The 287,167-nt window shown below is 43.6% G+C and overlaps 4 protein-coding genes across 8 annotated transcripts in view; 2 read left to right on the top strand and 2 right to left on the bottom strand.

Annotated features, from left to right (window-relative positions):
• Nucleotides 1–5,042, bottom strand: part of SYNM (synemin) — a 23,502-nt gene extending 18,460 nt beyond the window's left edge. The window contains exon 1 of the mRNA XM_084293629.1: nucleotides 4,159–5,042. Coding sequence (XP_084149755.1) covers nucleotides 4,159–4,944 — 786 coding nt within the window. The 5' untranslated portion in view covers nucleotides 4,945–5,042. The remainder of the gene's footprint in view (nucleotides 1–4,158) is intronic.
• A 39,485-nt stretch (nucleotides 5,043–44,527) lies between these two features.
• IGF1R (insulin like growth factor 1 receptor) lies at nucleotides 44,528–214,445 on the top strand. 2 transcript variants are annotated; one of them, XM_084293335.1, is made up of 21 exons: nucleotides 44,528–44,650; nucleotides 71,733–72,278; nucleotides 170,985–171,297; nucleotides 173,706–173,851; nucleotides 175,645–175,789; nucleotides 181,287–181,501; nucleotides 183,395–183,521; nucleotides 184,594–184,832; nucleotides 185,261–185,428; nucleotides 185,625–185,829; nucleotides 189,229–189,515; nucleotides 191,027–191,163; nucleotides 192,215–192,374; nucleotides 193,438–193,540; nucleotides 194,933–195,003; nucleotides 197,778–198,007; nucleotides 198,296–198,406; nucleotides 199,407–199,566; nucleotides 201,820–201,949; nucleotides 206,339–206,473; nucleotides 212,474–214,445. In XM_084293335.1, the coding sequence occupies exons 1-21, from the start codon at nucleotides 44,557–44,559 to the stop codon at nucleotides 212,838–212,840; spliced, it is 4,089 nt and encodes a 1,362-aa protein (XP_084149461.1). In that variant the 5' UTR covers nucleotides 44,528–44,556; the 3' UTR covers nucleotides 212,841–214,445. The 2 variants fall into 2 exon arrangements, with proteins under 2 accessions (XP_084149461.1, XP_084149460.1); XM_084293334.1 differs by having other exon boundaries at nucleotides 193,435–193,540.
• A 3,211-nt stretch (nucleotides 214,446–217,656) lies between these two features.
• Nucleotides 217,657–236,391, bottom strand: PGPEP1L (pyroglutamyl-peptidase I like). Of its 4 annotated transcripts, none has more exons than XM_084293338.1 (7): nucleotides 236,256–236,391; nucleotides 232,316–232,475; nucleotides 229,626–229,678; nucleotides 223,831–223,947; nucleotides 223,074–223,303; nucleotides 221,998–222,085; nucleotides 217,657–219,290 (listed from the first exon to the last, which is right to left on the bottom strand). In XM_084293338.1, exons 2-7 carry the CDS (start codon nucleotides 232,344–232,346, stop codon nucleotides 219,255–219,257), a joined length of 555 nt encoding a protein of 184 aa, XP_084149464.1. In that variant the 5' UTR covers nucleotides 232,347–232,475; nucleotides 236,256–236,391; the 3' UTR covers nucleotides 217,657–219,254. The 4 variants fall into 4 exon arrangements, 2 of the variants coding, with proteins under 2 accessions (XP_084149464.1, XP_084149463.1); XR_014618751.1 differs by having other exon boundaries at nucleotides 217,763–217,793; nucleotides 220,314–222,085; XR_014618752.1 differs by having other exon boundaries at nucleotides 219,281–219,290; nucleotides 220,314–222,085.
• Nucleotides 236,118–274,679, top strand: LOC311213379 (protein FAM169B-like; the record flags this gene model as incomplete). Its single annotated transcript, XM_084293336.1, is given in 11 exon segments — nucleotides 236,118–236,151; nucleotides 248,352–248,485; nucleotides 251,285–251,384; nucleotides 258,424–258,509; nucleotides 260,111–260,285; nucleotides 267,114–267,296; nucleotides 269,684–269,826; nucleotides 273,446–273,490; nucleotides 274,458–274,544; nucleotides 274,548–274,559; nucleotides 274,563–274,679. Coding segments are annotated over 11 exon segments (1,116 nt in total).
• Nucleotides 274,680–287,167: the final 12,488 nt, after the last annotated feature.

Raw genomic sequence — 287,167 nt, 5'->3', positions numbered from 1 at the left:
TTTTTTTTTTAATGTCAGAAGACAAATAATATCTGAAGCTAATAATAGCAAATAATATCTGAAACAACACCATCAACCATCCCCTGCCTCATCCAGCCTGCAGCGGAGGTAACACCCTGTGTGGTCGTGCATGATGGCAAGCAGAACCACTGACCTTCAGCAGCTCTGAGGCAGCAGGCCTATTCAAGAACTGACACAATGGAAAATCTCAAGATGAGAAGGGAAGAAAAGTGCCAGGCCCTGCTTTTAGAAGGAAAAGGCTATCAAAAAGGAATGGAGGAGATGCTGCCAGAACCAGAAGGGTCAGTGAAAGGAAGAAAAGACAAGAAAGACAGCATCTCTATGGGACCAACTACCAAAGGTGGTAAGAGCTCTGATACAAGACGAGAAGTGATTCAGGCATTTGTTGCCTCCCCATTAAACAGAGGCTAAAGTGTACATATGCATGCATATGTTAAAAAGAGCTTCACAATGCACAGGTGTTGCCAAAGCCCCAGGAGAACCTATACAGAGAGTCTGTATGCTGGACTAAGGGTGCAATTCCAAAAGACTGGGGGTAGGCACGCCTGTGCTGAAGACATAGGAACTTCGGTTCCTCACCCCAAAGGTCTGCAGCCTGACTTTGAAAAGCCACCGAGATTCTACCCACTGGATTCGGAGAGCACATGGGATCCAAAAGTTTGTGTTAAATACAGTGTCCTAATGATTACCATAAGGGGCTACATACCTCGGCCAACTGTGCAATAGCTCTGAAGGAATTCATTCCAGCAGGAGCAGACATTGTATAGACTTGGGTGGCAGACAGCCACCGCCTGGCCTGCCCTGATGTTTAAACACAATGCAGAGGACAACTGGCCTTACGTACTGCTTCCAAGCATGCTAAAAGGTGTATGAAGTTTGGGAGGTTGCAAGCTGACCAACTTCCATTTTGCCAAAGGTAATCTGCATTGTTGCAGCCACGTTTGCTTCACGATGGAGTTTCCTCAAAGGGATTAACTTGTAAAGATTTGTTTCTCATCTACATCAACTGTCCTCCAAGTTGTGGTGAGGTCCTACTAGAACCAAACAACTGAATGTAAGTGATAGACTCATCCTTCAGATGTCCCTTTCCAGTCAGCAGTGGGAAATTTTAGAAGGGCAGTGGCAGGAAAAGAATGTACTTGGGTTGTCCAAACTGTACCTACTGAGGGAATAAAACCAGGGTTTCAGACTCCAACCCTTTCCATCTGGTACAGTTCACCAAACCCACAGCTCACTCAGTGGCTCAGTAAGGGGAAGAACTGACACTCTCTGCTTAGCTGGCTAGAAACTGGTACACAAAAATGCACATAAAATATTGATATGTTAATTTGACAAAATGTTTTCTTCTCTGGGACACCCAACAACAATGACACGGGAACTAATCCTAAACCCACAGAATTAGTGGAGAATTTCTGCCTCTTTCCGAAGCATCAGGATGAGCTGTGGCCTCTTATACATCTGAAAAACACGGGGCTTCCTTCTGCTGTCACTCCATATGCGAACTGGCATTCAGATCACTGGGAGCTTTTGCGTGAGTATTGTCAGAGCACACAGCTAAAATTATGGAGGTAAGACATAAGAGATACACTGACTTCATCCCTCGGCATCCAGGACGAGTGAAAACGTTCCAAACAATGTGTGATTTACTGCCTACAGGGTTCAGCTGAATTATAACTCCAAGCACATATTTCTATTTAACATTGCTGAAAGCTTTAGCGAGGATAGGGATGGGGCAGGAGACAAAGATGGACATATAAGGCGACTGGATGATATATGGAAAGTATGAATAAATCTACTTGCTATTGCAGCTGCAATGGACAGTAACCACTTGACTAAAATCTGTACATACATATCATTTCTATGTGACACTTCCCAATAAATAACCATGGGATAGATGCTCTTTAAAGAGTAATTTGAAATCCATGCTAAATATACTTCCACCAATAAAAGAAGCAATGACAGGAAAAAAAAAAAAAAAGAAAAAAAAGAAAGAAAAAAAAGAAAGAAAAGCTTTGATCACACGAATAAAACCTGAAAAAGCTATTTCTACACAGTCTATCTTCACCAGATGTGAATGAAAGACTTCCTTTCTCATGTACAACAGACGGGCCATTGGAAGACCTTTTCCATTTGAAACCCGGCAGTTTAAATATGGAACTGTTCAGAAGATTTAAACCTTATGGTGTCATTTTCACCACAATTCAGATATTTTTTATCTATCTATATTTATATACAAAGATGAGACAGCTCACATGTTTTCAAGTTGGATATCAAAGCACTGTTGTTTTTTTCTTTTATTACTATTTATTACTAGCTATTGTTCCCGTAAAAACACAAAGCATGCCAGATGCTCTTGGGAGTAACACAGAAGTTTATCATCTCAGTAGCAAAATTACAATCCAGTTTTGGATATTGAAACAGAACAACTGCAGGGCATGCATTGATTTTGATTATCTGACTTCTAAAACGTGTTGGACTGTCTCCACTTGCTCTTCTGTATAAAATTCTTTAAAATAGCAAGCAGATACAGAAACAACACACTGGTATAAAAACACCTAGCTGAGTTGAAAGAAAGAGCTAGGCATCTGAGCACACCCAAGCCCACTGGTTCTAGAAGAAAAATTTGTAGTGTCGATAATGAGCGATGCTAAACACTCTTTTTAAAATAACATTGTATTTAAAGGTTTTCAGTTCAAGCAATGATGATTAGAGGTCAGTGATGTTTTCATTTTAAATCCCTAATAACAAAAATAGATAGTGAAAAGGACATATTTTAAAAATCAGAATAACTGAATATTAGTAGATATATGTAAATTTATATAAACTTATGCTCCTAAAAAAGGTAAAAAAATGTTTTGTTTTTTTTTTGTTTGTTTGTTTTTTCTCATTACATTTTCATCTGGCTTTGACCAATAGACATATTTAATTGCTGAGAGATTTACATACAACTTCCACAGCTTGGGAAGAGTTTATATACATAACTGGAAGAATAAACTATCCTGTCAAAAATGAAAAAAAAAAGTTAAAAGCCTTTCTGATTACTTCTTAGATGCCTGATTTGCCTCAGTTCACAGCAATCTGCAAGCTACACAAGTTGCAAACAAGCTAGTAGTGTACAAAAACCAGACCCACAGCAGCAGGTCCCTGTCTCTGCCCGCTGGCCAGCACCTCCATGACCTGCCATGGCTGTTCGACCCAACATGACCACGAAAACACGGGGTTCGGACAAACAAGGAGCTCCAGCAGAGTGTTAGTAAAAGGTCTAGCAATGAACAAAAGAAATGTTGCCCTCAGGAAATGGATCGATGGTCTGGATGAGCTAATATGCGCTCTGTGCCCTAAATCTGATGAACTGATATTTTGTTGTCCTGGCATCTGCTGATCAGTTCACACACACAGGGTGATTATACGTGCTGCCAAACATCATTCTGACTGCAAACAAATCCTCAGCTACAGATGCTACGGTAACTCTGTTTAAAACAACCTAATATCCACCTGAAACAGCTACAAGCCACTTACAATGTTGAAGTCTTATCTCCAAACAATTCCCACTCAGCTTTATGTTGTTGCACTGTAAGAAAACTCCCTGCCTTCAGAAGACTAACTTTTCTCAACTACAGCATGGACTGTGAGCATTTCTCTATGTCCAGAAGTGAAAAAAAATTTTTTTTTGGATCTTTTCTCTGATCCCAGGAGGTCAACCTCAAGTCCCCGGGGCAGAAGGGAAGCTCCATGTCCCACCACCCAGGGACATGGCTCATCCATCCCAGCGTCAGCCTGAGCAGGGCCCTGGCAAGGCTGCAGCTCTGGGGAACTTGGCGAGGGCACATTGAGAGGGGAGCACCTGTCACCAGCGGCTGTCACAGGGTCACTGTCACCCTGCGGCCCCCCACCCTTTGCAGCAGGATCTCCCTAAAGCAGGGCAGGGGGCTCCTTGCAGCCCCCAGGGATGGGCTGGGCAGCAGCCAGCTCCTGCTGGGCCACCTCCTTCTGCAGCCCGGGGGAATCCTGCTGCAGGGCTTAGGGGGCTCCAGGGCTCACATCCCACCGGGGGCCGGGACCTCGAGCAAAAAGCGAGCAGGAGAGCAGGAGGAGACCCCGGGGGAGCAGCGAAGCGTCCGGGTCCCACCACGGTACCTCGTACTCCTCCACCTCGGCGTTGTGGCGCTCCTGCCCGGCCAGCAGCTCCTCCTCCAGCCTCTCCTGCAGCCCGACCAGCTCCTGGCCCTGCCGCCGGAGCTCCTCCAGCTGCTGGCGGCACTGCCTGCCCTCCTCCCGCAGCAGCTCCAAGTTCTCCCGGCTCCTCTGCGCCTCCTGCTCCTGCAGCGCCCGGATCTGCTCCTGGTAGCGCAGCAGGGTCTCCCGGCAGCTCTGGCCGAGCACCATCTCGTAGGTCGCCTCCAGCTCCTCCAGGCTCAGCACGGACAAGGGGGGCGGCAGGGCGGCCAGGTCGAGCCGCAGCTCCCGCATCTCCACCACCTCCCGTCGCTGCCTCTCGGCCAGCTGCCCGTGCTCGACCTGCAGCTGCAGCAGCAGCTCCTCCAGGGCCACGCAGTCTCCCCGCAGCCTCTGCAGCAGCTCCCACTGCCCGGCCAGCTCCGGCTCCAGGCGACGCCTCGCCTCCAGCACCTCAGCGCCCAGCAGCCGCAGCTCGGCCAGCTCTCGCCGCAGCCCGTCCCGCTCCAGCTCCGCTTCCAACTTGGCCCGGCTCAGCTCCTCCAGCTGCACCCGCAGCCAGCCCAGCTCCTGCTCGGGCACCCGCAGCCCCACCAGCTCCTGCTGCCTCAGCTCCGCCAGCTCCCGAGCCAGGAAGCGGTTCTCCTCCTCCAGCTCCCGCACCCGGCCCACGAAGAGCCGCAGCCGGGAGTTGAGCTCCTGCAGCTCCCTCTTCTCATCCCAGCCCGCTTCCCAGCGCCGCCACATCTTGCCCGGCCTGCGGGCTCGGGGCCGCGGCGGGTCCCCGGGCTGTCCGGCGCCGTTCCCCTCCTGGCCGCCTCCCCGCGGGGCTCTGCCCGGCCCCGCCGCTCTGCCCGCTGCTCTGCCCTGCCCCGGCCCGGCTCGGCTCGGCCCTGCCCGGCCCCGCACCGCCCCCCAGGAGCCGCCCGCCCCCGCCCCCGGCCCCGCTCCGCCGCCCCGCGGCGTCCCCTGGCGGGCCCGGCCCGCTCCTGCTGGGCAGCTCGGGGTGACATCGGGGGGTGACATCGGGGGGTGACACCGGTGGTAGCGGGGTGGTTGCACCAGGTATCTTGGAGGTCTCCTCCAGCCCTAACGGTTCTGTGGTTCCAGGACTCCGCGAGCTGCTCAGCAGGGAGGCAGGGAGGCATCGCTCCCTGTATGATCTACCAAATTAGAGGAAAAGTTGAGGATGACTCATTTGAACCTTTTTCATCTCCCTAGGCACTCTTTCTCTCGCTCCCTCTCGCGCACACAGTTCAATTCTCGAGCAGAGCTTTGCTGCTTCACACAAGGCAGCCAGCACCTGCACCTCTGCCACCTCTGCATTTACTCCCCGGGACAGTTCCCAGCACAAGTCACACTGGGAAGCAGCTGGAATTTGGCACAAGCCCTGTGAAGCTGGGGGCTGGGGCACAGCCATACGGCATCCACCCTCTGGGGGCACAGCATCCCCTGTTCTGCTCTGTCCCCCCCTTCCTGAAGCCCCTTACCTCTGCAGCCCACCTCTCTTTCTCTCAGAAAGGCCAAATTTTGGCTGCTGCTTGGCTCTCCACAGAGTGAGTTCCCTTTTAATCTCAATAAAGCCTCCAGGATTTGAGCCCAACCACCACAGATAAATCATTGGCTTTGGCCTAAAAGTGAGCCAATTCAGCCTTGGCAGATTTGCTCTGTCAGAGGTCACCGGGAAGCTGAGATTTACTAAAGACACTTGCTTTTTCTTGGCCTTGTGGTCAAAATCAAGTCCCTCGGTGACGCTTTAACACCTGCTGTTCTTTTATGAGGGAAACCACTGTGCTTCTGGGAGGAGGTAGGTTCCTGTGGTTTACAGGCTTTTTCTACCTCTGATGTCACTGTTAGCCTAAAAACCCCAAATAAAGAGCAGGCTGGCAAGCAGCGTGCTGCCCACAGCAATGCTGCTGCACTGACAGGAGCAGGGCGGCTGGTTGAAATGAGCTTTCTGGGGCTTGCTGTAAATGTCCTGCAAATGTCAAGCTAGCGGTCGCTTGTTCTTTCTTGCTGACAGCTTGACTGATTTCTTGCTGCAGCTGCATTCATAAATTTTTATGATTACATTGTGGAAAACCCAGGAGGTACTGAACCTCTGCCTTTATCTCTCTTGAGAAAACACCACAACTTCTCTCTAGATGCTGAACAGCTTTCCAGGCTGGGGAATCAACTTGTTGTGAAACTTGTGCCTGTTGATGTCTGCTAAATGGCCTGTAGCTTGGTCCTGGGCCTTGATGTCAGCAGCTGGGCAAGAAATTTGTGGTCTAGGATAGGGAACAACTGTCATGAGCAAAGTTTAGGCCCTTGCTGGAGCAGAATTGACACTGTCTGACCTGGATTCCAGCCCTCCATAGCCCCCAGGTGTGCAGATACCTGAAATGCAAACACATCTTTGGCATCCTTTTTCCTGAAGACTTAGTTTGTGCCTGCAAAAGAAGGAAAGGGAAAAGCAACCTGACACAATCTACCAACGATGGGCAAATGGAAAACACCCAGAGGCTTCTGCTTCCTTTATTATTTGTCTTGCCCCTGGGGAAGAGGGGTGGAGGAGCTGCAGCTTTGCTATCACAGACCCTGAAGATGGCTGCAGAAGAGCCCAACAGAAGAGGTCACTTTCTCAGCAGCAGATCTTTGGCACAATTGAGACAAGCAATGGCCTGGAGCCTCCCTCCTCCCCAGGTAAATCCCTGGTGCTAAGGGCCCCATCCTGCCCCTAGGAAATGAACAAACACAGTTTGTAGTAGCAAAGATCTGGGGAGGGAAAGGGCAGACAAACTTCATTGCTGCTTCATTGACAGCAGATGCGAATTGGGTCTCTGTGGTCTCTTGAGCTCCAGCAAAGGTCTTGTGCTTTTCCGAGGTTCATTGTCAGCATCCTACAAATTACAAAGTGTCACCCTGGTAACTCCTAATCCTGCTTCAGCACAGATTGCTCCGCATGCTGTCTCATCTGCGAAGTTTAAAGGATGAAGCTGTCACTGGGGAAATGTTCTGGTTCTGACATTCCTGAGATAGATAGACACAAAGAAAACATATCGTTTATTAAAAAGGTTCAAGACGTTGTGATTCCAGTTTACAAGGGAGCTTCAAAACACCTGTTTGTTTACAGATAATTCCTTCTGTTAGATCCTCAGAGGAATATTCCTCTGTACTAGGTGGGAAGGAGGGTGACGTTCTCCATCTCCACCTTTTGGCTGCCATGGCCACCCTGCATTTGTAACAGTGATAATAATGCAAACACCAGTGTTTGCTACTGTAATAATACCAGGTAATTCCACAGTACAGGGGAAAGATGGACTTTGGCTCTCTGCATCCCGTTTGGTGGGCTCCACCAAGCTTGTAAATCCTCAAAAACTCACTAAAATACAGAAGATAATATTTTTCCACAGGATCCCCTCTCTCCTTCCAGACCAGGGGCATCCTTTTGCACTCCCATGCTCCCTGCAGTGTCTCCACCATCTCTGCTGGATTCACGGTTTATGGATTTCTTCTGTGAGAGATACCAAAGAAAAGCGATTTCAGATATGTCACCCTGCCATATTTGGACCCCTTTGGGTAAAACTTTGCAGAGCCTTAAACTGAAAACAAGAGTTATCTGCAGGGCAATTTTGCTCTCCATATGTGCTGCAGCTCCAGAGAGCAAGCACCTTTTTTCTGTGACCTCTGGATCTTACTATTATGAGCAGTGACCTGTTTTTCTCTTCAAAGGGTCTGTGAGAACTGAAGCCTTATTTGACTTGGTACAGAAGTGCCTCTTTCAGAAAATAAATAAATAAATAAATAAAAATTCTATAATTCTATCTATATATTTATTGCAAAGACTGAAAGCCTTAGGCTCTTTCTTTCTTTCTTTCTTTCTTTCTTTCTTTCTTTCTTTCTTTCTTTCTTTCTTTCTTTCTTTCTTTCTTTCTTTCTTTTTTTTTAATTATTATTATTATTATTTTTTTTTTGTCTCCACAGAGGGGAGTTTTCTTTCTGTGAGCAGTTCAATCACTTCAGCCCGTGCGTTTTTTCTGAGCACTTGCAGAAGTGGTGTCTGCCTCTAGATGGTGTGTTTTACCCAGAAGAACTTCACTCCTGGGTCTTTACATAACTTTTGCTCACTTGTCTGAGACAGGTTGCTCTCTCCAGCCAAACAAACCAGATTTTAGTATTTCCTTGTTTCCTTATGGTGAGAATATGACTTCAGTATAGTGCAAAAATGATAAAAATATAGGGCTTAGATGCTTAAAAAAAGTTTTTTATACAGCACATGTAGTTGGACATGTGATGTATCTACTGCAGAATTGATAGTATTGCATGTCTTCCTGGTTCCTGCCTGTGCTATCTAAAATAAAACAAAATCTACATATTTTTTTCTAGTACAATGCCTTTACTTTGGTACTTAAATGCAAGGAGAGAGGGAAGGGACAAAGACTGGTAATACCACAAGGCTAAGATTTTTTTTGTAATAATTAACTGCATATACAGTATTTATACCTTTTTTTTCTTTCCCCTTTAGACAACACAGGATGGAGCTATGATGTTTTTGGGGAAAACATGTATTTTAGGAAGTGTGTAGCATTCCCCAAACTTCTGAAGCTCATTGAGAGCTGTAAGCTGCTGGGCAGGAGATTTCTGATTGCTGTGGCATGGTTTCTGCGGGGCATGCTGCCCCAAATGCTAAAGAACTCTCTGGATAATAATTAATTGAGACCCAGAACCTTCCTGTGAGGCAAATTAAATGATCCCAACATGATCTTCATGACCCAGGTCTTTTTCAGGACATCACAGCTGCCCTAAATGTGTAGTACAACAGTTCAGAGTTCAGGGCAGAAAATGAGGAAGAAGAACATCAGAACTATGTCACGGAGGATGATCATAACTCCCTGCAGCCTGAATCTGGATCTCAGCAGGCACAGCTCTTATGGGGATGGTGAGAGGACGGCAGGCAGGGATGTGCCTTGCAGGACATGCAATAACCAGGCAGTTCATGTTACACTTACTCAGGGTTGAAATGGGCTGTACCACATATCTGGTAGAATTCCTCTATGGAAATCTCTTAGAAGAATAAAAATCCAGTCTATCATAGGACATGTGATTCTATTTTCGTACCTCAATTTGATAGTCTGGAGAAAAAATTGTATAGAAGCGTGTGTGAGATGAGCAAGCATCACAGCTTCTGTTATCCTTCTGTTTTAGTTCTCTAACGCCTTTCAGTACCCGGGAATGCAAATAGAAGATAGACCCCGGTTAACCAAATATCCAGTATATAGTTTGTGACTTGCTTAAAATACCGAGTGGTTTCCTTCTGAATGTCAGCATTTCACTGCACTGAAGGAACACCAGGAGATAATTTAACCCCCAAGTTTTGGTCACTCCAGGAAAGAAGCAGGGAGGAGTTAGAGAAGAAAGAGCAGTTTGGTGTTAGGAAAAAAGCTGCTCAGTTGTGTGTGGAGTTTGCTGGGTTTTTTGTTGTTTTTGTTTTTTTTTTTTTTTTTAGAAATAGTAAGAAAGTGTGGTTGTCTTGGACATAGGAATGGTATGGTTAAATTAACTGAGAGCAGAAAAGAAACCAATCTGCTTGCACTGTCCAACTGAAAAGCACAGAAAGTAATCAAATAGAAAGAATGATGAAAAATAAATTAGATCAAAATTCTGTGAGCTTTCATAAGCTAAATGTTCTTTATAACACAGGAAGGAAATAACTCGTGTTGACTTCAATGGGTCCAGGATTTTCCCCATGATTCTTAACCTGAAATTGTTGCTTTTAGAAGTTAACAAAAAAGGCTTTGCACGCACGCAACTTCTCTAGTGCATTATGAATAATATCCACTGCTTTTATTTTACACCTCAGCTTAGCTTGTAAATAACAGCTATTTCCACTAAAAGGCTATTATGAAGTTATCTTTGATGCTGAGGCTCCAGTCGCAGTTCCCAAGCGTGAAGGAACACTTGAGTGCATAAACACCCACTTAAATACCCTGCTTTCTTCCCTGGCAGCCTCGAGCGGGGCGAGGGCTGGCCCTGCACGGCTCCATGGCAGCACACGACGTTTTGTGACACAGTCGCAGGGCCCTGACAAAGGCCCCTGCACAGGAATTGGGCTTTCATGTGGTTATCATGGGGTGTTACTAGATTTTTTATTTTTATTTTTTCCTAAGAGGTTGCTCCTCCTGCTTATGGAGAGCAATGCTGAGAGGCCTAGAAAGGCCTTTGTGCCAAGCCTCCCTGTGTTTGCTTGCTGGGACCGGGGCTTGTTTATTGCTGGGTCCTGAATTCATGTGATCCCACATTCTCTCCTTCCCCAGACCCCTGTCTCAGCCTCCATCTCCCTCTCTGATATCGACTACCCTGTTATCTCCAGCTCACAGTTGGCCTTCTGCACTTTTTCGACCCCCAACTTCCTCTTTTGGCCTTCACCCTCGCCCCAGCCTCCCACTCTTTTTCCACCTGCAGCTTGCTCCTTGACGTCCCTCTGAGTATTTTCTCTTTTTAGGACTAGCTTATGTGTTTTTTTAACCTCCCGTATCTCCCCAATCACCCCTTCTTTTACAACTACCCACCAATATTCTTCCCTTCCCTCTCTGTTTTGGCCTCCCACACTTTTTTGGCCTCCCACCACTTCCTGGGTATTCAGTCCCCGAGACGTTTGGGACTACAGCAGTAAATGGGCCTTGAAACCTTGCCCCTGTTTGGACCCCTGAAGGGCAGCAATGCTGCTCTGATATTTAGATCCTAGGAAACATACCCAGGCAGACATTAATCGTGTTTTTTAACAGAAGCAGACCTGGTTGTTTGCAAGAGCTCCTGAAGGAAACTGCTGAGAGCATTTGCTTTTGGAGTTCGATCAGGCCTGAAATATTCAGAGAAACCTCAGCAACGGTACTCCTCTTCTTGTCTGTCAGCCAGGCATCTGTGCAGGCTGATGTGGGGAGAAAGCATAAATATGCTCACAGATATATCACCTCTGACAATACTTAAGCACAAGCTTTAAAAGCCTTCAAAGGGGTTGTTTCTGTAAATTCAGCATCCTTTATCAGAGCCATTTGTCCTGCTTGAAGCCTTGAGAGTTAACAACAGAAACATCTTTGTGACAGGCGTTGCAGCAATCAATTCCGAAACACAAATAACTCAATAATCTATAATAGAGCCCCGCAATTAAATTACGCTGTGCTATTTTTATTGATTTTGGTGCTTATTATATGTGTTACACTAATTTCTCGTAATCTATCTGGCCTTTTCACTTACTGGTGCTTGTCAGATTCAGCTCTGGTTTGGTACCAGAAAGCCAGGCTTGCCCCTGAGGCTTGGCCTACCATCTTCGATATTATTCCAGTTCAGTGCGTGAAACAAATCTGAATTAGGAACTAACATTTAGCCTCGCCAGTGTGATGTTTTCTCCCTGTTCAGAGGAATTAACACGCACAATTATTTTGGGTTTGAGGTGTCAGAGTCCCAGTCCAACTCTTGTTTTTTGCCCTGGAACCATTTTCTCCCATGTTGAGACCACCACAGTGAGAAAGTCCCCTGGTCCCTACCTCACCTTTGTCAGTGCCTCTGAAGCAATGCTGGGGCTCACCTACATCAAGAAAAGAAATCACAACCACCAGATTTCTGCTTTGGGATCTTTTATAGTATCACAGCTTCCAAAATACTCCTTCCCTGGAGGCCAGTCTGAGCACTGTAGATGAAGGTTGCAGCTCTGAGGATGAAGGGTGCAGAACTGGAAACCCAGACCCCAGCCCTGCCTACAGCTGAGGTGAGCGAACACAGAGCAGTTGGCTCTGGACAGAGCTCTGGCAAGGGAAGAGCCACAAGGACATCATGATTTCAGGGTGTAGATGCAGTTGCTCCTACAGCCTGAGGACATCTGCATCCTTAGTCATGCAGCAAAGGTGACCTGTGCAGGGAATTCAGCTCCTCTATTTCACTGTGCTGGGACTCCCGACAGGTTTTCCTTGCTAAACAGTGTCAAAACAAGGCAGGCGTGGGGTGAAAGTCCTCAAAGAAGCGTCTGAGGTAGTGCCAGAGGTTTCACATGTGACGGAGTTGTTGTTTCTGCGCGAGAGTGGAGGTGGTGTGGGGAAGGGCGTGATGCTGCGCTGGCTCAGATGAGCTGAGAAAACCAGGTCATTAGGGATCCCGGGCTGCCTTGTGCTCGAGCAGGGCTGTGCATCTGGTGGTACAAGGAAGGTTTTAAAGCTAAGCTGCGTGCACAGCTCCACAGCATTGTCTGCACTTGTTCTCATAAATCCAGAAGCTTCATGCGAACCATCATTTCTCAGAGGAGTCTGATCAGGTGCTTGCTCAGGAGGATCCAGTGATTTGATTTTGGGGCATCTCTGAGCAGAAAGACAGAGCTGTACAAACACGTTCCTCAGCATAAAGGCCTTTTCCCAGCCAGGCTTGCTCACTCCCTCCCCGGTTCCCATCTCCCCCCAAGCGCTGTGTTCCTGCAGCATTTTGGAGGGGTGGGCTGGTTCCCACAGCTGTTAGCAGAGAGGGCTGCGCTTCAGTCCCCATGGAAACAATTTGGAGAGTTTTAAAGCTTGTGTAGCATTGCTATGCTGTGTTTCGCCTCCCTTTTCACTTCCATTAGGAGGTCTGCAAAGCTTTAATTCATTAATGTTTGAAAAGCACTTTGAGGCCCTTGAAGAAGGTGCTATAGAGGAGCAAAGTGTTATTACTCAGATTAACTGTTTCTGTTTTGCCCTGGAGTCACTGCCATGCTTGTTCACTGTGCTTGGAGGAAGGTAGAATGAGGGCGCGAGGGCATCTTGTCAGCAGCGGCCTCCTGGAGAGCTTTTCTGTGCCCCAGAAAGTCACCTCAACACCAGGCAGGCTGATCGCAGCTTCTGCAAGGGCAGCCAGATGGGGTGCACATTTTGGAAAGCTCAGTGCCCTGATCCACGTGGGCAAAATGGAGGGAGCTTGCAAGAAAAGATGGCACCACAGCTGTGTGGTGCTCTGGTGCGTACCATCCCCAGTCATCGCAGCCTTTGGGACAGAGAGGGTGAGAGCCATTTCCATCTGAATCGGATCCTCGACAGCAAGGCTGCCCAAGCCAGGCAGAGCTGATGGTACACAAGCTGTCACAGAAGTCTTAGGTAAGCCTGAGCCACCCATAGGTGACCCCAAAGCATCCTCCACTGCCTGGCAATGCAAGGCCCTCACCAGCTGTGCCATGCCCTCTGCCACCTGCTGCAGGCTTCCCTTCCCTCTCCCCATGTCCTCCCCCTGCTGCGACTCATTAATGGTTTGGAGGTACCAGCCTGAATGGAAAAAACCCTCACTAACATCATGCTGTGCTGCTCTGTGCATTCTCTAGTGACTCACGAGGCTGAGCAGATAACTCAGCCGCCCTGCCAAACGGGCTTGCCCGACTCCCCACCTCACTGCTGGGTGAGCACCGCTCTTTTTTCCTTTCCCATTCCCTGCATGGCAGAGCTCAGGACCCTCACAGCCTGGTGCCGAGCTCTCCCTCGCTGACCCACCACACACAAGAGGAGCCGAGGAGCCCTGGCTGCAGCAGCCCTGCCTCTGGAGAAACCACCCAGCAGAACTGCAATTTCTTCCCTCCCCCCCCCCCCCCCCCCCCCCACTTCTCCGCTTCGGCTCCGCACAAATTACTTTGTCATTGTGGCGAAACAAATAAGGCTTCATTATCATTACCATCCTGATGGGAGTAAACAAGTTTATTTACACTTGAGCACTGCTGAAGAATAAAGTCATAGAGGAAAGTTCATGGTAGGTGGCCTGGCTTTGTCGTTAGGGACGGCTTTTACAAAATCACTGCCCGCTCGGCCGGACAGGCTGCTATTCAGGCAGGCCCGGGTTAATGAAAGTACGGTGTGTGCTTGTTAAAAGGAGGACTACAACACTTGTAATCATGGGTGGTCACATTTTTATTTAATGATATGTGTCTTCCCTTTCTCTGGCCTTCACTCTTAACCCTTTGCCTCCCACTCGCCAGTCCCTTATGCAATGACTAATTAAGGCCTGCACGGTAAAACCCAGTACCAGGCCCACCACCAGCTAAAGCCACTTAACAACAGATTTCAGTTTCTAAATAATTCTTCCGTTAGCAGCCCTGAGATACCGACAAAGCCAAAAGACCTCAAAGCAGAAAGGGCCCCACGTGTGTAATCACTGGAGCTAAAATAATAATAAAAGGACAACTGCAAACACACTTGTGGAGGAAAGGGCTGCAAAACAGAACGGCTTCCTTTCTTTCAAGGCCCTGCTTAGGCCCCAGTGATAAATCTGTTGGGACAAGGATACTTCAAAGCCAGAGGCCTAACCCTGCCCTCACTCGTGCGGGCCCTACAGCTCATGTCAACGGAGTTATCCCCGGGCGGGAGGCTCAGCCCCACTGCTCTTATCTCACAGACACAAAGAAAGCCAAAGCAAGCCATGGAGGGGAAGAAAGGAATCTATTTATCTTTGACACGACCTTGCTGAGGTTCTGGGTGCAATCATACCATGAGGAAAAACCTCCCACCACCTCCAAGCTCCCCTGCAAATTCTTATGACTAACCAGGCCGGAGTGCTCACACCGGGATCCTGAGGAAGTTCAAGCTTGGAGGCACTTTTTGTGTCTCTCGGGATATTAAAAAGCCTCACAGGAGGATGCACACACGTGTACACTGGCACACGAAGGCACACAAACCCCCCATTGCCCACCTGGTATGTTACCCTGCCTGCCGCAGGCTGTGACCCCGTTCTGTGGTCACACACAGAAGTCTGCCTGCTCACCCATCACCTCTCCTCCTTCCCCACATCACCTCTCCTCCTTCCCCACAGCACTTTTTGAACTTCACTGCTACGTCTGAGAGCAGCAGAGACGTGACGACACTGCATCTCTGCAAGTGTTAGAAAACCCACAGCTGGGCGAAAAGCTGTGGTGTGTGAATTACCGCCTGTCACTTGGGGCTCTTAGTCACAAGCATTTTCCAGCGGTATTTAAGAATGTAAAAACCCAAATTACAAGCAGTTTGGGGATGGGGAAGATCCCCTGCTCAGCTGGACCTAGCACCAGCTGCTCACCCCTGTCCACTTGGGACAGGGAGAACAAAATGCTCACGGCAAAGCTTTGTGCAACGATGCGATGTAGCTGCAATCCCTCTCTTTGGTTTTCTTATGGGTCAGAGGAGACTTTCTGTCCACGGCTCCTGCCCACACACTCTCCCTGCCCAGGAGGGGCCGAAAACACCCACTCCCACACCCCCACCTGAGACCTGGGGCAGCCGAGCAGGAAGAGCCCCGCTGGTACAGGGAGAGGAGCAGGAGCACCGCTAATGTCGACACGAGCACGTCCCTGCCTGCCCGGTGCTCCCAGCGCTCCCTGGCCTTTCTTTAACCTCTGTTTGAAAGCGTATTTATTATTCCAGAGGAAGCAGCCTGCTGGCTGCACGAGTTATGATAAGGGGTGTAAGATGGACTTTGGGGGCAGGCAGAGCCTCCGTGCATGGCAGGGTGGGCGAGCAGAACCCAGTTAGCTAAAGGTGTAACTCAGCCAAGCACCACTGTCACACCAGCTGTGGGAATCAGCAAAGTGACAGATGGAAATGGGTTTTATGCTTTTTCTTCAAAGCTAAATCCGTTCCAAAAAGCACAGAAGCATCGCGATTAGCAGCACCGAGAAGTTTGGTGGAGGGCGAGATGTTACTGTCGTGTTCCTGCTGCTCCCTGCACACCTTGTCCCCAATTTGCTTGTACAAACTGGGGCTGTGAAGGCACAGACATCAGGGGGAAAGGCGGCACGAATGGGAGCAGGTGAAGTGCCGCAGGGCACTCAGCCTCTGCTGAGGCTGTGGGCGGCAAACAGGGTAGTGTTGCCTCCGAAGCTGAGGGTACAGATGGAGTTATTAAATAACTGTGCTAAGATAATAGGCGATGCTGAGCCAATGAGCATAACTAATACTTGTTGCTTGAAAATTGTTAACCCTGCTGAGTGCTTTAAAACACCAGCAAGCAAACTGGGAGCCCCGCTGGCCTCCCCTGCAGGAGGCAAACAGACCAGAGAGAGCAGAGGCTCCCATTTCCAGCAGATGTCCCTCAGTTTGGGAGCCCAGACTGAGCACTTCTGAGCTAAAGGGACTACTTTGGGTAAAGGAGTTGAAAAAGAGTTTTTTTTTAAATGTTAAGTGATGGAAACTCTGTCTCTACATATACAGCAGGGAGGAACTCAGGAGGAGAAAATTCAGAGTGAGACCTGAACCTCTCACCTTGCTGCCTCCTGCTCAGAGGCAGAAACAAACCCAGGCAGGGACCCAGGAACAGGCAAGCTCTCCCCGAGTCCTGCTGTTCCTGAAGGCAGCTACTGAAGGGTTTCCCTTCCCCTTTGTCACTTTCCTTTCCATCGTTTTTCCCATCAGTTACAGAAGGCGACAGAAGGAGTCATCGGTGGGGTGAGGGTTAATGAGCGAAAGCTCGCAGCGAGGCAGCAACCTGTGAGTCTTCATGTTGTCACAAAGGTGTTGCTGAGCTTACGCTGCATGAAATATCCCAGAACTCCTGCAAACTGTGGGATTTACATTCGCAGGCTATAATTACGGAGTCTCCGGCACCCTCCCACACTGCGCAATGCCTCCACAGGCGAGAGCAGCAAAACACCTGTCCTGGGCTCCCGTGGGCTTGCAGGTCCCTGCCCGCGCCGGGCTCAGCACCTCCCTGGCAGGCATCCGGGCCTGATCCTGCAGCCCTGCTGCGTGGTGGGGTCATGGGAGGCAGCAGGACGGGGATTTCGGTACGGGAGACCGAGTCCTCCCAGCCTGGGGTCACTCGGGTGCACTTAGGAAACGGTGCCAGAGCAGGGTCAGAGCGGTCACGTTTACAAACAGGTGCTCGCAGCCGGGTAAATTCGATGCCATTTGACGTGGTGACTGGCTTGGACACGAGTCCCATGGGCTCTGGGCATGGGAGTTTTGGGGCTTTTGCCGGTCTCCCCCCAGCGCCTTGTTGTGAAGCCGGTTGCAGGCTGATGTCATGGGAGGCTCTGCCCGGGCTGGCGCGGGCAGGTTTCTCCACGGAGGTGGTTCTCTGCCTCCCAGGCACTTCTGGAGAGCCCTTCCACAGCATCCTACCCTCCCTGCCCCCACAGCCGGGGCGCTTCCTTCCTCCTCGTGTTCTTCAAGTCACGGCAATGCTAACGCCGAAGCCTGAAGAGCCGGCTGGCGGCACGGAGCCTCCCCAGCACCTCACTGGGCAGCACCCGGCTCGCCGCAGGGAAGGGAGAGCCCACGGCCCACACCCAGGGCCACCTTGGGAACGCGGCTTCAGCGCTTACCCAACAAAAGCCGTGTGCCAAGTGGGGCAAACGTAGAGGCTGTGGCTGTCAAGGATGTCCGCAGCCACCAGCCCCAGTGCTGCAGCACCAGGAGGTGGTGGTGCCTTAGGATGTGCAGGCAATAACACCTTGAGTATGTCACCAAGAAAGCCCTTCAGTCCCTTATGTCCTTATCCATGTGTGCTCCGTCTTTTGTATCCCCCAGGATTGATGCAAGCATCCTCCAGATGCTGGAGGAGCAGGGGTGACCTGGAGGCTCCTCAGCGTCCTCTGCCCTGGGCTCTCCCGATGGGTCACACGCTGGTTCCTGATGGCTGCCCTGCTCCGTCTGTCCCCTGTGACCTGAGCTTTCCAGCCCGTGTTTGTCGTGCTGTGCTCTGCCTGGGTTTGGGCTGACGTCAAGCAGCCCAGACACGACTCTCGGCTGCTGCTACTCGTTATCGTCGTAGCTGTCACTTTATTAGCCCTCAACAGTTGGTCCTCTGGTGTTACGCTGCGAGGTGACTAACGCTGGATCCCATAAAGAGCACCTGACGTTGCTGTGAACAGCCAGTGTGGGCTTAGCAGACAGCCCTGTGACGCATCCTGCGGGCAAATTAATAAACCCCCAACAAATCCAGCTCCTGTCCTGCCATGGCTCCAGGAGATGAGATGTGTATGCAGCTTGTATGGGGAGCTCTGAGCTCACCACTGCCCAAAGAGCTCCGACTGCTCCTTGCTCGCCTCTCGTGCTCTCTCTCTTGCTTTAACTCTCTTTCTTTATGGTGCCAAAATTGAAACTGAGTTTTGGGGTCCCCACCAGGCAGTTGTGGGTCCCCGGTGCATTACTGGCCCTATAGCACCTCAGGGTCCCTGCTTGGCCCCTGTACCCCTGCAAGATCCCCCTCTCCTGCTTGCTCTTGGGTTCCTCCTTCTGCAGTCACACAGCCCTCATGATCCTGCGGTGTGCACTCCATTGCTCCCCTGCATTGTTCCCCCAGCGGATATTTATTTGAAGGGTTTCATTAACTTATCGCACCGGCATCACTTGGTACACAACTACGAATTAATTCAGCCGGTTTGCATTTCGGCTGACCTAATATTCATTATATTCCAGTCAAGTGCGTGTGTTTTCTGTTTGACAGTTGGTTCCATGATAAGATATGTGGTCCAAAGTACTATACTTAGAAATAGGGGTAATATTTACAGGCACTCCATGCAAATACTGCAATTACCTGATTAATTACGCCCTTACATTTGGTGGAGATTGCGCTCTTATCCCTCCTTTCTCCCCCTGCTTTCTCCGTTGCTGTATCTGTATGTAGTAGACAGGACCAGCCTCCAGATTCACATAAATGAGGTGAAACTGTCTCTGTGTAAGACCTAAACCTGCGTGGTTGCCAACCACTTTTTTCCCATTTTTATTTTTTATTTATTTATTTTTTGTGTGTGTGTGTTCAAGTAGAATTTGTGAGAAGGGTTCAGACATTAACACTGGCTTTATTCTCGGTGCTGCCTTAGGCCCCTCAGCTGACAGCAGTGAGGTTATCCCTGATTTACACCCATGAAAGAGGCCTCTGGGTGCTCTCTGTTGCATCCCAAGGATGGCTGAGGTGGGACATAGCTCAGTACTATGCAGAGCATCCTCATCCTCCCCTTGTCATTCCGACCTCCCTGCCCAGGCTGTGCTGCCTGCAGCCTGCCGTGGGTGCAGCTTTTCCCTGCCACTCCTTCCCACAAGCTTCCTGCCAAGCCATGCTTCCTGCCCCCTGCCAGGAGCTTTCCTGGGGGCTTCCCTTTGTGCTTAAGCACCTTGCAGGCAGGAACCCTGCAGCAATGCAGTTTCATTGTCTGCATGCCAAATCCATCAATGAGCTGATCTCCAAGGTGAAATAAAAACATGCATTACAAATGAAATGCTCTATTGCTCTCCTTTGCCTCCTGCGATCACCGGAGATCTTTGTGGTTGGTGTGCAAGGCAGCTCTTCCCTATTAATTAACATCTCAAAGTGTTCCTCTCTCGCCTGCCACCATGATGCAGGGGCTGCTACGGCCCAGGCTGCTTCTTGAAATAATTTGTCACTTGCAAAACATCAGAGGCCTCCCTGTAATCCCCCAGGTTTGTCCTAAAACTAGCTCCGTCCTCCTGCAGCTGATGCATCGGGCTCTGCAAAGCCTTGTTCAGGACTTCAACTAGATTTAATTCCCAGAAAACACCTTCCCAAACAGTGTCTGATTTCACAGGCAGGATTTTGGTTTTCACATCAGTAAGTAGTCTGGCCAAAGAAAACACTGTGCTGTGTGCATCACCTGTGAAAAATCACTGAACATCCCTGTGTTTCCAGTCTCCTGTCAAAATCCCACCCTTTGCTTAGCTCCTAAGCAGCAGGAGACAGACATTGTCCTTCACTGTGGGTATTTGCAGTGCTTGGTACGAGAGCCTAATTCCTCATAGTTTTTTGGTGTGTGTCCTGCAAAAGCCATAAAGCACAGTCCACATCTCAGTTCCCTGCAGAGGCTCAGGGTGACCTGGGGCACAAGGTGACCTGCACAGCTCCCTGTTGCACTGGTTCGTGCTGCAGCCGCTGGCTCATGGCATGCGTCACACAAGTGGCCGTGTGTCCCCGCATGCATTGACACCCTGGGCACTTTCACGTGTCCCCATCCTGGTGCCAAGCCTGCAAAATCGGGGAAATCCCACTCCCTCCAAGCCACCTTCCTTACCCTTGGGGTTTCAAATAGGACGGATGGCTCAGGGGAGCCCTGACCCACCTGTGGCTGCGGGTTGGGACCTGGAGGTGAGCACAATCATCAGGATGGAGCTGCCCAGCCCTGGGATGCAGGACAGCACCATGCCTGGGGTGCAAAGCAGACCTCCTCCCACAGGGAAGTCCATGGGGTGCCGCAAAGCTCAGCTCTGCCTGGAAGCTGCTGTGTGCATGTTTGGAAAGGGAGGAGGGGGAAGAACAGTACCCTGCTTTCTGTAAAGTGAGAAAAGGCCTGGCTCTGGCTCCCTTATCCACAGTGAACACCGGTGGTTGTTTGCCTGGTTTTTTTCTTGGGTGCCCGTCACTTCCACATCTGTACAAGAGCAAAAATCTGGCATCTCCCATCAGGAGCTGCCTCGGTGCACTGGGAACGCGGGTTTAGCCCCTTCTAGCCACGTCTGTAAAGATCCTGCTCACGAACCAAGATGTGAGGAGCCAGGCCTTGATCATTACTTGTATCTCCGGGAGCGTGAGCCTTGGAGAAATAATCACAGTTTGGGGAGCGGATGATGACAGAGCGGTAAATTACATAATCTCCTGTAAATGGAGCCCGTTCGTAGCCCAATTACCCGTCCCAGCAGCCCCATGCAGTTGATTGCAGGATTATACAAAGGGCTTTTCATTAGTCAGCAAGCCACACAGGGAGCTCTTTCTAAGTCCTCCTTGGGGTTACTTAACCATCGCTCCGGACAGGACCAGCAGAGCATCACTCGGATGGGTCAGAACAATATCCACCGGCCATTCCTCGAGCACGTCTGCTCACCCCAGCCTCCGTTCGAGAAGGAGGCTGCAGCTCCTGCATGAGCCCCAACACTGAAACCTGGGATGGGACAGGTCCATCCGGCTCTGCTGGGGCCATAAACCACCATGCCAGAGCATGCCTGCTCCAGGAATAAAAAATAAAATGACCCACGAGCACTAGTGAGCTGGTGGAGAGCCTGCAGTGCGCACAGCGGAGCAGCTGCAGCACACAGCAGCTCTCCTTCTCTCCCTCCTGCACACCAGGGATGTTCAGGCTTCTCCACTCCCCCTGACACGCTGCATATAGTGCAGACACCGAGAACTTGTGGTGGCACCACCTCAACTAACACCACCCCTGTCACAGCTGGCGGTGCGACCTCAGCCACACTCCTGCTGGTGCACTCCCTTGCGCATCGCCACAGCACAGCTAATCACAGGTTATCAAACAGCCTTCAGAAAGAAGACCCTCAAAGAACAAGTTCCTATTCACTCGTCAGCTAGAAACAGCAACCTGTTTTAGGTGGCATAAGAAAAAAAAAAGCCCTGCGAGTGGCTGTTCCTTGGATTTCGCTGCCGCTCGTTTCCAACTCTCCCCCGGCCTCCTCCCCGCGGCCGCCTGGATGCAATGCTGGCCATTTCGCTGCGCACCAAATTGGTGTCTTCCCTCCCCTGGCAGGAATGACAATGCAAACAAAAATAGATAATGCATTTAAAAAATCTACAGCGGATCGTCATGGCGATAAATAATTGTAGCATGTTGCCATAGTAACTCTAGCTGTAATAAAGAGAGGCCTATCTGCAGCTCAGCTAAATTTAGTTGTTCCAAACTATTAAAAATATTTTCAAGCACTCTGGTAACTCTTTTAAAATTTTTCTAGGGTTGGAAAAAGAGAACTGAAGTCTAATCTTCATTCATGCTTTTGTGTGGTCTCCCTGTTGCAAACACGCTTCCTCACGACAGCCGTCGGTGCCACGCGGCTGAGAAGCCGTTCTGCTGGGGAAGCTGCCGAGGAGTTCCCCGTTTCCCACCTTGGATCCATGGCTGTGATGCTGCCATCACACTGGCTGCAGGGGCTGGAAATCCCAAATTTCCCCTCTCCAGCCTGTGTCCTGTGTGCACTTCTGACCGATCCCAGCATCAGGAGCCTGGTTGGAGCCTGTGGAGCCAAGGCTCAGCACCACGAACTGAAAACCTCCGAGCGCCTGTCTCTTCTTCAGATTTCTGAGCTTATCTCATGCTACAACAAGAACCAGAAGCAAAGCTGCTGTGGCCTGGCTCCATCCCACATGTGGGGTGGCAGCAGCGGACACCCCTTGTCATGGTGGGACCAGGGCATCCCCCCGACCATCCCAGGGACAGAGGGGTCAGCCCCCGTTGTCTCTGCTGCTTTTGGCAGGCTGAAGGATGAGCTTTTAATAAGTTGCCACATAGTTTCCTGAAGGTTTTCTCCTAGCTAGTAACTCCGCTATCAGCCGGTGGCATGGTGCTAGTGGCTCAACGAATTGCAGCTGCTGGAGGATGGGGTGGCGCGGCAACAGCCCTCGTCCCCAAGCCAAGCCGTGTTTCCAAATGGCTCTTCTCAGCTCGTGTAACATTCTGCATCTCTCAAGAAACAACAGCAAGTCGCTTTCTTGTTTTCTCATTGAAAAGAGGCTCACACACAGCATGGGACAGAACCAGAGCGCACGGCTCTGTCAGCAAATAGCTGCATGATCTAGGGAAAAGAGCACTCTGCCTTCTTGCTCCAATGCAAAACCAGAGCAAAGCGTTTCGAGTGCTCTTTAACACATCGGTGCCTGTAATTATGGACATTTTACTCTTTGTGCACCCTGAATATCTACTGAAGTCACCGAGAGGCCAGGAAACGCAGCCGCAAGCCCAAGGTAGGAAGGGCGGCCGTGTGGTTACAGCACCGAGCACAGCCCCGAGGTCTGCTCAGCCCCTGTCTGGGACTTTTAGCAGGGCCCTGGGGAAAGCCTTCTGCAGATGTTCTGCTGCTGCAGCTTCCAGACTGCCAGGCAAGGTGAGCAATCCACTTCTTGCCCTCTGATCTGGCCAGGTAGTCCTGAACAGCACAGCGCGGTCTATTGCTGCTGCATTGGAGCAGCACCTGGCTCACCGCAGTCCAGCCCTCATCTGAGACACAAACACCCTGACGAGGCACCATTAATGATACCTCCCTGATCCTTTCTGAGAAATTTGGCACTGGTAGCACTGGGTGTTGAGCCTTCTCTCCACAGCAGATGCCTCCTGTGTCCAGGTGCTCTCCCTGGCAGCAGGTGCTGTATCCTCAGCCACATCCTTTGCTGCATCCCTCCCAGCCTGGGCTCTCTGTTATCGCTTCCCGGCCATGCCTGTGTGATGCTGCCATCCCAGCCCACCACCAGCTCCATGGCACCCCCAGGAGCTCACCCCAAGGGGACTGCGGGGAGCACGGGGCAGTGGAGCCTTCTGCATGGGGCAATTTCCAATTTTAGGAAGCAGAACACAGGGCAAGGAAGGAAAGAAAGGAAATTTGTTACCCTGGGAGTCATTGGGCAATGCAAAGCCCAGCATTTCGCTCCTCCAGCCTCTGCCCAGTGGGATTCCCGGTACCCTCGTTCACATTTAAAATTCTGAAGGAGGGAGCAGGACCCTGTATCGCTCATGGTCTGTTGCAGGCTTTGGATGTAGTGACTAAATTAGGTTTTAAAAATAGACCACTGGTCTTTTTTTTTTTTTTTTTTTTTTTTTCTTGTTATAAACAGAAGTTATTATCTCATGGAAACATTTAACCTCAAATGGAGCCTCATCTAATTTTTGCTGTGTTTATTATAGCCTGTGAAATATGAATGAGTGCCACTGATATAACTCTATATGATTATTGAGCTGCAATGGGCCAGCTGGAAAAGATTTGGCTGTTTGGATAATGAACCAAAACTTCTGACGTTGTGCTGATCTCCACTGGCACGGTCCTAACCTCTGGGGCAGGCAGCATTGGCTCAGCAAGCTCATCCCTTCTCCGTGAGTTGGATTGGGTCTGCCCCAGTCACGGCTGCAACCAGCAAACAGGAGAGCCAATGGGAAAAATGTGTAGCAGGCTGAAATGTTACTAATTTTCTTGAAAAATAAAAAATAATAATAATAAAAAAAAAGTGAGCTAAAAAAATATTAATTTCACACTTTTATTTTTATTTTGTCATGTTCTTAAAAAGGTCTGCAACACCTAATGTTAGTATTCTTATTTCCTATTTTGATGCAAATCTAAATAATATATGTGATTATCTACATGAAACTGCGATGGGAAATTTTTGCCCGATTCCAAAGAAAAGTACAATTTAATTTTCATTGCCTTTGAGCTAGTAGTTTTGCTATCACAAATTGGAAATCAAAATAATAGTTTAGGCGAATCTTACCAATCCTCCAAACAGCTCCCGAAAAGAAGTGTGTGTGTGTTATTTAGGGTAGGCAATTCCATAGGATCAGCTCCTCTGGGGGCAGCGCCAGACCCCTGCTGCCATAAGAGCCACGACAGGGCTTTAGCAACTGGCATCTTCGTTAGTCCTTGTAGCACATCTTCATAATGAGTCAGGTTTTTTTCATAACCCTGATTACCAGTTATCCTTGTGATGGACAGTGAGGGCCAGAATTTGTGTCTTTTAAAACCCGTTCACTGTCACCGAGTTGGCTGGCAGCTTTAAAAGCAAGCAACCTGCCCATTTTTTCTTGCAAATTAAAAGTAGGGTGCAGAATATGAATTAGAAGTCCAACACCAGGAGAACATTTTACATGTACTGAAACGTGAACAAGTTCCCCAAAATGAGGTTTAGGCTGTGTTTAGCCCTCAGCCACCAGCCACCCACCTCCAGCAGGCAGCAGAATACCAGGAGAAGCACCAGCAGCAGCCCAAACACCGGTGTGGGGGCAAATGGTGCATCAGGGGGCTGATGGCTGGAAATTTGGAGGTTGTACATAGTGGGAAGCTCTGGGCTTTTGAAAAAAAAATAAATAAAATTAAAAAGTACAAGTTCAAGGCAATTAAAGATTATCAAAGAAAGTCAGTTGTACAAGTTGGATTTCAGTTAAGGAAATAGGTACCATTCCCACCGTCTACCTTTCCCCCCAGTGTATGTGCACAGACCTAACCCCATGGTGCCCAGCAGAGTTACTCCTGGTTTACTCTTGCAGCACTGAGACGGAACCAAACCCATCACAACGCAAAACCTAATGGTGCCCACTCTCAGATAAAGTCCTCTTATGCTCAATGGAAAACGCACTTTGTGAGAAGTCCAGGTGCAGGATTGTTTGCTATGAAGACTGCAGAAGTCCATTGGAAAATGTAATATGTTTAATTCTACTTGCTGGCTATTCCTTTAAAAATCCTAAATTGGAAAACCACGTTCTTTTTCAAGCGGAAACAAAGAAAACACCAAAATGTTCTTTCAGTCTGAAAAAAGAACGATCTGCACAGCTGTCTGGACAATTGACTGGTATATCATTTGTAAACTGGGGTAACTATAACAATTGATGTGTGGTCTAGATAATTTTTACATTACATCTGTGCTTAAAAACAATTTGAGCTTAAAAAGAAGAAATAGTTGCTAAGGAACCGGTTACAAACTCTGGAATGGTTCTTCGTGAAATGGACAGACAAATATTTCTATTGAACGTGGTAGAACTGTTCCAAAGAATAAATCAAACACTACAAATAGAAGAAGAGTTGTACTGGGCTCTCTGCGTTAGAGTTTTCATACTTTCACATGAGATACTTCTGGGGCAAAAATAAGCCTTGCTTAATTTCAGCAATGCAATAAAAAAGTTTAATTTAATATGTGGGCAAGGTTTTTAAACATGAAAATAACTAAATTCTGCCTTTTTTTTCAAACAATAAAATAAAATACATGGATAATCAGAAGTGCATCCAAGAGCCACACATGATGAAAACAGATAAATGTCTGCGAGACATCCTTGCTATTAGTTATTTAATGATTTTATTACTTTTTAGGACTCCCGCATTTAATTTTTGAGTGGTATATTCTCTGCTTAGCTAGACAGAGGTTAATTTATATTCTGCAATAAAATGTTATCTAATATCTTGGGGTTTTTTATTGTCAATTCAAAAACACCCAGAAATGAGAAATGGTTTGGTGCCTTGCACTCATTTATTTACCAAAGCATGTAATTTAAAAGATATGCAGGAGCTGCGTTCTCTTTGTGGGCTCCCAAATATCCAGTGCTCGCGATTACTTGAAAATAATAATAATAAAAAGTTGGCAAACAGGCCCCTTTGATGCCAGCATCTCCCTGTGAGTGAAGCGACCACAGATGCCTGTGGGATGGGGGCACCCTGGGTTCCTGGGACAGGCTCCCTGTCATTCTCCGAAGTCTGCAACTTAAGGGGCACATTTGTATGTGAAGCTTTGGTAAAATTCCATAAAAATGTACAACAAAAGTGTACAACAGCCCCTTCTGAAGTGTTTCTGCTGCCAGCTTCAGCCTCCTGTCTCCCCCCATGTCTCACAGGACATCCCCATGTCATCCCTTTACATTTCTGAGCATCCTGAGCTGCAGCGGTGAGTGAGGGAATGCAAGGCAGAGTTATAGCAGTATCAGTGCTCAAGAAAATCTCTTTCCACCCCAAATAAATTCCATTCACACCGAAAGACAGACAGAGCCACTCTCAGCATGCACTGCGCTTCCCAGCCTCCTGGGAAGTTGCCAGCATTTGTCTTGATGTCAAAAAGTGTGAGTGCTTCGTCATAAAAATAACGTGGGAAGTGATTCAGCTGAAGCGAAATACAAAAAGAGAGAATGATTCTGAAATTCCTGCTCTCTTTCCATCAGCCTAGCGCAGAGAACTGCAAGAAATGACCAAACTTTGCATCATCCTGAGAAATGGCTCCAGATGAAAGAAAAATCTGCTCTGTAGCAGTGTGCAGCCTCCAGCTGATGATATCTGCATGGAAGAGGTGAGAAGGAGTGAAGGGAGGCAGCTGCTGCTCTGCAGCAAGCAGAAAGTGGTTCACTGCTGATCCAGAAAAATTAATTTGGGAGGCTCCTTTGCAGGCTCAGCGTTGGTCTCAGAGGCAAAAGGAAGTGCTTGAGAGTCGTGGCTGTACTACAGTTCATAACACCCCGCTGGTCATCCACATCAATGGATGGTTTAAACTTTTAATCGATGCTCTTCTGAGCAACCAACGTGAGGAGGTTGGGGCTGCCCAGGCTCCAAGTCTCAGGCTCACCCCTCGATTTGCAAAGCACCGAAGCATTTGCTGACTCGGGGTTAAGGAAGGTGGAGGCACTGAGGGAGCCTTCTTGACTCATGATATTTTCTAGCCCGGCTTGTTTGTTTTCATTGTGAACATGAGTCCTGTTTACCCTGATCAAAGATGGCAAAATCAACACCACCACCACGCAGACAGGGACTTGCAAAATTCCTAGCGAAGGCACGACTGTGCCCAGACCTGCAGCTCCTGCTCTTCCCCCCGATCTTCTTTCTTTGTGCCATTGCACACAATCCCTCCCTGTCCCAGAGCTGTGCTGCGCCCTGGCTGCCAGGGAGCACCCCAGCCTCTGGTCACTTTTCACCAGAGCAGCAAAATGAAATCCAGATTTCCCCACGTTCACTCTTTAAGGGTCTGCCCAGCTTGTGAGGGTCAGGGAGAAGCAAAAAAAACACTGACAGTGGGCCCTGGGAGGGTTTCTGCCCGGCCCCAGAGCACAACCCCTTCTGGTCTGACGGGAACAGCACCGCCGAGATTAAGATCTTCGGTCTGCTCCAGGCTCTGGAAAGCTTCTGAGCACACACTCCTCGCAGGAGCCATTGCAGACACCCAGAGCATGCCGTAACAGCAGAATTAAAGCTGGAGAGTTATGCAAAAGCCATCTGCAGTTTACGGGCGTGATGCAATGCTCCAGCCTCGAGCAGCTCTTGCACAGGCTGCTGGAGCGGCTGCAACAGCGAGGGCCCGACCTCAGGAAGCGAGAGGGGGCCTCAAGCAGCCCTGCCAGCTCCCAGAAACAAGACAAGATGTGCTAGAAAGGCTGTTTTCTACTAGAATTTCTTAGATCTGTAGGTCCAATTTTAATTGCTTAAATGTAAAAGGCCCACTAGTCATCATGACCAGCTGATGCCCGTGGCAGGTCCTCCACCTGATCACAAGGGCAATTCTGTACATGGAAGGCACAGAGCAAAACGGTGCTCACGCCAAGAACAATTTGCCAAGGGGATGCTCACCTGCACTCTTACCCTGGTACTGCCAGCACAAAATGCCGGAGAAGCTGCCCATCCTGAGTGATCCCCATGGATATGGCCTCAGTACCAGTGCCCACCTTCCAGTTCCTCCTCCCTCTGCCCCCAGCAGCCAGGGGTGCCCAGGACCCACGGGGTTCTGCTGCTTGCAAGGGAGCAGCACTTCCCAGCCCACCCGCGCTCGCTGCTCTCGACCTGGAGGAAGAAATTGATTTCTTCCGAAGGAAACGTCCCTGAAATGACAAAAGGCTTTTTCATTTCGCCGCCCCCACAACTGCAAACCCGGCGGAACGAGCGAGGTGTCGCCGAGCACCCGGCTGCGCACACAGACGCAGATCCACATCTCTGAGTCAGATCTCTGCAGCTCCCTGCATATGGCCCGCACGCTCTGCAGCTCCTGCCTACTGACTCACTCAGCACCCAGCAAAAGGAAACGCTCCAGCCCCAGCAAGCAAACACCACGAATTTTGCCGTCGCCAGCTCCCGGGGACGAGGGAGACGTGCGCCAGGCTGACCCACTCCCACAGGGTGGATCTGCAGCGATACCACTCAAGTCCTCGTAACGCTTCTGGAAAGTGCCTTAAAATCACCTTTGGGGCTGGTTTTTTGCTGTGTTACAAAAATAATGTCTGAGATTATCAAAACTGAAAGAGATAAGGAGAACACTTCTCTCTCTTTCCAGGCTGTACACTGGGTTCATTCAATATCACTTTGCGGATGGGGTGTTCAGTTTCACTGTTTCCACTCTGCGGTCACTTCAGTAGTTTCCTTTTGTTCTTCATGTGGTGGTTTTTTTTTTTTTTTTTTTTTTTTTTTTTTTTTTTTTTTTCCCATAATGATACAAAGACAGCAAGAAAAAAAAAAAAAAAACACTTTTAAAATATGATGGGTAAAGCCACAAGAATTGGCAGGTGGACTCACCCATGTCAAGTCATAGAAACCAAATTTAGCCAGCTATGCAATAACAAAAGGAGAATTTCTTTTGGAATCGATTAAATTGTCAATGGACATTATGTTAGATGAGCTCTGTCAGGTCTGTGGTGTCAAGTTTGCATGACATTAAGTTTGTATTTTGATTTTTGAAATTTACGAATTACGAATTTGCTTAAAATGCATGCAGCAAAAATTCAGCTCTCCTTGTAGAGGAAAACAAAAAAAAAAAAAAACAAAAAACAAAAAAAAAAACAGCTCACTGGAGGGATTCAGTTCTCCTTGCAAAGAAAAAAAAAAAACAAACAACTACTCATGGTAAGGAAAGCCTCCACATTGCCCTAATTGCATCATCTAGAATTTTTCACAAAGATGGTTATCCGCAACCCCATAGATACACCACTCTGGGTTTTGTTGGCTGAGTTGGATTCCCAGCACTTTTCTTCCTGTCCATTCAGAATTCAAAGCCTGGAAATGCTTCTCCTCCGTAACTGAGCAAACAGACTCAAAAAAATAAGAAATCTCAGGAACGTCAGAATATATTCAAATAGCTCTCTTTAACCCCTGTTCTTTTTATTTAAAAAGTAATATGAAATTCAAAGCCATTTAATTAATTAGAAATTGTAACACTTAAGCATGCACAGCAGAATTATCAAAAGGGATGCTACAGCCATTAAATAATCAAATAGCAATACCATTAAGTAAGTAATTAGCATGTGCAATAAATGGCTAGACTGTGTTAATGAGATCTCTCATATATCCTAAGTAGGGTCTGATCCTCTACCGCTGACTGCACAGGAAAAATCATCTAGTGCTCTTGATTCTCTGCTGAGGAGAGAGAAAGCTTCCTTTCCTCTCTGCATGCGCTGGCTCCCAAACAGGCAGATACACCTCCAGAGCCCCAGGACCAGGAAAATAAAGTGTGAGGAATGTGAATGAGGGAAGAAATGCCTTGGCCAAGGCTGCAGTCACGAGCAAGATTCAACCCAGGTCTTGCAACTCCTTCTCTGGAGATGCTTCCTTTGACCACATGAACAACTCCACAGAGAGAGGATAAATGCCTTTTTATTTTTATTTTTTTTTAATTTTAATTGAAGAACCTGACCCCTCACTCACACAGGCACAGCTGCCCTAGCATCAGGCTGAAATACTTTTCTGCTCACCAGGATGAAACCTGCAGGAAGAGGCTCAGCAGCAGCCTGGCTCCTTTCACAAGTGATTTCCTGATCCCGACTGCACAGTCTACCACACTGGCTCTGGAGAAGTTAATCCAGGCTGTGCACATTCCTGGGAGTGGATCCCACCAGACAATGTAACACTCTAATTAGGTAGTACCAAGGCAACTGTTTACAAGTCTCTTCCAAATGCCTCCCTTGCGTTTGCACCCTCCTACTACAACGGCAATATTTAGTAGAAGTGTCTTAGGTATAATTCTCCTGGGACTTATTTAAATGTCAGTCAGCTCAACCGAAGTACACTGTGAAAAGCGATGAAAACAAAAGAGAATGAGTTTGTCTTCCTTGGGAAGCAGCACTTTTGTTGGGAGAAAGTTTTGGATGCATTGATGATTCTTCTCCAGTAGGGGCTGGCAGAAAAGGAACACGAGCCCCCCGCTCCTGAAGCCCATGGCTAGTAGGACACAGGGCTCCTCGTGCCCCTGAACATGGTGACAGAGCCACAAGCATCCTGCTATGGGATGCTTGGAGCATGATGGATGAGGTCCTGCTGGGGCTGGCTGTAATTGGGCCCTTTTTTTTTTTTTTTTTTTTTATCTGCCTCACACCACCTGCTCTTGGCAAAACAGCTTTCATATAAAGGCCTCGCCCCACTTCCACTGAAATGCAGCTGCGTGAGACTACTCAGCTGTAATCAATGAAAGGAAAATATTTGGTGCTTCTCAAGCTGGAAGGCGAGCTTTCACAGGTGTAATGAAGTTATTTAGTTTGAGTTCAGCTGGGCTACAAGCATGGAAAAAATCCTCCCCATCAAAGCAGAGAGCAGAACTTTGACCAGAAGTTTCTTTGGTTTTGGTTGTTGTTACCAGAAAACAAATGACATGAAAAAGGTTATTGGTATTTCTCGGCTGATACGGCTGGGTCTGAGTCAGGCCAGGGGAAACTACAGGATATTGTCTTGGAGTGCTCTTGAAAGTTAATAAAAAGTTTCCTGGAATGATTTACAAATCTGGATTACACAAAGGAATACAATGGTGGGAAATGGGAAAACTCAGGTTACAGAAAGCACTGTAGAGCATTTGTGAAAGTAATTTTCTAACAGTCCTGAGTAAAGGATCCAGGTCTGTGTTTCTGGGATTTTGTACCCTGCTAAGTGCTTATTTGCCCTAATATCCAGCATTTCAGTTACTGAAACAATTACTTCCTCCTTTTGATTTTTTTGAGGAAAAGCTTTGTTAATTATTCTTTCTACTGAACCAGTTTGTGCTTCGTAGTCTGTGGCTGTTTCTGCCTTTTAAAAGAGAAGAGGGCTGGCTGAAACCATGTTCCTGCCTCAAAAGTAAGTTGAGCCTTCAAACAATTATTTGGGTAAGTCAAGGAAGAGCTGAGGAGATCATAGAGGACTGCAAACAAAAAATATTTGGTGCAGTCCTCAAGGAACAACAGAATAATGATCCCAACATCTGGCCTGTAACACTAAAGCAAATAGCATAAGGATGAAAGGTGGGGTTATGTTTGTACAGTGGGATACCAGCAAGATCATCAGACAGGTAGCTTTGGTGGACAGTGATATTTATGCCAGCTGGCCATCTCCTCTTATTTGCACTACATGGGGTGGTTATGGAGATAAGATGGGGCTGTGGATGCCAAGGGATCCACAGGTGAGCTTTAGGGTGACAAATTTTTGGCTCACAGTAAAGGTGAGGGGCTGCAGGGGCCTGGAGGAGATGCTGGCTGATGTGGAGGGGCTGAGACAGGCAGCACATGATGCAGAGTGGTGATGTCCCACAACTTGTGTCTGCCATCGGTTTGTTCTTCTCCCATGGGGCCCAACACACAGCTTGGGACCTGGCCCTTAGGAATTTGCTGCTATGCTTCGGCTGATGCCAAGGAACTTCCACCAGGGCCGAACTGGGCTCTCTGAGTTCCCTGTGCCTGTGAAGTTCTCAGAAACCCCACTACAGATCCCTATCTTTGGGAAACAAGTACCAACCCCTTGCCACATCTTGACAGAAGACCTGTTTGTATTTTCTTCTCTTTTCCTAATCACTGAAATCCAAATAATATTCAGATAATAGCTGTAAGACGTTAACCTGTTGTACAACATGTCTATAAAAGTGAGTCCTGCTATGAAGGTAATTTCTCAATGTTACATACTTGTGAGAAACACCAGGCTAAAAAAGGAGAAAAAAACAGCGAAAGAATGGAGTGATATAGCTGGATATTCTCCTTTTTATTCAGAAGCAGGCAAACTATCATTGGACTGTTCAGGATTCTGGCACTACTATAGAAAAGCCCTAATCAATATGCATGGAAGTTTTTTTCATGGGTTTGTGGTGACAAATTTATATAAGTTTATCTGGAAGATTTCTAAAACTAATAGCATTTGTCGTATGAATATTATACAATTAATGTCTAGCTGAAATACCAGCAGTCTACTATTAATTTTTACATAAGAATGGGAACATTAACATTATCTGAATTCTAATTACTGTGGGAAAGAGCAAAATACCACTGTTGAGGAAAAAAACTGTTCTTTTCTATTCCGTTTTGCCCTGTGCCTGTCGCCCAGGTGCTGGAACATGTTTGCTGCAGGAGACTTGTTTCAGGGCATTGGAAATCCAAAATGAAGGAGATTTTTTTTTTTGAGCAAGACGTTCTCAATTTTAAAATGTGATGACATTTGGTGTATCACAGACTTAATTCGTGTTAGCCTTGCATATGTGACAGTTTATTACCAGGAAACCAAATTTTCTGAAGTGGCAATGCATTGTACAAACACTGCTACTGTTGTTTTCCTCTGCCATTCACACACCTCTTGCTGATGGCAAATAAGGAACGAATTGCAGTCACAAGGCTGCTTCTTGCTCAGTCATCCTTCAAAAAAAAGAAAAGAAAAAAGTCATATAAGACCCAATCTTCAGTTGTGCCTTATAAAAGTGTTTGAGTAATTCAAACTGAATTTGGTCCTGCCCTCTGTTACTGAGCTGTTTTTTGTTTGTTTGTTTGTTTAATTGATTTCAGTGAGTTCTTTTACAAGCACCTGCATGTGGTGTCTCAGAAGAGATTTCAGGATGCACAAAACTGTGGTGAGCTGCGAAGGCTTGTGTAGAGCAGCAGGCTGCACTTGGTGTGATGCTCCTGCAACTCCTGCAGAGAGGCAGAGGAAAGCAAAGCCCAAAGGCAAGGCAGCTTTTAATCTTCATTTCAAGCTGTTCTTAGGGAGCAGATGGGAAGATGGAGACTTGTTCTGCTCTCTGGACCCTCACTTCCATAACTCCAGAGGCTGTAGAAGTGCAAAATGACCTAGCAGACAGGAGCATCCCCCATGTCTACGTTCAGTGGGGAAAGGGCTGTTGGCTACACTGCAGCAAAGCTCCCACCATTTCTATGTGAGCCTGCACAAGCTGACTTCCAGGAGCTCTGTCCTTGGAACAGACAGAAAAGAAGTTGTCAGAACCACTGATTATTTCTAGAGGGCCAGGTACAAAGCCCTAAGCCTCACTTGGTATGTGGGGATGTGCCAGGTCACACTAATGCTAGAGATGCTCTGTGGCCTGACTTGGGGCGAAAGAGGGGAGGAGGTCTGGTTCTCAGAGGAAAATTCCTAGGGAGGTTCCGAGTACAAAGAACCTTTATTCTGCAGTTGAAATTTTCTCTTCTACTGCAATTGAGCTAATTCCTGGGCAGCAAAAAGCCAAGTTCCCATCTCTGGTTACACCAGCAGCAGTGTTGAAAACTCCCCCTCAATCACAGAGGCACCACTGCAGTCCTGAGCTGTGCTGCCCAGGATAAGCCAAGCACACATACAGTGGAGAGGATAACATTTTTACTGGGGACTAAAAGTGCTAGAAATTACCCTCTGGTGTGCCAGAATCCAAGAGTAGCAGCAGTGCTCATTATAGGATATTAATAGCATGATTTGGAGAGGCTACTGCTGCATTTGGGCTCTGAAGTTATATAGTGCCATAAGCTGCTAAACACATAAAAGCATATTACCCTTTAAGATCTTGATTGTCTTCAGTTTACTATGCCTACTCGAGAGCGTTAGGTTTTACAAGGGACAATATTACAGTACATGTGATAAAATGACTGTATGGTGGCTGCAGCCACAGAGGCTTGTGCTGTGCTCCGTGGGGACGCAGCAGGCAGGGGAGCCAGGGGCTTTAGTGTTTGGATGCTGGGATTAACGTGTGGGATCCAGGAAAAAAAGGTGACTGTGCAGCTTCTTCGAGAGCAAAGATGCTCTCCTGACAGCTGATGTTTTTCCAAGCCTCTTCTTGAGGTACTTTAGACCTGGTCAGATCAGAAGATGGCTCTCACAGTGATTTATAAGATGCTCTTCTCCTCATGCCAGGCTCTGCACAGGTATTTTGAGTGAGAAAAATTTTTGCCTTGAACTAATGCAGTATGGTGTGTTGGACAATCAGTGTAAAATGACTGAAGAGAAACAGGCTCCTTTGTGGACCACATCTCCTAGCAGTGACTGCTCCTTCTTTTGACTCAGAAAATGTAAGACTTTTTTTTTTTTTTTTTTTTTTTTTTCTGGGCATCATGTTCATGGTTCTTCTTGTCTTTGTGTGAGAAGTTGTGAGTTTCATGTTTTTTTTTTTTTTTTTTTTATGAGTCAGGTGGTATTTGGAAGGTGCACGATGAAGTGAGAGGCGCTGCTGAACGACACAGCCCTGCTGGCCGGCTCCTTGTAGGAAGGCACACTGCAGAAATCTTCACACCTGCTCTAACCAACCCATCCCATGCAGTGGTTCCTCTTGGCACACCGGGCAGGGATGCAGCACCGAGGCACTTCTGTGCACTTCTTGATCCTTGACACTGCAAAGCCACTGTTACGCCAGAAACCTGCTCTGAGGAGTCCACCTACAAAAGAGCTGTTTAAGAGATCCCACAATTATGGCATGATGATGTTTGATTTGTGAGTAATAGCTGCTGCTGTGAGTGGAGCAAGGGGAAGGCCACCACCTAGAAGGAAGGGAAGGGAGGAGATGGCTTGAACGTCCCTGTGCTCTGGCTGGACTGCTGTCCTTCCCACCAGCACGGCCTGTGCTGCCTCCTCAGGGGGAAGGCCTGCAATTTGGTGTGTTGGAAAGTGAAAACAGCACTCCAAAACCACACACAGGTGGGCTTACACCAACCAAAAGCCCAGAAGAGGATTTGCAAAGGCAGGTTTGATGATGAGTATGGTGTGACTGAATGGTCAGAGGGGCATTTTGACAGCTCGACTTGAGCAGCTGACAGCGTGGCCCCATCTTGGTTTGGGCCTAGAACATGGGGGAAGTCGCCAGGCATCCTCATGTCTCACTCAGCAGTTTTCTCAAATTTACGTGAACTAATCTACGCCAAAGTCTTGTGAGAGCAGCCTTCCCCGATAAGACCCTGGCCTACGATGACAGACATTGCTCTGAGCAATCTGGTCTCACCAGATTTCGGTGACAAGTTGGGATCCCATGCCTTAATGCACACATGACTTTGCCTGGAGATTATAATACTATTTAAATTCAGCTGCACTTTCTGTAGCAAATACTACAAAATGCAAATCCTCTGGTATGAAGATACAGTTATGTAAGACCTTGTTCAAAAGTGTCTGATTTAAGAACGCACTTAACATATGCTCAGCTTCAGTAACACACCCTAAAGAGTGAGGGTCGTAAAAACGTACCTAAGGGTTTTCCCTTCCTTCTGAGGGATTTCAGTATAATATTATCTAATGCAACTGTGCAAGATGACTTAGCAGAAAGAGCAGACAAAATCAGTTTCCTTTTCAGGAAGATTCTTTCTCACATTATTTGCATTAGAAGTTTTTTTCAGTGATGTTTAAAAATCATTGCATAACAAATAACCCTGCCATAAAAAAAAAAAAAAAAAAAAAAAAAAAAAAAAGGTGATCTCTGACAGACAATCTTGAAACAAGGGCAATTGCGAGTCCATGAGAACATTTCGGATGCTCACACTGGGGCTCAACTGCAAAGGCAGCTGTGCAAGACCAGCAGGTATTTTTTCTTTCCCTGCAATCTCTTGAAAAGACAGACGGATTCCTTTTGGAGGGACAGCGGAGAAGTGTATTAAGCTTTGGTTCATTCCCCGCATTCAGTGAAGAGAGTTTTTGGGAAAGATGCCCAGATACTATGGACCAAGTTCAGCTCCAGCGTAAGCAGACAGAATTCCCACTGAAATCAATGGGAGTTGCACCTGCTGACTTTGGAGTTGAATATGGCCCAATATGTGGATACTATAAAGGTTCTGTTTCCAAAGTTTCTTCTGGCTTGTTTTATGGGAATGCAGACCTGGCGCCAGGAACGTCAGAAGACCAATAAATTCACTATGGGAACTTCCAGGCAAATGACAACTCTCTCTCACAGAACAAATCCAGAAGCTCACACGATGCTGAAGGACAAATTCTCAGTGTTCCCCCAGTTCATTGGCACAAATACTGGTTTTGGGTTAGAAACGCTCTGAGAGAAAAAAATGAGGGGAGATATTAGGGGAAATGCTTTGATTGGTTTGTCCAAAATGTTTGAGTGAATATTTTAATTGCCCAGGATACTTGTTAACTGGTAGCAATAAATGCTCTGTAGTCACTAGGGAAGGTATACTGTTTGCATACCTGCTATTTGATGCCTGGTCCCAACAGCTGCTATGCTACATTTTCCCTGTTTGGACTGAATTTTGGCTGTGGCAGTCTCCAGGGGCGGAATGGAAGCACAGACAGGGCTGGAGGAGTCCATCCAGAAAAAAGCAGTAGCTTGAATGTATCCACGTGGCGTTGAATACAGAGAAGTTAACAAAAGCATTATGTGAAGGAGACAGTTTGTCTCTGTTGGGGTCATAATCTGCTGGAAACCGGGATTTAAACAACTGAGATTCAAAGTCCTTTCTTTGAGTAATTTCTCTGTTACAGAGCCATTCTGGTCACATAACACATGTATTATTAGCGAGTTGTTTGTAGGTAGTGGAAGTACAAAAAGAGAAAACTAAGACTGCAATAAAAGAAATAATCTTGGAGCTCCCACATTAAAAAACAAACAAACAAAAAACCCAAACATTTTAATTCTTTCTAAATTCTAAACAAAAAAAAAAACAGCATTAGATCTGTATCTGGTATTATGATTTGACCTAAAGTCTGAAAACATTTGAAGTTGGTATTTCTGGTTCAAGTCCACTTTGTCGGTACACAAGCCAAGGCCTTCTGTACCATTGACTCGAAGTACAGTAGTTTTCTAAACACAGTATTAAGTAGGACGTCCTCACTTTGCAATGTGGGCATCGCGCCCACTCTGACTGCTGATATGTGGTGCAAAGAATAAGGACGGAGGAATGGGACAAAGGAGGAGAGCAGCCAGGCGCCGGTGGAAAGCCGGCTCCTAAAGGAATAGTGGAGTTTCTTGTGTTTGGCATGGCCTGGAAAAGACGGGTTAGAAATTGCTTTCCCAAGCTGCTTGTGATTAACAACCTTCTTTCCTTGTCCTCCGCCTTCAGACCAATATTCCTGCTGCTGCCATTGAACCTGTACGATGCACACATTTTAAAATATGTGGTTGTCGCATGGGAACTAACGCAGGGTGAGTTAGGGGAGAACTGTCAAGACCTACTGAATTTAAAGGGCCTTTTAAAACCAGCCTTCAGAATGTGCTAATATTTACACATTCCCAATCCACCTGGAAATATGTTCTGATGGCTTTAAAGCATTTTGATATTATTAAATGTATGTTGGAATGTATGTAAAATGTATGTAAAAGCACAGTTGTGCTTTATTTTACCCCAAAAGCTAATGATAATTTAATCTCTTTAGAAACAAACAAACTAAAAGAAACAAAGCAGGCACATCCTGTGTTTTACAGAAGGGCAAAATTCCTGTTCCAACCAAAAGGGCATCAGGTTTTTCTTCAGCAACTTCTGGAGACTTTTTTTACTCTTTATGCTGGAGATCCAATTTATTACTTCTAAGGCTGTGTTTTTCCCTAATCTTCTTGAATAAAAGACACAACAGAACAAAACAATTTTTCTTTCTTCTTGGAAGAGCAGGATAGTTTGGATTTCATTATGCTTGAAGGAGTTTTGATGCTTGCATGTCATTAAATTACCGGAAACCTGATTAAAAATATGCATTGTTAAATGCAACATCTGCAGGTAATGTTTAGATCATTTTATTCTGCATAGGGCTCTATCAAAGATTTGGTATCAATGAATAGTGCCAGTCCACAATTTAAGCCACCATTGATTTTATTTTGGGTTCCATAACATGTTGTGTTAAACTAGAACAAATAATCTTAATTTTCCTATATCCATCTCCATCAATTGTAAACAGACAGAGAAACAAGAAGTTTATTTTGAAGCCTATTTTAAATAAATTATTGTATACCTGAGGTTAAAAACAACCTCAGGAGGATGCTCTGTTGGGGTCCTGTGCATCCAGCATGTGCAATGTGGAAACCCATTGTGCTCAGAGCTGCGAGTGTGGGATGGGACGGGGTGATCCTTTCTGCCCATTGCATTGGGGGGAGCTCTGATCCCACTCCCGATTCAGTTGGTGGCATTCTCGCCTGTAAGAAAATATTAAAATATATCTCTTAGAAAGAGTTAACCACACAAAATTAATGGCTGTTACAAGCACTTTGGGAGTTTGTGTTATGAAATGCAATAAGCACATCAACAGATGGTCGGTAGATGCTCACGAGCCGCGGTTACGGGCAGGCAATTGACCCGTTGGCTCTGCAGCTACCTTCAACTCAGAGCGGCCGCCTGCTCCAACACCCCGCAGCCTCTCATTACCTCTCTGTAAGCTTGTCATGCACACGCCATTAATGCCCACATTGCCACTGCCCACGACGGGAGCAGGAGAGCGCCCTAATTACTCCCAACAGTTTATGAAGTCAATGCATTAACGCTTGGAGCAGGCGGCACCTACCGCTCGCTGCCGCGCTCGCTGCCGTGGTGGCTCCTTGGGCTCGTTCGTCACGTTTGGAGATGCAAAAGGGGAGGCGAACGTGAGTCTGCGGACGTTTTGGTACGAAAGCGAGATTCCCATTGCGAAGGCTCGGCGTGGTTTTGTGGCTGCCTTTTGAATGCTGTCAGAAAGGCACAAACATCAGCATAATTTATCGGCAGCTATTTTAGGCAGGTGCACGGGAACTCTAAATATACGGCATCCAGCACTTGCTGCAGTTGCTATGGATATGATATCCCAGGCCTGTAACTAGGGTTATAAATGCTGTTGTGTGCTTATTGCTGTTGTTGTTATTAAAACATGAATTTTAGAGTTATTCCTGCTTGGCTGCTGCCCCTAAATCGTCCATGTAACTGCATACTTCTTTGTCTGAAGGAGGGAGGTGTATGGGAAATCAGTGATAACAGTGCCCTTCCTTCCCTTCTGCTTTTCATTTGTTCCGGGAGGGACCAATTTTGAGCTGCTGTTTACAGCTGTATCAGGGCCAGGAGAATTAAAAATCACACAGAGCCAGAGAAGTGTGCTTCATGTGGGTCTCTCAGATCAGTGCCCTTGTATTTAAGTCTTGCACACTTCACAGATACCCAGGTTTTTCCCCCATGTGTTGAAGACGTTGCTTCCTGCAGCTGCAGGGACTGCACAGCCCCCTTGCTGCTGCCATGGGATGGTGGCATCTTCCCAAATCCTGCCCCGTGTTGCAGATGTGGAAAAGAAAAGACGTCTGGTGATGATGGGGCTCTACAGACCCCCCGGGCACTCCAGCATCCATCTCTGTGTGCGCTATGCCCCATCCTCATGCTCAGCTGGGCATTTTCCTACAGATGGGAACTTGTAGAGGTCACTGGTGCTTGATGCAACTTCATAGTGGAAATTAAGGAAAAAACGGGAGCTGCACGCAACACACCTGCCCGTGACAGCATTGTTCAGCCTAAAATGGAGCCCAAAGATGGTCAGTTGGCAAAATGGGGAGCCCCTGGAAAAGAGGACGTGGTGCATGTACAGACATGGGTGCAGGGGCAGTGCTCGGTGGCTGCCAAAATTTGTCCTGTAGAAACAATGCAGATGGAGAGGGTGGGAGGAGAAACATCGACAGCTCCCTTGTGCCTGTAAAACAGGACGTTGGATGCTTACAGGTTACGACAAGCTAGCGTCTGGTAAAGAGGTCAGCCTGCCCCGAAAGTGGTGCAGAAGCCAAAATAAAGTCTAGCCAGGCCTATGAGGAGTATGAGCACTGAGGCAGGGAAAATAGTGAGGCCTCTTTCTCCCCAGTGGTGGCCCCAGAAAGCAGCGGTGAGGCTGCTGTTAAAATTAAAATATGGCTGAGTATTAGGATATTTGCCTTGGGCAGATATATGTTTTGAGAGACCGGGGTCAGCGGCTGTTTTAACCGCGCTGTTTCATCCCCACTGCCACACTTCCTGAAGTTTCCACTTAAGCGGCGTTTTAAACAGCATGCAGGTATGCTGGTGGCATTCTGCATCGCTCTCCAGAGGGTAAAACGTGTGTGCGTGTGCTCCGCTCTGTCCATCTGTCTGTCTCAAGCACCATAAACCAGCAGTGGAAAAAGGGGAGGCACGAAGCCCGGCGCAAACGGAGAGGAGGAACGAGCGCGGAGGCGATGGGACACAGGGGAAAGTCGTTTCCTACCGTCAGGGAAGGGCGCGTCAGGAGAAAATCGTTTCTTCTGCTGTTGAAAATTAGAGTTTAGACTTCACACGTGAAACAAAAGGAAGAGAAGACTTTGCATGAATGTAGACGCACAATGTATGTTGAACAACATGCACCGTATTTATTTATTTATTTATTTATTTATCATTAGTGGCCTCACGGAGGAGACACTACCAAGGATCAGGACCCCAGTGAATTGCCGAACATCTTCTTTTTCAGCCAGGTATGTTTATACCCAGGCAGATTTACTTTCTTGTGATGAAGTTCCAACAAAACATTTTTAATCACCTCTTGGTCCAAAGAAAGACTCAAGCTGTTCAAACGGCATTTATGACCTCTGTGTTGCTCAGTTCTGGATTCCCAGTAAATAAAAACTTCGCACCATTCCTATCAACCTCCTTTGAGCAGGTCTATAGATAAAAGCGGGGGCACACAGCGTTTACAAGGAAATTGATTTCATCATCAAGTACCTTTGCACATTACCATAGAAATTATCTTTATTTTGCCCAAGTTATAGCTCTTTAATTTTGCACTTTGCATGTGTAGTGCAGTTTGCTTGAGGTTTTCATCTCAAAGACATGCCCATGCTGCAGCTGGATGTGCTGAAAAATCCTGATTTTATTTCTGTTGAAAACAGCAGGACCACTTGTGGAGGAGGAGGATGGCATAGGGGAGCAGAACCTGATTCAAAGCGTGTGCCACAGCCAAGTGTGCATGCATGGCTGGTACCATGAGTGTGATGCTGTGGGCATCACAGATACAGGGTTTCCTCCTGTGCACCCCAAAGCACATCGGGCACAGGTGAGTTATGAATTATGAATTTTGGATGGGCAGCCTGGGAGGCTGGAGAGCACTGCGGTGCCTCCCACTCAACACTGGGCTGTTGCTGTTGCCTTTTTGTTTTAAAATAATCTGTCAAATTCCAGAACCAAACTGTGTCACACCTGTAGGGCTGTGTTTGTGAGACCGTAAGCTCTTTGGGGAACAGCACATCTTTTGTTCTGTGCTTGTACTCTGCTAGTACAACGTGCATGTCCACGACTTGCCCTATTCACCAAAACAACGAAAAAATGGCTATTTCACAGCCATAAAGGTTCTTTATGACAGCAGGATGATGGATGACAGACACCCGATTCCCACTTCAGCTCTGCCTTTATACATTTCCTTACAAACAACACAATTTACACCACGCTGATGCCCTCACAAGCACAGAAAGGGCGCTCAGCATCCAGCCCCACAGTGCTGGCGAAGATGCCTTGATGGGGAAAATACCCCAGGGATGGCAAAAATGCCCCCCAGGGGTGGCGAAGATGCCCCAGGGATGACAAAAAAGCCCCCAGGGTCGGTGACAACGCCTCGGTCAGGGTGAGGCTGCCGGGCACCCAGGCCTTGAAGCACCCGGGCGCTGCCCATGGAGGCGATGCCACATGGCCGCCTCCGAGCGGAGCCGAACGGAGCCGAATGGACCCGAACGGATCCGAACCGATCCGAGCGGACCCGAACCGCGCCGAGCGCCAGCTTCGGGACGCACCCGCCCCGCCCCGCCCCGCGCGCCGCCGCCGCCTGGGCGAGTGGCGCGGGCGCGCGCCCGGGGAAGGGCGGGAGCGCGCTCGCCGTCCCCGCGCGGCCGCAGAGGGGAGAAGCGGCGGCGGCGGCGGAGCGGCGCCGGGGCTGTTGTTTACCAGCGCTGACTGCGGCGGGCGGAGGCGGCCAGCGAGGAGGAGGAGGAGGAGGAGGAGGAGGAGGCAGAAGAGGAGGGGGGGGCAGCCAGACAGCCAGACGCGGCGGCACAGCGCTGCGAGCGCATTAATTGGGAGGAGCAGCGGAGCCTCACCCCGGCATCCCGTTCTCTCTCCCCCTTTCCCCTCTCCTCCGTATCCCCCTCCTCAGGGCATCGCAGCCCCTCCGCACCCAGCTCCTGCGCTCTGACCTTCAGCGCAGCGCGCCGCCTCGCCCCCGTGCGCGCCCCCGCGCCTGCCTCCCCCGGCCCCCTGCCCGCGGCTGGGCAGCGTTGGGGAGGGAGGGAGGGAAGGAGGGAGGGAAGGGGGAGGTTTGCGGCGTGCGCACACCCAGAGGAGGAGGGAAAAAGGGAGGGAGGAGTGGGGGGGAGGAAAAAAAAAAAAAAAAAAGGAAAAATAGAAAGGGAAAAAAAAAGGAAAAAGGGAAAAAAAGGAAAAAATAAAGGAAAAAATAAAGGAAAAAAAAACAAAGAAGGGAAAAAAAAAGGAAAGGGGGGAGAAAGGGGGGGGGAAGGAAATAAGGGAAAAAAAGGGGAAAAAAAAAAAAGGAAAAAAATCGCAGGGAGTACGCCCGGGCCGGGTGCTGTGTGTTGTTGTTGTTGTTGTCGTCGTCGCCGTCGCCGCCCGGCCCCCCCCGCCCGCCCCCCGCCCGCCCCCGGCGCGATGGCAGGGCGGCCCGCGGGGCGGCGAGCCGGAGAGCGGCGGGGGCAGGAGGCGGGGTGCTGAGCCGCTCCGCTCCGCTCGCCGCCGCTTTGTGTGCGAGGGCGGCCGGGGGCTGCCTTGCCTTAATTATTATTATATATATATATATAATTTTTTTTTACCTTGTGTTTTTTTTTATTTTTTTAATTTTTTTTTCCGGGGGGAGAGCGAAGGAGCCCTGCGGCAGCGGCGCCGAGGAGAGGAAGAGGAGGAGTAGGGGGAAGCCTTTTTAATTCATTTTCCTCCCCGATTCCGCATTTCTGCAGCCAGCCGGACTTGTGTGGCGGTGCTGTTGTGTGTGTGTGCGTGTGTGCGTGTGCGGGGGGGGGGGGGGAGGGTGGGGGGTGGCTGCGTGTTGCTTTTTTTTTTTTTTTTTTTTTTTAATTTTTTAATTTTTTTTCCCACCCCTCCGCCGGGCCGCGGGGATCCCACCACCAGGGCACCCCACCCCTCACCACCACCCTTTGCGTTTCGTCGCGGAGCCCCCGGGGCCGCCGCTGTTGTTTTGTAACCGGCTTGTCTGGGGCACCCCCCCCGCCTGTTTTCGGTGTGTGTGTGTGTGAGTGTGTGGCTGCTGCTGCTGCTGCTGCTGCTGCTGCCTCCGTGTGCGGTGTCGGAAAATGGAGGTTGAAGATGCAGAGCGCCGGCCCCGCCGCGCCTCCCGCCCGCCGCTCCCCTGCACGACGAGCGGCCGCGGCCAGCGCTGAGGGGAACCGGCCCCGGAGCCCCCCTCACCCCCGGCCCCGGAGCCTTCAGCCTCGGAGTCCCCCTCCCCGGAGCCCCCAGCCCGGCCAGCGGCGCCCCGGGGCTCCCCCCGTGCTGCTGCCCCCTCCTCGTCGCCCTCAGCGCCCCGCGGAGCCTCCGGAAGATCAACACCACCCCGGGACCTCGCCGCCCTCCGCTCCGAGAGGGGCTCCTCGCTTCTCATTTTTTTTATTATTATTATTTTTTTTTGCCTCGTTTGTTTTCCATTTCTCGAGGCAACGTGGATTTATTTATCCTGCCCCGCTGCTCGCCCCCCTTTTGGCTCCTTCGTTATTTTTAGAGAACGAGGAGGGGGGGGGCTGAGGGTGGCGGGGTGGGGGGGTGGGGGGAAGCGAACAATTTGGGACTTTTATTTTTTATTTCTTTAAAAAAAAAAAAAAAAGAATTTTCGGAAAGGGGGATTTTGTCCAATTAAAAAAAGAGGAATGAAGTCTGGCGCTGGAGGAGGGTCCCTCGCCGTCTTCTGGGGGTTTCTGCTCGCCTTCGCCGCGCTTGGTCTGGGGCCGACAAATGGGGAAAGTGAGTATGGGGCTGGGGGGGGGGGGGGGGGCGGTGTGTGAGGGGCTGGGGGGGAGCGTGTGGGGACCGGGGTGTGTGTGTGTGGGGGGGATATAGGGGGCTATAGGGGCCGTGTGAGGGGCTATGGGGGGCGTGTGAGGGGCTGTGGGGGGGTGAAGGCGTCGCAGAGGGGCCGGGGGCTGCGTGCGAGGGGCCGCGCTGTTGTGTGAGGGGCTCTGGCTGGGGGGGGGCTCGGCTGCGGGGGGCTCCCGCTGCCTTCCCTCAGCCTTTTCGCCCCTACCCCTCGGGCACCGCCACCCACCCGGGGCTCGGCTTCTCCCTTCGGTCCCTGCCGCAGCAGCCCCCGGCCCGGGGGAGCCCCGGTGCCATCTCCCCCCCCTCCCCATTCTCCCCCCAAACCCGGCCCCGGCGGCGCGGTGCTGGGCCCGGCGGGGCTGCGAGCTGCGTAGTAAACACAGGCGGGCGGGGAAGGGCTGCGCCTGCCTTCCCCACATGGAAGGAGCTTGAGCTTTGTCAAGAGCCAGAGTAACCTGCCGCGGCGGGTGAGGAATTCCTGGAAGAATTCCTGGCCGTGCCTCTGCTGAGGAGGGCTCTGGCCCCTCGCTGCGGGGTTACGGCGGTCTGGAAAGTCGCAGCCCGGCTGCTTTTTGGTTCCTCGCTATTATACAGCTCCGTGCATCGCGGCTCTGGTTCCCTGTAGCCCCCTCGCTTCGTTTCCCTGCTCCCCCAAGCCGCTAAGGTTGCGGGGCGTGAAGGGACAGGGGTGCTGTGGGCCTTGAGGCTGTGAGCACCGCCGTGTGGGGCTCGTGGTGGCTTTGGGGGCTCCCCACGCATGGACTTGGCCTCCCCAAGGTTTGCTGGCCCGGCTCTCTGCAGGCAGGGAGATGGGAAGCGCGCCCTGGAGCCCAACCATTTTAAGAGCTGCTCCATCTCCTTCAGCGCCTCTCTCCGTCTGCAGAGGCAGGGTTGGTTCTTTTCCTGCGTCTGGATGCTTTAATTTCTTCCGCTGGGTGTTTTTCGGCGTGTTCCTCGAGCTGTGCTCGTGTGCCCGGCTCGCACAAAAGATAGGCGTTGATGGAAGGGAGAGATCAATTTTCTCCATTTTAAGTGTAAGGGGAAGGAATGTGGGAGCTGCAGAGGCTTTGCTAAAAGTGGTAGTTTCAGGATGAAAAGAGAAGCAAGTTCTTTGGATGCACTGACAAGGAGGCTAAAAAAACCCCAGCGTTTGAGCAAGAAGCGCATAGATGGAGCCTGTAACGTGTGTTGAGTAATATTGTGTTTCATTAGGCAGCGAATGCCAATTAACTCGTTGCAAATTAAGGCCCGGCTTAGGCTTTTGCATTGTGGTGGCAGGGCCAGCTTGGGCTGGGGAGCTGCAGTCCTGCTTCCACGCGTTGAACTTGTTGGCCAGGGCTGTTTTCAAGAGGGAAGATTAATGTTTGGGTTTGAAAACAAAACCCTAGTGCAGTTCTTCAGGGAAGGGCTTGAAAAGGATCGGGTAGCACGGAGAAGACAGGAGAGGAGGAGGAGGAGGTCTGGTGTGCCCGTAAACTGCTGGGATGTGTGCTTAGAAGGGTTTTCTTACCTGGCCCAGAACACCTTCAAATAAACCACGTTTGCCCAACTCTTGCAATAAAGTCAGGCAGGAACGGTGGGTTGGGATATCAGCTTCCAGTCCTCTCAAGTGTTTGCAGTTACCGTTTAGCTAAAACGACCCAATTAAGAGCCTCCCAAATGAAATATCTCCTTCTTCTGATCTAGGCATTTAAATACGGGGAGATATGCTGAAAAACTTGTCTTAGCTGAATACTGCCTCTAATCGATCGTCTTTGTAGTTTACAGTTTAATAGCCTTTGTTTTCACAAGTTATTGCTGAAAGAATTTTGCTGTTAGGGGGAAAAATGATCTCCAGAGCAGATGTTTTGCATCTCTTCATATTCTTCTCTCTCCCCACAATAGTGGAAGGAAGATTAATCTTAATTTTTATTTGTTTTTCATATATACTGTGTCATAGCTAAAAGGCACTTCCATTTTCGGTCAAACAAGCAAGGCATTCCTAAATAGGAATACAAAGGAGTTACAACAGGAGGGGGGAAGCCCATCTCTTTAATGCGAAATCCTATAAAATCTGCTCATGGTTCAATGACAGAAAACTCTTGAAAAGGCAGGTAGCCTCGGTGGTAAGCTACTGGTTTAAAACCGGTTGTTAAAAAGCGCTAAGAATTTGCTGAGGTTTTTGTTAGAACAGCACAAAAATAAAAACAAAAAGGCCCTTCAGCGCGGTGCAGCGTGTGCCGGTGGAGCAGGGCATTTGGTGTGCTGCTGGAGACCGCCTCTTCAGCCCACCCCTGGGATGAAGCAGCTTGGAGTTTGCTGCCTTTTGTACCTGAAGCACGATGGGGTTTGTGTTTTTTTGTCCCATGTAGCATATGTGTGTAAAGGGAATGCCTGGAAGGGCGTGGGTTAAGCGTGTAAAGTGAGCTGTTTTGGGTAGTACCGTGCTTCAGACCAGTAGGTTCCCTGATGGATCTGCTCATCTTAGCCATGAGCTTTTGCTTGCATATCCAGGCCGTATTTCACACTCCTGATGTTAACAAGCAGTAGCTCGTGTTGTATGTTCAATCCCTCTCCCGGGTTGCTTAGCAAAAGCCCTCCTGACCTCCCGAGTGCCAGCATTGCACACACCTCGCTTTCCCATCAGCATTTTCACAGACGCCTAGTGGTTAGCGAATGCTGGTAAATGGGAGTTGGTTAAGCCCTTCTGCAATTGAGGTTGCAAATTGAAATGCCAGAGCACCAAAGGAACCGGTGTCACCGGCGGGAGGAGAGCCGTCGGTGCCGTGGACGGGATGGCGGTGCTTGGCTTGTGCTGCTCGAGGCGGTGCTCTGCAGGCGTTTCGGTACCAGAACTGGAGCAAAGGCTCGTGTGACTCAGAAACCGGCGGGTTAGGAAACGGCAGGGACTTAGCCCGTGTCGGGCAAAAGGGCTGGAGAACGTGAGGAAGCGGAGGGCTGGGTGTCCAACCCCCTCGGAGGGGGAATCCAACGCGCGTTGCATCGCCAAGCCAGCCCCAGGAGAGTGATGCTCCTCGCGATGCTCCTTGCGTGTTAGAAGTGAGGGATGGAAAGGGACATGGAGAGCAGGACAGCTCTGTTAGTTTTACTTCAGCACAACAGCAGGCATGATTTGTTGGCTTTCCTAAGGAAATTGCCCAGATTTGATAAATTGCTGTGTTAATTTCGGTTAGCATTTCCCCGGTCAGTTCTTCAAACTAAGTTCCTCATATATGAGAAGCACAACTCCAGTGACAACTCCTCTTGTCTTCATCTGGAGATGCGTGCACGAATCTAGTGGTGAGGAATTTCCGTGTAACGATTTCTGAATCTGTCTTAATTGGTAAATAATTAATCTGTGCCAGTATACGTTACCTTGGGAAAAGTTGTTTCAAATCATGTCGAGTTTTCTGCTAATCTGGCACTTGCTAGGGAAATGCTGGAGGAGATTTTCACGTGGGTGTGAATTGTGAGCTGCCACTGACTGTGTTGTGGAGAAGTTTGGTGACGGTCCTGAACCTCCAGAGAGGAATAATGTGCACAGCAAACCTGGTGTTGGCTTTGTGATTCTGCGTAGAAAACAACTTGCCTACCACATCATCATCTGTGATGCTCGTAAAGTTCATAACTTAGAAAATGTACTGGATTAAATTACTTAAAAAAAAAAAAAAAAAGACGGTTTCCCTGGAATGGTTATAGTGAAATTAATGAATTCTATCAGCATTGTTTTACTTTTTTTTTTTTTTTTTTTTTTCTGAAAAGGTGGTAACTGAAAAGCAATGGTAGCTCTTGAACAGTGTTCTTTGAACTTTGGTTTATGAAAATGAAAAAAAAACAAAAACAAACCTCTAAAATTCAAATAGGGGTTTATTTACAGCTTTCACGTTTGGAAATGTGTGATGTCCTGAAGCAGCAGCTGTTTTCAAGTCTTTATGCGTGCCTGTACATAGAAATGGGTAACTTGCAGTTCTCAGGTATCACGCATGTTGCTTAAGTTTACTCAAACTGCAGTGTTTTTTAATTATCTTGAGGTTCTCGTAATTAGAGTTGTTGCAGATAGGTAGCTTCGCTTCATTTCATGTCTTTCTGGCAAAATTGAGCTTTCAAGCTTTCTGGGCTTAGGAGGTGATGGAGCTCCTCAGAGCTCTGCCTCTGAAAAGGCTCCGAAAGGCTTTGGGAGCGCAGTGATGTGTTTGAAAGGTAGAACTACTGTTCTGGTATTTTGATATATTTGACGTATAATTTTTCTATCACTGTAAATTGTATAGACAGCTCCTTTGTGTAGGTTAGTTGGATTAGTGTTTATGATTTATGAAAACCACTTTAAAAATAATAGTTTGAAAATTGTTGTATTGTACAAAACCAGAGCTCACCAAGCAGTAGTTGATGAAGACACATTTGTGGTTGTTAGCCAGCCTGTCTTTTTTTTTTTTTCCCTCTTAGCCAAGTCATGACAGGTACAATCTGGACTGATTTCTGTAGTACTATATTTGTCTTTTTTGTGTCCAGAACTGTCTGAGGACAGGCAAGTGATTAGCAACATACAATGTTCATTCACATATTTCTGTGCTCTGCAAACTGAGCCGTACCGATCCCTCAAAGTAAAAAATAGCCTCTGCTGCCTTTGTGCAGGGCTTGCAGCTTTTGCTAACAGAGTTTGTGGCAGTTCGGCTTATCCATTAATTAAGGAGATGCATTCCTGCAAAACGGGCGTCAGCGTGGTGGTGGATTGTAAAGGTTTAACTTGCGTTTATCATTAAAAGTTTTCCATTTTAACCTTTGCAAATGCCAAGTATGCACAGCTCCTTCAGGATTTCTTTCAAGGCAACGATTAACTTATTAAATGAGGGTATGCTGAAGAAGTGGCTGTTGTGTTTTTGAAGACAAGATGATTTAAAATTTGCTGAAAAGCAAAATTGACATAAAACATTATTACTGTATCTAACAGTTTAATTTGCATCTGACCCGTGAATTTTCACATAATATCATTTAATTTGTTTTGAAGTGTTTTGCATGTTATCTACAACTTTTTTTCCTTTCTTTGTGAACTTGGTGTGAGCAGAAGTAGGCTTCTCTCTTTCAGTGACTCCACAGATGGTTTTTCAAGGTGACTGTGCTCCTTGACCTACCCAGCTAGATGAGATCTCACCCCCAGTGAGGGAGGAAGATTGTTCTTCCAAATCCACTTTGAAATATTTTGGTAGAACAGCAAGCGTGTGCTTTTGTAGCAACACCAGGTCATTTTAATAATAATTTGGAGGAAAAAAAAAAAAAAAAAGGATCACATTTAAAATTGACACTGAAGAGAAGCGCTAGCCAGGTGGAGCTTTAAGAACTTAATCTGTGCTGTGGGCTGGGGGAAAAAAATGCGTACATCATACAAACAATAATTCTTAAGCAGGAAATTGGTGCTCTGTATGCAGTGGTATACAAACTAGGTGTGCGTCGTGCTTTTGTGGCAGATCTTGGTGATAAGTAGTTAGTCAGCGAGGGTGGTTTTTTGGGCAAGTCCAGTGATGCAAGGAGTTCATTTCCTACGCGCTGCCAGCAAAGCGCGAGTTACTGAACTAGCTCCGTGACCAGTCAGGGAGAGCGTTATCTGCAGAGCTGTTATTGGTGCCATTACACGCTGTAAAGATAGCGCTGTTTGCTTGGGAGCGTGAGCATCAGCTCTGGTCAAAACACTTTCTCCTAGCAGGTGGGCTTTTTGGGGAGCTCCTGGCTGCGCATCCCTCCTCCCCGTGGAGGGGAGCGGTGTCAAAATGGGGCAGGGAAATGCAGCAAATGTCGGAGCCCCTAATGATAGAGGCAAACTCTACATGCTGTGTGGTTTGTGTGTTTTTTTTTTTTTTTCCTGCTGCCGCAGATGGGGCGGCGGATCGCTTTTGCTGATTGTTTCTGGGAGCTTTGTCGTTTTTCCTTCGATATGAACGATTCTCGGATTAGTGCTCTGCTCACTTATGCTGGCGACTTGCACAACAGTTTTCAGATAGCAGAGGCTTTGATTGGAGGAAGGAAGGATGAATTTTGTGACGTTTGTGAAACGAATACACGCCGAAGCAGTCGGAGATGCCTTGTACTCCATCAGAGTGCAGCCTGTCTGAATGAAAGGCACTGCACCTACTGCTAAGTTTATAAACTGGGTTTATACAGATTACTCTTTAAATTATTCATGATGCTACATTACAAGTATATCTGACAGGTTTAAAATAAACGACGTGATGCTAAGAGGGAGCATGCATAAATTAGAGCTGGGATAATATGCTTTTTGAAGCATCTCCTCCATTTGTTCCTGCTGGAACAGAGCAGGTAACTGCAGCTGAGTGTGGGTCCCAAGTAAAGTGATCATCATCCTCAGCTGGCGTTGCAGTGGCTGTTCTTAAAGACAGATGAGATGAAGTGGCAGGGAGTGCCCAGGTGCTCAGGGTGTGTTTAGTTGTGTACACTTTTCTCCTGAAACGTGGAGAGTATTTACGGGAGGAAGCTTCTGTAAGCACAGCTGCTCAAAGGGTCTGCTGGTGGCTGTGCAAGGTGGAGGTAGGGTAGGGTCACATCCCGTTATTTTACCTGCTCCTTCTTGGTAGAGCTGCTGTGGTTAGCACGAGGTGCTCTGGCAGGGTGCTAGGAGGCTTTCCCTGACACCTGGTGGGATGCTGCCTCTGGTTTGCTTTGGGTCGTGGCACGCGGCTTCAGGTCTCCCTAATGCTTAAGCACAGGGGAACTTTGCAAGACCTGAAGTGATGAATTTGGAGAGGGTTGTTGGTGAGTGAAGAGGATCCCAGATCTCTTCAGATGTGAGAACAGCTTCTCCAAATGCACCTTGAAATAATGCTGGTTCTGAGTTAGTGGGCAGGCAGCTTATTATTTTCAAGATGTGAGCTCCTGATGTTGTTTATGGCAGTAAAATGATGGGTGATAGAGCAGCCCTCCGAAAATCATCGGAGGTATTTATGGATGTGGAGGGTATTATGGGGACCGATAGTTCACATCTTCAGCCTTGAACAGGTACAGCATTTTGGAGCAAAGCCTGGTGACAGCTGCTCCTGGAAACAAACTTGTAGGAGAATTGGCTTGGACCTGGATAGGGCGTTATTCCTGGATCTCACCGGCGTGCTTTCCTCGTTACTTGCCTGGGCTCCAGCTTAGCATTTTCTCCACATTTTCAGTTGGTCCTTGTACAAATAGTACGTGTTGCTTCCCTGCCGCCCTTGTCACCTCCCCTTGGGTCCTTTTTACAAGAGGATGTGCGGGGAGAGGCGTACCAGGAGCTGCTGAGCCCGCGGTGGGGTAACGTGGGGTGGGCTGTGGTGTTGGGGCTGGCATCGTGCTGCCACCACCTTGGAGTCCGCAGAGCGGCTGGGCTGGAGGGGGAGCCCGCTGGAATCACGACGGTGCCTGGCTGCCACGACAGGGGATTTTTAGCTGCTTCTCTCCAGTTGTTCTGTGTCCCCAGCAGGTGGAAGCAGCTTGTGGCTGCGTTGGCTGTCGTTACCGGCGTCGTTCAGTTTGTTGTGGCTGCGGCGGTGATGGGTTCGTGTGTGTGTGTTTTGGAGATGGGTGTACGTTTTATTGGTCCCCTGCAAATGCCACGTCTCCAGGGAGCAAGGAGGGGATGAACGCCCGGCTGTGCTAGGAGATGCACGTGAGGTGCTGTAAAAGTGCTTGTGCTCCCTTTCCTCGCACCCGAGAGGTGCTGCGACTGGGGGAAATCAGCTTGCAAACCCAGAGACCACACGTGTGGGGGAAGATGCCAAAGGGTTTGTCAGTCCTGTTCACATGCCTTGGACCCAGAGATTGTTTTAGCAGGTTTTGTTGGTATTCCCTTCATGCTTTCAGTGGCTACACCCATGATGGAGCTCGCCTGTGCAGTTATCGCTGTACGAAGCAGCAAAACTGGGTTTTAAGGAGAGCACTTCCGTGAGGTTCGGCTTGAGCCTACCTGGGTCTGAAATCTGGGAGTGACTGAGGGATTTGCTTTTTGTTCTATTTCACGTGCTAATAAAATGTATGACTTTTTGTTAGGTTAGGGTAGGCTGCCTCTGCAGCTGAGTACTGCCATTGAAATTGTGCCTTACCAAATGGCGTGTTCTGTGTATTCAATCCTCGAAGCGGGCTGTGGGAGTCCCTTCCCAAACTTGAGCTTCTACACGCCCGGATGGGTTGTGGTTCCGAAATGTGGCCGGCATTACCAGCGACCGAACAAAAATCCTTTCAAGTTGGTTCAGTTGTTATCCTACAGAAATAAGGCACAGAGACAAATGCGCTCGAGTGCGTGTGTGCGCTCAGGCAGCGATTCTGGCCTTCAGCAGAAACACATGTGAAACGGACATCTGTTTTTACGTGGTTTGTGTTTTGTGCATCTCTTTTGGTAGTTCATTGTTTAAATAAACATGTTGCATTAGCCATAAGGCTTCGGTGCCAAATGCCCACTGATGAGATGTATTAGGGTTTTGTTGTTCCCAGGCCATACTGAGAAACAACAGCTTTACAATTCAACACATTTGAAGAAGATTACAAAAAGAATTTGGGGTGGATTGCAATCAGCACTTCAAAAGCAATTGCTTTGGAGTAACTCCCCTTTAACACAGCGCAGCGCCCATGGAAAAACACTGTCATCTTAACAGATGCAGTGTTATTTTGGAGATTCCACTGTATAAATACATGGACTGTGGTTAAATTGTGATGGCAACAGATGCAATCTCTGTTCTCAATTCTTTCATCTCCTTAATATTTAAAAATACCCCACAAAGCAAAAAAACATCAAGGCTGAAAATACACTTTGTGTAAAATTGTCGGGGCTGAGCCTTGCTTGGTTTCAGACAGGTCATTGCAAATCATGCAGTAATGCTCACCTCTGTGAAGAGTCCTGCAAGTGCTGCTGCCGAGGGCTCGCGTAGGCTTCGTGTGGTTGGAATTCCTCAGCAGTGCTTAAGAAACGTCAGCAAGATAGAAGTCGGAGTGGGTTGACCTGGCAAAAGCGTATTCCCGATCTTTTTCCTCAAAGAAAGTGATGGGATGAGGACAGCAATCACATATTCCGTTGGCTAAGCCAAGAGCGTCTGAGGATTTTTGCGGTATTCGTGCCGTCGATATCAGTGACTTTATTTTTAAGTTTGTCCGCAGTACATCGCGCTGTCGGAGGGCGAGAGGGTTGGAATGTGGGCATCAGATGTTGTATCGTAATGCTGCACAGTTGTGTTCGCATTTGTTTTTCTTTCCGGATTTGGTTTTGTTTAAATACTGATTTGACAAGGATAAATCGGGAGCGAGGGTGTTGGTTTCTCGTCCTCTGTGAGCAGCAAATAGCATAACAAGATGTTGTTGTTATTGGTGCAGTCGCCTCTGTCCATCCACTAGTTGGGTGGAAAAGCCTTGAGCTAAATACTGTAACTGCCTTTTAGGAAGGGATTGGATGGGTTTGCGAGCAACAACCTTGGTAGTCGTTCATGTGTGCTAAAATAGGGAGCGACCACATCTCATGCCTCAGAAGCTGACGGTGTGCAAGGGAGAGGAAGAAATTGTGTTCTTCCTCCTCTAGGTGCTTGTGTTTCCCTCCCCATTTGTAAAATGTGGAGCAGTGCCGGCCCTGAGGGTGGCCAAAGGGCCATGTTGAAGAGTTTTGATGTGCCTTGGGGTGCTTGGTGCACCTCAGTAAACCCCAGGTCTTCCCAGGAGGCTGTGCAGATGACCTTGAGTCAAGCCAAGTTGTGTCAAGGGCGTGAGGCGCGTGTCCATCACCTAGCCAGGTACCATGTGGGACTGGAGCGGCCGTGTTCCTTCCGAGGGGGCCCTTGGTACGTGGGTGGAAGTCTCTGCCTTGGTTTGGGGGTCTGGCACCGCAGGACATCCTCTTGCAGGAACAGACATGGCTGTGGGCAAAGGCAGGGGCTTCGTACCAAGGTGGGAGCGCGTCCAAACGCGGGGACAGCGGTGGTGCCATCCTGCTGCGCTCAACATAGCGGAGCTACTACAGCTTTATGGAGCTGAAAGCAACTCTAATGCTTCCACCGGGCACTGCAGCTCTGTAACTTCTGAACCTGGTGGGAATGTTGGCAATTTCGGTCCAATTTGTCGTTCGAAGTTTATTACTTCCTTAGTGCGAAGGCCTCTGAGCACTGCTAGTGTTATCGTGTTTGCTTTATTGAGGTGGTGTGGGTGATTTCCTAGCGACTTGAAACAGCAGGCAGGAAGAGCTTGCTTTAAATACACTGTTTTAATCTCATTTTGCGTATTTTCTAGTTGGAATTTTTCTTGACTGACAGCCGTTAGAACACCTCAATTTGCAAATATGACCTTTACGGAGAAAAAAAAAGAGATTTTTTGCCAGTAAATAACATTTGTTGTTTCTGTGTGTTCATGTAAACAAGCAATTTCGATACCTTTCCTCAGATCCTTAATTTTCGCACCTTTAAATGACAGAATGGTGGATGGTGCGCTTGCTGCTAGATTACTTCTCATTTGTGTTACTTCCCTATTTGGACGGAAAATGGAATTGTAATTAAAATGGGGAAGAATTTTGAGACTTAATTAAAACTCAGTGTGGTGGACGGGCATGATTTAAAAATAAAATCAATAGAATAGTTTCTCGCTGTCCTTTGGAAGTTAAGAGCTAATAGATTTTGCCCACTGACTGCTTGACAGGTTTCTACACAGGGGTCAGCTATTTTTAAAATTTGGAATGAATTCCTTCCTTCCTTATTGAACGGAACCGTTTGAGTGAATTGAAATGAGGCACTTGCACAAATAGTTGCTGAACTTGAAAGCTCTCGTACCATTCAACGAGGGGTGGCTCCGAGAGAGCCCTGAGCAGTGAATCCACCAGTCCAAACGTTTTTGTGTAAATTACATGCTTACTATTTTTGTTTTATTTAAATTACAGTAGGCATTTGCCCTAATATATGCTGTTATAATTTCATGTTAGATTTGTAATTAAGTTTATTTTTAGAAGAATGCATTTAAGTGGTTTATATGAAATGATTTTCTATTTTTGTAAATGAAATAATTGGGTTTTATTGACTTTTAATTTCATGCAAATGGCTTTTTTGGCTTGGCGGTTATGTAAGCAGAAAGAAATCTAATGATTTGAGAGGATTCTCGTAACGGGAAGAACAGAGGACGGGGACAGGCTGTCGCAGCTAGGGCACTGGTGGGCAGAGTTAACTCCTGTTCAGGCGGGTTTAACTCCAGGGCGCAGTACAGTGGGTTCGTGCAGTAAATCTTCTTGATTGATTATTTTTTTTTTTGTGGTTAGGCTCAGCAAACTGAATTGTCACTGCATTTGGGAACTGGCTGGGGGATAAGAGACACGGTCATAGCAGGGCGGTTTCTCGGGAAGCCTGGAAGCTGTGATGAGTCTGATGGACCAGGGAGTGTTAATTGTGTGCTCGCCAGCTCCGCTGTTTTAAATTTGGCCTTGCTATCACATCTCTGCACAGATGAATCTGGAGGCTAAGGGGAGTTGGATGATGAGTCACGATTGAGTTAGCAAAATCCCAATTGATCTCCGTTTCCTGTTGATTCCAAAATTACTGAAGTGTGAAAGCTGAGAGTGACTGATGACTTCTTGGAGGGGAGTTTGAGGGTGGAATGTGGAAGTGACTCTCGGCAAAGTAATTCAATGCTGCCCTGGGTGTTGGTACAAAAATGTCGGTAGCGAGAGCAGGTGTGCGTGAGATGGGAGGCTTTGAATGCAGCGGGGTGCTGCGGCCAGCCCCCTGACCTAGCAGTGGGTCAGCGAGGTGCGTGGCGGGATGGGGAGAGGTTTTGGAAGTGGCTGCTGGAAGGAGCTTACAGATGAACCTTGTCGTTAGCCTTCTCCATCCTGGAGGTGCTTCTAATTGCCCCGTGTTTGCCCTGAGCTCAGGAGATGTTGCTGTGAAATAGCTTTGCTCGCAGGTACAGGGGTTGGGCAAGTCTCCTGCTCCTTCGCAGCGTGACTGCAAAATGCACATGAGAGCACACAGCCTCAGCCAGCGGGCTCTACGGATGGCAATTTTGGGATGGAGAAGACTTCACGTTACCCTGTTATCTTTTTGTGATCATCTCTTGATGCATCCTTGACCTTGTCGTTCCGCAGCGTTGTTCTTTTCTTGCGGTGAAATGGGATTAATGCTATTTTGGGAGATACTAATTAGAAACGTTGTCGTAGCACGTGTAGGTAAGGATTTTTATTTGTTTTATTCTCAAACTTCGTGTTAGCAAAACATTTGTTTGTTGTTAACATAACTTAATAGTTCCTGGACTCTGCCTGCATTGCAAATGGGAAAGTAAATTCTGCTGAAGGGGGAAGAAATTAAAGGGAGGATTTATACAGCTCTGAGTTAGGTTTGGAAACGAGCTGCAAGGCAGCCTAGAAGTGATTCACGAGGAGGAAGCAGGTTAGTTACCTGGAGGAATAAGAGGAGACGTGAGGTAGGGCTGTCCCTTTTCTGTTTATTCCCTCACAAAATTGCAGTTTTGCAGACTTTTTCTAAAGTGGTAATTTGGAAGGCAAAGGAGCCGTCTGCGTTGTGTTTTGTGGCTATTCAGATGACTTCTGAGCCACTGAAGCTTGCCATTGACGTGCACTTTGATACGCTGCCTTAAAACAGGAGGAAAAACATACTTTTTCTTGGAAAGCCTGCACAAGCTTTTTCCTATGTTGTCATATCTAGGGTTGCAGAAAGCTGAGAAGGGGGGGAAGAGTGGTGGTTGCTCTGCTGTCTGAGAGCAGCTTGCTTTGCAAATGCATAAACAAAGCAGGAAAAAAAATCTCCCAGATTTTGGACCTGCGAGGTGTGTGCTTCCCACGTTCAGAGCAGCTGGTTCAGGTGGTCTGGCTCCTGCCAGGGAACAGCCAGAGAACCAAATCACTCCCAGAGGGTGTCAAGAGATTCCCTCTAGAAAAAGTTGAAACACCGAGTTGGGTGCTTGAAATGCGGTGAAGCACGGAAAGGGCACCAGTTTTCAGAGCACTCTGACTCTTTCTTCAGGGTGTAGTGAATTTACAAGTAACAGCCACGCTTAGAAGGCACGTCCCGGTCTTAATGAGAGGTTTTAATGAGAGTTGTGGAGCTGCGAGGGGACTTTTATTAGCAGTGAGCACTGCAGTTCCCCAAGCCGTTGCTTGCGGAGAATCTGCAAATACTTCCAGCTATACCACGTCACCTCATACCTTGTCACGTACCATCTGTGTTGCAATGTGCTGTAATAAAAGCACTTTGTTAAACCAATTAAATGCATGATATTGTCATAATACTTGTGTTTTGGGGAATTGATATGGCCATTTTTCCTTTGAAATGGCAAGAAGGCTGTTGTGCTGAGACAGCAGAGCGCTTTAGGAGGTGGTGCTTTGTATCCTCTCAAGTAATGTCTTTTTTTTTTTTTTTTTTTTTTTTTAAATCAGCAGGATGTTCCCCGGTAAGTCAGATGACTTAGTTGTTTTTGTGATCTGTACCCGAGAAGGGAGAGGATGTCAGAGGAGCAGATCAGTTTAAGTGCTTTGTAGTAGCAGAAAACCTGCAGCCCTGTCCTCCCCTGCTTTCGTGGAAGTGCTGGTAAGGGCCACCTTAGCACTGGCCACGCTGTGTTTGTTTGGTTTAGACAAACTAAATAACCAAAAGAACGCCTTGTCCCTTCGGGAGAAGGTAACTCATAGCCTGCTGAAATGCTCTAGAGAATAAGGGATGTAATTAACCCGTTTCTCGTTAGCTCGGCTAGGTTTCAGAAGGTAGCACAGGGTGTTTAAAACATCTGAAATTGCTTATTTACCAGTTCACTGAAGTAAGGATTTTTCAAGTGGGTTGTATGAAGATCAAACCTCTTCCTTTTTCCATTGCTTTTCTCTTCTTCCCCATTTCCTGGTCTGCATCTTCCAAACTGGTAATAGGCCTAATGCTGATTGACGTTATGATTATTATTATTTTTAAAGCTTGAAAGCAGCCATTGAGGAGAGCAGTGTCCATTTCCTGTCACACTTGCTCAAGGCTATAGAGAGCAGATCGTGGAAGTTCAGGCACTTGTTCAGGCCTTTCAGAGGAATTATGAAAGATGCTTTGCTTTTAATGCAGTGAAGGAAGGGCAGCGACTGGAAAGGACTGATAGCACAGGCAGGACTTGGCCCATCGCACAAACAAAACCTCTTGCTGCATTCCTGAAGCATTTTGCTTCATACATGATACTTTACATTGACTTTAGATTGCCTCTATTTCTTTTTTCATTTCTCCTTTTCCTGCACAAGTTGTTTCAGTTGGGATTTTTGGATTAATTTGGCCAGGAATGTCTAAACATGACTTGGGTTGGAAAGGAGATGGTTCAGGCTTTGGCAGCGTAACGGCAGCAGCTCCCCTCCAGCGCGTGGAAGTTCCGTTCTGATTCATCTCTGCTGCTTTTCATTTTCCTCTTTGGTTTGACTTAACTTTAGGTATCCGAACTGAGGTTAAAGCAGGACTCCTCAGTGGTGTTTACCCAATATTACCCTTTTGTGCTGTCTGTACCGAATGAAAAGTCCGTTTGCAGCTGTGCCTCGGCTGAGGTGCCTGATAGCTGTGGGCTTTTGCAAAGATGCTGGGCGGGACTGGAGCAGCTGGGACAAAACGTGCCTGGCTTCAGTGCCATCAGCCCTCAGGCAAGGGTGCACAAGAGTGTTGTGGCCGTTCGGAGGTGAGTCCCTGTTTTGGGGGAGAAGGGGGGGAAGAAAAGGAGGAGGAAAGGGGCAAGGATGGAGACGAGCCCTCTCTTGGTACCCACAGAGGCACCAGGTGCGATTCTTGCTGTGGTGCTGCCTGGCACGTCTGTCACTGCAGGACTCCCGTTTTTTGGGTGGTTGCCTTATCCAGAGCAGTCTAGAAAATTTGGCATTAGTGCCTGCATGTGACCTTTCCCAGATCTGGGGGTGGTGTGTAAATTCACGCCTGTCTGTTCCCTAAATTGCTGGTTAACTGCGGAGGAAAGAAGGGGACTAATTCCTGGTTTCTGAAGCTGAATGAAGCTGGCATATGGTAAAGCAAAGCACAGTCTGCTCAGATATGTTTTCTTAACATGGAACCAACTAGCCTTGCACAAATAGAGTGGTTTTCTTTCACAACACGAGAGGCCAGTAGAGCTGTCAGACAAGTGAGGCGAGGCCAAGGACCGTCCGTCAGCTGTGCTCTCCGAGTGATTTTGCCTTCAAGCGAGCTGTCAAGGGCAGTTGGAAAAGAGTTGTTCTCTTTTCTTCCTGTGCAGATCCTTTTTACCTACACTGTGTTTTTTTTTTTTCTTGTAACAATAGGCAGAAAACTTTTGGGGATTGCTGCAGTGACACATCCTTTGCAGTGGGGATGAGATTCTTCCTTTACCTTGTAGGACCAGCGGCTGGTTTTGCTGTGGCATTCCTCTGTAGAATTGGTTAAAGATGTTTAGTTCTAAGTAAATACATTACTCATCTTTTGGTTTAGCAAAAGTACAAAGTGAATGTAAAAATGTAGTGACAAATCAGCATTTAGTAGTTAGCCAATCCCAGTGAGCTTACAAGCAAGAAACCCACACTGACGTGTAAGTGCAAAATGAAATAGTGAACTTCTATTTCGTGTTTGTGTGTGTACTCAGTGGTAATCACGTAGGTAAGAGCTAGTGCTCTGTTCTGTTTTTCCAGTTGTTCTTTTGTCTCCTCGACTTCATGCATCTTTTCCTTCTGGCTCACGTTTCTTCTGCTTTCTTACGTCACCTTCTTCATGACCAGAACAAATAGAGGAACGAGCAGGGAGCGAGCACAAGTTGGTGTAAGGATACGTTCTCCAGCTGTATCTTTGGCCATGAGTGTGTTTTGTATGCAAGGTACAGGGTGAAAAAAATAACCATGAAGACAATCTTTGAGCCTCCAGATCTCCATCTCAAGTAAGTTTGGCCTTGATTTGTGTTCTGGAACGAGCGTGTGCAGCTGCAGATCCCGGTGGAGGGAGGCGCCTGAAGTTGGCGTGTCCAAGCCTCCAGCAGGCTTGCTGATGCTGTTCGGTTCAGCTCTAAGTCCCGTCTCCCGTGACCTCTTGCAGCCCTTTCTTCCAACACTTTCTCCTCTCACCAAGTTTTGGCTCAGAAAGGGAGCAGAATAGGGGATCGCTGGTGATGGTTTTCTGAGTGAAGCATGCCAGGGCTGTATTTCTCTAACTCACTTTGACCCTGTCTTTTCTCATGGGTGGGTTGGTCAGAAATGCATTAGGGCAAGCTTTTACTTCCTGGCTTCTGTAGCTGGGAAATCCCAGGCTCCTCCTGCCGGAGGAAGAACTATAATTCTTTTACTTCTGCCTCTATCCTCTTCTGACAATGTTTTAACATCTTTGTGACAATAAGTGCGGTTGCCAAGCAAAAGAACTGTACAATTAGACTGATTAAATGCCTAAATCATTCTGTTAGCCAGAATTATAATGTCGTGCATTATCCACTGTGCCCATGGGCAGTGTCTAAAGCTGTGTGTAGGGCTGGAAATCCACTGTCTTGGGCTGTATAAAAATGCAAAACTGAAATATCACCTGGAATTGAAATCTGTGTGCGAACAAGTGATGGAGTACACCTCAATTGGCACTTGTTTAACAATCCCCCCAGTGTTTTACAGAGAAGATCGGCTCATTGTAGAGCAGAAGATCTGTACAGATATTGTGACAATTCTGTACGTAGGGTGGGAAATGGTTCTTTATCTTCAGAGGAATGAAAACTCGAGCTTCTGGTAGCTGACTGTCTCAGAGGGCACTGCTTTTCTGTGCTAAACCGTGTTTACTGGGTTACTTCTCACCTATGTGCATTGAGAGAGCTTTGTTTGTGGCCAGAGGCACTTCGGTATCACAGTGTTCCTGCTCTTGGGATGCCTCTGGGACAATAAATACCCTGTGTGAATGCTGCTGTTCAGTGCCCGGAGCACTTCCTGGACAGGCTCTTTGTGACGCTGAAAGCGAGTCAAAAGCACCCAGCTGTCCAGAGGAGTGAGTTCACGTGGGGACTCCTACTGGTACAGCTCCTCTGGTTTGTATTTGTCTTAAATTTTGTTCTGCTGCAGTTCCCAGTCGATAAGCCCTGAACCCGTCACCTCGCCTCTGGTGCCAACTCGCGTGTTTCACCTTGTGTTTGGAGAGGAAGGTTCTTTTTCCAACCTAGTTAGCTCATGGCTGGAAAGCCCCACAGCACTTGCATATGTGTAATTTAATACTTTTAAAGCCCTTTTTTTGGGGGTGTGAGTTGGTCATATTTTAACTGCCTGGAGAAAACAGGTTGCAGCACGACCGATGTGATCTTCAGCTGCCATGTGCAGGGAGGGATGGGAGGGCTCCCTGTTCGGTAAATGATGTTTGGTAGCACTGTTTTTGTTTTGTTTTGTTTTGTTTTTTTTTCTATGCAATTAGGTGCTTCTTTAAATTGTCGTAAATCTCCATTCGAGTGGAAATTTGGGATTAGCGGAAGTCTTGGTTCAGTTTGTTAAAACAAACAACTACTGTGGAAGGTCAGAAAACGCAGGATTTCTTCGTTTCATCCAGGAAAGAGAGATTGTTAGCATAGGATAGTAGTCGCATCTTACATATTGTTAAGAGTAATTACATCAGCTTCCTATTTTTTTCTGTGGATTTCTGTGTAGCTATGTAAAACTGGCTGATGTTTCTTTATTAATCCTTTTGCTGACCGTTGGCAGATGAATGCAGTTACGTACCATGGTATAGTAGCATTTTGGCAATTTGCTTCTAACAAAGTCTGAATGATCCAGCCTTGCTGGCCACTCAGTTTTTAGAAAAGAAACATAAGTCCCGGTAAACTTGACGGAGAAGCCACTTTCCTAGATGAGCACGGGATGGCAGCTCGGCAGGCAGCGAACAGTGGAGCAGAGTCCCTGACTGTGAGTTACTGAGCCCAGCCACATGATGATTTTTCATTCTGGGAGAATTGGCTGCTTATCCCTGCATCCTAAGCGTACATCCCATAGGTTTCTGTCAGCCAGTTGCTGAGTCACTTGGATGCGTAGACAACTGTTCCAAAAATAAATAAATAAATTCATGCACACAATTATTTTTTAAAGGTGGAGAAGAACAGTCCCCAGGAGAGACAATTTTTGTTAAGCTCTATTGTCATCACAGATTGTGAAACATAAATTCAGTGTTATAAACAGCTTGTAATTCTAGTCTTCCATTTCTGTTTTAGCAGGCATTAGGCTGAAGCTACTGGCATAGAGTTTAAACATTATTACCCCAGTAAAAAAATAAAAAAGGAAGTTTTATGCTCATAGTTATTGATCATAACGTGCCACCTACTCAGTTCTGTGTTACATTTCTTCTGTGGAATGGCATGCTTTTATTTTGTGGCACTGTCAGAAAAGCAATTCTGCAGGGCAAGAGGAGTGCAGAGGTTTGATGCCAGTCTTTCTCATGAGGATCAGGCTTGTCTTTTGTAATCTAGGCTTCACCTGCTTTCTTTTGCAGAGTTTTTCTTTGTTTGACTTGGACAATTTTCTTTCAAGCTGGCCAGCGTGACCATATTGTGAGCCTGAAGTGCCGCAGTGTAGTTCTTGGAATTACTCCGCAATTGCATTTAGCTGGTGCTTCTAACCTCCTTCACTCACCTGTAGTACACAAACACCTCACCAGGGACTGGGGTGTTAGCGCTGACCACAGTGCTCCAGCAGTGACTGTTGGTGTCTGACACATACTGGATGCTCATGAGTGAGGGACTTGGCTGCAGATTTGATCTTTGTTAGCTTTTTTTTTTTTTTTCCTTTATTGAAAAGCAGAGTCTTGCACACTTTTGTAACCTGGGACGTACAGATTACCGAGTTCAAGATGTGGTGCTTCTTGGACTTGGTTTGATGGTTGGGGATTCAAGTGCTACCCTGCAAGCTCAAGCCACTTAAATGTTTTTAGCCCTGCAATACCTTCTTCCCTTTTTGCCCTGTGAACCCGCGAGGACAAACAAAAACCCATGCCAAGTGAGCCACTTGTGGTCTGCTATTGCAGGCGCAGGAGCTAACAGATGTGGCTTCAGAGGAGCCCCTGAGGGATGTGCTGGGTCAGTGCAGTCTTGGTGAGAGAGGATTAATTTGGGGATGACTTTGTCATGAAGATGCTTTCATGTGAGCTAGGCTAAATCTAGAGCTACTTGCTCTGGTGAGCCGTGTAGAGAAGACATCAATCAATATTATTATAGGGATTCAGTTCATTCTGTTGGCTCTGTTTTTGTGGCGCTGCTGTTCCTGTTGACATTCAAAGTAAAATGTTGGCAGGGAGAAAGTCAGTGAGATGAGGGACAGAAATGTGATTTATTCTGAATTTTTTTTGTATACACTTATGGGGAAGTTGGAGGAAGTTCATGGAAAGCAGCAATGCCAGAGATATCTTTAGCCAATGACAGCTGAAATTGCAAGAGCAAAAAGGCAGAGCCAGTCTCAGTTTGTGATGTGGGTTGTAGTCCTTCTGTGTGTTGTTTTTGTCAATGTTTTGTTCTGGTCAGCTCGGTAACACAATGGCCCTTGGGTTGGGAATATATAGTTAGAGCGGTAAAAGAGAAAATTAAAATAGAACGGGTGTTCTCCAAGAGGCTATGGGAGACGACCAGAACGTGTGTGGAGAAGGGGAATCCAGTCTGTCTTGGTTACGTGGACCAAATCTGATTTGCCCCTTAAAAGACCACTTTTTCCTTCCAAACCTAGGAGAGAGGACTCTTGTAAAATAGCGTTGGGAGTGTCGAGGGACACAGGGTAAGCTAATGATCACAGACCATATTTCCCAGAAATGACAGGTTACATTGCAGTATAATCGCCAGTCCCTTGAGATTTGAGAAGATTGTTGTGGTCTAGCTTTGTCCTCCAAAGCTTGACTTTTAATTAAATGAACAAAAAGCCGGGTCTTAGATGTGTAAACAAGAACACTCTCAAGACTTGCATTCAAATGGAAACAGTTGTTTTTTGTTTGGGTTTGAGCATTCCCTTTCATGTTTCGCAAGCCAAAGATGGCAGCGCTGCACGAGTGCTAGAAACACAGAATTTGAATTTCAGCTGTGGACTTGTTTAGCAGAAGCTAAACTGGTGGATGTTTTATGGCATGTGGAGTGCCTTTTATCTTTTTTTGTTCCACAATGCAGAGAGGAAATCAGAAAACGTTGGTAAACCTTGAGTGGTTGATGCAGTGTATTCAGCGAAGAAGTGCAGAAGTTCAGTGGCTTGGGAGACAGCTCAAATCACGGGGTAGAGGTTTAGTTCCTTCCTTGTTACCAGTTCTGACATCCCAAGAGGTAACACAGCAGCTGGCTTCCCTGGGAAGAGAGCAAGTGATTGATGTGACACATACAGGATAGGTGAGCTTAGAGAGTACAGAAATTTTGTGGGAGGTTGTGTAAGTACATTAAAGACACTAAAATATATATTTCATTCATAGTGTCACTACGAAGGCAAAAACCAAGAGCGTAGTGGGTGGTGGAAGCCTGTGTTAATATAAAGTGTCATAAGAAATCGCTCCAACCACTGATTTCTGTGAGCTCCACGTTTAATTTCTTCTTTGCGTAGTATGCAATTAAAGAGTTTGTATGTTTCTGGAGTAATTTTTTTTCCTGCGTCTGCATATAGTACAGCTGTGCCGAAGCCTTTCAGAGGCTTGAAGGCAAATTGTGGTCGCCAACGAGATCCTTCTCAGCCTTACCTGGCCTTACAAATCCTGGAGTGAAACTACAGGGCTGAACTCCACTTAGGACCAGACTGTGGGCTGCAGTGCTAGCCTGTTCAGAGATGGCCAAATCATATATAATTTTTTTTTGTTCTTCAGGGCTGTATGACAGTTCTGATGGCTTTCTTAAAGCAAGCATAATAGGTAGCAGTAAGAACAAAGAGAGGGGTTAAGATCAAGTTTTGTTTCGCCCTGTTTATAATCTGTATGGGCGTAATGTTTTCAGACTCTTTACTCTCCGTTTCCACTGATGTGTCCTTTTGCTTCCTTTCTGAACAATTACAGTTGTTTAGGAAAGAGGCTCCTTTTAAATCTGCTGAAGGGCCTTATTGTATGGTTAGTACCTTTTTTGTAACCTGATTCGAGTCAGTTTTTCAAGTAACCTGGAGGCCGGGATGCTGCCACCAGCTGAAGTTGTTCTTTAACCCTCAAGTGCCTGCAAGATCTTTTTTTGTCACTGCTGTTTGTTTTTTTTTTTCTTTTCTTTTTTTTTTTTTTTTTCCAGTGTGCCAGACAGCCCCTCTATTGAGTTAATCCAATATATAGTAAACATGTCAATATGCAGACCATTATGCATTATGCAGATCTGAATCCATCCGGTACAATAAGCGCCTTCTTTGTTGTTATGAAAGAGACTGTAACGGGGGAGATGCGTGCCTTGAAAAGGACACTGTATGCTGTGGATCTGGGATGAGCGCTGCTGGACCACAGCCACATTCACTAGCTGCTTTGGACACTTTTTTTTAATATATATTTTTTATAAAGATCTGATTAAAAAAAACACAGGGTGAAAAGGAAGCGGCTCTGTAGGGAGTAAACAACTCAGTTCGGAAGAGGTGCTGATCTCCCCGTGAGGCCCGCGGCTCTGTGCTGACATTACTGAAGGATGACGTGGTCGAGCCTGAGGAGAGGAGCTGTGGAGAGCGGCGTCGCTGCCTTCAGCCACCGCGACTCGAGCAGGAGCAGGCCGGGAAGGAGCAGGAGCAGGCCGGGAGAGCCGGCCTCGCTGCAGTGCTCCTGGGGAGCTACTGCCAGAGGAAGGCTTTCCTTTGGTGGCTGTGGTGGCAGCGAGCTGCTCTGCCCAACATCACCGACTGTTTGTTGTTTTTTTTTTTCTGTTGGGCCCTGTAGGTCTCGCTTTGTGTAAGAATGGTCCAGCGGTGATGGTCATGTACTGTACCTGCTAGCGCTGTGCCGTATTTCAGGGCTGTGAGGAGCTGAGCAACTAAGTGCCCTCCATTGATAATAAATAACAAAGTAAACAGACGAACAAAATAATCAAGATAAACAAAAACCACTTTTGAACCTTATGGATCACAGATAACCCTCAGGGTGGGTGTTAACACCCCTTGGGTGGGAGGAAGATAGGAAATGGGAACAATTTGTATGTCTTCAGTGCTTTCTTTCAGCGATCAGCATAATGGGATATGTGGTTGTTTTTCGTGTTTTCCTATTTAAGGGAAAAGCTGAAGGTATCCAGGCTCCTTACTTAAATAAAGCTTTGCACCCCCACACTGAAATGAAGGAGGGAGTTTTCACAGAGGCAAAACAACAGTTCACAGCTTGCTTTGGTAGCTCACCACAGGCACACAGAACAGGAGAAAGGTGAGCAGGGGCTCATCTCGGGGCCAGAAGGCAGATGTTAAGGGCAGGTGTCCCAATTCTCCTGTCAGAAGCGAGTGTGGCCATACAGGTGGGCACTGTCAGGGCCCGTCGGCTCGCTACGGGGTTGTGGTGCTGCCTCGGCCGGCCCTGGTCTGGTGATGAGCTGTGTGGGGATGGTCGTTTGTTGGGTAGTACAGGCTTCCAGCTTTGCCCTAAGAAACAGGCCCAAGGCAAGGCCTAAAATGTGAAGTAAAGTGGGTTTTGTTTTTTTTTTTTCTTTTTCACGAAGAAAAAGCTTTAAAAAACTTGCTTATTTAGAACTCTTAAATGGAGTAACCGGAGCAATATCAAATCTGGAAGCAAGAGCTTGTCTTTGATTCAAAGAACTACACCATGATGAAATGTTTGCAGGTTTTTTCTAGGAAACAGACCCTTACAGTGAATGCCTGTGAGCTGGGGATCCTGCCTCTGACACCTCTGTGTCAATAACAGATCAGTTGCTGTCGGTATATGTAGGGCTGTGACAGAAGATGCTGTAGGAGGCAGGAGTTGCAGCAGGCTTTGTGTTGATTTGTCTTTCGTAGCGTGCTGTTTTGGAAAAAAAGTGGTTCCTCCAAACTGCTGCGGGGCAGCAGGCGAGTGCTTCCCAGAGTGGTTGATGCACAATAAGGAGCGGAGGTGTAAGAAGAGCAAAGCCATGGATGGAGCACATGGTTCATTGGTGGTGGGTGAGGATTAAATACCACGTGTTCCTCAAGGTGATGAGGCTGTTGTCCAGGTCAAAATGTAGGTCTGATCAAAATGAATGTTAGCAAGCTGCAGCAGAGGTTGAAAAGAAACTGCTAGGTTGAGCTCTTTATAGTTTATTGGCCCTCTTTGGTTTCATCATCAGGTGTAGATTTGTCCTGTGACTAGGAATGGGCTGCAGCTCCTCAGAAGGACTGTGGCTCGAAGCAGGTTTTTGTGCTACCTTTGGAAATTTCCATGCAGTTTGTCCCTGGGATGCCCTGAGAAAAAAGGAACCCAAGTTGTATGGTAGGTGCAGGTGGGTACTTCTGGGCTAAAGCCTTATTCCAGAGAGGTATTTTTGTTCGTCTGGTAAAGGATGTATTGCTTCTCTTCATTGTTCTATTGTATTTTGGAGGTTATCTTTTAAACAAATACATAAATACTTCTTTAAAAAAGTAATCTCCCACTTAGAATTAGGTTTGGTTTAGAATAAATCTGAGACAAGGTAGGTAGTTCACAGAAAGGCTGGGAAGTCTGTAAGCAGCTGAATGAGAACAGCATAAATCTGACGCGGTCGTTGTCCCGGAGCTGATAACCTACCTGAGACTCACAGCAGGGTAAAAACAGATACTGCGTTTTTATTTTGCTGTTAGTGAGCAAAATAAATACATAATAGTGAATTTCCAGTTGGGAACAGAACACAAAGCAAAGACGAGTTACACTGGTCATATTTAAAAAAAACAATATAAGCAGGAATATTGAAAACTCTTAGATGGAAAATAAATACTCTAAAGAGCATTTTATGTGCTTTTCAGTCTGACAGGTCAGTTTATATTGTAAGTCTGCATACTCTTTCTCTAAAATGGGATCCAAAGAAAACACAGCACTGCCAAATGGAAATTGTAGTAGACTTTGAGCTCTGATTAATTTGTTTTTCATATAATCCCTTTCAGGGCAGGGAGAAAAACGTGAGAAAAAGATGATGCATTGTGGTATAATTAACTTTTGTGAACAGTGTAAACTTTGAAAGAATTTAAAAAAACAAAAAACTCAACGCTGCTTTAGTTGGAACTGTTTTTTCCAAATGTCAGTATGGGCCAAGGTGCTTGTCCTACTTCACGTTTAGGTCTCTGCAGTTCTCATTATATGCATCAAGTTCTGCAAAACACAATTTGCTAGATAGACTAATAAGTTCTTAAATCACAAATGTCAGCAGCATGCTCATCTGTAAGCCATTGCTAACATTCGAGCCCCCTGGACTTCATCCTTTCAGTATTAAGGGGATGATGTTTCATAATTGAGGCAAGTGAGTGCATACTTTTTCCATAAAGTTCTAGGAATCTCATTGATTTATAAAAGCATTAAATATCTAAAATTAAGTAACTTTCAAGCTGAAACAAACATAAAGCTAAAACCAATATGCCTTAGAAAACCCAGCCTCGGAATAGATGCATGGACAGATATATAATGCTTTAGTTAACGGTTGCTGCCATTTCTCTTACAAATTGTTCTTTAGGGTATTGTAACTCAGCTGTTTTTAAACCCATCACTCTGGAACCTTGCCTGCAAAATGTCAGCGCAAGTGCAAATTTCATTTCTTTAACAAAATAAAGGGCTTGGAGCAGCTAAGCTTTCTAAAATTTTATGGCAGTAAAATAAATTTTGCTACTTTTGCTTTGGCATAACAGGAACCATTCTGTTCACCTTGTCCTGCCAACAGGTAGAGTCAGAAACCAAAACAGTTTAATTGGAGAAACGCTCTATTTTAACTTTTTTTTCTTTTTTCTTTTTCCCTCCTAAAGGAAGGAGAAGCCTGATGTCCAAACTTAAACTTGCTGATATTATTGTTGAGCTGTGCTTCGGCCAGAGGGCACGGTCTCTTGGGGATGGGTGGGAGGATGGGTCTTTCTGAAGAAAGTTTCAGAAGCTGAAAGCAAGGCTTGGATCCCAGCTTACAAAAGCAATTTAATCCAGGTCATGGTTGTCTTCACTACAGATCTGGGAGATGGGAAGCCCACGTTGTTGCCTCATGTGACCATCTATTACCAGAGCTACTGTCTTGGGTATCTTTCACATTCCCCTCCCATCTGGCTTTTTAGAGCTGGGTATGGCCAACCCATTCACCTTGTCTTTTTTTTTTATTTGTTTGTTTCGGTGTTGTTTTCTTGAGATTAAAGCTTTGACACATCTACTCCAGGCAGTAGTATGCAATTCTGTACTCACTATATGCTAAAATGGGAACTTCTTATCTCGCTGCGCCTGAAGGCCAAGTGTTTTGCGTGGTACATTAGGATTTTCTTGTTTGTTTTTAAGGTTTAGGCAATGAATGTTCTTGGTTGTGGCTACTTCTAGTGCAGCAGTTCCCATTAAAATACATAATAGAAGGAAGACTAGGTAATAGTTGCCTAGAAAACATCTGTTTCTCAGCAAAGATCCTGTCCTATTGTGGTTAGTTTTTTTTTTTTTTTTTTTCATTGTCCCTCTAGCGCGGAAGTGTGGTTCTTATTTTGCCCCTAATGTGTATTATCTGCCAGTAATCATTTGGTGTCCTACCTGTTTTTTAAGTCCTTGTCGGATATTATTAAGTCCTTGTTGGATGTTAGAGTTGCTATGGTTTTAGCATGTTCACATCCTGGATCCTCTGTTAGCTTAAGTTATTAGCTTTAGATAAGAATTGTGGGACAGAAGGACTGCTTTTGATTGTCAGAGTGGTTTCTGAATCTCTAGAGAGTTTGTCAGGGTTAGAATTAATATTTTTGGCTCCAGAGTTTATGTTTGGACTTATTTCTTGTCTGAGGAAAAAAAAATGTTGTTAAAATAATTAAGCCTAGCATGTGTAAGAAGAGAACCTTTCCACAAAATTTAATTGCTTGGAGTTTATTTAAGTTTTGGGTTTCTCAAATAAATTGGTATTTTACTTTGTTTGCTTACAAGCAGCTTTATTATCTACTCTGGGGAGTCTTTATTCCTTGTTTTTCACGGAAGACCAAGTCTGAGGGAGTCCAAGAACAACAGCTCTCTCCACACCATAGTTCTTTGTTTTACATCAAAGTGTGTTTTGTGTCTAATTATTGTATTATTAGTACTTTTCTTCCAGCCCCTTTAAAATTATTATTGTGGTACTTGTCTAATATGGAAAGACCTAATAAACAGATTTATTAGGGACCAGTCCTCTTGGGCCATTGTTTTCTCGAGTGCATTGAGTTCAGCCTGTTGTTTCCAAGGGAAATTCCTCGCTGTGATGCTGTGTGTTCTTGTAAATAAATTGATCCCGTGTTTCTTAGAACTTGAGAAACTTTTTTTTTTGTGCCTTGGTGCCAAAATGAGTGCAGCTTGGTTCGCTGGAACATGCAAAGCGGAATTCCATGCATTAGTTACAGGTCCGAGCACTTTCTTTTCCTCCCAGTTGCTGTGCAGGAGGTGCTGAGGAGCTTTCTGTGGGCTTTGTGGGGTTGCTGATCAAGCCATCGCAAGGCAAGCCCTTGAAAACTAGGGCTGGCTTGCCTTGTGGCCCAGTGAAGGAAGAGTGATTCAAAAAGTCATAAGTTGGGATCTTTTGGATAGCGTTCACCTTTATGTCCATGTATCAAGGTGGTGTAGAGGGGATGTAGATCAGTAATGTAACGACCAGGGGATTATTGTCTGTGCTGATCAACTTCTTGGGAGTCATGTGGCTGAGCCCCTGGCCTGCTCGCACGTGTGTCATGATGTAATTTGAAGCAGGGTGTGCATATGAACAGAGTTTATGTCCCTCAAGCTAATGCAGCTCTGTTTTCAACAGCAGGAATCACACAACGTTCTTCTGTCGTCTGAAGGACGTGGCTTGTGGCCCTGTGCTGCTGCTGGTAGCGTTAATAGTGATGGGTTAAATGAAATAGATACTCAGTGTGTATGTAAAGCAGTTACTTGGTTCCTATTTTAACAGGGTAGCCTAATAAAGTTGGGAAAAAAATTATGGCTACTGGAAGAGTGAATGTGCATTACGGTTCTGCAAACCTTAAAAATGTTTTGTTTACTGACTTTCCTGTTTTCTTCTACACTTTCAGTTTGTGGGCCAAATGTTGACATTCGCAATGATATCCATGAGCTGAAACGTCTGGAGAACTGTACGGTAATTGAGGGTTTCCTTCAAATTCTGCTCATCTCTAAAGCAGAGGATTACCGCAACTTCCGCTTCCCAAAGCTCACTGTCATAACTGACTATTTGCTGCTGTTCCGTGTGGCAGGCTTGGAAAGCCTCAGCGATCTCTTCCCCAACCTCACAGTTATTCGTGGGAGGAACCTTTTCTACAACTATGCCTTGGTTATCTTTGAAATGACAAATCTTAAAGAGATTGGGCTTCACAATTTGAGGAACATAACCCGCGGGGCCATACGGATTGAGAAGAACTCTGACCTGTGTTACCTCTCCACGGTGGACTGGTCTCTCATCCTAGATGCGGTGTCCAATAACTACATTGTTGGGAATAAACCTCCAAAGGAATGTGGGGACTTGTGTCCAGGAACAATGGAAGAGAAGCCATTGTGCGAGAAGACCTCTATTAACAACGAGTACAACTACCGCTGCTGGACCACCAACCACTGCCAGAAAAGTAAGAATTGAATAGCTTGTGTTTCTGTTACCTCTTTGTGGAGCAGAGGTTTAATTTTGTGGTTTTATTTTAAGCTCATTAGTAACTTAAACTTTTCTTCTGGTATGTAGTCCACATGACGAGTTATCCAGTAACTAGACAGATAAATTCCTCCCCAGCTAGAAGAGGATCATCTCACTTGATCGAAAAAACAACAACCCAAAAGTATCAAAAACCCTCAAGCTTCCTGCATTACTTCCCCATGAAAAAGTTTCCAGGTGTTTAAGTGTAGAAGTAATGCACAGCTGGGTTGAGGACTTCAGCAGGAGGTGGCTTTTGAGCTCCATGTCCTCCTGCTCGCTGAAGTGATGTTACGTATGCCCCGGTCGCTGCCGCGCTGAAGCTGTTTACTGAACTCACTTTGACTTTGTTCTTTGCCTCCCTTGGCATGTACCTTCAGAAGTTTCTGTGATGACAAATTCTGTACCTAAGATTTTTTTTTTTTTTTTACTTAAAGCATTTTTGTTACGGTACAGTGTGCAGTGTTAAAGAGTCAGTGGCTATCTTGACTCTCGGCGAAGTTATCCTTGCCTGTTTTTGTTCTTACCTGGTATGACAGTTTGTGTTTTTCTGATAGCAATCATTAGCAAAAACAAAACCTGATCTCTTCTCACTTTTTAAAAATAGAGTAAACAAATACATAGTTTACTCAGATAACATGATTACATGGCAGGCTTTTTGAGTTCATCCTGTAACTTTATGAAAGCTGAGCCCTGCAGTATCAGTGGGGCTTAATTACAAGCAGTCGTCACTGGGAGGAACAGTTCCTAAATTCCATGGGCAGTCTTGACTACCATACTAGATGGTAGGAAACACCCCTGTGTGAGAGAAAACAGAAACAGGGCTGTTCAGGTTACTGTCCTCTGGGAGAGCTGATTGTGTGTTTATGTCTTAAGTAGGTCATCAGGTGCTTGTGAAGCCCTCACGTTCAATTAGAAGTGAAATTAAAGCACCTTGTAGGGCAGTTTCAGTGAACACATGCCAAAAATGTCTCTGTGAAAAGGCATTTGTGGGGCTATGATTTTATCAATAATTCTTCCAAGAAATAAAGTCAGTGTTTAAATAAAGAGAAGAAAGCCCCTTGGCCTCTTACTGGAAGACTGCGTGACTTGTCGGAGGTGAGGGAAGTGAGCTGCTCTGCTTTCTTACTTTGTGTTGCCGTGAGTCATTAGGCTTCAGCAAGCTGAATTTATGTCCTCATTAAGAGTGCAGCTTGGTTGTCTGCAGAGGGTGACCGAGGTGATTCCTGTGCCAACCTCGTTGCCTTTAGTGATTTGAATGGATATAAGTAGTGTTTTTAATGGGATACAACAACTCGCTTTCTGCTCTGTGCTCCGGCTGTTTGGAGTAGACAAAAGTAATGTGCAAGAAAAGCCTGTTGACTTCTAGGGGAATGTTAACATAATTTGGATCCCAAATGCACATGAGAAGAGATGTGTTTAGATAAGATGAGGTCATAGTTATACTGTGATGGCAGCGCTTTTAAAGCAGAGATGTAAGTAATGTTTTTCTTTTCCTATATGCTTTCATCTTCCTTTTGTGGGAGATCACGAAGAAGAAAGAAAGTATTGAAAAAGAGCCTTAAAAGGCTTGTTAAGAGTATTACACTGTGGAAAACAATGTGGGTTTAGAGTATCTTAGGTTGCATAGCATAACAAGAATCTCCAAGTTCTATTAAATAAAGAGCGAGAAGGTTGGGCCTATTTAATCTGCTAGTCCCGATAAGCCACTGACTTCATGAGGAAGGCTTTTAATTTGCCAGCCATTTGTTTTGAAGGAAAACAAACAACAAAAAAAGACACAACACCAAAGTGTTCCCTTTCTGAAGAAAAACAAGGGAGGTGTAAATGTCCAGTGGTTGAAAAGGAAGCTTTCTGTCTGTTGTGCTAGATTGCTTGAACGCATTGGCAATGAACTCCTGGCCTGGAGAGGATACGCTGTACAAAACTACACAAGGACATGAAAAAGAATAGAAGCAAGGACTTCAAGTGACTGGGTGTTTTTAATCTGCGTTTTCCTACCAGTAAAGACAGGAGACCCATGTTATTTTCCAGGGAATATTTTTCTAGTGTAGTATCTAATTTAACCCTGACATTCTCCTTGTGCGTCACAGTAATGTTGAACTGAAAATGCTGTCTGTCACTCAGGGTTCATTTATGCCTTTTTATTTTTCTTTGTTCTGGATCTGTGGAGGAGGGTATATTAAATCTCTTTTGTCCTTGGGTAGGTTTTACGCTGAAAGATCTCAAGTTGGTGGGTAAAACGCTGTGTGGGAACACTTAGTACTTTCAAGTAGCCTGGCTTCTGTTTAGTCTTGCCATTGAATGGAAGTTGTTTTTTTCCTTCTCTTTCTTGCTCACAAACAAAGGAAAAACCTTGTGCTTCCTTCAATATAACTCGTGCAGGAACAATGTTGAGGGTGGAGGGGAGGAGAGAGGGAAGGATATGCTGTGTTTGACTTAGAATAATCCATTGACGTTTCTATAGTTGAATAAGCTACAAAGAAGCTGTAACTTTAAAAAATTTTTTTGTAAAGGTTCAGCATAAAGTGTCGGCAGTGTCTCTGCCAGTTTTGTTGCCCTGGTTTCTGTGTAGTATACATTCCTTTACCTTTGAGTGCCCCAAGGCAGCAGCCTTACTAGTTCGCTCACTTTGGAGCCACGGCATGCTCTGTTGGGTTTGGCATGCTATCATCTCTCTGACTTGCACCTACTTCTCTTCTGGCATATCAAATGTCAGCCGTGCTTCATTCAGTTTGGTTGCAGGTCCACATAAAAACCTCTTTCAAGATAAAAGGAGATTTCTGAAGTTGTTTCCATGAATGGTTGGACTTTGGGGCACAGGTAGAGATGGAAAAGGTAAAAACTTAGTGTTCAGACACACAAATAAGATGATAGCCTCTCTTTTTTTTCTTTTTGCCTCCTTCTGGCAGTTGTGACTGCTGGAAACACTTCTGGAAGCTGCCTGCATCTTACTCAGCGATTGATGTGAGAACCAGAAAAACCCTTCCCGCTGTGCCCCTTGAAAGAGCAATCACTGGTGACACGCTTGCTTCGCCTGTCCATTGACCTACTGTAAAGCAGACTTCCATTGTTTTCCATATTCTTCCGTTGATGACTAAATTTGGAGGTTTGCTGCTTTGGTCGCTAGGTCTTTGCATAAACCAAATGTAAATTACAGTTGTGAAAGCCTGCCTGGAAGTTTAGGATCCCTTGTCTACTGTAATCTTTGTGTTCGGTTTTCTGAATGAGTCCAGCTAACACCTCCTAAGGAGCTTTTTGCACTTGCAGAGGCGATGAGAAATGAAGTTGGCAAACTGTCTGTAAGAGAGCAATGGCAAAACTAGCAGAGATCCACATACACGATCTGTGGAGTACATGTGTGTGTTTTTTCTTTTTGCGCTGCATCTTAATTATTCACCCACTTTACATCCACCCCCCAATTAACTTGGAGAAACTCTCCATCAAGTATTAGCTGAAAATCATCCTTTGCTACCCTGGTAAAAGAAGAACAAGGGCTCTGGCGAGGCAGGGGAGGACAGACTGCTACCCCCTGCCGCGAAGGCGTAACGGCTTCGGCTGAAGCTTCTGGGGACAGAATAAGCACGTTTTCCATAAAAACAATGAGAGTAAGTATCTGAAGCACATGAGTGATCTTTAGAATTAATTTGGCACTGGCATAAAGAAAAAAAAAACACGTTTAAATCGATGTTGTCAAGAGAATTAGGGCCATAAGCATAAGCGCATGTTTTAAGAGGTGAATTTGACATGAAAAACAATAGCTCACGTAGGCTGCGCTGCAAAACACAATGGCCAAAAACGCGAGGCTTCCAAATGTGTGAAACCAAAGACCACAGAAAAGGCATGTGAGGATTTGGAGGCTGATAAAGAAGCAGATGGCAACTGAGCACAAAATGTTTTCAATGAAAATGTATCCTTATTCCTTTCTGAATTGGTTTGACGGTGGCCTGAAAAGCTGCAGTGTATGTGGGGAATGGGGAACAGGAGGGAGAGAATGACAGTGAGTGGGAAGAGCGGTCCATATGTACCTTCCACTAAAATGTTTAAACATATGGAGACAGTAACATGATGTATTCTCACAAATATTCGGAATCTGCTCCTGTTTGTTTACACGGAGCTCACCAGATAATGCAGTCGAGTGGTATCGTTTGACATAGCTCCATTGACTTGTGCGGTACTTACCAGTGTACGCCATCTGGGAATCTGCTCCCTGGTGATTCAGCAGAGTAGTGGCGAAACCATGTGCTGGGATTTTTTTTCCCCCTTCTCTCCTCCCTGCTCTTCCCTCTCAGGGAATCTACCCTCAGTACTCCTTCGTCTTTGAGAAACACGGATCTTACAGGAACGATATGAAGATGCGAAGGGAGGGGGCAGAGAGAGGAGAGACGAGTAGGGAGCCAGTGGTGCTCCATCAGATTGCCCTTATTTTGTTTTAAATTACATCTGCATGCTTTTTTTTTGTTTGTTTGCTGCTTCATTTAAGGGTGTGTGGTTTTGCTTTGTTTGTTTGTTTCTTTAACCCTGAGAGGTAATAGAAATTGCCTGTACCAGCAGGAGACAATAAATACGCTTTTCAAGTTTTTGTAGTAAGCAGTTTTGATGTGCTATGATGGTAAGTGAAGCTAGCGTATATAATGCTCATCGTATTCTGGTTGGGTTTGAAAAACAACAACATACAAACCTGAACAGAGTTTGAAATGGACAGGTTGTTTGTCTGGTTGGTTGGTATGCAAACTCTCCAGCAAGCAAACATCTTCTGAAAAGAATAAATAGAAGGGTAGACAAAAAAAAAAAATCGTAAAAGGCACAGTTGGTGTCACTGAGTTAGAAAAATCTGGAGCACGTTAAAAATTTTTTTTTAGTGTTTTCGTTCTGAATGAAGTTTTTTCCTGACTTTCGCTCCCCTCCTGAGAAGCTTGCTCCTCAGCCAAAGGTTTCCCAGAATTTTTATTATGGCTGTGAGAGCATATTTAATTAGTAAGCTGGAATGGCCGCAGAGCAGTTGAGGCCAATCTGCAGTTAATTACTGTAGCAGTGGTTTATATTCTGAGAAAAGGGCTAAAATTAAACAAACGTATGCTTGCCATTTCTCTTTGTTCCGTAGCAAAGTTCTGTTGCAAGATGCCATAACCTGGGAGGGAACATCTCGAGTCCTGCAGCCTCTGTACCAGTCACCAGAAACTAAGTGCGAGTGTTTAATATTTGTCTTGGCTCCCTATCTGCTTTCTGGCGTAAATGTGCAGTGTTTTTGGGAGGGCTTCACATTTCAAAGTTCTGTTTTCCAGTATTAAAGGCTTGACAAAATTAATTGTGTGCATCAGTGACTCTTTGCCACAGTTTTTATTTTTAATAGTTCCAAAAATTTCAAACTTTTTTATTCTTTACTCCAAAAAGTGTGCAAACTTGAAATTGTAGGGGAAGAAGTTCAATATGTTGTCAGAGGGTTTGATTCTTGTGTACTTTTTATTCACGTTGTATGCAGTTTTTTTTTTTTTCTGCTGACCAAACATGCTGTTTTACATCTGCTTTGACATGCTTCATCTTTCAGTCCAAAGGTGGACGCTCACCAGGTGATGCGCAGTCATTTTCCAGTGAGCATCCTTCATTTCTTCTGGTGCTGTTCTTCCTAAAGGAATAGGGAAAGGAAATTCATATGTAGCGGAATGAGATCAGCGCATGCTTCCATGACTTCAGTGGAGGTACAGTACCTTACAGATAATAGTAGGATGCTTAAACTTATCTGCCTGTTCCCCAGTAACACAGACTGTTTGGCACAGGCCTTGGGCTGACCATACTGAGTGCCAAGAGATGGGGGTTACCAGTTTTGAAGTTGATACACCCCACAAAAACCTTGCTTGAGGTAGGAAGTGCAGCCAGTTTTCTGTGCATTCTGTCAAAGCCTGTTACACGTGCTGGGACTGATCACTGGCTGGGCAGAAGACCCTTTGAGGTCTGCCCCACGCCTCTCTTTAATGGCTTGGGATCTGTCTCACAAAATTTAGAAATTTTGATTGCTATTACGATATGGATTTACGTGAAGTATCGTAGCCAAACAACGGCTCCATTGTCAGGAAAAGAACTATATAAGTATAATTTGAGATGATTTGTGGCAAACAGTCATCCCCTGGTTTTATGGGTTGCATGTATGTAAACTCCTTGGTTGAGTTTCTCCTGATACTGTGTGGTAATGGGTGGGGAGATAAAACAATGCCAGTTCTTATGAGACGATATAAAAGCATCCTTGTGTTGTCATGGCACTAAATTTGAACCTTATCTTTAGTTAACCTGCTTAGAGGGGACTTCCTGGCACCATTGGTGCTCAGTAGGCAAATGTTTGGTAACAGAGCAGACAGTTGTATTGTTAATTACATGCAGTGTAAGCCTTAAATTTTATGATAAATTAGCAAAACAACTGGGAACTGGGAATAGCTAGCAAAATGTCAGGGAAATGTCAATTGTAAAACCAGAGGAAAGCTGCTTTTTTTTTGCAAATGTCGCAGGGACAAGGCAAACTGAAGCTGGCTTAGGGTTTGCTGCAGTTCTCGACGTCGGTGGCTCTTGCCATGAATGAGTCCAGCTAGCAGTGACCGAGCGGTGGCTGCCTGTCCTGGGATCTCTGTGCCGACAGGGATTGCTTGTGCAGACATCTAACGAAGTGTGAGCTTGAGCTGCAGTCTTCTGATCTTGGTGGGGGCCCTAAAAAGATCTGTGCACCGCCCAGCTGTCCGTGTGCGTGGAATGTGTAGAGCCGGATCTTTGGCAGTGACTGATCCGGAGTTGAATTTGGCTGCAGTGGGCTGGAGGAGGCTTGGAGGTGGGCACGTGAGCACATTCACTGAACTCGCCAGCTGACTTCTCATAAGAAATAAAGGTGAAACTCACCTAAATTCAATCCCAGAGAGGAATCGTGCCCCATAAGTTTTGAATAGTGGGTGCCATTTTTCTTTTTTCCTTTCCCAAACACACATGAACATAAAGAATTAATTGTCCTTAAGCATTTTCATAAGCTGTTTTCATGTGGCAACCAAGTTTTCAGTCTTCAGCAGTGATGAAACAGTTGTTGTTTAGCCTTCCTTCCCGCTAATAGCGTGATTTCCTTCTCAAGTCTGTTTACGGCTCTGAGAATTAACTCGTAATAAAAGATGCTTGGATAATAGTATGTTAATACAGATTGTACAATTACCTGCTTTTTTTTTTTCTCCCCTCTTTGAGGTGAACTGAGCCTGGTTCAGCTCTGGGCGCTCTCTTCCTCCCCCTCCCCGGCGACGTTTCCAGTGTTGGGAATGGAATGTGCATGTGCTATCAGCTCAGCGCTAAAAATGATTTAGCAAGTAGTTTGCCCACCATAACATCTCGGGGCTGAGGTGCCCATAATTTGAGTTTTTAAAGCTAAGAGCCTGTAAGTTCACAAACCCCATGCTGTTCCCTCTTTTTTTCTCATTTACTGTATCTTGTGGGGCAAAATGAACTTGTAGTTACCTGCCCACAGCATAGTTCTGTATGCCCCGACTAATTATTAAGTGCATTTGTATGGCCCTTGATGATGAGGGCGAGCGTGAATTCAGCACGTGACTTGAGGATCCCTCCTAGAATGTTTGGGGGGAGTTTGGTTGCTGATTTCTGCATCCAGAGGGATTTCAGTGGCTGGTGTTTTGGGGAATCTGGTTGCTGATTTGCACATTCAGAGGGATTTCGAGGCAACTCCAAGTTCTCTTTGTTGCTCAAGTTCAGCTGACGCTCTTAGGTGGCTCCGAATTGTAGCCTGTACATCAGTGTGACCTTCGTGATGGGTTTTTTCCTTGTTGCAACACATTTGGTTTATAGGCGCTTGGCTGTCCCCTCCTACCAAACCGTGCTCTCTGGCTCTGGAGGCTCCTTGTCCCCGTTAGCCGTCCCTCCGGCTTCATGCTACCGAAACCCATTTGGAGGGTCTGCTTCTCCTGTGGGGGCTGTTTCGGTGATGAGAGGGAGATGCAGGCTTGTGGATGGGGTAGAGCTTGCAGTTTTGTGAAATGATGCCATTTGGGAAGCACGTTGGAAGCGTCGAGCGTGCAGCGAAAGTCTTTTCTATCAGCGCAGGCCTCGGGAGGAGGAGATGTTTTTCTATGTATAGAAACTTCCCGTATAGGATGGCAAGGCAAGGTTGCAGGGGGGTTGCCTGTCTCTTTAAGTGGGTTTATAATTGGCTAGGAATTTTTGTCAGCTTAGTCACTGCAGCATTCAGCGGATGAGGGAAAAAAACCACAGGCCCCAACCGTTACAGCCGTGGATAGGCTCTGTCATCCCAAAGGAATGCATGTGAACAAAACACTTTGTGCGGTGCAACCGTTGGCCTAAACAGTATTGCATTCTTAAAGCAGGCTCTGAGTCACATGGAGCAGATGGATTGTTTCACTAAAATGGAAGTTATGTATCACGGAGCTGGGATGGAGCTTTTCAGCCTGGTTCAAATAGGTCACCCTACGGGTGTGGCGAAGGGGTGTAAAGGTAAAAGAGGAAAAAAAAAAAAAGAAAAGGAAAAAAAAATCTCCTTGTTCTTTGGTTGAAGTAGTTTCCGTGGTGTTAAAAAGGCAGGGAGATCTTTTGGATTAATTGTGGGGCTGGCGTGCTGCTCTCAAGGTTTGTCCCTAGGTATCAGACAAGCACGGTGCTAATTCCCAGGTGCTCTGTGCTGCTCCGATGTGTGACGCCCAGGGAGCTTCGCGCTGCACAAATGGATCCAAGCAACTGCTGTTCTGTAGGAGAGGGGAGAAAAAACACACAAACCCAACCAAACAACAAACCAGAAGTACAAAGGAGCCCCCCACCAAGCCAGAACCCAAAGCTGCTGCCCCATATCATGGTAACGCCGGCTGCTCTGCACCTCCGGCCGCCCAGCCCAGCGTCTGTCTCTTCGCCCTGCTCCTCGCTGGTGCTCACGATAATTGATCAGGGAGAGATAAAGCTCTGTCTCCAGGGCTGGTGTTACCCTTTAGTGGGTTTTATCTTTTCCTTTGGGGGATTTGAAGTAATCTAATCGGAGTGTTGCCTGCCTCCAGCCCTTAGAGCGTAGAGAGGAGGAGCTGTGACTGCTGGCTGAACAAGTCCAGAGCTGAAAAATGATGGATATATGGATATATATTTCTGTTTTGTGGGGGCTCCCCTTTAAAGAGCAGCCTAGCACGTGACAGAAGCCTGAGCCACCGCTCGGTGTGGGCAGCTGCTCTCCAGGGGCAGGCTGTGGGTGCCTGGAGCAGGGCACGTTTGTGGCTCTCAAGCCAGCTATCAGCAAGGCCTGTGTTTCAGAATCACTGCCTCCCCACCTAGCATGAGTTGAATCTGAAATCATTACAACGTCAAGGGCAAACATTGACTAAGTTCCCTTCCATCTCCGGAGCTTTCCTCCTGAAGGCAGCGCATGCATCGGAGATAGGAGCTGTCTCCCAGGGAAGATGCTTTGCTTTAAGGCTGCTTGGCAGAATCAGAATTGACTGGTCCACACGAAACGCTGCTCGCAGACCCGAGATTGCAGTGACTCACCGTCTGCTCCGTCTTCTGTGATCTGAGAGTCTGCGATTAAACGCTGCAGTGGGTGGTGGAGATAAAACCCAGGATGGAAATCCTCACTTCAGAGCTGGAGCCGTCTTCCTCTTCCCTCTGCAGTTGTTTGCGTGTGTTCGTTTCTCTTCTTTAGAAGAGAAATTAAAGTAATCAGTGTTGCTGTGCTCTAGAAAACTAAGAGTGGTGGCAGGGGAAACTGATACCTGTTCCAGGAAACCGAACAGAGGCTTTAAAAAAAAATAATAATCAAAGGCTGGCTTAGGGTAAAGTTGGTTTCAGGAGAATACAAGTAATTGGGGTATGTCTTAGAGGTGGAAAAATCCATATTCTTCCTCGGACAAACTTTTATTCTAGCCTTAGGAAGCTTCTTGGGGCTGATGGCCTTGTGAGCCCCCTGCAGACAGTCTTTGTTAGGAGATGGATGCAGTAGAGTTAGGAGAGGGCAGTGCTGGAGTGGGGGATGCAGTGGCAGTGTTGCAGCATGGCAGTGCTGCAGAAAGCAGCCAGCTGGTGAGAGTTTCTTGTGGTTTCAGAGCTGGGCTGCCTGCTCGAGCAGGAGCATCGTGAATGTGCCCCGTGAACTGACGTGGCTGGGGAATGGCTCGGTTTTACTCATAGCGGGTCACTGCCTTGTCCCTGTGCTGGCAGGGCTCTGCATGCAGCATCCACGAGCTTCCCGGCTGGAGAAATTCACCACGGTGTGTGTAGGACCTGAAAGCTTCAAGCTGGGAAGCTTTTGTGCTTCTCTACTTGGTAAATATTAAAATGGTAGCCGGCCTGGGATGAGGGAGGAGGAGGAAATGCGGAGCACTGGGCTCACCAGTCACCATAAATGGTGCAAAGCTCTGTGCACATCTTCAGGAGACGCGCTTTGTTTGCTTTAAGCATGTTTAATAAACAAAATCCGTTCTATGGCGTGTAGCAAGAAGTGAAAATGTTTGTTTTTCTGGGTCTGCTGAGCGGCCCGCATGGCCTGACCTGTACACAAGGCTGCTGTCTGGACAAACAGTGTCAGCAGCCAGCGGGCTGCTATTTCGCCCTGTTATCCTGCTCATTATTCTAGTATCCAGGAGAGATTGGCATTGCTGTGAATAACTCTGTGTCGTGCCTGGTTAAACACGATGCCTTAAAGCGGGAAATTTATTTAAAAAAACAAAACAAATACAACATCCCCACCCCCAAATCTTAGTAGTAGAGGTTGAAAGAAAGTAGTTTCCTCCTTGCTTGTGTTCCAGGCATCGCGGCAAGCGTGGCAGAAACCTGCCTGGGCTCTTGCAAGCGGTGCTTCCCCGATTTTTTGGAGGCCTCTGCCTTTCCTCTACGCCCAGGAGAATCCAGGAGCCTTCCCCGTGCCTGCTGGGGCCGCATCGCCATCCCCTGGAGCAGCACGGGGACGATCTGCCTGTCTGTTCCATGCTGCTGCTGCTTGGTAAACTAATGAGCAGAGGCACTGCAGCTGCCAGGAGGAATTCCTTTCCAGCAGTTCTGCGAGAAAAGTCAGCAGGATTAGGGCCTGGTTAAAACTTGATGTTTCAGCAGATCTGCGATGCAAACCATTTGGATGAGGGGAGAGAGCAACCAGAGTGGCAACCAACGTCGCTCGAGGCGTGAGGGAACTGTGGGAACAAGCAGGAGGCTGCCTCGTTCCCAATAAGCTGTAGGGCCGCTTAGATGCGAGCGTGTCGGTGTGCGTGAATATATCTCTCTACGTTGCGTACCTTTTCTTTTATGGATCAACACCCCGTGTTGCTTTCTGTCCTGGCTTAGAGGAAACAATTTTTCAGAGACATCTCCTGGTGGCTGCACCCTTCTGAGCCTCTGTGATGTGCTGCTGTTGGATGTGCCTGCTGCTGCCAGATCGTGCGCCAGATCTCGCGGCTCCGCAACACCTACTTGGTGAGCTGGCTAGGGAGGGAGCGTGGGGCACCTCCCAGGTATTTAAAAATAGAAATAAACATCTCATGCTCTTTCTTCCTTCCTTGATTAAATTTATCGGGTTTGTGTGGGTGAAGGGGTGTGGCTCGAGTATGAAGAAAGTACTTGCAGGAAAGCTAGAGTCAATGGATATGTTCATACGTTAGAAGCTGTGAGGTCTTCGGTCACCTTACTTTCTGGGTTGTTTTTCTGCAAGGCTCTGCTGCCCACATTTGTAAGGTTTCATTGAACTGAATGATACGTGAGTGATTCCCAGTGACTGGTGCGATGCAGCTGCTGCGGGAGGCTGTGGTCGCAGCAGGGAGAGCCCATCTCCCAGGAGCTTGGGCCACGGCCGGGGGACACCTGAAGCACCGGAGGGAGAGCAGGCACGGCGCTGCCCCCAGGAGCGAGTACAGCAGGGGGTCTGACCTTCCTGCTGCCCAAAAAGCAACCTGCGAGCCACAGCTTTCTGGGGTTAACCCAGTTAAGTGTCCTGCCTGCAGCAACCAGGAGGGAAAGAGCTCCAGATGCAGTTCCAGTCACATTCTTCAGCAAAACGCGATGTGGGGACCGAGCGTGTTTTTAATGCTCGTGTTGTCCTGAGCACTTGGTTGTACCCGTTCTTTTTTGCTTATTTTCAGGCGTGGGTTTGCCTTCTGAAGTGCTGCGGTAACGAATGCTTCAACTGCTTTATGTCGCATGTGGACAATGATTTAGAAGTAATAAAAGCATGGGGTTGGGTTGGTGCTGCTGCAATGTGAGAGCTGACAGGACACCAGGAGGTGACTGAGCAGGGAGCAGGGCACTGGTTGAGCGAGCTGTTCCAAGGCAAGCGAGGGCTGCAAGTTGGCGAGCGACTGCAGGCTGGTTTGGCCAACCCTCTCTGAGATTCCTGGGCCAGGCTACCTTAACTAGGTGAGGGCATTGCTTCCCAGAGTGACCTCCAGACAAATCATGATCTGGACTCGAACCTTTTATTGGCTTTCCTGGCTCCAGGTGAGCTGTGTCTTTAGGGTTTGGTCTTTGCGTCTCCTTTGTGAGACCTCTGACATGTCATAGTCTGTTTCTCACTACCTATTGTGTAGAAACAGGAAAGAAAATGGTAATCATATAGAAAAATATTCATGAGTCACTGGACCAGATGGTGTGTTTTATAACGTGCGTTATAGAAGGCTGTTCGGTTTGTCTTCAGCACTGGTTTTATGAATCAGAGCTGGAGAAATCCTCCAGAGTCAAGGAAGGGGCCAAAGCCTTGGAACCTCATAGTGCCAGGTAACTTCTGAATGGTACATCACTGGGAACTCGGGGCTTCGTGTCAACACAAAAGAAATCCTGCTGCCTCCTTAGCTGATGTGGAAACCCTTCGCAGGTACGGCTCAGAAATAAGGAGTGCAAGCCGTCTGCAGAAGGGCCGCCTCTGCAGATTGCTGCCTTGTGGATGTGACCAAGGCGTCAGCTTTTGTAGGCATGAAGCTTTTCTGGCAGCCTGCACTGCTGCTACTTCAGGCTGTGCCTTGGGCGACCAAGACTTTGGGTAGCTTGGGTCACCTGCGGGCTGATTCCCGAGTTAAGGTTTATGTGTCACAGACATTCCCCGGGGGAGAGGCTCAGCTCTTTCTGGATATGGAAATTAAAAACAAAATAGTGGTGAAACAGTTTTTTTTTTTTTTTTCTTTTTCAGTGTGACATCTGGATTTATTTGTTTTTATTATGGTTTTAATTTTAAGAACTCCTCTGATCCATGGCGCTCGGAGCTGACAGCTCACGTGCAAGGTGTCTGAACCCAGTAGTTCTGTTTGAAAATCTAGGCCAGAGGATTTTTCCGACTGTAAACATTGACTCCTGGCGTGAAAAACAACCAAATATTTTTGGTTGATTAATGCAGTTTACTTGAAGGCAGACAATGCACTTGACATGGCTGTTTATGCCCAGGCTTTTATGCAATTCATACATCTGATGGATTTTAAATTGGTTGGTTTAGAGCAGGCCAACCAAGAGGGACCTATTTAATCTATAATAGTAATTCCTGGCTTGTCCAGTTACACTGGATTTATTGGTGTCATCCCGAGTAAAAGCAGGCACCTTAAAGCTAATCTGTCTTCCATTTGACTCGCCTGGAGTTTGATTGGGCCTTCCCGTTGCCTTTTTGAAGTCCCAAAGGCACGGAGCCTTTCCTTATTATGGCTCTTTCTACCGGGAGAAAGCTTCACGGTGGGACTGGAGCCAACCGGTGGGTGCCTGCTGCCATTGACCCACGTTTCGGGATAGAAACCCCAAAATTGGCATCAGGATCTTAAGACAACCCTCAAGGAAGATGCTGGGCTCACGTTCGCAGGGCATCAGCACCCCTCTGGCTGTGTGGGTTTTGGGATCGACTTCACCCCGTGTGGGACATGGGGAAGTCGTGGGGTTTGTGGGATCTCCCCGCTCCGGCGCGTTCCCTTGGGTTTGTTGTTGTCAGACCTCATTTTACCCCCCACGCCCAGCATCCTCTTTTGTTAGTCCACGGGTTTGGGGAATGTCTGAACAGTGTTTATTGCTTTTATTGTTTGAGTGGGAAAATGGCCATGGAGTTGTGATTGTTTTATGGCAGGAGAAAGGCCGCGGAGAACCCCAGGCACTTTTTTAACCCCAACAAGGAGCGCAGAAAAGTAACCAGCAATTTAATTCCAAGTGAAAAAAATCTCTTGCTGGTTATAGCCTGGGGACACATTTTACTTGACTCCAAAAATCAACCAATAAATAACCGTAATTACTCTCTAACATGTCTTGTTAAAGCGGGGACCGGGCTGTGCTGGGAGGTAGGAGCGAGAGCGAAGGATTTCGGCTGGGCTGGGAGCTGGACCACGGGGCTCAGCGCACACTGGTGGCGCTGGGCACTTCGCCCCCGAAGCAAACCCGGGGCTCGTTTTGTCATCCCTCACAGGGAACGTTTTGATTTGGGAAGGGGGAAGCAGCTGCCGCCTGCTCGAGCATCTCAAAAGCGTGGAAAGGCTGCAGTGGCTCGATTCGAGGCTTCTGGAAGCAGCCGTTTATATCTTTGCTCAAAGAATAGCTTGGTTTTATCTTGTTGCATCTTTGAAAAGCTCAATTTTTAGATTGTTGGTATCATAAAAATATCAACGGATGTGAATGATGGATGGCTTGCCTTGCCGTGCCTTATTTTTTGTTCCTTTTTTTTGTTGTTGTAAAAGACATTTCCCTGCAAGACAAAGCCCTTTCTCCTGACACGTTGGACGTGTATGAAGTGTTTCAGGGCGATGCTAAGCAGCGTTTCTTATGCAGTGTATTCTTGCATCTGTCCTGTGGGTAAAATGCAAAAACATTTAATAATTTACTCTGTTCCCAGCAGCTTAAAAATAAATGTTTGTAGACACTTCGCATTCATTCCTATGTTAAGCACTGCTGATGGTGATTTGCAACATGTCGGCTTGTTTGATATTTCATGTTTTCTGTTTACAGAAATTTACATAGCTTTGGCTTTAAATTTGTAGTGAGTATCCCTGGTAAGAGAAGTAAGACAGTTGTTCCCTAGCTCAGATACCTCAAATACTCCCCAAACTGATTTCTTCTGTTTCCTTTTCAGTATTTTAATTTTATCACAGCTTTTAGATTAGTTTAATCACAACTTGATTCGCGTATCTGCATGTTGCAAGCCTTTCACCTGCCTTTGGGTGGATGCCCTGCATTTCTGTTTGCTCCCTGCTGCCTCTCCCTGCTTGGAAAGGGGAGCAGTGATGTGCAGGGCTGTATTTATTCCCGTAGCTTCCTGCTTCTGGAAAACAAATTTCTTTGGGTGTGCTCGAGTTTTTTGGAGGCACATGTGAAGCCCATTGAATGAAAGAGACCTGAACTCATCATTTGAGTACAAAGATCAAAAGACAGCTTAAATGTTTTTCTTCCAGTGTGCTTTTTAAAGAGTTTGGGGTGTTGTGGAGGAAGAAGGAAGCACACACAAGATGAATACCTGCTTCTCTCATTCCTGTTTGTGTTTTTGTTGTTTTAACTCTGTTTTCTTTTGCATGTCTGCTCATACACGCTAGGCAACAACAGAGCACGCGAGTGGAGCTGGGAGTAAGGGAAGGAAAGTACTCTTGGATACTATTCTGATTACCTTAATCCATATCATATTAATTCACTTTGCTTAGTTACTTTGTGCAGAAGGAACTGAAGTGAACTCAGGATGTGCTCTGGGAAGCCTCAGCAGGATTTTTTCCAAATGCGTCTCAGCAAGAGGTTGATGCTGTAGTTTAGCAGCTTGAATGAAACGCTGTGTAAATTTAGCTCTAGCTCTCCTAAAAAGTTGGAAATAAGTGAGCTAACTTATTTTATAATTAATTCAAGATCCAGTTGTGTTAGGAAATGATTTGTTTTACTTAATGCTGTCTGCATTAAAAAAACGAGACAAACTGTAGACCCTTTTCTGGTCCCCATCCCGGTTAGGCATAAAAAGCATGCAAGCAGTGTGAATCTAGACGTGAGCGGTCAAGGTGAATAGGAAGGTGAAGTCATTTATCTGCTAAATGCCAGTGCAGGTCTGTCTCTGGGACCACAAGCTGCTGTTCTGCTCTCTGCCAAGGAGCCAGGAATGTGAATGAATCCTGACGCTGCTTTGTCCTCCTTTCAGGTACAACAGACATTTAGAAATAGCAGCCACCAGTTCCACCACAAAAACAAACCCACAACCTCACTTTTCATGCATTTGTAGTTGAAACGTTTCTGTTTTTAAGTTACATTAACACAGCTGTAAAAGCTGTTTGCCCCCCTTTTGTGTCTTTATCCAACCCAAATCAGCTATGAGGGAGCAGGGTGTATTTCTGTACGTGTGGCCTAGGAAGCCAGGTCGGTTCTGGGGAAGCATTTCTTACGGGGTCGCGTGCGGGTTTTCCTGTAGGCAGGCAAAGGGGGCTTTGGTTTTTCATTTTGTATTTCCCGTGGGAATAACTTGTGTGCGGGCAAATACAGAAATGTTAACATTGTGGTGGGAGAGGGTTGGAAAGGGAGGTTAATTTATAACCTTCACTCCCAGAACCACACGGGTCGCTGGTGTAGGATCATTTCTTAAAAACACACGGTACAGCCTGGAAGGTAGAGGTCAAATCGACCTGAGGGAGTGAGATCTGCACATCAGGGAGAGCGCCCTGGCTCTGAGGAGCCTTTGCCGGTGGGATAATGCTGTCGGAGGGACAGGAGGACTTTTGTGCTCATGTATAGGGAAAATGAGATACAGGATACTTAGGTGACGTGATCAGACTCACACGCCTAAGACAGGAGCAGCGGAAGAGGAATCACATGCTGCTTGTCTTGGTAATCCAGCTGGAAGGTCGTGCTGTGCCAGCTTAGTAGTGGTGACAAGGACGTGGCCTTCTCTCAGATTCCCCACCATGAATTTGCTATACCCATGGATTTTTAAGCCAAAAAGCCTTTGCTGTTTGCGTAACTGCGGAGACGAACAGGAGAAGAAAGCGAGGGTTTGTTTTTCTTGCTCCTTTTCTTTTTTTTTTTTTTTTTTTTTGTTCGCTTATCGCACTGATTGAGGATTGGTGGTGTACCGAAGTGTGAGCGGATATTCAGCATTTCATTTGTTGAAACTAGAAAAGTAAGATGCAGTAAATCTGTAAAATTCCCAGTATTTCAAATACATTTCGGGGAGAGTCATCTGCTTACTGCATTGACGGAGAACGATCACCTTGCTCAGTCACATGTACAGAAACAAAAATGTTTTCCAAGACCGCAGTTCCAATTAATAATGCTTTATTTCCAAAGGCTCTTTCCTGCCTGAGCTGGAAGTGCTCTGTTTGTCCCGTGTGGGCTCCCCATAGCTGGCTTTGTGCGGTGGTGTTGTGGGGATGGCAATCCACCGAGCATCGCCTGCTAGCTCCCTCGCAGAGAAAGCCTACATCAGCCGGCAGCGTTCGTACTAATGCAACAGAAGTGAATCCAAACAAGTAGAAAAATAATGGTTTTTATTCTTTTTTTTTTCTCTTCTTGCAGCTCACAGGTGGCAAACAGTTCTCTGGTTCGCTGTGGCTTGCAAATGAGGCAGGAGGATGGCTGCTGTGTGGTGCAGCTGGGTCTTTTTCCTCATCTGCCATGCATGGACCAAGCTCTGTGGCCTTTCATGGGTGCCCTGCTGGGGTTGGGCATAGGGAACTGTGACCTGCAGAGGTTTACTGAGTCATCTTCCTCCTCCCTGTTGTACGTGGGAGGATCTGCTGGAACTGCCTAGGGGGAAAAAGGGGAAGGGGGCAGCTGGTTGTTGAAAGGAGTTAGGTTTAGTGAAACTGGGCCAACTGAAGAATTACTGGCACAGCCTTGTGACTTTATTCATTTCATTTGACTTGTTCTCGTTTTTCCACGTGGTTTGTATGAACGGGAAACCCTGCTGGATAGCGGTGAAGGAATGATTTTACTATTTCCATCACTCCTCCTCCAGGTCAGGTTGCGTGGTGGGAGCAACACGAAGCTCCAGACTTCTTCAGGCTATGCTTGCAGAGCTGTGTGCGAGGCCACCAAATTCCCCCCATCTTCCTGCCAAAAACAGAAACCAGTGGAAATCATCCCTGCTTCAGTCAGCACTTACCAAAGGTGTTGTGCCTCTAGAATTGTAGGAGCCAAGTGTCAGTAGTTCAGAGGATGCAACTATTTGATCATTTCCTTGCTTTTTCAATTTAATACTGTCGTGGCCTCATAGACTTATCAATGATGTACTATTAATTGCTTGCAGAACAGCTCCAGTGTTGCTTCCACAAAGTGAGTGAAAGCAGTGCTATCAACTGTGAAGCTATTGGGACGTTTTGAAAGGCAAAGCACAAACATGATTGAGGTCAGATAATCATTTCTTATGTGTTTGAGCCCTGTACGCATGCTAGAGCCCCATACTTCGGGTTGTTGCTCTGAGACAAGACCTTAAGATGAGAAGGATAGTTTTGCAAAAGTAAGTGTTCTCCACATCACCAAAAAATCACAATTTTATGTTGGAAAGGGCTTTTACCTGAAACTTGTATTAAAATTCTGAAAAAAAAAAAACAAAACAACACCTTTGCATTTCAGCTAATCTGCAACGCTTTAAGTTGTATTTATGTTTTTCAAAAAACAAAAGGCATTGTAAGCTGAAGAAATTAAGCAAAAAATAGCTCTGGTTATGTGTATTTAAATAGAAAATGTGTCAAATACTTGGATTTCAGATTTTCAAGACAACAATTAAATTCTTTTAAGCAATTAAACATTTTACAAATTATTCTTATTTAACCTGGTAATTTTTGGGAGTAACCATAAAAGCTCGCGTTGAGCTAAAAATGTTTTGCCTTGCTTCCACTGTAACCCACATTGTTTTTTCTCATTCATCTACCTGTCATTGCTTTTAAAAACTTGCCGATTTTTCAAATGCACAAATAAATTGAATTCTTATGGTTAGGGACAATTCAGGATTTACAATTTGTTTCTTCACCTTGGCTGCACCCACCCCAAGACAAAAGCCTTCATTCGGTTCTGGGTTGCCGCGCAGTCGCAGGGCCGCGTGCTCCAGCAGCTGCGTGCCTTCGGTGGCTGCTGATGTGGATTTTTGGGACTGCGTTGAAAGCAACAAGGCTTCACCTGTACATGCGTAGCTTTATTTATAACAAATATTGAAATAGTGAAAGCTGGAAATCCCTTATACCACATGTATATCTGCTTAAGCACCACAGAAGGAGATACCAGAACAGGAATAATAAAAGGTAAGGCTAAGCACCTTAAGACTGTAGAGGTAAAGATGTGTGTTCGAAGAAGAAGAGCCTAATCTTATGACTAAGTATCAAATGAAGTAGGGAAATGAGCATTTCTTGGGTGTACTTCATCAGTAACTGCAAAAAGATGACGTTTATTTCCATTATCACAAAACAAATCCTACCAAATCTACCAAAAGGGCTAATTTGTGGCAGGCAGTGGCGATGTGAGGTCGAACTGGTGTGCTTCTCTGCTGGTGTTTGCTGGAAACAGAAACAAAAATGTATTTGGCTCATACTGAATGGTATGGAAGTGCTTTTTGTAATGGCCTGATACGTGCAACTCCCAACTTACCGGACGAGCTGGGAGAGCTCTGAAGGGCACACCTGGTTTCTGGTGAGTACGCTTGTTCTCTCACATTTTATAGTAATAATAGGTCTAGCATTTTATATTTTCAGTTCTAACAACGTATGACCTTAAATGACCACGTTTAGAGTAGTCTGTATTGGTGTAAGACTTACGTGGGCGTTACGGCAGTGGCGATGGTCTCTACTTTTAGAAGCAGAGCTCCTTGAGAGTTTGCAAGTCGTGCGAAGAACCAAGTACTGAATTTAATTGGTATTTCATAGGTGTTAAAGGAAGATGCCCCAAAGATGGCAGCTACCAATCTGGAGCAGAGCTGTCTAGGAAATGGCTGTGCTTTTTTTACGTCCCCCCTCCTGATCGCATGGCTGCTTGCAGTGCTTCCTTGCCCTGTACCAACCGCTGTGCTGGGCCAATTGTTTATGGACTCGAGCAGTAAGTGGGAGCAGAGAACTCCATCGGGTTTAAAAATAACTTGGTCCCAAAAAGTAAACTGTATTTTTAACCCGGATCAAGTTTCCCGATCCAGAACACTGTGCAGCCCTGTGAGCGCGTGTAGCGACACCAGCGCGGAGGTGCTGCGGGGGTCCTTGGTGCTGCTGAGGCTGTTCAGGCCGGGCTTTGAGTTATCCACCAAGTGCAGAGGGCTTGGCAAGCAGACCTGGCACCACATATCTGCTGTATCCTAAGCCTGCCATAGAGGGACCTGCTTCGTGGATGTTCGGGGCCTTTTTCAGCGCTACCTGTTCTGTTGAGCAAGTAGCATGTTTTACCCAATCATGAAACCAATAAGGCAGATTTTTTGGTAATAATAATTTGAAAAACAGCCATCTCTTTCAATACCAAAGTAATTTATTGGGATGACTTGGGTAACATCCAGCGTGTATTGAGAGAGAGATGGTAAAACCCCAAAGCTCATGCAGCATAGCTCTATCCATTGTGTTCTCCTCCGGTACATGGTGGGTCTGGAAAAAAAAGGTGGCATGGGTCACGAGGCCAGGACAGTGAGGATGGAGCCCTGTGCCTCCTGGAGGTGTCCTCTGATGAATTTGGATCTTCAATCTGGGCTTCTCCGGGGCACAGCAGCCATCTGCTTTAGGGTGTGGGGAGAGGGTGGGAGGCTGTGCCATGGGCCTGTAGGATTTTGCTCTTGTGCTCTTACAAACACGTTTACCTGAGGTAGTTGGGGCTGCCTGGGGTCTGTCTTCTGCCTTTGTCAGCCCTCTCTGCTGCCTGCAGGTGGAAAATGAAGATGCTCTTACAACCTAGCCACCAGCTCTTTGGAGACAACAGAGATGTTTATGATGTAGGGTTGGTTCGTTTGGGGGTGGTGAAGGGAGGTTGTGTTTTTTGTCTTTTTTTTTCAAGTGCCAATTTAGAAGTCCTAGAATTAGAAAGTGGAATGAAACGTGGTACGTTTTGTTTTCCTTGCGCTTCACCAAATTGCTTTAGTGTGGTAAGTCTACTCTCAGTTTAATGAAGGGCCTGGAAATGGCACGCCTTGGTTCCTACTATGGCAGATGCTGCGTCTGCTTCCTGTACGTTATCGGGCACGTTTTTAGGTCTGGGCTGTAATCTGCAAAGCTCTCGTGGAACCAGCCCCGGTTATTTCAGAGGCTGTTGCAGTCTGAGCCCTGCAGTAATGCAGGCAGGGGCTCCGAGTGGCTGGGGTTAAAGCAAAATTATCTGGGGGGGATGAGGAGCTTTCTTGGCAGCACTTAGCCTGCGATGCTGTTTTGCATGATACGAGCCCGAGCCTGGATTTTGCTGCTTTTAGGGTGAAACACGAGAAAGTTTGGTGTTTAAAAAAAGGTTTATCTGTAGTGCTAACCAGAACAGAGTGCTCCAAGTGAAGGGTCTTGCAAAAGGCAGGTTCTTTGTGCCAATTACTGACTATAATCTGATTCTTTGTGTCTTTAGTGTTGTATTTTTTTTTTTTACATAATTACCTTGTTTTTCCGTGTCTAATTTGTTCATCTTATTAAGAAATGCTTCTATTCTCTTTTGTAACAGTCAAGAAGTCTTGGCTGCAGCATGGTGTTACGAGTGTATATTTAAGTAATCACTTGTAAGAAGCGCTGATTATCTTCTAGCTCGATGTCGGTGATTTTCAGAAGTATCCTGTTTTCACACTCCCTTTTGTTTCTTAGGTAAGCAGAAAGAAATTCCAGGTCCTCGGAGTTCTTCCTGTGTATAAAAATACAAAACATTTGTTTGTGCATGTCTGCTACTGGAAGAATGTGTGTTGAACATTAGTCACATGAAAATGTTTGACAGCAACCTCAGAGTGGCAGCAGGGAAGGGGAGGGCGAGAATGATGTTTGTTTGAAGATTGGTGCACCCTGGAGAATAAATTTATTATGTTAGTATCAGGATAAATAATGTCCTTCTTTAATGTAGTTTTGTTTGTCTTTAATCCCTATTTTCCTTGGGTGGCTGGTTTCTGCTCCAGTTTGACCCATATGGATTTATGACAAAGGGTGCACAAGAATTTATTTTTCCTCTGTGCAGTTTTTTTACAGCTGATCCATTTGGTTACCAATAACAAAAGAGAATTCCTTCTTAATCATCCTCATCCTAGCGTGGGGGAGTTGTCCTGGATTTAGCATTGCATTTGCAAACTGTTCAATTCTGTTCTTTCTCAGGTTTGTTTTGAGTACCTCTGCTGTAAGGCTTGCCCGTGTTTTCGTTTAGCTGGAGTGGCCTCTGCATGCCAGTGCTGGAAGCTGCTTTCTGTGCTGTGCTCTTCGGTTCTGTGGCTGGGCTGGCAAACCTGTCCCCAGAGTCGGGACTGGTGTTTTAAGGGGGGAGCTGGTAAGTTGCAGTACCAGGGCAATCGAGGGCATTTCAAAATGCTCATTTCCAAATTTTGTTAAAAAAATACACATACTAGGCTGCTTTGCCAAATTCAAGAGGGTCTTTCCCTGAACAATTCGAAAAAGAAAATAAGGTGAGGTCTCAGTTTGGGTATGAAATGGGTGGGAGGCAGCGGCAAGCAGCAGTGGGCTGGAGTGGGGGCTGTGGAGGGAGGCTGTTCAGATCACACCACGGGTCTGGGCAGCTCCTCGGGACTGAAGGAGGTTGTAGGATGGGTTGGTGGCTGTAGCCACCGTGTTGTGTCCAAGCACTTGCCTGCAGCTGCCCTTGCACAGCCTGCTCTCTGGCTCTGACTTGGCTGCTGCTGCCCCTCTAGGAATTGCTCTGCGCTGGCTCTGTCCTTTTACTGCGGGGTTTTGAGCAGTGACTGGTCTGTAATGGGGACGTCTTGACTTCCATAAGGCAAATATGGAGTAATTCCATATTCCTGCTGGAGTGAGTTTGTGGACTTCAGTTCATGTGAGCTTCTCTCATGCTAATTATCAGTTCTGAGAAATGATTACAGCAACTGGAAGAATAGACATTCTGGAGGCTGTTGTGCCCCATTTGTTTGGGGAACGTGGTCTGAGTTTGTCCTAGAAATAAGTTCCACATCGGTGTGTAATTGTAGGGCTGTTGGGGCAGTGAAACGGCTCCTGCCCAGGCGCAGTGTTTAGGTCTGTGGGCTGGATTTAGGGTAACGTGCTACCACTATAGGACTGCGTTTGACTTGATGGTCATAAAGACGCCGCATTTCTCAGCTTACTATTTTTATTAGTGTTAAAAGGATAACAGCAACAGATACAAACTATGGTTCTGAGTTGTTTCTTCAGCTTTGTCCTGTCTCTCTTGGGTCAGCACCAACTTGCCCTGGCCGTGGAATGGAGTTAGGCATAGACTTCTTCACCTGTGGCCCCTTCTGCCCCTCAGCTGCTGCTTCGCCTCCCCAGCCCAGGCCTGGAGGTTTGGTCAGAGTGCTGAACTTGTACGTCTGCAGATACAGGAGTTGGTTTTTCACACATTTCCATGAATTGCTGATTACTGGGGGCTTCTTTTTCATCTCAGACCCTGCTGCTTTCATCAAACACCGAGATAGACACATCCCTGCTGTGCGGCTTAGCGAAGGGTGGCGATGGGGAGACCCCGTTGGGTTCGGCGTTACGGCAAGCCCACAGCATAGCTAGCAGGAGCCCTGCAGGACACGATGATAGCTGAGCACTGATAATCGCCGTGTTTTGTAAATGCTCATGTGGTTAGCAGCAGATAAGCAGCAACTCCAGGTCACCGTGACATCCTTACCTTGAAGAAAGCAACGCAGCTGGAGAGCTGTGCAGCGTGTGTAGTCTCGTGGCCCCATCCCCACGGCGTCAGGCTAGAAGATACCCAGATTACAACAGGAGAAGTTTCCCAAAGTCTGTAGTGTTTCTCGTGTACTCTCCCTGATAATGAAGGGATGTTTTTGTACAAAACCCCACGCCTGCTGCAGAGCACGTGGCGTGCCCCCGTGGTGCTTCGTTTTAGGGACTGTGCGGATGGAGCAGTGCTTTGGGATGCTGCTGCTGGGGTGCTACAGAAATACCCGTAAGGTCGCTGCCGCTCCCATCCCGCCCTTGAAAGCAGGAATGTTTGTGGAGCCCTGCTCCGATTCTGTAGGTCTCGCATTCCTCAGTAAATAACAGTATTTGACTAAAATGCCATTTGGGGTTTGAGGAAGGAAACACGTGAGGGGCCCGAGTGCATCACTTGGGATGCTTTTCTTTTGTGGCCTGTGCGGGGAGGAGAGGCTGGGGCCGGCTGGGGCTGTGCGGTCGTGGGCGCCTTGCTGCAGCCTGTGTCACCCTCTCCCCTTGTCTCCTACTGGAAGAGAAACACCCTCCTTCATTCCTAATAAATCTGGGCTTTTATCAGCAGGGGGATGCTTGGAGTTCCTCTCTAGCCAACCCTTCCTCCTCTGACAGAGATGAGGGGGCTGGCTCAGGGCTGGAAGCATCTTCCTATCTTCCCATCCTTCTCTGATCATCTGCTCAGCTTGGAAAACCCCAATTGCTGTGGCCTGGTGAGGTGTGCTTACTTTACTGCCTGCCTGCAGGGAAGAGCCCCAGCACTTCTCGCCTCCAGCGGCGGGGTTCGGTGTCAGTCCCTGTCCTTTGGCAAGCAGCGAGAAGCACCCGGCTTCAGTGGTTGGAAAATCCAGCAGCAAAGAGTTAAGTTTACTCTCCGACACACACCGGAGGCTTCTGGGGAGGGAGAAGGAAAGGAGAGAACACCCCAGTGTTGTTTTTCTCAGAAATGCCACTGTTTGAGGGCTCCGGTTACGCAAAGCCGTAAGGGAGAAGGAAGCCTTGCCTGCAACTGTTGTTCCCTGTGAGCCTGAAGAGTTGTGAACAATCAGTGCCGCGTCACAGCCGAGCATGTTTGAAACCTCTCCAAGGCCCATGGCTGACGTAGGAGCCCACTTCTTCAGTAGTTTTCCACGTTAGAAGGGAGCCTTCCGACTCAAACTCGGTGCCTGCATGGGACGGTTCACTTTACAACAATAGGTGCCTGTGGCTGCCAGCCCCAGGGCCAGCCATGTAGCAGGGAGGGAGCTGCGCCTTTCCACCTCCAGCAGCCTTGTTTTTAAGCCATTTAAGCCAGGACGGCTGCCTCGTGTCCCTTCTGCAGCTCGGTTGCACGTGTCTTGAGCACGGAGCCATCCCTCACTTCTCAGATGGCCTGACAAGATACCCACTGAGGATTTTTGGTATTAAAATCCCCCTGGTTGGAGGTTGGAGCCTTTTATCTGAGCAGCACGCGTCCCAAGCTTACAACTAAACCGTGGTGTTTAGCAGAAGCTGGTATGCACAGATGCCTCATAAATGCCTTTGCGGGCCATGGGCTGCAGCTCAGGACCATCATTAGCACGTGTCGGGGTTGTCTGAGCAGAATAAAACCTGCTCGAGCCATCCAGGAGCTGCCCTGAGTAGGAAACCTACACATAACCGAGGAAAATGATGCTGGCTCTTGCAGGGACCTCAGTGATATCATTTTTCTCTATCTTAATGAAGCATTAAAGTTAGTTTACATAGTGATAAATATAATAATTATTGTAGCTATGGCTGTGTGCCCAAGATGCCTAGAAAGCTGAACATGAAATCTTTTTAATGGCATCGTAATGGTCTTTTGTAAGTATTACAGATTTCCTAGTGTTATGTATAATAAATAATGCACATTATTCTCCAGTGGACTCGTACAACTCAACAGCATGTACGCACAGAAAAAAACTTCCTTTCATGCCTAGAGAAGCTATTTATTTATTTATTTATTTATTTAGTGACAGCTTTCTCTGGTTTAGCCAGTGTTCAGCAGTGGAAATGCCCTGCGAGATAAGTTAAGCAAGCTTTTATTACACCAGGGTTGCTGGAGAGAGAAGTTGTGTTTGTGGAAAGGGAAGAGGAGATGAAAAACACATGCTAGGTTTTGGAGAGTAAGTTGAGCGCCTTTCTCTCTTCATTAATAGGTTTCTGTGCATTATTTTGTGTTTGGTAAATAATACATTTCCCAAGAATACACACAGACTCGCCACGGTATGGCTTCCTTCCCTTCTCCCTCTTCAATCTCTCAAAGGAAACAAACTGTAGCCAGTGTGAGATGCTTGTTTGTGGATTCTGTTCACTTGGCAAACGATGACTCTTTTCACTTTGGGTCCTATTCCTGGCAAGGGTCAAACATTTAACTACAGAAATCAGCAGGAAGCTCTTGGACCACGATGCATCAGGCCAAGAGAAAAGCTGTGTGGTTTTTTTCTTCCCCTTTTTGCTTGTTCCGGCAGATTTGAACTTAAAATACATGGAAAAGTATTATGCTCTTGGATTTTTAATACTAAAATTTACTCCTTTCTTCCACATATTGTAAATTCTATGCCAGGAGTATCTGCACCAGGATAATTCATTGGAGATGAAGCCTGTATTTGTCAGAATTAGTACTGAATCCTGCATGGTCTCTTACGCTTAAAAATGCCAATTTCCAACAGCTCCTCGTTGCATGATGCATGGGTCAAGTAAGAGTTAAGTTAAACTATTAGCATCTGACCAGAATAGAATACTGCATCCATAGTAACTACAAATGAGACAATACTAAATTCAGTGATTTTTTTTTTTTTAAACACCCTTTAAGCCACATTTGTAGAGTTCTGTGTAAAGTAAAAGAGGAACAACACATAAGATGAGCAAGTGCATAAATCTTAGGTGGCTTCCAGACCCATTTTTTCTTCATCACTTTGACCAATCTCAGTGATTTGGATTTTTTTTGCTTGCTAATAGCACAGAATCTCAAAAGCACCTGGGATGTTGTTGTGCAGATGATTGTTTGGTGAAACAATCTGTGTTAGGGACTCACTCTAGGGAACGAGGCGATGAGATGAGAGGAAGGGCACCTAGTACACAAAGTGCCTTTTTCTTTGGGAATCTGAGTACATGGTCTGTCCCTCCTAAGTTTAAGTTTTCATTTCTTTAGGTTCAAGCAGAAATAAGAAAAGCCTTCCAAAATTTTGCGTGGTGTGAGCTCTTTCCTCCTCCCTGCATTATTTTGCAGTTCTGCAGGCAGAGACTACAAATCAGTATCCTAGAAATAAATGCAGCCCCTGGATGCCCTGTGCTGAAATGCCAAAGTGAACACAGAGAAAGGGAAGAGGTAAGGGGATGACCAGGTGCTACCGCAGCTCCCCTAAAGCCACTACTCTCTGTTGGTTCAGGCTCAGGGCCGGTGGTGTTGAGCACATCCCAAGCTCAAATTCGGGATAGACAACACGCTTCCTGTGACCTCAAGTCAGTCGCTTAATCTGAGTAATCTTACTTCGTGGTTTGCTTTCCTGTTTAAGGCAGGAGTGCCAGCGTTAGCTGCTGCCGTCTCTCTCAGGTGTGTTAGGATTAGTGGGTTAAATTTAGTTAAGACATGTAAGGCACAAGTAGGAGATAAGCGTAATAAAAATGCAGCTGTTACCCAAATGCCATTGAGGAGTAATCTGCTTGATAACACCGGCCAGCACAAGCCTGCTGTAGGGAGGGAATTTCAAAGTTTGAGCCCCAGCTACTCTAACATGGCAAGTTTCTAAAGGGTGCTCAAGTAGGATGATTACTGCCACGTTGTCTCATAATCAGACAGCTCGTTAGCGAGCTGATCAGTCACTTATCAGGTGAAGCTGTCACATAAAAGCTTCCTGCAGCACCTGAAGCCAGTGATGGCACTGGGGGGGGTCTAACAGGTAGGTGGGTGAGAGGATGCAGTCCCCCAGCTGGGCTCAGGGCTGTTGGGGTGGCTCAGGTTCCCCACCAAGTTCCTGGGGAGGTTGTGCCTGGCCTGAGTTACCCCTTCACAGCCCGTGCTGGCTGCCACCAGCATTGTTTTTTCTCCAAACTCTGTGGCAGCGAGGGCTAACCATCAGTGGCAACTTCAGCTGTCTAAATCAGCTGTTTCTGACACTGCTGAGCGAGATAAGGACAGGCTTCTTGATGCGATAGCTTGTGGGTTTTGTTGGCTTTTTTAGGGCTTTTAAATAAGTCCTCCTTAGGAATTGCCAACTTTTTTTTTTTTTTTAAATCCTCCTTCCTCTTCTTTTCTTGGAGTAACCCTAAACTTGCCTTGATGCTGTCGGGGGATTTTTGGGGTGGGTGGGAGGAGGCGGCTGCTCGGGGTGGTGCTCCTCCTTCGCCTGCAACGCCCGGGGTTGAGTAACCAGGCGCTCATCTGGCGTATGCGAGGCCAGCGCTAAGCTTACAAAAGAGCTTAAGTCATTTCAGTAAATGAATTTAGCTGTTGTCCATCCACATCCTGTGCTTGTTGAGACGTCGCTGATTCCCAGCTGTTTTCTATTGCTCCTGTGCCAGCAGTTGCTCCACCTCCTCCCAAGCTGGTGGAAAGCCTCAGCACCAGCTCCCTCCGGGCCAGGGCAGCCAGGTCTGCCCCAGCCGGGCTGTTAAGTGGTGGGGAGTGCGGGGCTGGCCCTTCTTTTGCAGCGGGTCTGCAGTGCTCCTGTGGTTCCTCCCCACCTTTGCGCCTTCAGTAGGACAGCAGTGGTGGTGGCTTCTGTCATTGCTGTTATCTGAGTTCAGAGAAGTGATTTTGATGGCCTTGGGAGCCTTGATCTTCTTGTACGCACTTAATTGCAGCAGTTCTGGGGCTGTAGCAACTTGTAGTGGAGGAGGGACCCCGTAGGAATGCGTCTGCAAGGGGCTGGGATTGCCTGGAGGTGGTAAGGGACAAGAACATCACGGTGATGCTTAAATCTGTGTGCAGTAGGGCTGCTGCGTGCAGTCCGAGGAGCACTGGCCTTAGTAAAAGAGTAGAAGGTTGAACAGCTGGTTGTCCCAGAGGGTGTGAATTCCCACAGAAATGAAAAGATTAGCTAAAGTTTCTTTTCCTTGCAGTATAAGGGTTTGGCAGGCCAAGTTTAAGGCTCCCTGCACCTACTAGTGCCATATCCAAAGAGAAGAAGGATTTGTAGAGATCAGTCTCTAAGCTCGGTGGTGACTTGTGTTTTCAAGTCTGCACTGAGAGGATAGACTAAAGATCATAGTCAAACTTCTTTTTCAAAGAACAAGGAAAAAGGATGATCTACACTTCCTCCGAATTACTTGCTACAGAGTGAAAAGCCAATTTTTCATCTTTCTTCAGTTACTTTCCCCCTCAGAATATCTGATTTGGTAAAAGTCTTCTGATGGGCTCTTTTTGACGAGGAGATGCTTTCAGTAATTTGAAGGCAGTCAAAGTGCAGGGACATAGTGCTCTGTTGTTCTAAATAAAACAAATCTATCATGGCAAACTCAAAATACTTAGAGGATTACATTAGGATTCTCCTCAAAATACAGGGAGTTGAGAGGCAGGGCTGAAATTTCCCCTGTAGCTCTGGAATGCTAGGAGGTCTTAAGCTGTGTGTATGTGCTCTTTTTGCCTGGAGCAGAGGGAGCCCTAAATCTGTGCTGTTAGCAGTGGCTGTGTGATGTGAGTTGGCATCCCAACCTAGCCATACGGCAAAGAAGTAGTGAACTGGAAAGAAGGAAAAGCTTTCTGTTGTTGTAATTGCCCTGTAGTAACTTCCTTAGAAACACAGGTGAGGAATGCATTTTTTACTGGATATATAAAGAAGTAAACTTTGGGTAAATGATATTCTCAAACTTTTATGAGTACCCATGCTCTAGATCCTTTAGCTTAAATATCAACAGGTACGGAAAGTGGCTGACAGAGTCTGCTTCTCTTTCTGCTTTAGCTAAGCAAGACAAAACTCTTATAACTCTTGTTTTGGACTTGTTCTGATTGAAGCCTGAAAATGGTTTTAAATGGAGAAAGCGATCCAGCGTTGTGCTCTCGTTACCTAAACGCATCCCTCTTCTGACACAGCAGCTCTCTGTCTACCTGTCTGTATTACTCATGGACTACTGTAGGTTCTGTTGGGAAAAGAATAGTCACCAAGGTAGAAGCATTAATCTTAGTCATAATTCTCTCAAAATACTGTATTTTGGGGATTTAGTCTTGGAGGAACACTAGAGAAGAGCTGAAACTTATTAACCTCTCCTTCTCCCAGGGAAACTCCTGCCCTGTCCCCCTTATCAGCTATCAATCTATGAATGCAGGCTGGGGCCGGAGGCATTGATTTCAGCGTAGCTTCTGCCACTCTGTGGACAGAGGAGCTTGCTGTGTGCGCTCTGCCTCCGCTCCCTGCTCTCCCCTCCTTTCCCCCTCTCTCCCTGCGTGCGCTGCAGCACTGGGTTGTGCGGCGTTTCAGCTCTAGTAGCTGCTCAGTGGGAGTGTGAGAACTTGTGATGTAAAGCTCAATTCTCACTTTCATAACTCTTAGTAATTGATAGAAGAAAATAGACTGAACTGCACCAGAATGGCACTCGCTGGCTACTCGATGAGACGTGGTTGCAGAGCATCCTGCAAGAAGAGGGAAAATCTGTAAGCGGCATCGCTCGTCTCCTTCTGGCAGCCTTGTTCTTGGGGCACCCCTCAACTGTATAGGTGATTTTACTGAATAAAAAGTAATAAAAACCACCACAACAAAAGTACAACACAAAAAAAAATCACAACAATCTTAAGCTTTAGTGAAGTAGGGGAGAACTTGAACGTAACCAGAACTTACTGCAAAAAACATATTGAACCGAAAAGGCTGCAATCATTTCTATAGGTTGATAGGCTGGGTTCTTTTAATATGAACAGAATGCCTAAAACCAGAGGGTGATTTTTTGGGTTGGTTCATGTTATAACATAAACTTTGTTCTCTGTTGTGAAGGTTGCATTTTGTGAGCAGGGCTCGGGAACGTGGAACAAGTTGTGGATGCTTCGCTTGGCAATCCAGCCAGCTTGCTCTTGGGCGACTTGCAGGGAGCGAGGTGCTCTGAGGGCAGGAGGGGAAGACGTACAGCGCTGTGGGGAAGTCACAGACAGCATAAGATGATGCCACCAGAACAGCTTCTTGTGACTGAGCTGCTGTTGACAGCTATTGACTCGGTATCAGTGTCAATAGCGTATGGTACAGACATGGTCAAACCCGAAAGGTATTAACAGACTGATGAGGTGGGTAGAGTGTTTTGTTGCTTTCAGGTGAACAGAGTTATTTTTATGCATTACGGAGGCTCGATATTAAAATCTATGTCAGTGGCTGAGATCTGCGAAGCTGTTAGAGTTTTTGGGTGTGATTCCAGTTCTCCAGGTGCAGAGAAAAGGCGTCGCTTCCAAGGTGAGTCCTTTTTGACCACAGGGACCACGGGAAGGCCTGGGGGGGTCACATCCTCCTGCCAGGAACAGCCTGGTGGGTTTGATCCAAGGGCTCCGTTTCTCAGAGTTTCTCAGTCAGAGGTGGTTTTTCTGAAAGCTTTTGGTGTCAGTTTGGGGATATTGAAGAGGGAAGAGGATTTAGGATTAAAATTACTTGCTGCCTGGTATGTGCTATAGATAGCTGTGAAATAGCGCAGTTTGTTCGGGGACAGCTTTGTTACCTGGAAATAGAAAATAATCCTGGAGCGAAGCCGTGTCCTGCCGTGTGGATTCTCTAAGTAAAGGAACCTTGTCTGGAAAGATGGATGGAGCAGAGGCTTGTTGTACTCACGGCCCTGGGCTTCAGACTCCATCCAGGGGCTTCCACCCTTCTGTGGTTAAAAGCAAAAATCGTGGATAGACTGGGGGGGAGTGGTGTCAAAAAGAAACCACCCCAAACATTGCCTCATTGTCTCTCTGTCTGTGTGCTGAGAGATCAGAAGTGATGTTCTGTGTTTGACTGGGGTGCTGAATGATGTTTGTCCTTTATCAAAACAAAGCATTTGCTTTTGAACTTACAGATAATTACTTTTTTTTTTTCCTGGAAAAGTGCCGATCGCTTTTTCTTGTGTTTTTGATAAAGATGTGAGCTCAAACCAGAACACTTTATTTAAGTTTATTTTTATAGTGAAATATTAATTTAGCTCTCCAGTGGTCTGCTGGCCAGAATCTAAACTTTGAACTGGCACCGGCCTGCAGAGCTCACGAAGTGCTGTTGTTATAACAAGGTCACTGTCAATTTGGGTTTAGCCCTATATTTAAGTCCTGTTTACTTAAAAAGTAAGAAAAGAAACAAGGCAGTGGGATTGCACACCCTCATCTGCACAAGAAGGTTTTTCTATTTTAATCAAAGCTGCTTGGTTTACATCCTCATCCCTGGAGGGACCAGCCCCAGCCCAGCGCTCATCTGGAGCGATTGCAAGAAGTGAAAGCGATGTGTGGCTCCGTGGTGGGAATGGGGAACCCTCCAACTTCCCTGAAAAGCAGAGCTGGGGGCGAGCGATTAGAAACCAGGAACAGAACCAAAATGCCAAGCACAAAATGCATTTCAATGCATTCAATTCGGTTGTGGTGATTGATTAAAATAGGTGATAATTACAAACAACAGTTCTTACTGCAACACCAGCATTCAGGAATTGAATGTTTTATAGTAAGGAGCATTGCTTATCTTCCTTCCCTGAGGATAGTGTGTGAATTTGAGTTAAGAACAAAACCAAAGAAATCTGCAGTGTGATTATTCCAGCGCTCTTCAGAATGCCCCCCTGCTTTTGAAAGGAGAATATCAACCCTGAGGCCTCACGTCTTCCCTGCGTGTTAAACCTGTGAAAGGTAACATGCAGCAAGGCAAAGGGAGCAGGAGTGCAGGATGGCTGCCCAGAACACGGTCTGTGTTAAAGGGGTTGGGGGGAAGAAGTGCAGTTCTATCAGAGTCTGTCAGGTTGCTTACTGTAGTACAGCAGGTTAAAAAAAAAAAAAAAAAAGCTGAGAGCCAAGTGAATGTAGTGTGAACAGTTAATATTTTCAATTCTTCGAATCTTGAGCTATCGAGCGGGTGTTCCTCAAATGCTTTCTGCTCTTGATGGATTACTTGGAACGATCACGGACTTTATCGAGGGTTTATTTTGGTGGCTGGCTGGCTGCACCCTGCCGGCTGGTTTTTCACACTGAGGTGTTGCAAATCTTTTTTCCTCTTTGCTGGGCCAAAACTGAAATCCTCAACTACAGAAATCATTTGCAGAATTTGGACAGAAGAAACGAAGACGTACTGACTTCTGGCAATGCAGAGATATGTTTTCCACTGACTTTTCAAGTCCTCATAGTCCTTAAAGCATCAGAGGTGCTGCTTTCAGAACGTGACTGTGTTGCTAGGAGTTAAGGTTAAAGGGTATGTTTTAGTTGCTGTATGAACAGCCTGCTACAGGGCTTGTGAAAAGCTAATGCAGGAGATGAATATAAGCTTTTTGTGTTTATTTTCTCATCCTTGTATTTTTTTCTCCCCGAATGTGCAGGTTTGTGCCTTACTCTGGGAAAAGGTTGCAGTGAGATGAAAGGCTCGGAGGGATTTAGCTGTAATCGTAGAGGTCCCTAGAAATCCTTCTGATCTGGGGCAGTTTGGTAACGGAGCACAGGGATGTCGAGTGCCCTGCGTGGAGGGGCTGGGTTGGGGGCACAGCGCCGATTCCTGCGTGCCTCTGCAGCTGGGGTGAGCAGCACAGCACCAGGGCGGGCAAAGGTTTTGTCTTAGAGGTGGCAACAACTGGCTCGAATTGTCCTGGTTTTACGAAGGTTATTCCTTGATTATTTTTTTTAAAGGGATGAGAAACCCTGAACTCTGGCCTTCTAAATATCAAATGCCTTTAGATGTTGTTCCCTCTTGCCTGTAGTGAGCCCAGTAGCTTGTTTAACTCGGTAGCAGTGGATCTTTATGTTCAATTCATGTGGTGTTAGCAGTTTTAAGGTCTGTAGCAGTTCAGTGCTACAGGTGTCGGTTTGATTTTGGTGCTTTGCCTTTTGGGGAAAAAAAAAAAAGACTTTATTTCTTATTTCTGGAAGATGGGCTGCCTAAATGCCTGTAGTTAAACCCCAAGGACAGCAGCAAGGCTGCTAGCTGAAGTCAGTGTCAGCCGGTTACTCGGTATTACCAACAGCCAAGCATGTTAATGAGAGCTGGTGTTGCTGCGTTCACACAAAGCATTTAAGGCCGAGCTTTAATGTTGAATATTTTTGTGTGTAGCCCTAACTTCAAGTCAGCCTGCAACATGACGATGGATTAGAGAAGCACGTGCTGTGTCCCATGCAGTCGGACTTGGTGTGTTCCTCTATTAGGAGGCCATATAATTAATTGAGACGGGATACCCCCGAAATTATACAGTAGAGCAAATCATCATTGAATGATATTGAAAATACTTCACTTGTCGAGCTAAACACAGCTAAGTTCTAACGCTGCCCACAGAAACTCCTTTCTGGCAGATTTGCTTCTCCTTGTTGCAGCTGTAAGGTGACCACTGCACGTGTCGTACTTCGTTATTTCTCATTTTCTGATGCACACTACAGATTCTCTTACTTTTTTTTGGTAAGCTCAGCCTTTTGTTGACGATGGCTTTATACCAGAGCTGTAGGCAGCTTTGCTTAGCCTTTTTCCCCAAAAATTGTAGTTTCCTTTACGATTGTATTAGAAGCTGGGCCACATTTATTCAGCTATCTGGTAACCTCAGTGCTTGTCTTCTGGGTTTGTACATCAGCGGTCTGTTCTAATTTTGGCACGCTGTCCTTTAAATATCAAGCTGTTCAAATCCTGACACAAGAAACTGTAGCGTTATATATTATGATATTCCTTTATGGCCAGATAGGCCAAAAATGGGTGGTTTATGAAAAAGAGAGTGAGTCTTTTTATTATTGATTTAAGAAGCTGTTGCAAGGATCTTGCTTGTTGTGTGTGCCCACAAGGCAGCCTTGGAGGGGGGACAGCATCTTTTTGGCTATAACAAATCTGTTAGTGAAGGGCTGCTGTGCTCGTGTCTAGGATTTGGGCTTTGTACAAGTCCGTGAGGATGGCTGGCTTGTGTGTTGTGTGTTGGCTTGCGATATGTGTCCATCGTCAGTGGAGGCTTTTAGCACGTGGCTGCGTGGGGGGCTCAGGGCACTCCGTGTGCCAGGGCCCCCACGCTGCTCCCCGGAGGCACCAGCTCCCTGCTGCTGGCCAGGGGATGCTTCCTGCCTCGGCAGCTCTGCATTGCTTCCTGGAGTGCTTCCTGACGAGTCTGTTGGGGCTCAGGAGAGAAACCCGCTCGTTTCCTCGACCGTTTCCTGATGACCGCTCCGCAGCCAAACCTTTCCTGTTCCAACAGGGACATGCAGCGGTTTGCCTTCCCCAGCTGCCCAGTTGCTGCTGTGGGATGTGTGCTTGTCCATCCCTTTGCTGTTGCTCTTTTACCTTTTTGTAGGTGTCAGTGCGTTTTTCTCATCCACACAGCTTCAACCTGCCCAAAGCTCTGATGGCCATGGCACTGCCTGCATGTGCTTCGATCCAGTGCCGAGCACGTTTGCAGTAAGTCCCTACTCTGCCGGCTGAGCCGGGCTGGTGCTCCTCTGCTTTGTGATGCCATGAAAAAACATTGACATAGCAGGCAACAGTGCAGGTGGTAGTTGAAGCATGACCTGACTCCCCTGCTCTGTTGGAGATGGGATATAGCTAAATCTTCTCCTCCTTCAGTGTGTGCGTTAGGAGATGCAGACGTTTAACACAACTGGCTTAGCGTAACTGGCTGCAAGAAGTAATGTAAAAACTGTCTTTTCCCCTTGCATAAGAGTTAAGTCCCCAAGGAAGCTTTTCCATATTAGCAGTCACATTTTATGGAAAAGCCTCGACTGTTCCTGTGTTCAAAATAATTGTTTTATGGAGGGTTTTGTTTTCAGTGTGCAATTAGAAGTAACAAAATAAATTGCTAGTATTTCCATTTTTAAAACCGAAGTTTTTATCACTAGTTTGAGCACCTGAACTTCCTGATCTAAACTCTCTGGACTTGGTTTTGGTAGGAACAGGTAAGGGGGGCAGCGTGTTGCACTGGGCCCTTCCTAGAGAAGAGCCATGCAATGTGCTTTAGGTGTCTGCGTAACTGTGTCCAGCTGTGTGCGAGTGAGAGGCTGGGGTTGGAAAACTGATGCAATGGGCACTTGTGGGTTGGTTCTGTCTTGTTTTTTCCCTTCTGTAAAGGAAGAGCAGAATTAAGTGCTGAATTTGTATGTGTTTGTGGAGAACTACTGGCTTCGGTTTGGCCTCATCTGAGTATTTTAATTTGGGCAAGTAATTTGGGGAAATTGAGGGACCTGATGTGCCAAGTTGTGATTTGCAAGACTGGAAGCCCTTGATTGCGAAGTTTCTTTGGTTTCAGTTCTGAGTGGAGTTTCACTTCGTGTTGCACGCCCTCGCCTGAGCCAGAGTTCGGAATGTCATCCTTCCAGAGCCGCCAGTGGGCTCGTTTGTTCGTGTGTGTTATTGAGGGATCGGTGTTGGTACAGAACTAAAACCACACACGGGCGATGTGCGCATGATGAGATAGCAGCCCTCGTGTTCTGGGTAAGGGATCGATGTGCTTTTCCTACCTGTTGCACAAGTCCCTGCTGCCTGTCCCTGGCAGTGCACAGAGGCACCTTCGGAAGCCTGAGACATGAGCTCTGTAAATCTTCAGTGGCTTTTGAAAAGCCTGAGCTTGAACACGTGGCTGTGCATCTCGCAGCCACCAGCTGCTCAAAACTTGGAAGGCTCTGTATTGGTTCCCTTTTCCACGAACAGTTTCTTTCTGTAGCTGATATTAGCATGTTGCCTGCTCTTTTATCTTACCTGCTGATGACCCCGTTCTCTCTAGTTTCCAGTACCCCATCCAGGCCTTTGCTGGGAAGAACCTGGGGCAAGAGGGGAGGGAAGAGGAGGGCAGTAAATGGCAGCCTGTCAGTTAACAGAGTTTGTTTTTCCTGGTAGCGTTGTCTTCATTCAGGGGGGAGCTGGAACTGAACTTCATCATCCCAACATCACCGAGTAGCAGCAAGCATCTGCTCGGTGGAGACCTGCTGCTGCCAGAGCTGGAGCTGGTAATGATGAGCAGCTCAGCAGTGTAATTAAGGGCTTATTAACTCCAACAGCTCCTCCTACCTTAAACACACAAATCCAGGAAAACCATCGTGCGTGAAAGCAGTTCCAGGGCTGTCTCCTGTTAGGTAGAGACTTCTGAATCCTTTTGTTCATAAAAGGATGTTTGATGATAAACATCCTGAAGTTTCAGGACACCTTGCACATCCCGTTACTGGAGACGATTCTCCAGAAACCCTTTCACAGCTCACATAACTCTGGGCTGTACCAGAGGATTCCCAAGAGTAACTTGCTAGGTTTTGTTGCTTCTGGAAGTGGTGTACAAGCTGTAATCTACTCCATGCCATGGTGGAGACTGTGAGACTTGGAGATCCAGGAGATTCCTTCCAGCCTTGGTGTGCTTTCCTGAGTTTCTGGGGTGTGATTTAGGAAACACGTTGGGAAGAAAAACAGTGTTGGTAAATGCAGACAGCATTGACCGTGTCCTTCAAAGGGAAGCAATGCTCCATTCAAAATCAGGGAGATGTTTAAGGAAGGCAGAAGTAAGTGCTTAAACGACATACAGCTAATGGGCATATTATACTGATGCCCACTTACTCATTTTTAATTCAAAAGACTTGTTCTAGGCGGTGCAACATCTTTTGAAGAGCTGTTTTCTTTTAATCTACTTCTCCAAATGTCAGGTATGGTTACTTTTTTGCATTGAGTTTGCCTTTATAATCATAAATAAATAAAATCACAAGATCAGAATAGTTTTAAGCTGTTCCAAAAGCTTCTCTTGTACATGGCTTAACTTGCATGACAGATCCTTAAACCAAGGGTTTCTGGTTGAAAATACTTCTGGGCTAGGACTATAGAGCAACATACAGCCTGAAGAAGTCCATGAAACTAAATAAAAATCTTCTTAAAGCAGGGTTCATAATGCAAATTCAAACCATAACAGTGCCAGTGCTGGTTGTTAAGTTGAAATACAGTACTGGGAAACATCTCTGTTGATAACAGGTAAATGGACTTCTTTTAGGAATCAGCTGTTCTCCCTGTTACTGTGCTTGGGCTGAAAGAACTTAACCACGTGTAAGAATCAGGATGAAAATCCTTAAGATGCTGCATTGGTGATATCATGCAACCTTGTGCTGCCGAAGTAAGTTATTTATGGTGGCTTGGGAGCTAAGTATCTGCCCAAATGGACATCTCCCTGAGACCTCGCGCAGGGTCGCATTGTCTTGCAAGGGCACGATGACAAGTTCCTGGCTACGCAAGCCCTCCTTGTGTAACCCCTGAGAAGAGGGCTGTGCTGCCTGCCCTTCTCTGTATGAGCTGAGTGTAGATGTGAGTAGTTGCAGTACATTTTTCAGCAGTTACTAAAATCCCCAAATCCGTTAAAAGAGCAGTCAAGTGGGGTTGGGCAGGATCTGCACCCCATATGGGAGCAGTACGCTTCTGCTGGATTTGTCGTGTGGGTTTTAAAGCACTGCAAAGTCAGAAGTGCTAGAAAAAGGGGATTCTAGTGACTTTGCAGAGGTATAAAAGTACTGACTGCAGGAGCAGCTGTGTCAGAAGGTGAGTTTTCAATTGAAAAGCTTCTGCGTGCAGTACGCAGTGTTGCAGCAAATAAATGATCAGCTGCACCAAGGGGCAAGTCTGGTGTGAGGGGGCATCAAAGTTTTGTAAGCTAGTTTTCCTGAGTCTAATCAATAATCTGAGACACCTGGAGATGTTTTCCTGTACTTGGGTCTGGTTTAATGCAGGGGGTTAAGAGTGAGGGAGGGACGAGACGAAGTCTGCAGGAACTGTTCCTCGCTGCTCCTGCTGCTTGTTTTAACAGCTTGAGAGCACGCAGTACCACGGCATGGCAGCGTTTCCACTTTCCCCTGCCTTAAAAATGGTTATCTCAGGAGTATTTTGAAGTCTAGCACAAGGAAAACACTTCCATATCCTCAGAAAAAGCTATATTGATACCCTCTTCTTTGCGGTCTTAGTTCCTAGTAAGTCATACGCTGCTGACTGAAAGCCTTCTGCATAGGGGGAGAGGTTTCTGTGCTGTAGTTATTGCACGGTTTTTAGCTTTCTTGCACTTCAGAGTTCCTTTTGCATGAAAATCTGGGAGTGTTGCCTCTAAAAGGCTTGCGATGTCTGCCGAATGCCAGGGTGGGACTCCTGCTTGGTGCTCCTGATGTGCTGGCCGTGCAGGGCCCGCTGCAGGTGACCGGCTGTTTTTTCGCGCTGCAGCTCTCGGCGTGGAGGTGTTTTCCTTCCCCAGAGGTGGAGACCGCTCCTGTGCCAAGGATGTGTTTTTCAAAGAAACGCATGTATGTAGATCAGGCTGTGTTTATGCATTTCTTTCTTTTTTTTTTTTTTTTTTTTTTTTTTTTTAAATCCAGGGTGTGGTTATAGCAGACTGGCTCCTTCTGTACTCCAAGTCGCGAAAACAACCAGCAACAACAAAAGGGGCGAAGCAGAGCGAGCGCTGAGGAGCCGGGGAGTGCGAGCCTTTAAAAGCAGCGATCGGGGAGGGGAGCTGGGTGCCTCGCTCCCTGCCTTCGCGAGGCCCCGTGTCTGTTTTAAGCTGCTCTAGGCACTGCAACCTAGCCTCAGCGAGCATGTCAGCGTGAGGCACCTCGAAAGGGGGGAAGGAGAGGGTGGCCTGCTTCTGCCCTTTGTATGTGTGTGGGAAGAGGAATGACACGCAGTTTGGCTTTCCGTGCAGCTTTTTCAACCCGTAGCCTCCCCGTACTTGAACTGAGGATGCTTGTTTACCATTAGAGCCGAGGTTTTGTTGCTGCTTGTATCCCCGAAAGAGGTTTCTCCTGGCTCCGACTACCGAGCGAGCGCTGTTTGAGCTGGCTGTGATTGGGAGGAAGGAGGGAGGCAGCGAGCGTTGTGCCCTCTTGTTTTTCTCTTGTACAGGAAGAAAAAAGCTGAGGAGCCTGTCCTCCTCCTCTGAGTCAACTGTGGTTACGGTTTGCTGAGTAGGCGTGAGTGTTTTGAAGGGAAAAGCAGCTTCAAATTAAGTCAGCTAAATCCTGTGCCCAAATGAGTTTGGGGGAAGTTTCCCCTCCCTCCCCCACACCTCCTCTCGTTGGAGCTGACGGTTTGGGGTAAAACTGGTTTGTGATAATCGCAAAAACTATTGTACGTGTAGGGCGGTGCTCAAGCCAAATAGGAAAACAGGTGGTGAGCTTTTTTTTCCTGTTGTTAGCTGTGGTTACCACAGCACACTCAGGTACTGGGCCACAGTGGGAAAGAGGGACTGGGTGTTACCCCAGTAGGGTGACCTCCTCCCTGCAGGCACCCCCAGGTCTTGCAGTGGCTGGGTGTGAGCTGTCTGCACACACACCGTGTGTGTCAGGGTGAGCATCTCCTGGTCACCGTGCGAGAAGGGTCTGGATGAGAGCTTTGTCCATGTAGGAGTTAACCGAGGAGGCAGAAGCGAGCATCTCCCCTCTGATGGGAGAGAAGAGAAAAATAAAGGGGATGGCAAGGAGTTCTTGGAGGAATCTGCAAGCATGGAAAATTGATCAGGGTTGACAGGTGAATGTGATGACATTACGAAGTAGCTCTCTGACTGCATTAGAGAATGACATGCAGAGAGGGAACTAATTTGGCCTGTCATTGTCATACACAGGAAAATCATTTAGCTGAGAACTTCAGTCAAAAAACAAACACAGACAAAGAACCCGACACGTCAGTGTTTGTCTTGAGCAAATGCTGTAGGAACGTACGACACTTGGCGGTATGAATAGGCCCGTTGATAGCAGCTGGGTGCTCCAGGAGAGGGGGAACTGGCTTCGCTTGGCACCGGTTCTTTCCATATGAAACAGGCGTGTGCTGTCTGCAAGGTGGCCGGCTTCTCCTTCCGAATTTCAGCTGTGGAAAATACCGGGGCACGGTGATGAATTTTAAACGGAGCCACACGCAGGTGATTGCAGATCGAGTGGTGATGCCTGCAGTCTCACTGGTCAGTGCAAGGCTGACATCTCCTAGAGGTGATGAGTGGACCAACAGTGAGTGAAGAGATGGGAACAGCAGTGTCCACACAGCCGTCAGCTGGGTGCCCTGCTCCTGAGATGAAATGGAGTAACTCACGTTCCAGCTGTGACTCAAGAGCTCTGCTCAGGGGTTCGACATGTTAGGGCATAGCAAACACCAGACTCAAGCTTGATTTTTGCCTATGCTATGTCCAGTATTTTGCAGAGGAGCCTGGCTCCTCACCATACACCCCTTTGGCGCTACTGTTTGTTATCAGTCTGACAGGAAAAGTTAATTCTTTCCAGCAGTCTCTGCTTGCTCTATCTTTGTTAGTGGAAATAGTCTGCTCTTATTTTTGAGGGAGATGGAAACTGCCTTACTTTGCTTTTATTTTTGTATCTTTCTTCTTTTTTTTTTTTCCAGCCAAAATGAACATAATATGATTTGTAGTGGTTAACTTTTTGGACAAACTCATTTGCAGTGAAACAAACCGAAATGACTGTGTTTTGCCAGGGCAACTGGAGTTTGAAGTTCCTGCCTGTCACTTTGTTTTGCCATTTTGTGAGGGCTCTGATCATCGTGGAGTTGCAGGAAAGTAACACAATGATGTTTAAGTGGAAGAGGAATGTATAAAAGCTGTTTTATTTGTCATAAGCCAGTGCTCTGCCTGTACAGTAGACTTTGAGATAACACCCACAGGGAAAAAAAAAAAAAAAGCTTTCTGTCTGGGTGCAAAATTCATGTTTTTAATGAATACTAAATGGAAGCTGTCTCCTCTAGAGTTTCTGGTTCAAGCTGAACAAGTTATTAAATGTTGTCTTTGGTCTTGGTGAATTGTTGAGATTTGAGACCGAGTTTCCTCTTGCCAGATATGATCACTGGTACTTGCCGTTTGTGGCTTCTGGTTTTTGTACTAAGCCTGAAGTTAGCTACACGCTGCTGGGGAGTGGCTTGTGGCTTGTGATGTTGGGGTACGTATGTGTGGAGATTGTTTGTAGCCTTCAGGACAAAAAGTGGATCTCTGTGCTGCTAGACACTGGAGAATTGAGATTATGACAGAAAAGGACCATTTCACATTGTCTTATTTCCCGTATTCAAAATACCTGATTTGTGAACTAGAGCAACAGCACATTTGGTTGTTTTTATAGCTTATCTAAAAAGCTTGATCTGCTTTTGATACTAAAAAGCAGGGTATTGCAAAGCTTTAAAGAGCTACCACAATACAAATTTTTTTGTAACTTGAGCGGGCTATTTCATTTATCTCTGAGGTTGTCCAGACTTTCAGCATCTAATACCTCTGCCAGAATGCTAATTTTGAGGCGGGCACACAGAGTTGAAGGAAAATCAAGCAACTTCCTTCATATTAGGTTGTTTCCTAAAAGGACATACTGTGCAGCAATGATCAGAGGTTTATATGCCCTACAAAGAAGCTTCAAGCCAGTGCAGTGAGGGAGATCAGTCCTCTTGGTTGTGTTTTTTCTCATAAAAGCAGCCCTTTGTAAGTTGTGACCTTGCTTTGGTCATTGAAGCTGTGCCATGATGCTTACATATTCACGCCCATATGACGTGCATATGTACACGTATATATCGGTGTAAAAACACCCCTCAGGTACTGGCATCAGTTTATACTTCAACATGTGGTCAGCACCCAATTGCTTGGCTCAGGGCATGCAACTGTTTGGTGTCTTGGCCAAACACAAAGCCAGTTGAGATGAATTGGGCCAAACAAGCAGCTGAACAGGCACTGCCCCCAATTTTCTCTCATTCTGTTTGAAGTAATGATATAGTTAAGATAAAGAAGAAATGTGTTCAGCCTAGCAGATTGTGCATGTTTTCTTTCTTGTTGCTGAAATGCTCCATACTGCACGAGGCACAGATGATGTACACAAGAGTTCAGTATGATGGTTCTGGTCCAAGAATTTTCTGTCCTTGCTAGCGCTGATTTAATTAAAACTGTTCCAAAAATGTGAATGGAAACCGTGCCCACAGAAAACTGGTGCTGGAGTATTCATCAGGAGGCGTTTTCCTGCAAAGCTGACGGGTCCCACCATCTCTCCTGGGGTGCCAAATCTTACCCTTGTGATCACACCTGCGGGGAGCAGCAGTTGCAAATGGCATTTGTCAAATGCCAGTGGGACTTGCTCCCACCAAATGCTCTTCAGACTTCCGTAGGCAACTCTTGAAATATTTTACAAGTTGTTATTCTGGGGAGAGGTGCCAGCTGTGGTTCATGTTTTTAGGTCTGATAGCATTACGCCTGCTCTTCAGAGGGCATGACTACAGGGGGAAAGAATTGTCTTCAGGGTTTCATGGGTGTGTGATGAGGGGGAACGGAACCTGAGAAGTGGTTTGGGGTGGGAGTGGGCACACACCTTCTGCCTTTGAGTTCCTGTTCTGTGAAGCTGTGCTGATTAAGGTGCATGCTTGGATGAACCAGTAATCTCTTAGGACTTTTACTCCTTCGTTTGGTAAGTGAATACAGCTAGGTGGGTCAAATGTGGCAGGGATTGGTTGAGAGTTTGGAAACCGCATTGTCTTTTGAAATGCCTCTGCAATGATGATCTGTGCTAAGGATCTTGCACCATCTCACAGCATTCTGTGGACATTTGATGGACAAGCAGGGTTGTATGAAACGTCACCGAAATATCTGCACCTTTAATCCGTTTGGTTCAAGTTCAAACTTGTGTTTACTCAAGGCCTTTTTTTTTTTTTTTTTCTGGTCTAGAGAGAAAATAGTTTCAGTGATAAAACATTTCTGGGATTTTGGGTTAGATCTGCAATATGCATGGATTATTTTTCCTCTAGTGTAAATGTGATCCTTCCTTTTTTCATCCACAGAGTAATCCGAATAAACTAGAGCAAGGCAGGCTTTGTGTGCTGGTCAAATGACTGCTCTCACTTGTATGCTGTTTGGGCTGTGGGCCCCTTTGGCTGTTTAGGAAAATGGAAAATAAATGTTTTTTTGTCATTTTTACATTGGAATAATTTAACAATTTTGGAATAAGGATCTGCTTTCATAAGGGTGTTACTTACCTTGGAAAGTTGGCTGTAAAGTAAGTCCTTTATTAAATCACTTTGTAAGGAGTGGGTTTAAACTTCCTGAATTATTGTTTAGCAGGAGAATTTTTGGTTGTTTAGCAGGAATTCAGGGTTGTTTAACAGGAGGGTCAGAAATGAGTGACTCAAACTGATGATGACAGTTTCACTAAGCTAATTTCTTGTCTGATAATGAAACAAATCCTTGGTTAGGCCTTCGCCCATTTACTAGCTATGATTCATTACTCCATTTTTGGACAAATACACAAATTTTGGAAAAAGCTTATTCAAACAATATAAATGTTTTGGGGGGAGTTAGCATGCCTTATTCGTGCATTGCTACATCTGTGCAAGTACTGAACATAACAGGTGGGTTCTTTTCTTTCCTATCTTTCTTGCTACTAAGCACATTTTTTAATTTCTTCCCCCCCCTTTTTTTTTTCCCCTTAACATTTTGGAAATTCCCTTTGTAAGTACAAACAGTATACTGTATTGCCTGGGATTTATTCGTACTGATATTGTTATGGCATGTTTGAGTCTCGTTCTGCCTAATTAAAACATTCTGAAGGAAATCTGAGCTGCAAATAATGTGAAAACAAATGCTAGGACTGATCGATTTACCTATGCATGCGCATAAGCTCACACATAGGTAAATCCTATTTCCTACGCAGGGAGGCGTAGGAAAACTTCATTGCTTTTAAGTTAGCAAAATTTGAGGTGGTAACTTCTCCTTGATACCTTGTGCTGTTGGATTGTTTCTCTGCACACCTAACCCCCTGGATCCTGCCCTCAGCACCACGGGGGAGGATGAAGACGCCCTTGAGGGGAGGTCTGGCAGCGCGGCGGTGCGAACCGTGGCCTGTCGAAGCCTTGGGATGGCTGCTGCCTTCAAGGCGCTGCTGGTAAACAAGTCCCCAGAAGTCGTCCCACCGCCCCGAATTTCTGCTTGATCAATAGGTTTGAGGGAGAAGAGCGAGAATGGGTGGCTGCGAGAAGTCGGCAGTCCCCGTTAGGGCAGGTTTCGTCCCTCTGGCTGTGCGAGTGAGGTGCGGGCGCTGCCGCGGCTGGAGCTCCCCAGCAGCCATTTATGAGTGAGGCCCCAGAAGGGGGAGGAGGGGATGGCTGCTGCAGAAACCCTCTGCCGCGAGGCTCCTGTCACTCCTTGCCATCTCGGCGTAACTGATGCTGTGTTACAGTAATGTGGTGTCCTGTTTTTTTTGAAAACAAATTAATTTTTTTTTCTTCTTGAACCCGCTGTGTGATTTACTACTGCCCTTTCGCCTGCCCGCACCTCTCCACCTGGCTTCCCTGACACCCGCCTCACACGCGGTAAAGGGCCAGGCTTCTGGTTTTGTTCACACAAAAGGGCAGCAAACCACACAGCTACCCCATGTTTCTTGTGCCACAGCCGTGAAGCATGGGCAGAGCTGTGCACCGTGTCACCTGTCACCCAAATCCCTGTCTGTGGCCCTCGCCATGGCAGTGCGGGCTGGATCCTGCCTCCACAGCCCCTGGCGTGGCTCTGGTCACTGCCAGCACCCGGCCGCTCTGAGGTGAGGGCAGAGATGGATGGAGGGGGCCTGAGGCCACTGCCCGGCTCCCCCTGCTTCCTTCTTCCAGCTACTTTAGGTAGCCTATTATTTTCGACACTTCAAACCCCTTTGTTGTCACTGAATTGAAGCCGGGTGACAATGGCACCCTTGCTTCCTATTCACAGCAAAATGAAGAGACAGGCCATTGTCGCCAGCATAATTGAGCCTCTATCAAAACAAGAACACAAAGAGATGAGCAACTCAGTTAAAGCCGCTTGTTTGAGCTGTAACAGTGGAGGCTGTTTAGGACTAGAAACCTAATTACCAACAGTAAGCTTTTTAAAGCTGGTGCCACATCCCCTATTTATTCGACATGTAAGTTAAATGTTCCTGTTTGGACATCCTGGATGTTATTTACAGGTAGTGATATTGCTGATGGCAACTCGCAAACCACCTACCTCCCAAACCTGATTTAAAAGGGGGGACAAAAAAGTGAACTTTAACCCCAATCCAGGTCCACAAGAGATCACAAGTTCTAGCCTCAAGGATATCTCCTCAAGCCAGCTAAGCCAACAATCACACAAAATTCCCCAGCAGCATGTTACCTGCTCAAGTATATATTGCCTTGTCACAGTACTGCAGTCTCCCCTTGCCCAGTAAAGCTGCAGTGTTAGTTACTGTTCTTCCTGTCTTTGTCTTAAAACATAATTGGTTATTTTTCCACTTTTACTACATAAAGCACAATTGTTTGGTGTATTTTTTTTTTTTTTTTGTAAGCAGTCTCATAAAAACTGCCATAATGTGGAAACAGACCAAAAAAGCCCACATGTGAGTTTATTTGCCTAGCCTAGATGGCAATCTTTGGAAGCCACATCCACTGTGGTGCTCATTTGTTGGCTGTAGGAGAGTGAAAATGTTTGTGCCAGATAGCGGCAAGTTGATGATACTGATCAGCATCCTCCGAACAGCCTCGACTCCTTTCTGGTCATCCTCAAGGTAAAGGGTTGTGCACGCTGCTGTAAATGGAAAAAAAAACTCTATTTTATTTCCAAAAAAGTTGATATTTCAATCATCTGAGCAAACGCTAGGATTTCATCCCTTTAACCTTGTGCTGTGTAAATGGTAATTTCCTAGAAAACTATCAAAAAGTGTGCGTATTCTGGTGTGCCTAATACGTGTCGGGTGGCCAGATTTTTCCAGTAGAGAAAATCTCAGTAACAGTAGGGATCTCAAAGCTGGCTTGTGACTTCAGAAAAACTCTGAAAGGCTTATTTGGCCGGATATGGGAAACTGATGAAAAGGTTGGGAAGTATGGTGAGGAAAACTAATTTCCTGTTTTTTATGTGATCCTTTGAGAATTGTATCTTAACAGGAATGAATTGTCTGGGGCAAGGCAGGGGGAGCTGGTTCATCTTGCTTTTTTCCTGCTAAAAATTATTTTGGAATTGTCATATTAGATTTGGTAGGCATTTTACGACGTGGAGATAAATGCTGAACTGCTGGTTGAATGTGCTGAGTAGCTCCAAATGCTGACTGCTGTCGTCCTGGAGCAAGGCGAAGGAGGCAACGCACACGTTTGTTTGGGCAGGTAGGGTTTGAGCAGGGCTGCCCTCCTCAGAGCAAAATCTGGCCAGACCACTCCTGATTTCTTCCAAAAGTAAGCAGTGATAATATACTTCTAAAGATACAGAACAAAGTAATCTGGTTCCCTAAGATCCAAATCCTTTTTGGAGTTGCAGTGAAGGGCCTCTTTGTGACTCATATCCACTAATGTAGACACATGTCTCTGAAGAAAAGCCTTAAGGGATGAGTAAGCTGAGATGACTTGAGAGGCTTGTGGGCTATGAAAGGCTGGCTAATAGCGACTGGAATGAGACGTCAAGTTGCTACAAAAGATTTCTGCAGATTATGTTAGTTTTTTTATGATGAGCAATGTGCAAGTAATGGAATATAGAGCAGAAATCAGTTTTCATGTGAGGAATTAAGTACTCAGGGCATAGTGTGGGCACAGAGTAGATAAGCTTGCACCTTCAAGACCCAACAGACAGAAAGCTTTCGAGTGGTAGAACCAGACAAAGACTTGGCTGTTCCTCCACCCCAGCCTGTGTATGGTTGTATTTACATCTTCTTTTTCTGAGAGTCAGCCAGATCAACACTTTGCTTCCAGAAGTGTTGCATAAGTGTAGGCTGCAGACATGTTTAGTGTGACCCCCGAAGTGGCTCCCAGGCATCTCCTAAATCCTGCTGTAGATGTCTGAGGGAATTTTGGGCGTCCAATTTTCACTTAAGATTTCTAAAAGCATTGAAGAAATGGGAGTGTATGGGCTTCTCTTCTGGAAGGGCCTCCTCAGTCTCATTCTCTCTGTGCTTCTGTATCGCTTATGTTGGTAGGATGCTCAACCAAGCATATGCTGCTTAAGTATTTTAAGAGATTGCTGGCTTATCTGGCTTAGTTGAGGAGATATCCTTGATACTGGAACTTGTGATCTGTTGTGGACCTGGCTTGGAAAAAGAAAAGCAATTTGGGAGGTAGATGTTCTGTGAGTTTTCAGCAGCGATATCACTACTTGTAAATTCTTGCCTAGCTATTTTTAATATTTGGAAACGTGCAAAGCCTTGTCAGTATGCCAGTTTCATAAAACTGTTGAAGAAAGTGTAGGAAAGAGCTCATCTTGCACCACATAAGTGAGCTCTTCCTGTCGAGGTTAAATAAGCGGACTCTGAACCGTACCGATCAAAGGCAGGCACACTTAGCCAACGCGTAACTTTAGAGGTTTAGCTCCAGGCAGTGTTCAGCGGTTGCCCTCCAATTCTGAGCCCTCTACTAATAAAACTCCTTTCTCCTTCTCTGAGATTTACCTAGTTGCACATTAGGGACTAGGATTTGGGAAGGGAAGTGGGGAGGGATGTGTTTGTGGCTTTGCAGTTTCAGGCATGTTCTTTGGGGGTTTTGTAAGCCATTCAGTGAAACTGAGCTGAAACAAAGAAGGAAAATACCTCTTAGTTTCCTCACATTAATATATTATTAAACAAACCCATAACAGTTGTTATTTTTGTTATGTGGAAAATGCATTATTTTATTTTGTGGTTATCTTTTCTTGAAATTAAATTCATTTGTTGCCCATGGTAGTCTAAATGAGTACTGAAAGGATACGGGGGAAATCCCGGATTTTCTAATCTCCCTTTATATCTAGCATGAGCTAAGCCTCTGTTCTGTGCTTGCTAGGTGATTTCCATTTGAGCAACAAGCCCGTAGGGGAAGCTCATGGACTATTCTCCTTCTTCAGAGTAAGAAGACACCGAGAGGGCCAAGGCTGGTGGTGTGCCGAGTTCAGTGTAGATACGTGGAATTGTGACCTGGTTGCACATGGAAATTGTACATCAGCTACCAACCTGCACGCAGTTTTCAGTTCACCCATTTAGGAAAAAGATGTCCTAGTGCATCTTGACTGCATCTGCTTCTGAAGTACCTCCACGTGAAATTTTTTCCTCCTGTAATGTACACATTTACCTCAATGCTTCCAGACGATATCGGTGTTTTGACCATAAAGAACGTTTTATCTGCATCTCTGCTGGTCTGACCAATTCCTTGTCTTGCACATTTTTTTTGCATGACATGCATTTTGCCCTCATTTATGTCTGGGGCAGAAATTTTGTGTACGTGGTTCAGCAGCAGTGAGCTGATTTAGAAAAAAAAAATAATAAAAAAAATCCTCTATGATATTATTATTGATTTTTCTTTATTTTTGTTGTTTCTAAGCTACTGCAGGAATTTTTTAATTGCGACTGACTTGAACACTTTTTTGAAAATGAATTAAAAAACAAAACAAAAACACCAAAGCAAAACATGGCCCTTCTGTGTTTTTGTATGCTGGAATCTTTGCCTTGGAGGTAATTACAAATGTGTCTGTTCTCCTTAATGGGCTTTATACACAGCTGTATTTTTTTTTTCCACCCAGCACTGCATGTCTGGGTGCAGCTGGTCAAACAGAAACATAATAAACATGAGAACTAGCTAGCGTTGTACTCAGGGGTTCATGGTTATGCATCTATCTGTGTAGATACATAGTCCATCCGTCTATATATTTTGAAGAGCAGATCCTTCACAGCAGCTTGAATCATACCAGCTAGCCTAGAGGGCTTTTTGAGATGACCTTGGGAAGGAGAAGTGCAATTATGGAGGGGCTGGCCTGGCTTGGTGTGGAAATGCTCCCACGTTTTCATTACTGGTCGGAAGGATAGTGTAGACCACGTTGCAGTTGCTGGTGTGGTCTGTCTGTCCTGTTTTTGTTGTTTTTGCGTTTTATGCTACTCTACCTTGCCTCTGTTGCCCCCGTGTTCTCCACAGAAGAAAAGATGAGCTTCGACATGGGTCGGGAATGTAATTGCTCGCCATTGGGAGTGACCTGGGTTGGGTAAAAGCGGCGTAAAAGCGGCCCCACACATGATAACCTTGCAGTTTGTCCTTCTCAAATCTTTGGAACTGTGTACCAGGCACTTGACATCTCATGGCCAGGGATGAGTCTTTTATCATAATCTGAGGACCCTGACTTCGCTGGAAGACTAAACTCTGGGAAGTAGCCTCACGGGAAAGGCAGCGCGCAATGCTTTGGCGACCTTGGGTTGCTCTGTTTACATACTTGTTCAGTACTGTTTAGGTATTTGCCCCCGTAACGTGGTCTTGAAGGAGTCCTGTTTAGAAATAAATGAATTTTGTTTTCATCAGAAGTTTATGACCGTTTTGTCTCCCTTGTACGTCTCCTTCCTGCACAATCCAAACAGAGCTAACGACTAGCAGCTCTGCCTACGTGCATGTTTGTTGGTAGCCTTGTCATTTGGATGCAAAGTGCCTTTGCCTTTCAGCTCTCCAGATGCAGGCTGAGCTGTTCCCTTGTTCTCCTGCAGCCCTGTAACCCTGGATCAAGACAAGCTCTTGGGTTTTGCCTTTGCCTGCTGTCATTTTCCAGGGTAATTAATAGTTTTCCTCCAGCTCTGGAACAAACAACTGTGGGAGCACAGAAATAAAGGATCGTGGGTGCCTGCTGGGACTGTCAGATCTTTTCCTTGGAGTAGGCCAAGAAACATAGCTTGGTCAGAAATACCTGTGTAGGGCAATAGTGCTTCTGCCAGGGCACTGAGGCTGGTACCAGGCTGTACCTTAACAGCAGCACATTGCCTGGGAAAGTCTTCCCTGTGGCCTTTTACTATTTTTGCTTATGGAGTTTTGTATTGAAGAACCAAGCACACAAATGGTTAGACATGGAAGGTTTGCAAGCACTGGGTTGCTATTTCAGGTATTTAGCACTGAAGGCATCGCTTCTGCTTGCTCAGGTTCTGTGTGGGATGAGGAACCGGGATGGTGGCAGGGTGATGGGGAGGCTGAGCTGCTCCCTTTGTCCCTGCAGTGCCCGGTCTGCCAGGGAAGCCTCCTTCAGAAGCCAAGACTGCCGAGCTGTTCCTCACCTTACCTGCAAGTGGCTGGGCTTTTTGGGCAATGAAATAAAGGGCACTGGTAGATGTTGGCACCATTGACCGAATTGAATTAAAAAGTTTAATAGGCTTTGGCTTGGTGTGCATCATCTGGCAGCGGAGAGGGGGAAATGGGAGTGGGGCTTGGAATCAGGACACCCAGCCTGCGATATCTTCAAACAACCCGGTACCAAACATCTCCTTTATGCTGGTTATTTGTCTCCATCTCTGTTGCTTACAGTAGTACTGCTTCCAGGAGAGCTGGGGATGTTGTCTCTATAATAAATACTCAAGGTTTGGATGACAGGATCTGAATAACTCGCTTCTTGGTGCTAAAATAGAGGCCAGTAGATACAAAACTAAATATTATGTGATGAGCCCTTGATGATGCTACTGTTCATAAATTGGGAACCAAGCAACGCGCCTGTGGAAGTTGTCTCTGGCTTTCTCCTAATGTACCAGAGAACTGAATGTACTGCATCAAGTTATTATATGCTGTTTTCCTTCCATTGCCATCTGTTATCTCTCTTCTGGTCCTTATCTTTAACTCTGCAAATCGTCTTAGAATTTTCTTGAAAATACCGAAGGGGAGAAGCTGCCTCTTAGGTAATGCTTTTATTCGTGTAGCACTTGTTTGTGTTTGCACCACCCTCTGTATTTTATCATAGTATCTTTCTGTGTATTTTGGGTGCAAGAGCAGTGTGATCTAATTTGCTGGCTGCATTAACATTGCACACTTCAGAACAAAATACTGGAAATCGTACGTTCCGTAAGCTTGTCTCTTCCTCAAAATAAAAAATAGATGGTAATGGACGTGCCAGCCTTTTCCATCTGATTGACGCCTAATATATATGCAGACTGTTTCCATGCTCACAGAAACTCTTCCTTCCCAATCTTAAATTTTAGAAACAGGGAGAGTGAAGCACTGCTACTCATGATAGCTGCGAACACGCACGTGGTGGTCACCACATGATTCTGTTCAGTGTGCCTGTGGTTGAGATAATACCATGTGCTTACTGTTATGTCAGGATTTAATTTGAACTTGGAAGGGCAGTGTTTGTTTGCAGGTGTCTCCATGTATTATACTAATGCTCAATTCACGTCGTAATGTTTTTGCAGTGAAGTCTTGTGATCTAGTGAATAGGGAGGAATAAGAAGAATACAGGAAGATGCTAACAAAGTTCATGGCAGTTGGGATGAGAACAACCAGAGTTCATGTTAAGAGCATTCAGTTAGGTGCTTTGATTTGTTTTTAGGGTAAGAAGCCATCATAGAATCACAGAGTCATTAAGGTTGGAAAAGACCTTCAGGATCATCGTGAAATGCTGCAAGTTCTTTTGGCTGCAGAGCTGCTCTCGAATTCTGATAAATTTTGAAAGGGGGTATCAGAAGGATGGTTGTGTTTGTGAGGGTGTGAAGGGGCATTTCCCCTTTCTTTTGGTAATTCAAAATGCTCTGCACTTGCAGCTCTCAAAATGAAGGCAGTCAAATGATAGCTGAATATGATACTGTTTGTTCGGTTTATATAAATTTTGCTTTGAGCTGAGTTCTGGCAGCTTTGCTGAGTGGGAAGTTGATATGTTTGGCCTCTGTAATGGTTGTGTGGGCTGTCATTAGGAGGTGTTTTGCAGAAGTTGCTGTATCTTACCTTCTCACTTCGTTATAAAGCTTAAACATGCGATCTGCCCTCTCCCAGCTGGCACTGAATTTGTGGGTCTGAAATGGTTTAAAAAACCCTGAGTTGCCAGGCTGGCTCAGCACGTAGCTTGTGTTGCAGGTTGGTTAGGAGCTGCTGCGCTGTCTTTCTGGTTTTGTACCCCAGGTATTTTTATTAGGAAGATACCTGCCTCTGACGAAGAGCACCTCATTTTGTAATTATAAAATGCTGCCTTGCATTGCAAAACACTATTTCCACATTGAGATGAGCCAAAACACATGATCTTCAACTTTTTTTAGGCTAAATATTTAATCTTAGTATTGGAAACCTCTGACAGCTGGACTAGTTACTGTTAGGAAAGAAAAATGTAGTGAGTTAGGGGAGCGTCAGGAAAGATGAAGTTACCAAATAAAACAACGCTGTGTAAGGGGCTGCGCCTGATTGAGAAAGGTGGGAAGCTGTGACACGGCAATAAGTTGCTCATCTACAAGATCATGACAAAGTGTGTTCACAAATCAACTCTGAGGTGGTTTAACTAAAACACGAAGTTACAAAGGAAAATGATCTCTATTTCTGGCAATCAATTTGTGCATGCGAGTTATAGGCAAACCTCATGGTGACTGTACTGCTGGGCAGTGTTGTCAAAGGGATGCACCATGTGTACAGCAGGAAAATGTAGTTCCATGATCTTCAGAAAAAAAAAAACAGTGGAGACTTCCCTCTAAATTAACTGTACGTGCAGAGGAATTTTAACTTGCATAGCCATGAAATTCTCTTTAGGCAAACATTTGTTGTGGAGGCTACAAAACATCAAGGCAGAAATGAATAGAAAAGCAGCTCACAGATAAGCATTGCAAATGTTCAGATAGTTATCTGAGTCTTTTTGGTTGAGAAATTGGGTTTGGGAATCTTGAGAGAGCCTGTTCTCATGATAAGATGCCTAGTAGAGCCCAGACTCCCACTAGTCAAGAAGAGCACACGTTTAGCCATTTGTTTGAAGAACTGAAGCCATGTCCTGAAAAGAGGTGGTGTAAGATGTGCCTCATATCTAAAACTTACAGTTAGGGTCTCTGACTGGCAGTTTTTAGGGATTATGAAATTTGATATTTGAAACAAAATGTTTTGTTAAAACTTCTTACTGTGCTCGTGATTTTCATAAATGTATTTTAAAGTGTAAGACCTGCAGAAAAGCTGTAGGTTTAGTTATGAATGCAGAGATCTGCTTAGTTATTAGAGTTAATTTTTGGAGGTTTTCTTTGTCAACTATTTAAAGTGCAGTCAGTCTTATTCCAAAGCACTTTCATAAAATATATCAGGAATATATCAAAATATTTTTCTTCATGCACACCTATATCTTCTTTATTCAATTCATAGTTGGAGCCCCTAAGGTATAAAGCATTTATACTCGGTGCATTTTTCCCTGAGTGTTAACGTAATGCTGGCACTGAAACCTTCAGCTTTTAGTGACGTTTTGAGATGGAGTGGTTGGTAAATGAAGACATGACATCACTTGTAAAATAACCTTGTTTTAATCTGTGGTCATTCATGTTTTTTTTTTTTTTTTTTTTTTTTTTTTGTTTTGTTTTGTTTTGTTTTTTGTTTTAATAAAAGGAAATGAAAAAAGAAAGACCCTGACAGATGCTGAAAGCATATGTTGAGATCAGGTTTAGTTTTCTTTTTTTTTTTTTTTTTTTTTTTTTTCCTTTTAGAAAGTCATCTCTTACATTGGTACTGTATGGAAGTGGTAGCGTATAGGTTTTCTGAATAATGAGCAACCATTAGCAGAGGATAATTCTAACTCACAGTGTTTGTCTTTTACTCTACTGGTAACTCACATTCCTATGAACGCGAGTGTTTTTGTTGTCCAGTTTCACATCACAAGTGAGAATTTTGCCGTACATATCTTGGTTTCTTGCATGCTGTGTCATTTTTTCACTATAATGAAAAGCCTCTGAAGATCATTCTTCCTGCTAAATGTAACGTTAATCAGAAAAGCAAACGTTTCTCTATGGCTTTCTAGGAGCTTTATATCTGAACTCGTAGAAACCCAGCTCCAAGTCCAGGTGGTGGTGGTGCCAAGCGCTTCTGCCCATGCGCCTTTGGGAGATGCGACTGCACGAGCAGCACCCACGCTGCCTGCCGTGGACCCTCCCAAGAGGCCCAGGTGGGTTGCAAGGAAGATGGGCTGCTGTGACTCTTTCTAACCACACTCCTTGCTTTTATCTGAGATGTCCAAATAGCCTCCAGATCTTGGGCAATGCAAACAGCTTAGACAGTGCAAGTATGGAAAGTACCTTTTGAAGGTGCTCTTTGTTCTCGAGCTTCTGCGTTACAGCACTGTTATGTACTTTTTGATGAGTTAATGCATTGTAATCCAGGCCATTACATACTGTCAAGTTACTTTTAGTTATGATATTTAAAGGGAAGGTGATGTTGCTAAATACACATTTTTTTCTTTACATTTTAACAATTGGCTTTTTACTAAGCCTGGAGACGTGGACAGGGGAAGCTTTCTTGGCATTTTCAGGTTGCTTTTCTGCAGCTTGGCTCCACTGATCCACGCAAGACCGCGATCTCCTGAGCCCTCAGCAAAGCAGTCAGTGACTGTGACAGTGATCTCCCAAACCCTGCGTGCTCCTCTGGGGCTGAGTGATTTACAGAGCCCAGGCTGGAACTTGTTACAGCAGAAACTGTTTGAAGTAGTTCGTGGAATGAACTTCTAAAGTAGTTTGATGAAGTTGATTATCTGCAGAGTCCATTGAGAAACCCTGTTTTTATCTAACTTTTTCACACTGATTAATGTGTACACGATGTTTTAGTATCTGTCAAATGTACGTACCAAATATCTGTCTACATATGCACCACATTCAGCCAGAACCTTTTATCACCTGAAACAAGGAAAAAGCATGGAATCGTTGTAACCCCAAACTAAGCTCTTACATATATGTATTGTGGAAACATGTTAGTACTCAGCTGATGGGTGGTGTTTTAAATCTCTTTGCAGATTATCAGTAATGAGCCTGAAGTTAAAAATAGACATTTATGTGTAGAGAGCCAAGGGGGAAATATTTCTGACCAAGAAAAAAGAAAAAACAGGAAAAAAAAAAGAAAAAGAAAAAAGAAAAAAACTGCTGTCATGGAGAAATTCATTAATTTTTTTTTAATGGTATGATGACGTTTAGTTGGGTCTCTGTTTGATCCCTTAGTAGGGGCACCCAGCCTTCAGACACAGGGATCAGGGAGGCAGTGCAGCTGGGGGATCCGCGGTACCCGAGCTGTCCTGGCATGTGGAGGGTGCACAGGGTGCTGCTCTGTGGCTGTCAAGTCCTTAAGGAAGTTTTCCTTTTGTGGCAAAGGAGAGTGTTTTTTGAAATACACTATAATGTCTCAAAGCATGTTTTTACAAGGATGACCGGGTAAGGTCGGTGGTAAGTGGTTTTGCTCCATTAGCTTTTCCCCATTTTCTGGATGCCTCTTTCTTTATACTTTAGACTATTTAAAGAAAAAACAAAACAAAACACCACCACCACCAAAAAAAACACAAGGCAGTGTCACCATCTGTAATGTGTCTTGAAGTTCTTTGACCTTATGTTTCTGTTCTGCATTTTATTCTACTGTTTTCCCCCTGAGTTTTAAAGCAAGCGTTTTGCATAAATTTGTCATAAACTTGGGGTTAATTGCTGTGGCTAGCACCTGTCTGTTGTTTTCTTTGTGCTTAGCGTGGTGGGTGTTTTGAAGTGTAGCTCAGATCAATTTACCCGCACTGATGCGTTTCTTGCCGTGTTTTTGATGCACTTCAGAAAACAAACAAAATAACCCGACTGATCACAATCTACTGCGTAACTACCTGTGTGTGTCCTTACAAGTGGCCACGCTTACCTGTTGCTCCTTAAATCTTCTATCATAAAGAGTATTCTAACCAGTAAATCTCACATAGCTGATTTATGATATTATATTCTTTTTAAGCAGAATAATAAAATGTGCTTTATTAAATAGTATTCTGTGCTAAACTTTTGGCTCAGGGGAGACAGTGCCAGCACAGGCTACTGGTACCAAGCCGTGGTTGTGGGCAGAGATGGGTGTTCGCGTTACTCCAGCTCACTCTTTTCCCAGTGTGAGTACTTCCTGGTGGATCTGACTTTATATTTCTATGTATATATAACTTCTGTCTGTCCTGCTCTCTGAGGTGGGGTAACCAGCTGGGTAGTCTGTCTGGAAGACACGTTTTGCCCAGAGCCCCGAGATGGCTAGATGTGGAGCTGGGCTTGGAGTTAGTCACTCGCTGTACACCGGCGGAGCTGTCTGCAACATGAAAGGCAGGCAGGAATGCCTTTCATGGCTGTTTGGTTACTGGGGAACACGATTATTCCTTTGATGTTGGTGGGGCGGGTTGTTTTCTAATTCCTGACATGAAGGAGGAAGGTGAATCAGTAAGTGAATTACAGCTCTCGGGTTTCTCAACTCAAACGGGCGATTGTTTCAAAACACCTCATCGGCAGAGGAGATCTTCTCATTGTTTTCCCTTCATATCTGCAGCAGCACAACCCTTCCCAGCCCACGGTGGCTGCCCTTCGACAACTTTCATCGCTGGGCCGAGCGAGGGGCTTGCAGCGGGCCCCTCGGGCCCCGTCACACACAGCCTGCGGCCGGGCCTGTCCCGGGGCACCACAACGTGTTGCTCCGTGTGAGGTCTGCGGCGGAGCCGGAGGGGCTTCATAACAAGCTTTTGTTTGTTTGTTTTGTTGTTGTGTGGAGCAGGAGCCTCTCCAATGGATGGCCAACGCTTCAAAGTCGAGGCGGCGAGGGAGGCCGAGGCGGCGGGCAGGGAGCGATGCCCGCCGAGCCCAGCGAGAGGCCCCGGGCCCTGAAAGCGGCCTTTGTGTCCCCCGTCCCCCCCCCGGGCCTGCCTGGGGTGAAGCGTTACACAATCTCGCTATTGTTTGCTTGGAAAAGGCTACGGCATCCTATTGCAATTATTTATGAAAGAAAATATTTGGTGTTTTTGTGGAAAGTGGGTGGGGAGGCTGAATTTACCTCTCTTCTTGTTTTGGAAGTTGTATTTCTTCCTTTTGTTCTTCCTGGCCGGTAGTTGCAGGGTTTTTCTAAGCGGCACAGTGCACATGCCTTCAATCTGGGCTGCAGTGAAAGTCCTGCTATTAAAACAAACACGCAGACCTCCATTTGGTGCTGTAAATAAAGACACCCAGGAGCTGCTTCTAGGGATTTGTCTCAGGTCCTTTGTGCTTTTGTCTAGTGTGTTTTGCAGCAGTAGCATTTGGAAATGTTAGATCTTACTCAGTTTTCCCTGTGTAGGCGTAGTGAGAGAAGGAAGGAGCTAGGGAGGACCCAGGAGGGGACGATCCTGATGGAGAGGCCCAAAATAAATGCTGTGACTTGAACCAGTTTTCCTCAGCTTGAGGCCTAGGCTCTGCAGGTGACCTGGAAGGCATCAGGAGTGCACATTAAAAGCAGTAATAAAAATGAAAAATCTCTAAGCCCTTGCAAAAGTTAACTAAACTGGAAAATACTAAATACAGTGAATAAATACTGAACCTATAACAGCTTTTGCTCTGTGGCAGCACTGTGTAAAATGAATCTCGGAACCCTTTCTGCAAAGGCCAAGTGGTCCTTCTGGGCTTGTTGGTGTTGAACTTGAGGAACACCGCTGTGGGTGACACGAGGGCTGCTAGGACGTGGTTTCCAAAACAAGTCTGCCCGAGACTGTCTGATGCTCATCAGTATTACCTCGTTACCTGAATTGTGGGATTGTTTTGTGTGTACTTTGGGGAGATAACTTCAGATAATTCAATTTCAGCTGGTGGATTTGGGAACTTCCCTGCTGTTGTTTGTCCCGTGATTCCTTGTCTGGCATGTCCTTGCCCTCTAGCATATGGTGGTGGCGTTCTGCAGCAGTTACTCCTCTGCTCCTCCTCTTCGAATCATTTTTAGGTTGCTACTTCAGGGTGGTTGGGTGGGGAAGTATTTTTGAAGGCGTATCGTGAACTGTGGCGGTTAATAGGAGCAGTTTGGAAACCTTCTCAGTCTTGTGAAATGAAAATGAAGGCAAACATCATTGGGGCACCCAACTCTGTAATTCGTTGTCGATTTGTATCAGATCAGGGGATCAATCTTTTCCCTTTGCCCAAGGAGCTCAGAGGAGTGCTATCTTGCTGGAATCAGAGCGATGATTCCCCCAGACGGTTCCTGCTGCAAGGTACGCTCAGCTGCCCCGCTGGATGTTGCTGGGGTTGTTCTTGGTGAGACGTTACGGGAGAAGAATGCGTGCTCTCAAGGCTGATGAAAACACATTGTTTTGCACAAAAGGCTGCTTAGAGCATTCTGGGAAGTAAATGATAAATGAAGAGTTTGTTACGTTTCAGGTCCTGCTTAACGACTGCAGCCTGTTTTGCTGAAGTCAGGAAAAGCTTGCCGAGCCAGAAGGCTCACTATGGTGCTCTAAGCATGACCTATTCCCTTGTGATAATGGCAGAGAGCCTATCTGTCTTCCAGCAGCTGTCTCGTGTCTGCAGCAGAAGATCAGACAGACTAAACTGTACCTGTGTCGCCTTGATGCATTTGGGGTTTACCCTGTTAACCCCGATCGACGTGTGTTGATGAGAACAGATTCTGCTTTTTCAAGTCATTTCTCATGTGGCAGCGAGGCAGCTTTGATTGCTGAGATGATGGTTGGTGGAAAATAACCGCTGTGAAATACCAGATTCCAAACCACACGAGGTAAACAAAACAAAATCTCACTTCTGTATTTGCTTAATTTCACCAGGGTTTTTTCCCTTCCTTGTTATTGTCTAGAAGTTGAAGTGAGAGCAGTTCTACAGCATTTCTATTTCATTTGCACATAAAAGCTTTCAGTTTCCTTGTGTCTAAGGAGAGCACGGCCTGAATTGCTGTTTTGGTAAAATGCGCTGAAGTAGGAAGCAATATATATTAAAACTGAAACTATTAAGGTACGGTTTTAAATGTAGTGCTGTGGTTTTGAGGATACTTTCAAACATAAAACTAAATGTCAGCTCAGTGACTTGAAATATGCTTTTTTAAAATCTAGAAGTAGTCGTGGTATCGTAATGTGTAAGAGATGATCAGATTGGTGGTGCTGGGTGTGAATTCAGGTGGAGCTAAAGCTGCATTGGCTTGGATTTACAGCGGCTTAAGGTACTGCCTTTTATGCAGAAAAAGCTTCTCTTTGAAGCTGTTCTTCCCATCGTGTTCAGATAGCAGTGCAGCCTGGAAGTTGCCCAGTTGCATAGCATGATGCTGGCTGGTGTTGGTACGTGGCAGTGATGGAGAGATTTGGGGTCTGTGGGATGACCGTCCTTCTGCCTCCTGCTCTTCCCATGGGACATGGTACAGGGGAGAGGCACTGAGGGTGCCTGGTGCTGGAAGTGTGCAGAAAATCCATTATGTAAATACAGGAACTGGTTTCCCGAGCAGCATTGTATTTGCTTAATTGATTTTGTGTGTAAATCGTTCCTAAAAAGATTTTTAAATCACAGACACCGTGGGTACGTTTTGATCCATGACTAGGTGAAGTCCTGCGCGGGAGGAGTTACTCCCCGTGCCGTGTTTGTGATGTTAGCTCACGCTGAGCTCGGGTTCATGTTTTTGTACTTACTCGAAACTGATCCTCTGCCTGCCGGGTCTGTGTTTCTGTGCACACAAATAATTCATACGCCCGTGTGTGTAGGTGCATGCACACACCTCCTGGCGTGCTAAACTGAAAGCGTGCGGCTCGCTCGGCACACGGAGGCAGAGCACCCCTTTCTGTCTGCCCCTCCAAAGCCTTGTTGTAGACCAGACATGTTTTCCTACACTTGTATGCGCTCTAAGATAATATTTTTCAAGATGGGGAAAATATCAAGTTACTTTTCGTTCGGTGCTTTTAAAAAATCGCTGGAGAAATTAACATTCCTTGGGCTCAGGTTTCAGCTGGCCGAGCCGGGAAGGGGCGAGCGCGCTGGGGCGGCAGGATGTCGAGCTCCAACAAAGGCAGCCTCGCCGGCGCTCAGGGCTCTGCCCAGATGCCGCTTTGTGAGCTCTGCTGCGGACATGGACAAAAGCTTGGGCGCTTTGGACTGGTTTTTGAAGGGCTTTTGCCCCGCTGGTGCGCTCTTTGTATCTGTTGTGTGTCCGTGTATCATGATGCATGCGCGAATGGGTGACGCTGAGCGAGTCTGTTGGTACGTTGCATATGGTTTCCATTTTCCAGCCTTCAGGTCTTCCTGCAGCAAACCTCTTTTGGAGCTGTGCTTTAACTCCGGCCGTGTTGCTGTCAGCCTGCCTCCTGCTTAGCCTCTGAGCTCCCACCACCCCACGGCGCAGAGACAAGAGGCCTCTCCATTCCCCGCGTCCCCTCGCGTCCGGAGAGCCTGGAGGTGGGAAGGCGCAGCCTGTGCGGGGCGTGCCGCGCTCAGCCCTCTTGGCGGGTCTGTGTGAGGTCCGGAGGTCCCTGAAAGGGGGGAGCTGAAGGCAAACCCAGAGCCGAACACTAAAATGATGTCACTGCGGGCCTATCAGTAGGGTGGTGTCACGCACCGGGCAGCCCCGTGCCCGCCGAACAAGAGGAGCAGCCCCTGCTCGCCCCTGCCCCGCTGGGAACTGCTGGGCACCGAGCCCTTTGAAGTTTATTATCTGCGAGTTAAACACACATGAGACGCGATTCATCGCTCCTGCAGCTCGTGGGATTCCCAAGTTTCCCAGGGCTGTGGAACTGCGTGGGAGCTTTTACGGCTCTGTAATGAAACGCACGAAGAGCAGGCAGGCTGCTTTGCTTACTGTTCTTACAGCACTTGCTCTTCTACCCTGTGTGCTGAGCAGGATCGGTGTTGGTGTGCGACTTTTATTTCTGACACGTATTACAGACCCTTCTGATTTCCTTAGTTTTGTGCTATACATTTTTTGAATCTTATTTAACACTATTTTCATGGCTTGCAAACCCCACAGATAAGCTCTGTGTTCCCACACGGCTTCTGTTTCCTGTTAGCCAGTTAGCAGAGGGCTGAGCCCAACATCGTGGTGGTTCGAGCTGTTGGAGGCTGGAGGAGCTGTTTATTATTTCTGAGTGAAATTTAGTACCTTTTCAAACCAGCGAGCTGAGGCACCCCGTCTGACACTCCAAACAATGACTGTGTGTACAGTTGGAGGTAGATTAAAAAGAAAAGTATGAAATATTATATTGAGTGAGGACATCGTTGGCACCGGTCAGAGAAGACGGATGTGAGCAAACAGATCTAGAACAAAAACTTAGTCTTTGAGGATGGATACTAAAAGGATGCAACAGCAGGACCCTATTATTTCTAGTACTACATTTTTTCTTTTTTCTTTTTTTTTTTTTCTATCCCCCAAAGAAGATATTTCCTCACTCTTTCCCTGGCAAGTTTGCGGCGATGTTCAGGAAAAGCAGTCATCTAGAACCAGTGCCTCCTCCGGGCTGTAGTCTAGTTTCATGCTTTTGGATTAAAAAGTTCTGTGAGAACAGAAACGAGGAGGGAGGGATGCAGGAAGGTTTTGTCTGTGTTTGGGACAAGAAGTAATGCCATGACAGTGATGGTTTTAGGTTTTCAGCAGTAGGTAACTTGCTCTGGTCCAGCCATTGGAATTTCTTATGGACTTGGGTCTACGTTGGATTTCATGTGACACACACTAGATGTGTGTGAGCAGCTTTAAAGATAGCCCCTTGTTCCAGGCTGGGATTCCTGAAACAATCATTAGGATGAGAGTTAAGCACGAAGCAATTGCTCGGGAAGCAATTAGTGCAAAGGTTTCCTTAGGGTTGTGCGTTCGATCGCTTCCGTGTGGGGTGAAAAGGTAGGAAGAGGCGTGCTGCCCTCACAGGCAGAGAAATCGCGAACCGAAAGGCTGCGAGCAGCTGATTCCTCCTGACCTCTGGCAACTGCCCCATCAATTAGATTTGCTGCAAACAGGAAGCCGAGCAGCGAGGCAGCCTGCATATTCTCTGGTGGTTGTGGAAGCCATTCATATCGTGGCCCAAATTAAAGGTTTCTGTTTTCGTAGCGCAATATAAAAGTGATTTAATGTTTTGTAATTGTTTTCTTGGCGGAACAAAAAAATAGATGTGAGCATCAGCGAGAGATGCAGCTCCTATAATTCATCTCGGAGGGAGTCAGAATGTTTTCTAAACGTATGCAACAGTTTAAGGTAGCTGTATTATTAAGAAACCACACTGGAGTTGTAAATCAAATGGCATCTTGGAATTTATTTTTTCTTCATCGCCAGGTGTATGGAGAAGCTCTGCATCATTAGGCCAAGGAGAGGAGATTGAGGTTTTCAGTCGTGCTTATAGTATCCTTCTTCTCTTGTAAGGAATCCTGCTGTATTGGCAAGTATTTACATCAGAATGCAAGGCATTAGGAAAATAACTAAAATAACGGTACCCACTTAAATTCCTCCTGGCGGCTTAGCAGCATCGATGCTGAGGGCAGGAAGAAGGGTGCTGTATTCACAGCTGACAAGGTTTCAGAGGAGCTTAGGGCACCCAAAGAGACCAGGACATGTTCCAGGCTGCGGCTGACAGACGTCTGTAGGTGTGTGTGTTTGTATCACTGCACGCACACAGCACAGAGCCTGCATTTCCCATCCCTGCCCAAGCCAGGTGAGCCACAGGTACCCGAGGTGTTGCATGTGAGCTGAGTCAGGGAAGATGCTCTGAGCAATAACCGTGGTGCTGCTGTGCTCCTTCTGCTCTTGGCAAGCTCTGGTGGCTGCTTTAGGGCTTCTGTAATGAAGCTGAAGCCCAAACAGATTCGAGCCCCCCTTGAAGGGAGGCAGCTTTCTGTACTGGACAGCTACTCTTTATAGGGCGTCGTTGAAAAATAGCAACTAATTTTTTTAAAATCCTAATTTATAGGGCATCTCTCGTATGTGGTTTCCTAGAGGAACACTTGTTAGTTGAAAGCAAAAACAGTACAGCTGAAGTGCTTCCATTTTTAGCTTATCTAATTCTGGGAAAGTCTTATATAGCTGAGTTGAAAACTGAAGACTAGACATAAAGATCTTTTTTTCTACCCACAATTGCTACTCCAAGTTATTTCTGATGAGTTAAGCTGGCAAATTCTACGTTGAAGCACAAGTTGGAGATCTCTGTGGGGCTCAGTTTACCAACACAGGCCGTGTACTGAGCTATTCCAAAAAGTGTGATATTAAATTCACCAGCCAGCGTGGCCCCAGTGCGGCGGGTTGGAGCATCTCTGCTGTTTTACTGTGCTGCTGGTGGCTGGGACGTCCTTGCCACTTGGGCTTGGATGCTCTGTAGTGAGCGTTCCCCTCCTTGCTTGGGTAGAGGAGCGGGGTGGCAGTGAGATTTGTCTCCTTTTAAAGCAGGAGCTGCTGTAGTTGAGGTGGCCAGATACAGGCCTGGGGATCCAGCTGCAGACGGATGGTTAGAAACCCCTGGCTGGTGCGGGAGGTCAAATCACACAGCCTCTCCTCTCCTCAGTTCTAGCACATTGTGCGAGCTTGAATTCTACATGCCAGTAATGTGACCAAAGCTGCATTCTGAGGTTGGACTTCGCTTTTGGGTAAGCTGATATTAAGTTAAAATTGATAGACAGCGTTACCAAAACGGCTTGGATGGCTGTGCTTTGTGCTTGCTGCTTCCTCTGTCCCACTTCTCTGCCGCTGGCAGCTGATGGCACAGCTGGGCAGGCGCTTCCCCAAGCGGCACGGCTGATCCCAAGCTCTTCGTGTGCTGGCCATGGGCTCCAAGGCGGCTCGGCTGCTCTCCCAACTCTGCTTTGCCTTACCCTGGGCTCTGACGCTCTCGAGGTAAGCCCTGATTGCTTCAGGTCCACTGAAAGAGCAGAGCAGGACGTGTTGGTGACACAGTCCGGGGCTGGGATCTGAAGGTGATGCCAGTCTGCAAGTCCCTGAGCATGCCTCGCGGTGTCGGGGCTGCCTGGTGTTGCACTGGGATCTTTTGCCTTTATTTTTATAAAATACATTGATATATTTTGGCTTTTTGTGAGATGCTGATAGTTGGTTCTCTCACTCCACCCCAGTCTTTTTTAGCACCCCACCCCAATCTTTTTTTTGCCCTTTTTGGTTCTTCATGTGCTGTGCAAGTGGCTAATTGAAGCGTGTCCTTCGAAGTAGATGACAAACAGGCAGTGAAAAATGTAGTGTTTATTTTTCAGGGCAGGCTTCTGATAATTTTACAGTCCAGAAACTTTTGCCCTGTCATTTCTGATCCTACCTGCAAGACAAAAGTCACGGCAGAATTTCTTCTTCTGCATCCAAAATAATTTTCCAAGCATTGAGACTAATAAAACACTACAAAACTATTAAACTGGAATCCAACCACAATGGAAACAGCTGTTTCGTGAACTAAAGAAGAAAGGGACTGATGTGAACCCAGGGTTTCCTACTGCATTTATAGATGCACCTTCATCAGGAGTGGCACCTGCTGCGTGCTGGGCTCTGGGCTGTGACTCCTGCTGGTGGTTTTTTGGCACCGGAGGCTGGGTGCGGAGTGAAATCTGCTCATATATACCCAGAGCAGGAGTGTAAGCTGTTGTGGCCAGTTCTGGACTAGTGATGTCTCACTTCTACAAGACAATCCTGTGAGTGTTTGGAAGAAATATGAGGGGTACAATGAGGAGTCAAGAGTTTCTTTGAGTTAAAATGACCGATAGTAAAGGCTAACCTCCAGCACAGCACCAGTGCTCCCGGCGTACACAGCCACATCACTTGTGCAAATTGATCTTGAAATTTGAAATATTGGGTTTTGATGCAGAACTAATAGCTTTGAGAGTTCCCAGAAATTTCACGTGCTAAATTTTAGCTCAAAATCCTTTAGATCGCCTTTAAGCTGTTGAGGGAAATGGGTTATTAATGGAAACACGAAATGCTAACACCAGTGTAGTGAGGAACAGAGATGAAATGTCTCTGAAGAGAAAATACAGGGTCTAGAGGTAGAAAAACAATTTTTTAAGCAAGCACTTTTTCAAAGGCTGAGGTTTTTTTGAAAACAATTTGGTGCCAAAAGCTTAACCTGTTTTTCATAAACATGGTTACTGGTTGGAGCCAAAACAAACAATTAAGGTCCTTAAATGAACCTAAGTGAGGAATTATAGCTCCCCTCGCCGAATGCTAAAATTTGTGAGTGTGGCCGAGCTGCTGAAAAGAAGTTCAGTGGTGGGACGGGGGGCGTGCAAGGCTTCCTGCTCACGCCTCCCTCCATCTTGCTTTCCTTGGAGGTACGTAGCAGAGATGCTTCAGCAGTGAGGCTTTGGGGTGATTGTGCTCAAATCTGGGAACGGAGGTGGCTCTGACTTGACAGCAGTGGAAGGAAAGCCATTAGCAACTGCACTGCACGTGAGCCCAAGGCATGACCGTGTGGATGTCTTGAAGCACTGCCTCCCCTCCCTGCTTTCTGCACACATGCGGCCCACCTCGGGTTTGTAGAGGTCTTGTGGAGGGCAGCCAGGTTTGTGGAGTGGATCTAGGGGAGCAGGAAGACTTGGGTCTGCGGGGATCTTGGGTGAGTTGTGCTGCCTTGGTGCTTCGATCCACTCTGGAAGGCAGAGGGCTTCCAGTTACAAGCAAAATTCCTCCCTTGCGGACAAATATTTGGGATTTCTGAGGGACACTGCGTCCTCGTAGTGTTTCAGTCATCCGTGTGCTCCTTCCTTGGCAGGTTAGAGATGCTGGACATGAAGGTTACACGCCAGCAAGTTGCAGAGGATTGTTTTCTCATCTGTTCCTTTAGTCCCAGGTTCAGAAAGGACAGCCAGGTGGGGCTTACTCACACCCGTGAAGTGAACTGGAGTTTGAAGCTAACTCAGAATTAACCTAAATAAACAAACCAGTGGTGGTGGCTGTTTTGTGTTTTTCCTCTACTGTCTGTGAGGGAAGTGTCAGGCTACATTATTTACGAGCTGCTGCAGAGATTGGACTTCTGCATGACATCTTCACCTCATAAATGCCTTGCTGCAGAAAGAGGAATAGCTGGCACTTTTTTTCTTTTCCAATCCCGCAACTCCCACAGCCGTACCCTGGTGATCTGAGTGCACTGGGTGGCAGCCGTTGGCAGCCGGGAGATCTTCACGGGGCGACTTTGCAGGAAGTACGCTGAGACAAATCAGCTGGATGCGTGCTCGGGTAACTTATAAACAAAATATTTGCCTTTAAACATTAACCAAAAAGGAAATGAAGCAAGGAAATGTTAGTAATCCCCCTTAAGGAGTGCAAGGAACAATGTCAGTGTTGATTTTTTTCAAAAAAACAACATCGTTGCTGCCTGTTAAAATACCAGCATATTGTTTTTTAGCGGATGCAGCGCTTTCACCCACACCACAGAATTCCTATACAGTGAGTATACCTGTTGCTTGTTGATACAGCACTGCTTTGGCATCTTAAAAATGAGCCTTTTCCTCAAAATGTAGGACCTAGATCATAGCTTCAGGATCTGCGCGTGCCTGGAGAAGCCTGGCTGAAGAGGGCAGGTGAGGCGCACATGGCAGTGATACATGGAGAGACTTCTTAACTTGGGGGGCTCAGGCGGGTTTGTGAAGCTTGATGGACAGCAGCTGCACCCACGTCTCCCTCCTAAATCTTCCAGACACGTTGTCCACTACAGCAAGAGGCTGTGTTTGCCCAGAGCCTGGCAGGGTGGTGGATGCTGGAGAGCTGCGTCCCAGCTGCGCCTGTGATCTGAGCAAAAGCCAAAGGGTCTGGCCTGATCCCCCTGCGGCTCCTGGACGTTCCCATGTGGGGACCTGGGCCATGTCCCTCTTCAGCTGCCAGTTTCTGTTAAAACTCCAATTTGAGCATGTTCATTAAAAAGAAGGTTACCTCTTGCTGTGCCCTCAGCTGGTGGGGGAGCCCTGCGGGCAAGGCAGGCTCCATATGTACATGGCGAAGGCGTTTGCAGCATTGGGTTTGCTGTTCGGTGTGTGTATGTAGGCTGGCTTTTCCTTAGTGAAACAGGACCTGGTGTTGTTCATGTTCCTAGTTGCAACAGCCAAATGACAGAACTGTTTCTAATAGTTGCAGCAGGGAGAAATCAGATGGCACTATCAGTGAGAGCAGTGACTGAGCAAGTGCTTAAACCTGGAGGAGAATAAACTTCGATGAATGCAGATGAACTGCACGTATTTAGAGGCACTTCAAAGAAGCTTTTACCTAGCTGTCATAGGAGCAAATATTAATATCAGTGTGAATTTCATGTTGGGCTGCTTTGGCAGTTACAGCTTGCAGACAAACCATCATGTTCCCTGCTCCTGTCACCCCCCCACTGACAGAAGTTACCCTGGTTGCACCAGTAGGGCCCCTGCAAGGGATCCTTGGCAGAGCACAAGAAAATTTTTGAAATATTTGTCAACTTCTTTGGAAAGCAGCTTTGTCTGTTTGCTGTCACTTCGTTTTGGAAGTCGATGTTGGGCTCCTTAGTGTCCAGAGACAAATGATGAGCCGAGTGCTGGACTTGCTGCAGTTACGCGATGGTGAGCTGGGAAGGTTTTGTCTCTCCAAAGGAAGGAGGGGCTTCTCCCTCTGTTTTGGGGTTTTGGCACACGTTACCAAAATGTTTGCAGTGCTGTAACATGCATTATTTCATCTGGAAAGCAGGAAGTAAGACATATTTGTTCCTATATGTAAATAGTCTTCAGGAAAAAAAGCTCACCAAGAAGTTGGCTTTGTAAACCCAGTCTGCTTTGCTCCTCCTCGCAGTGTGAGTTTCTGCCAACTCCGCTTTGGGGGAAGGCACGTGCCCTTCCAGGTCATCTCGGGGCCTAACAAAAGGGGTTTGCAGCTCTCCCCCTGTCCTTGTAGGACTAGACGAGCCCTGGTAAATGGCGTTACCCCAGTGCAGCCGTGGCGGTGACCTTCTTAGGAAATGCCGGTCGTGCCAGAGCACATAACCTTCCTCCCGGTCCGTCCCCGGCATAGGAGGGGCTGGGGGATACAAAGGAGCCTGGGAAGGGGAATGCGAATTCTTCTGTACAAAGGAAGCTCAGAGCCCCGTGGTATGGACATAGGTCGCTCTGTCTTCCCCCTTAAAAATGTTTTTCTTTGCCCTGTAATCAGAGGATTTTTGCCTTATTAATTTGACTTTGGGTGGAGAGAAAAGGGGAAGATCTATTGTTCGGATGGAAGTCGCTGCCGGGGGCTACAATCGGGCTATTGTTGGGCTGTAATTCTAGGCTGGGGCTCGAGCGGGAGGTGGGAAGGAGGAAGGGGAATACGAACAAAACTGAGTATTAACTGTGTAATCAGCTCCCTTTGTTTACCTAAACAAGGATAGCCAGAGGTTCAGTCTTTCTGTTCTCCCGGAGGCTAATGAAATGCAGCGTTACTACGAGTGGTGATGCTGCTCTTTTATGAGCATCTCAGCCAGGGGGAAGAAGGGAACATTTTTCCTCCAGCTGAGGACATGCCGTTAGTTATTTTTCTAAAGCCCAAGTCAGAACTGTCAGTGGAAGGCAGAAACAGGCCTCAGGAAATGCTGGTCCTCGCTGCAAGAGACGAGAGCCCCGTTCTTTACACCAACCTTTGGATAAGTCAGAACAATAACAACTTTTTAATGTCTGATAAAGAATAAATGCTCATTGTCGTAGCGTGTTAAGAGAGCTCTAATTAAGATTATTCTTACCCCTTTTTATTTATATACCGCCTCTCTTTGGGAGACCTTAATTGTTGAAAAAAAATTGCTTTGTATTTACATTCGGTGTAAGGAGGCTTGGGGATGGTGGAAAGCTTTAAAGAAGCGTGGTTTGCTGGTCCAGTCTCATATGCGAAAATGAGAAGGAAAAAGTGAGAAAGGAATGAAAAGGTCCTGCAAATGAGCTCAGGTGTTGCTGAAGCTGCGTCCAGAAGAGGAAAGAACCGCTTCGCTACATGCTGCTGAAAAACTTCCTGCCTTCCTGGTGTGCCCGCGCCGCTCAAAATATCCTTGGGTCGCTTTGGGATCTCACACCCCTCCCGAGAGCACGCTGGCAAGCTGTTTACGCCAGACTGGTATATACGCTTCTGCTTTGAAAGAGAGCCTCTTCTGAGGTTGAATAGCCTCTTTCATTCTTCCGATTAAAATTAGAAATGTTCATTTTTCATGTGTATTTGTTGTTGGGGTTTTTTTATGACACAGTACTGATCTTGAATGCTGAGTGTTTCTAAATGCTGACGCTCCTCTGGTCCTTTGAGTCTTTTGACAGAGGAGTCACACTGCATTGAAGCCTTGGATATTCAGTTTTCCTTTAAACCGTGACTTCATCCCCAGTGAGCCATCGGATTTTAGTGCTGGTTTCAGACACAGCCCTGGCAAGGGGTGGCACCGGGGAGAAACAGGGCTGGAGGCGAGATGTCCAGCCCCGGCTGCCTGCCTGCCACGGAGAGGGAGCCTTGTCCCTGTGCTTTAAATTCCTGTCAAGTGTAGCGTTTAGATCTTACTTTGTGTTGTAGAGTTCCTGTTTTTAGTGTAAATACTCTTGTTGTAAATTAGTGTTTCCCAGAGGAAACTTTCCAGCTATAGTGAACGGCTTTGTCAACAGTGCTGTGCTGCTACCAGCAGAAGGGGACAGACCTGTTGTCATTGCCCAGAGCTGGGCAAAGCCCGTGCTCAAGAAATTCCCATGAACAGGGCTTTCTGCTTCCTCTATTTTTTATTTTTTGCTCACAGATGGGTCTGTTTTTGATTGAATATTAATCAAAAATCAATTTATGCCTCTGTTGAAGTGGTGTTAGATAATTCTCCTTTTATCTATGGTAAATAAAAACATTGTTCGAACACGAACAAACGGCAGTCTTAGCCTGGCTCAAGTTTAAAAGTATATTGGGAGAGGAGATCATAATTAGAATTGCAGATTTCATAATTGAATGTGTTCTGATTTCGCAAGAATAGTTTAACTGTAGCAGGGTAACAAAATAAATGGAACTAAACATCTAAATGCTTCGCAGAAGAGCAACAAAGTAAGACTAACAGAGATCTTTCAGTAGAATAAATCATTTTCTTTCATGAGCGGGGAGGGGATTCCCCAGGAGTTAAAGTGCAGCCTTGCAGATGATGGAAAGTTTGGACAGCCCGCAGGAGTTTGGGGTCTGAATGCTCCGATTCACTTCAAGGGCGAACCGACCATCCACCCTGTGTGCTCCAACAAACAAACAAATTCATCTCAAATACAGAGGCTGGCTTGGAGGGAGCTGAGGAGATGTTGTCATACCATCGGTCGTGGTGACGTGACGCCTTGTTGGAGCGAATTACCAAACCAGTTCGGCCAAGGGGTGCTTGCTGTGGAAGCATTGAGCCGGGGACTGCTGCACCACCCCACCTGGAGCAGTTGGTGTAAGGCACCAGCAGCCGTTCACCAGGGCACACAGGGCAGTGTCAGCGATGGTGTCTGTGTTTTCCAACATGTTTGTGCCTTGCACAACTGGTACCTGAATCTCCTTGGTCCCTGAGGGCAGGGTTACATCACTATTTATCCGTTTTGATGTTTGGAAAAAGTCAGAGTTAAAGCTAGACTACTGCAGGTGGATAGGTGTAGTGTCTGATTTCTGTGTGTGAACCTTAGCACCTCAGGGACTGTGGCATGGACTGTAGCTGCAGCAAAAAGTAACTTCAAAAGAAAGAGAATACCTGATTTTGGATAAATGACTTCTGTACTGCTGTTGATACGATAACATGAGTGTTACCAAACTTCAAACCCAAGAAACGTAGAACCCAAAGCATTACAGTACGCCAGTCAGCGTAATTACCTTATCCACCTTTCTTTCACATTATTTCAAGCCCACCTCCGGGTGATCTTTGGGATCTGTGGGGCAGTGCTGCAGCTGTTGGGGGTTGTATGGGGGGACTAAAAGCAGGGCAGTAAGGATGTACCTGCCAGCGGGTGCTTCCCACTTGGATTCCTTCTTCATATGTTAGTCTGCTTCTGTAAGATGAAAGGGACTGAGATAGCCAAGTTGCCATTTTAGTTGCTTTTTATACTTTGGCATTTTGACAGCTTATAGTTATTATAAATGGCTGCATTGTTTGGAAAACGCTACTATTTAGGATTTCAGATATTACTGAGTCTGCTCTAGTCTAACAAGACAAAAAAGTTTTTATTAAATAAGTTAATTTGGGAGAATAATTTTGTCCTGTTTTTTCGTGGTTCAGAGCGTTTTCCTAAATGCACGAGGGGAGACAAACGTGGTCTTGAATATAAATGTCTTCATCCCTTGCTTTTATAGAGCCAATCAGCCCCAAAACGCCCACTCTTACAGATCGCTGTTTAGCTATTTATACTGGTTTCAATGAGAAGGGAACATTTTTATAATTATTTGGATTGAGAGGTCCATTAGACTCCAAGGCTGACACTGATAAATTCATGGCTCCAGGACTTCAGAAGTGTTGAGATGAGGTTTGCTGTACGGGTGAATGCAATCTAGGCAGAGAGGTGGCTTGAAGCTTTCTGAAAGTGTATGTTTGGGGCATTAACTATGCCAGGAGGACTTCACTAGGAGAGCAGCTGGTGTTTCTTGTTTTCAGAGTTCATACTTTTTTGCCCAAATGCCAGAAAATGAAGCTTTCTCGTGTGAAAATTAGCAATACGCTGTTTGTTCCACTGCAGGTAAGGGGGACCTGGTGTAATTCTTACTGCAGGACAGCTAGATAAGACTGGCATCTATCTAGCCTTCTTACTTAGGAATAACGTGTGTCCATTTTAATTTTGCAGTGGGAAAGCTGATGTGTTATTTCTTTAACTCTCCCCGTAGCTAACTGCGTGGCTGCTGTCCCAGTCCAAGCGTACCTGCGGGTTGTGTGATAATCCTGGAAGTGAACGGTGTTCCCTGAATTAGTCAAACACTGTTCACGTTTCAATAGTAATAAAGAGAGCTGGTTTATAAGAATATTGATCAATACAAATATGTTTTATTTGAAGTGAGCCATGCAACAGCTTGAAGCACTTCTCTGCTGTAAATGCTGCCCTCCAGCTCCCTTGTAGTCCTCTGGGAGCTGCGGCTGGCTCTGGTGGAGCGACGTGAAGTTACAGCGCTTGGAGATCCGGCTGATGGCCAGGAGAGCTCTTGTCTTCTCAGAATCATTTCTACTTGGAGCTGGCATAGAAAAAATACTGGACTGGAGACTGGCGTGCTTTTTATTTGGTCTAGAAAATAGTAAGTTTTGGAAAGGTTTCTAAAAAATTTCTGTAAATGAACAGTGTTTCCATGTGGTGGAAGGAGCTAAAGGGCAGCTACAGGCTGGTCACCTTGTAGGCACGGTAGGTGTAAGCACTGTACGTGCCATTAGTTTGACAGCAATTGTGACTTTTAGTTCCTTTTTTTTCTTTAGGCTGAAGCACTGAGGAGAAGTCGTCGTCTTCATGTGCACGTGACCAGCTCTAGGTCCTGGTCAGCCCTCTCTGTACCATTTCCAGTTGAGTTTCCTTCTTTCTACGGGTGAAGGCACCAAGTCCTCACCAGCATGGGTTTTGGTGAGGGTCTGCAGGGGAGGAGGATGCAGCTATATGGCAAGAATAAGGAGTGGTGTGCTGGTGGGCTGGGACGTTGCGGTGTGCTTTTGGGTGATAAAAAAAAATAAAATAATAATGCTGGGCCATTTGTTGTGCACGGAAGATGGAGTATTACTGGGAGAAACTTCTTGGCCAGTTTTGACTCGTTCTGTTTGTTACTTTTGTTTGCTCCCAGAGTGCAGGGAAGAGGATTGAATTCAGCTTCAGCATCCTCTGTTATTGGGCCAAATGCCGCTACTTCTCCTGCCAGCAAAGCCCACAGATGATGTGTAGGCATGAGGAGTGTGGGAGTTTCAGAATACACAGCATCTTTTAATTGACACTGGATTTGTAAAGTGCAGCTTGTGTAACTGGTGATACCTAATCGCTCTCGTCCCTTCCAAGAGGCACGTTGATGATCCATATGCCTGATGGAGGTGTTTTTGTTTGAGAGAAGAATTGCATGGCTGATCAGAGATGTCTTGCTGCTGATTTGCCTGCAGGCTTCCAAATGGAAGCCTTTTTCATGTAAATTCAGTGTATTCTCTTGCCTACACGAAGGTTTATACTTCTAATTTCAAAAATGTTTTTCTTTTTCTTTTTTTCCCTGCAAAAGCAGAGTCATCTTCCTTTGTTTCTCCCCACTCCTGTTTTTATTTTTATTTTTAAAGAAGAGAAAGAAGCGGGGTGATGAGGGAGGGGACCGTGGTGTTGGGGTGCGGTAGGGAGCGGCAGGGCACACCGAGCCAGGTGCTGGCTGCTCTTGAAACGAGGTGGATGTGCGAAATACTGCTTTTTGTTACTTGATCCGGTGTCGTTCCTCCCGAGCGACTCGGCGTGTCTAACCCTGCCTGATCCCCAGAAATCGTCCTCTGCTTTCCTCAGCTTCCCCGTGGAGGAACCTGTTTGGAGGGGGCTACAGTGGCTGCGTGATTGTGGTTGTGACTGGAAGGAGGTCCGGCACACGGCCGCTGCTGCTGGTGTTGGAGGGGGTCTCTAGCAAGCAGGGGGCACCTCGAGTCGGGCTGAAGTGCCCCAAAGAGCAAGGTTTGAGACCGCATCACCCGGCAGAACAAAGGGCATTGGGAGGGGGAGGAGAGAAGGATTTGTGTGTGTATATATATACTTTGATTTTTTTAACTAGGTATAGAAACAAGATCTGCTGACATCTGTTTTTCTCCCCCAAAGCAGTTGTTGCCGCGCGCTGCGTGTGGAATAGCTCCGGCCAGCTCGGTGGCGTGGTCCTCCCCAAAACAAAGGCAAACAAACCACCCCCAGAGCAGCGAAGGTGCAGACTCCTGCAGAATGCCAGCCTACGGACAGTAAGCGTGCTGGCATCAACTGCTAGGTTCTTAGCCCCTTGTTTTTCCCCAGGGCCTGTGCAGGGTTGATATTCCCTGCTCGGGGGGCTCGGGGAAGCAGTCGGGCTCCTGCTCAGCCAGATCCTGACACTACCCCTGAGTTTCAAGCACAAAGAGGCCCAGGAGGTTCTTGTAGAGTGCATAGCCTTGAAGTCGGGGGTTCTCATGTCTTCACTCCATCAGGAGTTTAATGGCAATGCTGTAAAGTAAGTATTCAGTTGATTTTGGTTCTTATTAAAGCAACTTCGAGGTTGCTGTACATCAGGATTTCTTTTTTCCCTCTTGTAAGCCTTGCTGTTTGATTCTCAGCTCCTTGATGACCCCTTATCACTGTCTTCTACTGTGTGTTTCAGCGAAAGCATCGGGAGTGAGGAGCTGGGCACAATTCAGAGCTCACCTTTTCCTATTGTCCTCTCTTCTACCCCCTGTTTCTTTACATAATAGATGTTAAGTTTTATGAAACATTTCAATCTGCTTATTCTTAGTTTTGAGAAGATGGAAACAAAATGTCGAGGATGATTCACTGAAATATGTTTTCTTGCTTTAATTTGGTGTTTCTTGATGTGTGTGATACGTACGCAGTGGTGGCGGTGATGTCTATATGCAGCTGTGTCAAAATTAAGAAAGGCTGTGCTCCTCTCAAGCACTTGAGGAAAAAATCCAGGCCAAATTTTGGCTCCCTTGTAATACCGTGTGTGGTGGCAGTGACTTGGGAAGAGCTGGGCTGTTCTCTTTGTGTAGCTGTGCCGTGATATAAAGGGCAATGTTTTTCCCAGTGATCCGATTTTTAGCATTTTCCTCGTGCTCTGGGCTGCTGCTGGTGGGCGACCCTTTTTTTAACGTTTCCTACAACGCAGCTTGCTTTTAAAACCCGATACGGAGCCCGTCGTGGCTAGAATGCTCCAAATGTTTTCAAAGCTAGCTAGTTACAGCACAAACACACACAACTCTGTGCCTCCCAAAAATAGGCACCTGAAGTGCAGCACAGAGGACGAAATTGAGCCGCCGGCTTTGGGGCTGCCCTGCCGGGCTGTCTCCCCACACGGGCTGCGCTTGCATTCCTCCGGCCGGGGGCCCGGGCCTCTTTTGAAAGCAACCTTTCAGGCTCATGAAGCTGCATTGTGTAAACATCTTCAGCAATAATTTATTCTCTCGCAAGAGGCCAAGCTTAATCCTCCCATCCCAGTTAGAGCTGCCTTAGATGCGAGCCTGAGCGCCACATTTTGTGTCTTGCAACAGGCGTGACATCACATGAATAGCAACATAATGTGGTCAAAGACCATTTTAAACAAATTGAAAAATCCTCCCCCGTGGGGCAGCTGCGTTGGGAATGTTCGTCCTTCATCTGTATGTTATCAGGGTAAATACCAAGCCTCGGTTTTGCTCCAGTGTTTCTGTACGCGTAGAAAACACGGCTAAGTTCAGTGCATCGGTAATCCTCACCCCCTCCTTGTTTTTTCTTGGGGAAAAAAGCAAACTCTGTGAAAGCAAGGAGGGAAGGACCTGTATTAAAATCGATCTGTATGGAAAATTAGTGGAATTACTTTCTGTAATTCATGAAAAGTTTGTTTTAAATATTTTTTTATGTCCTTCAGGAAAAAGATATGCCTTTTTTTTTTTCCCCTTTCCTATAGGAACAGCATTCTTTGCTTCTGCCTTCTTAGGTTTTTGTAGCTCAGCCTCAGAAGCTCCATGTTGTGTTTACATCCTGCATAGGCTCGCCTGAGCGAGGACATGGCACATCTTTGGGGTTTACCTCTGTCTCCAGCCCCGGGACGTTGTTTACTACTTTCTGCCTGGAATAACAGGCTGGCCCCGAGGATCCTCCCCGCGGAGCAGGGCTGGCTTCTGCCGACGGACCGCGGGGATGCTGCCGGTGGCAGGATGCTGCCGGTGGGCACGGGGTGCTGCAGGGCAGGCAGAGCCCCCGGCAGCACGAGGTCAGCCCACGTCTCCTCCCAGAGGGAATAAAACAGTGAGACCCTTTTCAGGAGCGAGGTGTGTTTAAGCCTGTGTTTGGACGCTGCACCTCGTCTAAATTTGGGTTTCTCCTCGTTAATGCGGGAGCTGTTTTAATCGTTCTCTAGGGAAAAACCTGGGGTTGCTGGAGGGTGGGTTATTTTGGTGTTTGTTTTTTTTTTTCTCTCCACCTTTTAGAAGAGGCCAAGGTCTGTTTTGGAGGACAGGGAAGGCAGAGGAAGGGGTGGAGGGCGGCAGGGCAGGGTCTGCCCTTCTGAGCTCCTTTGTGTGGCTGCGAGCCCTTGGGAAGCCGAGTCCCCACAGCTCTTTTCCCTGCTTGTGAAGGGGCTGGGGCTGCCATGGCCATGAGACACGCGTGGTGCAGTGCAGGGAGGCAAGCAGCTTACAGCTTCTTGCTCCTTGTCCCCACATGAAGCTGCCCTTTGGGTTTTCCCCCTAGGGGCAACTGTCCTGACACCTGGGGAGCACGGTGCAGGATGCAGGGCAGCGTCGGGTTCAAAGAAGTGGTCTTCTTCCTCTTGTTGTGACCTGAACCTGGTTTCCCCTTTGCAGCAGCACAAAGCATGGTAGAGGGATGGTGGATGTGAGTTAGTTGTGCTGAGGCTGCCGGGAACTTCAGAGAAGGTGCTGATAAAAAGGAACAACTAGGAAAAATTTAGGCCAGAAAAAAAAAGGAAAAAAAAAAAAAGGTAAGAACGCAAGTCCATCAGGGTATTGCAGTAAAAGCATAATGGTCTTTGGGTACTAAGCTTAAAAATCCAGACACCCTAAGGAAATCCAACGGAATTGAATTAGTTGCAGGAGTTAATTCATTTTTACTAACTCCTGCTATTAATCATTTAAATTATTTGAGGTGGAAATTATAATAGTTACTTTTTGGTGTATTTCAGGATACTCTCCCCTCCAGTAATTTGACCTAGTTTACCAGTGTTTAATTTCTACTCTCATTTTGAGCACATTCTTCCTATTATGAGCTTTGTCAAATCTTTCTGAATATTCTCCTGTCTGCTCCGTTCCAGGGTCAAATGGGATGCACATTTTCTCCGGGCTAAAGAAAAGCAGTGGTAAAAACAAGTAGTAGTTCAGTCCCTTACCAGAATGGATGCATCTGATCTGAAAAAAAAGGCTTGTATGCCCCCAACTGTACTTTTCCCTTCTCAAACAGCATCTGTTGGTCATGTTTTACTTGTTTCTCTTGTAAAAGCCCTTGCTTTGCATCCTTAGAGCATTCCAGTTACAACAGCCTACAGCTAGCTGCCTTTCTGCCTATCTGTGCTGAAACAAGATGGTTTAAATATTTTGCTTTTTCCCATTTTACACTTCTAGTACTCTTCTGTTTTGAAGAAAATCTTCATAACCGGGTTTTCCCTGTCAAAAGTGTTTTGTGAAACTTCTTGGCAACTTCTGCAGGAATTATTTGTTCTATATAAATTCCATGGGACTGTGTGAATGATGCACGTGCTCCGGGGAAGCAGAATATTCTGGAGGCGATGTGTGCGTGGAGGAACCTTGCTTTGTTGTGATAGCACACGTTTCTAGGACAGATGTACTTGACTAATTTCCCTGAATTCAATGCAAATTGGTACTCATGGATAGTGCAGGGTGGCAGCTTACCAGCGGCTTTTGTGTTTTTCCGTGAAAAATGACATGTGCTGCTTTCAGCGGCAGTCAGAACATGCAGTTACTTGGTGTGTTTATCAACGAGCAAACTGACGGGTCTTTAGATGGAAGCTGAAGAACAACATCAGTGCTCATCCCTTTGACTTGTGCTCTAATGTATTTTGTTGCAGTCCTCTTCAAAATGTTCGGAGTATTGTGGATCTGATAAAATCATTGTAAGGAGTTAGGGTAAACTTGGAGAAAGTTAGGATATGTACGGCTAGGGTAGCAATTAGCGTCTCTACTTAGTGAATTCTTAGTATTAAATCTTCGTATTTAACAACTTAATATTAAATCTTTGAGGGTGATCTAGGGCCTTTGTTTTGTAGAACTCTGTTTTGAGTGAAAATTACAGGCGTGTCATTTTCTTTTAAAAGGAAAAAAAAAAAAAGGCTTTCAGGTACTGTGTGGTGCCCGTACACAAAGTGTCACGTCTTTGCACTGATTGTGGAGAGAGACCAGCAGTGGTTGTCTTTGATCCTAGTTCTGGCTTCCCAAATTATCAGTAGCTGTTCTTCAGAAACTCATTCCTCCATTCTCATCCCCCCACGCTTTGTGAAGGTAGACAAAGCATTGCTACTCCGAGTGATCATCCTCCTAATCATCGTGTGCTCAGAAACTGTTTGTTTTGTTTTGTTTTTATTTTTGAGGAGTCATGAATGAAGTACTGCTTAGAAAAAAGTTTTTGGCCCTTTGGTGAGTTTTTACCATTTTAATAAGATCTACTTTGGACTTGTCCAGAATATTTGGTACTTAGATAAATGAAGCACCTAGTGGCATCCTTTTTGTTATAGGGAAACTATCTCGTATCGTGTGTGCCAGCACAGTTTTCACAGCACTCCAGAAATGGACAATGTGGATTGCTGAAAAGCCTTTAAATGCAAGTGTATCCTATTGTCTGCTCTCCTTTCAGTAAAAATATTCTCCTCCAACTGTACAACTCAAGGTTACACGATGTAAAATAGAGCACAATGCTGGTATGAAAATCTTGCCGTGTGTGCTCCATGCCCCGTGTCTGGTTCCTGCACCTTCAGTTTTGTCAGTGGCTGCACTGCTGATGCTGGTGTTTTGGGCTTTCTCTCGGTGGCAGTGGCTTCTGGCCTTCCAGGTACATTCAGCTGGCCTGGGTTTTGCAAGCGGGAGTTAAGCATCCCTTTGGAAACGAGGCCTGTCTGTGAAGGATCTGGGCTGTCACCTCTGTCTTCAAGGCTGTCACTTCCTCGCTGCGTCAGAAAGGGGTAAGGTCACAGCCCTCCTGCAGTTCGTGTTTGCATTTCTCCTTGATGAGACAACCGAAGTACAACAAACACAGGCGTTGGAAGTTCTGGAACATCTTCCATCCCCGTCACCTTCGGTTTGCTAGCCCTGAGCAGGAGGCCACATGCCTGGTGCTCCGGCATCACCTGCCTGGCTCGCACCGACCTGTGCTGGCTGATGCTCTGCTCGGGTGATTTAAAGAGCAGAACAGAAGCCATAAAGTCCCTCAGTTGCAACATCAGCTGTGAAATCACTGGCATGAGTTGTTATTCAGCATGTTTAAAACAAGATTGCATCTAAAGCCCCCTGAATTTGCTACCTGAAGTTCTAGAGGCTGTGAATATCTCCCTGGAGGAAGAGGAGCGGCCGCTGAGCCGCGGTGCGTGTGGACGGCCTTTGCAGCAAATGCAAACAGGGTGGGGAAGCGAGGGCTGGGTAGCGTTGGATTGATCTGCAGCACTTACTGTAAGGAGCTTAAAAAAAATAGGAATAATCTTAGAGTGGCTGTAAATTGCAGGAATTCGGGATATCTCACTTGTGGCTATACCAAAATGTATTGCAGCTCTTCTTTTTATATCCTTTTGTCCTTTGAAATGCCTTGCTGTTAGGGTTGGGCTCATATTTATTTATTTCTTCCTCTCGGCAGCTGCAGTGCTCAGACTAGTGGGCTGAGATGCTAACAATGCAGTGCCTGCTGCCAAGAAAAGAAGGTATTTGAATTCATTTTCACTTTCTTATTCTGAATTAAAAAAAAAAACAAATAACCCCCCTGTGGTCCCACTGAGTCCCGCCTCCCCTGAAATGTAAATGCGTGTGCTGATCCCAGTTCTTGCTGGTGGGGTGTTAAGTACACCAGCTTACCTGGCAGATAGGAGTGTCCGCATGCTGTAGGACAAAGCAGTCTTACAGTAATGCACGACAGTCTCGTGAGAATTAATAATTAAAACCAAAATACAGGCATTAGGTTAAATAGTGATTATTTAACTGATTGTAAGCCTGATGCTTTGTGCTTTCTTTTCTGAATGTTTTTATTTGTTGCCAAGTTTGTTCATGCTGATACAATCTTTATTAAGATTTTTCACACTTTAACTCCCTCTGAGGATGCAGGCAAGTCAGATGAATTAGAGGATTGCGGGAGGTAGCTGTGACTGCAGCCCTTGAGGTGCGGAGCTGCATTGGGCTGCGACCCCGCGCTGCTGCGGGGAGCCGAGGGCACACTCAGGGAGCGGAGCTGTGCGGCTCCAGCCCTGGCACCGGGAATTGCACCAAGGGAAAACAAACAGGATCGTGACCTTCCTGAACACAGAGCGTGGGATGTGCTGACCGGCTTATAAATGCAGCAGTTTAACTAAAGGGACGTTATCTGTTTGGGGAAATTTGAGAAACCCAGGCTTGGAAATGTCTTTGAAACGTCATTCCTTATTTATATTGCAATATGTTGTTTAAAGCAGATATCAGAAATAATCTTGATGCCGTGACATTTCTTTTTGTCTGCTTGGTTTTTAATAAGCCTCTCATTATGATTCAGAGCACTACACAGAAACCCACTCTGCCATCTTTTTTTAATGTATTAAACGATCAGAAATCTGTGTCTTTTGTGGTGAAACCCCGTCGCCTCAGTATGTCGAGTGCGCAGTGTGCATGTGTCTTTGTTTAATTCAGCACGCTTTCCTCTTTCAGTACTAGAAATAGGACAGTTGGGTTCTTGGGTTCCCACTGCAGCAAAGCGGTACCTTTCGGGGAGCTCGCGGGGTGTCAGCAGCTGCAGACGAGGCACACTGAGCACCTCGCAGGTACGCATTGAGCATTTTCTGGGCACACGAAGCCTGCTGGCTTTTTACCAGCACCTCTCGCAGCCTGGTGTGCCTCGAGGAAACGATACCCAGGGAAGTGAGTATCTGCAGTGTCAAACTGGCCCTCTGTTGTGTGCGATTCGCGGTTATTTTTTCCTTCCTCCTGAAACATCAGTGTAAAGAATCAGAGGGCTAAAGAAAAAAAAAAATCCACTGGTACTTGTTTAGAAGTATCAAATAACCTCCAGTGTGGGATTTTTATCTCTTTGTGGTAAGAGAGGCAGAGAAAAGACACTTGAAAGCCTACGACAGCATAGCCTGTAGGAGCTTTACAAATTGATTCAGATGTTCCATTCAGAACAGAGATTTGATACAGGGTAATGAAATCAAATGGCTTAAAATAATCTTTTATTGATTTTTATGGAGAGAAATCTATACCTGCAGAATCAAACTGAGCCTATGGTAAAAGCTGCCTTTCAATTTTGCTTCGTTTTCTTCATGCGTGCTTCTAAAAGCGCGTTTTTACTGCGCTGTGAATGGCCGCCTCTGCTTCCCTTTAATTTTACCAAAGCCTGCAGTTGAGAAGTGCCCGCTGAAACGTTAGCAGCATAAAAACATACCGCTAATATACTTGGGTATGTGTGTACAGTTCTGGAAAGACGATTTCTATGCTGCTCTGCCGTGCCGCCTGGCTTCCGTGTGGCAGGGGGTGGTGGTCAGGCTCCTGCCCGCGATGGAGCGGGTCCCGGGGGCCGTGGGCACAGCGGGACCAGGGGCGCAGCGGGGCCGTGCCTCGTGATGCTGCTCCAGGCTCATAAACACACGTCACGCGGCTGCGCGGCCCTGCAGAGCCAGGGATAGACAGCGAGAGCATTACCCTGATTGGATTTCCCCGCCGCGCTGGTGCTGATTTGAATGTTTGGGAGTGAGTGGTGAATGAAACGACAGAAGGCGGCTCTTTTGTTTTGTTTTGTTTTTTCTTTTTTTATTTTTTTTTTCTTTTTCCTTTTTCAGCTGTTGGATTTAGGATGCACAAAGGGGCGCACAACCTATACAGAAAGTTCTTTAAACGCGTCTGCCCGCATTGCAGCCTGCTTTGCTTTCTTGGCAAAAATATGTTAACAGGAGCAAGCACTGTGCACTTACTGCCATGTAAGAGAACATAAAGGTACAGATAGAACAATGAAAGTACGTGAGATTTTATAAAACCTAGTGCTGTACTTTTTTTTTTTTAAATATAGCCAGTGGAGGTTTTTAATAAAAATGGGTTTTGGGGCTGGTTGGTGCATTGTTCCTTACGCCCATAGTGTATCCCATAGAAGCCGCAGCACTCTGGATGGGAGATTGTTTGGAAGAGCCTGCCAGCCCTTTATTGTGAATGATTAGACTTCAAAAGCATTTAGCTCTAAATGTAATTATAGCTCAATTTCTCTTGTGTTGAGTCCTTTGATTTACGGTGCGCACATTATAAATGAGTAGGGTACTGCCCATAAAACAATATATGCTGCAGTAGTTCACTAAGAACATAACTTAGACCATGAGATCAGACATCCAGCTGAATACTTCTTAGTTGTACTCTTCATCTTGAGATATTAGAGCTCAGCAATCCTTTAGTTTGCTGGATGTGTGTCAACACTGCTAATTTATCGCACTAGCCATGATCTAAACCAGCAGAAGCTTGATGAGCTGCATGAACTTCAGAGCTTCTGGTTATTGGTAGGGTTGCCAGTAGGACTGCATTTGGGAGGTACCGAGCTCATGGTAATACTTTATTAGTGGTTTGCAGGGAATAACTGATGAGATAGCATTTTTTGGAGTCTGAAGGAGGAGGCTGGAGAAGTTATTTAAGAGCTACAGGCAGAGGCTGCAGAGGATAATTTGACCAACAGGGGAGCAGGAAAAAAAAACTGATGGTACAGCGAAGAGGGTGCTGTCTGCATCTGTCTGGAGAAGAGAGATACAAGCAAAGCTATATGCTGCCGTGCTGCAAGAGAGGAAATCTGAGGGAATGAGAAGCTGGCCAAGGGGCTTGTGGGCTTGTAGAGTCTCTTTTAAGTTTAGTTTGGCAGATTTCAAACTACGTTTAAACAGATTTTGGTTTCCAGAGACATTGCTATTAAGTTATTTGTGCTGAGCCTTTTTTTTTGGTTGTTGTTAACTATTGTACTGAGAACCACAAAATGCTCTAAATCATCTTTTCTCAGAGGTACTTAATGCACAGGAACACATTGACCTGGTAATGTCATTCTCTGAATGATAATTTGTAAAGCCAGATACATTTCTTAATCTTAAAAAAGACAATTTGGAGAAGTCTCCCCAGTTCGGATTCAGACAGCGTGGATCATGTCCCAGGCTGTGCAGCCATGGCAGGTCACGTCATCTCCAGGTTCCTTGGTCGTGCCATGGGTGACGTCCTGTCGCTGCCCCAGCACGGTGTTGAGGCAGGAGGCACACAGCTCCACTGCTTAACCGCATGGCTGTCAGCAGCCACGGAAATCCAGCAGCGACTGATGCTGGTTGCATAGCAGATACTGTGATCGGTGAAGTTAGGTGAGGATCACAGGTAAAAAGCTGAGACCAAGAGATGTGTGCCTCAAAGCTGCTGGGCTAGCCCAGACCCACCACACACCTTCTCTCTTTGGCGAGCATGAAAAGCTCAATTAGATTAACCTTGCTTCTCTCAGGTGCCAGATTTGGCAGCAATATCTTGTCTGAAAATCAATTCTAGGCATGATGGAAGGATACATGTACGCAACTGGGCAAGCATTTAGGATCACCCAGGTGGCATCATCTCCATCTGTGATTGAAAAATAAGAATAAAAAGAGGACACAGCAAAGGAAACAGTAGTTGTTTTTATTTAAAAAAACAAACAAACTAAAAATTCGTAAGACCATTTGGCTTACTACTTTTTTGAGGGTTGTTTGTTTGTTTTAAAACAAGGAGCCCTTGAGTCAAAATACCAAAGACAGAAACTTTTGGAAAAGCTTCCTTGTCTGTGTTTTCCTAAAGGAATCTTCAAACTGTTTGACATCCTTTGCACTAACACAGTTTATAATACTCCTGCCAGGCTAAATCTTGCAGGTAAGTGACCCAGTGCTGACAGGTACTCATCTATCATGTACCTTGGTTAGGTCATTGGGTCAGTACTGTTTGGTCTGAGAAGCCTTGCTTACTTCCATGTGAAGTTTAATATTACAGAGAGATTTCAAATTTCAGACTAGGTCCGTTGTTAGAGTGGAAATATTTATTTCTTTGTGGTTACTTATATATCCACTGATTTTTTTCTTTCCTTTTTTTTTTTTTTTTCTTTTTCCTTTTGCAATTATCCCCAAGAAGGCTGATTTCTATACATTCACTTTTTAAAAAGATATCTGGCTTCTGCCTTGTCTTTTCTCTGTTATGTGCTAACAGCCGGGCAAGTAAATGTTTGAATGCCAGGTCATCTGAATAGCCTTGTGTAATCCTGTATTGAAGTCTATGTTTCAGGGCTTGTTACACTTTTAAAGCAAGTCATTGTGGTCGTGTAGGGTCAGGGGCTTTTGTATATCAAGACAATCAGTTTCTTCTATTTCTAAATCTTCTGCTGTAACTTTGAGTAACTCTCCTTCTTCTACTACATCTATTTTTTCCCACTTAAAATGGACATAAAAACGACCACTCGATTAGATGTCATGCTTTGTAAAGCGTTCTGAGAACTGCTGGTTAAAAAACACTGCATGAACATGAAGTATATATTTTTCTGTTATTAAGCCTTCATGAAGTTTAATTTGTAGGAACCAAGGCCAAGAAGCTGATGGGAGTAGGAGCAAGCTCTTTAAAACCTGTAAAAGGGAGGCAGAAGGTTTGTCAAATGAACTGTTGGTTCAAAAGAACTTCCCAGGAAAGGTCTGAATGGATTAAAAGTTTTCTTTGTGGAGAGGGACATGATGTGGGGAGCAGGGAGGAACTAGTCATTTTGGAGATACTCCTATAGCAGCTAATCCTCCAGCGCCAGTGTGGCCACCAGCAGATACTGCATCCTTAGAGATGATCCCTGAGGAGCTGCTTTACTTTCTGTCATCACCTTAACAAGCCATGGTGAGTAAATAAAGTGCATCAAATGAATCTGAGACATATTTAAGCTGAAGTACATATTAAGGGTAGTAGCTAAGCCAACCCTTTTACTTTTTCCCCATGTCATTTCTAATTCTTAAAAACAAACCATAAAAAACCCTTGAACTTTGTGCAAAAATCTGGTGCTCTGTAATTTGCAATTTAAATGATACTTCTCCGTACTTGACTGCAGACAAAATGAGCTTTTCTGTTCCCATCCAATTTAATGCTTTTAGTTTTGAAGGGGGGACAAATCCTAGAATAATGATTGTTTTTCCTCTTCTCTGTTTCTTGTTTCTTAGCCATCAACAAGCAGGATCTGCCATAATTTGGTGGTTCCCTTTTGTTGTTTTTCATTGAAGGCTCAGACCTGCTAATTTGAATTTGCGTGTTTTTTAATCAGTGTGTTTTCAAATAATATTTGGAGGCTAACGTTTGCATAATTATAGCAAACTTTTTTTATTAATGCATATGGAAGTTTATGTTCGCATAACTGCAGAGGAGGCAAGGCCTTCAATGGCTGGAATAGAGACAGATCCATTTGTTGCTTCATTTTGCAGTCATACACATGGGGAGAGCACTGTCATTTCTAATGATGGAATTGGAAAGCATTTCTCAAATTGAGCGTGCTCTGATGGCAGCGTTACATGGTCCCAGTATGGCTGGCCAAAACCAGTCCCCGAGCTCCTTTTATAGTCATAAGTATCTGGAACCGAGGTGACAGATAACTCTTTGTCACAGCATTTCTCAGCGTCAACACTAGATGCTGCTGGGAATGACACGATACTGATAACTCTGGAATAGCCAGAAACATTTTTTTCTCAGTCTACTTTGCATTTTGTAAGTGTACATCTGGAGAACTTGGTGACCTGCATGGCTGACAGGTTCAAAACATCAGTAAGTAGAAGGAAAACGATGCACTTCCGAATAGTATAAAGACAGCACACCATGTGGGCTCCTGAAAATGAAAACAGCAGTGCTTTTACCCATTTAACCTCTACGACCAGATGTAACTGCAGTTACTGCAGTTACGATTTAATTTAATAAGTTACTGTGTAGATGGTGAGAAGTTACGATGACCCATAGCTGGAAGAAAATGTAATTGTAGTCTTGTCTACTGCAGCATCCCTGAGAAATTAAACTTAGAATTCATGAAATTAGCTTTTTCTCTATAGGTGTTTGTAGGTGTCCTATAAACCTAATACTTTCTAGGGCAAATAGAGTTGTGTGAAGTCTTCACAGCCTGTCTGAAATATCTGCATGAAATTATAAATTATGTTGTTGCTGAATTGCATAGTTTGTTTTGGGAAGGGTAAAATGTTGCTGCTTCTATACCTCATACTAATTCTATGCAAAATAAATGAAATGCATGGTGGAACTTAAAAGAGTTTTAAAAACTCTAGTAAGGGGTCAGTTAAATTGTAGAAGGATTTGTGTTTTAGTTACTGCAACATAACCCTTTTTAATGGAGTGTGTATGTAGAACCTGTGTTTAAAAGAAAAAAAAAAAAAAACAAACAACAAAAGATAAGCTTTGCTGTATTTAGTTTTTCAGACCTTTTTTTCCTTAAAAAAAAAAAAGTTTCTCCATAATTATGATTTTAAAAAAAATACATATTTAAATCACTCACTCTAAGTGAGGTGAACTTCAGCTTCTTGTGATGAATTTAGATGGCTTTTCTTCTTGAAATGTATGAAGAATTTTTAATAGCTTTTTGGAGGTTTGTCTTGTGTTACAGACACGCACAGTCATGGAAAAGAAACCAGCAGCATTACTGTGTAGATGGTGAGAAGCACAGATTGCCTTTACCTTTTGAATGTCTGACTCACCAGAGTTGTCTGTCAATCTTCACTGCTTTATTGCAGGGGAAAAAAAAAAAGAAAGTTGAATAAACTGGAAATAATTACTAAAGTAATGCTGATTGCGGGTGCGCAGAGCAGCTTTGCAGTCTACCTACAGCAGTGACAGCGATGCTGGGATTAAAGGGCAGGAGGGAAGAGGGGTGCTGCCCCTCGCTGCCTGTGCTGAGCTCCGGCTTGGGCGGCTCAGCGAGCCTGGGCCCTCCTCAGGCTGATGACTTCAGCCCCAGCGCTTGGTTTCAGGTTGGCTTAATTGTTTGCAAAACACGTTTGGGGGTTCTCCCCGTGCTGGTACTTGTTCTGAGCACATAGAAAATGCAAACAAACCAGACACTGAGCTCTGTGTGGGTTTATGGTGATGTTTCTTTACGAGTTCCTGTGTCTGGAAGTGTGATGTGTTAGGCTGCTCTGCTCAGCTATTAAAACAGCACTTGTTTGCACTTAACCAAAATACATCTTTGTTGACTTACGCCGTTTTTTGTTTTTGAAATCTAGCTCTGCTTTATACGATGATTTAGGTGATTTCTCTCTTGGCTAGAACAAATACAAAGGACAAATGTATTTTGCTGGAGGAAAATTTTCACAGTTCAGTTAGACATATTTGACCACACTGGCCACTGCTTTCCTGGTGATACTTTTGGTTAGTAGGAATGGAGGCTTAATCTTTTTAAGCACAGTCCAGATCTTACCACATTTTGGTGTGTGGAAAATGTAGATTCCCAGATAAATTATCCTGAACTTGAATATGGTCTGACTGCTCAACACTTCGGGGTTTTTGTGGAAATCACCTCTGTCTCCACGTGGAAGCTAGGATATGAAACAATTGCACAGAAAGATAAATATTTCTTTGCTTCCATTCTCCTTCGGTGCTGGGCAGGTAGTCTGTCTGCCTGCCTGCTCTTAGTGCTTGGTGTGGTGGCTACTGTTGGGAGCTCTCTTCTGACTGCAAAGCCGAATAGAAAGAGCTGTGGGTTTGTTGATTTTTGTGGTTTATTATAGCTCAAATAACCATAATGAATCTAACTCCTTGAGAGTTGGACCCAAACTCAGCCACCAGAACCTATTTTGAATTTGAAAAATCTTATCCTCTGTCTTTTGTCTGTCAGTAGTGGGTGTTCCCCACAGCAGAGCGGGCCGAGGGGAGGCCTCATGGCGGCCTGCAGCTCCCTCACGATGGGGGCGGAGGGGCAGGCGCTGAGCTCTGCTCTCTGGGGACAGTGACAGGACCTGAGGGGACGGCATGGAGCTGGGACAGGAGAGGGTCAGGAAAAGGTTTTGCACCCAGCAGGCCCTGGAACAGGCGCTCAGAGAAGTGGTCGTGGCCCCAAGCCTGCTTGAGTTGAAGAGGTGTTTGGCCAGCGTTCTCTGACAGGGTTTGATTTTTGGGTGGGCCTGTGTGGAGCCAGGAGTTGGACTCAGTGATCCTTGGGCATCCCTTCAAACTTGAAGTAATCTATGAATCTATGATTTGTATGCAAATTTGTTTATATCAGATATACAATATAAATGTATATAATACACAATATGGATCTGCAAATTAGAAACAATTTCTGTGCCCCACAGGTGCATGGCACGTGTTAAAAATCTGTGAATTCTGAGGTACTTTTAGCATGGTAAAGGCTGACACACCTCTCTAGGATTTCTGAACCAGTGAAGTGGTTTTGTTTAAAAGATGCTGATGATACGTGATCGCATGATTCTTGGATAGATCTTGAGACTTCCGTATGGATTAGATTCCTATGGGTTGTGAGTGTCACCCAGCCTTCGTTTGTATGAAATCCTTTTGTCTTACTGTACTGCATTTCAGTACCTGGTACAGTCTCTTCTCCTCCGCCCCTCTGGGTTTCAGAGTGTGCCAGTGTTACTGAGCCTAGGGTAGTCTCTGTGGGATTTTGGACCAAGTTCTAGCTTTTGTTCCTCCTACTTCTGAGAGGGCAGTGAGCAGTCTGCTGGACTTCATGTCAGTGGCGTGGATTTGCTGGGTGCTTGAGGTGTGTCTGTAACGTTGAGGGCCCCACTCAGCTGAGCGGTGAGGTGTTCCTGCTCGCAGTCAAACCAAGGCGACAAGGTAAGTGCGCAGCTGCACGGGCCGGGCTGTGGCTGGGTCTGTGCTGCAGATGATGTATCAGTAGCATTGATACACAATCCGGTGCCAGTTAGGCATGTAATTGCACAGAAATGGCCTCTAATACCAGTTTCAAGAAGAGCTGCCAAAACCACAGAGCTCAAGGCCTCTCCCTCTGAGTTCGGCCAATACTGGAACGAAACAGCCCCCAGTTTGTTCCTCCGGGACACAGGCCTGCCTTGTTAGGAAATCGGTGAAGTTTGGGAACCCACAATACCTCACATAGCTCTGTGTACAGTAACGGAGAGTGGAAATAGGGCCATAGGCATGAGCAACCAGACGAGTTATAAATATAGACTACTCTCTCAATTCCAGTTTCGTTAGTCATGGGAGGACAGTGAGAGTTTTATAAACTTATAAGGAATATACAAACAGTTCTGAATTTAAAATAACTCTGTATAATTTTTTTAGTGTGTGAAAAGAGTATTCTTTTTTGAGACCATCCATGTAAGTATCTGCTATACGCAGTGTGTAAGGATCTGTGTATTTATATGTTCATGTGAATGTGACTTGAGACTGCAAAAAAAGGTACAAGAGTGGAAAAGTGTAGCTCAGATGTGCCAAACTCTAGCTGAAACATAGTGGGAAGCAACGTGCTTCCCACTTTTTGCCAGTATCAAAAACATGAATTGTCCTTTTTTTTTTTTTTTTTTTAATATATGTGTATATTTATATATCTATGCCTTCTCTGGCTTTACTGCAGCCAGGGCAGCATCGCTGAGCTGGCTTTGCTGCAGCCCAGACTCCCTGTCACATACTGCGATACAGCTCACCTTGACTGTCCTTTGTATAAATAAATAAACAAAACTGTCTGGTAGTCCCTAATCTGATCACAAATCCTTACTGCAGGAAAGGATTTAGAAAGTCAGAGGCAATGTCATTTTTTTTTTCCAGTCATATGAGCAGGAATTCCTCAAAAGCATGTGCTTGTAAGTATGCACGGACAGCTCGTGCATCCAAGTATTAACTGTACTCGCCTACATGGACAGCAGTGGCTCGTGTACCCTTTGTTGTGAGTGTTTTTACGTGTGTTTGTAGTTTCTGGGAGACAGCAGTAGAGCACAGTTTCCTTGTTCAGTTTATTTTATAGGTGTGTTGGAAGAACTGATAACAGAGGATGTTTTTCAAGATAGTGAATTAAGTGCAGCCTGGATGAGGCGTGTCCTCTTAGGTTAGAAGAAAACACTGAGGAAGCCTGTGTGCTTCCCATCAGTGACCCAAAGGGAGGGGTAATAGTTGTCTTTTTTGTTGTTGTTTGTTTGTTTGTTTTTTGTTTTTTTTTGAGTGTTTTTTAATTTCTAGTGTTTCAGAACTGTAGCAGTTCACTTAGGCACATCATGGCAGTGTCCAGCATCTCCTTGGATCTGGAACATCCCCACACTTCTCAAAGCAGGCACTGCTGCCAGGCTCAGCCCTTTTCTAGCAACAGGCTAGTAACCTTTGCAAAAGCAAAAAACAGCTACTATGGAATGGCAACAACAAAGTGTTGGGATTGTGTTCCATCCCGATCTGTAGATGTCATGCTTAAAGATGTGGACTCCAGAATGACAGTGTGGGTTTTTTTTTGTGTTTTTGTTTGTTTGTTTGTTTCAGAAGATGTTCACACATCAGTTTTGTGGGATTTTTATCACTTCAAACAGGGAACTGAGCTTTGAGTGGAATACCAACACAAGGAGTGAATTCAGTGGGGCTCAGCGGTGCTGCTGTGAAAGCTGTGGTTCACCTGTCTTGCACACTTCATAGTGGGTCCTTTGGCCATTTAATGTCAGGGATGAAAACGTTAATAACCTGAGAGGCAACTGTTGCAGCAGTTTTCTTTGGAGATTGAACTGTGTAGGACACAGTTAAAAGTTCACATTCGGACAATTCAGGATGACTTACAAACTGTGAAAGCGTTTTGCATCAAGTCTGAAAAGACACTCAACATTTACCCTTTTAAGGGTAAATTAAGAGACTGGTTGATGCAGGATCTCCCAGTCTGCCTTTGGGTCTTGCGAAGTCTGGCACATTGTGTATTCTGTCTGTGTTGATAATAGAGGAGAGATTTAGAATGAAAATTATTTCATGATTATTAACACCAAGAGAAGTGCTCACCCTTGGTTTGTTGTGGATCTCAAGAACATAACCTTAATTTCCTGGCAGATTTGCCTACACACTCTTGTATTTCACGAAATTGCAAAGGGCAATATTTTGTCTATGATTTTAAACATAATTGGTTTTAATATTGTTTGAAGTCATGTGATCTTGGTAGAATGACTTCTCTTCCAGTGTGCAGATACCTGAAGTGATGATGCACTCGCAGACTTACCAGTCTGTAATTGAATACAACTGTACTCAGGTGTCTTGGGGACAACTTTCCGAATCATTGGTATTCTTGCATCTTGTTTTGCACTTTAATTGTAGTAGCTCTCTTTTCTCAGATTCCTCAGCTTTTCACAGATCTTAATCCTGTTCATATTAGGTCATCTCACTAGCACGTGAACTGCTTGAAAACATGGCTCTCCAGCAGGCCCTAAGTGATTCAAGCGTTCTTTTTGGACTCTTTCCTTTGAGTTCGAATCATTCCCAATGAAACTGGTTTCATTTTTTATTGTTAACACAGGTATCCTAGTTGTAGATGAGCAAAAACTTTCTAAATATTCTATCTGACTCTGTGTTATGAACATTAGTTTTTACTGAAGCCTTTTTTTCTTCTTTTTTTTTTTTTTTTTTTTTTTTTCAAATTACAGGATAATTAGCCTTCAATTGGAGTGTTACATGCGCATTTAAAACTAACATCATGTTTCATTGTTTATGACAGAATGGTTAAGCCTGTTGATGGGCTTAATGCATAAATGTGAAGGACATTCCTGAAACGTAGCAGGAGTTGAATCCTTTGGAACCGGTGACTTTTTCTGTCCAAGAATAAACTGCCATTATCCATCAACATTAAGAGAGCTACATAATTTAGGCCAGTGTGATAATGTTATCAAACTGTCTTCTTCCTTTAGAATAAATCTGGAATGTGAATAGGATTCTTCTCCAGCTGGGATTTTGCCAGGAGATGGCTGACCAGCACTCCTTGCTTGCAGTATATTAATTAAATCATGTAAAACTTATTGCCTTACACTTGCAGAATTTGGAAGGCAGGCAGATTAAATCTTACTTTAAGCAACAGCGGGGGGCGTAGGGGGGTAGGCATCGCTGCCAATATATTACATGTAATCTTGATTGGAAAGAAAAATAACTTGATTCAGAGCTGTACTGTGGCAGCCCTTTGCTTTACGCCTGTGCTAGGGAAGAGTTCAGGGATTTTGGTTGTCCCTCCAGAAGCATTAGCGAGTTTGTGCGGCGAGTGCTGGGTGATGGGAGCAGCCCCGCGTTCCTGCAGGCCGTGCTTCCATCCCCGGTGGCGTTGGAGTTATTGCTCTGATCTGTGTTTGCTCAGTGGGAGATTTTTTGCTCTTTGTAGAGGAAATTTCTGTTTCTAGAACAGCGCAGCACTGATAATAATTTTTTCCCCAACCAATCTGCTTACTTTGTGTCAAAGATAGAGTAAAACTGGCCCGGACGCCTAATAGCTGCTTGTGTATACGCCTCGGTTGTGTTTATGTGCTGAATTCATACTGGCGTGGAAAGGACAAAATGGACTTGTTTTTTTTCCTCTTTCGCTCAAGTGCCAGCTGCAATGATGCCAGTCTGAGTAGCGCTGGGCAACATAAACTGTTTTGAAAGAGAATGCAATTCGTGCTGCCTGTTTTTGTCAATAAGCCGTGTTTATTTGCACCTTCCTGGGCACTAGTATTACGCACTTCGGAGCAAATGGAGTAACTGTACTACATATTGGTTCCTGTTTACTGTGGTCTAAGGTAGTTGTTTTCACTCAGCGCTTCCCTTTGCTCTAATTTCTGTGAGGTATGAGTAGCTGTAACGCCACGGGAGCTTTTAACAGGGCTGACTGCTTCCCTTGCAGGAAACCTGAAGGGATGGTAGGTTTTGCAATGCCAAGCAGTGTCCCTGAGTCCTTTAGTTGCTCTAAGTAAAACAGATTTAGCACACGTTATTTATCACAACTGGGAAGCCTAGAAGCTGTTTTGAGGCAACTTGTAGGGTGAAGAATGCATGATAGATAGCAGAAAGGTAGGGAGGGGGCCCTCAAACTCCGGCGTATCCAACTGAAATGTGCTTTGCATTATTTGCACCATTGTTTTTAATGGGCTGTTGTGTTCTTTTCAGCTGGGAAGGAGAGCAGCAGATACGTTGTGCTGGGAGGAGGTTACAAACCATGCCATGGGCCTCTGGTTCCTCAAGGGTGTGCTTTCCTGATGCCTGTGCTAGCCTAAACTGTTCTGTTTACTACAGCTGTTCCAAGGGAGGGAGAACTGTAAAGTTGATGGAAAAAAAATGACAAAACTGTCAGGCATTGAATGCTTCACCACAACAATGCGTTCTAGCAAAGCGTTCATTACAGTGAATAATCAATGTCCTCTTTTCTTCATGCCTCGCCTCATCTGGTGGCCTCCGAGAGTTTCCAGGTGCTGGGTGGAACTGGGCTGCCTTCTTCTCGCCTGTGCCCACTGCGTTCTTCTGCCTCCTTGCAGCTGATGTCCGGCTGGGTACTGTGCAGGCTTCTAGTGTGCTGTTGGTTTTTGGCCACAAAATCCCAAGGAAGGGGATGTAAGAGTAGATTCTTCACCATAGAACAACTTCAGACTAATTTCAAGATCCACATAAAAACGGGCTGGTAGCAAGAAGGGTGTAAACAGGGAAACACGGCTCTAGTGAAATGATCTGAAGTCCGACACAGCCTGCAGGCTGTCAGCTTAATACCATTGTCTTGCCTCTTGGTGTAAGTTTGTGTAGACCCAGCCAAACATTTTACTGATGGGCATGATTGTATGCCTACTGGAAGGTTACAGGGAAAGAAACCGATCACTTTCAATTCATAGTATCAGTGCTGTGTTAAAGTGGACCTTTAAATGGGATCTGCTGGGTAATTTCAAAATCTGCCACATCTTCTGTCTTAACTGCAGGAAAGTAAGGAAGCTTTTTGATATGGTAGAGTGGGTTTTCTGGTTTTTGTTTCCCCTTCAGGATTTTGGCCAAAGATGAGGTACCAATTTTAAGACTGAAGGAGAAAACTGGGGGAAAAAATACACCATTGTTAATGTGTCCCTAACTCCTGTTTCTATAGCAGTATGAAGAGTTCGCACAAGTGATCAAAATAAGTGGCTTCTTCAGTTCTTTGGAGATGACTTGTACCCATATTTCTGTGATCGGAACACGTTACTGCATGTATTTCATACATGTTTTTCCTTATTGCAACCTTTATTCTGTAGTTATTTAATTCCAGGCCTGGCCATGAATCACTGGAACTGGATTTTCTGAGTAATGTCTCTCCGGTCTCCATTCTTACGGTATACTGGGCAAAAGAAGCCAGGTCTTGTATAGGCTGCTTGAGCATTAGAAGTCAGCTGTTCGAAAGTCCGTACCAAAGTTTAGACCATTAAAACGCAATATTTTAAAAAATCTGTCATGTAGAGGGATTAACATTCCAAAAATGACCGTTTTTTCTGTCTTTGTGGATAAATTTAGACAGCTAATTTTTTCAGTAGTTGGCTCGGAGAAAATGCTCCCTTCCTCCTCTGGTTTCTGCTCAAAGTGAGGCTTTTCTCCTTGTCTTTCAGAAACGGTATTATATGCGAAAGATGCTGTAAAAAAGAAGAAAAAAATATATTTAAAAAGGAAGGATTGAATATCGTTTTACAAGGAGAGAAAGAATCTTTTTTTAAAAAAATATTTATCCCACACTTGGCAACCTTCTGCTTGCCCGCATGTGACTGGCCCGGTGCCATCCTTGGCAGAGGCGGATGCCTCGGCCTGCCAGAAGTCTTCCTCTTCTGGCTGCACTCTCCCTCCCTGTGACTGATTGTTTGTTCACCTGATTTTTCTGTTTCAGCGCTGCTGAAGTCATGGCGTCTTGGAGATAAGAGCACTTTGTCTGTCCAAACTGTACAATAGCCGTGATGTCACCGCGGAGTGCTTTCAGAGGGCTCGAGCTCTGTGCGTGCTTCAAACGGCGCTGAGATATTAAATGTCAGAAAAACTTACTACCACCTCCTTAGTGTTGGAGTGTTCCAAAAGGAACTGCCGTAAATACAAAGAGATGATTTGTTCCTTGCTTTTGGAGAATTGTGTGTGAGGGTTTCTCAAGCTTGCTTCGTGTTTGCAAGTTCGGTTCAGCATCTTGGGGATTTTAATTGAGAATGATGAGTCTCTGAGTCAGATTCTCTTGGAAGTCTTCTTGCTCGTTTGTAAGATCATTGCATTTAGTTTTAAATCTCTCTCTTCTGTGTGGCAGGTCTGCATCTGAGCTGCTCAGTAAGCAGGTATCTTGAAATATTTTGCATTTGTTATGAGTGATTATAGTATCTTAATAGTATTTGGAAAATCTCCTGAATTTTGTTGACAAGGAAAACTTTCCATGTGAAGAAGTCAGAGAGGAGATGAAGCACAGAAGGTCAAAGACTCTACTGCTGTTACTTTTGCTCCAGTGAATTTGATTTGTGGCTACCGGTATTCTTGTTGTGTCATTCCTTGAACTTGATGATTGTTCAGTATTTTCACTCCCAAACGTAAATAATTGGGCTCTCTGGTCTGCTCAAGCCTCCTTCATCTCTTCAGTAAGATCATGAAGCTGCATAAGGGTCGGCTCTTCTCTAGGTCTTGCTTTGACTTCCTTCTTCCATGGCTGCACTCCAAGGTCTCTGAAATTTTCCATTATCTCGGTAGCTCCACGTGATGACAATTCAGTATTTCTTGCCCTTGTGGTTGTCAGCAAGGATTTCCCCCCCCTTGTATACAGTCATCAGCCTTCACGATTCAAGGCACTGTTGTACCTAGCTTATAAATTCCATCCCGAAATGTCAACCCACCCTTTGCTTATGTTTGTCTCTAATGTTCTTGCAGACTGAAGTCAACAAGTATTCAAGCGTAATGCAGTTGGTTGTTTTTTTTGCAGAAGTGTTTTGGAACCTGCGTTTGAAATGTTTGGGTACAGATGCAGCAGCCCAAGGTGCACGATTTGCGTGGGTGGGGGAGAAGGCTGGATGGGGCTGGGTTGTAGGACCAGCCGCTGATATTTAGTAAGGCTTTTTAACAGGGGTAACTTGGGGAGCTGGCAGTTAAGGCAGATAAGAGTTTTTGTTGTTCATAACATATCTTACACACACAAGCTCTTGTTATGGCTCTTCAAAGAAACAGGATACCCGTATTGTCTCCAGGCTGAATGCTTTGCCAACGTTAGCAAGAACAGGACTGAGAGAAAAATGAGGTTGCTGAGCTTTTAAAAAATTATCTTTAAAATGTTTTCAAGAGTTCTTGTTAAAATGGCTGTGATTAAAATATTACTGTAGTTTGGAAAATCTAGTTCACTGATTACCTTTTTCATATGAACTTGTATATCCTTCTTTGCTTCAATTTATATTTCTGCAGACGACAGTCAGCAGATTTATGAAGAGATGCAGGGAATCCTATTTATATACCAGACTATTCATGAGTTGCAGAGGCATTAAAGCAATATGAAAGTGTTTCCCAAGAATGAAATAAACCCGCTCTTTTCCTACTACATTCATCTGAACACTTAATGCAGCAGCCTTTGTTTTTAGCAAATGTCTGTCCAGATGAAAACAAAAATCATGTAGAGCTTCTCCATAAATCTGGTAATGAACTTTGTGGAGGCATGGGGGTGTGTGTTTTTTCTTAGTAGGGCTTTGAACTGGAAATGTAGCTACCACACTAAATCTGAGTTCTGGCACCCACTCAGAACAGCAGTCCATCTGCTAGCAAGACACGCTGCTTTTTTTTCCTCTCTTAAATGCCTTAGTAGTTGGCAATGGGAGTAGTACTGTGTACCTTAACGTGCCTGGCTGAGGTGGCAGCTGGGCATGCGTCCCTGCTTTTACACTGGTGAAAGTGACCATCAGTAAAAGATTTTACACCTGTAGCCTTATTTGGTTTTGGTCAGATGTAGTAGGTATAATTTTTTCTTCTTAAAGAAGAAAAAAACAACAGCATATTTATGCAGTGCATTATTTAGCAGTAATTTCCTCCTCATTGCTGCTCTGGGTTTTACAAATCACTGGCTCTGCAGAAATCATCTCAGTTTGGCCTCTTTCAGTGCATGCAGTGTTTGTGCTGCCTGTGCTGGTGTCTGCCAGAGCATGGCTAGCAGGATGCACAGCAGCCACCTCCTTGCTCTGTTCCCTTGCTCTCACATCTCCCTTCTCCTTTTCCGCCCCAAAAAGCAAATCGGCAGCTGCGGAGCAGCGGGGGCAGCAGACATGCAGCTGGGTTGCAATGGCAGTACAAGAAAGCTGCGGGATGAAGCGGTGTCTTGCATGAATGTAATGAAACTTCCTCTAAAATGCTACTGCTTTGCTGCTTTTCAGGTTTGTGAGGGTCAGAAAAGAAAAATTGCAGTGCAGGACTTCTGTGGGATTATTCTGCTTCCTTAAAACCTTGTCTTTCCCTGCGGGCTGGGCTCTGTTGCTTCCGTGTTCGCTTTGGGACAGGGACTTCTTCAGTGGTTGTGTGCTTTTTGCTCAGATAGCTCAGCTTCAGTGTCTTGTGGTGCTTTGCTTGGATCGCGCTGGAGTTGTACTACTGAAATTTTGTTTTACGTTGTTATTATTGGTACTGTTTTTTAGCGAAGTTAGAAAGTGGAAAACAGTCACTTAATGCAAACCAGATTTCCTATCTGTGTTTGTTTACAGAGCCTCTGGCACACCACTCGGATGGCTAAAAGGCCATACAACGCTGTAATCAAAATGTTGTTGTTACATAAATATAATGCTGCCACTTCGTTTGATGCAACAATAGTGAGATTGTCTGGTGGCGACTCTGCTCTTTGTTCGTTTCTTCCAAGCCAAAAGGCTTTCATGTAAAATGAATGTCTCAATAAATTTGAACCCCATTTTTTTCCTCCCTTACATATTTTGTTCTCTGAACCTGGAATTTGGGGATAAGGCAGAGTTCTGTTACGCTCTTCAGGGGAAAATAGCAGCTCCCTGATTGCACAGTATTTGATGTGTACCATCTGTACTTTATTAAACCTCATTTTGCATACATAAGCAACATTGGGATGCTACATTGGGGTCAACCTAACCATGTGTGCTGCAGTATAGCAATGCTTTATTGTACAAGTGTAATTAAGTTGTTTAAAGGAAGCTTGCTTTCTTGCCAGTAAAAGACCAATTTGAAGTACAAACGGGAAAGATGAGAAATGCTTAGAAAGACAATAAGTCAGCACTTAAAAAAAACACACACACACACAAACACACACCATAATATTAGGTCTGTGGAATGGGTTACAGTACTTGGTTGTTTCCATTATCTTTATGTTGATCTTGCTTTCAAAAAAAATATTTTTTTGCATTGGTTCATGTTATAAATTTGGTTGTAGAAAAATATATTTTCAGGAAACTGAAACTGGAAAAAAACAAGTTTGTTAATTTTACAGGAATTGGTTCTTTTGCAGAGCTGCTCTGGAGCCAAGGGAATGAAAGCACAGATTTATACAGATCAGAACTTTTCTTTCATACCACTCCCTGTGTTTAACAGCTCTTACTCACGCTACCTTGCCTTCTGTCTTGCAGTGTGCCCCAGCTCATGTGGCAAGCGAGCCTGTACAGACCAAAATGAGTGTTGCCATCCCGAGTGCTTGGGGAGCTGCACAGCGCCTGACAACAACACCGCTTGTGTGGCCTGCCGCAATTACTACTATGAAGGAGTCTGCATGCCCACCTGCCCTCCCAACACCTACAAATTTGAGGGCTGGCGCTGCGTGACTAAGGAGTTTTGCTCCAAAGTCCCTGCCACCGAAACAAGTGAATATGAGAGGTTTGTGATTCACAATGATGAGTGCATGGCAGAGTGCCCCTCTGGATTCATACGCAACGGGAGCCAAAGGTAATGCAGCTTCTGGAAATCTGTTAGCACGCTTGTTTGTTTGTTTGTTTGTTTTCTCCCCTTTTTTCTGCAGCAGCCTTGTGATACAAATTGCATTCAGTAGAAGATATGATTGGGAATTGCATGGCTTCCCAGTAAAGGCTTGCTTAGACACCATTTAAAGGTCTGATTGTCCAATTGTGTGTGGTCCTGTGCATTGTCAGTTCCTACTAATTCTTCTGAAGGACTTGAGGAGATCAGATCAATACAAGTAGACAGTTAAAAAAAAAAAAAAAAAAAAAAAGAGTGGTGACCAGCAGATGATCATTATCACACACAGAGCAAATGCTGGGAGTCACCTTGCATCATATATTATTTGCTTTATCTGTACTTGCATTTTAGGCACACGTGTTCCTTAGTATATTTATTTCTATTTCTCTTTTTTTTCACTGTTTCCAGAAGATAACAATGGTGTTTTAACACCTGTGGTTAAGCAAACAGCCTCAGCTGCCTGCTGACCCTTGGAAGCTATAGACCTCAATAAGTAAGGGGAAAGTCAGGGTGCTAAAATTCTTACTGCTTCAGTACTATGCTAAAAAGATGTCTTCAAGATCTGAGATGTTGGGCTTTTTGGAGAGTGGTTGTGATGATTCCTGCACTTGCTGTATGTCTATGCCGTTCATCCACTCAGTCAAGTACCAAGGCAGTCTCTGGTTTACATTTGGATGTAAGCAACTTAACACCGTGTTTGCTCAAATCCCAATACTCACCTGAGAAATCTTTCACTTGTTATCTACCTGAGTTTGCAGTACCAGCTGTTGGAAGTGCTTACACTGAAGTGCACGGCCATCCTATCTTATCTCAGTGTTGTGCTCAGCTGCAGAGATTGAAAGGAGCTGTAACCCAAGGCCAGTGAGCGTTTTGTTCCCCAGAGGTGGTGTTAACAAATAGTTGCAAATGGAAGGCATTTCCAGCATTCTTTGTACATGTAGCTGAATGCCTCTTGCTTGTGTCTGCAGCTTTTAGTGGTTTGTGGCATGTTACAGTGCAGGATTTTGAAACAGGATCTTACTACTAAGACAAGGAAGCTTCTTTCTTTTATTGTTTGTGCATGAAAAACTGTTGTTATCAATTTACATGTTTCTTTAAGCCTTAGAAGAGAGTGGTTTCAATTTCTTTTAAATATAATAGCGAGTCCATGTTCATCAGTGTTGGAATCAAAAACTTCAGAGCTGGGTTTGTTTTTTTCTTTCATTTTTTCTGTCTAAAGCAATAATATAGAGTAAGTGATAATGAAATATTTATTCCAGCACTTTGATTTGTAAGATAAAAACAAGCTTGAATCAGGAAAGACATTTACCAGAAGGAGTGATCAGAGGGCAAATTTTGTCCACACATGAAGTGTTTAACTTTGAGAAGAGTATGCCAACAGTGTAACAGCCTTTAAAAAGCTGTTCTAGCCAAAGGCTAGACTAGCCCGAATTCTTGCTCCTTGAATTTGGTCTTTAAGAAGTGCTTATAAATGTCTGTGAATAAAAGAAGTGGCACAAGTAAGCCTGGCAGTCAGATTTCTTTGAGTTGGGGGCAGTACCTGTCTTCATGTTTTCTAGTCATTGGTGGACCTATTCTCTTTTAATCTGTGTAATCCATTTTGGATCTGTTTAGGCTTCTCGTCTGCCTCTCCCAATTCTTGTTGCAGTGAGTTACACAAATTAGTTTTGCCTTGCATAAAGATGCATCCCTTTGTTTGTTTAAACTTGCAGTTTTAATACCTCTTATGTTATGAGAAATAGTGACTAACTGGCTGCTCACTTTCTCCACGTCACTCAGGACTGTATGCTCCTGCAGTTGTCTTTTCCAAGTTACAACAGCCAGGAGCATGGAATTCACTAGCACTGATCTTGGATCATTGATACACTGAGTTAAGGGCACAAAGCCAGAAAATTTCCTAAAATCTGTAACAGTACTTGCATATCTTTGGTTCTTAGCTGGCCTGGTTTTGGAGGTAGAGCCAGAATTAGCACCAGAGTTCACTAGCACTCAGTGCTGTCTGGGTGAATTCGAAGGGTGGCCTTTCTCGTTGTAATTGGAGTAAATGCAGTGGCACTGGTTTTTGTTTGTTTGTTTGTTTGTTTTTAACCTGAAGTGCCTTTTGTTCAGAAGGATAACAAAGCCTTTTAGAAACTGGCAGACAGCAGGTACGAGTCCACTTCGCTGTAAACAGGAGGTATAATGTTCCAGCCTCTCTGGAGTCCCCCAGGCGTATTACATTTATCTGCAGGCCTCTGCAGAAGTACAGTAACTTTCGTTCTAGCTTAAAGTATTTTCTTAAACTTCAGATGGAACTGTTTTTCAAAACCGAATTCAAAGCAGTCTGAGGACTCAGAGCTGCATGTACTTATTTTCAGTCTCCTTTTCTTTCCTAACAGTATGTTCTGCAGTCCCTGTGAAGGGCCATGCCCCAAAATTTGTGAGGACGGGAAAACGAAGACCATTGACTCTGTCACATCAGCACAAATGTTGCAGGGATGCACGATTCTCAAGGGGAATTTGCTGATTAACATCCGTCGTGGAAGTAAGTGATTGCCCTGTCTTTATGAACCTCTGATAAGGCTGCTTTTAATATTTTCCTTTTGTCAGCATAATGATAGGAACATTAAAAACTCTGAACTCTTTGGTTTCCATCCCATAGCAGTGCTCCTGTTTGGTTTGGCCTATTATAGCACCATTCTCCAACATGCTAATGGAATAGGCAGTCGACTACCAACTATGAAGTAGGGAAAGCTGGCATTTTTTTTATTATTATTATTATTTTTGGAAAGGCAGAGAGCTGGGATTAGGCAGGGAGATGAGCAATAGTCCCCAAGGAATAATAAAGGCCTGAGAAGGTGGAAAAGTGGAAAAGCCTTGCAGCTGGGTAAGTAAACAAGAGTTCTCTGCAAGTAGGGCATGGCCCTGTGAGACAGGGAATAGCCTCAGTTTGTAAAGCAAGGTGTGGTGTCTTGCTAAAACATGTAATCAACAGCTCTGAAAACTTGTATGGAGCCTAGCACGGCGCCTCTGGATGGTTGTTGATGGTGAGCTGGCCATCTGGGCTGCATGTCCTGAACAAGTTCAGATTCAATTTGTCAGGTGATTCATCAGCCAGGGAAGTGTTGACAGTTGATGAGTTTTAAAAACAAATGAAAAGAAAAACCAAACCAACGCAAAAAATGTGAAAAACATTGTTAGTTTTTGTTGGAAACGTATCTCCCTATGGAAGGTGCTTTTTGGTTTCATGAATATGGTTGAAAGACTCAGATACGCATGATTCCCTTCCTCTTGCTGAATAAAAACTGTGGTTTAGAAAGAGCAGTGTGTGGATTATTTCACTCACGGTCCCACTGATGCTAGTGAATTCTTCACTATGAGAGATTTTCAAGTTAGGTGGAGCAAAGTTGGAGAGTTATTTAAGTATTATCTAAGAGCGTTGAAGAGCATCTACTTTGTCCCAGCCCATTTGGTGTAGGAACCAGCCATTGGTATTTGAACTTCCCAGTGATGTGGTAAGACCTCAATTCATGATAGCAGACATACCCCACAGCAGCCTCTCCCATCCTGAGTGCTTCTTAAAAACATCCCCTTACAACTGCAGCGTAACTCAGTAGCATGATGACAGCAGGCAAGGACTACAGACCTTGAATTTGGTGAAGGATGCGGCGTTGCAGACCTAGGAAAGGGCGGTACAGGTCCGAGGGAGAGGGCACTACTGCAGAGCAGAGCTTGCTCTGAAGAGGTTTTAACAACTTATTAGAGACAATCACCTTCAGTATGCTGCATGGAAAATGTTCTGTGGCATGAGGACATCCTCATGGTTTTGTGTTTGTTTCATAGAGTTCCCAGTTTTGTAGCCAAAGCTTTCTAGGTCATTGAAATAAGTGCTTTATGCCGCCCCAGAGACCAGTAGCGTACCTCTAGGTCTTTATCTTCAGTCTTACTCTCCATTTTCCATTGGAGCTTTCTGTCCTAGTCTTGCTCCGAAGCTGAAGAGCAATTCCAGTCGTATGGATGTACACATTTATACCAGGGTCTTTTATGCCGTGCCAGAACATTGGCTCAATACTTGGTGCTGGCTTTAGAGCACAGTATCCATGGGAAAAAACAGGTATCCTGGTATGAAAAAGGTAAGAGTGGTTTTCCAGAGTTGTTCTGTCTTTCTTTTGGCCTTTCAACAGTCTGTCTGTGCAGATAACTGCTACTGTAGGAGGAATACTAGTACTTGTTTGCATTTGTTGCTTTTGAAAATATTTTACTGAACTGATAGTAAAGTAGAATGCTGATAAAAGCTATGAGCTCTGGAATAATATAGCTACGTTTTTCTTAATATAGATAACATTGCTTCAGAACTGGAGAATTTTATGGGCCTGATTGAGACAGTAACAGGGTATGTGAAGATTCGCCATTCCCATGCATTAGTCTCCCTGTCTTTCTTGAAGAACCTGCGGTATATTCTGGGAGAGGAACAAGTGGACGGGTAAGTATTCAGATATTTGTAGATGCAATTTTACTTCAGCAGAAAACCACAGACTAATTCTCCTAACGAACATTCATGTACCATTTATAGAATCTTCTCTTCCACTCATAAGCAGTGTTTTTCTCCCAGTGAACACCATTGCACAGCCTTTGCTTGTTTGGATTACTATCCAAGCCAGCATATTAAATTGAGCATATTAGGAGTATTTTCATGATAACTTTGCTGTTGCTTTTCACTTTAGCAAGCACCTTTCCTAGGGAGATTCTTCACATTGATCAAGAGTTTCCTTTTTTTCTTTTTTGCTCTATTTCATTGAGAAAGGAGCAGCTTCAGAAACAATTGAATTTCTTCACAATTTGTTACGGTTGGCTTTTAGCAGAGTTTTATGGAGAATGTCAGCCGAAAAGAAATCTGAACTTCACTAACCAGGGTGTGCAATTGAAAGCGACCAGACTAGTATGAAATAGTTTGCAAGTTGCAGTTGTTTGCAATTCCTTAAAATATCAATATGAAATTAATTATCTATCAAGCAGAAAATAGCTTGTTCAGGAAGAGTAAAGTTGATCCCCTGAAATGGTCGCTGTGGGTTATTTTGCTGCTGTAATGTATATATAATGTGTGATATTTCTGGTACTTCACACTCTATATAACTCCTGTTTTCCCATGATGGTAGTTGGTAGCAGAGACAACAGTTTTTATCTCCTCAGAACTTGCGGCACTGAGGTGTGCTGATGTTCCTGCAACAAACTGCCTTGCTCGTTCCCAAGTACGAGAATCAAGTAGCAACCCAAGCTTAAAATGGTATTCTGTGGGAGAAGTAAGTCTCTGTCAGTAATGAGAGTGCTATTAAATGAAGAATTTTGGGAAACCGTTTAGGAAAAGGTGGTGGGAAGGTCATGGGAAAGGTTGCTTGTGTCTGATTTATCTGCCCCGACAGGATAAAGTTACAGCATGAGGGATTCATCGCAACCTCCCTCTTTCTCTCAGGCTAGTCTTTGGTCAGCCTTGAATTCTTCAAATTCCACCATCTGACAGAGCAAGTTAAAGGGCAGCTCTTCATCCTGCACTTGAAAAGCACACTGTCTTTTTCAGTAAGAACATTGGCTCTATGGAAAAGCTTGTTTCTAATTGCAAATCCTAGAGGCTTGTCACTGCTGAGCACAAGGCTCATTCAGCCCACTTACGATGTGGTGTGCTCTAACAGATACTCCAATTACACGTTTGTCTCTTCTTCTGTACCTCTCGCTCCCTCTCTCTCTTGCGCTCCTTAAATTTGAGTTCAGCTTTGGGTTTTAAGTAGTAATTATGTTTCTGGTACCTTGTATGTTGGCAAGCAGAGCTGATAGGAAGAGAAGTGGCAGGTTTTTTAATCTGATTCCCAAACAGAAAAGGAAGTGGTGCAGCTTTGAAGAGGAAAATGGGGCTGAGTGGGATTACCTGAGCTAAATTTTGCCCATGCTAGGAAATGACTGCAGTTACATGCCTCTTTCGCTTTCTGTGGAAGATGCCTAGCATAATTTAGGCATTACCACAACCTAAATAACATTTCCAAAAATATTTAGATGAAAGTAGATACCTGGCAAGAAGGAAGTGAGCTTGAACAAGTACTTTGGCATAGCTATGAACAACAGGGAATGGATCTTAACTTGGGAAGTACTGGTCTGCTTGAACAATAGTTGTTTATGCCAGTGTTGCCTTGGGGGGTGAGAAAGAGGTTAAATTAAGAACCATTACTGTAGTTGTTCATTACATGACTGTCCCCCGCTGCACCATCACTTTTTTATTGAACAGGACTGAAAAAAACACTGCTTCAATATTTCTTCCTTATTCAGTTACTGGTGCCTGCCTCGTTTGTCACAGAACACGAGAAGCTTAGAGGGAATTTAATTTCTTCAGTTGTTTCCAGGGTATTCATTACCTCTTTGGAACAACGCATCAGTAGTGAATGTGCTCCCACTGCAAGGAAAGAATTCCCCTTTACAGATTGGGAAGCTGAAACGGAGATGTGCTGGAAGGGTCTCAGTGTCCACTCTAGGATTTGGATTCCTGGTCTGGTGCTCGCTCTGCCTGGCAGTTCTGTGCTCTGCCAAGGTGCTGCGTGCTCGTTGCCATCTCCGATGTCAGCTGCCCTGCAAGTGGATGGCACACGGGCAGCACGTCTCCCAGTGTCTCCAGGCTGGGTACCTGGAAAACAAGCAATTGTTGGGCTTCAGGAACAAGTAAGGAGATGATTGCCAAGGCATGACTGTTCCCTGCCGTGCTATTGTATACGCGTTGGCTCTGTTCTCATCAGCCCTTCATGGGTCGCACTGTGCCACAGGTGTGGAACATGTCCCAAGTTCACAGGCAGCTGCTTAGGCAGTGTTTTGTGTGTGTAAAGTGATCAGCATTTTCCTTTTTGCACGTCTCATACTGGTTGATGTTCCAGCTCTGCAGTGAGATTTCCTTCTCTCTCTTCATTGTAGCACAGAGATGGACAGCTTCTCTTCTGGATGTCCCACAGGTTGCTTGTCTTGTTCCAGGCTTGTCAGGCTCTGTCTGCTGTAAACCTGGTTTTCTGTAGCCAGCTCATCCACTGCAGTTACTAGTCCTCTGCCAGTTCTTGTTCCCTTTTGGTGCAAGTCCCTTGCCTTCACAGATCACACACTGCCACTTTTTTTTTTTTTTTTTAGCAGCAAACTTACTTGTTTGTTACCCCTTTCAGGAACTTTTTGTGTCATTAATGCAAGCTGTGGAGGGGGATAAAGGGTGAGTGAAAGCTTGTTTTAACACTTACTACCCCTGTCTCCTTTTGGGGTGGATGTAGTGTTCCGCATCATTGCTTTACGATGCGTGCATGTGGACAGATGGAGCATTGCGTGCAGATACGGAGCGTGGAGCAAGTTTTTAATGTATGCAGTCAATAATTAAGTAGCTGTGGGTGCTCTGCAGTTGGGAATACACGTCCAGTTGTGGAAATGCTCTCCCGTGGGTGTGCATGGGTTATGCAGGTTGCCTTGAGGCTTTTTTATGGCACAGCCTGCAAACAGCTGTGCTTCCTACTCCTGTTCGGAGGTTTAGCCTGTCCTTCAGGCCATGCTCTCCAGTCATTCACGTAGGTACAGTCTCCAGGGTTTGACTGGCAGTGCTTTGTTTTCCTACACTGAATCTTCTATTCTTCCCATCCTATCTTCCTTGGCATCCCTATTTTTTCCACAGCTGCTGGAGCCAAAGTCTGATATAATCTTTATTTATAACTTTATTTATAACCTAAGCCCTAAGTGCACTCCAGTTGCCCTCTGTTCCACCTTTCGAGCCACGCAGCATTGCACATCTCCTGTGACTGGCACTGGGTATAGCATTCCAAGTGTGGTTTCCCTGGTGCTTTGATTGGTGCCAGAATAACTTCCCCTAATTTATACTTTCAGTGTATATAGGAGCTCTTAGGACTTGTTTGCCGTCCCTGACTGTTGCTCAAACTTGTGCTTTAAATGCTGTAAAGCTTTAAAAGTATGATCCACAGAAATTCCAGGCTGTGACCCACTCTGTGCAGTTGTGTGAAGCACCAGCGTGTGCTCGATTTGCCCTGTTTATTCGCCTCTCTTGAAAGCTTAGCCACATTGCTTTAATACAGGAATTATCTCTAGTGTCTAAAGCATAATTGCCACAGTTGTGAGCAGGAGACAAGCTAGGCTGTTATTAAATATTTAAGATGGTTTCTGTAGTCGTGGAGCCACACCTCTGTTTATTGCATTAAGTCCAAGTCCAGCTTTTTGGGTCTTTGCTGAAAAGCTTAGTTGCCATCGCTTAATCACACGCTAATTATAGTGAAGTGTCATCTTTTCAGCAGCACACAAAGAGCTGCAGGGATTTTAGTCATCTGTAACAAAGTAATAGGTGTCTGAAATAAACACGCTTTTTGGTGCTATCTGTTGAATCCCACATGCGGTGTAGCATCATCGTTCTCTCCTGGCAAGATGCATTTAACACCTATATCTACGTGCTCCCTTTTCAACTCTGTTAGTCACTGGAGCACGTTCTTCTCAGCTTCTGACTGCAGTGGTACCAGGTGTATCAACTTTGTTAGTAATCATGTCATGGATATTTAGGGGACACTTGGAAATAGGATAAACCTCTTCCTTCTCATGTTCTGAAAACACACTGAGCATTTTCGTATGTTACAAGAAACTGCAACTGTGCAGAAACCATGTTCTGTGCAGATTGCAACCAGAATGCAGTTTTCATGGCAGGTTGTACGAGGAAGGAATTAATGATGGATTTTATTTGGAACAGTGGAAGGAGAACAATAAATGAGTGGTCAGCTTCTTATGAACCCCATGGCTTGTCTGCCATGTTACCCTGACTGTAACTCTCTAGTTAAAATGATGCACAGAAAGTGTAGTTTTAACTACGCACTACAAGTGTGTTGATAGCGACTTACCAGTGCAAAATGGCTTACACAGATTGCAAGTATTTATTTTACTAGTAATGGATTTTGTGTTTATAAATTGTGTTGGTAGGACTTCCAACAGAATAACAAACGCTGCCGTGATAGGTTGTTTTGATATAGGTTCATCAGCTACGCAAACCTTTAACTCATTTCCCGATTGTGCATTCCTGGTCCTGCTATCTGAAAATGTGTTTTTGCAGGTGTTGTCTTACTGCTGATGTAGAGTCTCTTCTCTTGTTTTTACTGCACCTGTTTGTTTTTTTTTATTATTTTTTTTTTTTTTTTGCATTCAGCACAGTGAAGTGGCACCAGGAATTCCTGTATGATAGGATTTACACGCACAACTTTGCATTTAATGTCTGTGGAAGTAAAGCATGTTCATATTCTTCTACTGCTGTGCCTAGGGAGCGGGCTCAGCACATGCTGCTGCCGCCTGTGTTGTCACTTCTGTACTTTGAAGTGTGGCTCCTGCACTGTGCAGTCCATGCAACTGTTCACTGTCAGGTTTTGATGTATAGGCGCAACTGTACTTGGCACAACGTAGGAAATCTTTATTGGGCCAAAAGGTAAACTAAGACACAGAGGCAAGGAAGCCTCGCTATGCAAACTCTTACAGTTGCTTTTGTAAACACAAGCAAGACAGCTGTGTTCACTATTTTGTCATCAGGACTGCAGCATGCTTTTCTTCCCATAAGGTATACGCGGTTACTGCTTCCCATTTGCCACAAAATGGAAAATCTATTGTAGAGATCTGCTGTCCAGGGGAAGTGAATTTATATTCTTTGTAGCGGCTTCCATATTTATTCATTATTAAAACACATGTTGGAATGGGATTTACACGGTGTGGTGTCAGCTTTGGAGTCCTGTGGAAGTCATTTCCCTGCCCTATGACCAAAGTGAGCGTTCAGGGAAAACTTGGGAGAGAAGAAAACATTTACTCTGCTGAATAGCAATTTAAAGTAATGAGAGGAAATAAAGTCTTTTAAAGTTTGCTTTTATTAAGGTATTCTTGGTGGGAATTGGCTATGAATTAAAACTAATATTTTTCCTTCAAAAACTTCCTTCTAGGAATTATTCTTTTTATGTGCTTGATAACCACAATCTTCAGCAGCTGTGGGACTGGAACCATCATAACTTGACGATCAAGGAGGGGAAAATGTACTTTGCATTTAATCCTAAACTGTGTGTTTCTGAGATCTACCGTATGGAGGAAGTTTCAGGAACCAAAGGGCGACAGAGCAAAGGAGATATAAATCCAAGGAACAATGGGGAGAGAGCCTCTTGTAAGTTCAAACAGCCACCCACACCGCATGGCCATGTTGCTGACGGTTACAACATGTAGAGGTTAGACACTACAGTGGGCTTTCTGTAACAAATGTTTGAAGAAAACGACTTTCAGAATCACTTTTTTTTTTTTTTTTTTTTTTTTTGGTGACAGCAGCATCCTATAACAATAGGAACATACTTGGGATATGAGAAATAAAATCTTGTTTTTGATATAGCCAATGAAGAACATGTTTTTTTCTGTTTCCTTTGCAGATTTACATCATTGTTGGTATTTTCCTTGCTCAGATACCTATTCTTTCTTGATATTAAGGAGGCTGCTGAAATAACAACTCCACAGACTCCAAAATAAACCATTTACATTACATTGAAGCTTCTTTTCAGCTCTGGTCAAATATTGCATCATGTTGTTAGAAATGCTTGCTGTAAACTCAGTTTTCCGTGCTGTATTTTCAAATTATTTGCTTTTTATTTGAGAATTGTTTGTAGTGTTGTACAGTATGCTTAAACTTCAGTGTCTTTCCATTTAATTTTGGATTCTACAGTGGCCAAAATTATTTGAAAGTCTTCTGTAGACTTTGGTGGTCTTCACATCAGGTGTCCAGGTGTAACCAACACATTTAAAAGCAGTCTCTCATGTAGGAATTAAGAAGATGGAACACTTACAAATTGGACCTCAAACTCTTAGAACTGACAGTGCATTTTTCTTTGGTCTATTTGTGGTGTTCTTGGAGCTGAGTAAATTAAAATGTATCTTGTGTATAAGTCAAGTCCCCTTGTTCTGGATGGTGTTTACAAAACTAGGACACGTACTCTGCTGAATGTCTCTTTAGGCATGATGCAGAAATGCAGATGGCATAGATCCTTGTTGTAAGCACACTCCATTCTTTGCACATTCAATAGAGTAAAGGCTTGCAGTCCTGGAGGAGTTACAGACACACAGCCAGTCCTTACTACCACTGAGGCTAGTGCCAGCCGCTGCCTGTTTTTTTTTTTAAAAAACATTACAGAAAGCTTTCTGACTCTGAAAAGGGGAAAAGAATCAACAAAAGCTAAACTGCCTTTGAAAAGATAGCACCAATAGTGCCAGTGTACATGAGGGTGAAGCGTCCTTTATTTTTTCAGAGGCGTCTATGGAACATTAGAAACTCACAGTTGACACTTAGAACACTATTTCTTCATCCAAGAATTAAGTTTTTAAAATGCTATTCTGTTTTGGATTGGAAAACTCAGTGAGTTGGTAGTAGGAAGCTGTTCGTTTCCAAGCTGGCAGCTTTCATTCAGCTCCGTTCAGTAGAGTAGCTGGAAGCTGCTGCCATCAAATGGCTGTGCAGTATATGAACTGAGTTGTGGAGTTCTTGGTCCAGCCTGCAGTGAATAGGAATGTCAACTCCTTTATCCTTTCCATCTTGTCCATTCTCCAGAAAAACAGATTGTAATCATCAAAAATTGTCTTGGAAAGTGAGAATAGAGTGGCCAGGTACTGCCTGGACATTGGAGTTGGCTGATCAATTTAGGGCTACTAAACCAGTCCTGTGAATAAACAGGACTTACATTTCTCACCCAGGGAAAGTCTGAAGTAGTTTTCAGTAGTTTTCTGATGATGCATTAAAAGAAAACGTTCTTCGGAAAGAAAAAAGTAACAAACAGGTAGCTCTAACATACATACGCTATAATGGTTGCTGAGGACAGTGCTTACCCTTAAACACTCAAATATTTATTGAATGAGTATGAAATGAGGATGAAAAGCTCAGGAATAAGGAGTTGGCATATTGTGGTATCATAGGCACTACCGGAAAGGCTAATTAGCTAAAACTGACATGTAAGAAAGAGCAAAAACTATTAGGTGATGCAGTGCTAACTCTGCCCTATGATGTCCTTCTGTCTTGCAGGCGAAAGCCACATTCTGCGTTTTGTTTCCAACACTACACTGAAGAATCGGATTAAACTAACGTGGGAACGGTATCGACCTCCGGATTACAGAGATCTCATTAGCTTCACTGTTTACTACAAAGAAGCGTGAGTAGATATTTTCAGGGACTAATGGAGACAGTAAAGGGATGGTAGACAATTTTATTCTGACTGCTGTTTTGCTGAGAACAGTTAGTTAGCTAAGTTGTTCAGGTAGTTCCTATTTCATGCAGTTTATTGATTCCATCCTGTTTACAAATTTCATTTTCAAGTCCTGCTTTCATTCGAATGCTTTTCTTGATGGAGCAAACACCCCAGTTAAAACAAGGATTGTTTTGACTGATGACTACAAATGGGTTCCAAATCCGTGTGGTAGTTTCAAATTTGAAAAACTGAGATGGATGGCTTGGGTATTCTCAGGGCACTACTTTGGAGCTCTCTGTAAGTCATGTTGTTATAGCTAATGAGATCTTTTACTTCTCGAGTCATAGTACTAAGAGGGTATCACAAATCAGTGGTATTACCTTGATGACTTGCCTTACTTTGGGTTTAGGGTTATTTAGGCTATCCAACCTCAGTAGTTTTCTGCATTAATACCTCTTGATAATGAAGTGGCACAGTTGCTGGAGAAAGCATAATTTCTTGGGAGGTTTATCTGCTTCTGCATATCCTTGTATGATCTCAGATTTAAAGTAGAGACAAAATACGAATGAGTCCAGCAATTGTACAAGTAGTTTGGAGGGTTTGAAAGGTAGGTTCAAAACAGTGATAATGACATACAGAGCAAGGCTGTGAGACACAGAAGCAGAACTTGTTAAGTAACTGTCAGTAAGTATTTTAAGTCGCTTCTGTTTCATATATGCTTAGGTGAAGTCTAAATATGTCTGAAGTTTTTCACTGTTTGTTTCTGATAACAAAAGACATCCTGGATTAGTATTTCTGTGCAGGACCTTGCCTTATTGCTAGTGACTAAAGATAAGACCTGCAGCTAAAGCTGAACTTTGAGTTTTATAGTGCTTGGAAATAAAAGCAAATTTTATTTTGTTGTATTCTGCTGTTGAGAACAAGTAAGTTTTATTTGTTTCACTGAGCAGTGTAGAAGCGAGGTGCTCTCATAAATGCACGACAGTTTTAGGAGCAAGTAAATATCTTGTACAGTTTTTTTCTTTGAATATTTCAGGCCATTTAAAAACGTAACGGAGTACGATGGTCAAGATGCATGTGGCTCCAATAGCTGGAACATGGTTGATGTTGACCTGCCACCAAACAAAGAGAACAACCCTGGAATTTTACTGCAGGGATTGAAACCTTGGACTCAGTATGCCATTTATGTCAAGGCTGTTACCCTCACAATGATGGAAAACCATCATATTCATGGAGCAAAAAGTGAAATTGTTTATATACGAACCAATGCTGCAGGTAAGTTCCTGGCCTCTTAGCTAAGAGGTTGATAATACTGCAGGTATGCTCATTACATTAATGTGCAAGTTCAGAAACAGAATTTTGGGGCAGATGTATGCAATGCTAGAAGAAGTTAATAATTTTAAAAGCAGCATTAAAATTTGTATGAAGGTTTTCTGATACCTTAGGGTATCAGGCTTTGTCTCACTGGTGAAGGTAAATTTTAATGCAGTTTCAGTTTGGGCTGTACATGGCTACAGTTGAACCCTTCATAACCATTGTTAGTGGGGCATACATATAGGAAGTTTTTTCTTTAAGACAGGATGGTGGTTTTTGTTGCAGTTTATTAGGATTCACTGTGAATGCTTGCATGCAAATATACTGTGGAACATGCCAGGTTTAAAATACCTTCATTTTCTTTTTTTCATTTTTCTTTTTTTCCCCAGTGCCATCCATTCCCTTGGATGTTATTTCAGCATCCAACTCCTCTTCCCAACTGATTGTGAAATGGAATCCTCCCTCTCTTCCCAATGGCAATCTCTCATACTATATTGTACGATGGCAGCAGCAACCTCAGGACAGTTATCTTTACAGACACAATTACTGCTCCAAAGGTAGGAAAACTAAACGCAGTTGTGTTGAAATGCCTGGGACTCTTACCTGCCAGGGCACATTATTGACAAGCGCTAAAGCCTGAGCCCTGCTTCACAATGCTTTTGGGAATAGCAGCAAGTACAAAGGGATGGGTGTATTGTTGCCGTATTCATAACAGGGAGAGGGAAAGAAATAAGCTGCCTCTGTTCTCTTAAGATAAAGTCCCTATTCGAAGATACGCTGATGGGACCATTGATACAGAAGAAGCTACTGAACCCACCAAGCCAGAGGGCTGTGGGGGAGAAAAAGGACCTTGTTGTGCTTGTCCCAAGACAGAGGCAGAAAAGCAAGCTGAGAAGGAGGAAGCAGAGTACCGGAAGGTCTTTGAGAACTTCCTTCACAACTCCATCTTTGTCCCCAGGTAATGAACTTTGGCTAATAATTGCCTTTTTTTTTTTTATTTTTTTATTTTTAAACATTTCCTGGAGCTAAGGCTTTCTGAATGCTAGAGCATATGTAGATAACACCTGGAGCATACACACATTGCCTTTCCATTTGTGTGAGACAATCAGTGGTCTTCTTACTTTGCACCTTCTCTTACTCACTAATTTTCACCCTACTCTCAATTTTAGCTATTAATAAGGTTTCTTGCCTGTATTGTTCAAGGACTTTCATGATGGTTTCTTTTCAGAGTCAAGAGTCACTTAAGCAGCTCTTTGTCTATAAGGGTCTCAGAGATGAGCAACATGTGTCAGACAAAGGTTTTCAAATGAGATCTTTCTCTAAATAGCCATTTAAGTGCTTATGTTCCTAATCAGAAGATTTATTTGCCTTTGAAGGTGCATTCACCTTGCAGAATAGAAACTGGTATATCTTCACTGCAGTAATTGCAGAGGGCATATTGGTTACCTGGGCCTATCCTGAAGAGAAATAGTAAATAGACTCATTCTTCCGTGATGAATACTACTGCACACACATTAAGTGGAATAGTAACGCATCATAGAGTAGATACTACTGAATTACTTGATGATTTTGATCCTTGAGTTTCTAATTTATCCTTTATGTAAGCTGGTCTTACTTCAGATAATTGGATCCTGGGACCTAGCACACAGTGTATAGCTGCTACGTTACAGTCTGTAAGCAATCACATTTCAGTCATGCATTCTACCTCATCATCTCTGTTGGCAGGTAAAGTTTATGGTGAAGTCCTGCGTTTGAGAGCTCTGAAGTGTGCCTCTGTTGCTTATTAGAACTAGGTTATATCACTTTCAATCGTGATTTTCTGGGCCTTTATTGTCATTTATTTTCTCCAAAATTTTCTTTCGTTCCCCAAAACAAAAGGAAAATCACAGAACCTTGAACTAAGTAACAAATAAACTGATCAGTTCACAAAGGATTTCCTGAAAGCTTGACAGTTTGCCCTTTTGCTTAACTTACTGTCATAAGGGTGTGTTTTGTAACAGCAAGGGCAGATAAGGTGTAATGCTCAGAAATAGCTGCATAGCTAAGCAACTTTAAAGAGACTGTATGTCAGGAAAATTAGAGATTATGAGCTAGTGAAATGTCTCTATGGGACAAATCTAAGCAGCTTGTTACTTGCTGATGTCAAATTTTTTTTTTTTTTTCCATTCCCATGGGAGAAGTTAGTTAATGTGTTAATGCAAGCATCAATAGTAGTATTTGTTTCCAGTGTTGTACCTGTCTTCAGGATATTATGAACAAAATGCAGCATGTAATACAGCATGAAAATATTCAACTGTGTGGTTTTAAGGTTGTTTAAAATGACTGTTGATCTAATCTTGTGTGCAGTTTCTGGATGACCCCATATCTATTACTGTAGTCATGAGGTAGATTTCAAACATTACGGCTGTGGTTAGTCTTCGGCAGACACTCCTGACCACAGGAGGACAAGTTATTCTTCATGTTTGGGTCTCTAACAAGCAGGATAAGATGGGTGCTGTTTATAATGGAAAGTATATGGGAATTAATGTAAAAATTGACATTGAATTTAAGAACAGTTAGCTTTTATATTAAACGGCTCATATTTTGTTCTTCCTAATGTCAATTTGATTTTATTTTTACATGTACATAGTGTTGTTTCCTTCAGTATCTCTTACATTTTTCTTCCTTCCTCTCTTTCAATAGAACAGATGAATTTTCATATGTTTATCTCTAGACTTTTCCTTATTTTCTTAGATGCTTGCTTTTTTGTTTCTATCTGTGCCTTTCCACCAAAGCAGGAAACTGCTTGACACACAAGCAATGGTGTCAAATGTCTTGACATTTTAATCATGTTTGCCATGTGGCCTTTTCTTGTCTTCATTTATTTTTGTGCTGTGGTTTATATGCAACTGAGAATGTCAAAATGACTACTTGATGCAATAAAAGAATTTGGAAAAAATTGTAGTGAAATCCTAAAAAATAAAAATAAAAATTCATCCAATCTGTGCCAGAAGATTTCAAAACCAAGTCAGCCTTTTCTGGCTTGCTCTGCAACATGCTGCTTTGTGGCGGAGTGTGGTAAGGCAGTATATTTGATGGTGAATTAACTTCTCCTGTTGCATCAGCTTTTTGTTGTTGTGTGTTTTGGGCAGGCCTTACTTACCTGATCTGCAACTCACTCTAGTACATGTGTATTAGATTTCACCCTTGTTGATAACCATTGCGTTGATCAGGTGCTAAATGGGCACTGGCTAAGTGATTGCAGGTGGGATAGGATTCAAGCCAAAAACGTTTTTGTGACCACTGTTACTCTTCTTTATTTTTTACTTGAATTCCCCTGGTGTGTTACTTTCCAGGTGTGAGCAGTCCAGCTGACTTTAGTGACAAGGAGAGCAGGAGGTAGAAAAGCCAGCTTGCAGTCAGTGCTTTGGTGCAAAACAGATGTGGATCTGACACACTACCAAGTGACATGTCTGTTATGTAGCAATCATGTGTTAGTTAGCTCATACCAGCCAAATGTTTATAGAGTATTTTTGTATTGATGTTTGTTCTGACGCTCAGGCCTGTCCATTATAGCAGTTTCTTAGACTTGGGACAGTAGCAGTGTTGCTGTAAATCCTCAGGTTTAATTCAGTTCTTAAATGTCATACGGCTGCCTGTAAGGTAAAGCAAAGTTGCTTGGTGAAATCTTTGCTATACAAAATGTTAGGGCTCTGTTTTATAATATAGGGAGATTGTTCCTTTGCAGAGATACTGGTCAGGTGTGAGAATTAGAGATACAAATTGCTGTACATTAGTGGCTGTTAACTTTCATGGTTTTCAGCTGCCGTCCAAGGTTTCTTTTCTCAGTGCCATGCATTCAGTGTTCTACAATTCCATTGCAGCTGCAAAGAAATAAGCTAAACCTATTGAGAGTTAGCTTTGTTAATCAAGTAAACTTCAGAGAAGTTTTTTCTCCTAACTTTTTAAACCTTTAACATCTGATTTTATTTTAAGCTTCAGCATTACTGTCATTAAATACAGATCCAGTTTGCTTATTAAATAACAGTGAAACTCTTCTTGCTATTCAGTTTATTGTGCCAGCACCAGGGTGGTCAGAAGTTTGTACATTTATCTTGAGGCTTGATGTGAGCCTTGGAATTTAGATAGGTTTCCAACCAAGAAAGTGCAGTAGGATGTGCTGACGTGCTGCAGGTTCAGCTTAAGAGAAAGCTTTCTTCTTGTTTTGCAGTTTCCTTTGTTTAGCTATTTCCTTAATAGCATAGTTACCTATTCTATTGTTGTATTTTTTTTTCTTCCCACACTTATTCTGGAGCTAGAGGAAAAATGAATTTCTCTTAAGAGATGCTTTTTCTATATGTGTCTGTTTGCTCCACAGACCTGATCGGAAGCGGAGGGACGTGTTCCGAATTGCAAATGCCACTTTGGCCACTCGAAACAGGAACACGACTGGGACAGATCACTTCACCAATGTTTCTGACACAGAGGAGAGTGAGGTGGAATACCCGTTCTTCGAGACCAAAGTGGATGGCAAGGAGAGAACTGTCATCTCCCACCTCCAGCCTTTTACTCTGTACCGCATTGATATTCACAGCTGCAACCATGAAGCTGACACACTTGGCTGCAGCGCTTCCAACTTTGTCTTTGCAAGAACCATGCCTTCAGGTACACTCGCACAAGTATAAAGCTTTATTTTATTTTCCAGGAACAGATCAATCTCAGAAGGGACAAATCTTCCAAAAGCAGTTAGGAAAGCATTGGGGTTTAATGTAAACAGTGAATGCAAGAAGATAAATTGGAACTATATAAAGCTTTGTTACAGTAGTTTAATGGCCTTCTCTGGTCTCTCCTGTGTAAAGAGTGATCTGTATAAAGTTTTTCCTGTGATCTGGAGAAGTGCAGATGTGCCTTTAGTACCTTCATGGTTATGAGAGAATCAGTTTCCTGGCTGTGTAGATGAGAGCCACAGACTTGATGGCTTTAAAGGTTTTATTCTTCAGTTCCTTGTGTGCTGAATAGGACGGGAACATTTCCCTGCTCATGTTTAGTTTTGCTATGCTCATGCTGAACTGTTTACAGATGTTAGAGGTTTGCTGGTAGGCATATTTGCCAAATGTTTCTTCTGTGACAGAATGACCAAGCATTTGTCCAGCCTGGAAACAGGAAGAGTACTGTATTGCATTGTGCCCAATCATGGGCATCTAGAGTATTTCAAATAAGAGAAATTGAATGTTCTACTCATGTTTGGGACTTACACAGATTGTACTTCATCTGAGAAGAATAGAGATGATTTTAGTGTAAGCTCATATGCATCCAGCGAAGAGCTTCTGACTCCAGCAGATGTCTGGGAATATTTGATGCAGAGTGGTAGCAATTTTGCTTTGTTTCTGTCATAATGCAGATTCAGCTGTGTCAGTAAAAAGCAAAAAGTGTTGCCTATTTCAAGGAAATAAGGAAATCTGTTAGTTGGGGGAAAAAGAAAAAAGCATTCCTAGTTTTTAGTGTATAGTTCTGAAAATTAAAAACTAAATAATTTTCTCGTAAACTGAGCCACTGTATCTTTGGAAAAGTAGCCTTTTTTTTTTTTCTCTCTGAAACTATCTTCATACTCCTGTTAGGATTTGAGTAAAAATCATGAAATCATCAGGAGTGAAAATGACTAGGGATAAAGCAATTGCTGAATTACTGATGGGACTCTGTTTTAAACTGTGACAAGTTTCATGAGATTGCCTACAGCAAAGGGATGTTAGTGGGGCAGATTTTACTGTTTTTGCAGCCATGTGCAAACAGGCTGTTGTTTACAGCCATTTGGTGGGAATAGCTGTGTCTGCATAGTTTTGGTGTAGCGGAAAGTTTGGAAAGAACAACCAGGTGCTGATAAACTGTTCTTTGTCACACATAGAGAGCACAGTTACTAAAACAGCACCAATATACTTTGTGAAGCTGCATTATGCTGCAATTTCTGGCAATCAGCAGTTCAGGCAATACTTCTCTCCAACGAGCCCCTGGCAACTGCGTTTTCTTCTCTGGATCTTCAAATAGCACTTAACACAATGCTTTGATACCTAAAGAACAGTATGAACCTTTTGTTTTGTTTTTTATTCCCATCAATTGTTCTATAAGTTCCTGTTTAAGCAGTAGGTGTTCTTCTCACATCACTTGTAAATATTTTACAGAGGGAGCAGATAACATTCCAGGAACAGTAGCATGGGAAGCAAAAGAAGAAAACACCGTCTACCTGAGGTGGTTAGAGCCTACCAATCCAAATGGGCTGATACTAATGTATGAAATCAAATATGGGCAGCATGGAGAGGTGAGGATCTGATATTTCTCTGTTCAGAATTAATTGTAACTCTAATTTGCATTTTATACTTTGATCTTGTCACGTTTGACTAGCTAAGCAAGACTGGGCTAAGTGTATTCTCAGTCTTGGAGAATCCAGGTTTGAGTACAACTGTAGTATGCTTTCATTGCTTTGACTTTTGTATGTTGCAAAAGACAGTGCTATACGAAGAGATTTGGTGACTTAAAGCTAACATCATCACATTTGAGCTTGCTGAGGCTCATGTAGCACTTTGATATAGAGGGTGAATTAGCAGCTAGTCTACTGTCCAAATTATTATTGGACATTACAAATTAAATTATTACCCTGCTAGATTAGATGTTTGTGCTCACAGGGGTTACCTGGAGTTTCTAAACAAGAATTTGAAATAAGTTCAAGTTTGACACCTTTATTATGCTTCAAAAAACTACCAAATGTAACTCAAAACTGAGGAAGGGGAATCTAATGTTGGGGTATATTCAGTCTTTAAAATTGATAGCTGAAGGATTTTTTTGTTAATTTTTTTTTTTTTAAGTTGCAGTACAGTGCAGGCTGTAACAAAAAGCTTGGAGATCAGCTACTACTGAGAAAGTTACCTTTCTGACTTTCACCTGCAATGTCATCTTTAAAATGTACCTGTTTCTGTATTCTTAAGTAACTTTTTGCATGGTGTTTATGATAGTGGTCTTCATTCAGACATCTGTAGATAACTCATACTTAAATCACTGAATAGTATTTGATTTAATCCCCTTTTACATTTGGGCCAACTAAGACACAAAATGGGATCTTTCTTAACATGTTTCTGTGGGCCTCTACATACCAGTGATAGAAACGGTGACTTCAAACACCTAGCACCAACCAACATCTCATTCCTTTGTTTCCTTTTGTCAGTTTTTGGATTCCATGCATCTCTTTAAGCTATTGGAAGAAAAAAATTATCAGATGGGCCTTTTAATTATAAAGACAAGCTTATCTTACAGCTACATCATCTTCTCAAGGAGGAATGTGACGATACTAACTGCAAATTGCTTTTGTCTTTCAGGAGAAGCGGGAATGTGTTTCCAGGCAGGAATACAAAAAGCTCGGGGGAGCTAAACTAACTCACCTGAACCCTGGAAACTATTCTGCTAGAGTTCAGGCCACTTCGTTAGCTGGAAATGGGTCATGGACCGAGCCAGTCTCTTTCTATGTACAACCCAAATGTAAGACGAATGTTTGCAGGCTATATCAAACTGGGGGACTTGGCCTTTTTAATAATTCTTAATGTTTACATTTGTAATTGGGTGTATGAACTTCTCGCCTGTGCTCTGAATACTCTTACTTGCTGATGTTTTTGGGAAATTCATCTGTTCCATTTTTTTTGAGAAGTGTTGACAAGCAGGAGGTGTATTGGAGACACGGTGCTTTTTTTCATAGATTGTATGCATATAAGAGGTGCAATCAGGTGATGGGTGTGTAGAACACACTGCTGTGGCTCCCTGGGGTGCCCAGCTCACAGTTGGGAATTCAGTGTTAGAAGTATCAACGTGGAGCTGGGTTGTACAAAACCCGTGGCAATTAAACAAACCTACTTTCAGTTGCGAAGTTCTATAGAAACAGGTCATTTGTTAAGATTTTGGCTGGCAATATTTTTTTTTTTTTAAATATCAATATGCTTTTCCACATGACTTGTTCAGAATAACATTTTAACAGATAACACTGATGAAAGGGTCTTGACTATGGGAGTGATGTAGGTTTAGGAAGAATAGCACTGTGAAGGGTATACAGAGACCCTCTCAAGAACTTCTGTGTTTAGCTGAAGAGCACTTGTATCCACAGAAAACTGGAATTTTGTCTTCTTATTCATTCTTGTTTTTCTAATTCCTGGCATTTGATGAACTTGAGGTAAAGACCAGTGTGAATATGTTCTGAAGTACAAGAAATTGCAAGGTGAACAAAAGGTGGAGGAAAAGAAAGGTTAATATGCAAGCGAACAATTGCGTATTGTTCCCTGAGGAATGTAAGTCCTTAAGCATAACATGTGAAACCAAACTCCAGACAGACACTGTTCTGTACAAAATTAATGCTTTTCAGTGTCTGTTTTCTTGTTCCACTCATCTGCAGTCAGGGAGTGTTTCTGAGTACATTTTTCCACATCAGACAAGAAAATGAGTACTTTGATTTCTCTCCTGTATGGAAATACACTGAGTGGGTTTTGAATGTTTCTTTGTTAATGGAGATTTTATAGAAACCCTGATACAGTTGTTTTCTTGTTGGTTGCAGCAGCAAACTATGGAAACTTCCTGCACTTGATAATTGTGCTTCCCATTGCTTTCCTGCTCATCATTGGGGGTTTACTAATAATGCTGTACGTCTTTAACAAAAAGAGGTGAGTTGTTAATGCTTGTGGTTAATGCTGAACTGCAAAAGGGGCTTGTTTAGTTTCAAGTCTGTATCCGTGGAGCAAGTTAGAAATTAAGAAGTGAAATGGCATTCAGAGCACTTGAGAAGCTAAAGAAGATTCTGCCTTATTGGTGTGTACAAGGAGGTGGTCTAGAGTTACCAGCGAGAATCTGCCTGCTACTTGCGATATGAAGAGGCTTTTTATTACAGTATCACGTTTGAAAGGGAAAGAGGAAGGATTGTCAGGAACATATCCACTGGGACAATGATGACAGACACTGAGCCTTTATAATCAGAAGCTTTGAAATATGGGTTGCTCTATAAATCATGAAAACTTAGTTCAAGTCAGGTTAATTTGATTCCTTGCAAATTCTGAAGGTTTTTTGAAGTCTCTACATCCACTTACAAAATTATGTGTTGGACAGAGCAGTCCTGGGGGACTGCTCGATTGATTTGTTTTCCTTAGTTTTATCTCTTTATAACTAGTGCTCTTTTTTATTTAATTGAAATACATAATGAGAATTTAATAGAAGTTGGTGCAAACATTTGGGCTTGCAACTTTTTAGGTATTGAGCTTTTTTATTACTCTCATATAAATTACTCTCCTTGAATATCCCATTATTTCCAGCTCTAATTCATTTGTGTACAGACTATAGTACTAATTCTCCTCAAGCACTCCAGAAAGGGCTTTGCATCTAGTGAAGTAAAGTACCTGCCTGACCTTCCCATGAGCATTCTGGGCTTGAATGCCTGATAACTCATCCTTCTTTAAGCTGTTGTTCTAGCACACAAAACTGTTTTCTCTTTGGTTTTCTGAGGTCTGATTAATAACTTGATTTGTACAGCCTGCCTTCTGCAAGAGCTCTCACAATGCTGAATAAAAGTCTTACTCTGAAAATCACCCCAGTAAAATCGAGGGAGAAGGATGAGGGTAAAATAAAATAACAGAAGCAATTTATAAAGTAGTTGAATGGAATTCCAAATAAAAACAATCTTGTTCTTTGCCAGGTCACTTCTCTCTCGCAGTAGAGCAGGTGATTAATGCTCTCAGCCACAAGTCTCCTGGATGTATCACCATGCAGCTGCCTTTCTTAAAGGAAGTTTGCCTAGCAGCTAGAAGTGCTTTGTGTTTACACTTCTCTAGTGCTGATTTGGTATAGAGAAGACTGCAGGTTTCCTGGGAAAACTCTTCTGGGCTGTTCTTCTCATTGATTATATGTGGTAGAATAAGAACTTGATTTGTCCCCTTTCTCTGAAAAGCTCTCCACATACAGTAAACAATATTTTGTGGTTGAGCAAACAGTGGAATAGCCGTAGAAGAAGCAGTCTGAAATTTACTTAAGTTTAAAGATTAATAAGGAAAAAAATATTTCAACAGGAACAGTGACAGACTGGGCAATGGGGTACTTTATGCTTCTGTGAACCCCGAGTACTTCAGTGCTTCAGACGGTAAGTGTGGCCATGTGCTTTTGATGCGTTTACTTTTATATGCTCTGCTCATGTCAGACTTTGGAAAGTGTGAAATTCTTGTAAAGGGATGTAGTAAAACCTCCTTCTCTTTTTATTTAATTAGCACATCCATAGTTAATCCATCATCAATCATATGTAAATGTTACCTGTCTATTGAAACAGAGGGGTTTCAGAAATTTCTCCTGTAGTTTATTCAGCTGAAATGAATTTGGATAGGTTAGTTTTCTTTTCAAAGTATTGTCTACTTATCCGGTGATTTTGTTACTAGAATGAAAGAAGAATTCATGAATTCATCGTCTTTCATGTTTGCCCTTTTAAACCTTTTTCTGACCTACTGGAATAATCTCACTGCTTGATTCTGTGTATTTCTCATGTGGAAAACAATAATGTTTACCAATTAAACAAAAAGTCTCCTCGCTTCCCACCCCCATAAAACTCTTTCCAAATGTGAAAAGTTGTTGGAAAGGGAAAAGGCAATGCTGTGAACTTCCAGCCATATCACATGCAGTAATACTGTGTTAAAATGAGCAGGGATGTTTTATGTAAGCTACGCTTTTAATATCTAGAGTATGGGTATGCCAGTTGTTCTTGGACTGACAAAAAAGTTTTTTAAAGCTAGTTTCAGATTTTAATTCTTTATTTTCCTACTATTTTCTATGGAGATGCAATGTGAATAACATTCTTTGACAAGTTAAAAAGAGAAGCACTTGCTGGAAGTGGCAGCTAATGGGCCCTTTTATTGCTTAGCTAGTAAATTGGAAAGTTTTGCTTAAAAAAAAGTTCTTGTTGCCTCAAAATTAGATTGTTTGCCACTTGTAGCAAAAAATGACTCCTCCCTCATCCTTTATTCCACTTCGAGCAAAGAAACAAAAAGCATCTAATGTGGCCATTGAAAGCTTGAGGGAAATAGTATAAGAAGAGATTCTTGCATAGTCTGCACCATGTTTTGAGAGTGTGGGGGTGCTGGCTGGGAGCTGGCTCGGTACTTTATTACCCAGTAGATGAGATGACAGGTTTGCATGACCGGCAACAAGACTGAGAAAACCCAACAGTGCTTAGTGATTTGGAAGATGGTGCAGATAATTTTCAGCTGGACAATGGAGAAAGTGTCCAGCGCCAAATAAAAACCAAGAGTTAAAGTTGATTTCAGGATGATTAAGTTTTATGGTTCATTAGGATTGTTTGGTTTTAATTTCTTGTTTGTATGCAAGTCTCAGTAAGTCTGCCAGGATTCTGGACCTTGGAAAAATGAAATTTATTTTGCCTGATCTGGAACAAGATTAAATTCCTTAAAACCATTGGGGAAGGAAGAAAAAACAGAAAGCACCACCATCACCACCACCCCCCAAAAAAACCAACAAAACAAACCACCACACTGTTCTTAGAACTGTGTGGGTTTTTTTGTGTGAGTTTTGCTTTCTGTATATCTGTATTATTTTCCTGCACTTCACTATTGCAGGAGAGTATTAGCAGACATATCCTACTGTAGATAATCTCCTTGCCAGTTCCCATGCTGGCTGACCCTGGCCAGTAGCAGGAGCTGAATGACCCCAGAATACCAGTATCCTTGGCTCAGCATCTCCAGAAAGCTTATGGCTATGGGAAGGAGAGCCCTGGAATCCCAGCTTTCTGGCTAAATAAGTTGCTTGGAAAAAAAAAATAAATAAATAAAGGCAGTTAGGTTCCCACTGGAAACCTATTTGCTAAATAATTATTTTTTGCAACATAGAGGTACGAGCATATTTAACAAGCATGTGCCCATACTGTGCAGATTATTTATTTGCGGAGCTCTTCAAGCACAGGAGGAAATCAGAACATAAGAAGAATTTGCTTGAGGCATCAGTGCTGTAGTTTATGGGTTAGTTTGGTGCTGCTGCTTTAGACGTTTTGCCAAAATGATGTTTCCAAAAGCCCCCTGGAGGCTAATGGGTTTAGCTAGAGTGGGAGCTGACTTTCTTTTACCGTTGTTTCTTGGAGCAGCACCATTAGAGTTAAAGATCTGTTGATGTTCATGCTATAATCCTCTATTTTTGCATCCTGTCATTTCACCCATCCCAAGCATGTGACACAACTGTACCCTCCTTTGGTGACTGATGGGCAGCAGCATCAGTGACTACTGAGAGCTCAGATGTCTTCTTGCCTGAGGCAGTCATCCCTCCTAGCAATCACCTTCTGAGGTCTCTCTTCTGCCTCAGATCAAAGACTTGCAGCAGCAGCGAGTTCTGCCTTTACTGGTGCAGCAGTGGGTGTGCAAGTAAGCACAATAGCTTCATGCAAAGAACCTGTTAGATCAGAGAATCTCTTTCCCTTTAGTCATAAAATCAATCAGTTAATAGAGAATACAGCGGATGCTAAACTGGTACAGATGATCGAGTATGTTTGATGCTGCCTTGGAAGAACTAGAAAACTGATGGTACCGAGAATAGCTCAAGCCTCAAGTACTGAATGAAGGTTCTTGCCACCAGCATGTTGTACATTAAAGTTCCTTATTTCTGTTTTTTTATGCTAGTACCATAGTGAGGCCCCTTCAAGTCCATCTACTCATTCCTTTAAGATTTATTTCTATGCCAGATACCTGCCTATCTCTGTATGAGAAAGATTGGAATATATGCACATCCCCTGGCAGTTCTCAGCATTACGTCTGTTGTTGCTTAGAGTAAAACTATTCGGGCTGTTGGTATTGTAAACCCACAAGTGATCCCACCACTTACAGAAATGGAACATGATGGCCTCTTCTCTCTCTCTCCCCACAGTGTATGTTCCAGATGAGTGGGAGGTGCCTCGCGAGAAGATCACCATGTGTCGGGAGCTTGGGCAAGGCTCCTTTGGGATGGTGTATGAGGGGATAGCCAAGGGAGTGGTGAAGGATGAGCCAGAGACCAGGGTGGCCATCAAAACTGTCAATGAGTCTGCAAGCATGCGTGAGAGGATAGAGTTCTTAAATGAGGCCTCAGTAATGAAGGAGTTCAATTGTCACCATGTGGTAAGTTGTGAATATGTAATAAGGCTGTGATTTATATGGCTCTGATGGTTTACTGGCAGGAGATTGCTCAGGGCACGTCTTCACTGACTGAAGTGGGGACTTGGGATTCTAGCTTCAGTTCTGCAGCATTAGGATGTTGTTAAACAGGAGTCAGCGTGAAAACAAGTCTACTTCCAGACCTCTCCCACAGGGTCATGGGTGCTGGGGGCTCCATATCAACATGAATAAACAATTACTGCAGTTCAGTTAGCTGTATTTGTAGCTGAGCATTTGTTTTTCTCCTTGCAGGTTCGGTTGCTTGGTGTTGTTTCTCAGGGCCAGCCTACCCTAGTTATCATGGAGCTGATGACACGTGGGGACCTCAAAAGTTATCTGAGATCGTTGAGGCCAGACACAGAGGTGAGTCATGAGCTGTTGGATGTTTTTTTTCCTTCTGTTAGAATCATCCTGAGCAAATAGACATCGTGTTGGAAGCAGCAGGCAATTAGCCTTTCTTGCCCTCTCCTTAAGATCTAAGAACAAAACATGCTGCTCTGTGATCTACAACACTTTTTTTTTTTTTTTTTAATGAGGTAGTTACTGCAAATAGCCCAGTGTGCTGTACCCCATCTTGTGTTACAGAGTCCTGTTTTCCAGTTTTGAATTAAATCTCTTGCCTAACCTAATTCTTGTCAAGATGTTGAAGAAAAATTGGCTAGTTGAAGCATGCACGTTAGGATAATGATTTCATGTTGTACATCCTTCCTATTTCCTCTGTTGGAAAATAAATACAAATGAGGGCTTTATGATAAAAATCCAGTATCTTTGCTAATATGCATTCTTTAATATGTAGGCCATCAGTCTAACAGCTAAAATTGCCCCATGTGCTATAGGGTCTGAAAGATGACACTTGCCACTGAAATTATAGTAGACTAAGTAGAAAATGAGCCCACAGTTTTCTTTTGCCATTAGATTCATGATCCAGAACTTCTGATATAGTACGTGCAACAGAGAATGTATGCCATATAAACGGAGAACTTGAAAGTAGCAGAGGGCATGATTGGATGTGGAAAATATCCATGCTGATTAAACTATTTAATCTCCTGAGGTATAAGGTATAACATCGTTACACTGAAGTCTTTTCTTGCGTGTATTCCCTAAAATAGAATGGCCTGTTAGAAAAGAGCTATTTAGGAGTTGTTTGTAAACCAGCTTGGTACGGCCGGTTTTTCCCACCAAGCAGGTGCTGCAGTTTACATAATCATGAGTTCGTTTAGCCTGGTTCAAGTCAGACTGAATTGTGATGGTGTGATTTGAAACAAAACAAAAGAAAACGACAAAAAACAAGTAGATTGCAATTTGGTTTAGAAATTATTTATTCATTTCCCCTTACTTGTTTGATCTTCTTAATCTTCCTCAGAATAATCCTGGCCAGACACCTCCAACTCTGAAGAAGATGATTCAAATGGCAGGAGAGATTGCTGACGGGATGGCATACCTCAACGCCAACAAGTTTGTTCACAGAGATCTTGCTGCGAGAAACTGCATGGTGGCAGAAGATTTCACGGTGAAAATTGGAGGTGTGCTTTTTGACTTTTACAGAAATTTAAAAAATCACCCTGAAAAATCAGTATGTTAGAAAGCATTTTAGTTTTTTTGAAAACTGTTTTTAAGATCTTTTAAAACTTAGCTGTAGTTTAAATTTCTGCAGAATGAAATATGTGCCTTATGAAGGCTAGCTGTGATTTAAGACCTGTGACCAGTCAACATTGAATTGAAACTCTTGGAATACCTCTACTTGCTGTCGTTCCAGTGAGGAAATAGAGTAGCATGTGGGCTTAGAAGGAGCTGGTGGAGCAGTGATTTGAGATGCAGATGCTGCAGACATCTGGGTGGATGGCATAGTTAACACTGGTGTGTCATTTGCTTTGCTGTTAATGCGCAAAAATAATTGTACCTTCTGTTTATTGATTCAAGAATAAGAATTGTAGGATTATTTTAAAGCATATCTGATTTGAAAGTGGAATGTAAGGCTTGATTTCAGCTGGATGCTTTCCAGCCTGAACTGGAGCTCTGCTTTCCAGCAAACAGAACCGTTTTTCCTCTGCTCTGCTGTTAGAACACCACTTCTTTTCCCCCTTCACCATCCCTCCAAAATAGTGTCAGATGAGCTTTTTCATACTTCTCTCCAGAGAGTGATTTTAAGCTTTTGGCTGTTTTTGAGTTGTGCATATTAAAATAGTATGTATGGTAACAGCCTTCTGCTCTAGGAAACTAATTCTTTTTCTCTGAGCTTAACTCAGCTATTTTGATGATTTGTGTAAGTAATCTTGTCATTTGGGAGAAAGAAAATATGATTTCATTTTGAGTCAGTTAATTAGGAAATAAGATCTTTGGGGGATTTTGTACATTTTCTGCAGGTTTGGGGAAGTCAGCCTGAATCCCTTCCATTCCACTTTTCCTAATCCAGCATGTTTTTTGTTTTTTAATTCTTTGAACTGGAGATGGTGCATTTCTTCCCTTTAACATGGTACATGGTTATCCCAAAAGCATTTCATGAAATGTGCTGCGCTGCTCTCGTTTATGTGCCTGTATTGAAAATCCCTTCACGTAGAAACAGTTTACGAACATATTGACTGGAGCACGCCAACTCAGCCTGTTTTGATCTCAAAGAAAGAGCTTTACGTTACACTGTCCTGTGCTCACTGTGTATCTGTTTCTTATTTGCATTATGTTTTAGGAGTTTTCCATGTTGTTGGGGCAAAATCTCCCTGGTGTGTGGGAGTGGTGGGATAGTTGTACAAATGGGGCTTTTAGTCATAATCGCTGAGGGTAGCAGTGTCCCTAGCAGACACTAGAATGAGAAGGATCAGCGGTCACTCTCTCCAGCCATAGATGAGTTATAATGACTGTGAGAACCCCTTAGGCTAGAGGAATTGTTAACTTGTCACTCCATTTTTGCAAGAAAAAAAAAAAAGATAAAATGGATATTACCCTAGCCCTTTTGTGTCAGCAGATAGCATTTAATCTTAGTAAGAGATTTGATTCCACGTGATTTGTTAGCTTTTTGTTGGTATCTGAAAATGTAGTTCCTGCTTTAAATTGGCTAGTCCAAGGCCCAACATTTTTGCTTGCGTCAAGCTGATAACATAGGAAAAAACAAACCTGGAACGAGTCTGAGTAACAGGAGATGGGCCTTGTTAGGCACAGGTCTTGCAAATGCTTACGTATTTACAGCTAAGGACACATGTATAGCCAGAAGTGTGGCTTTAATATTGATCTGTATTAGTCATAAATGAATAGCCTCATCCTGTATAGCATTTGAGATAGAAAATTACATCAGAAAAGAGAATTAACTTTCGAGAGAGGAGAAGAGTAAAAGAATCATTTCCCTCAAAATGTAAGGTTCTTTAATTAAAGACAATTTAAGTACTAACAGACATATTTGCACTCCTTAATCTAAAAGAAAAGATAATCATAGAATTTAGAGAATAGATTAGTGAATGATGCGAGCTTCAGAAGACTTAGTTTACTGCAAGGCTTGAACATAGATCCTGGAACTTTTCTTATTAATATATATAAATCATTGAGACTTGATCTGGATCCAGTTCTGACCCAGTGAAATCAGTGGTAAAAATACTTGTTAGTTTCATTGGGAGAGAAGCTAACCAGCCCTACGAAGGCAAGTAAAGGCTCTGCAAAGCAAAATCCTGTGGTAACAGATTGAAGGCTCTTTGCACCAAACTATGATTGTCTGCTGGCTACAGGGGCTTGTAGTAAGGGGAAATGTTCAGTATTTCATTATTTGAGCTCACAAAACTTGTACCTTCTAGATTTTGGCATGACAAGAGATATCTACGAGACAGATTATTACCGTAAAGGAGGGAAAGGTTTGCTGCCAGTCCGCTGGATGTCCCCAGAATCACTGAAAGATGGAGTCTTCACAACGCACTCCGATGTCTGGTAACAAAAAAGGGGCTTTGAAAAACTGTTTTCCCCTTCCTGTTTCTAGCCTCTTCTCTTGTTTTATAGACCTAACTAAGTATACAGCTTCTCCTGTCCCTTCGCAGGTAGCTCTCATTATCCACTGTGAATCATTCTGCTTTATATTGTTTCCGTTGCAAAAATCAAGGGCTTGTGAGTTTAAATTCTGCTCTCAGAGACAGTCTTAAATGGATTTCCAAAGCTGGAGGTGGTGGCGTGTTTCCTGCTGTGGGTTGTAAAATCACTTGTGCAGTGAAAAACATTACCTTCACCTGGAAGAGCAAGTTGTCATTTTTCAAACTGCCCTTCCTCAAGAAAAGCATTAAAAGTTGCCAAGAATATGGAAAGGTTCATAGTGTTGACCTGCTTTTCTATCAAAATCTTCTGTGTAAATAACTCTACTTTGCTGCAGACAGTTTGTGTACACTAGCAGTTTTATTTTTTTCCTTCAGTTCTCCCTTGTGTATATCCTTCTCCATTTGGGGCTTTGTTTGCTTGCTTTATATACCGCAAGATGCAGAAATAGTTTTTTCTGTAAAAGCACATTGCTTAGTGGTTGTATCTGTGAAGTTATTAATAGAGGCATTCAGGAAATTTCAAAATAAACTTCTTAGTAGAAATAATACTCTGGAACATTCCCCTCTCCCTCCCTCCCCCAAACTTTTGCAGAAAGATAGGGAGGACTTGGCAAAAGATGAATATGTACTGGCAAAAGCTCTACTCCGTCTTTTATGGTTTCTCTGCCTTCCTAACAAGATGTTTTTACTGCTGATCTGTTACAGAATTGGCAGCTGATTGCCTCCAAATGCCTAAAAGTCAGTAGGAATGGTATTTTAGTAGTAAACTGCATTTTCTCTAAACAGCTTGAAGATTTTGGAGGAGTCAGTGGACTGCAGTCCACAGCATCCACTTTGAGTTAAAGGTTCCTAAGAGAAATTAAGTAACAAGTGAAAAAGCAAAGCATCAGAATGTTACTTACATCTTTTGCATGTGGCTAATAACTTATTTATGTACCCTGTAATCTTCAAACTTGGAAGGCAATGAAAATAGCCACTTTGAGTTGAAGGGGAAGCCCTGTATCAGCCATTTATCTAACAGCCATGCAAGCATGCTTTCAGCCTTCTCTCTGGGGTAAAAGAATTCTGGAACTAGTAATGGCTTCACAAAGCAGACAAATATGAAATATATGACTAGAAAAATCCCCAGATATAAGCCTGAACTAAAGTGAGGAGCAGGCAGGCCTGCCCATGAGCACCAAACAGTAACATTTAAGTCTAGCCATCCCTTCCAGTCTTTGTTTCAGGACTGTAGTAGGTCTGGTCTTCACCTTCATTGATGTATGGCTGCTGTTCATGCAAGTTCTTCTTTCCACCTGTACCTCTTAAGTGACATTGTTGTTTAAACCTAGCTCAGATTCTAAATGCACACACACAGAAAAAAAAGAGGTGCTAAATCAAGCATCAGTACTAAATTCATACTTGAATTGCTGCAGCAGTTATGCATGTTCTCCCTTCAACAGGATGTGGCACTCATCGGTCATTTAGTCCGAAGCAAGACTGATGAAACAATATTGCAGTTTGTTAGTGGGATAGTCCAACAATCTCTGAGCAAAATATCTTAGCCAGGCTGCAGAAGTCACATAAAGGGAAGTAGCTTTACTAATGATGAGGTTGGAAAACTTACAAAAGAGTTGAATTTTACAATTTTTTACTTTAAAGCATCGAGAGACGAAAAAATGCCTTTTGGACCACAGGCCCATGGATCTCATCAGTATTTAAATTTCTCATTGGAATGGTTTGTGGTCTTGTTAGAAGTGATTTTTTTTTTTTTTTTTTTTTTTTTTAATTTCAGTTCACGTAGGTATGCTACCTTGAGGTACAAAACAACTGGTTCAACTTGAGGAACATGCAAATGTATAGGTGTTCTAAACAGACACCATGTGCTGTGTATCCACAGCTAGAGATGCAGAAATTTGGATCTGAATTTGAAATGTATCTGAGCTCAGTTTATCACTGTCATGAAATTGTGTCTAGTTACTTGATCAGCTTATGGCTAAGAGGATCATTCTGGTTTACTTCTCAATACTTCTGAAGCAGCCACTGTACACTGGAATTGTCTTGAAGGACAGGAAGAATCACCTGAGTCCTTGTATTAGTTCAGGTTTTGAAGTTACTTCGTGAAAACTGTTGTTTGGCTGTTTCAAGGGCCATTTATTTTCTTCATTTAAAAAAAAAAAAATGTAGAGATTTCTTTTCTGTCCTTTTCGCTAGGATATTTTGACATCTGGTTCCGTGTTCTTAGAGATCTGCTTTAGAAGCCAAAACGTCAAAAAGACAAAACTGTGCAAGTGATCAGAGCCCAAGATTTATAAGCTGTAAGGTGAAATGGCAAACTGCAAAAGAGTGTCTGGAGGTTTTTAAGGGTGGAGCTTTATTTTAGCAATTCATTCTTCTATTGCTCTTCAGGCTGAAGAATGAGGTAATTAGATAAGACTGTTGTTGTTGTTGTAGTTAGGGAAGGAGAACATTTTAAAATGAAAGTAATACAGTTCAGGATGAGGGTGTATTTCTATTAATAAGTCTTCAGCATCTTGCATTCTTTCAGAGATAGTATTTGCCTTGAAGGAGCAACATAAGTGCATGCGTTATGATATGCCTAGGAGGTGCACAGAACTTGTTCTCCTTATTCCTGCAGTGATCAAAGTAGCTTCAGAGGCACCAAAACGTTGAGCTGACCCTCCGTCCCTCCCTGTCCTGAAAGGCAAACAACTGCAAGTCTGTTCGTGGCTTCTGGCTTCAGCTGTGAGCCGTTTCAGATACAGTGGATAACTGAAGGATAAAAACCACTCTGCCATAACCAGCTAATAATACCAGGCTCCTGGTTTCACAACAGTACCCTACTGAAACTACATTTCTGTCTCTGAACTTGACTCAGCACTTCAGCCGCAGAAGGCAAGATAGCATCTAGGTTTTTGTTCACACCAGCTCTAAGAGTAGATGCCTGGTCAATGAGGGCAGACAATTGGAGCTGTCTGCTCAATAAACTAATTTTAAATTGAAATATTTTTAGAAAGTGTCAATACTCCCATCCAAACTATCCAATTAGATAACTATGCTTATTTTTATTCATGAGTAATCAATTCCTATTATTAGACCAACTTCTTCTTTCAATCCTGCTGTCCTTTGTAGTTAGTTGGAAAGAGCGAGGAGCTCTGTTTCAAGATGATGGTTGCATACATGTTGCAAAAGGAGTAACTGAGTTTCTCCTTGGGGCTTGAATGTTTTATTGCTGAAGCAGCAAAGGAGGGTCTTTGTACAAGAAGCTGGAGAACATTTGCACTTCTTCTACGTCTTTTTCACAAATTGCTTTCATTGCTTGCTCCTGTATGTTAAATGCCTTGATCCTTACTTTGCACCTTTGACTCAGAATGTGGAAGAAACCAGAGCGAAGTGATAGATGGAAAGTATTACTCAGAGTGTTTTTGTGCCTGGGGGATGGAGGTTGTTTGGTTTGTTTGCTTTTAACGGTGAGGCAGATGAGATACACAGGTGTGGTGGTGTGCATTTGCTGTCCAGCTCTCAGCTGGCTGGAGTGGTAGGGGAAAATGCAGCTTTTAAATCAGATTTGTGTGACTCAAGTATTTCTGATGAAAAGCAGCTTGCAGTGGAATGAAAGCTTAGAGCTCTGCGTTACTGCCTTCTCAGCTGCTGTCAGGAGTACCTGAGAGAGACGTTACATGAAGATTTGGGGTTTAGTTTTTTTAATGTATGGTGTTTTTTTTTCTTGCTATCACCATGGGGGGCTTGTTGAGCTCTCTCTAAACAACTAGCCTCTGCCACTTCTCAACCTGCTTAGAAGGTTGGTAGGACGGTCTCCCTCCCTCCCCTTCCTCCCATCCCTGCATCTTGCCTTTTCCCCTCTCCAGTGCTCTTCCCACCTCCTGAGGTACCCTTAGTCTGAACAAGGCTGTAGTGGCTTTTTTTAACCAATTACTTGCTTATGCTTGTTCTGTGTAGGTCACCGTTGTACCACTGAATGATCGTGATCACGACCAGCTCTGACTTGTAGATTATGTTGTGAAAAACAGAGGTGTAGCATTCCTGGTCTTTACTTCCAGAGTCAGTAGGGAGAGGCCATTCTGAAGAGCATTCAGAACTGGGACCCTGTTTCTCTCCATCGATGAGAGGTGTTTACAGTGAACAGTCTCTGATGTTAGGTCATATGGATATCACCGTAGCTGCGTACTCTTTAGCAACTGGATTTTTTTTGTGAAGGAAAACCCCTGGACACCTCTCTGTTCAGTATCATTTAACAGAAATATTTTTGTAAAGACTGCCTGGCTTTCTAAAGTTCTGATTTGTTTTCCAGGTCTTTTGGTGTTGTACTTTGGGAGATCGCAACGTTAGCGGAGCAGCCGTACCAAGGCATGACCAATGAACAAGTGCTCCGCTTTGTGATGGAAGGAGGTCTGCTGGAAAAACCCGACAACTGTCCCGATATGCTGTAAGTGTCGGCACTTCTCTCTGCTCTCAGTCCACAATTCATTCTTCGTGATCCCTTCAATGTCTGCTTCTGCCCCACCTGCGAGAGGGGCTATGAGGATGTGTCTCTTCTTGTCTCTTCTGCTTCAAGTGAGGTTGTTGAGTATTAAGAGAAAAAAAAAGAGCTTAGGATAAGCTGAAGCGTACCGTGCAGCGACTCTGTGGAATTCAACTTTTCAGTTCAGCGTACAGATACACGAATCCATCGTTCCTTTGTCTGAAGCAGCTTTGGATCTGCCTTTTCAGTCATAGTGTTCATTGCGTTTAGATAAACAAATCTCCCCTGCTAACAGTTTCCTTCCCTGTAAGCAGAGAAAGAGGCACGCAGAAAAACCTTTGTCTACCCCTAGACCCAGTACAAAGCCTTACAGCAGAGGAGTCTGTGGTGCAGCAGGCTTCGGTTTTTAGCTTTACATTGTTGAAATACTTCTGCTGGCTTTTGTGTACAGCAGTTTCAGTTGTTCAGACTTTATTACTTTGATATACTTCCCAAACTGGCTTTTGGGAAGGAAATACTGTGTCTTGCAGTTATTGAAATTTGTTGGAGGCCCACAGAAGGGATACAATCACTTAAGGGCCTCAGCTGCTTGGGATTCTTAGGAAAAGAGCTTTTTTGGCTGGACCGCTGGCTTTGGTTTCAGATGACAGGCAGTGTTGTTTTGTTGTTTGAGGTGGGTGGGTGGTATATGCAGGGGGAGGTGTAGTGCCATGTGATTCCTCAATTTCACATTCTTTCCCTTCCACGATGCTGTGGAGAATTTCTGGCAGTCGGATTGACTGGAGATTGTTTAACATGGTCAGAGCTGTGTAATGGAGGAGGGGGAGCAGCAGGCAGAAAAGGGGGAAAGAACAGGGTGCAGGAAGGGGGCTAGGTAAAGCTGGTCTGCTCCCCGAGCCAGTAGGGAAAAAACTATCTCTACAGTGAGAACAAACTTGGCAAGAGATTGAGCGTTAGAAATTCCCCATTAACCTGGGGCATGTGTGGTATGAACAGGGGGAAGGGAGGGGAGGCACAGTTAGCTTTCAGCAAGGAGCTCCTGCCGCAGCCTGCCCAGCCCGTTCTCCTTCCTCCTCCTCCAAGATAATCCTGTGTGTGCTGGGTGTTACTACAGGATCAGTCCGCTTTGGGGGTAACTGGCTTGAAAACGGGAAGAATTTGGTGAATGTGTGACAGAATGAATCTTTGCACTAGTGTGGAACAGCAAAAGCCTTCGTTTTAAATAAAGAAGCTGTTCACATATTATTTAGTGCCACCAAAACTTTAGTCCGATGTTGCAGAGGGGCAGAATGAAAATACCTGCCTTGGATTTTAGCTGCTTCTCTCCGTCAGAACAAGAAGTAGGGTTCAACTATCCAGTTTAGTGATGTCTCTTGTTAGTGCAATTGTGAAAAACATATCTTGACTTTGTCCAAATGCAGAAAAAAGAAAGAAAAAAGAATTGACTCTAGAAGCCAACCATGACTTGCTTTAGCTCCCGTTCAGCCTTTTTTGCCTTCCTATTAGGACAGGCACCCAAGTCTGCTGGAGTTCACATAGGCTGCTGTACGAATAGCAGAAGGGAGCTCCAGGAATGATCTTTACCTTTGCTCCACGCACATGCGTTTGGCATTCAAAGAACATACTTTACATGATTGTAGTGCTTTCTTTTCCCATGGTCTGTCCTGTTGGCCCAAGATGCTGTAAAGATGCCGTAGCAACCTGAGAGCTGGTGCCAGTCTCGAACCTCACACGTGTTGCTGCTGGCAGGCAGAGACCTGCTCCGTAGGCAGAGTTCCTTCTCCCCTCCCCAGCTGTCTGATAACCTGCTCCTCACCGTGGGACATAGCAAGAATATTACCAAATCTATTGAAAGGTGCAAAGAGCCCTGAAACTGCATTTGGATTTTACCATATATTCCCAGCTTGTTTCAGGCAGCTACTTTTTACTAGTGCTTTACAAAACCTTTTGTAAATGGAAGGGGTCTGTTTTTCTGGAGGTTGCTACAAAGATTCTGTTTAAAGACAAGTTTCTTGCCATGTCTGTGCCAGTGGAAGTTCTTTTTTTTTTCAGATATTGTGTGTTCTCAGTGCTGGAGACTGGCTGGTCTGCAATACTTTGACATTAACTCTCAATATTAACTCAAGATGCCCAGAAAGCCATCTGCCTGCTGCAGGAAGCTCTGTGTGCTTATTGTGCTCAGTATAGCATGAGTGGCAAGCAAGAAGTGGAGCTAGGAACTGCACTCATAAATCTCATGTGGTAGGATACCAATGCAGAGGTACTTTTATTTAAATTAGCCTGACATGCAAACAAGTAAATTGTAATCTTGGGCAGATGGTATCTAATGCAAAGACAAATTTACCTTTCTGAAGAGAGAGGGGAATACACTGACATATCAAACTCTCCAGAACAGGTGGAGTAGGTAGACTGCTGTGGGGAAGCAGAGATGAGAATAGAGAGAAGAATCTTTTTGCAACTGACACCAAATCAACTATTTTTAACCATGCAGATTATGAGAGTGTTGACACAGCCGTGCACACTCCAGCCACTGTACAGTAGCTCTTGTAAGGGCCTCTCATTGCCCCCCCTGCATGACTGCTACGTGGTGCAAGCGGTCTTGGCCGTTCCATCTCTGCTAGGACTGCAATGCTAATAATGCTCGTTAGTGGCTGTGCTTTGCTAACCCCTGCTAGCAGAGTTGTTAGGTGGATCAGAGACCAAGGACACTTGAAGAACTGGAGGGGTTCTGTTCTACAGCTTGGCTGTCCCGGCTGCTCGTGCAGAGGTGGATCGTACGGCACGGCCGTCTTGTGGTTCGCAGAAGTGGTAAATCACTGCACAGTGATTTCGAGAGGCTTTTTACTCTTGCACAGGGTGAAACAAGACTCAGTTTTGTTTATGCTACACCCTCTTGGCATAGCTTGCGTGATTTTACAGACAGAACCATGCAATAAGACAGATGGTTCAATAAGACAGTGCCAGAAGAAGCTTTGCTGTTTTTCTCCTCTTCCCCTGTATGAGGTTGTTTTTGTGTACTGCCATTGTTACATCAGGTGATGGCTGCGTGGCGAGGAGGTTCCAGCTGAAGCTCGCAGACAGTGTGCTCCCATGGGGCTTTTAAAAGTTGTGGAGGCTGGAATTCCTCTCTGGTTTTGAAGTAAAAATTGCTTCCCCCACATGTAGCTGACTAGACTATTTACGTATTGCCGATTTTTCCTTTGTTCCTGGCGCTCGCTTGGTTTGAAACCAGGGTCTGCTATCCAGAGGGAATCCTGGCGTGCAGCAGCAACAGAACAGGGGCCCTTTCTCTGTTCTCCATCAAATCAAGCCTGATGCAAAGCACAAGTGCATGCTCAAATGGAATGCAACTGATACAGTATCTGATACAGGAATCTGCCATTTTCATTTTGTAATGTCTCAGTGCAAAAAGGAGCTCCGTTTCTGCAGCATTCCTTGAGTGCATTAGAGCAGCACTGGTTATCTCCCTGCTCGGGATAAAGCCTGCAACTTCCTTGGGCTCGCTTGCCACCAGCCAGAAACACGCTTTATAGAATACACAGATTATATTAGCAGCCTGTAAATTCTTCCATTGTCTGCTGGAACGTGTTGGGTTTTTTGTTGTGTTTTTGTTTAGTTTAGTTTTGTTTTTGTTGTTTAAGATAATGTAAACAAGGTCTTCAAGCCCACAGAGTTAATAAGGGAAAGAAAAATCCTTTTATGGGAACTCTGTAGGGTTTTTAAATCTGGAATGGCTTAAAAGAAACATCACATGTCCTTGTTTGTGCTGATGTCACATGCATTACTCCACTGCTTGTGGTATCTCCTTAGCATTGCCCTTAGGCCTCAGGGCGCGGTGCCAGCGAATATCCAGTGTTCTTGGCTCCAGCCGAGGCTTCTATTCAGGGACGCAGCAGTCAGCTGGAAAGGAAACAGCAATGAAGTAACAGAAATGGATTTTATGTATTTATGTCTCAAGCTTTCCTTCTCGTTTGTGGGTGAGGGTATAACGCAGTTTTATAGTTTGGCTTCACTTTCGCTATGAAAGACTCCTGAAGGCTCCAAACCAGGCACGAGCTGGGCGCTGTTGGTGTGTCTACGTGCCTGCTACAATGCGGCTTTGAGGACCGGGGCACTTCTCACAGCACAGACGGGTTCCACCAGCTTCTTTTTGGGTGTCACAAGGCCGTGCTCAGGTGGCTGGCTTCTGTTCACGCAAAGTTGTGCCAGCCAAGCACTAAAAGGAATATTTGTGGCTTCAAATGCTTGAGTTAAGATTGCTTTTAGTTTGGTGAGGCGCTCTCAGCAGTGCTTGCATCCCAGTCACAGCAGCTTTCCACCTCTGTGCTGGTCCGTGTCAGCTGAGAACACAGTGCACCCGATGAGGAAATGGAACAGAATTTCCCCAGGAGCAAGTTTCTGGGGGAGGGGATTTCTTTGCTTTGGTTTGTTTCAGGCCAGGGTTCCCAGGCTCTCCAAGCCCTGCTGTGTGCATCGGTGCACAGCAACAGGCATCACAGCCCAGGGCTTTCCAGCACGGTGACAGTCATGTTGCAAGGTTTGTCCTAGAGCAGGGACCCTGGAGAAATTAGGGCCTTAGTCTATGAAGGCCTTAGGTGCTATCAAGAAAAAAAAAAAGTGTTGTTTTTTTAATTAAAAAAATAAAAATTGCACACACTAGTGCGGAGATCCAGTAAACTGCTGCCAGGGCGTAAGGCAGTGAGAGCTGATTAAAGTGAAGAACTGCAATGCCTTGCTTACTTTCTGAACATCCGTGGAAGTTAGGAAAATGGTGGTGCTCTGTAAAATCTAGAAGTTTAGGTGAGTTGGCTCACCTGGCACAGGAGGGCTGGCAGAGGCGGGCACCAGGTGCCCCGGCTTGGCTGCTGGCTAGAGATGGGGTCTTACTGGGACTGCAGATTGCATGGCTGGGAGGTAAGGCAGAAACATGAAGTATTCTCTAGTGTGTTACTTGGAATGAAAGATTTTTCTCGTTCCCTCCAGATTCATTCTTATTCCACCACTGAAAGCAGTAGCTGGGGCCAGCGGTGCCATCCTACACACAGCACACTTCTCTGAGTGCTGTGCACACAGAGGGAGGACTCAGAGAATTAATCTTCCTTTTCATATTGAAATTTGCCATATTTCTTGTGCTGCGTTAACAGAAGGCATCCCAATTCCACCTTCACACAGTGAAATCCTTTCTTGGTGTTGTGTTTAAAGCTCAGGGCGATCTCAGGAATATCCAATTCTGCTGTGTCATGAAAATGCTGTTTTCATTATGAACATATTACTATTTCGTTTTGTGGTTTTGTTTTTACCAGCATGGGACATTGTACAGATCTAATCGTGGATGTGCTTAAACAGATGATCTCACACTCCATAAAACATTATGCATCCCTGGCCATAAATGAAAACAACATAATTTTAAAATAAAAGATTAGAGAATGTTGTTGAGATTTGTAAATGCCTTTTGGGTATTGCAATTAATTTTAATGTTACTTTCTTCTTTCAGGAGAAAGGGACTTTTTTACATTGTGTATTTTCTATTTTAATTTCCTTTCTAGACAGTGTTGATAGAGTAGGGACTGGTTCTTTGAAAAAGATGCTCTGAGAGGCGCTATCAATTTGCTGTGCGATTGGGTAAGTACAGGACGTTTTGGAGGAAAACCAGGGAAACACCAAACTGGGATGAACATCTGCAGTGCTTCTGGATACCAGCTATCCACAAGATGGCTTTATAGGCAAGTGTGTGTGGAAGGGAGTTGAGAAGGTTTAGATAGGAGCTGGAGAAGTAAATCAGTGCTCAGAAAGGTCAGCACGTGTCACAGGGATCTCGGCCTGTAAAACTTGCGTCGCTTCATCTTCCACCAGAACTGAGTGATTTCCTGAGCGCGTGGTCTCGTTCAGTCACGGCTGGTTGCTCCCCAGTCAGGGCTCGTAAAACACCTCAGTAAATGGTTGTGCTCTGTGTTTCCTGTCCAGGTTTGAACTGATGCGCATGTGCTGGCAGTACAACCCGAAAATGAGGCCCTCCTTCCTGGAAATAATCGGGAGCATCAAAGACGAGCTGGATCCAGCGTTCAAAGAGGTCTCCTTCTTCTACAGTGAAGAGAACAAGCCTCCGGATACAGAGGAGCTTGACCTGGAGACTGAAAACATGGAGAGCATTCCTTTAGATCCCTCCTCCACCCTCCAACCCACTGACAAGCACTCAGGACACAAAGCCGAGAACGGCCCAGGCGTGGTGGTCCTTCGGGCCAGCTTCGAGGAGAGACAGCCGTACGCACACATGAACGGGGGACGCAAGAACGAGAGGGCCTTACCGTTGCCCCAGTCTTCGGCCTGCTGATCCTTAGAACCAGAATCTCACAGAAACAAAACACAGAAAAAACACACGTATTGGGGGAAGAAAGAAAGAAAATTACAATATATTCAAAGCCTACTGTACCTCAGTGGATCTTCAGAACTGCCATAGCTGCACTTGGGAGAACCCTTTTTTCAGTAAACAAGTTATCGTTTTTTCTTTTTTCAATATGCAAGCAGATGTTTGTTTCAGTAAAGGACTCCATTCATGGGGCACACAGTTGGCCTTTTAAAACTCTAATGTTAACACTTAATAGCAACAGAAAACTTGAGATCTGATGTCTCTCTCTCTCTTTCTTCTCTCTCTCTCTCTTTCTGTCTCTGTCTTTGCTTCATAATGGGAAACATATCTGCGTGCAAGTTCAACCGTACAGCACTTTTATCAGATCAAAGATATCGCAGGCCAGGTGGCTCCCCAGTACCTTTGCAAGCACCTGCCTAACACTGTAGGTCTTTATTAAAAAACAAAAAAACAAAACAAAAAAACACATACAAAAAAAAAAAAGAAACAAAAAAATAACAAAAACACACACAAAAAAAAACAAAAAAAAAATTTAAAAAGACTGGATTTTTAATGTTGCTCTTTAATCTTTTTAGGAACACGTAAAAGAATAAAAAAGGGCCATCATTCGTCCAAGGTTGTTACCATTTTCAACGCTGCCAAATTTTGCCAAAAAACTGAACTCTGTTTTTTGTTTTTGTTTTTTTTTGTAGGCATGGAAGGAGCACAGTAATCAACTGCTCTGTTTAAAGGAGATCCTGACCAATAAATTCTATTCAATCATACACTGGTATTTAAAATAAAAACAAAAATCAAATTGTCTAGACCTTTTTTCAAAACTGGACAAAATGTGATTTTTTTCTTGCGATGGAGAAGATAAAAGGGATGGGGTAAAGAAACAGCCCTCTCTCCACTCCTGTCCCCATCCCTATGAATTCTGGACAAAACTGGCAGTGGTGAGCTAAACAAACATGTGCATTTTGTACAAAAAAAAAATTCAACTGCACGCCAAAAATGAAACATGAAAAACATGAAAAAAACGGCAGAGATCTCCATCGTTGCAGCCTGCCTTCCTTCACAGGCTTGCAAGGAAAAAACACCTATAAAACAAAAATTGGAGAAGACAAAAAAAAGCAGTAACCGGATTCAAGTATATAATGCTTTGTTGACCTTTTCTCTTTATTATTAAGACTTCTCGAAGGGTCTTGCAGTTCTATGTTAGACCATGGATCATTTGCATACACATTGTCTTTTGTGTCACTTTTATAACTTTTTTACGGTTCAGATACTCATCTATATGTCTGTACAGAAAAAAGCTGCTATTTTTTTTGTTCTTTATCTTTGTGGATTTAATCTATGAAAACCTTCAGGTCTGCCCTCCTTCCCTTCCCTTCCTTCCCACTTCAACAGATTTTCTTATGCTTTGTACTATAGTGTGTAACTTTTACTTCTTCCTTCCCAGTAACTGATACCTTTCATATGATTTGCCATGAACTGTTTAATGCCTTTTTATAAATACATTTCCTCCTTTTTTTTTTTTTTTTTTTTTTTTTCCCCATTAGTTGTTTTACAACATCTTGGCTGTGTGGGTTACAGGGCTTTTGAGGAGGACATGGAGAAAGAAGGGACACCCTGCGTGGAAACACTCCGGCAGCGGTGTGGTGTTTTTAAAACCCGGTTTTCCTTCCTTCCCACTAACCTCTGCCCAGGCAGCATGCGAGTCTGTTACAGTGCAAGGCATGATACAAACTCAGGTCAGAAAAAAGGTTAAATATTTAGTACATTCTTGTTCAGTGTTTATATTCATTGTTGTACAAGGGTCCTCCCCCTCCTTCCCTCCCTGCTTGTTTTGGTTGTGGCACACATCCACCCACCCATCCCCACACACACTCCCCACACAGACAGACAGACACACACCTTTTTTATTTGTTGGGTACAACAGCAGACGCCAGGCTTTTGGGTCACTGATTTTTAAAATGACTCTTTTAACTCTTCCACCCCACGAGCGAGAGCTGTACCGATTGCAGCTGGCGGTGCCGGGTGTTCTTAGGGTGGCCGTTCACCACCTGGCCCCAGCTCTTCGCCTTCCTGCTGAGGAAGCCCTCGTGGAGGATGCCTTGGGCTGCACTTTGCACCCCTGGTCAAAACAAAATAATGCAACAAAACAGCATGCCATTTCCATGGGGCAGGGTGGAAGCACATAGCTGAGGCCAGTGGCTCGGCTAGCAAACAGCTACGTGTTGGCAGCTATGGAAACCTGTACAAGTCCAAGCCTGTTGCTTAAATCATAGACCAAACCTCAGAACAAAAGAAAATGAGTAAGCTTGTTTGTTCAGTTGCAGAAGCCTTGGTGAAAAGGGAAGGAGGGGGCCATCATCAAGTCTATAACCAAGGAGTCGTACCAGTTGCTCATCTTAGTTACAGCATCTAAGCCTTTGTTTAGCACTGATCCAACCAAATGATGGCAGTGAAGAGGTGGTTCTGGGATGGAAATGTTTAAATCTTTTGAGTAAGAACAAAGAATTAAAATATACTGATTGCTAGTTTTGACTGGAGATTTTAAAAAGTTTGTAGTGCTTTTTGCTTGTGTAGTTTAGGTCCCATTATCTTCTCTTGCCTCTGTCCCATAGTTATTTTTCCCTTTTAAAAATGAAAAAGACAAAAAAGTTAATTAAGAAGGTATTCTATGTAGGATTTTTTATTTATTTTTGTGATATCAGTTTAAATCACTGTAGAGATGCCCCATAATAAATTTAAATACTGAGATAAGGGTTTTTGAGTATGACAGGGGGACAGTTTTTGATTTTTTTCAAACATTTATCTACCTCACTCTTATTTTTTTATATGTGTGTATATAAAAAAAATACATCTCACATTTCTCAGCAGCCAATAAATGCCGTTGATACTGGTAACCTCTCACTCCATAAACCACATGCTCTAGGTTCTGGAGGGGAACAGTCACTGCTCATCACAAAGGGTCACTTCAGAATATTTGCCTCAATTCCAAGGAGCTTGGCCTTTTTGGTACCAATTTGTTACTATGAGAGAAAACCACGAGGTGGCTGACTTAAGGTTATTCTAAGAAAACACGAAGCCATTTTAATGTGTTGTCATGGCATGTTTAAATGAGTGGACAAATAGGTGACCTGATATAAGAACTTTAAATTATGAGTATTTGATCAAATTTGTTATAGAAATGATTTGTTTACAATGTTTGCAGGTCCAGAAGAGTTTCTAGAATAAAGGAATGGACTTTCTATTTGTCCTAAGTCATTCCTGCCAGTCTTTCCTCAGATACCACAAGCACCAAGAAGATACTTGGTTGAATCAGCATTCATTTGGCTCATACAGCAAGCATTGCTTTTTTTTTTTCTTTTCTTTTTGACCAAAACAGTGAAAAAACCTGCCCTGGGCTGCCTGATGATATTACTACATCAAGTTTACAGCTTTGGATCTTTGCTGCTTCTGTTTAATGAAAGCACTGATTTTTTTTTTCTTTTTTTCTTCAAAACTAACATTGAATTGATTTTTTTTTTTAATGTGCCAGTAAAACTTCAGTTCCCTTTTCATCCCCCGTTTATATGCTTCGTAACTGTGGATTCTGATGGACCAGCCATCAAATTTTAACTGCCCTCTGACAGCGTGTAACTGGTTTACAGGCACACAGGACTAACACGAGCTTGCCATCAACATGATGTATAATGTTTCTCTTTTTCCAGCTCTGGCAGCTGTTCGTGCAGGTGTTGGTTGTGGTATCTGAATAATGTGGTGCTTGGCTACTTGGAGCTGTACATGGCCTCTTGAATATACAGTCCTGTGGTTAAGTACTACAGGGTTTGTCTTTGGAGGGAGCATTTTTCAAACCCTGAAAAAAAAAAAAATAAGGTTTTACTATGCTGTTTTTGTTTTCCCCCTTTTTTTGAGGTTCTTGTGACCTTTTGGTGTAGTGACTGTTCCCCTCTCTTGCACATATTGATTACCACAACTGGAGATCCTCAGATCTTTCAGCTGGCTAGGAGGGTTTTGTTAAAACTGTCCAAGTTACTGGTTTTTATAATTTTATGTAGGTGGTTTAAAAATGCATTAGGAAGAAACACTAATGACGTAGCACCCATCATGATAAACATTTCAAAAAGCACTTCAATAGAAGACAGTCATGGGACTAAAAGTACGCATGTGTGATGACAGTCAGCTCTCCTGGACCAAACCACCTTCATGATACCATTGTGTTCTGTGTTTGCAATTCAAGCTTAATTACTTTTTTGTTCTGTTTGTTTCCATAGCTTTTTTTTTTTGTTGTGTTTTGTGCATTTTGAATAGCTTTATTCACATGGGTTTTTCATGCAGACTTCCCTTGGACAGTAAATCAAGTTGTTTATGCATGTGAACAACTGAGAATTAATGTTGGCTTGATAGAGTCATAATATGGTTTGTAATGTTGTTCTTCCCTGAGACCACTGGCTTGTCTGGTATGGAAAATTTATTTAGAACTTGAGCTATGTTTGAATAAAGTTAAAGTAATCCAATTTGTTTATAAATTAAAAGCAAAAGCCCACCCAGTCCTGAAAACCAGCATTTTGACAAATGGTACCAAGATGTTCTAATTGCAGTAGGCTAACAAATTGTCATCGCTGTGGGGGAGGCTTTGATTTAGCACTCGGGCCGTTGTTCTCACCTGACTGGCATTGCAAAGCTTCGCAGTGGCACAGAAGGTGGTTTGGTTGCAAAGGAAGGTGGCTCCTATGTAAGCACAGAAGCGTCAGCTGCTCGGTGCTGAGATGCGCTTTCAGGGGAGCGATAAAGTAGACGCAGAAGCCAAGCGTGATGGGAAGTTTGAGGCCAGCCTGTGTCCGCCAAGTCTTTCTCAGCACGATGCCTCTGCTCTGTAAAGCTGGTTCTAAGTGATGTATGATTCCAGGGATGCTCGCACTGATGCTCCTGTTGGTGTTTAGAAACAAGTGATGCCCGGTTTGCCCAGGACGACTGGTCACCAGACGGAACTGCTCTCAGGTCCTCTGGGAACTGCCGAGGGGTGTTCAGTACAATCTGAGTCTAAGTGAACGACACTCCTGTTGTTGGTATAACTCCATACATATATATCTATATATGCATATAGATATCTGCATATGTATATCTATAATATAGATATATATATTTAAACCCTGTTCATTCCATTAGTGCAAGTAACACTTGTTTCCTGTTGTTCTTATTTTGTTTGTCAACAGCGTGTTTAATCACTGGGCTAAACAACAGTGGAGGAAGGTGCAAGGGATCCACTCCTTACTAACCAGTGATAAAAGCCAGATATTGCAACTTAACCCATGAGTAGTTGTGCAGACAAGACTTTAAGAATGATGTGTAGAAAAAACACAGTGGCCAGGGGTGCTGAAGATACAGAACTGCAAATAGGCAGGAGGGCTTCAAAGGATGCCTCAGTTCAGAGAACTGGTTGCTCAGAGGTGAAAAGCAGCCTCCAATATTGAGTGCAGCCAGGTATATCAGAATTGAGAAGTATTTGTATGGAGACGTATGAAAACAAAGGATATGGAAATGCGTATTTACAAAGACACAGGGCTTGGCAGAAGTTTGAAGTTGTTTCCTGAGCTTGGTGTGTGGGACAGCAGCAGAGCTCAGATTCTGATCATTGGTACTTGTAAATAAACCTTTTGACTTTCCAGCTGAAGTAGTAAACTCGTTAACAGGAGTTTGATGGTTTTTATTATCGATCTGTATGAATCAGTCTCAACCTACACTTGGTCTGTTTTGCAAGTACCTTAAGACTATCACTAGGTTGTATGCGTGCGTGCGTGTGTGCATCCATCTTTTTTTGTATGTGTTACGTTGATTAGTAATCCATTAGCATTTTCAATAGGGCTTTAAGTCCAGTAGATTACGGGTAGTCAGTTGACGAAGATCTGGTTTACAAGAACTAATTAAATGTTTCATTGCGTTTTGTAAGTACATAGAATAATTTTATAAAATGTTTGTAGTTTATTAATGCCTAAAATATAATTTAAGGGCACTTTTCTGTGTCTGTGTGGGTGTGTCTGTATGTGATCAGTTTTTTTTTTTTTTGATGGTACCAGTTTACTAGCTAGCTTTACAATATGCCAAAAAGGATTGCTAACTTGTCCAATTCATGGCTCATCCCCCTCCCCTTACCCACCCAAGCTTTGTGTCCCAGTATACAGCGAATGAATAAAGAAGTTGGGGAAATGTTCTGTATCTTCAGTATCCTGGTCTTCCAGAGCCCTCTGGTTGGGGTGGGATCATCTTAACTGGTCATTTCACTTTACTGTCTAGTGCAGTTAACTAAATGGACTACACGAACCTCACTGGTTGGGGAAACAGAACGGGTTTTGCTGCTACGCAGTCTCACTTGTGCTGTTCAGTACCTGCTTAACGGTTGCCAGGTGGTTTGAAGGATACGACTGCCTAAGAGAAAGAGGGAAGACAGTTTTGTAATGACTGTTGAAGAACTATTTGCAGATGTCTCATCGTTCTAAAAGTTTGTATGCAGCCTCTAAAGATACTGAGTACCATTTGAAGCTTTGTTGAAAGAGGCAAAGCAGGGTCCCTATTTATTTTTATTTAAGAATACTGAAGATCCCTTCCCCCCCCCTGAAATTAGACTAACTGCATTTCTGAAGTGTTACGATGATTTAGGTATTGTTTAAAGTCAGCTCTTCTGTTTTCTAAACCAGTGAGGTTTGAGATGAAAGGATTGGCCAGAGTTTGTCTACCTCTGGGACAAAAACAAAACTAGAAAGTGCTAAGGAATGGATGCAGTTGCAAATACAACATTTTCCAAGTTTTCTTGTTTAAATTTTTTTAAGAGAAAATTAAACAATAACATGGCCAATTTATTACATAAAAAAGACTTGCTGTGTATAAATTATTCCTAAAGAAATTCCTGTGTTTATATTAAAATGAATCAGTAGATAAAAAAAAAAAATTCAAAATGTTTTTGTATATTCTGTTGTAAGAATTTATTCCTGTTATTGCGATATACTCGGGATTCTTTACATTATGAAAAGAAGAAACTTTGTCTATTTTGAATGGCTGAAGCTAAGGCTCCTTTAGTTTCTCTTACTCTGCTTTTTTCTAGTAGTTTCAGTACTACATGATTTAAGTTAAATAAAAGAATTCTGTATGCATTTGTCTCTTTCTGAATTTATTGTTCCTTATTGCAGAGCAAGTACAGCTTTAAAAAAAAAGTAGATCTGTTTTTCTTCTGCCCTTTTGGCTGCATTTGATTGAGCAACTCTGAAAAAAAATCTTTGTGGAGGTCAGTACTGCCATTATGTTGTGTTGAAATCTAAAATATTTTAATCCAATGACGCTGAGTTTGTGGGCCCTTTTTCAATGGGACTTTTGGGTCCTGCTTTGCAGTAGGTGGTTTCTTTCAATAAGGGAAGCATTTTTATTTATTTATTCGAAGGAAACCCTTTTATTTACCTCTACAGCAATCCATAGATGAGGCATTCATCCATCTAGCATGGGGTTATTGGTTTTCTGCAAAGAATGTTGGCAAAGATAGTGGCAAGGAAACTAGTGTTACATCTGACATTTCCAATTCCTCTGACTCTTGTTGTCGAAGTCTTGACTAGGGCATAGTGGTGGCCCAGAGCTTGTTTAGGCGTCTGAGCCCTTAGGTTGTCCTTGGCTGTTGACCTTTTTTACTGACATGACACTTGAGGAAACGAGCTTTTGTTTTCCTTAGAAAAATCCCAGATGCCCATATTAAGGTGCTGCTGTTTCATTCTGCTGACTGGTTTTGAAAATTAACTGCTAGCTTTATGTCATAATTGTCTGTTTTGGTACTAGCAAAATTACTAAGGAGAGCATGCATTGCCATTCTGTGTGTGTTACAGAGGACACTGCAAACCTCTGTCTTCTCCAGCATTAATAGTGCAGTGCTTCTGTATATAGCTGCGTCTGAGACATCGAGGAGCCTGGCTTGGCAGGGGAGAAGCGCAGAAGTGATCTGTCACTGTCTGATCCCGAGTTTTACAACTTGGGATCTCATTTGGTTCCTGTTTTGTAAGAAAGATGATGTGCCATAACGCATTCCACAGCACAGTGCTTCAATGATTGCCTTTCTTGGGACAAGTTAGCTTTTTGATTTTTGATGTATAAATCCCTGAATAGCCATGACCCATTGTACTGAAAGACTGTTGTCTTTGTTCTGTGCTTTGTGGAAGGACTACAGTGTTTTCCTTTGGGACAGATACTGAGAATTTGGGGTAAATGGTGTTTTGGGGCAATTTAAACCCAAATTACTAACAGCATTTCAGTGTCTGCCAGATTCTAGCTTTTTATTTGCTTTCTTTTTAAGTCACCCCAGCTCCATGATCTGTTTTTGATGTGAAAACCAGTGTTTACAGCAGGTCTCCAAGAGATACAGATATCTGAAGAAACGTTCAGATAACCGGACCCCTGTGTGTGTTTTGGTTTCGCCTGTATTTGAAGTTTTTATATGGGCACCTTCTATTAGATGAGATCAATGGGACATTAGATGATTAGATGATTAGATCAATTAGATGAGATAGCTCATCTAATAGAAGGTCCATTGAAGTCCCATTGAGCAGGGACTTAGGACCTCTGAGATCCAGTGCTGCATGTCCTTAGAGCTGCAAGCATGGATCTTGATTCAGTAAATCTGTAGTAATGTTTTTCTGCCCTTCCGAACTAGGATTGAGCGTCCCAAATGTTTCTTGTTTTCTCTAAAATTTTCAAAAAACAAACAAACAAACAAACAAAATTAAAAGATTTTAGAAAGCATGTAACAACTTTTAAGTCCACATTCACACACTTTCTTAAATCTGAAGCAACCTTATCATTGTTAGTAATACAAACTATGAATTGTTGTTGTTGTTTTCTCTTAAGCTTTTTACGCCAGAGTAGTTTGTTTTCTGTAAGGAGATTTCGCTAAAAGTAACTTGGAATATAAAAATCTTTTATGTAAGGGTTTTAAATAACAATTAGATTTGCTACTTTTAAGAGGTAAGGAATTGCATTCTAAGAAATACTCTTTTTTTTTTCCCTCTCATGATCCATCTTACTCTCTTTCTTCCCTGCACTGTTTTAACATTTCTAAGATAATTGTCTGTAATGCTTTTCCTAGAGAGTCTGCTGTTACCGATTTGGATAATGGAGGCACATGGATGAAAGCTGCTCTTCCATTGCCATAATACAGAGAAGCGTAATAGATGTAATCACAGATATACCTGAAATATTAAGAACAAAACAGAAACAGAAACCTGGATTAAGGAATGGTAAACTTTGATTAAATTTAAATATTCTTTAAGTAGCCAAACCATATCTGGTTTATGAAATTATTCAACACATTTGTTTAGTGAGTAAAGGAAATGCTGAAATAAAACAAGCTTGAGAAACAAATATTCCTTATCTGATGATTCAGTTTCTCAGACACTCACCCAGAAGGAACTTTCAAAATAAAAATAAAATCACAAGACATGCATTCTTTTCTAGGTTTCTGTGAGACAAGTCAGATGAGAAAGGTAACACAGCCCCACTGGAACTACAACCATGCCATTACAGTACACTAATTATTTTTTTTTGGTGTGGATCATAAAACCACACAGTAATGATGAGATTGTTTCTTTTCTTTTTTCTTCTTTCCCTTATCACCCTACTTTTTAGCTTGGAGACCCAAATCCTGAAAGCACAGGCCAAGATTAAAAATAACAATAATTTTGTGTTGTTTTGTTTTTCTTTTAAATGAAGAAATCTTAATAGAAAATTGCTTCAGTACTACTGCAACACATGATGAGATCACAGACAGTGTTCTAAAGGTACTTGTAATTGTTTTGTTCTTCGGTGTATGTATTTACATTTTGTATCCCTCCCAGTTGGGAAAGATAGATTAAAATCTGCTACTAGTCAGTATTGCTTTCAGACTCTCTAATAGCACAGGTTTACTGGAGTTGGTAATCACAGGGTGTGCTATGTTGAAACTTGTTTCTTTTGGAATTCATAAATCCATGGAAAAAAACATCTACTGACTGTAGTTTTTCACAAAGGCTTCTCTACACAGAATTTAAATTTATCCTAGTTTCATATTATGCCACTTGAAGACCTTGCTTCAAAGTGATTTTAGTTGGAGGAAAAGTTATTGCAAAGATTCTTCAAGGTTAACTGAGCTGGCTGAATTACTTCTGCTTTTACTCTGAGACCCCGATATGCAATGTTTACCTTCCCGCATCTCTGGAAAAGATTATATCAATCCCTTCCACTGAAATGTTTTTCCAGAGAGTCTTCATATTAATTGTAGATTCAATCTTTTCCGGACCATCTAGCATGCAACAGCCACCTTCTGGGTGAAAACCACAAGCATCCATCTCTTTGTAGCCTTTGTTCTTCCCACACTGCTCAAGGATGATGATTGCTTTGGCGGATGAAGCCAGCCCAACATGAACAGTAAGCTGTTTTTTCCCACCGGAGTGAATAACAGGAAATTAAAAATGAGACCTGTTTTTTAAAAACATGTAATGTAATAGTGCCAAGCATTATGTGAAATACTAGCTGCGAGGTAGGGAGTCTTGCTGTAGCTCATGCCTAAAGAAAACTTTGATAAGAGATTATAAATGAGAACAAAATTGTGCTCTGGTTTGTTTTTTTGTTGTGTCTAGTCAACTGGGGACTTCAATGCTTCAGTACTTTTTTTTTTTTTTTGCACCATGCAATTTATGGATGATATGGTGGATATTTTTTACTTTGTTCTGCATGCAGTTCTGCTGTTTAAATGGCACAGAGTTTAAACAGCATGCTAATTATTGTGTGCTCCAAAGTTCAGTTTGAAACCTTTATCACTGTTTTAATAGTCACTATCCAGAGTTGTCTGATGCATGTTGTGCAATAATCTTTTAGAAATCTTTTTAAAGATCCACTGAAAATAGTATTATCCAGAAATTAAGAGAAAGATTGCCCAACCTTGTAACTAACTACTCACTAGTGGCTGAAGAGTTGTCCAAATCTTGAGGACTTGCTCCTTTGCTTTTTGGTAAACCACTGGCAGTTCCATGATATGGAGATCTATGGTTTTACCAAGGCCTCTCTTGGACAGCTCCTATAAATACAAAAAAATAAATCAAACAGAAAAAACATGATGGATGTTGGGGATGTAAGAACATTGGATTTCTCACTGTGATAAAAGAAATTGGGCTGCTCAAACTGAGAAAACATATGGAAGAGCATTGTAATGCATTGTTTCCTAGCCCCATTGTTTCCTAATGTCACATCTGTGTTGAGCCACTGTTGTATTTTCCAAAGGGATGCTCAGTGTCCAGTGGGTGGTTTGTGTAATTCTTACTGCTTAGGGACCGGTCCATGGGGAACCATGAAATGCAGGATTTCTCAGAAAAGATCCACGCTGAAAGTATCTATTATGCTTTGATACAGTTAAGAGCTGTTCCTCGTGAAGACCTAGTAGATAAACCTGCGCTTCTGGAGACACAAATGAGGGAGAATTCACATGAGAGAATTCACATTCAGCTGGCTTGAAATGCTTCAGGTAACGTCTGCTGTACTGTCAGTACGAGGTCACATTTAGAAAGGGTTTAATTGCGTTTTGGTCTAGAATATGTTTCCCTGGTAAAAGAAGGAAATGTTATTTATTGCGATGTTATCTCTCTGTCATTTAGTTGCAGTTCTGCATAGGATCCTTTCCCAAAGGAAACAAAAATTGTGCTCAGGTTTGAGGTGAAAGAAACAAAGGCATCCTTGAAATCAGCAGGTTGGCCAGATGGTTGGAAGATGTCCTGGAGAATAGTCAGGGATGAATGGCATGTGGAAACAACTTGAAATTGTTTTCTCAGTGGAACAAGGCATAGGACTCTAACTAGAAGGTAGAATACTTGCAGTGGCAGGATGCAGAAAGAATGCGTCTGAGGCAGAAAGTGGTCCCAGAGAAGGAAAATGGTGGTTGAAAATTCCTGTTGCATCCTAGTAGACCGCTTCCAAAGGAGGGTACAGATTTTCTGAGCTTCTAAGGAGGACGTAGGCAGGAAGGCAGTAGCAGCAGTATCTGATTAGACCGAGAAATTTGTAACTTTTTTGTCCATGTCATTGTTTCCTCAAGCTTCCCTTTCTTACTAGGGATACTTGTGCGGATGGGGCCCACAGTTCTAAGCTGTGTTAACTGGGAAGTTTGCCCTTCAACGCTGACTTCCTATATAAACTGTTCCAATTTTCTTGTCAGCGGAAACATTGATTAGCTGTGCTCAATAAACTATTTGACACAAGCAAGGAAACAATGCCTGCAGGGAAGTAAACACATCTAGAGAACACTGCCAGCCTTTTTTCCTCTGGGCGCTGACAGTCTTTGAGAGGCCATTGCATCATCTTGCTTAAGAATGCTGTACTGTGTCTTAGCTTCCAAAAAAGAAAACCCCAGCTGGTTCACAATTAGCATTTTATTTTCTCAAACATCTTTAATTTTAACATTTAATGAGATTCTTCCTTTTTAACTGTAAGGCTTAAAGTACTTGACTATCCATAACTTCGGTACAGAATTTGGAGATGAGAGGAGTTGTTAGGCTATTCTCCTCTTGCGCTGTCTGGACTGACATTCTGTTGTCACCATTTGTGACAGGAAAAACGCAGGAATACTTTTTGTGCAGAACAAAATCAGAAGCTGGCCAGTAGCCCAGAGCTGGGAATTTGTGTCAAAGACAGATAGTTTGCTTCATCCCACGAAATTCCAGCATGTTGTCAATAATGTATACTACTCTGTTGTCTAGGAATCCTAACCACGGGCTTGCACACCATTACACCAGATGTTGTGCAAACGAAACAACAAAAATGGCGAAGGCTAAGACAAGGAACAACATGAATATTTTTTGCATTTAAGGTGAGAGGCTGAAGATGGTTAGAAAAGAAGACTGGATCTGGAAACTAAAGAGCTCACAGTGGTGAATTAATTCAGTGAACGAGTGTGTCTGTTGTAACTGAAACAGAAGAGGAAATGTTGAGGGATGACACAAGTTTTGGAGGACATTTTTGTGTGGGAAAAGTGGTTGAAAAGAAAGCGTAAAGGTTTGTTGTTGTTGTTGTTGGAATTTTTTTCTAAAAGGGAAATGGAATCCAGCATTATCAGCTGACAACCTGGAGTGATGGTGAGTTGTGATCATAGCCCCAATTCAGAGGAGCTCTGGCCCACATCCCTGTGTACCCCTCTCCAAACAGAGGTGATTTGCACAGAACAGTTGAGCTCAGAAGCAGTGGTTGTGTGTCACGCTGGGTGTTACAAGCAACCTAAACTTTTAGAAAACTCCAGGAAATTTCAGAGCTTGCTTGAGTTTCCACTGATTTGGGTTGCCTGGAAGTCGGGGGGTGGAGGGTTATGTTGTGTGTGTTAATTTTGTGAACACTATTCGAAAAGGCATGTGTTGGTGCAGAAAGAAAAACACAAATATCTGTTGACCCAGTCAGTCTGCAATCATGTTGCAAAGGTTTTTTTTGGTTGCAGGTTTAGTTTGTGTTTTGTTTTGTTTTGTTTTACTCCTGTAGATACCTCTTTAAAGCTTCAGGGATGTAAGAAAGTTCCAGAACAGCAATGGAGGAGCTGAATAGCAATGTCTTAGTTTCACAGATGATGAAACTAAAGCAGAGAGGGAGCGAGAGAGATTAAATGACAAATTTCCAAAGACCACATGGCCAGTGGCAGGATGAAAAACTGCGCTCAGAGATCTGATCCTCATCTCCTGATAGCAAACATAGTTCCCAGAAGCAGTTGGAAATGTGACCTGTTCTTTGCACTAACAGTTTAATTGCTGTGAATGTTGTCACTCAACTTGCATTTGTGCCCTATTAACTGGGGACTTCGACCTTGGTGGTAGATTGTCCTGCTAGGCTATTTTAGCTGCCAAGTACCAGACAGGAGTTTCTGGAGGACACACAGAAACAGGGACAGATCAAGGGGTACCAGGTGGGACCACCAGGCTGTAACACAGAATAAACAGTTCAGGGAATCTGAGATTCCAAGGGTCCCATGTGGTGCTGAAGAGCACATCATAATATCTCAGTGCGGTCTGTCTGCAAAAGTGGAGTAAATGCTTGGTGGTATTTTCCTCTAGGGAGACTGCTCTGTGCTTCAAGAGTTAAAAGTGCTGCTGGTGGATATTTCATGCATATTTTAGGAGGGTATTTCAGGTGAATGGACTTATGAGAACCATGAAAAACTTAGTGAGACAGGTTTCTGGAAGAGAAGCTGTGCTTCTAGTGCTAGACAACCATGTTGGGCCATGTGACAGCGTCTATAAAAGCTCTGAAGCTTTTCTCAATGACCCTGAATTGACAGGTTCACCTGTACTTTCAGATCCTTTTGATTCTCCTTTTCCCTAAACACTCAAGAGGGGCACTTGCTAAGGAATGAGAGAGCTCTATAGATGTGATGCTGATGGATGCCCTCTGTGCAAGGCTTCCTGTGCTGCGAAGAGAACTTGGGTTAATGCAAACATAGCAGGGTACGCCTCGCATGCTTTGAATATTTTATTTCCATGTTACAAAAGAGGCAAGGTACATAGCATCAATAAGAACTCCAAGAACTCAGAACAAATGCTCTTTCTAAACCAGTAGAAACGGAGATTGGTAAAGTCTTATTAACACTTATCATCTGGTTCTTGGAGATATCAGAAAATGGAAATTGGCTTTTCCACCAAATCTGAGGTAGTAAATAGTCAATTTTTAAGAGAAACAACATAGCACAACTATTTTTTGGAGTGCCCAGTGAAGGGGCGTGGAAGGAATGCAACTATTGGAATGGCCGTGTGCTCACTGGGTCAGTCTCTGATCCATCCTACAGCAAGAAAAGAGCTTCCGGAAAATCGCTGATCCCATCAGCAAGGTGGAGAGTGAAAAAGCATCTTACAATGGAGCTGGCAACAGTGATTTTAAGGAAGAATATGAGTGTAAGAGTGAGTGTTTCTCACAAAAGTGAAGCCATTGTTCTTTGGCAAAGGCTCCATTCTTAAAGGCATGAAGGGTAAGGCTGTACTTTGAGAGTTAGGATTCTAGGGCTCCCAATACACGTACTTCTACAGGAGTTGAGGTGCTTTTAGTGTAAGGACCTGCCTGGGATATGAAGTCTTAAGACAACAGATATCAGTGTTGCAACATCACCGAGACTACAGTGGTATCCTGGCTTTCGATAAGTGTCAATTCATTTTGAGCTACTAATTAGGATAGTTCTGGATAATGCTACACAACCATTAAGCCTGCATAATCCCATTCAGTAGCTCTGGCCTGACTGCTCAGAGCTTCCTTGATGACGAGTATGAGTGTACTCTTGCTTAATTCTCAGAAAAGAGACTCAGCAGGAGGGCTTTATGTCACTTCAGTGATCCGTGCAGGATCCACAAGCCAAGTCTACATTTTGCTATCTTTAATATCTGTGCATGAGCTTCCTGAAGACCATTGGACTACTCATGTGAACAAGCCCAACGAACAATACCATGAGATTGCTATTTAGTATGGAAAAGCCTATCAAAATTCAAAGTACTTCCAGACTTGCAGCAAATTTCCCTGAATTGTCTGGATTAACTACCTTTGCCAGGGAATAGGAAACCAAAGCAGCATGACCAGCATGAATAAAAATTAATTCCACACAGAGGGTGTCACACCAGAGGGAAATGGATTCGTTATCCTCCATACACAAGGACTGACATCTGTTTCATTATGGAATGCTGTAGTCCATGTTATATAACTTCCTGGCATAGCAAGTGCATGGCATTGTTACAGAAAACTCATCTCATCAGTGCGTTTTGGCTTTAGGCTGTTTTGCTTGCAGATAAAGAACATGTTTTATTTTCAATGAGAAGCGGATGATATTGCGTCCAAAATTAGAACCAATAGGAATCAGGAGATAATGAGTACAAACATTGTCAACTGACAAATATTTGTGGTTTAGGGCACATGTCAAGTTGAAGTTGAGATAATTTATGGGTCTCGTGTGATGGCTGGGGTGTGGAAAGGTATAACAGAAGTATTTTTGTTTCTTGTTAGCCCACAGGGATAACATCCCTCATGACTTTGAGTGGATAATAGATCTATTCTTCCAAACACCAAGTTCTACTCAGTGTTCCTATCCCAGCAAAGCTAGAATAGAAAATCTGTATGGGTTGGTGGAGTTGCTATAGCTTTGCTCTTTGGAAAAAGTTACTAGTTCCTTGTTTTTTCATCATTTTGGCTTGACTGCACTTCACTTTGAAGACAGATCCTCAGTAGTTGTCACCAAAAATTGTAATACAGTCATAGTCCTGTAGGGTCATTATCTTTCTGTCACCACTAGTACTTTCTTATAGCTGCCTTTTTCATTCCAGTCTCCTGATGAATTTAAATATTTACAGCCTTATTTCAGTTCCCCTAATAGACCATACGCCCCTCAGGCTACGCTTGTATGAGAAGGAATTCACCTTAGACGTGATAAAATGCATTGTGGTATGGAATGGCCTGTTTACAGAAGAGAGAGATAAACTGTGGCATTAGTTGCAGATAAGGCACCATTCCCAAGGGAAAAAAAAGTCCTAAATGTTTTAAATAATATTTTGGAAAAAAAAATCTTCCAAATGATTTTAACTTAATTATTCTCTTCCCTCCATGTTGGGGGGTCTTTTCTAAGAGGCACAATTCTATTTAATAAGACATGAGAAGTAAGTTTCTAGAAGGGAATAGAAAGGCTTGAAACAGTTTATGGTTGGATCGCCACAAAATATTGGATCACCTCCCTCCCTTTCTTGTTATGCTTACCTTCACTGCTTCCCAGCTAGAATTAACCAGGTGTTGTCTAAAGGGACCAAAACCTGGGAAGGAAAAAAGATGCTTTTAACCCATGTTTGCACTGCAAGTTTAGATTCAATGTGACATGTAGGTGACATTAGGTGACATGTATGCACCCACATTTTGTTCTTTGTTATAATATTTTTGTTTATGGAGGTTGCCATTTGCTTAAGATAGTATTTTTTCCCTTTATAACATTTACAGGAATAGCATTTTTATTTTTATATGTGCTGACATAAGAGCTAATCCCACAATCTTAATTCATGTCAAGGCTTCCTTATGCGATGTCCTTAACTGAAGTTGGGAGATGTACTGGAGCCAGTGGGACGGTTCATGTAAGTGATGATTTGGGTGATGATGATATCATCTGCTGCAGAAATACCACTCCTAAATGAACTGGTGTCAAATACTCCCAGGTCACTGTCAACATACTATTCTTATTGTTAAGGCTCGTGAAGATGAAGGCATGCATGTTTGAAAGAGTAAAATTGGATTTTATTTGTAATTTTTTTTTTTAATCCCAGGTAACAGAAAATTAAGTTTTCCATCAGGGAAAATGTGCTTTTTGTGGTACTGGACAAAATCTTTCATCACTTGTTCTCCACAGGAAAAGAAAGGGGGAAAGGGAAAAGGACTCTTTGAATCCAAAGTACTAGATTTAATTTTACAAGATTCTTGAATAAAAAGAAAAAAAAAATCATTTTGACCTAGATGGGCATTTTATCATTAAAGAGTTTGATGGAATACTCCCACAATCTTTATTAATCTCAATTACTGTTCTCAGTCCATTGTGTTGGCAAGTCTTTGATACTGGGTGGCAGGAAAACTGTTTTGTGAGATGGTTTTAATGCTTCACTTTTTAAATATTTAAAAATCTACAAATGGACAAATAAGTACTTACAGCATATGATTGCTGTTTTGCATGTTGAAAGTTACTTGTACATGGAAACAATTAAGCCTAAATGTAGATTTATGACAGCTTTAATAATTAATGGTAGATTTTAAGCATTTCTTAATTTGTTGATACTTATTTCGTAACTGCTCACTATTTTCTCTTTAATATTATGAAAAGCCTGATGGTGCTAATACTTTTGCCAATGATTTCCTCAGGCTTAAGTTTGTACTAGGGGGAGGAGAGGGAATAGGGGAAATAGCATGCATTTCACATTCACAGGGAACAAAAAATATCTGACTAGTCCCACTCCACTTTCAGAGGGAAATTAGGGGGACACTCACTTCATTCTGAAGCTGTTGTGCATGCTTGTGTACCTGTGTGCGTGTGGAACAGTAGAATTGTAATACAGTTATTAAATAGCTCACAAATCCATGCATCTCAGCCGTGGCCTTAAGAAACCGCCATTTGGGATAAAATTGTTCTACAAAAAGAAATGAGTAAATGTAGGAGAGTTGTACAGTACTGACATACCTGCAACAACTTCAAGAGCTAACTGGCTCAATATTATTAGGCACTATATAACAAACTGGGCTCGGTGCCAGCAGGTTTATATTATGAGCAGGTGAAAATGTGACAGAGGCATGCTGTGATAATCTCTGTAATAGCTTAAAGATGCACCTGTGTCTCTAATGGGACACACTAGTCTGAAACCATTTGAATGAGTATAATTTCTGCACCTAAATGGCTATGTAAGGAGAGGAAGAAAATATAAGGTGCTAAAGAAGTGTGCCCATCAAAGTTATATGCTATAAATATCATAGGAGAGAGCCAGGTTGGCAGCCTTTTAAGAGGTTAGCAAATACCTCTTGCTCTCTTCTGTACTCCCATTCATTTCAACTGCAGTTGTTTGGAGCAAGCCAAACTAGTTCTGCTCATCTTGGAGCCATTAAAAAAAAAAAAAAGTGTTTAATTGAAAACAGCAAGATGCAGATCTCTTTGATGTAGCTTCAACCTCATTCCTACGTCCTCAGATGACCCACACTGGAAAATTATCCAGCAACTCACATGTCAAGATATGTGTAATGATTGCCTTTAAATGAGCCAGTGGCAATGAGAAGAATAGTGAGCAGCAGCATTCCTTAAGAGCTTTAACCTTTTAAAAAACTCAGAAGTCTCTAGCTGGTGTTTCTGTCACTGTAATTCAGCAGCAGCCATAGCCAGCAAGAGAAAGAGAAATTCTGTCCCTTGTGCTGCACGTTCAGGCATGTTCTTTTGATATATTTAATTTAATGGTCTAGTTTAGTGGTGATGAGGCAGCATCTCCTGTTTAAATTTCCCTTACCTTGCCATGAATCTGAGACCCTGAAACTTGCCATGTGTTGCTCTAATTCTGGACGCTATGTGACATTGTGATGCAACCTGGTTTTGTTGCTTTAGAGCTCCTTTTGGGTAAGCTTTATCTAATGCTAGCCTGCACTGCCTTGAGCTACATGGTTTGGATCAGAGAGAATGTCAACAAAAATTAAAACACAGAGAGAATGAACAACAAACCAAACTGGATGGCAGTGAAGAGGGCATACTGCAGCCTGTTTCTTCTGACATATATCTGTTTTTCTTAAGAAGGCACCGTAGTAAGTTATTTTCCATGTGTAATTGTTAGTATGACCATTTGCTACTGTTTTTCCCTCCAGGGAACTGTTTATGACAGAGATCAAGTGTGTGAGCATACTATCTCTAGCTAAAAGAAGAAAATAAAAAATCTTACCAGTTACAACCACAGTGGATTTCGAATCCATGCTCCAAAAGGTGAAATCTTGTTGTCTCTCACTTCCAAACAACGGTATCACAATTCATGCATCTGTGGCAGACTTCCTCACTTGGGGCATTTATTTTTTGATTCAAGCTGTTCAGAAGCACGCACGTTTCTATGGGATGAAGAAAAAGGTTTCATAAAGCTGAAACATGTTAGGATTCACCTTACATGGATAGTTTGTGATCTATGTAACTTTCAAAACAAATAGTTACGTTTCATTATTAGAGATAGAAGCCTGGCTGATTGGGACTGCACCAAATGTCGTTTCCTGTTACCAGGCAAGCAACAGCAGTATTTGGGGAAGAACAAAGAAGTCTTAAAGAAACTTTTTGAAAAATATCCTGCAATATCAGAAACTTGTTTATATACAAGTATGCAAAAGTAATTAAATCATTTTTATCGTATGTCTGTGAATACTGTGTTTTCAGCACAGCTGTAATTCACTTTAATTGTGAACAATTCATTAGCTACAAACATTTATCTGTCCATTTCCACTGTCTTTGTGCCTCTTTCTTACCACCTATAAATACAGAGAGGCAACTCTTATGTTTTTCCTCCTAGCACTTACCTAATTTACTAGTCTTGAGCTTTATCTTATGCCTTTTATTAAATAATTCAAGCACCTAACACTTTTAAAAATAAACAGGAAAATATTCATTTGCTGAAGCAAAACATTTACTTGGTAATAACATCCCATGGACAATATATTACAAAATTTCTCTTCAACATAAAAGGTCAAAGGAACACTAGAAGGTGGGTTATAACTTGTTGAAACTGGGGAGCTTAATTGTCTGTCTTCATTAACTGAAGTGCAAGAACCAATAGGGGGCCTGAAATCAAAACATATGCACATTGTCACTGCCCAAAACAAAAGCATATGAAAGTCCTCTCGGGAATTATAACTATGTGGGCAGAGGGTTTTGCTGGGTCTTGTTTTGAGTAGGAAGTGTATGCGTGTGTGTGAGAGAGAGAGGAGAAATAAACTAAGAATAGAAAGCCACTATATAGTCTCAAGAGAGATGGTAATTATGAGACCTTAAGAAAAAAATGCCTGAAGAAATCTCTTGGATTGGGTGGTGGCTGAGCAAAGTTTGGAGCTATGAGCTGCTTCTGTCATCTGAATCCTCCTGCGCTGAGAGAGAGAAATTTGTGGATTCTTTTAAATAAAATGACCCTGATTATACCGCCCATGTCTCTTCCTGACTAACACAACTTGCAAAACTCACTTTTGCTAGCCACTGAGGCTGAAGGAGCAGCTAATACAGTATATGTGAAGAACTCTGCAGTTTTAAATAATGCCAAATTTGATGCAACCTTCAGTGAATTGCACCTACAATGCTGTAGCCTTTCATTCCCCTAGGTCAATTAAGATTTTTACCAATTATTTTCAGTGTTACTGGTTACTAAAACTTCTCCTGTGATACTGAACAGGACAATAATATACCAGTCCTCACAGTTATTTCAGACGTACTTTCTTTTTAAATAGATATCGGTAAATTAAAAAATAATAATAATCTAAGTTTACCTTGTATAGGGAGGTCTAATGAACAAAGCATATGCAAGGAATAAAACAGGATTTAAGACCTACAGTTGCTTAATTAATTTCCTACACAAGAAATTATGAATGCATTCTGTTTGTGACATTATAGCAGCTTTATAGACATATGGAGGGTATTGGTTGAATGCTGGGAAACACAAGGCATTTTATTAGATGTTCTTGCATGGTATAGATATGTCTGTTAGATCCATAGACTCTGAAATAATTGAAATCAAAGCTACTCTTTAAATTTTTGAGAAACTACGAGTGTAGCTTTACTATTAGCACTCACACACATATATGTATTCATAACATACGGATACTTGAGGTTGGTGCAAATTTTTCTCCCTCTTTTACAATTAAGAAACTGAGCCCTGGCTATTCGAAGGCAAATCACAAACACAGCTGACTCAGCCATAACTAACACTGGTTGTTTTTCCTCCTGCTGTATACAAACGTGATTGGCATAGCACTCATTTTGGGGCAAAAAGAAATGGACACAACTCAACCACGAAAGCCAACGTTATTGCTTTGAACACTTTACCGTACAGTTGCCTGATACATTTAAAAAGGTTTTGAGCTGCTAAGAGGAAAAGGTATTTTCTGTAAACGCACTCTCACCACATTGCAGAAGTACCAGAATACTGCTCAAATAGCTCTTTAGTGGTGAAGGTAACAAGAACTGAATACGGCCCTTCATTTAGAAACAGCTCTTCAAATTTTATCCCTTTTATTATTACTTACATATAGATTTTTTATTTCTTGCTATTGGCAAGAACGAACCAACATGTTAAACTGTTAAGTGGAAGTCTTTAATATATTCCAAATTTATCTCAGCCGTCCAACGTTTAACGAGAGGAGGGAGAAATCAAGCTGTTACGCTATTTAACACTAAACTATAATGGGACTTTAAGTAGAAATTTCAGCATCTAGCACTTTACATTTCTTTTGCATTCAATAAAAATAAATGATCCTCAGGGAAGACCAAAGATGGCATACTGGTAGGTGGAATATAACGTCACAAAAAGAGAAGAGATAAACATTTTGGTGTAAAGTTTGCTATTTCCTATAGACCATTGGTCTATATGATGATGAAACCTCTGGGCTGAGAACAACGTGCATGATACTCGGGGAATGCTGGAAGGTGCAAAGCTTCAGGTGATCACAAGAATGTGAAGAAACTCACTGATGTGCTGTGAGGTGGTTGTGTGACATTGGCTTCTCTGAGAGTGCCTGTGCATGTGCTGAAATTGTGTTGCCCTATTGTGGAGAGAAAAATTGCTTTGCCTTGTTGAGGAAAGAAAATACAAGTCTTTGTCACCATGTTTTTAAAAATATTTGAAGGGAAGATCAACCCTGTGGAGTTTTCTTTTAAATGCTGACAGGGAGCAGAGCGTGTAGCAGCAATGAGAGGCACTTAAAGCACCTTCCTGAAGTGTTGTGTCCGATGGACTGAAACCAGTGGTGTTCCCCAACAGTAAGCCCAAAAGAAAGCATGCTTGTTTCTACGCAAATGTACTATTATTTCCATGTACTTCCCCCCCACACACACTATTTTTTACTTTGATACCTGTGCTAGCTATTTTAGAAATAATTAAGCAATCAGACAATCTCGGTAGGAAGGCTCCCAGGAGTCAACACCTGCATTCTGTTTTCTAATTTTGACAACTGTGCATTCTTTTTCATATTCCTACCTCTACTTTAGTTCTTAATATCGAGCAGCAGGTGAGATTTTTCAAAAGCCCCTTTCACATGACTGAAGATCACTGCGGTACACGCTTGAACAATGCCATAAAAAACATCATTTTTGCACCTCATTATTCCCAGCGCTTAACGAACCCGGCATTAGCCCTATCGTTTGTCATCCTGGACCTTTTAAGTGAAGAATTTAGAACTCTTATTCAGCATTTTTTAACGCTGAAGTGCGATGCTTGCCTGGTGCTTGCACTGGGGGGAGGACAGGAGCTGCTCCTTAGCCCACCACCACCTTGCCCTGCGTTTGGAGCCACCTTCTCACCCTTTTTAGCCTTCCCTCCTAGAGAAGCGGCGCCAGGGTTAGGCTTTATCACAACCTCCGCTCTTTGTTCCCCTCCGGCCACCTCTCGCCTCAGCCCGGCCGCAGACCCTCGCGTCCCGCCCTCAGCGCCTCGCCGCCATCCCCCCGCGGGCCGGGGCCGGGGGCGGGCCGGGCAGCCGGAGCCCGCCTCCGAGGCACTGATGGAGGCCGAGGGAGGAGGCCGAGCAGCCGCTGGTAAGAGGGGAGGGAGAGAGCGCTCGCCCGCGGCTTCGCCTCCTTCCCCCGCCGGCCCCTCGTCCCGTCTCTCCCCTCATGTCCCCCCCGGGCCGGCTGCTCACCCGCCGGGCGCCTCCTCCTCCTCCTCCTCCCGTGAGGGGCCGCCGGGCGCCCCCCGCCGCCGCGAAATGGCGGCGTCTCCTCAGCGCCCGCCTCGGGGCGCTGCCGAAGCGGGCAACGTGCCGCCCCGGCCCCGTCACCGACACCTCAGTGCCCTCCTCGCCCTCGGGCACGGCCGGGGGAGCTCCTCGTGGCCGTGTTCCCAACCCGCAGTTTTCCACAGGGCGGCCGAGGTGAGGAGGTGCCCCCGGGGTGGTCCCGTCCGACGCCCTCCTCAAAGCGGGTCTAACAGAGCAAGTCCCTGAAGTTTTTCTTTTTCTCCCTTTCCCAAGCGCACAAGGAGCTTCTCCAGTTTTTTTTAGGGTAGCCCAAACTCGCCTTGAAGCAGAGAGGAGCTGGCCCCACAATTTCTGTCAGCTTTGGTTCAGCGGGTGGTGCTGGTAAAATGGCGCAGCTTGTGTGCGTGTGGAGGCACAGGTGCATTGGCCTGTGACCTTAATGGTGAGGTACTGGAGAACTAATAAAGAGCAGAGGCAGTGCTGTGTAAACATACTTCTACATCTGTGAGGCCAAATTGCAGAGGAGATGTTAAAGTGTTTACTCAGACTGAGTTACAACACGGTTTCGGGGACGAAAGGAGCAGTAAACACATTGTGTCTTGACCACCAAGAAATAACTTGCTGCATTATTTTGGTGTAGAGAGGAGGTATAAAAGGCTTTCTACATTGCCCTTGGTTACTTAAGAAAGGGTATTCAGTAAATACTGTCTTTGTTGATCGTGAGATGATTGTAGAACAAAAAAATACATGGTTTCTAATGATTAATTCTGGGGGGAGAGAAAAACCATCTGCTTTCAGCACAAGTTAATCTACTGGTGGTTTTGGCCATAGCTAAAGAGCTTCTCTGCCCCGTGTGGGCCAACAGAGAACTTGCAAGTCGTTATGAGGTGGAACATGGCTTTGACATGAGTAGACACTGAGTTCCCAAAAGACAATGCTCCTGGTGCTTGGTATGGGAGCTTATTTTAGGACAGGTGAATCTTCTGCACATGCTCTATCATGGATTTCCAAGGCAGTCTGGCATGTGTAGTGTTCCTGGTTTATATTTGACTAGGAGCACTTCCAAGAATCTCTGTTCATGCACTTGTTTGGATAAGGGCCCGTTGCATCACCTCAGTTAGCTTTTGCACTGCTTTCCCTCCTGCTCTGTTTTTATGCTCTTCTTTCTTAATTTGTCACGCTAGCAGGTAAATGGAGAGAAAGTGAATTTATCTTCTGAAACGCATTTTAAGTTGCTGCCATTTATCTAAAGCACCTACTTCATCCCCTTCAGTAAAATAATGATGTTGTTCATTAGTTCCTCTAACTGCTGATGGCTAAATGCACTGTAGTCAGATGGCTCTATTTTTTCCCTCTTATCAGCCACTTCTGAAAGTCAAACATTGGTAATAATCCTTCTTTTTTTTTTTTTTTTAATACTCTTAATTCTGCTGATGTTTTTAAATAACGTATCTCTAGATGAATGAGCCTCATTTTTTCATGTCCAGGCAAATGTACTGTTGGGCACTTCAGGTTCTGTCAACATTTTTTCCCCATTTTTTTTCATTATTCTGAAATGTTTAAAATAGTTCTTCCATTCCCTTCCTCTTTTTGAATGGATTACATTGTTTCCAGGTGTTGTCTGAATTTTGGCAGTTAAATAATTGAATATTGGTAGGTTTAAAGTAATTATGTAACTGTTGGTAACAGGTTGGGTATATAACACTTTAAGAAAATACTGGAGTCGGCCATTAGCTCTTCTTGTGCAAGTGGTACTTCTCAGTTCGTGCCCTGCTGTAACTGAGGTGCCGCAACTCTACTTGTTCCTGAGGTCTATTCCTGTAACTGTTCTTCACAAACCTTGCCATTGAAAAGCAGGCCAGATGTTGACATAGAACTTGAGGTTCTTGTTTTAAATTCAGCCTTGCCACAAGTCAGTTTTGATTTCAGAGCATTTTGAGAGTCAGACTTGTATGTGCTAACCATCTAACAACAAGGCTGCAAAAGACATTCAGTGAGTAACAAAATACATACGATGCTGGCGCCTGGGAAATAGTTGCCACATGACAAACCTGTACATCTAGTTCAACAATTGCACTAATGAAGCTTTAAATTTCCATCTGCCTCTCTAGGTAGATGGAAAATTCCCTGCCCTCAATGAAATCCATGTTAATCAGTTAAAGTTTACAGGCAGGAGGAGGTCAGCACCCTGAAAGGTAGAAACTCAAAATTCTGGTAGTGTAGATGTGCTATGTGTTATGAATGTGGTCCCTACATCTAGAGAAAGCTACTTGAAGCTCTAAGATGAGTCTGATCAACAACCATACTCCTTCAGTATAACTAAACTCTATGAAACAAGCAGACTTTTCCTCAGAGTGAGGCGTGTGTGTATCTCTGAGAGATAGGGATTTTCATAACCTCCTTGCTTTCCCTGCCACAGGCAAGGCAGATTACTGTAACCTTGCTTTAACATAAATACATAGTTATGTCTTAGAAGGAAAAGAAGCAGGAAACAAAATCCTACCTCCTTCAAAATACTTCTCTCAAAGAAAAAACACAGTGAAAACCCAGCAAACAAACCTGAGTCCCTACCCATAATAGCACTGCAGTGAACCTTCTCCTTCCCTTGGGAGGAGAGTATGAGAGAACAAACAACACCAGGGAAAGTCTAGCCTGTTTAAATTCCGAGTGGGAGGTGTGCAGCCATTATGCTTATGAGTATGTTATAAGAACTGGTGTAGAACAGGCTGGTATATTTTCTGCATTGTATAATGGTTGCGCACCAGGAGACTCCCAAACTTGTGGTGGCAATTCACGGTTTTGCTGTCTTCGCAAAACGATTGGCAGACCCTCAGGTCACACATACCGAAAGTAAACTGGGTCCTGCTCGCTTACCGAGCGGTCTGCGGATGCTTAAAAATGTTGTGTGTTTGCAACCTTCGAAACTGCTGTCTGGTGGCTGGTCTTTATAGTATTACCAACAACAGATGGCAAATGGCTCTGCTGATGTAATTCTTGCTAGTGTTTCATTCCTGTGAAGTTCCACAGTCTCAAAATCTCAGAAAGTGCCTCCATATTTTTTCTGTGTAATGATTTCAAGCCAAACTAAATAAAAACATCTTATATTATTCAAATTCCCATGGTGTCATGTGACATTTTTGTAATGATTGCCTTGCAGCAGTTTCAGATAAGTGCACGTTTGGTAGCAATTTAAGGCCTGTGTCCTTTAAGTAATGCTTATTAGTACGCAACAGATGCCGTTTAGAAACATTATGCCTTTTAATAGGCTCTGCTTTTAGACTACATGTTCTCATTCCAGGCAGGCTGTGGATCAGGCAGGCTTTGAGGTATGCTGTCGTTTATGCAAAGCCTAAGTCAATTTTCTGCTCTGAAGTCAGGCCATGTGTTTTTCCTTGTTTCCTCCATTCTGGTCATAGCTGTCTTGCTGTGTTTTTTCCCCCTAGTCATATCTTTGGCTGATCGTCAAGCCCTTACAATCAAAACCTTTTGCATTTTTAACCACCAGCAGTGGTTTCTTTTGTCCTTACAGAAGAGTTTGTGTAAACTGAATTTAAACAATCTCAGCTTTACTGTGAAGAGCACAGAGGTAGCCCTTTATTGCCAGTCTGTCCTTCTGCTTCTTCCTCCTCCCAAAATGAAAAAAAGAAAAAAGAAAAAAGAGAGAAGAGAGGAAAAAAAAAAAAAAAAAGGAAAAGCAGAAGCAGAGCCTTGCTGATTTTGGAGCACCTTCAAAGACACGTAGAATAGCTGACACAATGGCACAGAGAAACAAGAGAGATGTTTACATGTTTTCTCCACTACGTACAGCTGTTTATTTTTTGCCTTAGCAAGAAGTTCCAAGACAGGCTTGTGATAGCTAGTGAAGGTGATGTATTAATTTGCAGCTGCATAATAAATTTAGCAATGTGTAAATTGTTATGGAAAAGAGGGATTTTTGTTTTGTTTTGTTTCCTTTTTTTGCTCAAATTAATTGCTTTATTTTGAGATTAGTCTGGCTGTACAAATTGGCCTTGCAAGCAATTTGGGGAGGCTGCTAAGCTATCTTAGGTAGACTTATGCACTCTACTGGTGGGAGCAGTAGATATTTCAGATGCAAAACATTTGCAACTTAAATTATGGGGGATCTGAGATTGGTAACACTGGAAATCGAGCTAGTTGTCTTGTATTGTCATTGCTGCATCATTTGCCTGGGGAATGTCCTTTCTGATAGCAAATGATGGCTTTCAGGAACCTTCAGGATGCTGCACGTATTTGTGCAGTTTGCATGAGATGAAGATAGGGGTTGTGCGTAGCCCTTGTGGCCTTCAGTTCCCTGCACATGCTTTGAATGATGGTAGTAACAAGGAAATGTATTTAATGTGCTGCTCAAATGTTAGTCCTGGTGCCAGTTTTTGAGGGTGGGTGTTTTAGTAATCACTTCAAATGCTCCTTGGTCTTAAAACACGAGTATTTTCTGAAACTGGCCAAACTGGCAGTCTGTCTGGCTTGTCCCCATGGGATGAAATCGTCTTCATGTCAGTCCATTTTCCAACTCAGTTGTCATTTCCTACCATTTCACTACTCCTTGTTTGCCACTATGGGAGACATTGTCTTCCCCTTTTCCCTTATGTTACGGGATGACTTTTAGCCAATTTGTGTCCTCCTTTCTACCGTTCATCTTTGTAAAGGCTTGAATTAATTACATCACATTTGAACTTGTTATTCCTAAAAGCTCTGCTGCTGTTTACTGAACCTTTACTGTAGTTTTTCTTTCTAGTCAGCCTCTTTGAACGATGAAGGTACTTCAGTGATACATCTCAGTGTCATTTGGGGCCTCCCATTCCTTCTTTGCTTAGATTTTTGAGAGTCAGACTCAAATTTGAGGTCATGCTGGGAAATAGGAGTTTCTGCTGGCATAGCTATTTTGGCTATGGGTCTGATGAAGTGAGATGTAGCACGGACAGAGTTGTGCTGGAAAAAGCCCCTGATGTGGATGCAGTTGTTTTGGAGAAGTTCATTTTGGCCTGTATATTCCATTTTGTTTAGGCATAGACAAATAATCGTTAGACAATTCAAAGATCTTTCTTACATATGCAAGGAAATCCTTACTACTGTTACCTCCCCTGTCTTCAGTAGCTGAAATTAGTTATATTAAGAACCTAGCTGAGATGTTCACAGATTCAGACCTAAGAGCAGCAATACCTTGGAGTCAATGAAATTTCCTTGATGAAAGCCTGGTGTGAACTGGAACCTTCCAGCCTGCATGGATTATGGTCCTGAAGGTTGCTTCTCTTCAGGACTGTATCTTCCCTGAGTTGTTCTCCCTACCTCTTTCTAGCATCTATGCTCTGTGAAGAAGAGAGTTACATGTGCAGGAGGTCGAATTCCTGATATGTCATAGTTACAGCTGGTAGCATTTCCATGTTTTCACAGTACGCTACGGTATTTATTTATGAAGTCTGTTTCTGGGCTGTAATATCTCAGCTTTTCTCAGTTACATTAGGTTAGAGCTTTGTGCAAAACATGCCAGCCCAGATGTGCAGCTTGTGTATAATGTGGCAGGGGGAGCCTGTTTACACAGATGTATTTCAATTTATCTGTACTATGAGCTGGGTGCGGCTTTATTTTTTATTTTTTTTAGGTGTAACACTGCTGAACATCCATCTGAAGGAAAATACACGCAGTTGAAACCTGTTTGTAGCACAGGACCACTGCAGGTTTGGGTTGATTAATGCCATTATGTGATCCCTTCAATGTACACTTGCTTTCCTAGATTTGAAAACATTTTAAATAACGTGGTTTCATCCGGGCGCTTTTCCAAAATGAGCTAAGTAATTAAATCAATTATTTAATTCCATTGTCTATTTTTTTTTTCCATTTCATAAGTTGCAGAATTTGCAATAACGACATGTAAAGCTACATCTGAACTCGTATTTAAACTGTTTGGTTTCTTAATTGGGGATGGGATTAGGATTATTTCCCTTCACTTCTGCCTTAATTTATTGATTCCACAGCAGAAAATTATCTGCAGTCAGAAACTTATATTTAGTTTGTCTCTTGAGACCTTTTTCACCATTTGAATTATGATAGAATTACATTTAAAACATAAATGGCATTTTTGGCTCAAGGCTTAGAGCGATGCTGATGCCAACGCATTTTTTTCATCCTTTACCTTCCAAGAGTGATTGCTCTGTTAGTAATGGTGAAAAGTAATGCAGTGGGGCAGAACATTGTTTTCATTAATGATGTACAGCGTGTGGTTAAGGGCTGCCTTGCCAGGTTGGACAGATATCACACCGCAGCCTTTGCCCATAGCTTCACTGCCACCACACATTGTTACGGTGCTGAAGTTTCACTTACACTCCAGCTCGGGCTTTTTGACATGAAGTTGCTCAATTAAATTCAGGATATGAGAGTTAGGTTCTGCGTGTACTCCCGGGAACATGCCAAAGACCTCTTCCTTCCTTTGAAAGGTTAAACAAATATGGTTGTCTAATGATAACCACATGCACAGAGCTGTTCAAGCCCCTTGGAAGGAAGGGAGAAGTTGGTGTTAAGCGCTGCCGTTTAACGCAGAGCTCCCGCTCCTGTGCGAGGGTAATGGAAAGTACTTCTGTTACGTGTACTCAATTTACGGGAGCAAAAAATGTTATCTTCAGATCTGAGACGCTGTCGTGGGTTTGCTGCCGTAGTGTGGCAGCGACAGGCCACGGGAGAACAGAGAACGATTTATGCTACATGATTTCTTTGTCTTTTCATGTTGTGACTTCAGAGGGACTGATATGAAAAACGTCACGCCCTTTTGAAGTGGTAGATAAGGCGTACACTTAAGTGATAACAACCCAGACAGAAGATAAAGTGATTTGTTGGGGGCCACAAAAACACACCTGTGGTAAGAATAAATCTTAGTTGCCTGGTTTAATTACAAGAACATTCCCTCCTAAATATTGATTTGATATGCAGACTTTTTGCGTTGGTGTACGTATGTTTGTTACATATTGCGAAGTGGTTTTTGATTACAAAAAAAAAGTGGAAAATAGTTCTTGGACAGCAAAAACCCATGATACCATCAGGAACACTTAAAACCTGCTGAAGTTTTTTTTTCTTTTTTTTTTTTTCTTTTTTTTTTTTTTTAAATTGTGAAATATATTGGCATGCAAATAAAGCCAATAAATAAATGAAACCAGTGCTGCTATTCCAAGCACAACAAACGGCAAAATTGAATAAAAACTAATGAGACTTAGAAGTTAGAACTGCTCGGTTATTTTTGTCTGTTACCATTAATAATCCCATCTGAGTATTTTTCATTCTTTCATGTATAAACGCAATGCACATTTGCACAACCACATACACTAAGATGCACGATCCAGGTACTGATCATGCGGTGACTGATAGCTCTTCTGTAAACACCCACTTAATGGATGCGTGTACTGTCATTCCCTCTGTTTGTAGAACATGAAAAAGTAGTTGTAGGATAAATGATTAATTCACTTCAAACACAACACTCTTTTAACGCTTCATCTACAGTGAGGTTGATGTATTTCACTTCACAAATCCAGCTGCATCCTAAATGCTCTTATGAATTTCTGAAATCCTCTCTTCAACAACTAACACTTTCTTGGAAGTATCGGCACACCTTAACGGATCTTTGCCAACTCGGTGGTGTGTCAGGTCCCAAATGTCTGCGTCACCAACGTGTTGGCTTAGGGACCCAGTCCTGATAAGCTACGTATGAACGCAGGAACAGAAAATTCTTAGCTACTAAAGCAAGTATCTCTTGTTTAATAAATTGCATATTGGGTTCTTGATCAATGGGACAAAGTAAATTGGCAGTGCACACTAATTTGAAATCTAAATGAGTATTTAAAGCATTTTAATGAAGAGATGGAGTTGATTGTGCCGAGTTGTAACTGATTTGTTAGATAGTGAGAAAACGGTAAAACTAATCCATAGGTACTGAAGTGACTAGTCAAAAAGAGCTCGAGGAAAGTGATAGTGATTTAAACTGCTGTAGCATCCCGTGCATGTTAGCCTGCAGTTATCTATACTCTAGTTAAGTTATTTCTATTATGATGTAGGGTTTAGCTGCAGAGGATGTCGAAGAATTGTCAAAAAGAATCAGTCGAGGCATTTCATTTACCTTCGGGCATTCCTGCACTCTGCAGTCTCACTTGTGGAATTTCACATCCAAGTGTGTGCACCATGTGTTTTCTGTTGTATCGAGAATACATTCTTTTACCCATGGAAAAATATTTCCTGCTTACTTCAAGTTATCAAATGACATTCTTGCTGAGTCTGTAACGATGGGGTCTGTCTCTAGTCCACAAAAATCAATTTCTAGCTCAAGATAGAGTATTGCCTTCTGTTTTGTGCTTCCAGTTGTTATATATCTGCCTGCTGCAGGACGTCAGAATGCCAGTCAGATCTGTCTCGATTCACACGTATTGATCTTTTTGGATCCTAAGCAAACTGCTCTTTGTCTGACTTTTACCTTTACAAGAACAACATTTGTCCACTTCATGAAGCACCCATAAAATCCAGCTCTCTGTTCTGGAGGAAATCAGAGGTGGATTACAATTGGGGTTAGACAAAAATTGAGTTTAAGGATCAGGGCTGGAACGGGGGCCTTGGTTTGTGCTGATCAGCAGAGGAGTGTGGTGGTGTAGGCTGAGTGAGGTGCCTCTCAGTGCTGTGAGTGTCCCCTAAGGATGATGGAGCACAGGCAGTGCCTGGCTGCGTGTATAGCTGCAGCTTTTCCTTTCAGGTACCAGATTCTTAGCAGAAATTGATGGCACAGCACCAGAGTGAGCAGATGCACTTACACGTAGTAGCTTGAGTACGCGGCCCAGCCTGCTCCATGGAAACAAACGAGAGCAGAAGCAGAATTACCACGTTAGTTTGTGCTTTAAAATCCATTTTGTATGCTTGAGATGGAAACATGGCCATCAGATTTCTATTTCAATTAATTCATTTATCTCTGGATGAGTCTTTTTTTTCCAGTGGAGCTGTGCACACTTCCTCCTCTTTCCCTGGACACTGGAGCTCCCGAAAACCCCAGATTTGGACCTGTCTGTTGGAAACCCGTCCTCACACCACTGTTGCACCGGTCCATGTGATGCACTCACCCTCTTCACCAGCATTGGCTATGTACGATGGCAGCCTCCACAGTATGAATGCCTGGAAGCCCTGTAACGCAGTAGGCCTCCCGTTCTACATTTACTCTGCTCCTGGTTCAGGGCCCTCGCTCTGTGGCTGCAGCAGGAGGCCCCTTTTTTATGACTCACCCCTGCTGCCCCCCTCCGCTCCCCTGCTCCTTCCCTGCCCAGACGTAACCCTTTGTGCTCGGGGCTGTTTCTCCCTAGCTGTCAGGCTGCTACAATGGGCTCTTTTGTTGTCGCTACCTAAGATCAGATTCATATGAAATCCTCTAATTCAAATTGGGGTAAAGGGCTGTCTTCGGCAAATTGCAAGTCTGGGATCCCTGGATGCTGGTAGGGGCCTCAGACCGAAGCACTCGCAGGAGAATAGCTGCTTTCCTTTTAAAGCAAAGTTAAATTATTTTGCAATTGATTTTGGAACCTTTGTAATGTCCTGCTAGCCAGCAATAATTACTGCTGTAGTCAAATGCCTAATAATTATAGTTATGGTTAGACTTTGTCACTTTTTTTGTTTGTTTTTATAGACAAAATGCATGTGAAAGGGGCATACATGGAAGAGGCAATATAGCTTCTTTGCTTTGTACTGCGGAAAGCTTCAGTTAACATAAACTGAAGCTACCTCCGTGATCTTTCTCCTGCCCTGGCAGTTGAGCAGCCCTAGTGGTTGTGCACAGGTGTGCAGGTTTTGGGACATGTTCACAAAACCCAGCCTTAGCACAACTGACTTCTTGAGGGCACTCCAAGGCACCAAAAGTTAGACACCTGCTCCACATTGTCCTGAAGGATCCCCCCATATTTATCGAAGTTGGAACAGATTTGTTTAATTCATGACCCTTTATAGGAACACGTGCTTCTAACATAGCATTTTCAGAATATTACACAGGAAAGACAAGTTAAATGAAAGTCTAAAAGCAATTTTTAGAGAAAAAATTAATCTGTGGAAAGCTGTATTAAGGCAGTGTTGATCATAAGTTTTCTCTAATGCCTCATTATTTAATTTGTGACAATATTTTATTGTTCAAATGGATTTCTATTACTTTAGAATACCAGTAGATTAGGTACCAGTCTATTAGGTTAGTGTAAATTTGAAGGTGCTGGTTGTTTTGTTCAGTGAGGAGACAGCTTTAACGTGCTTATTAAGTTGCTTTGGCCTAGCAGTGGCAGGATATAGCCTCGTAAGCAGCATCTCATGAATGTTATTTATCAGCATGATCAATATTTTTCTTTGTGCTAAACTTAAGTCTTATATGTTGCTCTTTTGTTAAAAAAAAAAAATCCTAGGAAGTTTACTTCAGTAAATTACGTAAGTTTTAAATAATAATGTTTAATTTCTGCCTTATTTCTTCCTTCCCTTATATGGCTTCTTTGCTTGGTGGTGTTACCCAGCATGGTGGGGAAGGTCGCTGCAGAAAAAAACAGCTGCTAGTGCTAAATACTGGCTGGGATTTTGTGAAGTGACTCAACTTGCCGGTGTTGCAATGCTTCTTTCTCCCATCTTGTGACAGCAGAGTAGCTTCTGTTCAGCAGTCTGACTGCAGAGCTTTGCTATCAAGCCTTATCAGGATGTAAGCTGATTGCCTGCAAAGGGCAGGGAAACAGTGTTTAAAGTATTTTTAGCTGCGCTGGGTCATGGTGCATTATCAGTTGTAGTTTCTTACTTTTTGGTAAGGAATCGGTTACTGAGCAGTGCTGGGGCAGAACGGCGGGGCAGTGGATGAAGTCTCCCCTGGTACTGCACGTCCCGTGCTCCTGTTTTTACATGGAAAGGTGTAGTTTTCAGTATTGTACTTTCATGATCCATAGTTTCTGAATCTCGATATAAATAGCTCCTACAGTGGCCCTCAGAAGACTGTTGTCTCAGCCATTTACTTTGCACTTAGTATCAGATTAGTTATTTCACATTAAACTTGGGTCACAGGAACTGCCATGTGAAAGCAAACCTTTATTAAAAATGGAGGATTTAGAGCTAAGACTCAAACTATAGCTGTGTGGTAGAAGATCTTGTCCTCAGTTTGGGCCTTATAAGAGTTGCAGGCATGGCTTGTTGATTGAAATGATCTTAAATTGCAAATATTTCCTTTCTGTGGCAGGCAACCTGCAGAATACTGTTTTGACTGCTAACCCATTGCCTCTAATGTTCTTCAGCTGGTGATGAACGACCAATCAGTCTGATTTCTTGTATCAGAAAGAGGATGCTTGGCTTCTCCTGGAATTTGCATTTACGTAGCAGGCATCAGATGTATGTAATTTTTATTTGCATGCAATTAACAAATACCTTGCATGAATCCTACAGTATTGAGGCACGTGGATTGAAAGTTATGTTGCATAAAAGGTTGTAGTTGTTATTTTGGGAGCCCTTCTGTGGGTAAATATTTTGGTATTTTTTGACATTACTCAATTGTTGTAAAATTGCCTGATTGAAATGGCAGAAAAAAAAAGAGAGGGGGAGATAACTAACAATATACTACAGATCACGAACAGTCACATAAAGGGGCAGCCTTCCAAGAAACTGTGGAAGCTTTGGAATTCTGTTCCTGTTGTATTTGTGGACAGTACTAAAATTCAGGCTGTGCTTTGAAGAATTTTCTTCTTATAGCTTTAAAGCGATTTACTTACACCTAGAGAAATTTAAAACTCTGCTTGTTGAATTCAGACGAGGCAAATGTGATTTGATGCTGTCACGGTTGTACTTTGTAAAATTGCATGTCAAGAGGTAGATAGCAAATAGATAGAATTTTACCAGACTTCTTGTTTCAGACTACGATTACAAAAGGCTCCAATGGGAATGGTGAGGGCCCATTTACAAAAATCAACTGCTGAGAAAACTGTGGTTTTAACATTCGTATTTATTAGCTCACTTTAAAACTAAAAAAAAAAATCATGTGTTTTATTTTAACTGCAGGTTGCCTTTACTTGGTAGATACAGTAGTGGGAGATCCAGAGGCTCTGCAAGCAGATGCTGAGAAATATTATGAAAAACTCTTGAAGCAGTCATCATCCACTCGTGATGTTTTTTCTATCCCTGGAAGAGAAAAGGTAATAGCCTGATATTTTTTATTCTACAAGTAGGGTACTTGCAAACTAGCTTGTTGGTTGTGTTCATGATGTGTCTGTGAATAGGGGTAAACTGGTATGGCCAGATTACAAATCTCTTAAAATCAGCAAATTCTGCATTATTTCAAACAGTTTGTGTGCTGCGAATTAGAGATAAGCTTAAACTCCGAGTCCTAAAACCCTCCAAGTGTGGGTGAGGGTTTCAAGTACTTAGCTGAACTTTACACTTTGACCTGCCTCCTCACAGGGCTGAATCAAAAGTGAATTTGGTAGAGGTTTGTATCAGGGCTCTGCTCTGTATTCTGCCTCTAATATGCAGTTTACACAGGTGTTGTTGTATAGTCTATTTTCTATTTTCATCCTTTCTAATAATTATATTGATAGTGTTGAATATGGGTTCTCCCAGTTCAGATCAGCTGTAACTGACAGATGGTATAAATGCTGCAGGTGCTAGTGCTTTAAAAGATTCCATTCCCAAGGCACCTGAAGAATGGACTGGGGATGAGGGAATTGGCCTGTTAAAAATTCTGACTTCAGTTAATGTGAGAAACCTTCCATGCTGGGCATTTTCTAGATGATAAAAGGTGTACTGGACTACCTGGTTTTGTACCATCAAAACAGTAAGTGTGTTAGTTGAAATAAGTGGTTGGGATATGGTGGCTTTTCCACAGTTTAGGAAAATAGTATGTAGTAGATTCCAGAAAAATGCTATTTCAGGTGGGCAGCTACATCTTTGAGCAGGGAATGTAACTAGCTTTAAATATTCTTTTAATGCCCTCTAGTGGACCATGTAGGGTTAAATACAAACAAACCCCAAAATTCAAAGAGAACCCAGCTGAGGGCTTCTCTGTCCTTAGCTCAGCCTTTCATGCCTGGTTATACTTTTAGGAGCTTATTTGCTCTTCCATTAGAAAGGAGGGTAAGATAACATCCTAGGCAGTGCTGTATATATTTCTGCACTAATTAGACACAGTGAGATCAGTTAAAGGAGGACTTCTGGCTTTTGATTCAGAACTGTCTTGATTCTGTGGCTTGTCATCAGACCTTAAATATGTCACATGACTGATTTGAGTCTCATAGCAACACATTTCTCTTTGCATTCATTTAATTCAGGTCTAATCTGATCTGCAGTCAGACAGCTAGTCAAGGGCATAAGTAATGGTAATGTTCATGCTGTATTGTTTTTCCCTTATACTCTATAATAAATATTTCAATGAATGCTGATATTTTGTAATTAAAAATGAATTAAATGTAATACAGTTAAGCCCCCATTCCCAGAGAACATCAGAGCTAACAATCTCTGCTGTGTACCTACAACCTGAAGGATGAGGATTTCTGTGGTTGAATAATTGGCTGTAGTTACTAGCTTTTTTTTCTTTTTTTTTTTTTTCCTTCCCCTCTCTGTGTGCATCTGAACTAAAGCAGGTTTCAAGTGGCAGGACAAGCAACCATGCATAATTAGTGTCTGTCAGCCCACTTGCTCAGGTCACAGAACTTCTTTTTGGTATGTCATGGTCTTTGGTCAAGCATTCAGTGCAAAAATAACAAGGATTATTGCAAGTCAGGAAGGAAGCACGTTGGCAGAGTTCAAAAAGAGAAAGCTATGCTTGGCTCATCCTGATGTTATTAGCACCCGTGAAAGTGCACATTACCTTACAAAACAAAATAACAATCATAGCAGTATTGGAAATAGTACTGGCCTTTTCATTATAGAAATGCTCCCGGTTGCCATAATGATACCCGTGCTGTTGTTGTATTTGTAGCATGCAAAGAAAGGCTGAATCCCCTGAACATGCTGAGATTTCAGAGAGCTCATGAATACAGATTTCAGGCAGTTCTCAGTTACTTCCAGGAGTCCAGTGTTTGCACAGATGATCCCAGGATTCTGCCACTGACAAACTAGTGAACACTGGTTTCAGCTTAACGTTGTTATCTCGAGTAATCATATTCATACTACTTCTTCCATGCACCAAGAAATATTAAATGTATCACATGACTGATTTGAGTTTCATAGCAAACTGACAAATGGGTGCAATTAGAGAGAGAGGCACACCCACACATACACAATGGACCACATTTTTGAAAGTACAGTACATACTGTGCTAAATTATGCACGCTCTTTGCCTGTACCTAAACTTCCATGGGAGCATTTGCAATATTCATATGGAAATCGTCATCTCTATGCATATAGAGCTGCTTGAGCATAGTAATTTGGTGTTTATGTGTCACATCATTTAGAAGTTTAGTCTAAGAATGAAAGGTTGAGAGCTGCATTTTGATTTGAGCTTTCCCCGCAACATAACCACCTTGTGCCAATTATCTCCCCTCCCTGTGCCTCACAGATAAACTGCCCAGGCACTGCCCTAGTGCTTTGATACTCCCTATGCCCTGAGGCTTAATTCATTGTTTGCAAAACACCACAAGTGCTCAGCTGGACAATGCTGAGAGAAGTGCAAGTTATATTTGTTTTCATTTGATACAAATGTGTCTGGTCTTTCATAACACCATTTGTCCGCATGTAGCAGAGTTCAAAGCCATGTTAGGTACTAATTGTAGTGAGTCAGTATGACGGCCTTCACTAACTTTAGCTGATTTCTTTTAAATTGCTTACTGATAATATTAGGTGTGTATCATTTAGTGGCTTAGTTCAGGATTGAGAGGATGTCGTGCTAAGCATATACCATGCATGTTAGTAAAACATACCATAAATGCATCTAATACTTGAAGTACTTCTTGCCGGCTTTGCAGTACAAACAGCTACAGGGCTTGTTTATTTTTTAGGTTAAACTTGAAGATTCCTGTGTGTGTTTTGTCCGTCTCTACCGAAATAATCCTACTTGCAAAATGTTGCTGTTAACTGATCCACAGGATAAAGAGACAGGTTAGAATTGGTCAAAATATTTTGAAATTTGAGTAGTTGTACTTTCTTTTTACTTTTAAATTGGTCTGCTGGTTTATATACTTAAATATTTTGGATTTTGTTTTGAATATGAAGCAGATTCAGTTTACCTGTCAGGGATTTGTTTCGGTGGGCTAATAATTAAAAGGGGTGATTGACAGTCAGAGCTTTTGGATTCTAAGCATAGCTCTGCTAGTAGATGAGAAATGACCTCAGGTAAATCCCTTATTCTTTCTGAATATGTTTTTTTTCTAATACAGGATGATGTGAAATTTAATGTGTTATAGTTCGGATAGAATTCTGAAATGCTGAAACGAACAAATGTATATCACAGAATCCTAGAATGGTTTGACTTGGAAGGGACCTTAAAGATCATTGCAATCCCCCTGCCATGCCAGGGACACCTCCCACTGGATCAGGTTGCCCAGGTCCCATCCAGCCTGGTCTTGAACACTTCCAGGGATGGGGCATCGACAGCTTCTCTGGGCAACCCGTGCCAGTGCCTCACCACTCTGTTTGTGAAGAATTTCTTTCTAATGTCTACTCTAAATCTACACTCTTTTAGTATAAAACCATTACCTCTTGTCCTATCACTATGCTCGCTGATGTGTCTCCCCATCTTTCTTGTAGGCCCCCTTTAAGTACTAGAAGGCTGAAATTGTATCAGGTCTTACTGATTCTTATTCATATTGTTTTTCTTTTGTGGTGTCTTCATTTCTGGATTTAATTACCTTCTATTTTTGGTACTGATGTGTGTGGAGTAAATTTGGAGTGAAACAGGGCTGAGAAATTGAGTTAAATCCATTTTATTTGGCAGTTTTCCCAATATTTCCTTTAAACTCTACCAGCTTTGTGTTACTTACTACTAGTAGTGCTGGTGTTTTCCTGTTGCAGCCATGTGATAGGGATACACTACAACTGAGTTACAGGTGGTAGAAGTCAGAAGCACCAGAAAGCACATGCTGTTTCAGGAATCACTGCTTAGAGTATCAACAGGTTCTTAAGAACTGAACAATCATTGTATGTAAGCTTTCTCTTACCACTCTCAGGGTTTCAGTGTTTTCAGACACAGGCTGCCTTCTTCCTACTTACTCGCTTAGGCAAGCATCTTTGACTATAGGATTTGAAAAACTGCAAATGCAGAATACTTATCAGCCCTTGATACTCGTCGTGAACTGGAAAGTTGACTCCAAGTTGCATAGTACCAAAAGCACAGGTTGTGACCCACCTAGGTTAAAGAGTTTTGGAGCTGTTGTAAAGTGACAGGCTATGCAGTTTTTGGAACATCTACAACAAAGTTGTGAACCTGTGTGTTGGCTCTGTGTCACTCATATAAGGGAATCCACACAAAGCCCTGATTCTGTAATCTCTTAACTTTTCAGCTTCCAAATGCGGCAGCAAACTAATGACATCTGTCACTAAAAAACACATATATGTATTTCTGAAAGGATAACCTGTAACTTATGCCTGAAAGGCTTTGGCAGCCAGTATTTTTAATAATACAACAAAGGCAAGGCAAACAAGTTCAGCATTCTGTGTTCAGTTTTAAAGAGTGTCAGGTAATGATCTCTCCTAGTACAGGAACTATTAGTGTAACTTAAGTATTCATTGCTCAGTCCAAACAAAGCAATCGGGGCACTTCTTCATAAGAACAAAAATCAGATTAAAATCATCTGTGGTTAGAGGTGAACTCTGCAAAGTTTCCCAGCTCCTTTTACATACGCTTTCAATTGGAGCTTCACTGATGGGCTGTGATTCGCATAGTTGAAGGTGGGAGACCTTTCGAAGATAAAAGTGTAGTCAAAAGACTTTATGGTTCCTCTGAAACTACTGAGATCGAAGTACTTTCCTAACATGAATTTATCTATTCCATTAACATTTTTCTGAGGAGAGATAGGCACTGGTGTGATAAAGGAGAGAAGCGTCTACACCAGAGGCCAAACTTGCACGGAGTGCAGCTGTGCATACTTACTGACTATTGAAGGTAGTTGAAAACAGCATTAAGATAGTTTAGGCTGCACAAGAGGAGTGGGTTTATATAACAACTGCAACATGAAAATAGAGAATTATTAAATAAATGCAAGTGAAAGCGATGCACTGAGCACAAATTTTCAGTTGAATATGGGAATGGGAACAACATGTATTAGTGAGATACTTGTCCACGGAAAAGTAAAGGTTTCCCACAAGGAACAAGTCAAACAAGTCCACGCTGGAGACTAAATTATATGATAGTTATCTACATTAAAAGCTTAAACCTAGCAGAATAAACACTTCATTGTGTTATAAACAACAGGCTGGCTGATGACTGTGTCCACCTTGCAAAACTTAAACTTGTGTCACCCACGGTCCCAGAAACAGTTACAGAGAATAGTAGGTCTAGAAATTTAAGGCCTATACCATCTGGCTTCAACTATTTCCTTTTAAAAGTATGATTTAAAGGACATTACTGGAAGTTCTTTGTTTCTGGATTCTATATGCTATAAACATGTGGCCAACCTTCCTACACACATCAAATTGGACTGACTTGACTTTGTTCTTTAGGTGAATGTTAATACATTTTCATTATTTCTCTGAAGTTGGTTGGGGTGTGTGTGCATACCTACGCATATGGGTATATCCATTTTAAGGGATTTTGTCCAAATATTTTTTTCCCACTGTTCAGTAGATTAAGTATTGACTTAAGGCAGCAGATTCTGTTAACATGACAAGTCCAGCTGGATTTGCTTACCTCTAGAACCTTTTGTGCTGTCCAGTGAACAGATCAAATTGTTTCAAATCCAATTTCTTCAGAAAAAAAGCACTATTTATAAATTCAGTCACCATTAGTTAAGGACACGGGCAGTAAGTTAAAACGTTAAGCAGGTTGCAAGGTTCTTTATCCTCCCCTGAACTTTGCAGTTTTCTTGTGAACTGTGGTTTCATCCAGGTGGGGGAGAGAAATTCTTTCAGCTTTACTCCAATGTCCCCAGCTTTGCTCTTGGCAGCTCCCTGATTTCCCCCCCCCCCGTGATGAATTCTGTACCAAGCCTTCACAATTGGGGTTAATCACATGCCTGGACAGTACCTTAATGAGAGAGCTGTATATCTTACGCGTCTTATGTTCATATGAGATGGGATTTCCTCTTTCAGCTTCCTTTGTGCTTAAATCTATAATGGATTAGTACTGCATAGATAAAAATGATTATGAAATAATATCCTCTATAATATATGTATTTCCCACAGTTATTCCCACGGGTCCCAAAGATTAGATTATTTTCAATCTAATAATTTGTTTGAAATTCTACCGATTTAGACTGGAAAACACAGAATTTAACAGCCTAGCTATAAGTTTGCCAGTGAAGGGCTGCGCAGTTTGATGACATTTAATTCTTGGACACAGGTTAAAGAGGGGTTGATTTGAACACTGAGATTTATGTCTGATCATCTGGATCAGATATGTTACGCATCACTTCTGGATAACCTATCTGGAATGACCTGCATATTTCAAAGAGAAAATGAGTGTGGCAGCTTTTCTATAGGACTTGGTCTTGGTCAGGAGCATTTTTAATTTATTTGTGATGGGTTGAGTGTTCTGTTCTGTTAGTATATCTGTGCAGATATTTTTATGAGAATGTAAATTGTGTTGTAAGGGCTTACAGAGCATAGCATGGGTGATTAACATCTTTATAACACTAAATAAACATATCCTATTGTGGCACTTCCTGTATGCTGTATATAATAATTTACAATAACTGCTAGATGCCACGGAACATTTATCACAAGACATTTGCAACAAATCATTGAGTAAAACTTGAATTGTAGAAGAAAATGTAATTGGTTGCAGGAAAGATATTTATCTTAGATACTTGAATAGCTGCCATTACTGCAGCATCTGCATGCCTCCCATGCTTTCATGTATTTATTTCGATAAAACTCAAAGAGAGAAAAATGCTCTTACTCTGTTTAAAGATAGGGAACTTGGACAGACAGCTTCAGGGTATTTCAGCATTGCAGGATGCAGTTTAATGTAGTATCTCTGAGCGTGCTGTGTTATCAGAGCTGACCTAGGCTTGGGTGCCTGGGAATCCTTGTTGGGATAATTCACCATTCTCCTTCCAAGGTGGAAATCTGGCACCAGCAACCTCTGTAACCTGAAGTGTGCCGTGGGTTTGAATTACTTCCAAAATTAAGGGAAAGATGTCTTCAGCAGAACTTTTAGATTCAATATTTATTAAATAAACTCAAATTCCATCTCTTATGTAGACCCTTGCCTTTAATTTGGATTGTGACTGAGGGATGGGTTTCAGTGACTTGGATGAAGGCTGAGGGAAAAATATATCAAACTGGATGATGCTTTATTTTTTTCTGCTTTACTTTGTAGAGTCTTGATGTGCACATTTCACTCAAATAATTGCCCACCAGTATGGGAATATTTGGCCAGCAGAGCCTAGAAAGTAAAAATATAATCCAGACCTGTGCTGGGAAAGGGTCCATGCTTGTGTAGCAAAAGGAGACGTTTCATAATCCCAACTGCATTATACTTAGTGCCTAGCTCAGTGCAGCGTTGTTCAGTTATCCTTTCCAAATACCCGCAGTGGTAAGGAACCGTACACTTCACAGGCTCTCTACTTCTTGCAACACCCTGAATATGTTTGATTGCAAGTGATCAAAGCCCTGAGGTTTTAGCAAGCTGGTGCTTACAGGGCAAGCCATGCAACTGAGCATGTCTATACTTCATTAATTGTGAAGTGAAATGTATTGGGCTTAGGCATTTTACCTCGTCTTGCAACTGCAAGATGATTTTAATCATGTACATCATGATTCACAGTGTGCAGGTGATGTGTGTAGCTCACTGATTGGCAATAGCTTGATCTCATGATCAGGTGAATGTAACCCAATGCCTTGGAAAGGACAATAAGGCTGGGAAGGGAAAGTGAAGGAACGTGTGCTTGCTGCAGAACTTGCATTTGAAGTAGTGTTCCTCTAAGTTGACTATAAAATGAAAATGAGAATATGAGGAAGCATGGATAGATTTAACTGAGGACCAGATGTTGACTTGAGAAACGATAACAAAAAGCAAAGTACATATGTTTGTGAGAAATCTGGAGAAATGTTTTTCCTTTAAGAAAGGCATCCATATAGATAAGGTTGTTCAAGTAATGCGGTGTGACAGTTGCTATGTCAACTAGTGTTCCCCCTCCACACATTTAAATTATTGAATAGCGCAGTAAATGCTCTATAAAAGTAGCTCCATAGAACATGGTAATGCATCTCCCTGTTTTCATCAAAGCCTGTTCAAACTTTTCTGACCTTTACCATGTGTGTTGTATGTGTCTGGACTGTGTGCCAAACCTCTGTGCAGCTCCCATTAAAGTCAGCGTTTGGCCCATTCTGTCTCCTTTGTCCGCCTCAGCTGCCTTTGTAGCTCCATGTAGCAGGGATGTGTAATGGAGCAGTGGCTGCCTGCTTTTGAGAGCAGAGTGAAGGGACTGAGGGAACAGATTGAATCCATCACAGAAGGAATATGAAACTGCCATGCAAGTAAGCACATAATATTTAATGAATTGGATCTGGTGCTGTAAACAGGCATCTGCCCTTGCGTGCAATACTTTCTTCATTGTTAACCCAGGATACAAAGTGTAATGCTTTTTGGCACATGCTTTAATAATTTACTTAAAATACAAGCTAGCTAAGCAGAATCTCCAGCCTGAAAGCCAGTGGGAGCTGGTAAAGGCTGAAGCAAAAAGGGAAACTGACCTGTGCACATCAGAGACATTTGTATAACCTGAGGCTAAAACAGGTAATTGATGAATCCTATTAAAGCCATTTCACTTCATTATGTGTAAATTTGTCTCTGGCTGGCACATGGTTTTTAACTTTCTCATGTTTGTCCTTATTTGGATAGCTTTGAGAACCATCAGCGACTGCTCTCTCTTAGGACTTGCAAGGTGTGAACTCCACGCTGTTCTGCTCAGCAAAATTCCTATTTTTTTTTCCTAAAAACTGGGGTGTGAGCTGCCCTATTTGAAGACAATAAAGATACTGGTGTTCTTGAACACCCCTGGAAATGTGATGGTGTGGTTTCTGTAGGTGGATGTCACTGATGTACAGATAGCGTTTCTTTCTGCTGAAATACGTGTTGCTCGATGTGTTGGTGGTCAGAAATGATTGAATTTCTGTCTTTATTCTAAAAACTAATCTAAACCCTATCTGCTTTGAAATGACCCTGTTGTAATTTTTTTCTTTCTGAACAGGGCTTGGGAATAATTTCAATGTCACTGTTGCTGTTTCAGTCTTTCTCTTGTAAACCTAATTGTAGGTAACAAATTCTATAGACAAACACGAAAGAGTAGGTTTTAAATGCTTGATTCTGTACATGTGAAAAATCAGGGAGAGCAGAATGAAGTAGACTGCAAGTGCTACATAGAACTTACACTCAGACCTGAGTTATGTAGAGATTGGCCATACATGTTTGCTTCAGATGTGTATTTGAACTTTTGTGAATACCTGTCCATACAGAGATTTAGGAGTCTACTCTAAAGATACAGATATGTGGAAATTCAACCACATGGGTAGCTGAAAAGGTGTTTGATACAGTGGATATGAAAACCTTAGGGCTTCACTTGCATGGCTGCCAATATGGCCATGAACATGTGTGGGCAGGGGAAAAAATCTGAAAAAAAAAATAAATTAAAGAATGTAACCTTTAGTCAGGTGGCTTTCTTTGATCCAAATACCACTCAATATGCTAAAGAACAGACACTATAGAAAGTACTTTATTCATATGGCATAGAGGTTGTTATTCCCAAAGTCACATTAATTCCTAAGAAATACCTTTACCTGATGCCTCGTGCAGCACTGAAAATTGGGTATCAAGGGACATGGAGGTGAAATTGAAATATTATTGTTGTTCTGTTGTCTCACACAAGATCAAACTGGAGTCAGCTGGAGGGAGAAGTAGATCTGGGGCTGCTTGTAGAAAGGTTCAGGACCAGATTTGTATTTGTTTGCAGTTAATGTGTTCCCGTCTTTCTTTTTGTAGTTTTGGCACTTTATTTGAACCAGTGTTGGTGGCCTCTTGAAGATGTTGTAAAGACAGCTGATCCTTCTAGAGATGGATTAATTTCGGTAAGGATGCTATTTTAAACATTTGACTTTGCCCTGGAACTTCCTAGTTAGAATAATCGTCAGTAATTGTCTCTGGTCTCCTGTAGCTCATGCTGTATAACCTGTGGGATCCGGGGTATGTGGCTCACCCAGTACTTCAAAAGTCTCCCAGTACAGAGTGACATACACATTGACCCTCTCTAAACAATTTTCTGCATGCAGTTTTATGATTCATCTGTGGTATTATTCATGTTTGGTTTTAGTTTACCCCCACTGCCAATTAAAGGAATAATGAAATAAACTGGATTATTGCATTAGTAATAACTCTTCACATTAGAGTTGGTCGACTGACTGTCTGATGGGAGGTATTAGTGCCCTTTGGAACAGTCTTATAAAACTATTTGTGAAACTGTTTTGCCTTGGATAACGCTTATATTGAATTCATTTTATAAAGCAAGTTATTTAATAGTTTTTTTAATATATGTAATTCTTCCAAACAAATGATCTTTGTATGATACAACTATTTTTTTCATAATTTGAGAGATTTGAATATCCCATATTCTGTTTTCAACTAAGAAGTCATTTGCCAGGTGTATGTGAGCCTTGTGTTGCCATTAGTCTGTTAAGTCAGTTCTATTTTGTACACAACTCTCGATGCCCGGTGTTTGTCCTTAATGATTCCTTTGTCATCTTCCCCTAATAATCTGCCATACATAGAGTTTAATTATTCACTGAGTTAACTAGCTTTTTTGTGGGTAACTGAACTGGACGGATTTTGTGATACAAATCCTTGTAAAATAGAACTTTGGTCAAAACCGCAACCATTAAGGTTTTTGAGCATCTGCTGTATCAAGAGAGTGAAAAAATATCTGAAAATGGGGAAAAAAAAATCTGAAAATAGAAATCTTGCCCCTTTATGTTCATTGTTAAATTGTCCTTGTTTGTGGAAGCTCTTATTTTCTTTTTAAACGTTCCTGTAAATGTTGTTGGCACCACTTTTTCCCTTGATGACCAATATGCTGTCCTTTGTATTCCTCCATCTGCCTGTCTTGTTGGTTGTCTAATAAGAATCATGTCATAAAAGCTAATTGTTTCTGTTATTATGCCTAGATTATAAGGAACAGGCTGTGTATTTATGCTGTTTTGTATAGCGTCTAGCTCAGTAAGGTCGTGGCCCACTAAAGTTCTTTGATGCTGTGGCAAGACATGTAATGGTGAAGAGGTGATCAGGATAGCAGTGAATCCTGTCTGTATTTCTCCGTTGGGTAGGAATAGATTTCCTTCATCTTGTGTCCAAATCCGGGACTAGTTCATTGTGACTATGAGCAAGAGACTTCTTTTCCTAGTGCTTTATAATTCCTGTGTGTGACAACAGAGGAGATATGTCAAACTTTATAAATTGTTTGTAAATTATTCTATGCCCTCTGGATGGAGAGTGGAACGCTGGGAAAATTATATTTATTATTCTATCTGAACCAATTCATGAGTTATTTTTCCCAAATTAAGTGTACATGTTTCCTGACCTTTATTCCCAGAGTCTTCAATTTTGAGGATCTTCACGAAAGGCAAAATACTATTCTCTTCTTCATTTTTCTTTGCTTTGTTTTTGTTTGTTCTCTAAGGTCCAGACGTTTAGAGAAAGGATTGTCCTCTTTGTTCTGAACTACATTATTTTTGGAATGCTAGAAGGGAGTTCAGCTAATGATGCATTCTTTCTACCTCACTCTGCCACTGAGTGTGCCAAGATACTCTGGAGAAATGGCGAGGCCGTTGCCTTTTACTCGGTCAAGATGAAAGGTAAGGTCATTGTAGAGGCATGTTCCCATTGGCTCCTGAAAGCTAGAAATGTAATACTTCTGTTTATCTTTTAGAATAAATAATCCTGGCTCTCATTTACATTTTTATATCAAATCTCTCTCAGAATGAGTCTGGGGAACAAGCCTTTCCAGAATTTGGAAGCCATCCATATTACTTTCATTTAAACATGATAGCTCCAAACTCTATTCTCAGTTACAGTGAGTGATCTGAGGTACTGTCATATTCAAATAAAAACATGCTTTAATGCAGCCAAGTAGAAGGTCGTACATCTAAGAACAAAGAATGCAAGACCTACTCACAGAAAGGAGAACTGCATCTTGGAAAGAACGATATCTGAAAAAACGAGTACAGTTCATTGTGGAAAAACAGTGTATCAGAAGTGGCTAGTGGCAAGGAGAATATCCTTGGATGTGTATGGAGCAGTGGTTGGATAGTGTAGAGAAGAACATGTATACAGTAGATTGGTCCTGGACTGCTTCATGCAGTTGTGGTACTTCCAGTTTAAAGGATGATTTATTGGTAATGTAATTAAGTGTATTGTTAACTAGTGTGGAAAAGGCTTCATTAAAATAACTCCAGGTGTGCAGCTGAGTATGTACCTTCGTTCAAGAGTTGTTTGCCTGTTTGTTTTTAGGATTCATCTTGTCATTTTGGTACTATTGGCTTAAATGTAGAGAAGTTGGTATCTTTGGATGTGAATATGTTGTTCAAGTCAGCAGTCATCTGTCAAAAGGAGGAGAGTAAGAAACAGGTTGAGAGCTGTGCAGATGTTGACTGCTTGAGATTCCAGAGGACAATCTGAAGGTACCTTCCCTGACAGCGCCTCAAAGGGCAGCAGCAATAAGATGTTCTGCTCTTTGGCTGCCTCAAGATGTGCAAAGTGCTTCTTCACGCCGAGGTGTAGCTTGTACACCAACTGTTCTGGTACGGTGCTACTGCACTATCGATGATGAATCGTGTCTCAGCCTGTGATTAGGGAACCTTGTATATATTTGTGAATATGCTGAGTTGCTTCATAACTGGCAAACACTTCAACTGCCATTGTGCATTTTCCTTTAAGTCCCTAACTATTTCTGAGCAAAGGCTTTGGAAAGAAACACTTGTATGGTCTGTAATGATTCATGCTTCAGCAAAATAAATTTGCACAGTAGTCTGTTATGGGTGGAGTATTAGTCAAGTTGAAACTGTTTCTGAGTAAATTGAGAGTCACAGTTTGGTTTTAAACCAGGTCCACATAACATACAAGTTCTTTGAGTCCAGCTTTGTCAGCATCTGTCTTTTGTTGCCAGTGCTTTTTTTCCTCTGGCTGCTATATTTGTAAGCTTTTGGCCTGTGTCACAAAATACTGCAGTCTTTTGCCAAAGCATTTTCGGGAAGCTTGAAACTGTTTTTGCCCCTTTTTGCTATTTGCTGTGTGTATAAAAATATTTCTGCTTTCTGAAGTTCTGTGATTTCAGTTTCACATCATCCATGCTCTGGCTGATTCTGTTCTCTGTGTTTTATAGAAGAGCTAGGGATTTATTAGGCCCCAAACAGGCTAAACTAAATATCTGCTCTCAGAAGTCATACTTCACAAGGTTTAGATTTTTTTTTTTTAAACTTTGTTTTTAATCTTGACGTAAGTTCTTTATCCTCTTAGTGTCCTGATCAGAACATCTAGTAGGGGCAGCTTTAAGTACTAGACATTACATTTTGCTGGACCCCTGTTACAGTTTCTGGTCCTAGAAAGAAATGGTCTTCCTCTGTGCCCACCATGTGGTTCTGATTCACATTATTTTCGTGCTGTGTAGCTACCTGGATATTTGGTATAATTTTATTTTCTTCAGAAGGTAATTGAGACTCTCATGCTGGTGTTATATTCAACTGCATTTCTCATCTGTGGATTTTCCAATATCTATATTATTCTTCAAAAAAGCGTTCTCCAGTGGAGCCAAATAAGCCAGAACAGATCTGTGGAGCATAGCTACTTGAAACATGAATAATCTGTGTGAATCATAGAAATGGTGACTAAGGAGGAGAGAGTCTGTTCGATCTTTGCTATGAATTTAGTATGCCTTTATGCAAACTAAAGTTTTCAGTGGACATCGGTGATTGTAGTTAACCAGCTTGGCAATATTGTGCAGTCACTTTCATTTGCCAGCTCCTAGGTGGCCTGTACGAAGTGAACTTGGTAATTTTGGTCCCTTTCCACACATCCATCCATATTATGAACATCCTGAACTGGATCTCTTTTTGTAGTCTAGCTGAAGAGGGACAGATGGTTTTGAGCTCTTGCCTTGCTCAGAGATGCAGTAACTTTATTTAAGTCAGTGTCTTGAGACAATTTGGCAACTGTTGACGCTGGTCATCCTGCACCTGTTGTGTAGATAAACAGAAGACTCATTCTTCAAGGCTATCACTTTTCACGAGCATTAGACACCTTTATTAAAACAAAATTTATTCATGACTACACAGATCATCACCCTAACCTCTCCGGTATGTGCCTATTCCTGTCCAATGACAGGCATGCAGCATTTACCACTGGGTAAACTAAAGATTGATGAGACGTACTAAGCCACTAATGAGGCTGATAAGACACTTTGTCACGTGCCAAGATAAATGTCTCCAATTTTATCTATGTCAGCGGCTTCCATATTAGACAGCTGAGGAGTTAGACCTCACTGAATGTAGCTACTTAAAGGTACAATAGGAAATTAGTTTCCTGTCCCTGTCTCTTACTTTGCAGAGGACAACCTGCAACACCTGAGATAATTTGCAGAGAGCCTTCATATAGACACTTCAGTTTTGAGATCTGTTTTATATTTCTTTTAAGTATTCCTTTCAGGTTTTTATCCTGACATCCTCTACGTTTGTGTGAAAACCTGAAAAAGAATGTGTTTTGTGTAGTGGGGTAGGATTAATGACCATGGTTATTGACAGTGTTTTTTGCACAATGAGACCAGGTAATTCTCTGAAAGTTGGTTGCTTTTTATTTTTATTTATTGAAGGTTAGTAATTACTGAAAATGGATTTTTACAACCTTCACATCCAACATCCAACAGTCAGGAGAATGTAGAAGATTCATCATGCAAATAAATCAGTGAGGAAGTTGGAGGATGCTGTGAGCCAGGAGTGTTTTAGTTGATTTAAGAATAAAACATAACAAAAACCCTTTGTGGCACACACATAAAAGACTTCATCTTTTCTTATATTCTTACATATTACTGTTTGTATAACACATATGGGCTGCCCAGTCACGGACCAAGCTGTTTTGTACAGCTTTTTTTTTCTGTACAAAAAGCAAAGGAGTTAGATTGCCAAAGCTTGTCCCTTCCCAAGCTCACTATGTGCCTTTTGTCAAACCTTTGTGCTAAAAGCATAAAGAAAGATTGTATTCTCTCTGACATGAATCAAACAGCCTTAACAAAATTGGGCTCTCTGAGAAGGCTGTAAAACATGCAATTGAACCAGGAGTAAATGTATTGTTGGCTTCTCATTCATTCTTTAGAGATGCTCCACAGATCGCTGTTTGGGAACACCTGACCACAAAAACTCCAAGCTGATAAAAAGTAGACAACAAAACACCCCTGACCCAGTCTCTGCTTTTTGCGTTCCCCAGAGCCTCAGAATGTGTAGAGGGATGAGGTAACTGCTTCTGCAGTGGAAAATGGAGGTGTGTGCTGTTTGGTGTGGGGTCATTCACTGTCCATTCTCACTTCCTATCCCTCCATCCCAGTAGCATGAGACCATACAAACCTAACTTTGCAGCTTCTTCAGTTTGCTCTCAGTTTTGCTATTTTCTGTGAGCAAGAACATCACAAGTACGGCTCCGTGTCCTGTGAGAAGCCTTGAGCCAGGTCTTATTTTGGGAAGGAAGAGGCAGATGTTTTTTCTTGACAGTTTTTCCAGTTAACACAGTGTAATGCAACCGTGTGGGCCATTTATTGAAAAGGAATATCTAACATTTAAACAGATAACATCAGAATACTTCAAAAATGATGATAACTTTTCTTTCAGATTGTTCTTGGAAGTGTTTACATGAGCTAAAAATCTGTTTCACACCTTTCTTTATACAAGCGTTTGCAGATTTTTTTTTAATACTTTGGGGGCCTAGATGGCATTCTGTAGAAATAAATCCCTAAAATTATAATTTTATTTTTCACTGGTTACATACATTTCTTACAGGGAAAAACAAACAAGCAAACCAAAAAACCAACAACACAGAATTGAAGCTAACCTGACAGACAATTAGCTAAAATCTTGTTGGATAATTGCTTTTCTCTCCCTCTGTTTTCTAGCAATAATATTTTTAATGTGCATTTCTGAGGCAGACTGAAGGTTCTGGCTGTAATAAAAATTAAATGACTACATACCAGTCAAGACATGAATTAATTTAATTTTATTGAAGCCAGAACCTTTGTTCCCCTTCTCACATACAAATTCACACAATGGATTGACCTTGGGTTCTATTCAGCAGAAATATTCCCCACCCTTCACACAAGCACTCAGGCTGCAGAAGGCCTGTCCAAACATGTGTGTGCCAAGCCAACTTGTTCAGCAGGGAAACAGTCAGTATGCACAACCCTGTTTTGTTTGGGTCTGTTGGATGTGGGGACCGGGTTGTTTTTTTCTGGTTTGTGGCTCTTTGGGAATGCTAATGGCTGTCTGCTTTCCTGCCCTTAAATATCTGTTTTTTGCTGGCTCATAAGTTGGTCGTTTGGCATTTTGTGACCTAACCAAACAGATCAAAGGCTCCCAAAGGGTAGACTGCATGACTACTTCCACCCCATCGCCAGTGCTCATATTTTCCCTGTCTCCTTCCTCACCTCAAAACTCATTCTTTGTGTTTCAACAATGAAACAAACCTCTAAATAAAATGCATGAGATCTTCGCGGTCACCTCTGGGCCACCGTTAGCTTATGAGAGCCTCCTTGCTGTTGGATCAGAACTAGAGTTAAAATGGCCTTAATTCCAGAGGTTTTTGTTTGTTTGTTTATTTTATTTTATTTCAAATGGCTGTAGGCTATGACTCTCCTAATATGCTTCCCAGGGACAAGGTGAAAAATGGCTTCATGGTTTCTTTATTTACAATGCCTTTAGACATTACAAGTTTTTGTCATCTTCTCAACACAAAATTAGTTGCACAGACATAAATCACTCAGCTCCTGGGATTGCTACCACAGCAGTCTCATAAGGATTTATAGAGACAGACTATATGAGTTAATAATAAACTTATAAGGTCACTTGAAACATGCAGGAATTCTTAAAGCTATTGACTTCATGAGGAAAAGTTTGTCCCTTTCTTAGAACGTATGGTGCAATACTGCTGGAATACATCATCTCTGCTGGGCTTGCAGCTAACAATGGGACTGGGGATATACTCAATTTCTTGGCTCCTGAAAAAAGAATAACTACCCATCATGTGTTACAAATATTGAAAGGTTATAAACACCACCACAAACCATTCCTTTCCAACAATGCGTTTGAACATGTGTTTGCAGTTAAGCATGCACTCTGATTAAGCAGGGGTGGACCAAGCCTGGATGTGAGTGGGTTGGTTTTGTAGCTACATACTCTTGTCGTATGGCTGAGGGTGTGCGACACGGATTCCTGCTAAATGAAGAGCTACAGCCTTGACAAATCAGAGTCTAGAATTAAATATATTCATGTGTGCTTTGCTGAATTGGTATCCTGGAAAACAGAGTAATCAAAGGCAGGCCTTGCGTGTAGCAGCAAAAGGTACTACACGGGATCTCAAGGAACAGAAATAGAGCTCAGTGTAAGTTAGCTGTGTGGTTGCGATAAAGAAAAAGTGGATTGTAGTAAAAGCCTTGCACTGGAATTTAGGAACAGCCATTCCAGCATTTCATTCTCTGAAACTGTGAAATAGGTCTCAGTGAATTAATGAAAGTTTCATGACTTGAGACGCTGAAAACTAGACTGGATGGTACACTAATAAGTGGTTATAAAGAAAAGTAAAGAGGTCTTGATGAGATTTAACCAAGAAAATAGAATGTCATATTTTTTGGTATAAAGGCATGGGTATCCATTTCTATTTAAGCTGTCACAGAGCCAGATAGAAGAAGCGTAAAATCTTTATAAATATTTTCTAACAATGAAGATAAATCAGTGTAATGTTTCTGTGGTGACCTTATGCAGTACGTAGGTAGATGCTGAATTGGTGCTGGTCATTCATTTCAGGGTTGAATGCTTGTGTTGTCAAATAGTTTGAGGCCAAGAGAGCCTCTGTTCTCTTCCTGCAGTCATTGTTAAATTGTTTGCTTAAGCAGTATTAGGGAGTTTTTTCTGGAAGCCTTCTGCACTGTTGGGCTACATCGGGCAGTACGGACTTTCTGAGCATTTAGATCATGCTGTGCTGTGTGGCTTAATGTATTTCGTAGAAAGAGTTTGTGGGGTAATTTACTAGGATAGCCAAAAGCTAAAGGAACATATTGAGATTTTGGGAACACTTACACCTTTAAGCCCAGTTATATATTTTCACTTAACTCACTTTTGTACACAGCCTGTGTATCGTGGTGGTCTGATTATGAAGGGTCCAATTCTGGTAAATGCAGTGGTGACACCTGTCATCCACATGTTAAGCGGGTGCTCTCAGCTTAAGGGCACAAATCTTCCTCTTGGAAACTGTTTTACTTTCTTTGGCATCACTACTGTCTATGCAAACGCACTTTAGTAGGAGGCAGCCTCGTAGCCTGTGGAGAGGTATCAAGGCAGTGTTTGTGGTTAGAATCACACAGCATTTAAGTACTGCAGCAATACCAGGTTTGTTTTCAAATTCATGTATTTTTTCCCATGTCTATTTTGCAGGGAGCCTATGTGATGGTACTACCAGTCAATGTTACTTGCTGCCAGTTTTGGATACTATATTTGTCCAGAGAAAATACAGAAGAGGTGGCCTGGGGATGAAAATGCTGCACGATTTCTGTCAGTCTTTCAAGGCTGAGGATGCCTTGGGGATCAGTTGCCCTATTTCTGCTGCCATGTATCAAGGTAAATTGTTTGATGTGGAAACGTTAGGTAAGGGTCATGCATAATGTATAAATTTCAATATGGTCATGGTAGGATTTTCTTAACTGTGTGAGTGTTCAGTGCACTTGTCTGAACTTAACTGTTTTTAGTATGTTGATTTTCTTGAGACATCTGAAATTTCCTGTAGAAAGGCAGGCCAATATTTATGTAAGTCAATCAGAAGAGTAAAACTCATACTACTTGTTTGAAATTTTGCATTATCTCACTGTGTCTTAGAAATAGAACTATGTCATTGCCCTCAACAGTGACCTAGAAATTGTTTAACACCTGAGAGAAGAGTCATAAGATGTTGTCAAGCCTACACTATGCACGTAATGCTCTTGTAGATACTGCATTCATAAGAAATTATATTTAACAAACTGCATACCTGGGTTCTGCTCATTCATCCAGTCTCATCAGTACTTTTTTCATTATTGTCCATCTTTGAACATTTGCCACTTTCAGAAGATTGCTAAGCAGTTATATATCTTCTCTGTATTCAGGTTGGAGCTTTTGCTAGTAAAATTTACAGAAAATATCACTGATAATATTATTTGTAAAACTTTGTTCTTTGGAGGAACATTTTTCTAAAAAGGTTAGTTTCTCTCTGCGTGGTACAGACTCTTTACTGTCATTCTATTTATTTATGACTTTGTAGCCATTTCCTAATATGTGTCAACAAAATTTTCACTACACCTTCTCTTTCTCGTGGTCTGTATGTGCCATTGAATATATGCAAATGTACCGCAGGAGTTCCTAAAGTACTTCTATTTCTAAGTTCAGAAAAGAATAGTATTGACAACATTCTTTCTCTTTTCCCGGTAAAATAAATTTTCCCTATGGTAGGCATCAATGGTTTAGGCATTATGGATCAGAAAGCTGCGTTGTTTGGGTGTTAATGATAACAATATATTGCAAGACTGTGCTTTTCATCTCAGCTAAGTTTAGAGGTAGTCATGAATAAATTTGACTTGTATCATGTTCTAATTGGGTTTTCTGGGTCCTACTTTATAAAAGACTAATACTGCAAGCTAAATATTGAGTACATGTTGAGTATATTGAAGTTGTTACTTATTTTTCCTTTCACTGGCACTGCAATCTCATACTTGGACAAAAGATAGCAACCTTTTACTCTAAAACTCTGTAATAAATGTGCACACTTTTCACTAGTATGCTATGTATGATTGTATAATAATATAATGTATAATGAATGTATAATAAAAGTGTTCTATGGATGCCTGAAAGGAGGCAAAAAGACATTTAGCAAACATTTCTCTCTATATGTTACTTTCTGTAGCTTTTACTGAAATAATTAGTTTAGCATGGATATCTTTGGATAAAATTAATGTCAGTGATCTATTCATTCCTGTAAAACAAATGTTTATGTTACAAAAGATTGGCTTTTGGTTTCAACATCCCACTGTTAAACTCAACTGAATGCTGAAGGTAAATGACCCGTTTACATTCCTACTGCAGTGTGATGGACTGCAACGGACTGAGGAGAGAACAGAAATCATCTTCCTGATTTACAAGTGATAGAACTGATAGAATCCTGATTAAGGAAAGTTTTAAAATCTGCATTAAATTTTTTGAACTATTTATTTTGCAAAATATTCTTCCTCTTGGTTCTGCGGACTTCCTGGGGAAATTACTAAATGGGACAGATTTCAATATGATAAGATAACCAAAGCAGAAGTTGATTGTATACTCAAATGTTAATATTCAGTGTACAAACAGTGTTAGGAATTTGTGGAAATATGGTTTCTAAAGGTAATCATGCATCTGACACTGGTAGCCTTGTTATTTTTGTATTAGTTCTTACCATTTCCTGTTTTCCCAGTCCAAAGAAGTGTATGAAGCATAGCAATGAAGCATAGGTACCAGTAGTAAAATAGAGGGTGGTATTGATGGAAGAACAATCTGATATGATGGGTTTTTTTTTAATAAATAGAAAATAAAGTAGCATTCATAACCATTAATGCTGGAAGATACTGAAGCCCCATTCATTTCAGAGTAGTGAGAGCAAAAAAACCCCACACTGCTGCTAATCTCAAACCTGCTAAGTGTCTGGAGGTAGTTCCATGATGCAACGCCTCCAGAAGCATTGTATTTCTGTGCTCACAAGGAATTAATCTAGACTGAAGCTGACAGACAGAATTCAGTCATTCCTGTCTGGGCCATTCCACATAGATTTTTCCTAAAAGCTCCACCTAAAAGGAAAGAAAGGAAGATGAGAGAAGAGGGAAGAAAAGATTTCCAAAGGAACTAATCCAAGTAGGTCTCAGAGAATTTCCAGGATAGAATAGATTCCCTCTTCCACTGTACTTTTCATTCATTCATGATTTTACCCTTTGGTTTCCTCTCTTCAGTTTGCCAGAAATTCTTGCAGACTTATCCTGAGGAGCAGAAGCGACTGTGGGAGGTGGAAGCACCAGGAGATTGGAGCCAGCGAGTGAATATCTGGTTAAAAATTCAGATGGAGTCATCCCCTTCAAGAAGTGAGTTAAATAGCGTGAACTTGGCCACTTTAGTTATATAAAGATATGATTTAAAATCAAGGGTTAGGCAGTGATAATGTAAAGATGGTTTCTCTGTTGTTTGTACTTGGAGAAACTACCAAATGTGCCGTCTAGTTCGCTGGTGTTTTCCCAATAAACAGGACAATTCTTAGAAATTATGAGGTAATGAAATTGAACTACAGAGCATCTGAGAGATACTGAACAAAGCACAGTCTTGGCATAGAGTGTCTGTAACTCCCATTGCAGTGCATTTACAGCAGGGTAGAAGTTAGCCCAAAAAATTCCTGTTGCACAACACAATGTCTGGGCTATGGAGAGGGGGTTGTTTCTCTGAAATTATTACAAAGGATAAATTTATATTGCCAGTGGGCAATGTGTTTAATTACCTTCAATTTGCTGCCAGTACCATTCTTGGATGGAAACACAAACATTTTCATTACGGCTTTTGGAAGATTCAAATACTCTCCTACAGGGTAAATCCTTCTTGCTGGGAGCATTTTTTGCCTACTTCATAAAAGATAGTGACAGAGTAGGAAACCCTTTTGACAGTTCATGTGGGGATCTTGATGTAGTCTGTTCAGCTGGCCTGGGGATCCAGCCAGGCCCCTTCTGCTGCCTGCACACAAGCTGCGACCAGCGTTAGATTCCAGAAGAAGGGCACACATTGTCTCTTTCTGGAAGTGCAGCAAGGAGTGCTGCAGAGCAAATTGCTCCCATCCCTTCCCACATCTATCCTACTTTGTGCTGGCTTGGGGACCTTCAGCTGAGACATTGCATTTCATCTTGTCTGCAGAACCCCACAGGAGAGTTAAGCCAGAATTTTGCCTTAGGCTGGATTTTCTCTGAAGCCATTAAATTTATGTTCCTCATGCTTTAAACCAACAAAATCTGGTGTTGCTTTTTCCTTTAATCCATCTTGTTCAGTTCAGTTTATTAATGGCAATTGAAGAGAACTGTGATCAGATCATCAAAAAGAAAGCAGATCCTGGAGGAGAGCATAATTTAATTTTTCATTTTGCCATCTACAAAAACAAACAAACAAAGAGAAACAACTCAAAACATAGGTAAATGTAATTCCATCAGAGTGGCTGTCAGTAAAAAATGCACGTGAGGCCGGGGAACTGCCTTGGGGGGATAGAAGTTAAGTATTTTTATCTACAAAAAGAGGAAGGAGGAGAAGTCTAAACTAGAAATGTTAGAATGGGGGAGTAGGGGTGGGGATAGCAGGGAGCTGCCTGATATATAGATTGTGAACTGCAGCATGATCTTAATAATGGAAGAGAGCAGAAGCCAAGTGAACTTGGCACTAAAATACATAATAAAAATCTACTTTTGAAATGATATTCTGCACTCTGGAGCACAGCTCACTGGGCAGCACTTCCCTTTGCACAGAATGTGCTGAACAGGCTTTATTTCCACTATCTTCAGTGGAAAATCAACCCTCTACACAAATAGTATCTAAAACTGTATAATACAGGTATTACATCTATTTACCTATGGAATTTTCTTGCTTTTTTTGTACTGTGCATATTACACAGCCAGGAAATTACCAAGGGGAGAGCACAGGACAGATAACACCTGCTAAGACTAGGGGAGGGTTTCCTTGGTTTTGCTTTGTCTTAATAGAAGTGTAAAGCCTGCAGAGCTCTGTCTGATAGCTGGCGAGGAAATAACGAGAATTTTCCAGGGCTTTGTCTGACAGCAGATAGTAGATAAAGCAGAAATATTTTCTGATTGCAGGAGTCCTGGGCTATCCAGGAGGACCTGTCGTGTTGCTTACTGTATACCCAAAGAGAAATTTGTGTTTCTAGAGATGTGGTGTAAAGTCACGGAGAGGAAAGTGATGTGGCATAGAATGGAAACTGAGTTGTACCCTTACCTGTTGTTTTATATGGGCACACTCATTTGAATACGGGATCACTTGGGAACATAGTGTTTCATTCCAACGTGCTCTTTATGTAGAAAGAAAAACACAATGTAATTCAACATTGTCAGCTCCAATCTGAATCTATGGCAACAACCACAAAAATAGATGGGCCTTATTCTGCTGTGGTTTCTTAGATCCCCATCAACATTTGAATGCTATGTTTTGGAACAAAATTATTGGGGAAAAAAAGGAAAAATTCTCTTTATATCACATTGTGTCTTTCCAGAGGAATGAATACGGTAAATGCTGTTGTAAGAATTTTACAATCAAAGGTATTCCAAAAAGGTTTCTTCAACCTTGAGGTCAAAATTTTTAATTTTGCAAGGTTATGTGGCTGCATCTAGTGGCAGCACAGGTAAACTGCAGCGCTCCAGATACTTCAATTTGGATGTGTGCAGATACACAGTGTTATTTATACAGGTATCTCTGCCTGCATGTATGCATATATCTATAGAGTTCCTTAGTGTTTTATCACCCATAGCTGCAATCATTCGTACTGAGTTAATTCTTATTGTTTGAAAAATTGAGGGATTTATTTACAGCAAATAGTCCCAGTAATAGGAACATGGTGACATTTTTCTCCTGAGGCTGATTGGAGGAACAGGAATCATTTAACATGGTTACCTGTTTGATTTCTAGCTGCAGAAGCTACAAGGAAGTGAGCTGAGCTGTTTTAAAATAGTTTAGGAGTACATATAAAGCATGTAAATGTGAAGCTAATGCAAAAAATAAGCAGACTGAGCAAGAATTTAATCAATTTCAAATGATTGCTTATAATCCTTTATCTCAGTTGGTCAGACTATCTGCATTTTCTGAAAGGGAAGAAGGATAGGAGTATTCTGGCGATGCATGGATTATCAATTTAGCAGAACTTTGAAGTTAAGACCGAGGGTCACTTTGTTTCTAGTATAGATGTTCACCTTACGAAGTAAAAAATAAGATTCGGATGTTTAGATACTTACTTGCAACAGATCAATAGCACTAATTTGGCCATGCACGTAAAGTCTGTACAGTTTAATATTGTCTGGTCTTTCTCCATTTCTTTTCAAATAATCAAAATCAGATCTGCTTAGTGCCACTTGGCTTTTTTTTTTTTTTTTTGCTAGTTGTGGACAATGTACCTCATTATTAATCATTAAGATTATTCTGAAACAGTGAAAAAATGGCTTACAGGCTCTCTTCAATTTCTTAATGTGATATTTTAATCTGCGAGGCTGATGAAAGCTAGGGAAAGACAAATACAGTCAAAAACATATTTTGAACAATTTATAGATAGGAAATTCTTATGTAGAAACTGAAGAAGTGTTCAGGTTGCATCTACAAAACACACCTCTGCGGTAAGGTTAGTTGGTTGGTTTAGGAATGCTTTCAAAGAAGGAGCTTTAAATATTTAAGTGCTAGTCAAAAAGCTGTTATAGTTGTTTCTTGATCAAACAGATTTAAATTGTCGTTTGTGGTAGTGTCATCAGGCACCCTTGTTTGGTTAATTAGCAAAAGCAAGGAGGGTTGAAGGTAGCATTCACATGAAGGTAGCATTCACAGCAACAACAATTTTTGTGTTGTTTTTTACATGAAAATTTACGTGGAAGTCTGCTAACATTTTTTTTTCACTTTTATCTCTTTGTGGGGCAAAGCTATTCATCTCATTTCTCCAGAGGATGAAGAAGTCTCTAATGGAAAATACTCAAACTAGTAAACAAGGACAATCAGATGTGGACCAGATGAATAAGGTACAGTGATTAATTTGCCATTTTATGACTTGCTTTTTCATTGGTGGCCTTTTCCCTTTCTACTGAAGTAGTGAGTTGTAATATGAGAAAACATCACAAATAACTATAGATTTTTTTTTTTTTACTGCTGGCCCATTGATTTATATAGCTAATCAGTAGTAGTTTGAGATAGTATAAATAGTAAAGTCCAGTTCTCATTCAGTGTTTTAGTCTGATGAACTGTATCCAAGCTGGCATACAGCAGATTGCAAGGTTTGCATATACGATGGCTTTCTGAACTGTTTTTTTTTTTTTTTTTTTTTTTTTTTCCCTGTGCCTGTACAGCCTTGTAGTGGATCAAACCTTTAGAATGAGGAAGACAAGTTCCTACAGTCCTAATTGCTTTATGCCACTACTGAGCTGCACAACTGACTGTTCTTAGCTTTTTGCAGGATAGAGGCCCAAGACAGGCCAAAAGGTTTAAATGGAGCCTCAACCTAGATAGGGGAACACACATCTGAGACAACAAATCACAGTAGTGAAGCTTTTTCACATAATAGAGAAAAAGGAGAGAGGAAATAGAAGCAAAACAAAGTGCTGTAGGAGTTGTTTTCCCAGCACATTTTGGCTGCCGCACAACAATTAAATGAGTTTGTTTTCTCCAGATATGGGTCTGCTGGGGGAGCTATGGCAGTGCTTGCCCCTGTGGTGCACGCTCTTGTGTTATGTTTTGTGGTCATGGCTTCAGAGCCCACCCAGTCAGATCAAGGCTCTGTGCACTTCCACTTTTCTTTACACTGACACTTTTGGAAACACAGGCAGAGCAGCAGGAATGAAACTGTTCTATACAAACAATGCATCGAAGTTTTTTGCCTTGCTTGCTTGTGGTGGCCTTGGTTGACAAAGGCATTTCATATTACTATCAAGTCACTGCTTATGTTGTTTGTGTTATAATTTGGCTTTCCCTGTGTTTTGATTCTAATTTCAGGGCGTTGAATGCATTCTTGATCCTGGGAAAGTGGCAGGAGATGATGCCACAGGAAAAAAAGACACGGCCACAGAAAGTACTCTAAACTAGCAGGGACCTGAATGACAGGACATAGAACAAGGTGGAAGCAATAGTCAGCAATGCAAAGGATTCAGAAAGGATTCAGGTCCTGGGGACTTAGTTGGAGACAAAGCCACCAAACAATTCAGAATTATGCCATAATTGCACTCTCAAAAATCAGCAAAATCTCAGTATGGTCTTCAAAAGTTGTAATTGACAATTCATAATTTGTAACACCAGAGAGATTTCTTCAGGTAAGATACAATTTTTTTTGCAAGACACATTCTCCATCTTGTGTTTTGTCTTAATAAAGCTTTTATTTACTAGTTGTCTTTTCTTTTTCTTCTTACCAAGAAATTAAGTAGCAGTAGAGCCTATTTATTTCCCTGCTCTAAAAAGATTTTAATGGATTGTGTGAGATGTCCAAAAGGGAATAATTGGAGGGCTTGTAGATACTGATGTAAGAAGATATTTCTATGGAAACCACATCTTGCGTTATGGAGATACCGCAACACTCGTTGGTATCAGAATGAAAACTGTAACCTTCCTTTCAAAGAGAACAATAGATGTTTCATTTGATTTCATTTGAGCTTTTCTAGTAGAAAAATCTGCCTAAAGCTCTGTGGTGGACAGGAGGTTATGCAAACTCCCTTAATGCAGAAAAAGGTTGGTACACAGAAGAGTGAGTAAGATATAGGCCTTAAATGGCCTTTAAATTCAGGCACTGTGATCATACTACAAGTAATTTTAGGGCTTAGCACTTTGTGTAGATTACGTATTGCATGTTGTATTTCTTGTAGGATCTGTCCTAATTTCTTAGATTTAATTAATGTGGAAGTATTACACATTTTTCTAGATTACTCCGGTTATGGCTTGGTAAAGAAATTTTATTTGCCACAGACAGATTCTGTATTAGATTTTTTTTTTTTTTTTAGTGAGGAATTTCTAATGCTTGATTATTGTTTTTATGGTTAAGGATGAATCTCTTAAGGATCAGATCTTTAGTCCATCGGAGGAGAAGTCTTTGCAAAGACGTGGGCCCAGTGATGAACAGTAGAGTATTTGTGAACCTGAATCAATTCAGTGCCTGAAATTCTTATACTGGAAGAAGGAACTAATCCAACATTTTGGGGAAGACAGTTCTCTAGGCAGACATTGTAGGTACATTGTAGGGATGTAGATTTTCTCCTCCATCTATCATGTAATTCCTCACATGTATCCCTGTTACCCTGATTTTATTTAAAGACCATAGGTTGTGATTCAACATATCAGTTAGTTGTGTTTCCAAGTAACTCCTCCCATGTTCAGCTGCTCCGTAAACCATATACCTGAAATGCATTGAAATCAGATCTTTCCAGGTACCCCTTCAAAAACAAACAAACAACAAACCAAAACAAAAACCTATACTTGGAAACCACAAGTTTCTGTCAAGAAAAGTAAAACATTGGTAATGTATAGCCTTAATCATGTTGCTGTGGTTCTTTTGTCTCAAAGAGAATCAGTTAGGACTGACTTCACAGTTCATCTTCTCGTTGTTGATTCATCACATCACAAAGGGAATGTTATGAAGACTGCTAGAAACCAAATGTCCTCCTGCATAGCAGCCTACATTCCTACTCAATGTGTGCTTTAATACATATAGCTTTTTTTTTTTAATACAATATTTATCAAGAGTTGTAATGCTGATTGCTCCTAAGTACAACAGAAAGTGCAGATCACCTCTTATATAGAGAGATTTCAGAGCCACAACTTCTAAGGTCCTCCTTAACAGTACTAAACTCCTAGGCTGCAGGAGAGCAAAAACATTCTATGATTGTGTGATTCTTGCCCTGTATTCTTTCAGAAATGCTGACTTGGAGAATTTACAGTCTGAATATTGATTTTGTTTCTTTTTGTATTTCTTTGTTGTTGTTATATTAGTGCTTTAAGGTATCTGATTCATTTAGAAGCTTGGATCAGCAGCTTGGTCTTGGCAGTCTGAAGCACTTCTTAGTGAGATCACAAGAACCCTAAGAGAGCCTGGAGCAGAAATAGATCTAATACCTTCACTGACATAAGAGAATGTAATAGAAAAAGGCAGTACAAATTTCTTACAGTGAAAATTCTTGTGTCTAAAAGAAACCTATGTTTATTCATGGGTAGTATGATTTTAGAGTGCAGATAGAGTAGGCAAAGCGTTGGATGAGCAATTCTGAATTTTGGACTTACATTTAAATTGTATTTAAATTATTTTTGAATCTACACTTTGGTGGTTGTGAGTTGATGTGATGGAATTTCTGCTTATGAGACAAGGTAAGTATGTGTGTGTGAGAGGGATGGCAGCACCTATCTTATGGGCAGAGATGCTTAAGTCTGGCAACAGTGTTAGTGTTAGCAGTGATCTGGGTGGGTGCCAACTAAACAAAGTGTTTGAGTCACTCTCCAGAAAAGTAAACGTGAACTTTAAGGCTAGAAATTTCATTATGTTCATCCATTACGATGCTTTATATAATGTAAGCCAGACAATTTCATGCATTGTTGCTGTATCAAAAATCATTGGTTTTGGTTGAAATGCAATCTTTTTTTTTTTTTTTTTTTTTTTTTTTTTTAAATCCACGAAGATTCTTTCTGTGAGAGGATAGATTGTGATCTAGTCATGATATCAGTGAACAGCACTGAGATTTTTGGATCTGTCTCTTTGAGACAGATTTTCCAGTTCTTGATTTATTCTTTTTGTCTTTTCAGGGAGATTTTCTAATTTTTGAAATTCCTCTTAGAAGCCTGAACATCATCAGGGACCCATTTCCAGTTACAATCACCCTGACAGTTATAGGCTAGCATTTCCCAGCTGTTGACACCTCTGGTTGTAAATCATCACAGAATTCTTTCATTCTGGTGGGTGTCTTAGTGGTGAACGTACAATGTAAAAATTCTACGACACAGGAATTAAGATGTATTTATTTCAATGTGTTGTCTTTAATGGACACGCTTTATTACTGAAATGTGGAGTCGACCTGGCATCATCTTAATTTTACCACGAGATGGCACCATTACATAGCTTAACAGTGTCACCATGTCTTAGATGCTTGAGACAATGCCCAGGATTTAAATACATGGCTGGTTGGCTTGGCTTCTTCAGAGGAAGGTTACTTGTTCAGACAGAGGAGGTTTAGGGTGCAGTAAAGCCTGTCTTGTGCTTGCCATTCAGTCTCATTGTATCTGTGGAGATTGTCCTGAGTGGGGACGGTGTTAATGGTTTTCAAATAGTTGTGAAGCCAAGATGAAATCACAGAGTAGCACGAATGGAAACTGCACCCAGATGGTGTCCCTTCATACTCTTGTCTCATCATAAGCTTGGGTAAGACTTTTCCATTTCCTGGATTCCCAGCACTAGATAATTCTGTCTCCATTGTTTGACAAATAATTTAAGAATTTATTTTTCTGTTTCTGACCCTTCTCTGTCTATTCCATACTTTGCTGTAGAGTAATACTGAGTGCTTTCTGTGCCTTTCTTTTTATGTAATAACAGCTGCCATGTAATAGGCTGTGAATGTTTCAGCATTAGAAAAGCAAATATGTTCTCTACTTGCCATAGAGGCTAAGTTTCTTCCTTTGCTACTTTTTTCTATGTGACCATTCCAAAGGAGAGAAAAGCAAATGAAGAAAGCACAAGATTTATTTCTTAATTTATTTAATTATTTTAATTTTTTGAAATGTTTCAAGTTTAGTTGAATTGATACAGTAAAACTTCAGTGCAAAGACAAAGTTGTCCATTAAAGGCAGCTCACCAACTTAATCAAATGCAGACGTTTCAAAGCAAGTCACTCTCTGTTCTTTCACTTGCCCCATGAAAGCCCAAAACAAAGTCTGTGTTTGGGGTGATTTCCCAGTCCCCCAGGCCTGTACTATCCCACTCCATGATCAGTGTGGCATGATACATCTGTCGGCTAAAATACAGGAGCTCTGTCCAACTCTTAGAGTTTATCACATCAGTAAGTTGGGCTTATGTCCTTCCTTGCTGTCTCCATGATGACATTAATGTATTATGGGATCTGTTTGACCATTCATGAGCTGTTCTTGAAGGATGTGCTTGAGATCAACTTAAAACTTCTGGAACCTTTCTGCTGTGTTTTCATATTATTGTTTTTTAAGTTTTAGTGTTTTAGAAATACAAATTAAACACTTCTAAAGAACCAACTTTCAGCTTTCAAGTATTACTTGAGAACTAGAAGTGACCCATCCAAGACTGCCTTATAAGTAGGAGGCAAAATTAGGGGAAAAAAGGGCTAGCTTGTCTGAAGTTGTTGGTCAGAAAGAGACTAACTTGGCACCTTTGCATTGGCTGTGTCCAAATAAAGGTCCAGTGACATCTTGGAGCTGAATGTCTGGCTGATGTAATTGGGATTGATTCTGTCTAAATGACCCATGTTCCTGAAGAAAGTCTGGTCAGTTGTACTGGAATCATTTAGGGGTGTTCAAATCACATTTTAGCATCCTTCATTACCTAATTATGACCTTCTTAACATTAGCATATCACCGATGTTGCAGAAAAAGAGAGACAAAATTAATATGTCCAAACAGAATTTCTGTTTTGCCAAACCTGTCACTCAACTGCATAAACAAAGAGTGCATCCATAAATAGATAGTTGCTTGGTATTAACTTAGGCTTTCCTTCATGTTTGTCTTGCTACAGATGAGTATGCAATAAAATTTTAAGTACACAGGAGACAAAATTAGGAGTTTGTAATTAGCCTGCTTTTCAATTTGTTTCCTCTTGCAATCCAGCTTGATGGTAAAGTCCCTGTTTAATCTTCCCTATTCGCCTTAGACTTTATCCTTGCTTTATTGAATTTTTGTGCCTTGAAGGTGTTTTGTCTTTTTTTTTTTTTTTTGGTGGTGCTTTTTTGAAGCAGTCTTTTTGGTTTTAATTTAAAATGGAGGGTTCATTTTTTGGAAGATCAGTAACCTCCATCTGGAAGGATTCTTTTCTTGCGGCCACTTGACATGTAGATGAAGTTGAACTTCTTTTTTAATTCTCAGGGAGGAGATCAGAGGTTGCGTTCACCATCATGAGTACATTTGGGGATGTCAGTATTCATTCAACAACATCTGATTTGTAAATTAATAGCTCAGCCTCTCTGGACTGTGGTATGTTAAAGGTCAGTGACCATGAGCGGAGAAACACTTTGGAGCGATTTGTGCCCTCTGGTAAACAGAGCGGCCCTGGTTTAATGGCATTAGTTCCATGCTGCTTTTAGAAGATAAAGATGTGCAGCATACCTTCAATCCCCCTACCTAGAACCAGTAATCCCCTCCCAGCTTTCTGCAGGGAGGGAGAAGAAAAAACCTGTTCCTAAAAGGATTAGTTCAACTCACTAATTTTCGAAGTTTCTTCCTGCTTGGCATGTCCCTTCTCTTCCAAGCCTTTGATAGCTATCTTAACTAAGATGCATTTTAGGTAAATGACATCTTCAAGCTGCACAATATAAAGGAGCCTTCTGATTTCCCCATCCTCTCCAGATCCTGGGGCTGGCTCAGTCTTTTTTTAAAGCTATTTCTCTTGTGCTGCATGCAGAGCCCATCTGCTGTAATACAGACTGAAATGCTGCTTTTATCCTTGTTTGCGTAGAAGGTTGGTGGGTAAATCAATTGGAGTGAAAGACGTATTGTCCCTCTTTGCTCCATGTCACAAGCGCAAATATCTTCCTTTTAAAGTGTCTCTTGGTGGAAGCCAAAGCCTTTGGCACAAGCCACCTCTGCTAGTTTGACCCCTTTTGTGCATCTGGAATGGAGGAGCACCTCTGAGAAGCAAAGAACAAAACCAGCGAAATAGCAAGAGAAGAGGTCACGAAGGGGTCTTGCTCCCTGTAGACATCAGAAGTTTCTGCGAGATGATATTTAGCATGTCCTGCCTGAACAGTTAAGGCATCAAAGGCTCCAGCACTTCGATAGGTAATATCCTTGGGATGGATCGCAAAGCACATTGATCTGCCGTGCTGGGGTGGGAGGGAGGGACCTGATGTCTTTCTACTCATTGAGGTAGCTGAGACTGAGAGCTTCAGAGAGCCTTTGGCTTCCAAGAGATGGATGTACCATGCTGTGCTCTGGCCTTGCCTGGCTTCTGACTTATAGGCCTAAGCGTGCAGAGTGATGTTGCAGTCCTGCAGAGGAATGGGAAGGCAGGTTTCTACCAAAGACAGAGCTGACATCAGTTGCAAGCAATAGAAGCGCTTGATTTTTGCCTCTGTACTTTTGCCTGGTCGCAGCCTTGCAGTGGCACGCTCTCAGATCAGCCAGTCTCTTTGATGCAGCGTAATTACCATGACAGAGGTGATTCCCTGTCCCCTGCCATGCCAACGATGGGGTCTGAAGGGGAGGTAAGACATATTTTGATAATTCACCTCTCAACTTGTCAGGGTCAGGACAAACAACCGTGCCTGTTCTAGCCAAGGGGAAAACCCACTGGTATTAGAAATCCAGGAGGCAGGTGGTGTTCTGCTGCTCAGAGCCCAGAAGTGTGGGGTGAGACTACCCTGGCAGCTTTGATGCTGGGTTATTCTGTGTATTTGTAGCAGCGGATTGGTTTAACGCTGATCAGAAAGAATCATCTTTGCCAGATCTCATGGTTGAACCCCTGCCCAGGACAATAAGCTCATACAGTGATGACGTGAGCTGAGTTGTGTTCTTCATTGTTGTTATAGATTTTACACGGTCCCTTGATTTCATCTGCAATTTTTCATGCGCAGACGCAGTTCTGCTTCTCTCCTTTTGTATCCTGCCCAGGAGTAGTGTGGAGCCTCAGACGAGTGTGTTTACCTTCACAAAACCCTGCCAATAACTGCACTTGATTCAAAATGACTTACCCCAGATTCACTTCCCTTATTTTTAAATAAGCATGGACTGCCAGTTTTTATATATAATGCCTTAAAAAAAAAAAAAGGCAAAGGAAACAACTGAAAATAGGAGTCAGCTGATATAAAGACACGTGATATAATGCCATTTTGACTAAAATCTCTCCTGGAACTCAACCAGGGTGAGACTCAGTGTTGCTGCTTTCTGTTGCTGACCTTGCTTGTACAACAACCATAGCAGTGTGCATCAGACCTGGCTGTCCAGCCACAGCCTCTGGGTAGATTGAGCCCTGCTGAGTCCTGATGGGGGATTATTCATAAGAGCCAGCATCCACCCTGCGCTGCTGCTGAGGGTGCAGTTTGGACCCAAGGATGCTCACACCAAGCTTAGGAACCGACTCATAGTACCACTTGTTGAGAAATGCTGTTTGAATCTGTGGCTTCTGGTGCTGAGGAGCGAACTCACTGTGAGCAAAAATTAGCCAGGATATATTTTGGGTTTTATTAAATCCCCTTAAAGCTTTCCAAGTCATTTGCAGAGGCACAGATGTGCCTCAGTGAGATGATAGGTTCTGGAAGAGAATGAGGATGTTGGCTTGGGGAATGGAGGGGGATGAATTAGAGCTCCTTTGTGGAAGTGCGTCTCTTTCTGCACCAAACTGGGGTTTCAACCTTGCTAATTAATGTTGTTGTTTTTCTTCTTACTGTACTGTAAGCTGTCCTAGCCTGACCTATTGGTTCATGAGATAAAAGGGGTTAGCTAATCAGAATGGAGATCCCCTCTACAGGCTTAGCCGAATCTTTACTAAAAGTATAATATCCATGAACACAAATAGGACAACACATCTAAGAATTATGTATCTGGGAGTTTAGAGAGGGTGGTGGTGTTTAAAAAAAAAGTCCATGTTGCTTTGAGGTTATTTTAAAAACTGAAACTGAATAGGTCAATACCCCTTAAGCTTTTTGGTCTTTAATTCTCTTAATGGTATGGCAAAAATCGTTAATTGTATTATTAAAAAAGCTTTGAAGACTGTATTAATGTAATGTGACCTCGGATCAGTCAAGAACACATTTTCATTATGATTAAAAGATTCCTTGTCCTGAAACATTGATCTCATCTTCAGCCGAGTATGTCAGATGGAGAGGGGATGTTGCTGTGTCTGGACAGTAGATGGCAATATTGCATTTCTTTCTGCAGCGTGCTCAGCTGTAAATGCTCACCTCAGAAATGGGCCGTGAACTTTTTCCCTCAGTTTCCAAGAGCAGCTTTGCACTTGCAGCGTATTAAAAATTCCAGAAGGAAACTAATTCAAAATTAAATTGTGAATCCAGATTTCTTCAGTTACTGCTCTCAGGTGCCTGAGCTGCAAACTGCAGGACCCAAACTGCCCTGATCCTGTGCGTCAGCTCTGAGAACGGGCATGGACATGTTAGGGACCATCAGCATTGCCTGTCTTGTAGCAGGGTTTCATGGAGGCAGGATGCGACCCGTGTAAGTAACATCACCCGCTTGGTTGCTGAGATTTTTGCAGCTTTTTGGTGGAATTTCCACCTGTGATTGCATCAGCAGAGTGAAAGCTGTATCAACTAGTTTAATTAATTTCATGATTAGGGAAGTTCAGAGAGGAACCCAGCTGGTGTGTCCTCCTCTGTGCTGTGGTGTTTGGACAGCCCTTAGAGCAGGTTGTATGAGAAGAGAGACTTTACGAAGAGCTAGGGATGAGGACGGTGTGTGTTACAGGGTCTTACACACGTCAACTGTGCTGTGCCCTGACGTGCTATGCTGCTGAGTAGGCGGACAAGGATTTCGGAATGAAAGTGACATCTGAGGTCAGCAATTTATGAAAATGAAATGCACTGTGGCAGCTCCAAGATACCATGCATGTAAAGTGCTACCCCTTGGTTGTCCTGTGGGCATATGCCATGTGTCTCCACAGCTTCATCAGGCACCAAGGTAATTGCCTTAAAACTCCTTGCTACGCGGGGTGTTTCAGGACGCTAGCGTATGCACTAGGTGATGGGAAGCAGAGGGGTGCACTGGCTGGTGTTAAAGCTTCAGTGCTGCTGACTTTGCTATAAATAACTGCTGTCTGCTGTAATTGGTCACATCACAGTCCATGGTGATCTTTTTTTTATTATTGCTGGCTGCTGGAAAACTCCCGGAGGCGTAAAATAGATACCAGGAAGATCCTGCACCCAGCAATGTTTCCCCATGCGACACAACAGGGTAAAGCAGAAATAGTGTTTACAAGGAGATGGAGAAGAATTTTCTGCAGCAGGAAGGAGGAGAAAAAAAAAAAAAAGAAAGAGATTGCACCTCTGAAATGATAGCAGCAGGCCATCTCTCATGCAGGATATTGCTGGGTCTTGTGGAAAGAGAAAATCTTCATAGGGTTTCTAGTGATGCAGTGAATGGGTATTATTTGCCTCTGACTTACTTACGGGTATTTTTCAGCTCTCCATAAAATAACAGTGTCTTGCAAGAAATTGAAAACTAGAGAAAAAGAAGTAGGTAGTTGGCTTTTGTGAGATGTGTGTGGCTAAAATATAGAGTATGCTTCATCCCAAAGGATTCAGAACAATTCACAGACCAAGAGTGCTCAACACTACATGCCACCTGCCCTTAAATGGAGCACAGCACTGAGGTGAAGCTGCCCAGCATCAGGAATCAACATGTCTGTTGAGGAAGGGCAGAACAGCACTGGAGTTTGAGTGGAAAGGGTTGAATTGCCAAGCTTTGCTTGGAGGTGAGCATCTGAAATCCTCACTGTTCTGCAGAGTGAGAGCTGTAGTGAACTACTAAAGAGCTGTAGTGGCTTTAAGGCCATTAGGTGAGTGTGGATCATCCTCCTGTCCTTAATTTCTACCTCTGTCTGAAGCAGCACTTGCCCCTGTACAACACGGTGTGGCATGGTTCATGCATTAGGGAATGCATGTTTCACTGGCCTAATAAAAACTTTGCTCGTGTTGACAAAGAATTTATTAGAACTGAAATCTTTCCAGCATGACAAAGCAGCTGGCACAGGGAACAGGACTGTGGAGGGACTTGTCAACAGGCTCTCAATTGACTTTTGCTGACTGATATCTCAAGATTAGGTGCTTTGGAGGACAGTTAATATAAGAAAGGATTGCCATCAGATCTTGGTTTCTGTCCTGGATATTTGCTCTCGGTGGGAACTGTCTGGTTGCAGCAGTGTGTTTCTGTGCATTTTGGAAGGGACGCTGGAAGCCCATGTAGCTTTGGGTCAGAAATATGTTCTCCTTCAAAACATGCCAGGGAAGTGTCAATGGGACAGAAGTGGGCTGAAAAGTCCCCATGGACGAGAACAGCAGGCTGCCATCCGTGGCCTCAGACGGCCCCACCAAGTGCTTCCTGGGGCTGGGTTTGGCAGCAGGCTGCAGTGCTGTGAAAAGGCAGGTACTGTATGAAAGCCATTGCTTGCTTATGAAACTGTCTAGTTTTTTTCTGGCATGGATTTGCTCCTCCAGGAGAGAATTAACTTGCCGTGATTGGGAAGGTGCCTCGCAGTAGTAGGACTTTATCTGCTTAATATAGTGAGTTATCCAAAGCAATGAAACACGTGTCCCTTAGCAGCACAGCACTCCAGTAGCAGGAGGCTAGCCGAAGACTTCCACCTGTTGAGCTTCAGCCTGTGCCACCCCTGCTGCCTGTCAGTGTCTGTGGGTGAGGATGAATACCCAGAGCCGTATGCAGACCACCAGGCGACGTGGTGCTTTCCTTGGTCTCCCGGCTTTCTCCAGCCAGGATTCCCGAACTCTAATGAGTGCTTTCAATCGTTCGTTGTGCTCATGAAGTTAAATGCCTGCATTTATCTTAGGTGCCAACAGAAGCAGCCTGCTTATGTCCAATGTATCGCAACTACAGCGTGATGATTAATGTATAGCAATTGCCCCTCAGACAGTAAAACTGAATAAAACCACAACCAAACTGGACCAAACTGTGGGGGTGGTGGGCCACTAACTGATAGAATAAGTTGGAGAAATGGGAGGAAGAACTTCAGTAATGTCTGAAAATCCAGATGGAGTATTTCAGATCTTTGTCTTCATTTGAAGTCTTCATAAATGGAAATTCAGCACGGAGACTGCTCAAACCAAAAGGGAACAGTGTTGAGAGAAGATAATAACTATTCAGAAACAGTGAAGATAGTCACCTGAGAGAAGAAAGCAAGCTCTGGGAGTGTAAAATCCCAGCCAAAAACAGTGTTACACAAGGAAATGAGCACATCTGAAGTAGCTCCTGAGACCCAGGAGTAATCCTGAGTGACCAGTTTGGATTCAGCTAAGACAACGGTGAGACAAAGAATTATGTTTGGAGGAGGCTGTGGTGTTCTGCAAAGTGGTGAGAGAGAAAGCTCGTCTGGCTTTGAGGACCGGGCACCAGAAAAGAGCCCCTCTGATCTGATGTCGAACTTGTGTTTTCCACGCTAATTTGCGCTGCTCTGGCACCCTGCATAAAGATGAAGGTAAGTTCTCCTATTCAAGCAGTTCTTTCTCCTTCAGATGACTAGTTCTCATTGTGAGTAACTAATTGAGTGAGGGAAGGGAGCATCAGCTCCTCGGTTGCTGATGTGGAGTTTGATTTTTGTTTCACTGACAGTTATTATTGTTGCTCTTGTCTTCAGGTACCAGGAGAAGAAATGAGCAAACTCCTCTGACACCAGTTTTCACCATGACAGTAATTTGAGTAGAAACAGCTTTGCCTGCAAATAAATAAATAAATATTATATGAAAAGCTTTGGATGGAGCTGCCATGTTCATTCTTGTTTCTAAAGCCCCCACAGGCCATGTCACATATGTGGGTCATGAGGTCTATTGATTATGTGTCAGACCCTTAGGTGTCAGTAATCAATAACACTAACCTGCAGAAAATGCAGCAGAGATTTGCTAAACCAACTCTTCGCATTGTTCTTATTCTTGTATTTACATTTTCTGTGCCTCACTAACAATAACAGAATAACCAGCAAAGGCAGGGGAGACAAAAATATCATTTGGCTACCAACTCATTTACTGTCCATATTCCTCTGATTTTACATGGCTCTGGGTGAGATGGCAGGATGAGGAGGGGCAAGACAGGAAAGGGTATTTCCAATTGAGTGGCTTCTGAGAAGTAGAAATGAAAGTGATTGAGTTGGGAGGACCTAAACATTTTGACCCTGACAGCTTATTAATATTTAACAAGGTGCCAGATTTTTCTTTGACACTGGAAATTGTTGCGACTGCCTGTCTCCAGCAGCCTGAGTCTGCTTTTGCAGTCCACCATATCTAATGCTCCTGCTTCCAGTCTCAGATAGTTCTTATTCACAAATGCTTTCCTTTATTTGCTATTTCTGAGAATAAGGAAGGTAGTTTGGCAGATTAAGTTATGAATTTTTTCATTCAAACTTCATATCTCTTTGTGTGTGCAGTGGGCCGCTGGGCAGACTGTGGTTTTCTTGTGTTGATTGTGGTTTTTTGAATCATTCCTCAAAACAACTTTTAACAAAACATCGTATTTATTTTTCCTTTTTAGTTTGCAGATTGTTTGTGAGCTGTTCACTGTGACAGTTAAGTCTTTTAAATGTAAGCAGCTCTGATGAGATAAATATAAGTATTTGGAATTTGTATTTTTATTTGAATTAATGCAATACTTCGAGACTGTGTATGAAATTGGGATCCTATTGGGGGTGGGAGAAAAGTCTATGCCATAAAGATAATGTAGCATCGAACGACCAATACTCAATAGAGGAGATGAAGAGTAGGAGAAAGTAATATCTTTATGTATAATTTAGGTGGTCTGCCTCCCCACTCTTTTGGTGCCTG

The sequence above is a fragment of the Netta rufina genome (genome assembly GCF_964035555.1).
Source record: "Netta rufina genome assembly, chromosome: 11".
NCBI classification, from domain to species: Eukaryota; Metazoa; Chordata; class Aves; order Anseriformes; family Anatidae; genus Netta; species Netta rufina.
Note: the sequence above shows the minus strand (reverse complement) of the source record. Positions and strands in the feature narration are given on the sequence as shown.

Excerpts from the sequence above, each read along its gene's own strand:
- IGF1R (XM_084293334.1), top strand. The coding sequence starts at position 44,557 with ATGAAGTCTGGCGCTGGAGGAGGGTCCCTCGCCGTCTTCTGGGGGTTT. Across the intron at positions 175,790-181,286 it reads GGAGAGGAACAAGTGGACGG|GAATTATTCTTTTTATGTGC; the intron begins GTAAGTATTCAG and ends ACTTCCTTCTAG. Across the intron at positions 199,567-201,819 it reads TTTCACGGTGAAAATTGGAG|ATTTTGGCATGACAAGAGAT; the intron begins GTGTGCTTTTTG and ends TGTACCTTCTAG.
- PGPEP1L (XM_084293337.1), bottom strand. The coding sequence starts at position 232,346 with ATGGATTCGAAATCCACTGTGGTTGTAACTG. Across the intron at positions 229,679-232,315 it reads ATCCACTGTGGTTGTAACTG|GTTTTGGTCCCTTTAGACAA; the intron begins GTAAGATTTTTT and ends TTTCCTTCCCAG. Across the intron at positions 222,086-223,073 it reads TTTTCCAGAGATGCGGGAAG|GTATATCTGTGATTACATCT; the intron begins GTAAACATTGCA and ends TTAATATTTCAG.